This window comes from Oncorhynchus mykiss, chromosome 7 (assembly GCF_013265735.2).
Source record: "Oncorhynchus mykiss isolate Arlee chromosome 7, USDA_OmykA_1.1, whole genome shotgun sequence".
Lineage (NCBI taxonomy): Eukaryota > Metazoa > Chordata > Actinopteri > Salmoniformes > Salmonidae > Oncorhynchus > Oncorhynchus mykiss.
The window spans coordinates 85,063,634-85,351,991 of NC_048571.1; the positions used below are offsets into that span (position 1 = coordinate 85,063,634).

The following is a 288,358-nucleotide window of genomic DNA, read 5'->3' on the forward strand; positions in this document are numbered from 1 at the left end:
ACATGACCTCATGTTAATCACTACCACCAACTCCTGGGTCAGCTCAACATGACCTCATGTTAATCACTACCACCAACTCCTGGGTCAGCTCAACATGACCTCATGTTAATCACTACCACCATCTCCTGGGTCAGCTCAACATGACCTCATGTTAATCACTACCACCATCTCCTGGGTCAGCTCAACATGACCTCATGTTAATCACTACCACCATCTCCTGGGTCAGCTCAACATGACCTCATGTTAATCACTACCACCAACTCCTGGGTCAGCTCAACATGACCTCATGTTAATCACTACCACCATCTCCTGGGTCAGCTCAACATGACCTCATGTTAATCACTACCACCATCTCCTGGGTCAGCTCAACATGACCTCATGTTAATCACTACCACCATCTCCTGGGTCAGCTCAACATGACCTCATGTTAATCACTACCACCATCTCCTGGGTCAGCTCAACATGACCTCATGTTAATCACTACCACCATCTCCTGGGTCAGCTCAACATGACCTCATGTAAATCACTACCACCATCTCCTGGGTCAGCTCAACATGACCTCATGTAAATCACTACCACCACCTCCTGGGTCAGCTCAACATGACCTCATGTTAATCATGATTAATCACTACCACCACCATGACCTCATGTTAATCACTACCACCATCTAGTGGTATTCACTACGGCCCTTTCCTGAATACATTCAATCTTGTCCTGTCCTTCTTGTCCCAAACTCCGCTTCCAATTATCTCTCCCTTGTATCCCGGGGTGGCAGGGTAGCCTAGTGGTTAGAGCGTTGGACTAGTAACCGGAAGGTTGCGAGTTCAAACCCCCGATCTGTCGTTCTGCCCCTGACCAGGCCGTCATTGAAAATAAGAATATGTTCTTAACTGACTGAGTTAAATAAAAGGTCAAATAAATAGATTAAAAAATCCCAATTGAATGACCGCTTAGCCTGGATGGGAGGCCTTTGAGAAACATTAGGAAGATGCTGGAAGCAGTAGGGCGGGATGATGTAACCAGCTGCTGTTACACGCAGCAAAACACTACGACTATATCCCAAATGGCACCCTATTCCCTATATAGCCTAATATTAAAATGTACACTATGTAGGGAATAGGGTGTGATTTGTAACTCAGGTCTCATGCCATAGCATTACACCTGGAGCCAGATGGGTCGTGTTTGGACTCTGATGAAAGAGGTTCAGGCAGACTGTTCAAAACATCTGTTAATCTCCAGCGTCACCGTTTCCCATGTATTCAATTCTGATCCCGATAGAGATGGAAAACACACACTCACACAGACCGGGTTCATTCCCGGGCTGTGCCACAACCCGGCCGTGGCTGGGAGTCCCGTAGGACGGCGCACAATAGGCCCAGCGTCGTCTGGGTTAGCGGAGGGTTTGGGCCGGTGAGGCTTCGCCGGCCGGGTGCCTGCAGGCTGACCCCAGTCACCAGCTGAACGGTGTTTTCCTCCGACACATTGGTGTGGCTGGCCTTCTGGGTTAAGTTGGCGGGTGTTAATGGAACGCGATTAGGCGGGTTGTGTTTCAGAGGACGCATGATTCCACCTCCAGAGCCCGTTGGGGAGTTGCAGCGATGAGACGAGATCGAAAAAGGGGGTAAAATTACATGCCTTCACCAAACTACGATAACCAGAAACCACACCATCAAAATGAATACAAATGGGGATGATTTGGTAGTTGAGACGAGATCGAAAAAGGGGGTAAAATTACATGCCTTCACCAAACTACGATAACCAGAAACCACACCATCAAAATGAATACAAATGGGGATGATTTGGTAGTTGTTTGTACAGTGCATTGCATTGCGAAAGTATTCGGCCCCCTTGAACTTTGCGACCTTTTGCCACATTTCAGACTTCAAACATAAAGATATAAAACTGTATTTTTTTGTGAAGAATCAGTGGGACACAATCATGAAGTGGTACAACATTTATTGGATATTTCAAACTTTTTTAACAAATCAAAAACTGAAAAATTGGGTGTGCAAAATTATTCAGCCCCCTTAAGTTAATACTTTGTAGCGCCACCTTTTGCTGCGATTACAGCTGTAAGTCGCTTGGGGTATGTCTCTATCAGTTTTGCACATCGAGAGACTGACATTTTTTCCCATTCCTCCTTGCAAAACAGCTCGAGCTCAGTGAGGTTGGATGGAGAGCATTTGTGAACAGCAGTTTTCAGTTCTTTCCACAGATTCTCGATTGGATTCAGGTCTGGACTTTGACTTGGCCATTCTAACACCTGGATATGTTTATTTTTGAACCATTCCATTGTAGATTTTGGTTTATGTTTTGGATCATTGTCTTGTTGGAAGACAAATCTCCGTCCCAGTCTCAGGTCTTTTGCAGACTCCATCAGGTTTTCTTCCAGAATGGTCCTGTATTTGGCTCCATCCATCTTCCCATCAATTTTAACCATCTTCCCTGTCCCTGCTGAAGAAAAGCAGGCCCAGACCATGATGCTGCCACCACCATGTTTGACAGTGGGGATGGTGTGTTCAGCTGTGTTGCTTTTACGCCAAACATAACGTTTTGCATTGTTGCCAAAAAGTTCAATTTTGGTTTCATCTGACCAGAGCACCTTCTTCCACATGTTTGGTGTGTCTCCCAGGTGGCTTGTGGCAAACTTTAAACAACACTTTTTATGGATATCTTTAAGAAATGGCTTTCTTCTTGCCACTCTTCCATAAAGGCCAGATTTGTGCAATATACGACTGATTGTTGTCCTATGGACAGAGTCTCCCACCTCAGCTGTAGATCTCTGCAGTTCATCCAGAGTGATCATGGGCCTCTTGGCTGCATCTTTGATCAGTCTTCTCCTTGTATGAGCTGAAAGTTTAGAGGGACGGCCAGGTCTTGGTAGATTTGCAGTGGTCTGATACTCCTTCCATTTCAATATTATCGCTTGCACAGTGCTCCTTGGGATGTTTAAAGCTTGGGAAATCTTTTTGTATCCAAATCCGGCTTTAAACTTCTTCACAACAGTATCTCGGACCTGCCTGGTGTGTTCCTTGTTCTTCATGATGCTCTCTGCGCTTTTAACGGACCTCTGAGACTATCACAGTGCAGGTGCATTTATACGGAGACTTGATTACACACAGGTGGATTGTATTTATCATCATTAGTCATTTAGGTCAACATTGGATCATTCAGAGATCCTCACTGAACTTCTGGAGAGAGTTTGCTGCACTGAAAGTAAAGGGGCTGAATAATTTTGCACGCCCAATTTTTCAGTTTTTGATTTGTTAAAAAAGTTTGAAATATCCAATAAATGTCGTTCCACTTCATGATTGTGTCACACTTGTTGTTGATTCTTCACAAAAAAATACAGTTTTATATCTTTATGTTTGAAGCCTGAAATGTGGCAAAAGGTCGCAAAGTTCAAGGGGGCCGAATACTTTCGCAAGGCACTGTATATTTGACAAGGGCCGTGTGCAATTAAAACATAAAGTTAACTCTTTCCTTGATCTCACAGGAAATATTATGCATTGTACCAGATATGCTGTAGCTAGAGCGCTAATGTTCATCTCTACTCCCTAGAGCAGGGCTCTCCAACCCTGTTCCTGGAGAGCTAACGTCCTGTAACTTCACTCCAACCCTGTTCCTGGAGAGCTAACGTCCTATAACTTCACTCCAACCCTGTTCCTGGAGAGTTAACGTCCAGTAACTTCACTCCAACCCTGTTCCTGGAGAGTTAACGTCCTATAACTTCACTCCAACCCTGTTCCTGGAGAGTTAACGTCCAGTAACTTCACTCCAACCCTGTTCCTGGAGAGCTACTTCACTCCAACCCTGTTCCTGGAGAGCTAACGTCCTGTAACTTCACTCCAACCCTGTTCCTGGAAAGTTAACATCCTGTAACTTGAATCCAACCCTAATATATCACAACTCATTTGAATAATTAGCTGGTTGATAAACTGAATCATCCTAGTTCCAGCTGGGGTTGAGTGGTAGGAGACCGGTAGGTAGAGTAAATACTGAGGGGAGCAGGATTTCAGATGAGATAGATGAAAGAGAAGTAGCAGTGTTTCTGAAGTATGACATGAGGTCTTAGATACATACCCAGTTAAGAGTCTTATAAAACACATGTAACAGTAGGAGTAGGCGTTTACACACACACACACACCCTACAGACCCCCGCCATACACACGCGCACCCCCCCCCTACACACACGCGCACCCCCCCCCTACACACACACGCACCCCACCCTACAGACCCCCCCCCCCCTACACACACACACACACACACAGACCCCCGCCACACACACACACACACACCCCACTACAAACCCCTGCCACACACACCCCCCCCTACAGACCCCTGCCATACACACACACACACACACACACACACACACACACACACACTACAGACCCTCGCCATATACACACACACCCCCCCTACAGACCCCCGCCATACACACACACACACACACCCTCCAACAGACCACGCCACGCATTCCCACTAAATCAACGGCCAATGAACCCTGGAAACTCGACTCGTTTCCTCACTACACAAAATCAACGCAGCCGGGCAGTCTTCCTGGAAGAATAAACACATTGGATGGGAAATACATTGTAAAAAAAAGAAAAAACAGGCACGATTTAAAGCTCAGCTTATTTCATTAAAGGGGAGTACAATAAATTCCACTCTACTCTTCTCCTTGGCTATCAAGACACTGCGTTTCACCACGCAGCCCAAAATACTTCATAAAAAAAATCTTTATCCTCGTATAAACTTGTCCGAGGTGATCACAACAACCACTTCCTGTGTATCCACAAGGCTTCCGACAAGCACTAAAATAAGAGCACTTTATTGTCATTGTACTTACAGTTCACAGAAATATGTATATTTTTTAATTTATTTTTTTTAAATCAAGCTTTCCACAAGGCCTCAGATTGAAGCAGTAAAAGCCACTGTTAGACTGCTCCATAGAGCTGCACATTTTGTGGTAGGGAAGGACAAAGAGTACAACTCCCTCTAGTGGTTCTCATAGGCAGCACACTAATTCCCTATAGAGTACCACAGTATGAGTCATAATACCCATAAAACCTAGCAGTCACACAAGGAAAAGGTTCCAAATCGGTTTTCCACCATTCATGGGGATTTTAGAAACACTTCAAATAAGGGCTGTGTTTCGTGTACCCTGGCGTGACGCTTGGATGACAGTGTAAAATCGCTCTCTGACAAGGTGACTTATGTCAATATAGTCGCCTGTGTTTACCTCCCAAAAATGTAACGCGAATTAGCTGCTAATGTGGCTACCATACAGAACTATAAATGCTTGTCTCAAGAATCACGTCACTCAACAGGGCCCATAATGATCTGGACGATGCTTCCTAAAGTAGCCATTTAAAATGCATGATTTAATTTATACAATTTATAAAAACAAGTCCAGCTTTCTAGTTAAATAGCTAGCTAACTTGGCGAAGCTAGACGTTCTTGATCATGTTTGTTTGTGTATGTGGGTGAGGGGACGGTAGCCTACTTCAAGTACTACTTGACTTGAAGCTACCCTAGCTAGCGGTATTATTTTGGTCTGGCGTTTTGAGAGGTTTACTTTACTGCGGGAAGACATTGACCTGTTAGCTGGTACCCTCTGGACAGCAGATCATTAGTATAGCTAGTAGACAAGGTTATGTCATCTTATTTAGTCCTATCTGCTATGGAGCTTTTAAAATGTATTGGGTATTCACACGTTTATTTTTGAGGTAGAATTACTGTCGTCATTTTATTGATGTTTGTTTTTTTAAGTAGAATTACTGTCATGTTATTGATGCCAAATTGTAAACCTTATTTGCACCTTCTTTATTCCAGAACCAATGGGTGCCTGGGTCTCATCACCTCTCAACTAGATCAGCTGTTTCAACCTGGAACACTATTCTCCTTATTTGGTCTGCTAGCATGTTAGCAGATACCATAGACTTCCTGAAAAGCAGGAGTGCGTTTTCAGAAAGTCTCAAATACACTCCTCCCCCCCCCCCCGGGACTTTGAGAACATGCATCCCAAGTCTCCAATGGTCCCAATACTGGTTGATGTACAGACCTAAGTGACCACACATACTCTTCCATCGTTCACACACAGTGGACACAGATCACCATAGTAACTATGATTACTAAACTGGGACATAGATCTATAGTTCATGGCTCCCGAGTGGCGTAGCGGTCTAAGGCACTGCATCTCAGTGCAAGAGGCATTACTACAGTCCCCGGTTCGAATACAGGCTGTATCACATCCGACCGTGATTTGGAGTGCCATAGGGCAGCGCACAAATGGCCCAGTGACATCCGGGTTTGGCTGATGTAGGCCATCATTGCAAATAACAATTTGTTCTTCCCTGACTTGCCTAGTGAAATAAAGGCTACATTTAAATAAAAACAAATTTAAAAAACTTGCAGCAACTGCAGCACAATCAATAGGAGGTGAACAGTGCCTGGTGCTGAAAATATAGCTAACTTGTTATGCAAGTTTTGCACACCAACAGATGGAGAAAACCTACACCAGCGCAGCAATGCAATCTTCATTTTAATGTGACTTTACAAAACAACAAGAGGGCTTAATTGGAGTCTATTTCTCAGTAGTTTCTGTCCATGACTGATGCAACACGAAAAAGCATTAAAGACCGAGTTGATGAGTACTTGAGGTCACAGAGAAAGTCTGGACATGGGCCTGCTCTCCCTTTTGTAAGGAATTAGGCACTTTCTCATGTTTACTACAGTATGTACTGTAGGCTATGTTTATTTGTCACACTGCACAGTAGCCTAATTAACAAATGAAGGTGGCTTATAACTTCAAAATGCTTTCAAATCCAAAATGTAAAAGCATATTGTACAGTCCTGTATTTCATCATCATCTTTATGCTTTCATTAATAAAATGATAAAAATACTCTTTCAAATGCAGATGTTGATTTAGTTACAGATACATAACAAATTACTATGGGAATAAATATCACTGATTTACAGAAATATTGGAACAAAGTTGTCTAATGAAGGCAAACAATGTAGAATCCTCCAATCCTGTAGCCTACTCCCGACCGTCACGTTGTACAGCGCCATATTTTCCATTCCATCCAAACGGAAACCCTGAGGGTTTCGTTTTTCTCTGAATAGAAACACCATAATATAAATCAAATTAATTAAACTAAATTTCTTAAAATCATTCCCAAATACTATGTTATTACAGAAAAGGTTTTAAATTCTCTGGTAATGCCAATATGGAAGACTATCAAATGCATCTCAAAGTTGCCTCTGGTGGTCAAACTAGCACTAACTTGCATTAATAGAAAAAAATGGCTGACAATTAAATAACGTGCCACAGAATGCTGCAGCAGCCCGCAAAGTGTGATACAGTATGACACAACTATTAAAATAAGGAACCACTGTATTGATAAGTCTGAGAGAGATTTAAAAAGCTATCAAAACATCACGACAGGGAAAGCCTCCATTTAAAACACAGATCTTGTTTGAAATGGTTATATTAAAAAATGGTGGGAAAAAATTATTGGAACCAGTTCTGTGATTGCTAGGTTTTATGGGTATTACGACGTGTCCACTGTGGGGCTCTATATAGTGCTAAGTGATTAACCAAAATGTTATTTTTGTATAGAATTTTTTTACTAATTAACCAATGTTCTGTAAGCGCAATGCGAAGTGTCTCTTGAGATAAATCAAATCAACTGTGCCGATGTAGTAGGGCGTTATAGTTTCCAACAGGCCAATATTTGATAAAACACGTTTTCTGCGCTAAACTAACTACAATGACCATAATACATTGCGCGCCTACTTGTCCGGTCTGTGTGGGCGGAGTGGAAGTGGTGAATGCTATTTTACAGTAAACAAACTGACAGACTCAGTACGCTCATAGGGAAGGACAATCAACAAGCAGAGCACTTACACAAATGACTGATGATTGGCTGAGAGAAATTGATGATAAAAATAATTGTGGGGGCTGTTTTGTTAAAGACTTCAATGTGGCATTATAACATTATTGATCATAGTCTGCTGATGGAAAAAAAAACATATGTGTTATGGCTTCACATCCAAAGCATTTTGGGGCACTGTAAAGTCCATGGAGAATAAGAGCACCTCCTCCCCGCTGCCCACAACTGAGCCTAGGAAACACTGTCACCACCAATAAAATTACAATAGTCGATAATTTCAATAAGCATTATTCTACGGCTGGCTATGCTTTCCACCTGACTACCCCTACCCCGGCCAACAGCTCTGCACACCCTGCAGGAACTTGCCCAAGCCCTCTCCTTCACCCAAATCCAGACAGCTGATGATCTGAAAGAGCTGCAAAATCGGGATCCCTACAAATCAGCGGGGCTAGACAATCTGGACCCCCTCTTTCAAATATTATCCGCAGAAATTGTTGCAACCCTATTACTAGCCTATTCAACCTCCCTTTCGTATCGTCTGAGATTCCCAAAGATTGGAAAGCTGCCGCAGTCATCTCCCTCTTCCGAGCTGGTCATAGGTGCACCTCAGCCACGCTGCTCAAAGTCCTAAACGATATCATAACCGCCATCAATAAGAGACGATACTGCGCAGCTGTATTCATCGACCAAGCCAAGGCTTTCGACTCTGTCAATCACCACATTCTAAATCGTCAGTCTCAATAGCCTTGGTTTCTCAAATGACTGCCTCATCTGGTTCACCAACTACTTCTCAGATCGTTTTGACAAACTGAACTCTGAGGGCCTGTTGTCCGGACAGTAACTATGGAGTAACTATGGGGGTGACACAGGGTTAAATTCTCGGGTCAACTCTTTTCTCTGTTTATATCAATGATGTCGCTCAAGGTCCTAAACGATATCATAACCGCCATCGATAAGAGACAATACTGTGCAGCTGTATTCAACGACCTGGCCAAGGCTTTTGACTGTCAATCACCACATTCTTATCGGCAGACTCAACAGTCTTGGTTCCTCAAGTGACTGACTCGTCTGGTTCACCAACTACTTCTCAGACAGAGTTCATTGTGTCAAATTGGAGGGCCTCTTGTCCGGACCTTTGGCAGTCTTCTATGGGGGTGCCACAGGGTTCAATTCTCGGGCCAACTCTTTTCTCTGTATACATCAATGATGTCGCTCTTGCGGCTGGTGATTCTCTGATCCACCTCCACGCAGACAACACCATTCTGTTTTCCTCTGGCCCTTCTTTGGACACTGTTAATAAACCTACAAATGGGCTTCAATGCCAAACACTCCTTCCGTGGCCTCCAACTGCTTTTAAATGCAAGTAACACTAAATGCATGCTTTTCAACCGATTGCTGCCCGCACCCGCCCGACTAGCATCACTACTCTGAACTAGAGGTCGACCGATTAATCGGAATGGCTGATTAATTAGTGCCGATTTCAAGTTATAACAATCGGAAATCTGTATTTTTGGACACCGATTTTGCCAATTGTTATTATTTTTTATTTTTTTTACACCTTTATTTAATCTTTATTTAACTAGGCAAGTCAGTTAAGAACACATTCTTATTTTCAATGACGGTCTAGGAACGAACGGTGGGTTAACTGCCTATTTCAGGGGCAGAATGATAGATTTTCACCTTGTCAGCCTGGGGGATCCAATCTTGCAACCTTACAGTTAACTAGTCCAACGCAATAACAACCTGGCTCTCTCTCGTTGCACTCCACAAGGAGACTGCCTGTTACGTGGATGTAGTAAGCCAAGGTAAGTTGCTAGCTAGCATTAAACTTCTCATAAAAAACAATCATAATCACTAGTTAACTACACATGGTTGATTCTATTACTAGATTGTATCTAGTGTGTATCTATAATCTGACTGAGCATACAAGCATACAAGTATCTAAGTATCTGACTGAGCGGTGGTAGGCAGAAGCAGGCGCGTAAACATTCATTCAAACAGCACTTTCGTGCGTTTTGCCAGCAGCTCTTCGTTGTGTGTCAAACATTGCGCTGTTTATGACTTCAAGCCTATCAACTCCCGAGATGAGGCTGGTGTAACCGAAGTGAAATGGCTAGCTAGTTAGCGTGTGCTAATAGCGTTTCAAACGGCAGGAACTAATGGGGATCCATAATAAACCCCTGGAAAAGTAGCTGATGCCTTGGCAGGAACTAATGGGGATCCATAATAAACACCAGGAAGAGTCGCTGCTGCCTTGACAGGAACTAATGGGGATCCATATTAAACCCCAGGAAGAGTAGCTGCTGCCTTGACAGGAACTAATGGGGATCCATAATAAACACCAGGAAGAGTCGCTGCTGCCTTGACAGGAACTAATGGGGATCCATAATAAACCCCAGGAAGAGTAGCTGCTGCCTTGACAGGAACTAATGGGGATCCATAATAAACACCAGGAAGAGTAGCTGCTGCCTTGGCAGGAACTAATGGGGATCCATAATAAACCCCAGGAAGAGTAGCTGCTGCCTTGACAGGAACTAATGGGGATCCATAATAAACACCAGGAAGAGTAGCTGCTGCCTTGACAGGAACTAATGGGGATCCATAATAAACACCAGGAAGAGTAGCTGCTGCCTTGACAGGAACTAATGGGGATCCATAATAAACACCAGGAAGAGTCGCTGCTGCCTTGACAGGAACTAATGGGGACCCATAGTAAACCCCAGGAAGAGTAGCTGCTGCCTTGACAGGAACTAATGGGGATCCATAATAAATACAAGTAGTGAGAGATATCAATCTCGCCAAAAATCTATACAAAACAAGACCAATGCGTTTCTATGGGTTTATTTTGGACCTTAACTTGCCGCCTGTCTTCCTTCGGGATAACTCCTCCCATTTTTAGGGCGGAGACATGAGCAACTCGTCATTATATAGAGATATCTGGTGGTGGGGGGGGGGGGGGGGGCAGACACAGCGAGGAAGAGAAGAGAGAACATGCGATCGAGAGTGATAGCATAGGCTATGCTGCAGCAAATGTAGGCCTCTCTGTCACAAGAGAAAAACAATTACCATGATGAGATGATACATGCATTGTGAACCAGTGTTCAATGACTATGTACATAGGACAGTAGTCTCTTAGGTGCAGGGTAGAGTACCGGGTGTTAGCTGAGCTGGCTAGTAACAGTGACTAAGGTTCAGGGCAGGGCACTGGGCGGAGGCCGCCTAATGGTGACCACGTAACAGCCTGACGGGTCTGGAGGCTTGATGCACCTGTACCATCTCCGTGATCAGGCTATGACTCGGGTGGCGGAGGTCCTTGATCATCTTCTTGGACATAAAGACACCGGGTGCTGTAGATGTCCTGGAGGACAGGCAGTGTGCCCCCTGGTGATACGTTGGGCTGACCGCACCTCTAGAGAGCCCTGCGGTTGCGGACAGTGCAGTATCACAGGTAGGGATTCAGACTCATGGTGTTGAAGGCTGAGCTGGAGTCAATGAACAGCATTCCTCCTGATGGAGTCATCTGTGGATCTGTTGGGGCGGTTTGCAAATTGTAGTGTGTCCAGGGTGTCGGGTAAGATGCGGGAGGTGATCCTTAACTAGCCTCCCAAAGCACTTCAGGATGACAGAAGTGAGTGCTACGAGGCGATAGTCATTTAGTTCAGTTACCTTCACTTTCTGGGATACAGGAACAATGGTGGACATCTTGAAGCAAGTGGGGAAAGCAGACTGGGATAGGGAGAGAAACCTTAAACGACCTCAAAAAAACACTAATAGTGCACTACTTGTATGTGGCTTGGGCCAAAACAAGTTCATTTCATAGGGAATCGGGAACATTTCAGACTTGCCTCTATTCTCAAAGCCATTTCTGTATAACGCTGTGTCAGAGGGATTTGAGAACTTGTCTTGAGCTGATATAATTCCTGAAAGTGGGTGAACTTAACACATTTCCTAATCAAACCAAGTACATCCATATCAAAACCACATTATTTTCAGAATTCTAGCTTTAGAACTCTTTTCAGAATTCTAGCTTTAGAACTCTTTTCAGAATTCTAGCTTTAGAACTCTTTTCAGAATTCTAGCTTTAGAACTCTTCTGTACGCTAGCTTTAGAACTCTTTTGTCAGTTAATAGCATTCTTTTGGACATATTTCTCTGGATCAAAAGAAAAGTAAAAGACGGTTGTTTCAAACCTTTGAGGGTTTTCTTCAGATGAGAGAGAAGGCCTCCAAGTCGCTGCAGGTCAAAGTAGTCCACCTTCCCATTGTAGAAGAGCTGAGGCGGAACATAGGCCTCTGGAGAGGGAGAGGAGGGGAAGAAAGGAGAGGAGGAGAAAATAATTAGCATTACCATTGAGATGGTAGATGAAGACAGGGCTATTGTGGGTAATTACCCGTAAAGTAATTAAGATAATCATAAACTCAGTCCCCTGAGCAATAGGATGAGAGGGGGGATTTTTTTTTATATAAAGGACACATGGCTCAGGAAAAGCTTTTCTGTGAAATATCTCCCATGTCCTATTAATACCAGGGGACGAGATGCCCTTCATGTAGTTGGCTAAGAGTATAATGGTACAGGGGAAAAGTGAGCAGAGTGTTTAGTACAGGACAGGGTTCGTACAGACAGTGGCAAGTCAAATTCAAGGATTCAAGTCAAATTCAAGACAAAGCTAACTAGCGTTAGGGCAATGATTAGAAGTATATGGTAACAGCTAGCATGCTAACACTAGTTAACAACTTCCTTCAAACTTCCCCAGAGTCTCATGAAGGGTTTCAATTGTTAAACAGCCACCACTAACATTGAGTGGCTGCTGCCAACATACTGACAACAACTCCAGCCACTTTAATAATGGGAAAATAGATGTAAAAAATGTATCACTAGCCACTTTAAACAATGCCACTTAATATAATGTTTACATACCTTACGTGACTCATCTCATATGTATATACTGTACTCTATACCATCTACTGCATCTTGCCATCTTTATGTAGTACATGTATCACTAGCCACTTTAAACAATGCCACTTAATATAATGTTTATGTAACAGTACAAATTTAAACCGTCCCCTCGCCCATACCCGGGCGCGAACTAGGGACCTTCTGCACACATCAACAGTCACCCTCGAAGCATCGTTACCCATCGCTCCACAAAAGCCGCGGCCACTACTTCAAGGTCTCAGAGCAAGTGACGTCACTGATTGAAACGCTATTTAGCGCCCACGCTAACTAAGCTAGCCGTTTCACATCTGTTACACTCACCCCCCTTTTGACCTTCCTCCTTTTTCCGCAGCAACCAGTAATCCGGGTCAACAGCATCAATGTAACAGTACAAATTTAGACCGTCCCCTCGCCCATACCCGGGCGCGAACTAGGGACCTTCTGCACACATCAACAGTCACCCTCGAAGCATCGTTACCCATCGCTCCACAAAAGCCGCGGCCCTTGCAGAGCAAGGGGAACTACTACTTCAAGGTCTCAGAGCAAGTGACGTCACTGATTGAAACGCTATTTAGCGCCCACGCTAACTAAGCTAGCCGTTTCACATCTGTTACATTTACATAGCCTACATTACTCATCTCATATACTGTACTCTATACCATCTACTGCATCTTGCCTTTGCCTTTCTTTCTCATTCCTATATGTTTATGTTCTTCATCCCTTTACACTTGTGTGTATATAAGGTAGCTGCTGTGAAATTGTTGGGTTATATTACTTGTTATATATTACTGCATTGTCAGGAACTAGAAGCACAAGTATTTCGCTACACTCTCATTAACATCTGCTAACCATGTGTCTGTGACAAATAAAATTTGATTTTAAGCCTGAAGTATCCCTTTAATAGGAATACATTGACATTGTATTCTAGCTCAGCCGTAAGGGTTAAGTTTCCCCTAGACACACTGGTCCAAGATCAGTTTGAGAGCTTTGAACGCTCCTCCAAATCATGTATTATGTATTATAATACAAGTAACGTGACATTGGGCTGTTGAATTCCCCCGCTCGAAGTTTGAAGTTGGGTCGTTCTTGAATTACAGTGGCATTTGGGCATGGCGTTTTGATTTTATATAAAAAATTAAAAATAAATGTGGGTACATTTTCCCCATTCTAAATCAACTAATATGGTAGCTCAATGACTTTAAATCATTTCTACCATTATGATAACATTGTGTAACCAGTAGGAGTAGTAAAGCCAACGATGGTAACGCCAACGATGGTAACGCCTACGATGGTAACGCCCACGATGGTAACGCCAACGATGGTAACGCCTACGATGGTAACGCCAACGATGGTATCGCCAACGATGGTAACGCCTACGATGGTAACGCCTACGATGGTAACGCCAACGATGGTAACGCCTACGATGGTAACGCCAACGATGGTAACGCCAACGATGGTAACGCCAACGATGGTAACGCCAACGATGGTAACGCCTACGATGGTAAAGCCAACGATGGTAACGCCAACGATGGTAACGCCTACGATGGTAACGCCAACGATGGTAACGCCAACGATGGTAACGCCAACGATGGTAACGCCTACGATGGTAACGCCAACGATGGTAACGCCAACGATGGTAACGCCTACGATGGTAACGCCAACGATGGTAACGCCAACGATGGTAACGCCAATGTCACATTTTAGAAAACATTTCTGACATGTAGGCCACAAATCTTCAAATCTAAAATGGTCCTTCAAAAATGATTTACTAAAGTGGTATGATTAATCATTTTGCTCACCATATTAATCGCCTTTCAAAAACAGTTTAGATAGCCAAGATTAAAAAGAGATACAATTTGGAGCACACTTCCCATTCCAATTGCACATAACGGTAGGCAGATCAATTATTTTAAAGACTTCCATATGCCATTGAAACCAGTAGCCTATTTCTCACACGTTATATGGTTTCCTTTATTGTCTTGAAGGCAAAGGCATTATCCTAGTCATACTAGCATCCCATGCTAGTTGATGATAATCCTAGTCATATTAGCATCCCATGCTAGTTGATAATAATCCTAGTCTTATTAGCATCCCATGCTAGTTGATGATAATCCTAGTCATATTAGCATCCCATGCTAGTTGATGATAATCCTAGTCATATTAGCATCCCATGCTAGTTGATGATAATCCTAGTCATATTAGCATCCCATGCTAGTTGATAATAATCCTAGTCATATTAGCATCACGTGCTAGTTGATAATAATCCTAGTCATATTAGCATCCCATGCTAGATGATAATAATCCTAGTCATATTAGCAACCCGTGCTAGATGATAATCCTAGTCATATTAGCAACCCGTGCTAGATGATAATCCTAGTCATATTAGCAACCCGTGCTAGATGATAATCCTAGTCATATTAGCAACCCGTGCTAGATGATGATAGTCCTAGTCATATTAGTAACCCGTGCTAGTTGATGATAATCCTAGTCATATTAGCAACCCGTGCTAGATGATAATCCTAGTCATATTAGCAACCCGTGCTAGATGATAATCCTAGTCATATTAGCATCCCATGCTAGTTGATGATAATCCTAGTCATATTAGTAACCCATGCTAGTTGATGATAATCCTAGTCATATTAGCATCCCATGCTAGTTGATAATAATCCTAGTCATATTAGCAACCCGTGCTAGATGATAATCCTAGTCATATTAGCAACCCGTGCTAGATGATAATCCTAGTCATATTAGCAACCCGTGCTAGATGATAATCCTAGTCATATTAGCAACCCGTGCTAGATGATGATAGTCCTAGTCATATTAGTAACCCGTGCTAGTTGATGATAATCCTAGTCATATTAGTAACCCGTGCTAGATGATAATCCTAGTCATATTAGCAACCCGTGCTAGTTGATAATAATCCTAGTCATATTAGCATCCCATGCTAGTTGATGATAATCCTAGTCATATTAGTAACCCATGCTAGTTGATGATAATCCTAGTCATATTAGCATCCCATGCTAGTTGATGATAATCCTAGTCATATTAGTAACCCATGCTAGTTGATGATAATCCTAGTCATATTAGCATCCCATGCTAGTTGATAATAATCCTAGTCATTAGTATCACGTGCTAGTTGATAATAATCCTAGTCATATTAGCGTCCCATGCTAGTTGATGATAATCCTAGTCATATTAGCGTCCCATGCTAGTTGATGATAATCCTAGTCATATTAGCATCCCATGCTAGTTGATGAGAATCCTAGTCATATTAGCATCCCATGCTAGTTGATGAGAATCCTAGTCATATTAGCATCCCATGCTAGTTGATGATAATCCTAGTCATATTAGTAACCTGTGCTAGTTGATGATAATCCTAGTCATATTAGCAACCCATGCTGGTTGTTGCATCTTTAAATCTTCCCTCTTTCGAAAATTCCAACTGATATTTTCATCTCCGTCTCATGAAACAGCTCTCATGTGCGGTGCGCTTTTGACAGTGTTTTCTCGCAAGATGCATTACAGGAAACAAAAAATATATATATTCCTTGTGCGTATTGCTGCACTTATGATGTGATGAAATAAAGAGTTGATCAACATTGTAAACCAAACCAAACGTTCTGATCAGTTGCATCAGACTAATTGTTTTATTTCTTGATGTAGCCTAGGCCAACGGATTGTATGAATTTGGAATATATCATCCCACAACTGTAGCAGATCTTGTTTGGAATAGGCCATTTCTTTCTCCCAGAGAACAGCAAGCTGACCAGTAGTATAGATACACTTTTCTACTATGGGGGGGGGGGGGGGGGGGGGTTAGTAGATAGACATAAGCTAGTGACTTTGCTGTTCGTTACTCGTCTTGTTGGCCAAAGGGAAAAGTAAAATGTGGACAGGTATTGTAACATCTTCAAATGCACATCTGGAATTTGAGAAGAAGAAGAAGACGCACGCTGTTTCATGTTCTGTTCACATGAACTACCAAAATGTCAATGAGATTTCTGTCAGTCTGAGCACTGTGGATGGACACCCTAATCAGGTTACCCACCCAACGCATATGGGTCTGGTAAATTTAAATGCTGCTGGTGAAATGGCCGGCGCCACATTTTCCTAACGAAAATCCTGGTCTGTGTCTGTGCCTCTCTCCCTCTCTCCCTCTCCCTCTCCCCCTCTCTCCCTCACCGTCACTGCTGACGCAGCCAGGGTTCCTCATCTTCCCTTCGTCCCAGTAGCTCCTTACGGCCGTGATGAGCCGATGCAGGAAACACACCATGTATTCTGGAGGACACAGCGCTGTGGGGTGCTGAAACACACACACAGGAAACACATGTATTCTGGAGGACACAGCGCTGTGGGGTGCTGAAACACACACACAGGAAACACATGTATTCTGGAGGACACAGTGCTGTGGGGTGCTGAAACACACATACACACAGGAAACACATCATGTATTCTGGAGGACAGCGCTGTGGGGTGCTGAAACACACACACACAGGAAACACATCATGTAATCTGGAGGACACAGCGCTGTGGGGTGCTGAAACACACACACACAGGAAACACATCATGTATTCTGGAGGACGCAGCGCTGTGGGGTGCTGAAACACACACAGCATCCGTGTAACACACACACACACAGGAAACACATCTCTTACCCCTCTGTTGCTGGCGTTCTCCTGTAGAAACTTCCTGAACTTATTCAGGAATATGTACCGCGATGCTTCACCCTGTGAGAGACAGAAGCAGCGATGGTCAGTGAGAGTTGGAGACGTTTTATAACAGAAGAAGTAGAACTGCATTATAAAATCGGAGGACACCAAAAAACAACAGCAGTCACGTTGCGTTTCGATTCCCCCAGATATCCTGAACATGAGTTAACATGTGTTCCTTTCCTCGTGAAGCCAACGGCCTCAACGGTGCGTCTCCAACGAATAAGTGTGTCAACGTTGACATTTTCTGTATGTACATTTCAGGGGTTTAAAAACGTACCGTTCCTTTGTCCTTGTTGTTAAGCATCAACTTCAGGATCTGAACCTGCAACTCCTCCACCACTGACAGGACAGAAGAGACCGCACAGCTGAGCCAGAGCATCATAATAACATTATTTTTTACATCAGCACAAAGAGCTTTCACAGAACCAGGCCTAGACCACAAAGAGCAAGAAGAAGCAGGAACAGAAGCATACGAAAGGAGGGAAGGAAAAAAAAGCTCCCAAGGAAGAAAACAGAGAGGAACCCAACCCCTTCTGGCTGTAGACAGGCAGACAAATGTGATGAGGAATTTGTAGTGGACATGACTAACCCTCAATCCTCTTTTTAAGCCTCTGACAGCCTCTCTCGTAGGCCCGGCGCCTCAGCCTCTCCTCTGCACTCTCATCTTTAGACTCCTTTCCCTAGTCACACGAGAGGGGACAGTATTGCATATAACCACAGTTGTTGTTATCAATTTGTTACACTCTTAGAAACGAGCAGCGCTACCTAGAACCTACCTAGCTAGAACCTAGAACCTGCTACCTAGAACCATAAAGGATTCTTCAGTTGTCCCCGTGGGGAAAAACCCCTCTGGAAAATAAATATTTTTTTAGTTCCAAGTGGAACCCTTTCACTAACAGAGGGTTTCCCTAAACTCGGTCCTCAGGACCACAAGGGGGTTCACGTTTTTGGGTTTGTGCCCCTAGCACTACACAGCTGATTCAATTAACCAACTAATCATCAAGCTTTGATCATTTGAATCAGCTGTGTAGTGCTAGGGGGGGGGGAAAAAAAAAAAACAGAGGACCGAGTTTAGGGAAACCCTCTGTTAGTGAAAGGGTTCCACTTGGAACTAAAAACATCTTTATTTTCCAGAGGGTTTTTTTTCCCCATGGGGACAACTGAGTTTGGGAAACGCTGCATTGAGACAAGGTTCCAAAGGGCTCTACATGGAAGCAAAAGGGTTATCTCCTATGGGGACAAACAAACACTTTTTTTTGTAGCTAGAAATTTTATGCGCTTCTGAAACAAACAAAAATAAATGGTAGCCAAATCATGACATCCTTTTCAGAGCTGTGATAGGCTGCACCTCTCAGAGGAAAGCCGTGATAGGCTGTACCTCTTTGTCGAAGCGTGTGGGCCACCAGGTGGTGGGGATGAGTTCCTCTAGTCCCGCCTCCTTCACCCTCAGAGGAGTCTTAATGTAGAAGAACACCACTGAGCGCAAAACATCAAACGTGTTGAGAGTTAAAGACAATACAGATTATATACACGCAAACACGCGCCAGACAACACGCTAACTCGCGCCAGACAAACACGCTAACACACGCCCGACAACATCCTACACATACCAAGCAACACAGCGTGCAAGATTACACAGTTGAAGACTACACAGACAATCAAAATATACTGTAAACACATTTCACACGGAGCCAAGGCAGAATCTTATCCTGACCAACTAAAGAGCATTTAAAATTGATGAGATAACTAACTACACTGTCTCAAACTCATGCATCGCAAGTACATGACCGCTTAGTGTGATAATTATGAAGCATAATAAGCACTTCATTAACCAATGAAAGGATATAGAACATTGCTGAGCAGATACTTCCTGGACTTCTCATGGCGCAGAATAGCTGTCGTCAAACGAAGGTAGTGAATCTGGAGAAAGTCATAGAAGACAAATGACAAGTCATATGCAGTCACAATTACCATTACAATACATTGAATATACACACCCCAAACCCACCCCCACCCCCCCAGGACCCACCCACCCCCCAGGATCCACCCACTCCCCAGGATCCACCCACTCCCACCCCCCAGGACCCACCCACTCCCCAGGACCCACCCACCCCCCAGGATCCACCCACCCCCCACCCCCCCAGGACCCACCCACTCCCCCAGGATCCACCCACCCACTCCCCAGGACCCACCCACCCCCCAGGACCCCACGACCCTCCCACCCCACCACGACCCACCCACCCCCCCAGGACCCACCCACTCCCCCAGGACCCACCCACTCCCCAGGACCCACCCACCCACCCCCCAGGACCCACCCACCCCCCAGGACCCACCCACCCCCCAGGACCCACGACCCACCCCAGTAAATAACAGCAGAGCTGCTGGACATTTTTAACCACCTCTCTCAGATCGTAACCTCAACAAGCTCTCCTCTGCTAAATGTGACAAGGACGAAATGAAACAGATCCTACTCCTAAACACACACACACACACAGCTCTGAACCATGACAAGGACAAACTGAAAGACACCCAACTCCTTCACAAACACAGCTGCTCCTTTGACGCATCTAAGGTTAAACATCAACGTCGTAAATTCTTTTTTTTTTAATTTACGAGGCACTTTTTGAATTAACCAACTATGTATATCACACCAAGGTGATATCTGATTGACTGTTTATCATCTCCTCCTCTGTGTCCTTCATGTGTTTCAAATGACACCCTATTCCCTACCGAGTGCACTACTTTGACTAGAGCAACATAGGGCACAGGTGCAAAGTTGTAAAAATTGAGGCCCTGGACAGAAGAGGCAGGCAGGCTCAATGCTGTAGGATTGATTTGAGAATGCTGGCTGGAATATGTTCAAAAAGATTCATCCACCCGGGACTCATCCATCCACATTGAGGAATATACGTTGCCAGTCACAGGCTTCAATAGGAAATGTGTTGATGATGTGCCCACAATAATAAATTATCATCATGAACCGGACATACCCCAACCAAAAACCCTGGATGAACGGAGATATCCGTACCATGCTGAGAGGCAGCACTGCAGCATTCAATGTCATCAGAGTTTGTTCTGCTGACTCGGTGGAGCGACGCGTTCAAGGCAAGCAGGTACGAGCTCCACAGATCCATTAGGGACGCATAGAGCCACTACAGACTCAAACTTGAATTGATGTTCGACAACTCAGACTCCGCATTGCATGATGCAAGGACTACAGACTATCCATGACTCATCTCATCTTTATTGAAGACTCATCTCTTCAGTAGGTCCTATGATTGACTGTAGTCTGGCCCAGGAGTGTGAAGGTGAACGGAAAGGCTCTGGAGCAACGAACTGCCCTTACTGTCTCTGCCTGGCCGGTTCCCCTCTCTCCACTGGGATTCTCTGCCTCTAACCCTATTAGAGGGGCAGAGTCACTGGCTTACTGGGGCTCTTTCATACCGTCCCTGGGAGGGGTGCGTCACTTGAGTGGGTTGAGTCACACACCAGTCTTCCTGTCTGTGTTGGCGCCCCCCCCCCCCCCCCTTGGGTTGTGCCGTGGCGGAGATCTTTGTGGGCTATACTCTGCCTTGTCTCAGGATGGTAAGTTGGTGGTTGAAGATATCCCTCTAGTGGTGTGGGGGCTGTGCTTTGGCAAAGTGGGTGGGGTTATATCCTGCCTGTTTGGCCCTGTCCGGGGATGTCCTCGGATGGGGCCACAGTGTCTCCTGACCCTTCCCGTCTCAGCCTCCAGTATTTATGCTGCAGTAGTTTATGTGTCGGGGGGATAGGATCCGTCTGTTTTATCTGGAGTATTTCTCCTGTGTCCTGTGTGAATTTAAGTATGCTCTCTCTAATTATCTCTCAGAGGACCTGAGCCCTAGGACCATGCCTCAGGACTACCTGGCCTGATGACTCCTTGCTGTCCCCAGTCCACCTGGCTGTGCTGCTGCTCCAGTTTCAACTGTTGTGCCTGTGGCTATGGAACCCTGACCTGTTCACCGACGTGCTACCTGTCCCAGACCTGCTGTTTTCAACTCTCTAGAGACAGCAGGAGCGGTAGAGATACTCTCAATGATCGGCTATGAAAAGCCAAATGACATTACTCCTGAGGTGCTGACCTGTTACACCCTCGACAACTGATTATTATTATTTGACCCTGCTGGTCATCTATGAATGTTTGAACATCTTGGTCATGTTCTGTTATAATCTCCAACCGGCACAGCCAGAAGAGGACTGGCCACCCCTCATAGCCTGGTTCCTCTCTAGGTTTCTTCTTAGGTTTTGGCCTTTCTAGGGAGTTTTTCCTAGCCACCGTGCTTCTACACCTGCATTGCTTGCTGTTTGGGGTTTTAGGCTGGGTTTCTGTACAGCACTTTGAGATATCAGCTGATGTAAGAAGGGCTTTATAAATACATTGGATGTCTCAATTTTCTCAAGGCTTAACAATCCTTCTTTAACCCGTCTCCTCCCCTTCATCTACACTGATTGAAATGGATTTAACAAGTGACATCAATAAGGGATCATAGCTTTTCACCTGGATATACCTGGTCAGACTACGTCATGGACAGAGCAGGTGTTCTTAAATGTTTTGCACACTCAGGGTATACCATGCGTACCATTGCACTACTAAAACTAGGAACTAGTGTGACAGTGGACCCACACCTGAAAACTCTCCCTCTGCTGCTGTTATACATAGCTTACAATTGGCTCATTCAACCCACCCTCCTCTCCTTTGTAACTATGTCCCCAGGTCATTGCTGTAAATGACAATGTCTTCTCAGTAAACTTACCTGGTAAAATAAAGGCTAAATAAATAAAAAATAATAATAAAAAAAACATTGGAGGCACAACAGAGAATAGTTTCTATAGGAACAGAGACCAATGACCAATATGTGGTGCTCTTTGTTTCTGCATTTTATTCATGACAAATGTACAGTGTTAAGACAGTGTTAACTGAAAACCACAACCGGTGGTACCATGACGACTGAAAACCACAACCGGTGGTACCATGACGATTGAAAACCACAACCGGTGGTACCATGACTGAAAACCACAACTGGTGGGACAAAGGAGTGACATTTCCTTTGCTCCTTTCCCTGCAAGTGGTCAACTCAATACACCTCATGATATGTAAATCAGAAGTGTCCACTTAATTTGAGAGCTGAGGGGAGAGGGTGTGTCTTATGTGTTTGGAATGCAGCCCAGGTATGGTATGGAGGGGGTGGGGGCCGGAGTCTAAGACAGGAAGTAAATCCACAGGTATGCTAGAGTACGGTCCGTGGGTGTGGCATCCTACCTGGAAGCCCAAGTCTGGGATGATGGGGGAGAATCTATAGGCCCTCAGCAGTGACATCATCAGCTGCTTCAGACACTCGTTCACCTCGTAGTCCTGTACGGGCAGAGTCATTGCATTCAGAAAAAGATTACATTTTGCACATTAGGCCCCAACCCTACCTCGAGAGCCGCACGCATGACTGAGTTAGTTGCACAATTCTACCATTGTCATCAACGCATGATTTATACAAACATTTGAGTTAAGCGATAAAGATTTTCAAACTAGGATTGGCCAAATGCAAGTGCAGGAGATATGTTCAGCAAAGACTAGCTAGCGTTGGCTACATGCTAGGCCAGAGGCTCACCTCACCTTAGGGTTAGAGGTAAAGGGTAGAGGGTAGGTACTGACCTCCATGAGAAGCCAGAAGAGGTCCAGAAGCTGCTGGATGAGAGGGTGTTCGTCCACTGAGCCACCCCCCTCCAGAATACCCAGCAGGAAGTTCATCAGCACATCTTCTACTAGATACACCTTACACTGTGGAGACAGACCCTCAACATGTCACACTGTGGAGACAGACCCTCGACATGTGACACTGTGGAGACAGACCCTCGACATGTGACACTGTGGAGACAGACCCTCGACATGTGACACTGTGGAGACAGACCCTCGACATGTGACACTGTGGAGACAGACCCTCGACATGTGACACTGTGGAGACAGACCCTCGACATGTGACACTGTGGAGACAGACCCTCGACATGTGACACTGTGGAGACAGACCCTCGACATGTGACACTGTGGAGACAGACCCTCGACATGTGACACTGTGGAGACAGACCTTCAACATGTTACACTGTGGAGACAGACCTTCAACATGTTACACTGTGGAGACAGAACCTCAACATGTTACACTGTGGAGACAGAACCTCAACATGTTACACTGTGGAGACAGAACCTCAACATATTACACTGTGGAAACAGACCCTATACATGTTACACTGTGGAGACAGACCTTCAACATGTTACACCGTGGAAACAGACCCTCTACATGTTACACTGTGGAGACAGACCTTCAACATGTTACACTGTGGAGACAGAACCTCAACATTTTACACACGAGACTAGAGACAATAATACACACAAGATAAATGACATGAACACCATTTGATTCCGATTGGGATACCTTCAACTGACCACAATGTGAACCACATTGCAGAATCAATGTCCAAATCATATTGTCCCGAAAAAAAGGACAAAATGTACACCAGTTTCAGCTGCAGTCATTTAGCGGTGAGAACACACAAAAGCCCCAAAAATACGAAGAAAAAAAAAACTAATCTGTGGAGGCGCACTTAGAAGATGCTATACGAACAGTCCACATTCACTGTTTCCTCTGCAAACATAACAAGTAATGAATAGAAGAAGAAAACTGACAAGCCAACAGTAGAACAGTTGATTAACCTAGTCGGCTTGTTGTTGTGCCTTCTATGCCAGAGAAATATCCCTCTCGGGGCACGGTTAAGTTACGAGTGCCATAGGGAAGGAAACATGCATTCAGACAACGCACAACAACTCATAATGCATTCGTAGGGAAAATAGCAGTTGTAATGGCATTGGTTTTAAAAAATAATAATTAAAAAGACGAGCCCAAATTTCCATTCTTACTTTATCAATTTCTGGCAGCCAGGGAAAGGATTGAGGGAAAATGGTGACATTAAGTGTTTATTTTTGTCTGTGAGAAGTACAGGCAGTGGACGTGTTACCCCACCGGGTGATGGGTTACCCCAAGTTACCCTAAAAAGGGTAGACCTACATTACATTCACTGTGTTTATGCATGTGTTTTCGGGACATAAAATAAATATAATGCTAACTAGTTAAAATATCACATTTGGGATCTAGTTAATGATTAACCCAATAGGGTAAATGCAGATAAATGGGCAACCCCATGCTTCAGCCTATTTATAGCCACTACACTGTATCAGTTGGGCTTCAGGTGATACTGCTTATTACTTATATTTTTTTTTATTCGCCTTTATTTAACCAGGTAGGCCAGTTGAGAACAAGTTATCATTTACAACTGCGACCTGGACCAAGATCAAGCAATGCAGTGCAACAAAAACAGAGTCACAAAGGAATAAACAAACAGTCAATAATACAATAGAAAAAGTCTATATACAGTGTGTGCAAATGAGGTAGGATAAGGGAGGTAAGGCAATAAATAGACCATGGTGGCAAAGTAATTACAATTTAGCAATTAAACACTGGAGTGAGATGTGCAGAAGATGGATGTGCAAGTAGAAATACTGGGGTGCAAAGGTGCAAAATAAATCAAATAAATAACAGTGTGGGGATGAGGTAGTTGGATGGGCTATTTACAGATGGGCTATGTACAGGTGCAGTGATCTGTGAGCTGCTCTGACAGCTGGTGCTTAAAGTTAAGTTAGTGAGATATGAGTCTCCAGCTTCAGTGATTTTTGCAGGTCGTTCCAATCATTGGCAGCAGAGAACTGGAAGGAAAGGCGGCCTAAAGAAGAATTAGCTTTGGGGATGACCAGTGAGATACACCTGCTGGAGTGCGTGCTACGGGTGGGTGCTGCTATGGTGACCAGTGAGCTGAGATAAGGCGGGGCTTTACCCAACAAGAGCATACAGGTCGCAGTGGTGGGTAGTACAGTGCCTTACGAAAGTATTCGGCCCCCTTGAACTTTGCGACCTTTTGCCACATTTCAGGCTTCAAACATAAAGATATAAAACTGTATTTTTTTGTGAAGAATCAACAACAAGTGGGACACAATCATGAAGTGGAACGACATTTATTGGATATTTCAAACATTTTTAACAAATCAAAAACTGAAAAATTGGGCGTGCAAAATTATTCAGCCCCCTTAAGTTAATACTTTGTAGCGCCACCTTTTGCTGCGATTACAGCTGTAGGTCGCTTGGGGTATGTCTATCAGTTTTGCACATCGAGAGACGGAAATTATTTCCCATTCCTCCTTGCAAAACAGCTCGAGCTCAGTGAGGTTAGATGGAGAGCATTTGTGAACAGCAGTTTTCAGTTCTTTCCACAGATTCTCGATTGGATTCAGGTCTGGACTTTGACTTGGCCATTCTAACACCTGGATATGTTTATTTTTGAACCATTCCATTGTAGATTTTGCTTTATGTTTTGGATCATTGTCTTGTTGGAAGACAAATCTCCATCCCAGTCTCAGGTCTTTTGCAGACTCCATCAGGTTTTCTTCCAGAATGGTCCTGTATTTGGCTCCATCCATCTTCCCATCAATTTTAACCATCTTCCCTGTCCCTGCTGAAGAAAAGCAGGCCCTAACCATGATGCTGCCACCACCATGTTTGACAGTGGGGATGGTGTGTTCAGGGTGATGGGCTGTGTTGCTTTTACGCCAAGCATAACGTTTTGCATTGTTGCCAAAAAGTTCAATTTTGGTTTCATCTGACCAGAGCACCTTCTTCCACATGTTTGGTGTGTCTCCCAGGTGGCTTGTGGCAAACTTTAAACGACACTTTTTATGGATATCTTTAAGAAATGGCTTTCTTCTTGCCACTCTTCCATAAAGGCCAGATTTGTGCAATATACGACTGATTGTTGTCCTATGGACAGAGTCTCCCACCTCAGCTGTAGATCTCTGCAGTTCATCCAGAGTGATCATGGGCCTCTTGGCTGCATCTCTGATCAGTCTTCTCCTTGTATGAGCTGAAAGTTTAGAGGGACGGCCAGGTCTTGGTAGATTTGCAGTGGGCTGATACTCCTTCCATTTCAATATTATCGCTTGCACAGTGCTCCTTGGGATGTTTAAAGCTTGGGAAATCTTTTTGTATCCAAATCCGGCTTTAAACTTCTTCACAACAGTATCTCGGACCTGCCTGGTGTGTTCCTTGTTCTTCATGATGCTCTCTGCGCTTTTAACGGACCTCTGAGACTATCACAGTGCAGGTGCATTTATACGGAGACTTGATTACACACAGGTGGATTGTATTTATCATCATTAGTCATTTAGGTCAACATTGGATCATTCAGAGATCCTCACTGAACTTCTGGAGAGAGTTTGCTGCACTGAAAGTAAAGGGGCTGAATAATTTTGCACGCCCAATTTTTCAGTTTTTGATTTGTTAAAAAAGTTTGAAATATCCAATAAATGTCGTTCCACTTCATGATTGTGTCCCACTTGTTGTTGATTCTTCACAAAAAAAATACAGTTTTATATCTTTATGTTTGAAGCCTGAAATGTGGCAAAAGGTTGCAAAGTTCAAGGGGGCCGAATACTTTCGCAAGGCACTGTATATGGGTCTTTGGTGACAAAACGGATGGCACTGCGATAGACTGCATCCAGTTTGCAGAGTAGAGTGTTGGAGGCAAGTTTGTAAATGACATCGCCGAAGTCAAGGATCGGTAGGATAGTCAGTTTTACGAGGGTATGTTTGGCAGCATGAAAGAAGGATGTTTGATTGCGAAATAGGAAGCCGATTCTAGATTTCATTTTGGATCGGAGATGCTTAATGTGAGTCTGGGAGGAGAGTTAACAGTCTAACCAGACACCTAGATATTTGTAGTTGTCCACATATTCTAAGTCAGAACCGTCCAGAGTAGTGATGCTGGACGGGCGGGCAGGTGCGGGCAGCAATTGGTTGAAGAGCATGCATTTAGTTTAACTTGCATTCAAGAGCAGTTGGAGGCCACGGAAGGAGAGTTGTATGGGATTGAAGCTCGTCTGGATGGTTGTTAACACAGTGTCCACAGAAGGGCCAGAAGTATACAGAATGGTGTCATCTACGTAGAGGTGGATCAGAGACTCACCAGCATCAAGAGCGATGACATTGATATAAACAGAGAAGAGAGTCAGCCCAAGGATTGAACCCTGTGGCACCCCCATAGAGACTGCCAGAGGTCCGGACAACAGGCCCTCCGATATGACACACTGAACTCTATGAGAAGTAGTGCATGGTTGAATATGATAACATAATACAAAATTACAATACATTATTGGGCTCATTTCTGGAGGTGGAAATTATATTTTAGATGGTGTCAGTATAATTACATTTTCAGTAATTTTGGAGTGGAATGTTTCCTTAAAATGTAATCTGAGCTTGTCAGTAATAAACATTCTCCCGGGGATGACACCAGACCCCCCCAACAAATGGGGGGCCGTACACAATAAATAGTCATATTGGAGTACAACACTGGCGAGTGTAGAGAGTATAGGGATATTGTCCATGTCGGCACCAACGATGTTAGGATGAAACAGTCAGAGGTCAAACAAGTGCAACATAGCTTCAGCGTGTAAATCAAATAGAACCAAGTGTCGGCATCGAAAAATTGTCTTTGGCCCCCCTCGCAGTTAGGGGGAGTGATGAGCTCTACAGCAGAGTCTCACAACTCAATCGCTGGTTGAAAAGTGTTTTCTGCCCCTCCCAAAAGATAGAATTTGGAGATAATTGGCGATAATTGGCCCTCTTTCTGGGACTCACCCACAAACAGGACCAAACCTGGCCTGCTGAGGAGTGACGGACTCCATCCTAGCTGGAGGGGTGACTTCAACATTCACATGGAAAAGTCCACAGACCCACTCCAAAAAGTATTTCGGAGGCATCATCAACTCAGTGGGTTTCGTCCAACATGTCTCCGGACCTACTCACTGCCACAGTCACACTCTGGACCTAGTTTTGTCCCATGGAATAAATGTTGTGGATCTTAATGTTTTTCCTCATAATCCTGGACGATTAGACCACTATTTTATTACGTTTGCAATCTACTCAGACCCCAACCAAGGATCATCAAAAGCCGTGCTATAAATTCTCGGACAACCCAAAGATTCCTAGATGGCCAACCAGACTCCCTCCGCCTACCCAAGGAGTACAAAAATCAGTTAACCACCTAACTGACAAACTCAATTTAATCTTGCGCAATACCCTAGATGCAGTCACACCCCTAAAAAACAAAAACATTTTTCATAAGAAAATAGCTCCCTGGTATACAGAAAATACCTGAGCCCTGAAACAAGCTTCCAGAAAATTGGAACGGAAATGGCGCTACACCAAACTGGAAGTCTTCCGACTAGCTTGGAAAGACAGTACCGTGCAGTACCGAAGAGCCCTCACTGCTGCTCCATCATCCTATTTTTCTAACTTAATTGAGGAGAATAAGAAAAATCCAAAATGTATTTTTGATAGTGTTGCAAAGCTAACTAAAAAAGCAGCATTCCCCAAGAGAGGATGGCTTTCACTTCAGCAGATGGAAACCGAGTCAGGAAATGGAACTTTTGACGAAAATATCATGATCATTAGAAAGCAAATTACGGACTCCTCTTTAAATCAGCGTATTTCTCCAAAGCTCAGTTGTCCTGAGTCTGCACAACTCTGCCAGGACCTTGGATCAAGGGAGACACTCAAGAATTTGAATACTATATCTCTTGACACATTGATTATTTTCATCAGTCTCTAAACCGTCAAGCTGCATACTGGACCCTATTCCAACTAAACTACTGAAAGAACTGCTTCCTGTGCTTGGCATTCCTATGTTGAATATAATAAAAGGCGCTATCTACCAGATGTGTACCAAACTCATTAAAAGTGGCAGTAATAAAGCCTCTCTTGAAAAAGCCAAACCTTGTCCAAGAAAATATTTTAAAAACTATCGGTCTATATCAAAAATTCCATTCCTCTCAACATTTTTTGAAAAAGCTGTTGCACAGCAACTGACTGCCTTCCTGAAGACAAAACATGTAACGAAATGCTTCAGTCTGGTTTTAGACCCCATCAAAGCACTGAGACTGCACTTTTGAAGGTGGAAAATTACCTTTTAATGGCGTCAGACCAATGCTCTGCATCTGTCCTCGTGTTCCTAGACCTTAGTGCTGCTTTTGATGCCATCGGTGACCACGTTGTTTTTGGAGAGACTGGAAACCCAAAATGGTCTACACGGACAAGTTCTGGCCTGGTTTAGATCTTATGTCGGAAAGATATCAGTTTGTCTCTGTGGATGTTTTGTCTTCTGTAAATTCCGGTGTTCCTCAAGGCTTCGTTTTAGGACCACTATTGTTTTCACAATATATTTGAACTCTTGGTGATGTCATTCGGGAAACATAATGTTAACTTTCACTGCTATGTGGACGACACACAGCTGTACATTTCGATGAAACATGGTGAAGCACCTAAATTGCCCTCCCTGGAAGCCTGAGTTTCAGACATAAGGAAGTGGATGGCTGCAAACGTTCTACTTTTAAACTCGGACAAAACAGAGATGCTTGTTCTAGGTCCCAAGAAACAAAGAGATCTTCTGTTGAATCTGACAATTAATCTTGATGGTTGTACAGTCGTCTCAAATAAAACTGAAAGACCCCGGCGTTACTCTGGACACTGATCTGTCTTTTGACAAACATATCAAGACTGTTCCAAAGACAACTTTTGTTCCATCTACGTAACACTGCAATTACCTGAAACTTTCTGTCCAAAAATGAAGCTGAAAAAGTAATCCATGCTTTTGTTACTTCTAGGTTATACTACTGCAATGCTTTACTTTCCGGCTACCCGGATAAAGCACTAAATACACTTCAGTTAGTGCTAAACACGGCTACTAGAATCTTGACTAGAACCAAAAAATGTGATCATATTACTCCAGTGCTAGCCTCCCTACACTGGCTTTCTGTTAAGGCAAGGGCTGATTTCAAGGTTTTACTGCTAACCTACAAAGCATTGAGCATTGAGTGTAGTCTGGCCCAGGAATATGAAGGTGAATGGAAAGGCACTGGAGCAACGAACCGCCCTTGCTGTCGCTGCCTGGCCAGTTCCCCTCTCTCCACTGGGATTCTCTGCCTCTAACCCTATTACAGAGGCTGAGTCACTGGCTTACTGGTGCTCTTCCATGCCGTCCCTAGGAGGGGTGCGTCACTTGAGTGAGTTGAGTCACTGACATGATCTTCCTGTCCGGTTTGGCGCACCCCCTTGAGTTCGTGACGTGGGGGAGATCTTCATGGGTTATACTCGGCCTTGTCTCAGGATAGTAAGTAGGTGGTTGAATAGTGGTGTGGAGGCTGTGCTTTGGCAAAGTTTGTTTGACCCTGTCCGGGGTATTGTCGGACAGGGGCCACAGTGTCTCCCGACCCCTCCCGTCTCAGCCTCCAGTATTTATGCTGCAATAGTTTGTGTTGGGGGGCTAGGGTCAGTCTGTTATATCTGGAGTATTTCTCCTGTCTTATCTGGTGTCCTGTGTGAATTTAAGTCTCACCCTCCCCCCTAGCCTGATGACTCCTTGCTGTCCCCAGTCCACCTGGTCGTGCTGCTGCTCCAGTTTCAACTGTTCTGCCTGCGGCTATGGAACCCTGACCCGGAGGTGCTACATTGTCCCAGACCTGCTGTTTTCAACTCTAGAGACAGCAGGAGCGATAGAGATACTCTGAATGATCGGCTATGAAAAGCCAACTGACATTTACTCCTGAGATGCTGACCTGTTGCACCCTCGACAGCCACTGTGATTATTATTATTTGACCCTGTTGGTCATCTATGAACATTTGAACATCTTGGCCATGTTTTGTTATAATCTCCACCCGGCACAGCCAGAAGAGGACTGGCCACCCTTCATAGCCTGGTTCCTCTCTAGGTTTCTTCCTAGGTTTTTGCCTTTCTAGGGAGGTTTTCCTAGCCACCGTGCTTCTACACCTGCATTGCTTGCTGTTTAGGGTTTTTAGGCTGGGTTTCTGTACAGTACTTTGAGATATCAGCTGATCTAAGAAGGGCTTTATAAAGTTGATTGAAAAGTAGACAAGTTCAACGACTCTTCACTCACCATAAGTGGCGCAAAGTAGTTAAAGATGTGTGCCAGAGTCACTAGGGTGGTGGGTTCTCCATGTAGGCTCCAGCAGGCACTGTCTTTCTCCAGCACCTTCTCCTCCTGTTGGGAACGGACAAAGGGGAGAGAAAGGTCGACATATGATGGCCAAACAATTCTGGAAACTTCCACAAATGTAAATGGTTTATTGGATTCCCGGAGTAAGGAAAATAAGCAGGTAATCCTCTAACCGGGGACTTCTGAAACATATTTAGACACAAATGTATCGTAAGATATATTAATAAATTACCATTTTAAAACAGTATTCACTTACATAGTACTCATACTATCGCATTTGGTGAATACCCTGCACGATGAAGCAGAATTGAGCCCGTGAGGTTACACCATCCCTCAGCTGTTGAACAATAAAATAGCGAATTGACCGCTTTGTTGATGTTTGAATCCCAGATAACCCCCTTCAATGTTACCTGTGTGTCTAAGGTGGTAGACAGCACTGTCTTGATATAACCTAGCAGTTTGTGAGCCCTGAGCAGGTCTGCAGTTGGAGGGTTCTGGAGGGGCAGGTAGCCCTCTACGGGGTATCTGAGGGGGCGACTGCCAAAGTTGAACGCCACGGACTCTTTAAAGGACAGGCTGATAGCAGGGAAATAGGCCACACCCGGACCCATCTTAATGTTACTGAACGCTGTGCCCAGTGACTGGCCATTCCTGAGAGAGGGAATTGAAGAGAATAAAAGCTACTTTAATATCCATTTTACAAAAGAAATTAACATTACAATATAGCAAAACATGAGTACGGTAAACGAGCAGGTAAAAAAATGTAAACATTTTCAAAAAAAATTAAACATCACAATAATGTGATTAGAAAACAGTGAAAACTTACAGACAGAATGTGATGGTTCCCTCGTCAAGGTCTATCAAACAGCTCACTATGTCTCCAGCTGCCCATGACTACAAAACCAGAAACACGTCAGGACATTACATTCGCTACATTAGCTAGCACACGACCGCATAATAAAAACGTTGAGCTAGATGAACCATTGTGATCTTCTCACCTTGCCATAGTTAGTGGTCGTTACGTTCCACTTCCTGACTCGGTTTCCATCGTAAGCGTACGAGTCTGGAGTGTCACCCACACCTTCCTGATAAAAGAGAGAAAACACACATTGCAGTACCACTGTACACCAGCGGAGGCTGCGATGAGCGGAGGACGGCTCATAAGAATGGCTGGAACAGAGGGAATGGAATGGCATCAAACTCATGGAACAACGTGTTTGATTCCATTCCCTCCTCCCCAACTAAGGTACCACCAGCCTCCTGTGCTATACACACACCGTCCCGATGGAAGACAAAACATATGCTGGACACAACATATCAAAAGTGTTGGTCCCATGTTTCATGACCTGAAATAGAGCCCAGAAATGTTCAATATGCACAAAAAGATGATTTTGCTCAGTTTGTGCAAACATTTGTTTTACATCCCTGTTAGTGAGCATTTCTCCTTTGCCCATATACATTCATCCACCTGACAGTTGTGACATATCAAGAAAACTGAAGCATGATCATTACACAGGTGCGCCTTGTGCTGGGGACAATAAGAGGCCACGATAAAATGTGCAGTTTTGTCAGACAACGCCACCGATGTCGCAATTAGAAGCGTGCAATTGGCTGACTGCAGGAATGTCCACCAAACCTGTTGCCAGAGAATGGAATTGTCACAGGTTGTCACAGTGCCCCTACTGTACCTCCAGGTTGTCACAGTGCACCACCCTATCAGTGCCTCAGCATACGTTTCTGGTTATAAGAATGATCTTACCTCCTGGTTGAACCTGCAGTTCAGAGTGCACCATCCTATCTGCATCAGGCCCTGTGACGAGATCAGCACCTCGTACGCCCATTTCCCTGGAATCCATGGTACAGTAGTCAACGTTAGACATGCTTCTGTACCAACATGAAATTTGTCTGATTTTTCAAGAAATATTAAGATCTGTACATTCAGTGAAAATATGATAGTGTTGAATTGTCTTGATTCTGAAGCATTTACCTCTGTATACACAGGTAGTAGCTCTAATGGAACTGAAATTGCTATGACCTATGACCTGGAAAGAAGAAGAAAAAAACAATGACCAATCTGTGACAACATATGGAGGGGGAAAAAAACAAACAGATTTTTTAGGTACAACATAAAAATGATTCTAGATCACTTCGAGTTGATTCTTAGAATGTATTCTAAAATTCTAGTAAACGTATTCTAAAATTCTAGTAAACGTATTCTAAACTTCTAGTAAATGTATTCTAAACTTCTAGTAAACGTATTCCAAAATTCTAGTAAACGTATTCCAAAATTCTAGTAAACGTATTCTAAAATTCTAGTAAACGTATTCCAAAATTCTAGTAAACGTATTCTAAAATTCTAGTAAACGTATTCTAAAATTCTAGTAAACGTATTCCAAAATTCTAGTAAACGTATTCTAAAATTCTAGTAAACGTATTCTAAAATTCTAGTAAACGTACTCTAAAATTCTAGTAAACGTACTCTAAAATTCTAGTAAACGTATTCTAAAATTCGAATAAACGTATTCCAAAATTCTAGTAAACGTATTCTAAAATTCTAGTAAACGTATTCTAAAATTCTAGTAAACGTATTCCAAAATTCTAGTAAACGTATTCTAAAATTCTAGTAAATGTATTCTAAAATTCTAGTAAACGTATTCTAAAATTCTAGTAAACGTATTCTAAAATTCTAGTAAACGTATTCCAAAATTCTAGTAAACGTATTCTAAAATTCTAGTAAACGTATTCTAAAATTCTAGTAAACGTATTCCAAAATTCTAGTAAACGTATTCTAAAATTCTAGTAAACGTATTCTAAAATTCTAGTAAACGTATTCTAAAATTCTAGTAAACGTATTCTAAAATTCTAGTAAATCCAACCATTTTATCATTTAGCAGACACTCTTATCCAGAGCAACTTACATTTTGAGAGCATACATTTTCATAACGGTCCCCCCTGTGGGATTTCAGAAACCCATAACCCTGGCGTTGCAAGCGCCACGCTCTACCCACTGAGCCCAACCCCAATGCTATGTTTCTCACCCCCAGCAGATCATCATCCACAAACAGGAGGCCCTCGAAGCCACTGGTGTGATCCAGGACCACGGTCAGAGGACCTAGACAACCATCCACTGGCTGATCTGGAGGACGAGGACAGGCTCTAGTATCAGTTTGGTGAGGGCCATGTACAGCACCAGTCAAAAGTTCTGACACATCTACTCATTTAAGGGTTATTATTTTTTTACTATTTTCTACATTGTAGAATAATAGTAAGACACCAAATCTATGAAATAACTCAAATATTTTAACAAATCTAAATATATTTTAGATTATTCAAAGTAGCCACCCTTTGCATGGATGACAGCTTTGCACACTTGGCATTCTCTCAACCAGCTTCATGGGGTAGTCACCTGGAATGCATTTCAATTAACAGGTGTCTTTTTTTATATGTATTTGTTGAATCTCTTTCCTTATTAACGCGTTTGAGCCAAGCAGTTGTGTTGTGACAAGGTAGGGATGGTATACAGAAGATAGCACTATTTGGTAAAAGACCAAGTCCATATTATGGTAAGAACAGCTCAAATAAGCAAAGAGAAACGACAGTCCATCATTACTTTAAGACATGAAGGTCAGTTAATGGGGAACACTTCAAAAACTTTCAAAGTTTCTTCAAGAGCAGTTGCAAAAACCATCCAGCGCTATGATGAAACCGGGTCTCATGAGGACCGCCACAAGAAAGGAAGACCAAGAGTTACATCTGCTGCAGAGGATAAATTCATTAATTTACAGCCTTAAAAATTGGCAATTAACAGCACCACAGATAGCACCTCACAGAGATCAAGTAACAAACACATCTCAACATCAACAGTGCAGAGGAGACTGCGTGAATCAGGCCTTCATGGTCAAATTGCTGCAAAGAAACCACTACTAAAGGACACCAATAAGAAGAAGAGACTTGCTTGGGCCAAGAAACACGAGCTGTCGTTTGGTCTGAGGAGTCTAAATTTGAGATTTTTGGTTCCAACCGCTGTGTCTTTGTGAGACACAGAGTAGGTGAACAGATTATCTCTGCATCTATGGTTCCCTCCGTGAAGCATGGAGGAGGAGGTGTGATGGTGCGTTGCTGGTGACACTGTTGGTGATTTATTCAGAATTCAAGGCACACTTAACCAGCATGGCTACCACATCATTCTGCAGTGATACGCCATCCCATCTGGTTTGCGCTTAGTGGGACTATTGTTTGTTTTTCAACAGGACAATGACCCAACACACCTCCAGGCTTTGTAAGGGCTATTTGACCAAGAAGGAGATTGATGGAGTGCTGCATCAGATGATCTGGCCTCCACAATCACCTGACCTCAACCCAATTGAGATGGTTTGGGATGAATTGGACTGCAGAGTGAAGGACAAGCAGCCAACAAGTGCTCAGAATATGTGGTAACTCCTTCAAGTGGGAACTCCTTTTCCTTCTTGGAAAAGCATTCCAAGTGAAGCTGGTTGAGAGAAAACACTTGTTTTGGTTACTACATGATTCCATAGGTGTTAAACATTTTTTTTTTTTGGGGGGGGGGGGGGGGGGGGGGGGGGGGTTCATTGCAATCCAATAACCAATTACTTCATAAATAAATGCCACCGGCTAGGGTGGAGAGGACAATAGTCTTTACACCATAAACACAAACTGATAGCTTTATGAACATATGAGTCTGGTGTCCTCAGTAGAATAGTTTGTGTGTGTACACCTCTGGTGTCCTCAGTAGAATAGTGTGTGTGTGTGTACACCTCTGGTGTCCTCAGTAGAATAGTGTGTGTGTGTACACACACACCTCTGGTGTCCTCAGTAGGCTCTCCCTCAGTTAGCAGCCTCTCCAGATGAGCACCCAGGTCCTGGAAGCCCAGAGGTTTCCTAAGGATGGAAAAACAACCATCAGACAACATTCACCCCCTACTTGGCCTGATAGTGGGTTATAGTCGTTTTATCGGTTTGTGGTTGAATGTACTTATTTTATTTGTAAAGGAAGGTTCCGGAAGACAGCTTAGATCCTTTCAAAAGTGCATTTCTGACACGTTTCGTTGACAATATTTTTGGGGGTCCAAGTGTAGGTCGTTCTGTAAAAGTGTTTGTGAAACTAACACAGAGACCCCCCCCCCCCCAGATGTTTCAGTGTTATCGTAGCCCTGAACTGGCACACCTGATTCAACTAGTCAAGGTTTTGATGGTAATATTTTCACATGTTAATTATCAAGTAATCTGTGAAGAAAAAAAAAAAAGTTGTCCCACCTAATTTAAAACACTATAAACTTAGTAAGCACACAGTCATGCTGGTGACTAGTGATTCGCCGGTCAGCTGTTTGGTCACCATCACCCGCCCTCAATTGCTAATAACCCATCCGCAAGAGCACGAATATATGGTTTATGTAGTAAAGTGAAAATCTGACGCCTGCAGCCGGCACTAACCCCCAAATAGGCCGATTGATCGTACAGCACGTTTTCTGAGACAGGGTTGCGGTCTTTCTTTTTAAAATCCTCATTTAGATAAACTTATGTTTCTGATTATAATTTCAGACATTTTGTTAGGCTGTGTTTGTCACCTTCTCTATAAATAGAAACGCGCAGCTTCTCTTCGGTCTCTACTGCCTTAGAAGACAAACTTCTTGGTCACCAGAATAATGTTGTTAAAATCGATGAGTGCGTCATTCTAGTTGACGTCGGTAATGTTCTCTGTCATCTCTGCTTCTCTCGTGCAGAAGACGTTTAGAAATACAATAATTAATAAAACAGGAATGATTTTCTGTGCTAAATTTCCAAATTACATTAGTTTGACCAGTTAAGGAAATTTAAAGCAGTGAAAACAACAACGTGTTTCTGAAAAGATTTCAGTTTGGGCTTGGATGCATATTTTATATGGTTGAAAAACAAGTCAGCTTTTATGATGCTGATAAAGATAACACCTTTACAGACGGTCCCTAACTGTGGTTGAAATACTATCAGCTTTAATGATACTGATAAAGTCAGCACCTTTACAGACAGTCCCTAACTGTGGTTGAAATACTATCAGCTTTAATGATACTGATAAAGATAACACCTTTACAGACGGTCCCTAACTGTGGTTGAAATACTATCAGCTTTTATGATGCTGATAAAGACAACACCTTTACAGACGGTCCCTAACTGTGGTTGAAATACTATCAGCTTTAATGATACTGATAAAGTCAGCACCTTTACAGACGGTCCCTAACTGTGATAAAGATAACACCTTTAAAAGACGGCCCCTAACCGCACATTCATTCTCTCAAAATGCTGAAAGAAATAATTTCTCCACTCCGGACTCATTTTACATCAATAAATAATTAATTCTGCAGGAGTTCATATTATATTAGACTATGTGAGAGGTCATAGACCTACAGTCAGTGTCAATACTTCAGAAAGTTTACTATTCCAATTAACCCATCTGAACAGTAGGTCAGAGTTCAAATATGGCAAGTCAACCGGAAGGTTGCAAGTTCAAACCCCCGAGCTGACAAGGTACAAATCTGTTGTTCTGGTCCCTGAACAAGGCAGTTAACCCCCCCAAAAATAAGAACTTGTTCTTAACTGACTTGCCTAGTTAAATAAAGGTAAAATTACAACAATAAAAGGGAATTCCCCATCTTGCACCTTCACAATAAATCACACATCAATCTATTTTACCACTTCACCAAATCGTTCCCAAACATTATGTTCTGGCCCTCCCTTCACTTTGTATTGAGCTGTCCATTTCACAACTTTTCTCTTATTGAATTTGTGACATGATCTTATTTAACCTTTATCTATGCAGGAATTACGAGGGACACTTGGCAAAAGGAGATCCAGAGAACAAGATCCAAAAAAGCCATCCCAACGTATCCTCATCAACAAGTAGTGTTAGAGGCAGTTCATCTTTCCTCCTGGTCTGTCTTCATACCCTATCTATAGAGCTGCAGCGTGGAGAGGGGGGGGGGGGAACCCGACACTGAGCCCCCTGGACTAGTGGGGAATGGGGACACATGGGTTCAAACTGTATCCGTTTTTCCCCCAATTTTTTTATTTGATTTTTTACTTGGGAGCGTTTGCTTTCGCTTGATAGCCTGATGGAACGAGGTAGCCGAGGTTCGCACTCTTGGGACCATTTACATTAGCTCCATTGCGCCAGGGTTAAACTCAATTCAGCAAGGTTATAACATTTTTTTTTTTAAAGACTTGAAAAGAAAACGAATACTATTTGAAGTTCGGTGGAGACGTGGATCAGTTGCTCCACGCCTCTATGATGTCACACACACACACCAACATTACTTTCAACATCTAGACCTGTTGCTTCATCCTAACCCATAGCACCACTAGGCTGTTTTGACAGCAAACTGGAAAAGGACTGGAGGCACATCACAAATGTCACTCTAATCCCTACGCAGTGACCTGGGGCCAGAAGTATCAAGTGTCTCTAAGTAGTAGTGCTGATTGAAGATCAGTTTTGCCTGTTAGAGCAGGGATTTTTTTTTTCTACCATTGAAATCCTTAGGCGGGCCGCATAAGCGTTTTTAAATCGGGTCGCCTTTATCCGAACAGTTAAAATAATAATAATGATCATTGTATTATACATTTTCAGGATGGAAAAAAAACACTTCAGTGTGTAAACTTAAACAACTAAAAAAAAAAAAAAAAGTATGGAGAATTTGACCTAGGTGGGCCTCCCGAGTGGCGCAGTGGTCTAAGACACTGCATCGCTGTGCAAGCTGTGCCACTAGAGATTCTGCAGCCGGCCGCGACCGGGAGACCCATGGGGGAGGCACACAATCGGCCCAGCGTCGTCCGGGTTAGGGGAGGGTTTGGCAGGCATGGATGTCCTTGTCCCATCGCGCTCTAGTGTACTCCTGTGGCGAGCCGGGCGCAGTACACGCTGACACGGTTGCCCGGTGTTTCCTCCGACACATTGGTGTGACTGGCTTCCGGGTTTAAGTGAGTATTGTGTCAAAGAAGCAGTGCAGCTTGGTTGGTTTGTTTCGGAGGACGCACGACACTCGACCATCGTCTCTCCCGAGTCCGTACGGGAGTTGCAGCGACGAGACAAGACTAACTACCCATTGGAAACCACGGAATTGGGGAGGTAAAAAAAATAAAAACATTTACAGAAATTAAATCGACCTGTGTGTTTTTTTATAATATCAACTTTGAAAACTAGCAATTACCAAAATAGAAGTTACACAGTCAGGGAGAATTGAAAACTCCAAAAACAATCAATATAGCAGTATTGATTTTGTTATTATGTTTGAGCAAAAGCCATGGCAAAATGCATAGAATTAAAGAAAATTAAAATTCTCCACTGAGAAATGTCTAACATTTCAGAAAACTGGCATAAAAATGCAAACATTTATTTTATGCCACCAAAAAAAGTCTCTAGTTCAGCCGCGCTGACCGGCTGAAAGTGTTCATTGCCACGTCCATCACCACAACCCCTTTTTCATGCAGAAAAAAAACCCTGTAGATCACAACTAATTATATCACACGGACAGGAGGGGGGTACCTGATCCTAGAACAGCACTCCTACGCTGAGATATGGCCCCAGAGCCCACGGTCAAAAGGAGTACACTACCTAGGGAATAGGGTCCTGGTCTAAAGGAGTGCACTACCTAGGGAATAGGGCCCTGGTCTAAAGTAGTGCACTACCTAGGGAATAGGGTCCTGGTCTAAAGGAGTGCACTACCTAGGGAATAGGGCCCTGGTCTAAAGGAGTGCACTACCTAGGGAATAGGGCCCTGGTCTAAAGGCGTGCACTACCTAGGGAATAGGCCGGGTGTCATTTGAGACACAGACTGAGATTGCAGCCAGGAAGGGCACCGTGCCACATGGTGTGGTAATATGGCTTGTTATTAAGAGACATTGCAGGATCACTGAAATCTAAGGTCATAGAGAAATAAACACTGAATAGCATCTGTTGATGTAGCGTATTTCCTTACACGCACACACACACACACAGAGAAATAGAATCAAAGACACCATAGATTTTATTTCTATGGCACACGCATCACAACCAAAAGCGTAAACACACTACAAGGGCCAGTTTCCCAGACACAGATTAAGCCTAATCCTAGACTAAAAAAAGCATGCTCAAGTGGGAATCTCCATTTAAATAGTTTTTAGTCCAAGACTAGGCTTGATCTGTGTCCGGGGAAACCTCCCCTCTAAGAGTAGACATTGGTTGAACCAAAGAGTTGTAGACACGAGTCAGACAGATACCTGAGGGAAGCCAGTGGGGGGCGTGGAAGGTGAGAGGCAGGAAATACATGGTGTAGGTAGTCACTCAGTAATTTCTCATTCACAAGACCTGAGAGAGGAGAGAGAGACAGACAGAGACAGACAGAGACAGAGAGAGAGACAGAGAGAGAGAGGACAGAATAACCTTTATCCTCCAAGTAAATGTACCAGGAATTTGACCTGTTGAAAATGGTGCCGACCACAATAAACAAGACAGAATATGTTGATGTATTATAGAGCCACTCAGTGTTCTAACAATACCTGAGAAAGACAGAGACCAAGTCCAATGGGGAAAGAATGTGAGAACAAGATGGAGGTCTACTAGGCTGGTTCCAGAACAGTATCTGATCAGCTGTCTTGTCAACTCCAATGGTCATATTCGCCTGAAAACAATGACCATAGGAGTTGGCATGACAACAAAAACAGATCTGGGACCAGGCTACTGTCTGTCCTTTCACTGTCTATCTATCCACCAATCCCTCCCTCCCCTCCTCTCGTTTAAAAACCTCATTTTTCGACCATCTGTTCCACTCCTCACCTGACTTGACTTTTGTCCTTCCATCCCTCCCTCCCTCCCTCCCAACCTGTCCTCTCCTCCTCTCATTCCTGCACCGCCTGTCCTCACCTGACTTGACTTTTGCCCATCCATCTCTCCCTCCCTTGTCCTCTCGCCACTCATTCCTGCTCCCCCATCTCCTCACCTGTGACTTTGGGCTTGTCTGTGTCGGAGGCCAGTCTGTAGTTTCGTCGGGTCAGAGCTGTGCTTCCTCCCCCCTTAGAACTCATTCTGCCTCAGTGGGTTGGTCAGGAGATGGGTTTACCTGCCGACGTTGACCCATGCACGGCTAGGAAAAGACCACCACACTCATAATGAACCAACTTGTCCACATACTGAGAAAAGCATACGTGTGCGTCTCAAACGGCACCCTATTCCCTTTATATTGCACTACGGACGTCGGGCCTATGGGCATAAGGGAGTGCACTGTTATAGGGAATAGGGTGGCATTTGGTTCGTACATACTGCATGCACAAATAATGCTCTCATAAAGAGGAGCTGCTGGGAACTACGCCTGGGTTGGGTGACACGGACTAAACATTTGCTCTACTCTAAGTTAGTTAACATCGTATTACCAATGCTATAGCTTTGCATGGAATGGAGTTGACAATTTTGTCATATTAACTCGGTGGCTACGTATGTGGAATTGAGAGCAGTAACGTTTCCTGTTAACCTGTACTACAATGCAATACAATTGTGTATTGGAGTGTATACAACGCGTACGTACACAGCAGGTGTGTAAGAGCAGAATAGGGCGTAGGCAGACACACTGTACAAGACAATACCAGTAACGTTCATTAACGTTAGCTTGCTAACTCGCAAGGCAAGCACATTTCAGCCTGAAGAGAGGCTACTGTTGCTAACTAGCTAGCTTGCTAACGTTAGCTAGCCAATGAGCCAAGCTAAGTACCTGTCTGGTGCAACGTGAATAGGTAGCTAAACTAAACATGACTTTTATAGCTAGGCTAACCAAATCACGACCCTAGTGCAAATAGATTACACATTGACTACCCACACATTAAAGTTATTGTACCTAGTTGCTAAGTTAGCCAGGTGTTGTATCCAGGGTTGCAAAACAACGTTAGCTTGCTAGCTAGTTGCTAAGGATTGTGCGGTTGTGCACAACAACAAAAAATAACACTCACATCTCAATCAAATAAACGAGCTACAGTAGCTATGTGAATACCCAAACACTTAAAATGGAGTGACTGACTACGGCACTGATAAAGTACTTTAGCCTATGATTATTTCACGATCTTGTTCTCGGTTAAATTTGCAGGCATTTGCAGTACACGATCAACCCTTGGTTACACGGGCAGTGACAGCCATCATTGGCTTGCTCGCGTTAGCTGCTAAGTAAACTGGCTGGTTTGAACACTTACCCGGTTCCCTTTCAACAACTCATAACACCTCAAAAAAAAAAAAACGTCAATTTAAATATCAATTATGCTTGTTTGGACAAAAATGTGCGGTTATGCACCCAGACGATCACTCCCCCCCTTTTAAAATGTTTAACAATCCTATTATTGTCAAGCGATTCCAAGTCACGGAGTACCAGATGGTCCAAAATAGATCTCATTGCAGAACGCGAATGGGCTGATGAGATATATACTCCGTCGGGGTAGTAGAAAGTGGTCCAAAAATGACACGGTGGTGTGATGTGTTGTGTTTGGTAGGTAGTATTGTTGCCATTTGTCATATATTTTGCACAAGCTACTAAATATTTTTAAAATACTGGTACTATTCGGCAACCCATATACCCAAAACTAATATGACCCATCTCCCACTAATTCACTCAAAATGCATATTATCACTAAATTGGCTACAGGAATCAAGCAAGTTAAGATTACTTATGAAGCGAATTACATCAGTTATTTTATTACATTGGCAGATTGTCACAAATCATCATATGCATACAGTATATTTCACATATGTAGCATGTTTACTATTGCAAAAAAATTCCAAACAGACACATTACAAAAGTTAAAATATTACAAGTTAAAAATGTGCCATCTTACATGGGACATGGCATTTCATAGCCCAATAATGGACTGACTATAATGAGCCCAATGTTACTCCTTAGTCCAAGGACCTAACATGTTCTGTTAAAAGTGGCCCTGGAAGCCAAAACAGCCAAAACACTCCATCTAAACGTGAATCGATTCTCAATTGCGGTACGGTTCTAGAAACATAAATCCCTCTACTTTCATATCACGTCCAAAAATAATTTCACGATTTCAAAATACACACTTACACGGTTTTAACACAGTTGCATCCGGGCCATATTTTATAGTGACAACACGTTTGTGGCGTCCATCGTTTACACACAGGAGGTGAAGCTATCTAATTAGCACAGGTAGTCCACTCTGTCTTCCGTAAACAAGCTCTGTAACATGGAAATATGGCATTGTGGGAACCCTAAAACAGTGTGTATCAATTAATTTTTTATTTTTTAAAGATAAGGTCCTTACGCTTCCAAAAACAGTACCATAAGTGATGCGTGTTAAATGTTCAGACCGAGTGTCGGGGGACACTTAACAAAACTCCCCCCGTTCCAGAAGATGCCTTCCTCCAATGATTAGTGTGCAATGTAATGGAACAGAATGAAGATCAAAGGCATTTCCTGAAGCACAAACTGTACGGTTATATTAGCATCCACAATCAATCAATAAAATAAATAACATTTCATGTCAGAGACGAGAAAGACAACGATTTAAAATTGTATAACACTTTGATAACTATTATTCTTGTTGGACAAGTTCAGGTAGTCCTAGCCCTACAATAGACTAAAGGAGCCCAATGTTATTCCTTTATAGTCCAATGACGTTACGTGTTCTATTTAAAGACGAAGTGGCTCTGGAAAATGGCCAATGAAACATGAATCGATTCTCAATTTGAGGTACGGTTATAGAAAAATAAAAGTTCTCTACTTTATAATATCACATCAAAATAATTTCTCAAATGCAAAATACACAAAATAAACACTGTACTCCGTTTTAACCGGTTTCAACACAGTTGCAGCCGACAGTATTTTTCAGTGACAACACCGTTTGTCATCTTCCATTTACACACAGATGTTCGGAGACGCTGATAACTAACTAGCACAGGTAGTCCACTCTGTCCTCCGTATGTTTTCCCTAAACTAGTGCTTAAATGGAGACACGGCCCTGTGTGAACCCTATAAAAGGTGTGTATGAATTTAGCCTTCTTGCTGAAATGAAAGATAAAGTCCTTGTGCTTCCAAAACCGTACCGCAAAACGATGCTCGTTAAATGTTCAGACCGAGCGTCGGAACTCTTTGACAAAACTCTCCCGTACAGAATGCGCCTTCGTCCCAGGACTCTTATTTTATAATAGAATAGAACTGCCAGTCACGATCAAGGGCTAAAGTAGTCCTTCCTGTTTTTATCCATTTGGTTAATACAACACAGGAACGCGATCAGTAGGAAACAACATTGTAAATATTGTTAGCCCAGAGGTACGATTGTTTATGGTGTGCTGGCTGCATGAAATTTTGAGATTTAAAATGGTAATGTCGGACCCATATTGATCAGGCCACACCGACCAAACAGGAACAATCATACCTCAAAGAATGTTGAAGAACGGTTGGTATCATTTTTTGGGGGGGGGGGAGGGGGTGGAAACGTGTTGTTCAGAACTAAAGGTCGCACAACGTTGCATACTATTGAACCCCCCCCCCTCCAGTGTCACTCTGCATAAAGGAAAGCCATCCTCTTAGCCACTCCCTCTTCCCCAAACTTGTTCTGGAGTTCCGAAGGATCGGCTGACAGCAGCAGGCGGTCGTCATGACGTTCCCATCGAGGGCCCTGCTGAACCCCGTTCCCTACAATAATACAATATGACTTTAGTGTCCATATGTTACAGTGAACAATATGCGTCTTCTGTTCATTAACACACACACACCCTCCCTCCCCCTCCATACCTACATAGCATACACAGTTAAGAGAAGCACAGGGTCAAACAGCAGTGAAGCGACCCTGGATAGAGCGCATGTTATGGGTTACATGCCTTGCTCAATGTATTTGGGGGGGGGATTTGAACCCAGCAGCCCTTCAGATCAAATCACCTTCATCCCCCCCCCCCCCCATTCACCAGTCTGGGACTCAAACCGGGCAACTTTACCGCCACCTCCTTAGTCACCGGGCTACCTACCTACGTTAGGCATCATCAGTGGGTCTCTCAGGGCAGCGGAGACATCTCCACTGTTTTTCAGGAGCGCCTTGGTGACAGCGACCAGCCCCAGTTTGGATTCCCGCATCAGGCTGAGGACCAGCCGCTTGGCCTCCTGGAGCTGGAGTTGGGTGAAGGTCTGGGAAGGCTCCTCTTCCTCCGCCTCAAATTGTATCAAAACAAATTTTACAGTACATTTTACACTAAAAATAATAAGAAGTAAAAGCACACAAGAAACAGTAAAAGGGAAAAGAACCAAAAAACACAATGTGTCATAAAAACAGCATCACTGAAGCTAAAAAAAGTTATTGAAAAATCTCAATGGAGTCTGCCCCTTCTTACCTGTTGGGAGTCACGCTCAAACAGGAACAGGTGAGGAACTGTCGAAGTGGACGGGATAGCAGGGTCTTTCGGGACATGGATACTCGTTGCAGGTGCATTTGGGACCGTTGGTGCATTTGGGGCCGACCCACTCATTGCGGGACCAGTGGCCTCAGGTAGTTGGCCCTCAGGCTGGGTCTCTGAGCTCTTCTCTTGGGCAGCAAGCTGGGGTTGTATCTGAGCAGAGCTATTCTCTGTCTGGGGGGCAGCTACTGGTGTCTGAGTCTCCCGTCCTGGGACTGGTGCATGGCCAGCAATCTCAGCCAGGTCTGGAGTATCATCGTCATCCTCATCCCCTGACTAGGAAAAGGAAACAACTGTCAGTACAAGGAACCAAACCCGACAGTAATGTTTGTTTTCATTTTCTGTTGCAATACCTTTTGCTACATTGTGCACTAATGAATACAACCACTGACATTCTAAAACAGGTCCATGTTCAATAGGCTAAACAATAAATAGTCATCTTTTGTATTCAGTATGAGTGAGGACAGGAGGTTTTCCCAATCTGTCCAGGGTTCTTCCTGACTCTTGGTCCTAAACAGAGGAGTTTGGACTCCAGGGTTCTGCCTGACTCTTGGTCCTAAACAGAGGAGTTTGGACTCCAGGGTTCTTCCTGACTCTTGGTCCTAAACAGAGGAGTTTGGACTCCAGGGTTCTTCCTGACTCTTGGTCCTAAACAGAGGAGTTTGGACTCCAGGGTTCTTCCTGACTCTTGGTCCTAAACAGAGGAGTTTGGACTCCAGGGTTCTTCCTGACTCTTGGTCCTAAACATCAGAGATTGGACGACAGGGTTCTTCCTGACTCTTGGTCCTACATGTGTAATAACTAGCCTAGGTGTCACAGATTATCATACCTCATCTGACCCCTCGAATTCTCTCACTGCACTCTCGAGGATGCCCAGTTTTCGCTTGTTGGCCTTTTTCTTTCCCAGCTGCCCCTCTGTCGTGTTGGAGCTTGTTGCCTTCTCTCCTGAAGTAAGAACAAAATACATTTTATAACTAAGAGAGAGAGAGAGAGACAGAGAGAGACAGAGAGAGAAACAGAGAGAGAGACAGAGAGATACAAAGACAGAGAAAGTGAGAGACAAAGACAGAGAGAGAGACAGAGAGAACGTGAGAGACAAAGACAGAGAAAAAGTGAGAGAAACAGAGAAACAGAGAGAGAGAGAGAGAGAGAGACAGACAGAGACACAGACAGACAGACAGACACACAGAGACAGACAGAGAGACAGACAGACAGACAGATCTAGAGAGAGGTGTAGTCCTATCAGTTGTTCAACCCTAACCCTACCTGACGTAACAGCTGAATCCCTTTTCTCCAAGACCACCACCACTGCTCCACTATTTAACCTGGCTCTTTTAAGTGAGGGGGTGGCTGCTGCCTCCTCAGTCTGGGGATGTGTGTGTTTGCCCCCAGGAGGAGAGGGCTGGTGGAGTCTCTTAGAAGGGACCAGCTGGGGTGTTGTAGTGTCAGTCTGGGGATGTGTGTGTTTGCCCCCAGGAGGAGAAGGCTGGTGGAGTCTCTTAGAAGGGACCAGCTGGGGTGTTGTAGTGTCAGACTGGGCAGGGTCTGCTGGTGACTCTAGCTGGGTCGAGGGATCTCTCTCTGGTTCCACAGTTGATTCCTCTGTTCCCGGTCCTTCAGGACAGCACTGAGCCTGGTCTTTCTGAGGGGACTTCTGTGGGAGTTGGAGACCAGTGTCTGATGATGATGATGATGCCCGAGGGAGTTTGGATTCAGAGGAAGTCTTTGAGGCGTCTGACTCTTGGGCCAACGGCATAATAATATCAGGCTGTCGAGAGTCTTTCTGAAGTGAGGAAGTCAGTGGTGGGATGTCTTTCTCTCTCTCTTTCTCAAACGAGTTCCCTCCTTTCTCCTCCGAAGCAGCAGTAGCGACAGTTTTGTTCCTTCCCCTGCCGTCCCGAGGCTCAGGTTGTCTTTTAACGAGCTGTTTAAGGTAACGGTCCTTCATCGACTGCCAGCTGTGACAGGTCAGACCATTCTTCGCCATCTCCTGCCACACCTTGTTCCCATGCGACTCACGCTTGTGCTCACAGATGTACGTCATAATGGCCTTATCCTCCTCCGGAGTGTAGCCCATTCGTCCGATGCTACCAACGCTCTGTTTCGCTGACCTGGTCTGGACGTTCGTCTGTACATAGGGAGAGAGTTCATTGTTATTGTAATGGTGAGATGTTATGCATGTCCTTGGTGTAAAACTGTGTCACTCATCATTGTCGTCGATCCATTCTGGACTATCCGTAACTATGGTAACATCCACGTTAATGTATTAGTGTTTGGAAACCTATTCTATTATTTGTGTGTGTGTGTGTGAGACTCCAAAATGCCACAATACACTATTTACAATGAATTTATTTTCAAACACAACTTAAAAACAAACAGCAAATGCATCCAACAAGTTTGTAGAGTCACCAGCTTGATGTAACCATTGTGTGCTAGGAATATGGGACTAAATACTAAACTTTTGACTACTTAAATAGACATATAAGTGAATTTGTCCTCATATTTTTGGTCCCTTAAAATGGCGGGGGGGGGGGGGACTATGACTATGGATGGAAATACTATCAAATAAGTCAGCACTTTAACCTCAGTAATTTTATCATTGAAAGTACTGGAGTACAGAGCCAAAACAACACAAAATGTGTCACTGTCCCAATAGTTTTGGAGCACACACACACACACCCACCCCGCACCTGGTTAAATAAATCCTGGGGAGAACCCTTCTCTGTATCAAGTTACCTTTACGTTGTCAGGCTTGAAGCGGTAATCCTCCACCTCCAGCTGCTGGTTCTTCTCCATGCAGTCCCGGATGTACTGGGTGGACACGTACCAGTGGGCTGCCGAACCCGCAACGGACCCCATCTCCTCTGGGTCAATCAGTAGGAAAGCCCCAGGCTCCTGGGCCCTGCACACCAGGCCTCCACCAGCCTTGATGACGGGCTGCAGTCGAACCTTGGTGGGACCGGGGCGTAGGAAGAATTGCATGGGTTCACCGTCTACCGTCAGGAACAGGACAGGGGAGATGGGAGAGGACCTACCTCCTAATCTGGACGACATGGTTGAAGGAGCCTACAGAAGAACAACAAAAATACAAATGAACTGCACTTTCAATCATACGGATGAAGTTCGGATAAATAATAGCAAGTGCTCGACTTGTTTGAATAAGGAAGCTACAGTAAACATTGCTACGTGGAGAGAACTGCCTGCAAACGATGAAGTAGCTAGCTGACTTATCATCTCTATTTCAGAAACGGTAACACTGCTGTAAACATTTTTCAGTTTTGATATTGGGAATATTGCCTAAATATTGTATTATATTATTATTATTATTATTATTATTATTATATTATTTAACATTTATTGTTAAATAAATGTTAAATAAAACAGTTGAAATATATATCCACACGGGAAGAGCTCCACCTAGTGGAAGGTATATACAAACAAAGTGCAATATTGTAAACATTTTTCACTATTAGAGTTCAAAGCCGTCTGGATGTAGAGTTAGAGAACATTTGATTCTGAATAAATAACCACAGCTGTAATAGGATACATATGTAAAATACCCCACAACACCTGTCTGTAGACCTGTAGCTCATCAGGACAGTGATCTATTGGGAAAAAAAAACACCCATAACTGGAAATAGTCATGTAAAAAAAAAATTCTAATGGGTGGGGTCAATGACCTAACATGGTTTTACAGGTGGGCATATGTCATTGAGATAAGAAACTATTGAAAATTAGATGTGTACGTGAAAAAATAAAAACACATTTTGTTCTATGTCATTTCAGCAAGATATTGTTTAGATTGTTCTGAAATTGTTTCTGTATTTAGAAACAAATGAGATTGGTATTTCTGAAACTTTATTTTGTGGAAATTAAATGCTATCATCTTGGGGAAATTAAGCTCACTGATCCAAATTGGCCATTTTAATTTATAGAATTCAGATCATATTTAGTCAATATAGTACCAAACATCCCATTCAGACCAAACTTCATCTGACTAGGGATGTGACAAATTCAAATGCTTTCTTAACATTTAAACAGCCATTTATTTATTTATCCTACCACTACTGAACCTGTCCTACCACTACTGAACCTGTACTACCACTACTGAACCTGTACTACCACTACTGAACCTGTCCTACCACTACTGAACCTGTCCTACCACTACTGAACCTGTCCTACCACTACTGAACCTGTACTACCACTACTGAACCTGTCCAGTCACTACTGAACCTGTCCAGTCACTACTGAACCTGTCCTACCACTACTGAACCTGTCCTACCACTACTGAACCTGTCGTACCACTACTGAACCTGTCCTACCACTACTGAACCTGTACTACCACTACTGAACCTGTACTACCACTACTGAACCTGTACTACCACTACTGAACCTGTCCTACCACTACTGAACCTGTCCTACCACTACTGAACCTGTCCTACCACTACTGAACCTGTCCTACCACTACTGAACCTGTACTACCACTACTGAACCTGTCCAATCACTACTGAACCTGTCCTGTCACTACTGAACCTGTACTACCACTACTGAACCTGTACTACCACTACTGAACCTGTCCAGTCACTACTGAACCTGTCCAGTCACTACTGAACCTGTCCAGTCACTACTGAACCTGTACTACCACTACTGAACCTGTACTACTGAACCTGTCCTACCACTACTGAACCTGTCCTACCACTACTGAACCTGTACTACCACTACTGAACCTGTCCAGTCACTACTGAACCTGTCCAGTCACTACTGAACCTGTCCAGTCACTACTGAACCTGTACTACCACTACTGAACCTGTCCAGTCACTACTGAACCTGTCCAGTCACTACTGAACCTGTCCAGTCACTACTGAACCTGTCCAGTCACTACTGAACCTGTCCAGTCACTACTGAACCTGTACTACCACTACTGAACCTGTACTACCACTACTGAACCTGTCCTACCACTACTGAACCTGTACTACCACTACTGAACCTGTCCTACCACTACTGAACCTGTCCTACCACTACTGAACCTGTACTACCACTACTGAACCTGTACTACCACTACTGAACCTGTACTACCACTACTGAACCTGTCCTACCACTACTGAACCTGTACTACCACTACTGAACCTGTACTACCACTACTGAACCTGTACTACCACTACTGAACCTGTCCTACCACTACTGAACCTGTACTACCACTACTGAACCTGTACTACCACTACTGAACCTGTACTACCACTACTGAACCTGTCCTACCACTACTGAACCTGTACTACCACTACTGAACCTGTACTACCACTACTGAACCTGTACTACCACTACTGAACCTGTACTACCACTACTGAACCTGTACTACCACTACGGAACCTGTCCTACCACTACTGAACCTGTCCTGCCACTACTGAACCTGTCCTACCACTACTGAACCTGTACTACCACTACTGAACCTGCACATAGAAACACATTGTGCTTATTTTGGACAGATTTTGGCGAGCCGTGAGAGTGAAACCTCTCACTTCGCTTCTTCCTCTCTGACGAAGTTGACTACAAATACTAAGTTGCCAATGACTTTGCAATTGTTACAAACAAGCGAACAGTTAAAAAAAAAAATATGTCTGCATTAAAAGATACACAAAGTGCAGGCTTTTGGCCTATATATTTAAATCCTATTGAGTTATATTTTGCTAATTGTAGGCTACTGTCAAATTTTGGTCTCAATATATTTTAATGATGTGTAACATGTGTGCAAATGTTGATGTGCTAAAATCGTGATTTAGTGCATTATAGGATAAGCATTACAATACTCCTCCTCAATATATTTCATGATGTGTAACATGTGTGCAAATGTTGATGTGCTAAAATCGTGATTTAGTGCATTATAGGATAAGCATTACAATACTCCTCCTCAATATATTTCATGATGTGTAACATGTGTGCAAATGTTGATGTGCTAAAATCGTGATTTAGTGCATTATAGGATAAGCATTACAATACTCCTCCTCAATATATTTTAATGATGTGTAACATGTGTGCAAATGTTGATGTGCTAAAATCGTGATTTAGTGCATTATAGGATAAGCATTACAATACTCCTCCTCAATATATTTCATGATGTGTAACATGTGTGCAAATGTTGATGTGCTAAAATCGTGATTTAGTGCATTATAGGATAAGCATTACAATACTCCTCCTCAATATATTTCATGATGTGTAACATGTGTGCAAATGTTGATGTGCTAAAATCGTGATTTAGTGCATTATAGGATAAGCATTACAATACTCCTCCTCAATATATTTCATGATGTGTAACATGTGTGCAAATGTTGATGTGCTAAAATCGTGATTTAGTGCATTATAGGATAAGCATTACAATACTCCTCCTCAATATATTTCATGATGTGTAACATGTGTGCAAATGTTGATGTGCTAAAATCGTGATTTAGTGCATTATAGGATAAGCATTACAATACTCCTCCTCAATATATTTCATGATGTGTAACATGTGTGCAAATGTTGATGTGCTAAAATCGTGATTTAGTGCATTATAGGATAAGCATTACAATACTCCTCCTCAATATATTTCATGATGTGTAACATGTGTGCAAATGTTGATGTGCTAAAATCGTGATTTAGTGCATTATAGGATAAGCATTACAATACTCCGCCTCAATATTTGCAGTCATAGGTGATAATACTGTATCTCTCGAGGAGCTGATCCGTCCTCAGTATATAGTGGAACAATTCTAATGCAAAGGTAACATCTGAATGGAGAAAGCATTGTCGTTCTTTCCATCCTGTCCGTATCGACACATACTTCAACGACGTTCGCTCTCCATGGAGGTTTTGGGAAATTCCCTTGTAAGGAAAGATGCATATTTAAAAACACTCGATAAAACCTCAATTATATCGCTATTGGGAAGCCGGGTCCTGTGCGTTAGAGAAGAGACAAGTTTCCTGTGTGAAGCTAGCCACAATAAAGATAAGACACAATAGTGGAATTTGCATTTTGCCTTCAGGTCCCCCATTGAAAGTGATTCAAACGGATACAAATAGTGTAATCGTGCCATATTTGGTCTAGATAATGGTAAACAAGGTTGGAATGCTGTTATATAAATTAAACAAAAGACAATCATTTTACACAAAAAAGTTAGTTTTTTTAAATCAGTTTTGTTGATTGTTGATGTATTAGACTTCAGAATTGTAGTGAGTCCATACTTACATCGTAATGTACAGCCTTACCTGTGGATCTTGGGTCCATACTTACATCGTAATGTACAGCCTTACCCATGGTTCTTGGGTCCATACTTACATCATAATGTACAGCCGTACCCATGGTTCTTGGGTCCATACTTACATCATAATGTACAGCCTTACCTGTGGATCTTGGGTCCATACTTACATCATAATGTACAGCCTTACCCATGGTTCTTGGGTCCATACTTACATCATAATGTACAGCCTTACCCGTGGATCTTGGGTCCATACTTACATCATAATGTACAGCCGTACCCATGGTTCTTGGGTCCATACTTACATCATAATGTACAGCCTTACCCATGGTTCTTGGGTCCATACTTACATCATAACGTACAGCATTCCCTGTGGATCTTGGGTCCATACTTACATCATAATGTACAGCCTTACCCATGGTTCTTGGGTCCATACTTACATCATAATGTACAGCCTTACCCATGGTTCTTGGGTCCATACTTACATCATAATGTACAGCCTTACCCATGGTTCTTGGGTCCATACTTACATCATAATGTACAGCCGTACCCATGGTTCTTGGGTCCATACTTACATCGTAATGTACAGCCTTACCCATGGTTCTTGGGTCCATACTTACATCATAATGTACAGCCTTACCCATGGTTCTTGGGTCCATACTTACATCATAATGTACAGCCTTACCCATGGTTCTTGGGTCCATACTTACATCGTAACGTACAGCCTTCCCTGTGGATCTTGGGTCCATACTTACATCATAATGTACAGCCTTACCCATGGATCTTGGGTCCATACTTACATCATAATGTACAGCCTTACCCATGGTTCTTGGGTCCATACTTACATCATAACGTACAGCATTCCCTGTGGATCTTGGGTCCATACTTACATCATAATGTACAGCCTTACCTGTGGATCTTGGGTCCATACTTACATCATAATGTACAGCCGTACCCATGGTTCTTGGGTCCATACTTACATTGTAATGTACAGCCTTACCTGTGGATCTTGGGTCCATACTTACATCGTAATGTACAGCCTTACCTGTGGATCTTGGGTCCATACTTACATCGTAACGTACAGCCTTCCCTGTGGATCTTGGGTCCATACTTACATCGTAATGTACAGCCTTACCTGTGGATCTTGGGTCCATACTTACATCGTAACGTACAGCCTTCCCTGTGGATCTTGGGTCCATACTTACATCGTAATGTACAGCCTTAACCATGGTTCTTGGGTCCATACTTACATCATAATGTACAGCCTTACCTGTGGATCTTGGGTCCATACTTACATCGTAATGTACAGCCTTACCTGTGGATCTTGGGTCCATACTTACATCGTAACGTACAGCCTTCCCTGTGGATCTTGGGTCCATACTTACATCATAATGTACAGCCTTACCCATGGTTCTTGGGTCCATACTTACATCATAATGTACAGCCGTACCCATGGTTCTTGGGTCCATACTTACATCATAATGTACAGCCTTACCCATGGATCTTGGGTCCATACTTACATCATAATGTACAGCCTTACCTGTGGATCTTGGGTCCATACTTACATCATAATGTACAGCCTTACCCATGGATCTTGGGTCCATACTTACATCGTAATGTACAGCCTTACCTATGGTTCCTGGGTCCATACTTACATCGTAATGTACAGCCTTCCCTGTGGATCTTGGGTCCATACTTACATCATAATGTACAGCATTCCCTGTGGATCTTGGGTCCATACTTACATCATAATGTACAGCCTTACCCATGGATCTTGGGTCCATACTTACATCGTAATGTACAGCCTTACCCATGGTTCTTGGGTCCATACTTACATCATAATGTACAGCCTTACCCATGGTTCTTGGGTCCATACTTACATCATAATGTACAGCCTTACCTGTGGTTCTTGGGTCCATACTTACATCATAATGTACAGCCTTCCCTGTGGATCTTGGGTCCATACTTACATCATAATGTACAGCCTTACCCATGGTTCTTGGGTCCATACTTACATCATAATGTACAGCCTTAACCATGGATCTTGGGTCCATACTTACATCATAATGTACAGCCTTACCCATGGTTCTTGGGTCCATACTTACATTGTAATGTACAGCCTTCCCTGTGGATCTTGGGTCCATACTTACATCGTAATGTACAGCCTTACCCATGGTTCTTGGGTCCATACTTACATCATAATGTACAGCCTTAACCATGGATCTTGGGTCCATACTTACATCATAATGTACAGCCTTACCCATGGTTCTTGGGTCCATACTTACATCGTAATGTACAGCCTTCCCTGTGGATCTTGGGTCCATACTTACATCGTAATGTACAGCCTTCCCTGTGGATCTTGGGTCCATACTTACATCATAACGTACAGCCTTCCCTGTGGATCTTGGGTCCATACTTACATCGTAATGTACAGCCTTCCCTGTGGATCTTGGGTCCATACTTACATCGTAATGTACAGCCTTCCCTGTGGATCTTGGGTCCATACTTACATCATAACGTCGGAGTAATGTTACTAGCTAAGTGACAACTCTTCACAGTTGTTTTCTGTAGGTGTCATTGATTAGGCTGATAACCAATTTCATAGACCCGAGATCCATAGGTAAGACTGTACATTGCCTACTGCACAGACAAGAAGGGTAACCTATAAATATATTTGGATTCTGGGGCAGTACGGTTAGGTCGCTAGCTAACGTTAGCTAACTAGTGGCTAGCTCGCAAACACTGAAAGTTGTGGATAGAAGCTGCAGTACGAAAAAACTGATAATCATAACAAACACTAGACATTAATTCGTACAAGTGTTGCAGAAAACCTACCTGATGTTTTCAAAGATTGATCATCCAACTCGGAAAATATCAACAACTTTCAAATATCACGTCCGAGGTGACATGCGCATGCGTCATACTCTTCTTCTACATTGACGGACGCAACGTAACATGTCGCAGACCTGCTGTTTGCTGACTACCGCCACCTTGCGTTAGCTTTATGATTTCAACCACTAGATGGCGACAAATGTAAATCAAATCTCAGCTCATTTACTGACGATTATGGGTAGTATTCATGAAGTGTCTCAGAGTATGACTAGTGATCCCACCCCCACTAACCTGTCAGAGATTTGATTACTAAGAGGGGATTAAATGTTTGTTTTGGTTAGGATGAGATACCCCCCTGCTGACAGAGCAGGTAATACAACTCTAGACCCTGGATTTACTTTCACCAACAGTCTAGAGATGTTCTGAATCTCACACACACACACACACAGAGCGCACACACACACACACACACACACACACACACACACATACACACACACACTCATACAGAGCGCGCACACACACACACATGGACACACACGTGCGTGTTACATCATGAGGTGTCACATATATTGTTACCCAATAGATCATGCCCACTGCCATAGCCTACCGAAGAGAATGACCACATCCAAAATGGGGCCCGATTCCCTATATAGTACACAAGTTTTGACCAGGGTCCATAGGACCATGTAGGGAAAGGGAGCAGCCATTGACTCCTTATAGACAAATATATTAAAATGAAATGTGAGTAACTAAAGTGTTAGTGAGTGTCTGGACATAATGAGATTTTTATTTTATTTAACTCAGTTAAGAACAAACTCTTATTTTACAATGACGGCCTACCAGGAAAACAGTGGGGTTAACTGCCTTGTTCAGGGGGCAGAATGACATATTTTTACCTTGTCAGCTCAGGGATTCGATCTAGCAACCTTTCGGTTACTTGACGAACGCTCTAACCACGAGGCTACCCTGTAGTACACTTTTTACTGAACCTGTATTCAAAATAGGAGGAGGTTGAAATAATGACTGAAACATTAAGGGGCATCATATAGATAGCAATTGGTTCCTTTAAGATGCCCTCTCTGTGTGTTTAATTGGTTCCTTTAAGATGCCCTCTGTGTGTTTAATTGGTTCATTTAAGATGCCCTCTGTGTGTTTAATTGGTTCCTTTAAGATGCCCTCTGTGTGTTTAATTGGTTCCTTTAAGATGCCCTCTCTGTGTGTTTAATTGGTTCCTTTAAGATGCCCTCTCTGTGTGTTTAATTGGTTCCTTTAAGATGCCCTCTCTGTGTGTTTAATTGGTTCATTTAAGATGCCCTCTGTGTGTTTAATTGGTTCCTTTAAGATGCCCTCTGTGTGTTTAAGAGTTTAGAAGCTGTTGAGACTGTTAATATACATATAGTTTATAAATCAGATTTATATATAAATATTCCGCCCTCAGGCCCCATATTCCCCCTCAGTCCCCATATACCCCCCTCAGTCCCCATATACCCCCCTCAGTCCCCATATACCCCCCTCAGTCCCCATATATCCCTCTCAGGCCCCATATACCCCCCTCAGTCCCCATATATCCCTCTCAGGCCCCATATACCCCCCTCAGTCCCCATATACCCCCCTAAGGCCCCATATTCCCCAATCAGTTCCCATATACCCCCCTCAGGCCCCATATTCCCCAATCAGTTCCCATATACCCCCCTCAGTCCCCATATACACCCCTCAGTCCCCATATACCCCCTCAGGTCCCATATACCCCCCTCAGGTCCCATATACCCACCTCAGTCCCCGTATCCCCCCTTCCTCAGTCCCCATTATAACTTCTGATAGTTAGTGTGTCAACTGGTTAAATGGAAAAGAGTGATGTGGTTGCCATTTTAGAGCCCCCAGCAGTAATCTTCTCTTCAGACTTAAGCATATTTTAGCAATTACATTTACTTATGATACTATACTCATATATACGTATATTTAAAACCCAAATACTTTTAGACTTTTACTCAAGTAATATTTTACTGGGTGACTTTCACTTTTACTCAAGTCATTTTCTACTAAGGTATCTTCACTTTTACTCAAGTCATTTTCTACTAAGGTATCTTCACTTTTACTTGAGTTATTTTCTACTAAGGTATCTTCACTTTTAATCAAGTCATTTTCTACTAAGGTATCTTCACTTTTACTCAAGTCATTTTCTACTAAGGTATCTTCACTTTTACTCGAGTTATTTTCTACTAAGGTATCTTCACTTTTACTTAAGTTTGATGATTGGGTATTTTTTCCACCAATCCATTTAACTGCAGGGTACTCCCACATTAAATTAACGAATGTGCCTACCTGATTTACGGAACACACTGAACAGCTGGGAGTTGAAGCAAATGTTATTAAATAGTTTTGATGTCTTTCACTTTTATTCTACTGTGTAGAAAATAGTAAAAACTTCAGAAAAACCCTTTAATGAGACGGTGAGTTCAAACCTTTGACTGATTCTGTATATTTGATCCTTCTCTACATACCTACCAGTCAGACTGACACCAGCCAGGAAACATACCTACCAGTCAGACTGACACCAGCCAGGAAACATACCTTCCAGTCAGACTGACACCAGCCAGGAAACATACCTACCAGTCAGACTGACACCAGCCAGGAAACATACCTACCAGTCTGACTGACACCAGCCAGGAAACATACCTTCCAGTCAGACTGACACCAGCCAGGAAACATACCTACCAGTCAGACTGACACCAGCCAGGAAACATACCTACCAGTCTGACTGACACCAGCCAGGAAACATACCTACCAGTCAGACTGACACTAGCCAGGAAACATACCTACCAGTCAGACTGACACCAGCCAGGAAACATACCTACCAGTCAGACTGACACCAGCCAGGAAACATACCTTCCAGTCAGACTGACACCAGCCAGGAAACATACCTACCAGTCAGACTGACACCAGCCAGGAAACGTACCTACCAGTCAGACTGACACCAGCTCTCTAGTCGTTATGGGGTATTGTGTGTATATTTATTCCTTTTAAGAATAAGACTGTAACGTAACAAAATGTGGGAAAAGTCAAAGGGTCTGAACACTTTCCAAATGCACTGTACCTATCAGTCTGACTGACACTAGCCAGGCAACAAACCTACCCATCTCTTCAAACATCTTAATTCCTAGATCTCGTCTTCATTGTTCATTTTTTTCCCCCTTCCCTACCTATAGAACCTATTGCCTCCAACAACAAACACATTGTGATTGCTGGCCAGTTTCCCTAAACCCAGCTGGAGTAGCCGTCTGGAGGATGAGTTCTGGTCTAGGATTCATAGTTCCATACTCTAAAGCAACAGCTAGCGTGGGATACAAATACCAGGTCTGTACTGTGGGCCTGTGAGGTTGTGACATGTTGCTGTTGGCTGCTGTGGTCTGAATTTTGGGTCTATCTGTCTCCTCTGGTTTCAAGGAAAGACCACTTGCGATAAAGTGCTGACCAACCTTCCTTTCTTTCCTTCCAGTTCTCTGCTGCCAATGACTGGATCGAACTGCAAAAATCACTGAAGCTGGAGACTCATATCTCCCTCACTAGCATTAAGCACCAGCTGTCAGAGCAGCTCACAGATCACTGCACCTGTACATAGACCATCTGTAAATAGCCCATCCAACTACCTACCTCATCCCCATACAGTATTTATTTATTTATCTTGCTCCTTTGCACCCCAGTATCTCTACTTGCACATTCATCTTCTGCACATCTACCATTCCAGTGTTTAATTGCTATATTGTATCTACTTCACCACCATGGCCTATTTACTGCCTTAACTCCCTTATCTTACCTCCATTTGCACTCACTGTATATAGACTTTTTGTTTTCTTTTGTTCTACTGTATTATTGACTGTATGTTTTGTTCATTCCGTGTGTAACTCTGTGTTGTTGTATGTGTCGAATTGCTGTGCTTTATCTTGTCCAGGTCGCAGTTGCAAATGAGAACTTGTTCTCAACTAGCCTACCTGGTTAAATAAAGGTGAAATTAAAAATGTTTTAATAAATAAAATAAAAATAAAAGCCTCTGATCTGTTGTGTGCTACAAGACTGTGTTAGCCCACTGAGCTAATCATTTCCCTTACCATCCTCTGAGAGTCCAGTGGTATTATATGACAAGACTGTGTTAGCCCACTGAGCTAATCATTTCCCTTACCATCCTCTGAGAGTCCAGTGGTATTATATGACAAGACTGTGTTAGCCCACTGAGCTAATCATTTCCCTTACCATCCTCTGAGAGTCCAGTGGTATTATATGACAAGACTGTGTTAGCCCACTGAGCTAATCATTTCCCTTACCATCCTCTGAGAGTCCAGTGGTATTATATGACAAGACTGTGTTAGCCCACTGAGCTAATCATTTCTCTTACCATCCTCTGAGAGTCCAGTGGTATTATATGACAAGACTGTGTTAGCCCACTGAGCTAATCATTTCCCTTACCATCCTCTGAGAGTCCAGTGGTATTATATGACAAGACTGTGTTAGCCCACTGAGCTAATCATTTCTCTTACCATCCTCTGAGAGTCCAGTGGTATTATATGACAAGACTGTGTTAGCCCACTGAGCTAATCATTTCTCTTACCATCCTCTGAGAGTCCAGTGGTATTATATGACAAGACTGTGTTAGCCCACTGAGCTAATCATTTCTCTTACCATCCTCTGAGAGTCCAGTGGTATTATATGACAAGACTGTGTTAGCCCACTGAGCTAATCATTTCTCTTACCATCCTCTGAGAGTCCAGTGGTATTATATGACAAGACTGTGTTAGCCCACTGAGCTAATCATTTCTCTTACCATCCTCTGAGAGTCCAGTGGTATTATATGACAAGACTGTGTTAGCCCACTGAGCTAATCATTTCTCTTACCATCCTCTGAGAGTCCAGTGGTATTATATGACAAGACTGTGTTAGCCCACTGAGCTAATCATTTCCCTTACCATCCTCTGAGAGTCCAGTGGTATTATATGACAAGACTGTGTTAGCCCACTGAGCTAATCATTTCTCTTACCATCCTCTGAGAGTCCAGTGGTATTATATGACAAGACTGTGTTAGCCCACTGAGCTAATCATTTCTCTTACCATCCTCTGAGAGTCCAGTGGTATTATATGACAAGACTGTGTTAGCCCACTGAGCTAATCATTTCTCTTACCATCCTCTGAGAGTCCAGTGGTATTATATGACAAGACTGTGTTAGCCCACTGAGCTAATCATTTCTCTTACCATCCTCTGAGAGTCCAGTGGTATTATATGACAAGACTGTGTTAGCCCACTGAGCTAATCATTTCCCTTACCATCCTCTGAGAGTCCAGTGGTATTATATGACAAGACTGTGTTAGCCCACTGAGCTAATCATTTCTCTTACCATCCTCTGAGAGTCCAGTGGTATTATATGACAAGACTGTGTTAGCCCACTGAGCTAATCATTTCCCTTACCATCCTCTGAGAGTCCAGTGGTATTATATGACAAGACTGTGTTAGCCCACTGAGCTAATCATTTCTCTTACCATCCTCTGAGAGTCCAGTGGTATTATATGACAAGACTGTGTTAGCCCACTGAGCTAATCATTTCTCTTACCATCCTCTGAGAGTCCAGTGGTATTATATGACAAGACTGTGTTAGCCCACTGAGCTAATCATTTCTCTTACCATCCTCTGAGAGTCCAGTGGTATTATATGACAAGACTGTGTTAGCCCACTGAGCTAATCATTTCTCTTACCATCCTCTGAGAGTCCAGTGGTATTATATGACATCGGCAAGCTTCTCACCTGAGCTGGAAATAGATCATCAACAGGGAATAAAGAACATTCCATCTCCATTATGCCATGCAGTTCACCCAAAATAGCAGCCAGCACAGTTCCATTTATATCATATGAAATGCGATGATCGTTCATTTGTCTTGTTTTTTTTCAGGAAGTGAGCTACGTCTGGTTACCGGTAATTGTGGATGATGCAATGACCTTAGAATGTAGAATGTAGAATAGCTCGGATAGATTGTAGAATAGGTTCTAAAAAGGGGGAATATCTGGGATTCTTACTGGGGCTATGTCAACACACACGGGTTATTGTTAGCCCCACGGTCATTCATCAACAAAAACTAGTATGAGATTAGGGTCTGAGGTATCTTAACGCTTGCCAGCAACTCTGTGTGTGTGTGTGTGTGTGCGTGCGTGCGTGTGTGTGTGTGTGTTAAATCAAATCAAATGTTATTTGTCACATGCTTTATAAACAGGTGGAGACTAACAGTGAAACGCTTAGTTTATGGGCCCTTCCCGGCAATGCAGAGAGAAAGAAAATAGAGAAATAATATAAAAATAACATGAGGAATAAATCTACACGATAACGATAACTAGGCTATATTACACGGGGTACCAGTACTGAGTTAATGTGCAGGGGTACCAGGTAATTTTGTTACGTTACAACCTTATTCTAAAATTGATCAAATTGTTTTTTCCCCCTCATCAATCTATACACAATACCCCTTAATGACATCACAATACCCCTTAATGACATCACAATACCCCATAATGACATCACAATACCCCATAATGACATCACAATACCCCTTAATGACATCACAATACCTCATAATGACAAAGCAAAAACAGGTCTTTAGAAATGTAGGTTTCCTCCAAACATGACGCTTGGCATTCAGGCCAAATAGTTCAGTCTTGGTTTCATCAGACCAGAGAATCTTGTTTCTCATGGTCTGAGTCCTTTAGGTGGCTATTGGAAAACTCCCAAGCAGGCTGTCATGTGCCTTTTACTGAGGAGTGGCTTCCCTCTGGCCAGTCTACCGTAAAGGCCTGATTGGTGGAGTGCTGCAGAGATGGTTGTCTTTCTGGAAGGTTCTCTCATCTCCACAGAGGAACTCTGGAGCTCTGTCAGAGTGAGCATTGGGTTCTTGGTCACCACCTGGACGACGCTGGGCCAATTGTGCACCGCCCTGTAGGACTCCCAATCACGGCCGGTTGTGTTACAGCCTGGATTCGAACCAGAGTGTCTGTAGTGCTCCACTCGGGAGCAGCTGGATAACTTTTTGAGGATCTGAGGACCCATGCCGAATCTTTTCAGCCTCCTTTAACACGACTGTGTTGGTGTGTGTGGACAGTGGACCATGATAATTCCGTAGTAATGTGGACACAGAGGATTTTGAAGCTCCCGACCTACAGTACACCACTACAGCCCAGTCGATGTGGATGGGGGCGTGCTCCGTTTCCTCTAGTCCACGATCAGCAGCATTGTCTTACAGACGTTGAGGGTGTGATTGCAAAGACGTTGAATGTGTGATTGCAAAGACGTTGAAGGTGTGATTGCAAAGACGTTGAGGGTGTGATTGCAAAGACGTTGAGGGTGTGATTGCAAAGTACATGGAAAATCTTAGGCTTCGAGCTCCAACATGCAGGGCTTGGTAAAATAAAATAATGGAAATGGCCATTAAAAACGATATAAATAGAGCTATATACATAATAACAACTGCAACAGTGATGAGAGCCGTTGGAAGGGGAGGGGGGTGTCCATAGGAGGAGTAGAATGGGGGAGGGCAGGTAGCTAACTAGTGGTGGCTATTCAGCAGCCTGATGGTCTGAGGGTAGAAACTATTGACCAGTCTTTCAGTTTTTGCCATGATTCTCCTCTACTGCCCGAGTATGAGTGATTGAAGCAGGGTTCGGGGACAGGCCAATTTTCTTCAGCATCCCTTGGGGACAGGCTGAATTACTTCAGCATCCCTTGGGGACAGACTGAATTTCTTCAGCATCCTGAGGTTGAAGAGTAGCTGTCCTGCTTTCACTACGGTGTCCGTGAGGTTAGATCATTTCACCTTCTCTGAGATGTACGCAGAGGACTTATTGACCGTCTCCACGACGTTGATGAGGATGGGGGCGTGTCCAGCCTTGTTCCTCCCGAAGTCCACAATCAAGGTTATTTTTCTATGTTTGACTTTCAACTGCTAGGGAAGGGAAGACAACACTTCTACTAGTCAGACTCAATCTCACAGGCACAAACATGACTTGAGTAGAGCTTACCACGGTAACCTCCCGCCCTTAAAGGGGCAGGTGAAATATTTTGTCTCATCTGTGATATGACTCAGGTCACAAAAAAATGAAATTAAACAATATATCACATTACTTCTTACTAGTATTACATGTATTGTTTTACAAACATTACAGAACATGCTCATAATTTTTTTAATATTAATAATGTAATAATATTCTGGTTGGTAAAAAAAATCTGAATGGCTGTTTTTAATTCCCTGGCCAGGTCACTGAAGTCCTCCTATAGAGTGCCTCATCGTCGTCAGTCAACCATTGCGTTGTCAGCAAACTTGCCGTGTTTGGCCACACAGTCGTTGGTGAACAGGATATTACAGGAGGGGACTAAGCACTCACCCCACTCGCCCCCCGTGTTGAGGGTCAGAGTGGTGTATATGTTGTTGCCTACCCTCACCAGTCCCCATGATCCTTAGATTAGTGATGAGCTTGGAGGGTACTATGGTGTTGATCACTGAGCTATAGTAAATGAACAGCATTCTTACGTGTTACTCTTGTCCGAGTGGAAGAGGGCAGTGTGGAGTGTGACCTTGGTGTTCTTGGGCACAAGGACTATAATGGTCTTCTTGAAACATGTATGTATTACAGACTGGGTCAGGGAGAGGTTGAAAATGTCAGTGAAGACACTTGCCAGCTGGTCAGCGCATGCTCTGAGTACGAGTCCTGGTAGTTCGTATGGCCCTGTGGCCCTGTGAATGTTAACCTGTTTAAATGTCTTACTCACATCGGCTACGGAGAGCGAGATCACACAGTCATCCTAAACAGCTGGTGCTCTCATGCATGGTTCAGTGTTGCTTGCCTCGAAGCCAGCATAGAAGGTAAGCTCGTGTTACTGGGCACCTCGCGGCTGGGTTTCCCTTTGTAGTCCGTGATATATTCCAAGCCCTTCCAGTAAGATTCATTTTTAGTCTTGTATTGATGTTTTGATTGTTTGATGGCTCAGAGGTCATAGAGGGATTTCTTATAAGCGTCCGGATTAATGTCATGCTACTGGAAAGCGGAAGCTCTTGCCTTTAGCTCAGTGCAGATGTTGCCTGTAATCCATGGCTTCTGATTGGTGTATGCACATACAGTTGAAGTCAGAAGTTTACATACACCTTAGCCAAATACATTTAAACTCAGTTTTTCACAATTCCTGACATTTAATCCTAGTAAAAATTCCCTGTCTTAGTTCAGTTAGGATCACCACTTTATTTTAAGAATGTGAAATGTCAGAGAAATAGTAGAGAGAATTATTTATTTCTGCTTTTATTTCTTTCATCACATTCCCAGTGGGTCAGAAGTTTACATACACTCAATTAGTATTTGGTAGCATTGCCTTTAAATTGTTTAACTTGGGTCAAACGTTTCGGGTAGCCTTCCACAAGCTTCCCACAATAAATTGGGTGAATTTTGGCCCATTCCTCCTGACAGAGCTGGTGTAACTGAGTCAGGTTTATAGGCCTCCTTGCTCACACACCGTTTTTCAGTTCTGCCCACAAATGTTCTACAGGATTGAGGTCAAGGTTTTGTGATGGCCACTCCAATACCTTGACTTTGTTGTCCTTAAGCCATTTTGCCACAACTTTGTAAGTATGCTTGGGGTATTGTCCATTTGAAAGACCCATTTGCAACCAAGCTTTAACTTCCTGACTAATGAATTGAGATGTTGCTTCAATATGTCCACATAATTGTCCTTCCTCATGATGATATCTATTTTATGAATTGCACTTGAAGTGATCTTTGTCCCCATATGCAGTTGCAAACCGTAGTCTAGCTTTTTTATGGCGATTTTGGAGCAGTGGCTTCTTCCTTGCTGATTGGCCTTTCAGGTTATGTAGATATAGGACTCGTTTGACTGTGGATATAGATACTTTTGCACCTGTTTCCTCCAGCATCTTCACAAGGTCCTTTGCTGTTGTTCTGGGATTGATTTGCACCATTTGCACCAAAGTACGTTCATCTGCAGGAGACAGAACACATCTCCTTCCAGAGCGGTATGACGGCTGCGTGGTCCAATGGTGTTTGTACTTGCGTACTATTGTTTGTACAGATGAACGTGGTACCTTCATGCATTTGGAAATTGCTCCCATGGACGAACAGACTTGTGGAGGTCTACCATTTTTTTCTGAGGTCTTGGCTGATTTCTTTTGATTTTCCCATGATGTCAGGCAATGAGGCACTGAGTTTGAAGGTAGGCCTTGAAATACATCCACGGGTTCACTTCCTATTGACTCAGATTATGTAAATTAGGCTATCAGAAGCTTCTAAAGCCATGACATAATTTTCTGGAATTTTCCAAGCTGTTTAAAGGCACAGTCAGCTTAGTGTATGTAAACTTCTGACCCACTGGAATTGTGATACAGTGAATTATAAGTGAAATAATCTGTCTGCAAACAATTGTTGGTAAAAATCACTTGTACAAAGTAGATGTCCTAACCGACTTGCCAAAACTATAGTTTGTTAACAAGAAATTTATGGAGTGGTTGAAAAACAAGTTTTAATGACTCCAACGTAAGTGTATGTAAACTTCTGACTTCAAATGTACGTACAGTCACTGTGAAGCCAGTGACCGAAGTGTTAAATTCCTGTTATCAGATGAGTCCTGGAACATATTTCAGAAAGTTGTTGGGGTTTGTGGGTTCGTATGTATGACGTTTGGGTCTTAGGTGTCTTATTGCTTGCGAAGGGAATATAATCCAAAAACTGTGAAATCAAACAAAAGATTCCTGCATGTTTATGATTAGCTGGTTGCTCTGGGCAGTGGCACAGAGTAAAATGGTTCATGTTCCAATCCAGAAACACACGCACCAATTATGCACACACACACACACACACACACGCATGTATGCGCACACACATGCACGAACGCACGCCGAGTACACACACACACGTCTGCACACACTCACAGTTTGCTGACAGGTACCAGTTGATCTCATGCAGCAATCAAGTAGCACCGTTTTTCTGTCTTGGGCGCTGTTGCCACAGAGTGATGTGGATGTTTAGACTACGGGGGCCCAAGCAGGACATTATTGTGGCTGAGGATAAAAGCAGACATCCTATTGGTGACAAGTGCCAGAAGGTTATGAGGTCTGGGGAGAAATAAACCGCCTTCTAAAGTGAATTTCAAAACCTTACAGAACAGGCTGCGTCCCCGATGGCTGCGTCCCAGAGTGCACTAATGACTTTAGGGCCCATTTTGTCTCTGATCAAAAGAAGTGCACTCTATAGGGAATAGGGTGCCATAGGGCCCTGGTCTAAAGTAGTGCACTATATAGGGAATAGGGTGCCATAGGGCTCTGGTCTAAAGTAGTGCACTATATAGGGAATAGGGTGCCATAGGGCTCTGGTCTAAAGTAGTTCACTATATAGGGAATAGGGTGCCATAGGGCTCTGGTCTAAAGTTGTGCATAATATGGTATTATTTGGGACTCCAGTCAGTACAAATATAGCTTTACCAGAGAGTATGAAATGTCCCTCGTATGACTTAGATATATGTACAACTGTACATTCAAAATCAATTTTTTTTTTTGGGGGGGGGGGGGTCTGGAATTGAAGTGAGAGATTTTTAACAACTCTTGGTTCAGTAAAAATTAACCAATATTTTCTATATTATATCTGGTACTATCCCCAAGGTTTGGAAAGCGGTCCATGTACTTCCCTAAGGAGGGGACCCTTGTGACCTTAATAAATATTGCCATATATTTTTTGCCTTGTTAAAATATTAGAATCCTTGATTATTCTCAGCTAATATCTTTCTTATCTTTGAAATGTACTCTAAATGTCAAGGCTTTGGGTAACTGGTGAAAAGGAGTCAGGCGCAGGAGAGTTGAGATGCGTGGACAAGGTATTTAATACATGAAAAAACACCAGTATAACAACAATACACCGGTACCACGAATAAACGGGCGTAAATACAAAACCCGGCAACAAAAGACCAGCCATCAGATACAGCCATCAACACGGACACAAACATGGAGGAAACCAGAGGGTTAAATAATGAACATGTAATGAAACCAGGTGTGTAAAAAAAACACAGGCAAAACAAATGGAAAATGAAAAGTGGATGGGTCACGGCTAGAAGGCCCGTGACGACGACCGCCGAACGAAGCTCGAACAAGGAGAGGAGCCGAACGGACAAGGAGAGGAGCCGAACGGACAAGGAGAGGAGCCGAACGGACAAGGAGAGGAGCCGACTTCGGGCGGAAGTCGGGATACTAAATGTACATCATTTGGGATTTATACCAAGTTCATAGCATTATCTCTACTGCATCCCAAGTTATAAATTATTTCGTTATAATTGTATGGATAAAAGGCATCATTCTGCTGCCCTCTTCATTGACCTGTCAAAGTCTTTCGATACTATTGATCACTCACTGCTAATACAGAGGCTTTCCTCTTTTGGACTAGACCAGGCTGCATGGAACTGGTTTAAACATGACTTGATAGACAGAACTCAACGTGTATCTACAGACGGTATTAAATCAGGTTTCTTGGATATTACGAAAGTGGTCCTGCAGGGGTAAATTTTGGGTCCCGTATCTTTAGGACAAAGCAAGCATTTCTGCAAATGTATAAAAATAAAAAAAAAGCAGAAAAATTTTATTTACATAAGTATTCAGACCCTTTGCTGTGAGACTCGAAATTGAGCTCAGGTGCATCCTGTTTCCATTGATCTTCCTTGAAATGTTTCTACAACTTGATCGGAGTCCATCTGTAGTAAATTCAATTGATTGGACATTATTTGGAAAGGCACACATCTGTCTATATAAGGTCCCACAGTTGACAGTGCATGTCAGAGCAAAAACCAAGCCATGAGGTTGAAGGAATTGTCCGTAGAGCTCCGAGACAGGATTGTGTCGAGGCACAGATCTGGGGAAGGGTTCCCAAAAATGTCTGCAGCATTGAAGGTCCCCAAGAACACAGTGGCCTCCATCATTCTTAAGTGGAAGAAGTTTGGAAACACCAAGACTCTTCCTTCAGCTGGACACCCAGCCAAACTGAGCAATCGGAGGAGAAGGGCCTTGGTCAGGGAGGTGACCAAGAACCCGATGGTCACTCTGACAGAGCTCTCGAGTTCCTCTGTGGAGATGGGAGAACCTTCCAGAAAAGACAACAATCACCTATCAGGCCTTTATGGTAGAGTGGCCAGACAGAAGCCACTCCTCAGCAAAAGGCACATGACATCCCGCTAGGAGTTTGCCAAAAGGCACCTAAAGACTCTCAGACCATGAGAAACAAGATGAATGGTGCAAAGTACAGAGAGATCATTGATAAAAAACCTGTTCCAGAGCGCTGAGGACCTCAGACTGGGGCAAAGGTTCACCTTCCAACAGGACAACAACCTTAAGCACACAGTCAAGACAATGCAGGACTGGCTTCGGGACAAGTCTCTGAATGTCCTTGAGTGGAATTGAACACGATCTTTGGAAAGACCTGGAAATAGCTGTGCAGCAACACTTCCCATCCAACCTGACAGAGCTTGAGACGATGTGCAGAGAAGAATGGGAGAAACTCCCCAAATACAGGTGGGTCGAGCTTGTAGCGCCATCGCTGCCACAGGTGCTTCAACAAAGTCTGAATACTGATATAAATGTGATATTGAAGTGTTTATTCTCAAAACAACTGTTTTTACTATGTCATTATAGGTGTTGTTTGATGGGGGGGACACACAGTGAAATCCATTTTAGAATAAGGCTGTAACGTAACAAAATGTGGAAAAAAGTCAAGGGTTCTGTGTTGTTCTCTAGAGTGCATTAAGATAACTCTGATGATTCTAGAGTGCATTAAGATAACTCTGATGATTCTAGAGTGCATTAAGATAACTCTGATGATTCTAGAGTGCATTAAGATAACTCTGATGATTCTAGAGTGCATTAAGATAACTCTGATGATTTTACCACATGTACTGTTGATGGTGTCCAGATTGATGGTGTCCCAGATTGATGGTGTCCAGATTGATGGTGTCCAGATTGATGGTGTCCAGATTGATGGTGTCCAGATTGATGGTGTCCCAGATTGATGGTGTCCAGATTGATGGTGTCCAGATTGATGGTGTCCAGATTGATGGTGTCCAGATTGATGGTGTCCCAGATTGATGGTGTCCAGATTGATGGTGTCCAGATTGATGGTGTCCCAGATTGATGGTGTCCAGATTGATGGTGTCCAGATTGATGGTGTCCAGATTGATGGTGTCCAGATTGATGGTGTCCCAGATTGATGGTGTCCAGATTGATGGTGTCCAGATTGATGGTGTCCAGATTGATGGTGTCCAGATTGATGGTGTCCCAGATTGACGGTGTCCCAGATTGATGGTGTCCAGATTGATGGTGTCCAGATTGATATTGTCCAGATTGATGGTGTCCAGATTGATGGTGTCCAGATTGATGGTGTCCAGGTTGATGGTGTCCCAGATTGATGGTGTCCAGATTGATGGTGTCCCAGATTGATGGTGTCCAGACTGATGGTGTCCCAGATTGATGGTGTCCAGATTGATGGTGTCCCAGATTGATATTGTCCAGATTGATGGTGTCCAGATTGATGGTGTCCCAGATTGATGGTGTCCAGATTGATGGTGTCCAGATTGATGGTGTCCCAGATTGATGGTGTCCAGATTGATGGTGTCCAGATTGATGGTGTCCCTGCTTACTAATATCTGGGCGTCTGGGTAGATGAAAAGCTGTCGTTTAAAAAAAGCTTATTGACAAGTTGAGAAGCTGAGAATAAAATCTATCTTCTATAGAAGTAGGTCCTGCCTACTTTTATAAATAGCAGAAAGCAGATTATTCAGTCGACGTTCCTGTCTGTCCTAGACTATGGCGACATCGTCTATATGAACGCAGCTGCTACTTCATTAGAGCTGTTAAATGCAGTTTGTCATAGCGCACTGCTATTTATTACAGGCGACAATACTAATCACTGCATTCTCTACCAGAAAGTTGGTTGGCCCGCTTTGATATTGTGTGACGCAGCGGTTTAAGGCCCTGCATATCAGTGCAAGAGGCGTCACTACAGTCCCTGGTTCGAATCCAGGCTATATCATACCCGTCTGTGATTGGGAGTCCCATAAGGCAGCGCACAATTGGCCCACCGGGGGTCGGCCGTCATTGTAAATAAAAACTTGTTGTTAACTGACTTGCCTACTTAAATAAAACTTTTTTTTTTTTACACGTAGGTTGATACATTGCTATGTTATCATTCAGAAAAGGGTATTTTTGTTAAAGTCCCACTGTACTTAAAACTTTAGACATATGAGTGATCAAATCCAAATCAAATTTATTTGTCACATACACATGGATAGCAGATGTTAATGAGAGTGTAGCGAAATGCTTGTGCTTCTAGTTCCTGACAATGCAGTAACAACCAACGAGTAATCTAACCTAACAATTTCACAACAACTACCATAAACACACAAGTGTAAAGGGATAAAGAATATGTACATAAAGATATATGAATGAGTGATGGTACAGAGCGGCATAGGCAAGATGCAGTAGATGGTATCGAGTACAGTATATACATATGAGATGAGGGATCACACACAGTCTTAGGGAAATTCCTTTGGTCTCTGCTGGTCTCTGGTAAATCAGCATTTAGTTTTCTTGCACTTTATTTATGGAACAATCTTCAAAATGTACTTAAATGTGATGTTTTGGGCCTCCCAGGTGGAGCAGTGGTTAAGGGCCAGCTGTGCCACCAGAGACCCTGGGTTCGCGCCCAGGCTCTGTCGTAACCGGCTGCGACTGGGAGGTCCGTGGGGCGACGCACAATTGGCCTAGCGTCGTCCAGGTTAGGAAGGGTTTGACCGGTAGGGATATCCTTGTCTCATCGCGCACCAGCGACTCCTGTGGCGGGCCGGGCACAGTGCGCGCTAACCAAGGTTGCCAGGTGCACGGTGTTTCCTCCGACACATTGGTGCAGTTGGCTTCCGGGTTGGATGCGTGCTGTGTTAAGAAGCAGTGCGGCTTGGTTGGGTTGTGTATCGGAGGACGCATGACTTTCGGCCTTCGTCTCTCTCGAGCACGTACCGGAGTTGTAGCGATGAGACAAGATAGTAGCTACTACAACAATTGGATACCACGAAATTGGGGAGAAAAAGGGGTAAAATTCAACATTAATAAATAAAAAGAAAAAGATATGATGTTTTGCTGCCTCTAGGGCGATTCAGAAACCTGCCTGGGGACTTATTTATGAATGTGTTTGTTTTTTTATGACCAAGTTTTTCTTTCTGCATTTTGTTGATGTGTGTATTTTCTGTCATTTATTCTAATTCAAGCTAAGCTCAGCTGTAAACGTGACCTTGGTCTCAGTACGACTCTCCTGATAGAAACTGATTTTATTGAATGAAATTCAACTGTTTTTTTTCCCCCACAGTTTTAAGGAAATATGTTATTTTCAAAGGTTTGGTGTTTGGTGTTAGCTATCCAGAGAAAGTCATTTAGTCAACATGTTCTGGAGTCCTGGTGCCTCAGAGGCAGATAAGATTGTGAGAGGAATTTGTTAACTTCTCGCAGACAAGACGTGAGACACTTTGAGATATCAGCTGATGTACGAAGGGCTATATAAATACATTTGATTTTGATTTGACATCATTTCTAGCTGCAGACTAGTAATTAGTATCAAAGAGTAGCTATTATTCTGTCGGATCGATAGTCTCAGAGTTTAACCACGTGGTTAAAAGATTCAGCAATCTACTCAAACCTTAGCTTATACTCAGGTTTATGGTCTCTCCTCAAACCTTAGCTTATACTCAGGTTTATGGTCTCTCCTCAAACCTTAGCTTATACTCAGGTTTATGGTCTCTCCTCAAACCTTAGCCCTTTCGTGGTAATCGAGGTAAGCTGGTCTGAAGGGAACTCCTCCCAAGGTGGGGGTTATATTCGTAACAGTAGAAAGGGGCTGTCCCAAGACGTCAGATCAATGTCTGTGCTCATGGGGCGGGCCAATGATTTAGTTGAACTCCGAAGGGAATTGGAGTGTCCTTCATTAAACAGTTTGAAATCACATTACGTAATTTCACAAATAGTTCCCTCTTTACTCATTCATTTTATACAACAATTAGATGCAAGCCTCACAACTGAGACTCTTGTATAAACAGAGTTATGGTAATGTCTTTCCCGAGGTCACCAACTTGTACCAATCGGACCAGTTCGTAACTGGCTACTTCACCGACCGTTTACACATTCTCCAGAACATGAATATTGTTCAGTTCTCAAGTTCTGTGATGTGGAAGAAGTTCCATTGTTCTCTCTATGAAAACTCACTCTCTCTTATACTCTGGCCATGAGGAGAGAACTCCTCTAAGAACTTATGACCTGCCTAACAGAGCCTGTTGGTAGGGGGAAGAGAGGGAAGAGAGGGAAGAGAGAGAGGTGGTGAGAGAGAGAGAGAGGGGGATGGAGCAGAGAGAGGGGGATTGTAACGATCGTCGTCTGATGAGGAAGAACCGGACCAAAGCGCAGCGTGGTAAATGTTCATGACTTTTATTAAACTAAACACTGAAACAAAAATAACAAAGTGTAAAACGAAACCGAAACAGTCCTGTCAGGTGCAGAAAACGCTAAACAGAAAACAACTACCCACAAAACATAGGTGGGAAAAAGCTACTACTTAATTCCCAATCAGAGACAACGATAGTCAGCTGTCCCTGATTGAGAACCACACCCGGCCAAAACATAGAAATACGAAACATAGAAACAAGAACATAGAATGCCCACCCCAAATCACACCCTGACCAAACCAAAATGGAGACATAAAAAGCTCTCTAAGGTCAGGGCGTGACAGGGATGGTACTCGCTATCCCCAAAGAGGGCAACGTCATGACAACTCTCTCTCTCTGAGCGTGGATACTGTGGAGACTGTAGACTGGGTCTGAGCGGGGAGACTAAAGGGAGACTGTAGACTGGGATTAACCAGGAGGAGACTGGAGACTGGGATCAAACATGAGGAGACTGTAGACTGGGATTAACCAGGAGGAGACTGGAGACTGGGATTAACCAGGAGGAGACTGGAGACTGGTATTAACCAGGAGGAGACTGGAGACTGGGATTAACCAGGAGGAGACTGTAGACTGGGATTAACCAGGAGGAGATTAGAGACTGGGATTAACCAGGAGGAGACTAGAGACTGGCATTAACCAGGAGGAGTTTGTAGACTGGTATTAACCAGGAGGAGACTGAAGACTGGCATTAACCAGGAGGAGTTTGTAGACTGGTATTAACCAGGAGGATACTAGAGACTGGTATTAACTAGGAGGATACTAGAGACTGGTATTAACTAGGAGGATACTAGAGACTGGTATTAACTAGGAGGATACTAGAGACTGGTATTAACTAGGAGGAGACTGGAGACTGGAGACTGGTATTAACCAGGAGGAGACTGCAGACTGGAGACTGGGATTAACCAGGAGGAGACTAGAGACTGGGATTAACCAGGAGGAGACTGCAGACTGGTATTAACCAGGAGGAGACTGCAGACTGGAGACTGGGATTAACCAGGAGGAGACTGGAGACTGGTATTAACCAGGAGGAGACTAGAGACTGGAGACTGGCATTAACCAGGAGGAGACTTGAGACTGGTATTAACCAGGAGGAGACTAGAGACTGGTATTAACCAGGAGGAGACTGCAGACTGGAGACTGGGATTAACCAGGAGGAGACTAGAGACTGGTATTAACCAGGAGGAGACTGGAGACTGGCATTAACCAGGAGGAGACTGGAGACTGGTATTAACCAGGAGGAGTTTGTAGACTGGTATTAACCAGGAGGAGACTGCAGACTGGAGACTGGTATTAACTAGGAGGATACTAGAGACTGGTATTAACTAGGAGGAGACTGGAGACTGGAGACTGGAGACTGGTATTAACCAGGAGGAGACTGCAGACTTGAGACTGGGATTAACCAGGAGGAGACTGGAGACTGGTATTAACCAGGAGGAGACTGCAGACTGGAGACTGGGATTAACCAGGAGGAGACTGGAGACTGGCATTAACCAGGAGGAGACTGGAGACTGGTATTAACCAGGAGGAGTTTGTAGACTGGTATTAACCAGGAGGAGACTGCAGACTGGAGACTGGTATTAACTAGGAGGATATTGGGGACTGGTATTAACTAGGAGGAGATTAGAGACTGGTATTAACCAGGAGGAGATTGGAGACTGGCATTAACCAGGAGGAGACTAGAGACTGGTATTAACTAGGAGGATACTGGAGACTGGTATTAACTAGGAGGATACTGGAGACTGGCATTAACCAGAAGGAGACTGGAGACTGGTATTAACCAGGAGGAGACTGGAGACTGGTATTAACCAGGAGGATACTAGAGACTGGTATTAACCAGGAGGAGACTGGAGACTGGTATTAACCAGGAGGAGACTGGAGACTGGTATTAACCAGGAGGAGACTGGAGACTGGTATTAACCAGGAGGAGATTGGAGACTGGCATTAACCAGGAGGAGACTGCAGACTGGAGACTGGTATTAACCAGGAGGAGACTGCAGACTGGAGACTGGGATTAACCAGGAGGAGACTGCAGACTGGAGACTGGGATTAACCAGGAGGAGACTGCAGACTGGTATTAACCAGGAGGATACTGGGGACTGGCAATAACCAGGAGGAGTTTGTAGACTGGTATTAACCAGGAGGAGATTGTAGACTGGTATTAACTAGGAGGAGTTTGTAGACTGGTATTAACTAGGAGGAGTTTGTAGACTGGTATTAACCAGGAGGAGTTTGTAGACTGGCATTAACCAGGAGGAGATTGTAGACTTGTATTAACTAGGAGGATACTGGGGACTGGGATTAACCAGGAGGAGTTTGTAGACTGTAATTAATCAGGAGGAGACTGGAGACTGGTATTAACCAGGAGGAGATTGTAGACTGGTATTAGCCAGGAGGAGACTAGAGACTGGAGACTGGCATTAACCAGGAGGAGACTTGAGACTGGTATTAACCAGGAGGAGACTAGAGACTGGTATTAACCAGGAGGAGACTGCAGACTGGAGACTGGGATTAACCAGGAGGAGACTGGAGACTGGCATTAACCAGGAGGAGACTGGAGACTGGTATTAACCAGGAGGAGTTTGTAGACTGGTATTAACCAGGAGGAGACTGCAGACTGGAGACTGGTATTAACTAGGAGGATATTGGGGACTGGTATTAACTAGGAGGAGATTAGAGACTGGTATTAACCAGGAGGAGATTGGAGACTGGCATTAACCAGGAGGAGACTAGAGACTGGTATTAACTAGGAGGATACTGGAGACTGGTATTAACTAGGAGGATACTGGAGACTGGCATTAACCAGAAGGAGACTGGAGACTGGTATTGACCAGGAGGAGACTGGAGACTGGTATTAACCAGGAGGATACTAGAGACTGGTATTAACCAGGAGGAGACTGGAGACTGGTATTAACCAGGAGGAGACTGGTATTAACCAGGAGGAGACTGGAGACTGGTATTAACCAGGAGGAGACTGGTATTAACCAGGAGGAGATTGGAGACTGGCATTAACCAGGAGGAGACTGCAGACTGGAGACTGGTATTAACCAGGAGGAGACTGCAGACTGGAGACTGGGATTAACCAGGAGGAGACTGCAGACTGGAGACTGGGATTAACCAGGAGGAGACTGCAGACTGGTATTAACCAGGAGGATACTGGGGACTGGCAATAACCAGGAGGAGTTTGTAGACTGGTATTAACCAGGAGGAGATTGTAGACTGGTATTAACTAGGAGGAGTTTGTAGACTGGTATTAACTAGGAGGAGTTTGTAGACTGGTATTAACCAGGAGGAGTTTGTAGACTGGCATTAACCAGGAGGAGATTGTAGACTTGTATTAACTAGGAGAATACTGGGGACTGGGATTAACCAGGAGGAGTTTGTAGACTGTAATTAACCAGGAGGAGACTGGAGACTGGTATTAACCAGGAGGAGATTGTAGACTGGTATTAACCAGGAGGAGATTGTAGACTGGTATTAACCAGGAGGATACTGGGGACTGGTATTAACTAGGAGGAGTTTGTAGACTGGTATTAACCAGGAGGAGATTGTAGACTGGTATTAACCAGGAGGATACTGGAGAGATGAGCTGCTGATAAACTAACTCTACCTTGGATACACTGTCATAGATCGTCCTCTATACACCCTGGATATACAGTACTCTACTTCCTACTACTGATGAGGTGAGCTGCTGATCAAACACATTCCACCCTAACTATTACACCCTAACTGTTTCTAAACCAGCTCCGTTGATGACATTACATACTGAACCAATAACTTTAGACCTCTAGGGATTGAGTCTTGATTTGGTGTGTATATGTGTGCGTGCGTGCGAGTGAGTGAGAGCGAGACCAATATAAATAAAGGACCATTAGCGAGTACTAAGAACTAGGATGGGATCAAAACAGTTTTATAACATCAAATATCTATAATGTACATGTAGGAAATGGATAACCGGACATTAACTACTAACTAGACAAACAAAATCGTTAAATTAGTAACTAGACCAACAAAATCGTTAACTGTACATTAACTACTAACTAGACAAACAAAATCGTTAACTGTACATTAACTACTAACTAGACAAACAAAATGGATACCTGTACTTAAATTACTAACTAGACCAACAAAATGGATACCTGTACTTAAATTACTAACTAGACCAACAAAATGGTTAACTGTACATTAACTACTAACTAAAACAAAATGGATAACTACTTAAATTAGATTAAAATTAACATAATCATCTACTTCAACGAGGCAGAAATGGTCAAATTGTTAGCATAAGAGCACAAATAACGGCCATTTTAAAAACAAACAAATTATCTTTATTTATTCTCTATAATTTAACTAAAAAAAATCAGATTTACTATTATTACACTGTTATTACATTTTAGAAGAATTATTGCATATTATAATTTATCATTATTATTAAATATTAACATATTTATAATTACATTTTTAGGACCAGGGGACCTAAACAGGGCTGGGGGAAAGGAGTGGGGCCAGGGGACATAAACAGGGCTGGGGATAAGGAGTGGGGCCAGGGGACCTAAACAGGGCTGGGGGAAAGGAGTGGGGCCAGGGGACCTAAACAGGGCTGGGTAAAAAGGAGTGGGGCCAGGGGACCTAAACAGGGCTGGGGGAAAGGAGTGGGGCAAGGGGACCTAAACAGGGCTGGGGGAAAGGAGTGGGTCCAGGGGACCTAAACAGGGCTGGGGGAAAGGAGTGGGGCCAGGGGACCTAAACAGGGCTGGGGGAAAGGAGTGGGGCCAGGGGACCTAAACAGTGCTGGGGGAAAGGAGTGGGGCCAGGGGACCTAAACAGGGCTGGGGGAAAGGAGTGGGGCCAGGGGACCTAAACAGGGCTGGGGGAAAGGAGTGGGGCCAGGGGACCTAAACAGTGCTGGGGCAGTTTGTTTGGGGGCAGGAACAGGGGCTGTCCAGACTCTGTCCACACCGCCAGCAGCAGTAATGGTCCTGGTGCCACGCCCGGCCATCTGCCCCCTTCTTGTAGTCCTCACAGAAGATCAGCTGCAGAAAATACAGAATATGTTTAAAGGTTCTCCCTGTGACTATTTATTTATTTTACTAGGCAAGTCAGTTAAGAACAAATTCTTATTTTCAATGACGGCCTACCGGGGAACACTGCCTTGTTCAGGGGCAGAACGACAGATTTTGTACCTTGTCAGCTCGGGGATTTGAACTTGCAACCTTTTGATTACTAGTCCAACACTCTAACCACTAGGCTACCCTGCCGCCTCCACACTCTAACCACGTGTCTGTGGTAATCTCCCCATAGAATAAGAATGGATAGAATGGGCTTCCCTCCTTCTATCTCTATGAGTCCCAGTCACCTCGTCACAGCCATGGCAGCGTCTGGTCTTCTGGCAGTAGTGTCTTCCACACAGCAGCTCTCCTCCCTTCCCTCCTCCCCACCTTTCACCTCCCTTCTCCTTACCTCTCCCTCCTCTCCTTTTGCCTCCCTCCTCTCCCCTCCCTCCTCCCCACCTTTCACCTCCCTTCACCTCTCCCCTCCCTCCTCTCCCTCCTCCTTTCGCCTCCCCCATCCTCTCCTCGCCTCTCCTCTCCTCTCCTCTCCACCCCTCTCCTCTCCTCTCCTCTCCTCTCCTCTCCTCCTCTCCTCTCCTCTCCTCTCCTCTCCTCTCCTCTCCTCTCCTCTCCTCTCCTGCTCTCACCTCGTCACAGCCTGCACAACGGGGTCTGGTCCTCTGGCAGTAGTGTCTTCCACACAGCAGCTCTCCTTCCTTCCAGAAGTATACCAGATCAACCAGGGCCTCCCCACACTCTGAACACACAAAGCAGGTCGGGTGCCACTGCTTGTCGTAGCCTGCCCCCTCTGCATACACCACAGGACTGTCCAGGGGGGTGAGCTCCCAGCAACCACTGCAATGCTGTAGGAGAGAGGAGAAGTAGAGGGAATGGCGAGGGGGAGGTAGAGAGACAGAGAGTAGACAGAGAGAGGGAGAGAGAGAGAGAGAGACGTAGAGATAGTTGAGAGAGTAGACAGAGAGACAGAGAGAGAGAGAGAGAGAGACATAGAGAGAGACAGAAAGACAGAGAGAGACAGAGAGAGAGAGAGAGAGAGACAGAGAGAAACAGAGAGAGGGAGAGAGAGACAGAAAGACAGAGAGAAACAGAGAAAGAGAGAGAGAGAGAGAGAGAGAGAGAGATGGGGAATAAGAGGGAACAGAGGGAGAGAAAAACAAAACCATTGAGAATTTTGTGGAACAATAAAATAACAGAATCTGAGCACCACGAAGACATGACACTGGTGATCCAGATGGAGCCACTCCAGCCCAGTCCTAGAGAGACGTTGGGAGGCTGGCTGGGTGTAACCCACGAAACCAGTACACTGTTTAATCAACACAAAACAACGTGATGATACTGCATGGGCCTCTCTCAAAGTAATCAAGCTCACATCACCATAACAACAGCACCAAGGTCAACCGTGAACCCAAACCATGGTGCCATTTCTGTTATGATAGAAGCAATCAGATGCAGATGTTAAGTCAGCCTTTGATTGTTTCCCCCACCCTCTCCCTCACCCTCCCCCCCACGCTCCTCCACCCTCTCCCCCACGCTCCCCCACGCGCTCCCCCACGCTCTCTCTCTCTAAACTGCTTTTCTAAACAGAGTAAAAGGTTTGTCTGTGTATCTGTATGAAGCTCTCTCTTCATTCTGAATGTATAATAACAAGAGAGAGGGCAACAAAATCATCAATATTAAAAGATAGTCACAATATACACTTTTTAAAGTTAGTTTTTTCCCCCCCTTGTCATTCTCCATCTATAGTCCATATTTTGGAATGAAATTTGGCACATATGCTGAAAACCATTCCCTACGTGGTTAGCAGATGGCGGTGCGATCCGCTCGCTAGTTTTAATGTAAAAAGATTTGATGATAATTTCGCATCTCCCACAGGGACTTTTTTTTTTAAATAACTTCCAATAAATTCAAAAGTTGTCTAAAGTGACACCAGAGAATGAATGAATGATGATGAATTATGACCTTCACCTTCTATTTGAATATCCGAAAAGTGGTGTTGTTGATTTGAATTAAAAATATATATTTTCTCTGCTATCTTTCCAAGAAAAATCTTAAGCAAAGCTAACTAATTACATAGGGGGAAAAGCAACCGCTAACAGCTAATATTTCATTTTTGCTGAAGGAGAATTTTTTTGGGGACAGAAATAGGATTACAGATCATACAGTCTCAGTCTAGGTGAGAATGCAACGGCCCTTGATTGGATATCTACTTGATCTATGTTCGGGCCTGTGACGTATCAAACAGACACCTCGCCAGGTCTCTCTCATCAAGAGACGAAAAACTTTTAAAAAGTCCTAGCTAGCTACCGTTATATCCTCAGCCATATTCAAAATGTAATTCAAGCCAGATGAGCTTGCATTTTTTTTTATTGTATCCGTTTCTGTATAGTTTGATGTTGTCGTTGCCTGTTAGCTAGCTATCCAGGCTAGCTATCCAGGCTAGCTATCCAGGCTCCAGACTTAGCTGGAGTCTCACAGGCAGGGAAAAGTACACATTACCAAAATTACATAAAAGACCTGGGCCATCTAGTTGTCATCATGAATAACAGATCAGGTTTGAATAACTGAACATGTGATTTATGGTTAGGAATGAGCGACGGACTTTACAGCCTAAAGTGAGAGGAATTGTAAACAAACACTGTTGAGCCTCAGAACATGGTTAAAGTTGTTATTTTGTATCCATAGCTCTATCGATTAATTTGAGAGTGGTTACCATTTCTCCATCCCAAATTCTTCTGCTTTTTACCAAAACAGTGACGGGGTGTGGGCTTGTTGTTCTTTAAACTGTAGATCGCCCCTGTAATAACCAATGGGTATCTAGATGAGGACCACGGAACAGATTCTCAGATGAGAGATTGCATATGTGTCTTACATGAAAAAAACATGTTTACAGAACTCTAGTAGGTGCCGTTATGTTGAAAAGCCTTGTTAGTGCATAAGTCCAATTAGATTTGGAATTTCCTGGCATTTTCGGCTTCAGACAAAAGCTAATATTTCACTTTTTTACCTTTATTTTACTAGGCAAGTCATTTAAGAACATATTCTTATTTTCAATGACGGCCTAGGAACGGGGCAGAAGGACAGATTTGTACCTTGTCAGCTCGGGGATATAAACTTGCAACCTTTCGGTTACTAGTCCAACGCTCTAACCACTAGGCTACCCTGCCGCCTCTACACTCTAACCACTAGGCTACCCTGCCTCCCCTGCACTCTAACCACTAGGCTACCCTGCCACCTCTACACTCTAACCACTAGGCTACCCTGCCGCCTCTACACTCTAACCACTAGGCTACCCTGCCACCTCTACACTCTAACCACTAGGCTACCTGCCACCTCTACACTCTAACCACTAGGCTACCTGCCACCTCTACACTCTAACCACTAGGCTACCCTGCCGCCTCTACACTCTAACCACTAGGCTACCTGCCACCTCTACACTCTAACCACTAGGCTACCTGCCACCTCTACACTCTAACCACTAGGCTACCTGCCACCTCTACACTCTAACCACTAGGCTACCTGCCACCTCTACACTCTAACCACTAGGCTACCTGCCACCTCTACACTCTAACCACTAGGCTACCTGCCACCTCTACACTCTAACCACTAGGCTACCTGCCACCTCTACACTCTAACCACTAGGCTACCTGCCACCTCCACACTCTAACCACTAGGCTACCCTGCCGCCTCTACACTCTAACCACTAGGCTACCCTGCCACCTCCACACTCTAACCACTAGGCTACCCTGCCACCTCTACACACTAACCACTAGGCTACCCTGCCGCCTCTACACTCTAACCACTAGGCTACCCTGCCACCTCTACACTCTAACCACTAGGCTACCCTGCCGCCTCTACACTCTAACCACTAGGCTACCCTGCCACCTCTACACTCTAACCACTAGGCTACCTGCCACCTCTACACTCTAACCACTAGGCTACCTGCCACCTCTACACTCTAACCACTAGGCTACCTGCCACCTCTACACTCTAACCACTAGGCTACCCTGCCGCCTCTACACTCTAACCACTAGGCTACCTGCCACCTCTACACGCTAACCACTAGGCTACCTGCCACCTCTACACTCTAACCACTAGGCTACCTGCCACCTCTACACTCTAACCACTAGGCTACCTGCCACCTCTACACTCTAACCACTAGGCTACCCTGCCACCTCTACACTCTAACCACTAGGCTACCCTGCCGCCTCTACACTCTAACCACTAGGCTACCCTGCCACCTCTACACTCTAACCACTAGGCTACCCTGCCGCCTCTACACTCTAACCACTAGGCTACCTGCCACCTCTACACTCTAACCACTAGGCTACCCTGCCACCTCTACACTCTAACCACTAGGCTACCCTGCCACCTCTACACTCTAACCACTAGGCTACCCTGCCGCCTCTACACTCTAACCACTAGGCTACCCTGCCACCTCTACACTCTAACCACTAGGCTACCCTGCCACCTCTACACTCTAACCACTAGGCTACCCTGCCACCCCACCTAAAACATACTTTTTTGTATTTCATTTCCAGTTTTTTTTTATTTTTTATCCCCGGACGGTCTGATAATAGCACAAGTCCTGCCACCAAAACATTATTACTTTAGAATTAGAACATTAGAACTATTTGAAATGGCATAAAACAACAGTCAATATGTCTAAAGTGGTTGGTTTCCAAAAATGATACAGCTCTTTAACAGTTTAAGCGACAGACACGAGGCCAACTGTAAAAAGGTCTTACAATTACACAACTAGTTTATGAACTACATCGTTATTTACATGTGCACACATTTGCATAAAAGAAAAACAAACACATTTTTGTTGTATTAATATACAAAAAAAGAGAGAGACACAGAGGGAGGAGGTAGAGAGTGAGAGAAACAGAACTACTACTTCTACATTTTTATAGCTAGCAGTGTTGTTCTGTTGATATTTTAACCCGCTGAACACAGACTCCCTTTTTTTTCAGTCATAAATCTCCCGTTTTATCATCATCCACCAGGCACTTATAGTACTAGTGTTTAAAGACACACACCTAGTAGGGTACATCCCAAATGGCACCCTATTCTCTATATAGTGCCATGGTCAGAAGTAGTGCACTATAAAGTGAGTTAGAACTCGGCCCTTTGTCTCTTTCTGATGAAAACATCATAACTCAAATGTTGTTGTTTTTAAACTACCTTCAATATATTCTGAACATTTTATGACTCTGGGACAAAACGTTTTTCAAAATAGCTTCTAAAAATAATAAAATAGCTTCATCATTGGTACGTCTGTTAACGGAGGAAACTTTTCTGAATATTTTCTGTTTTTTTTGACTGACCGGTTTAACATCTAATAAGAATAATCTAATAATCTGAACTACTGCTTCTATTCACTGCCTGTCATCAATGTAAAACAACACAAAATTATCAAAACATTTTCCTTGTCATAATATGTATTGATATTATACTATAAAGTGCATTCGGAAAGTATTCAGACCCCTTGACTTTTTCCACATTTTGTTATATTACAGCCTTATTCTTAAAGAATAAAGACATTTGAAATGTCCTATTATGTATATATACAGTGTTGTAATGATGTACAAAAGGGAAAATAAATAAACATAAATATGGGTTGTATTTATAATGGTGTTTGTTCTTCACTGGTTGCCCTTTTCTTGTGGCAACAGGTCACAAATCTTGCTGCTGTGATGTCACACTGTGGTATTTCACCCTGTAGATATGGGAGTTTATCAAAATTGGATTTGTTTTCGAATTCTTTGTGGGTCTGTGTAATCTGAGGGAAATATGTGTCTCTAATATGGTCATACATTTGACAGGAGGTTAGGAAGTGCAGCTCAGTTTCCACCTCATTTTGTGAGCAGTGTGCACATAGCCTGTTTCATCTTGAGAGCCAGGTCTGCCTTCAGCGACCTTTCTCAATAGCAAGACTATGCTCACTGAGTCTGTACATACTCAAAGCTTTCTTAAGTTTGGGTCAGTCACAGTGGTCAGGTATTCTGCCACTGTGCACTCTCTGTTTGGGGCCAAATAGCATTCTAATTTTTTTGGTAAATCTTTCCATTGTGTTAAGTACAGTGGGGCAAAAAAGTATTTAGTCAGCCACCAATTGTGCAAGGTCTCCCACTTAAAAAGATGAGAGAGGCCTGTAATTTTCATCATAGGTACACTTGCAGACTTGTTTTTGAGTTGCTGTGCGTTTTGTTGCCAACCTGTTTAGCTACCTGACAAATTTACGGTTTTTACTTTTTAATTACCGTTTATATTTTAGTTTTTTCCTCCTCAACTTTTTCACTCCGGACGCTTTATCTGGACGTGGTTCGTCAGGACCTCCAACAGCCGAAGCTAAGTAGTTTTGTCTCTGTGAATGGTTTGTCCTCTGACAAATCAACTGTAAATTTCGGTGTTCCTCAAGGTTCCGTTTTAGGACCACTATTGTTTTCACTATATATTTTACCTCTTGGGGATGTTATTCGAAAACATAATGTTAACTTTCACTGCTATGCGGATGACACACAGCTGTACATTTCAATTAAACATGGTGAAGCCCCAAAATTGCCCTTGCTAGAAGAATGTGTTTCAGACATAAGGAAGTGGATGGCTGCAAACTTTCTACTTTTAAACTCGGACAAAACAGAGATGCTTGTTCTAGGTCCCAAGAAACAAAGAGATCTTCTGTTGAATCTGACAATTAATCTTAATGGTTGTACAGTCGTCTCAAATAAAACTGTGAAGGACCTCGGCGTTACTCTGGACCCTGATCTCTCTTTTGAAGAACATATCAAGACCATTTCAAGGACAGCTTTTTTCCATCTACGTAACATTGCAAAAATCAGAAACTTTCTGTCCAAAAATGATGCAGAAAAATTAATCCATGCTTTTGTCACTTCTAGGTTACTACTGCAATGCTCTACTTTTCGGCTACCCGGATAAAGCACTAAATAAACTTCAGTTAGTGCTAAATACGGCTGCTAGAATCCTGACTAGAACCAAAAAATTTGATCATATTACTCCAGAGCTAGCCTCTCTACACTGGCTTCCTGTCAAAGCAAGGGCTGATTTCAAGGTTTTACTGCTAACCTACAAAGCATTACATGGGCTTGCTCCTACCTATCTCTCTGATTTGGTCCTGCCGTACATACCTACACGTACGCTACGGTCACAAGACGCAGGCCTCCTAATTGTCCCTTAAATTTCTAAGCAAACAGCTGGAGGCAGGGCTTTCTCCTATAGAGCTCAATTTTTATGGAACGGTCTGCCTACCCATGTCAGAGACGCAAACTCGGTCTCAAACTTTAAGTCTCTACTGAAGACTCATCTCTTCAGCGGGTCATATGATTGAGTGTAGTCTGGCCCAGGAGTGGGAGGGTGAACGGAAAGGCTCTGGAGCAACGAACCGCCCTTGCTGTCTCTGCCTGGCCGGTTCCCCTCTTTCCACTGGGATTCTCTGCCTCTAACCCTATTACAGGGGCTGAGTCACTGGCTTACTGGGGCTCTCTCATGCCGTCCCTGGAGGGGGTGCGTCACCTGAGTGGGTTGAGTCACTGATGTGGTCATCCTGTCTGGGTTGGCGCCCCCCCCCCCCCCCCTTGGGTTGTGCCGTGGTGGAGGTCTTTGTGGGCTATACTCAGCCTTGTCTCAGGATGGTAAGTTGGTGGTTGAAGATATCCCTCTAGTGGTGTGGGGGCTGTGCTTTGGCAAAGTGGGTGGGGTTATATCCTTCCTGTTTGGCCCTGTCCGGGGGTGTCCTCGGAATGGGCCACAGTGTCTCCTGACCCCTCCTGTCTCAGCCTCCAGTATTTATGCTGCAGTAGTAGTTTATGTGTCGGGGGGCTAAGGTCAGTTTGTTATATCTGGAGTACTTCTCCTGTCCTATTCGGTGTCCTGTGTGAATCTAGGTGTGCGTTCTCTAATTCTCTCTTTCTTTCTCTCTCGGAGGAGGACCTGAGCCCTAGGACCATGCCCCAGGAATACCTGACATGATGACTCCTTGCTGCTGCTGCTCCAGTTTCAACTGTTCTGCCTTATTATTATTCGACCATGCTGGTCATTTATGAACATTTGAACATCTTGACCATGTTTTGTTATAATCTCCACCCGGCACAGCCAGAAGAGAAACAAAAGTTTCTCAATACTTTGTTATATACCCTTTGTTGGCAATGACAGAGGTCAAACATTTTCTGTAAGTCTTCACAAGGTTTTCACACACTGTTGCTGGTATTTTGGCCCATTCCTCCATGCAGATCTCCTCTAGAGCAATGATGTTTTGGGGCTGTTGCTGGGCAACACGGACTTTCAACTCCCTCCAAAGATTTTCTATGGGGTTGAGATCTGGAGACTGGCTAGGCCACTCCAAGACGTTGAAATGCTTCTTACGAGGCGGGGACAGAACAGACCTGGGTTTAAATACTATTTTTTTTATCTGCGCTTGATTGAGCTTGCCTGGCTTTAATGGACCTGTAGAATATTTTCTAAACGGCAAACCTCACCCATCTGGTACTCCAGGGATAAAACAAGTAGTTTGAAAGATTTCAAATAATATTTGAACCCAGGTCTGGGACAGACAGGAAATAAACAAATAAACATCCGGTCTCTCATTGGACATTTATTTAGTACATTTCGCAGGTTGTTACCAAGTTTCTCAGTCTAAGTCTACAGTGCAGTTAGCCAATACACCAGAATACTCCCATTTAAGTGGCATGTGAATGTATTTGTTTGTGGATGAATGAGTGTGTATAAGTTAATGTAGATGCAAATGTTTATATATATTTGTTTTTAAACTGTAAAGACTTACGTATTTACTCTTCTTATAGTGGTCGTCTGTCCCGTTGGTGGTGGTCGTGTTAGGGTCTGACTGGATAATGGGGACCTTCCTAGGTCCCCCGGTCACAGCCCCGTTCTTCTGCCTATGTCCTTTGATGACGGGCGGAGGGTTAGCGCCTCCCTCCCCAGGCAGCGCCACCTCCCCTACTCCTAGAGCCTCCTCTTTGTAGCGCTTCATGAAGACAGACATGGCCTGGAGCTGGTGGAAGGAACAAGACCAACGATGGGAAATAAGCATTCAGGCTATATTTTGTATTTAACCTTCATTTAACTAGGCAAGTCAGTTAAAGAACAACTTCGTATTTTCAATACGAATTTGAACGGTGGGTTAACTGCCTGTTCAGGGGCAGAACGACAGATTTGTACCTTGTCAGCTCGGGGGATTTGATCTTGCACTAACCACTAGGCTACCTGCCTGCCCTATATGGTGTAAATTTAGCCACAACTATGTTTAATGGATATTATGTTTGTCACAGCTAGTGCATCTTTATACGTAGGTCTATTCATAAATAATCAAATGTAAATGAAGAATATGAATCAAAATTAGAATACGAGAAGAAGTGACCTGTCGATAATCTGGACAAAATTCCAAAATGGAGGCTTAAATACAAACATAAAGAGGATTTGGACGGCACCAAAATCTAACCTGGTCCTCTGACAGAGACCCGTGGCACAGGGAGGGGTCCTGATCGTAGACTGGTAGCTGTCTCATCAACTGCCTGCGCCGGTACATCGCTCCCTCCGTCCCTGCTACTGGACGCTTCTCCTCCGGGACCAACGCCATGTACAGCATGGCCTACAGAGGGAGAGGGAGGGTGAGAGAGGAAGAGGAGTTAACACAGCCCAGGAGAGAGTAAACTACATGGAACAACAAGGACTGAGGACTCAACTTTACAGCAACAACAACAACAGCACCAGACCAGTGTGACAGAGCTAAATCAAATCAAATCAAATGTATTTATATAGCCCTTCGTACATCAGCTGATGTCACAAAGTGCTGTACAGAAACCCATCCTAAAACCCCAAACAGCAAGCAATGCAGGTGTAGAAGCACGGTGGCTAGGAGAAACTCCCTAGAAAGGCCAAAACCTAGGAAGAAACCTAGAGAGGAACCAGGCTATGAGGGGTGGCCAGTCTCTTCTGGCTGCGCCGGGTGGAGATTATAACAGAACATGGCCAAGATGTTCAAACGTTCATAGATGACCAACAGGAGATTATAACAGAACATGGCCAAGATGTTCAAATGTTCATAGATGACCAACAGGAGATTATAACAGAACATGGCCAAGATGTTCAAATGTTCATAGATGACCAACAGGAGATTATAACAGAACATGGCCAAGATGTTCAAGCGTTCATAGATGACCTCCTATGTAAAGCATAGACTCCAGAGAACTTACAGTTGGTCTTTGAACAAAGCTTTATATTGTACGTGACTGTAGGCAGCAACGCTACCTGGCTTTGGGACCTGGGATGTGTCCTTTTAAACCGGAGAAATACTTCACAGGCCCTGACTTTGGGTCTAGGTCCCAAATGACACCTTATTCCCTATATAGTGGACTATTATTTTTACCATAACCGCAAGTCAAAAGTAGAGCACTATGTAAGGAATAGAGTGTCAGTTGGGATGCTGCAGTAGTGCACTATTTAGGGAATAAGGTGCTTTTGGGACATGTTTCAGAGTGGTGGCCAAGCAGCCCTCACAGTGCTGGAAAATAGATCATCACTCCCTATTCTGACCTCCAGGCTTCTACTGTCAGCACTCTGTGACCTAGCACAATCATCCCTCCTTCTTTTCTACTGTCAGCACTCTGTGACCTAGCACAATCATCCCTCCTTCTCTTCTACTGTCAGCACTCTGTGACCTAGCACAATCATCCCTCCTTCTCTTCTACTGTCAGCACTCTGTGACCTAGCACAATCATCCCTCCTTCTCTTCTACTGTCAGCACTCTGTGACCTAGCACAATCATCCCTCCTTCTCTTCTACTGTCAGCACTCTGTGACCTAGCACAATCATCCCTCCTTCTCTTCTACTGTCAGCACTGTGACCTAGCACAATCATCCCTCCTTCTCTTCTACTGTCAGCACTCTGTGACCTAGCACAATCATCCCTCCTTCTCTTCTACTGTCAGCACTCTGTGACCTAGCACAATCATCCCTCCTTCTCTTCTACTGTCAGCACTCTGTGACCTAGCACAATCATCCCTCCTCTTCTACTGTCAGCACTCTGTGACCTAGCACAATCATCCCTCCTTCTCTTCTACTGTCAGCACTCTGTGACCTAGCACAATCATCCCTCCTTCTCTTCTACTGTCAGTGCTCTGTGACCTAGCACAATCATCCCCCCTTCTCTTCTACTGTCAGCACTCTGTGACCTAGCACAATCATCCCTCCTTCTCTTCTACTGTCAGCACTCTGTGACCTAGCACAATCATCCCTACTATTCTACTGTCAGCACTCTGTGACCTAGCACAATCATCCCTCCTTCTCTTCTACTGTCAGTGCTCTGTGACCGACAGTAACACACCATTCTATTCCTCTTTTTAAACATCTCTAACTACACTTATCTAGCTAGCTGGGCGCTAGCTAGTAACTCTAACAGCCAATCATTCTTCATCTCTCCCCTAATAACAGACAAGTCATCAAACACTCCTCAGTAAATACTAAACGTCTTGGAAGAGGACACGGGGGGGGGGTCTACAGCACTCTTTAAGGGGTAAACCTCTGCTCCCCACTCTACAATTCTGGGGTAAAGCTGACCTATCACCACTCTACAATCCTGGGGTAAAGCTGACCTATCACCACTCTACAATCCTGGGGTAAAGCTGACCTATCACCACTCTACAATCCTGGGGTAAAGCTGACCTATCACCACTCTACTATCCTGGGGTGAAGCTGACCTATCACCACTCTACAATCCTGGGGTAAAGCTGACCTATCGCCACTCTACAATCCTGGGGTAAAGCTGATCTATCACCACTCTACAATCCTGGGGTAAAGCTGACCTATCACCACTCTACTATCCTGGGGTAAAGCTGACCTATCACCACTCTACAATCCTGGGGTGAAGCTGACCTATCACCACTCTACAATCCTGGGGTGAAGCTGACCTATCATCACTCTACAGGCTTGCATGTCATTAGTGTGTCCTGATGAAGGCTTGAAGGCTAAACCAGTCACAGATAGACAGACAGGCTGTACCACACACATGCACGCCCTCCCCGCAGGCTTCAGTAAGCAGGCTTCAGTAAGCAGGCAGGCTTCAGGAAGCAGGCTTCAGGAAGCAGGCTTCAGGAAGCAGGCTTCAGGAAGCAGGCTTCAGGAGGCAGGCTTCAGTAAGCAGGCTTCAGTAAGCAGGGTTCAGTAAGCAGGGTTCAGGAGGCAGGCTTCAGGAGGCAGGCTTCAGTAAGCAGGCTTCAGTAAGCAGGCTTCAGGAGGCAGGCTTCAGTAAGTAGGCTTCAGTAAGCAGGCTTCAGTAAGCAGGCTTCAGGAGGCAGGCTTCAGTAAGCAGGCTTCATTAAGCAGGGTTCAGGAGGCAGGCTTCAGTAAGCAGGCTTCAGTAAGCAGGCTTCAGTAAGCAGGCTTCAGTAAGCAGACTGCACCACGGACATGGACTGGTTAATGTTCCTAGTTGCATCATAAAACTCTGAAGTATTCTTATAGAGACCACAAATATGTACTAGCCCACGAACAGAGTAGATATATGTACTAGCCCACTAACAGAGTATATATATGTACTAGCCCACGAACAGAGTAGATATATGTACTAGCCCACGAACAGAGTAGATATATGTACTAGCCCACTAACAGAGTATATATATGTACTAGCCCACGAACAGAGTAGATATATGTACTAGCCCACTAACAGAGTATATATATGTACTGGCCCACGAACAGAGTAGATATATGTACTAGCCCACTAACAGAGTATATATATGTACTAGCCCACGAACAGAGTAGATATATGTACTAGCCCACTAACAGAGTATATATATGTACTAGCCCACGAACAGAGTAGATATATTTACTAGCCCACTAACAGAGTAGATATATTTACTAACCCACTAACAGAGTAGATATATGTACTAGCCCACTAACAGAGTAGATATATTTACTAACCCACTAACAGAGTAGATATATTTACTAACCCACTAACAGAGTAGATATATTTACTAGCCCACGAACAGAGTAGATATATGTACTAGCCCACTAACAGAGTATATATATGTACTAGCCCACGAACAGAGTAGATATATTTACTAGCCCACTAACAGAGTAGATATATTTACTAACCCACTAACAGAGTAGATATATGTACTAGCCCACTAACAGAGTAGATATATTTACTAACCCACTAACAGAGTAGATATATGTACTAACCCACTAACAGAGTAGATATATTTACTAACCCACTAACAGAGTAGATATATTTACTAACCCACTAACAGAGTAGATATATTTACTAGCCCACTAACAGAGTAGATATATATGTACTAGCCCACTAACAGAGTAGATATATTTACTAGCCCACTAACAGAGTAGATATATTTACTAACCCACTAACAGAGTATATATATGTACTAGCCCACTAACAGAGTAGATATATTTACTAGCCCACTAACAGAGTAGATATATGTACTAGCCCACGAACAGAGTAGATATATTTACTAGCCCACTAACAGAGTAGATATATGTACTAGCCCACGAACAGAGTAGATATATGTACTAGCCCACTAACAGAGTAGATATATTTACTAGCCCACTAACAGAGTAGACATATGTACTAGCCCACGAACAGAGTAGATATATGTACTAGCCCACTAACAGAGTAGATATATTTACTAGCCCACGAACAGAGTAGATATATTTACTAGCCCACTAACAGAGTAGATATATTTACTAGCCCACTAACAGAGTAGATATATTTACTAGCCCACTAACAGAGTAGATATATTTACTAGCCCACTAACAGAGTAGATATATTTACTAGCCCACTAACAGAGTAGATATATTTACTAGCCCACTAACAGAGTAGATATATTTACTAGCCCACTAACAGACTAAATATATGTACTGGCCCACTAACAGAGTAGATATATGTACTAGCCCACTAACAGAGTAGATATATTTACTAGCCCACTAACAGAGTAGATATATCTACAGTAAAATTGCTACACTGAGATTGTGTGACCGATGAATTAAACTTTCAATTCAACAAACTATCTTGATCTGATGAAGACGGTGATAAATGTAACAGTCAAACTGAACAGGTTTCTATCCAACCTTTTAATGTAACTAAAGTACATCAGACAAAAATGTCACCACAGCAAATTTTTGTCGGTGAACTTTCCAAATGGGGCGGCAGGGTAGCCTAGTGGTTAGAGCGTTGGACTAGTAACCGAAAGGTTGCAAGTTCAAATCCCCGAGCTGACAAGGTACAAATCTGTCGTTCTGCCCCTGAACAGGCAGTTAACCCACTGTTCCTAGGCCATCATTGAAAATAAGAAGTTGTTCTTAACTGACTTGCCTGGTTAAAATAAAAAATAAAAAATGTTGACAAAACAAAATACCCTCGACATGGTGAGATATTTTTGTCTGTAAAATTAATTAGCAGAGAAATGGCAGTGGGAACAACTTTATGCGCAAATATTGATATAATAACCATCATATTGAAGTAAACGTGTAGTCACGCGATCATATGACGTGTGTCCTCCCACTACGACTCGGGACATCATGCGGTTTATTAGGCTACAGATGAAATAAGTTTTGATGAACTTCCCAGGGTGGTGAAAGTGCACGGTGATGAGCTTGATGCTCTTCTTCCAGTAAATATCCAGGGTCTTATTCTGGTGACACGATGATCTTGCTCTTTTGCCCATATTTATTTAATTATTTCGGCTATACCTGCACTGTATCTGCGAGCTGTTGGCTAAAGCGCACGTGCCAAACCCGGAATGGGCACATTCACTATATCCAGTGCTTGACTTGTTCCTCTTATAGAATATTAGCTCAAAAGTATTCTGGAGCTCCTGCACCTAAATATAAACAGTACTGACACCAAAAAATTAGTACCGGCACATATTTCAGTCCAAGTCAAGCACTGGCTATATAACGAAAAAAACTATCGTGAAAAACCCATCAGTAGAGTTGAAAATACGATGGAAACCCATTCAACTTGTATTTTTCATTCGATATATGAGTATTTCACCGCAGATGTGCACTACGTCATCACACACAGCCTTTAGTCCACACCAAGTTAATTTGACGGGAACACATCTCTGCTGCGAAAATGTGCATACTGTTCTTCTGCAGATTTTAGAATATTTGCATGAAAATCTGTTGCCGATTGGATGGAAACCTAGCTACTGCATCTAATTGGATGGAAACCTAGCTACTGCATCTAATTGGATGGAAACCTAGCTACTGCATCTAATTGGATGGAAACCTAGCTACTGCATCTAATTGGATGGAAACCTAGCTACTGCATCTAATTGGATGGAAACCTAGCTACTGCGTCTAATTGGATGGAAACCTAGCTACTGCGTCTAATTGTATGGAAACCTAGATACTGCATCTAATTGGATGGATACCTAGCTACTGCATCTAATTGGATGGAAACCTAGCTACTGCGTCTAATTGGATGGATACCTAGCTACTGCATCTAATTGGATGGAAACCTAGCTACTGCGTCTAATTGGATGGAAACCTAGCTACTGCATCTAATTGGATGGAAACCTAGCTACTGCGTCTAATTGTATGGAAACCTAGATACTGCATCTAATTGGATGGAAACCTAGCTACTGCATCTAATTGGATGGAAACCTAGATACTGCGTCTAATTGGATGGAAACCTAGCTACTGCATCTAATTGGATGGAAACCTAGCTACTGCGTCTAATTGGATGGAAACCTAGCTACTGCGTCTAATTGGATGAAAACCTAGCTACTGCATCTAATTGGATGGAAACTTTGCTACTGCATCTAATCTGTGTTTACTCTATAGGAAGGGATCTAGAGTTCATTGGGGTTTTTGCTTCAAATCTACTGCCTTCTCCTACCATCTATCACCTAGCCCTACGAGGTCCTGAATAGTACCTTCTCCTATCATCTAAGATGATCTAGGCAGAGGTGTTTAACTCTTACCTTATGAGGTCTGGACTACTACTCGTTTTCTGTTCTACCTGATAATTATTGCACCCACCTGGTGTCCCCAGGTCTAAATCAGTCCCTGATTAGAGGGGAATCACCCACCTGGTGTCCCAGGTCTAAATCAGGCCCTGATTAGAGGGGAATCACCCACCTGGTGTCCCAGGTCTAAATCAGTCCCTGATTAGAGGGGAATCACCCACCTGGTGTCCCAGGTCTAAATCAGTCCCTGATTAGAGGGGAATCACCCACCTGGTGTCCCAGGTCTAAATCAGTCCCTGATTAGAGGGGAATCACCCACCTGGTGTCCCCAGGTCTAAATCAGTCCCTGATTAGAGGGGAATCACCCACCTGGTGTCCCAGGTCTAAATCAGTCCCTGATTAGAGGGGAATCACCCACCTGGTGTCCCAGGTCTAAATCAGTCCCTGATTAGAGGGGAATCACCCACCTGGTGTCCCAGGTCTAAATCAGTCCCTGATTAGAGGGGAATCACCCACCTGGTGTCCCAGGTCTAAATCAGTCCCTGATTAGAGGGGAATCACCCACCTGGTGTCCCAGGTCTAAATGAGTCCCTGATTAGAGAAAAACAATGAAAAGAGGGCATCGGAACTGGCTTTGAGATCCAGATTTGAATTTGACGGGATCTGCACCTGGTAATTTGATATTTCAGGTGTGCAGAAGTTGTTCTGCTCAGTGGTCTGTTGTTTAGGTCAGAGGTGATGGAGCCAGTCAAGCAGGCGCCGGCTGTGGCACGTGGACCGAACAACTCTGACTAAGGAGAAGAATGCCTGTAGACTGCTGGATTTACTACAACAAGCCTGGAACGAAGTTGACCTTAATTATATCATTATATATTATAAGCCTCTAGTTCTCTGTGCTGTTAAGTTTCCTATTATTTACTTTGACCAGGGTCCATAAGGTACCATAAGGTACCATTTAACCAGGGTCCATAAGGTACCATTTAACCAGGGTCCATAAGGTACCATTTAACCAGGGTCCATAAGGTGCCATTTAACCAGGGTCCATAAGGTGCCATTTAACCAGGGTCCATAAGGTACCATAAGGTACCATTTAACCAGGGTCCATAAGGTACCATTTAACCAGGGTCCATAAGGTACCATTTCACCAGGGTCCATAAGGTACCATTTCACCAGGGTCCATAAGGTGCCATTTAACCAGGGTCCATAAGGTACCATGGGTCCATAAGGTACCATTTAACCAGGGTCCATAAGGTACCATTTAACAAGGGTCCATAAGGTACCATTTAACCAGGGTCCATAAGGTACCATTTAACCAGGGTCCATAAGGTACCATGGGTCCATAAGGTACCATTTAACCAGGGTCCATAAGGCACCATTTAACCAGGGTCCATAAGGTACCATTTAACCAGGGTCCATAAAGCACCATAAGGTACCATTTAACCAGGGTCCATAAGGCACCATTTAACCAGGGTCCATAAGGTACCATTTAACCAGGGTCCATAAGGCACCATTTAACCAGGGTCCATAAGGCACCATTTAACCAGGGTCCATAAGGTACCATTTAACCAGGGTCCATAAGGCACCATTTAACCAGGGTCCATAAGGCACCATTTAACCAGGGTCCATAAGGCACCATTTAACCAGGGTCCATAAGGTACCATTTAACCAGGTATTGTAGGTTGTATGTAATGGTATTGAACGTTTCCCTCCCTCCCAATCGTATGTGATGGTGTTGAACATCTCCCTCTCTCACCAGTTTCTGTGTGAGTCCTGGCGGGGCCCAGTCGTAGGTGATGGTGTTGAAGGTGGGGTCCTTCCTGGACACCACAGAGTTGGTGACGACCATGCGGTTCCGTTTGTACACCCGGATGCCCTTCACCTGCTCTCAGAAATGGTCAGAGGTGTGAATCCTTGATGATTCTAAATGCACTGTATCCAATCAGAATGGCTGAATAGGGTTTTTTAAATGGTCTGACTAATCACATAAAAGATCACCTTGGCGGTCAGGTGGGCATATTTGGAGTCGGCCAGGAGTAGGCCAATCTTGTGGTCATCGTCCAGGTCACAACTGGAGCTGTGGTCCTCCACACTGCAACCACACACTGTGCACACTTTCCTGGTGGGGATGACAAGTATGGTAAGGTAGGTTAGTGTAAGGTAAGGTAAGGTAAAGCTGTGGTAAGGTAAGGTAAAGCTGTGGTAAGGTAAAGCCGTGGTAAGGTCAAGCTGTGGTAAGGTAAAGCTGTGGTAAGGTAAAGCCGTGGTAAGGTAAAGCTGTGGTAAGGTCAAGCTGTGGTAAGGTAAAGCTGTGGTAAGGTACGGTAAGGTAAAGCTGTGGTAAGGTAAAGCTGTGGTAAGGTACGGTAAGGTAAAGCTGTGGTAAGGTAAGGTAAAGCTGTGGTAAGGTACGGTAAGGTAAAGCTGTGGTAAGGTAAAGTTGTGGTAAGGTAAAGCTGTGGTAAGGTAAAGCTGTGGTAAGGTAAAGTTGTGGTAAGGTAAGGTAAAGTTGTGGTAAGGTAAGGTAAAGTTGTGGTAAGGTAAAGTTGTGGTAAGGTAAGGTAAAGTTGTGGTAAGGTAAAGCTGTGGTAAGGTAAGGTAAAGCTGTGGTAAGGTAAGGTAAAGCTGTGGTAAGGTTAAGCTGTGGTAAGGTTAAGCTGTGGTAAGGTTAAGCTGTGGTAAGGTTAAGCTGTGGTAAGGTAAGGTTAAGCTGTGGTAAGGTAAAGCTGTGGTAAGGTAAAGTTGTGGTAAGGTTGAGTTGTGGTAAGGTAAAGCTATGGTAAGGTTAAGCTGTGGTAAGGTTAAGCTGTGGTAAGGTAAAGTTGTGGTAAGGTAAAGCTGTGGTAAGGTTAAGCTGTGGTAAGGTAAAGTTGTGGTAAGGTAAAGCTGTGGTAAGGTAAAGCTGTGGTAAGGTAAATCTGTGGTAAGGTAAAGCTGTGGTAAGGTAAGGTAAAGCTGTGGTAAGGTAAAGCTGTGGTAAGGTTAATCTGTGGTAAGGTAAAGCTGTGGTAAGGTAAAGCTGTGGTAAGGTAAAGCTGTGGTAAGGTTAAGCTGTGGTAAGGTTAAGCTGTAGTAAGGTTAAGCTGTGGTAAGGTTAAGCTGTGGTAAGGTAAGGTAAAGCTGTGGTAAGGTTAAGTTGTGGTAAGGTTAAGCTGTGGTAAGGTTAAGCTGTGGTAAGGTAAGGTAAAGCTGTGGTAAGGTTAAGTTGTGGTAAGGTAAGCTGTGGTAAGGTTAAGCTGTGGTAAGGTTAAGTTGTGGTAAGGTAAGGTAAGGTAAGGTAAGGTAGGGCAAAGCTATGGTAAGGTAATGTTAAGCTGTGGTAAAGTTAAGCTGTGGTAATGTAAAGTTGTGGTAAGGTAAAGTTGTGGTAAGGTAAGGTAAAGTTGTGGTAAAGTTGTGGTAAGGTAAGGTAAAGTTGTGGTAAGGTAAAGCTGTGGTAAGGTAAGGTAAAGCTGTGGTAAGGTAAGTTAAAGCTGTGGTAAGGTTAAGCTGTGGTAAGGTTAAGCTGTGGTAAGGTAAAGCTGTGGTAAGGTTGAGTTGTGGTAAGGTAAAGCTATGGTAAGGTTAAGCTGTGGTAAGGTTAAGCTGTGGTAAGGTAAAGTTGTGGTAAGGTAAAGCTGTGGTAAGGTTAAGCTGTGGTAAGGTAAAGTTGTGGTAAGGTAAAGCTGTGGTAAGGTAAAGCTGTGGTAAGGTAAAGTTGTGGTAAGGTAAAGCTGTGGTAAGGTAAAGTTGTGGTAAGGTAAAGCTGTGGTAAGGTAAAGCTGTGGTAAGGTTAAGCTGTGGTAAGGTAAAGCTGTGGTAAGGTTAAGCTCTTTTAAGGTTAAGCTGTGGTAAGGTTAAGCTGTGGTAAGGTTAAGCTGTGGTAAGGTAAGGTAAAGCTGTGGTAAGGTTAAGTTGTGGTAAGGTAAGCTGTGGTAAAGTTAAGCTGTGGTAATGTAAAGTTGTGGTAAGGTTAAGTTGTGGTAAGGTACGGTAAGGTAAAGCTGTGGTAAGGTAAGGTTAAGCTGCGGTAAGGTTAAGCTGTGGTAAGGTTAAGTTGTGGTAAGGTAAGGTAAGGTAAAGCTGTGGTAAGGTAAGGTTACGCTGTGGTAAGGTTAAGCTGTGGTAAGGTTAAGCTGTGGTTAGGTAAGGTAAAGTTGTGGTAAGATAAGGTTAAGCTGTGGTAAGGTAAGGTTAAGGTCACCCTCTAGATCACAGCTAGAACCATGCTCCTCCACACTGCAGCACCATTGGGTGCATGCCTTCCTGATTTCTGTGTTATTCTACATCTATATGTTGTCTGTATATTCTGTTTATCGTCATTAAAAAAACCTTCCTTAATATTCTGTGGTGTGTGTGTGTTTTTATATCGTTAGGGTTAAATTACCTCCAGGAATGTGGGATGAATCCAGAGCAGATCCCTTTACATGACAGACACGTCGCGCCCCTCGCCACTGGAAACACTGGCTGCTGCCCCACACACATCTGGAAATAGAGGGGCAAGAAGGGCAATGAAAGGAAAGGGAGGGGCAAGAAGGGCAATGAAAGGAAAGGGAGGGGCAAGAAGGGCAATGAAAGGAAAGGGAGGGGAAGGAAGGAAGGAAGGAAGGAAGGAAGGAAGGAAGGAAGGAAGGAAGGAAGGAAAGGGAGGGGAAGGAAGGAAGGGAAAGGAAAGGAAGGAAGGAAGGGAAAGGAAAGGAAGGAAGGAAGGAAGGAAGGGAAAGGAAAGGAAAGGAAAGGAAAGGAAAGGAAAGGAAAGGAAAGGAAAGGAAAGGAAAGGAAAGGAAAGGAAAGGAAAGGAAAGGAAAGGAAAGGAAAGGAAAGGAAAGGAAAGGAAAGGAAAGGAAAGAAAAGAAAAGAAAAGAAAAGAAAAGAAAAGAAAAGAAAAGAAGGGAAGGAAAGGAAAGGAAAGGAAAGGAAAGAAGGGAAGGAAGGAAAGGAAAGGAAAGGAAAGGGGGGGAGGGGAAGGAAGGAAGGAAAGGAAAGAAAAGGGAGGGAGGGAAGGAAAGGAGGGACGGAAGGAAAGGGAAGAAGTGAAGGAAGGAAGGAAAGGAAAGGGAGGGGAAGGGGATGGAAGGAAAGGAAAGAAAGGGAAAGGGAGGGGAAGGGGAAGGAAGGAAGGAAATGGAGGGGAGGAAAGGAAAGGAAATGAAAAATAAAGGGGGGAAGGAAGGAAGGAAAGGGACAATGATTAGACAAGGAACACAGAGAGGTAAACACTCAACAGCCTCAGAGCCCTTTGGCTCTTTTCCCCCAAATCCAAACACACTGTATAATACTAAGGCTCTACACTGTATAATACCAAGGCTCTACACTGTATAATACCAAGGCTCTACACTGTATAATACCAAGGCTATAAACTGTATAATACCAAGGCTCTACACTGTATAATACCAAGGCTCTACACTGTATAATACCAAGGCTCTACACTGTATAATACCAAGGCTCCACACTGTATAATACTAAGGCTATAAACTGTATAATACCAAGGCTCTACATTGTATAATACCAAGGCTCTACGTTGTCTAATACCAAGGCTCTACGTTGTCTAATACCAAGGCTCTACACTGTATAATACCAATGCTCTACACGGTATAATACCAAGGCTATAAACTGTATAATACCAAGGCTATAAACTGTATAATACCAAGGCTCTACATTGTATAATACCAAGGCTCTACGTTGTCTAATACCAAGGCTCTACGTTGTATAATACCAAGGCTCTACACTGTATAATACCAATGCTCTACACGGTATAATACCAAGGCTCTACACTGTATAATACCAAGGCTCTACACTGTATAATACCAAGGCTCCACACTGTATAATACTAAGGCTATAAACTGTATAATACCAAGGCTCTACATTGTATAATACCAAGGCTCTACGTTGTCTAATACCAAGGCTCTACGTTGTCTAATACCAAGGCTCTACACTGTATAATACCAATGCTCTACACGGTATAATACCAAGGCTATAAACTGTATAATACCAAGGCTATAAACTGTATAATACCAAGGCTCTACATTGTATAATACCAAGGCTCTACGTTGTCTAATACCAAGGCTCTACGTTGTATAATACCAAGGCTCTACACTGTATAATACCAATGCTCTACACGGTATAATACCAAGGCTATAAACTGTATAATACCAAGGCTCTAAACTGAATAACACCAAGGCTCTATACTGAATAACACCAAGGCTCTATACTGTATAATACTAAGGCTCTAAACTGTATAATACCAAGGCTCTAAACTGAATAACACCAAGACTCTACACTCTATAATACCAAGGCTCTATACTGTATAATACCAAGGCTCTAAACTGAATAATACCAAGGCTATAAACTGTATAATAACAAGACTCTACACTCTATAATACCAAGGCTCTATACTGTATAATACCAAGGCTCTAAACTGAATAACACCAAGGCTCTATACTGAATAACACCAAGGCTCTATACTGTATAATACCAAGGCTCTACACTGAATAACACCAAGGCTCTATACTGTATAATATCAAAGCTCTACACTGTATAACACCAAGGCTCTACACCGAATAACACCAAGGCTCTTCCTGATCTGCCGTGTTCATTTGATCCCCCTTTTGCCACAGAATGTTTTCCTCCTCAACAGGAAAAGGAATGTGACGGCCCATTCAGATCCTGTGATGCTGCAGGACTGATTCTCTCCTGTGACCAAAGGGGTCACATTAAGATGCCACATCTGTAGATAGATGCACTGGCTACCACAACTGTAAAACATTCAATAAAAAACTCAAACAATGACACACAGACAGGGACACAGACAACCTTTATAGACAAACTAGACAAACCCTGCCTCAAGACACAGACAGTGACACACAAACCCTGCCTCAAGACACAGACAGTGACACACAAACCCTGCCTCAAGACACAGACAGTGACACACAAATACAGGTGTGCAGGACGAGCAGTGTAGTTATATCACAGATACGCTGCGATGGAATTTTCCCATGACAAGAATGATGTCATTGCTAAAAGAAATAAGCTATTCATGACTACTCACTGTTGAGACAATAAAATGTAACAGATGTAGAGATGTACATCTTCAAATAAATCTAACAGATTAAATCTAACAGATTAAATCTAACAGTAACTTGAAACCACAGAGGAAAACTGTGTTATCCTCCTGCAGCGTGTGTGTGTGTGTGTGTGGTCTCTGAGTCTGAGCCAAGAGTCATAACAACCTCATGAATGAAGGGCTCAGAAAGATCACACTGTAACAAATTGGTGTGTTAAAGATGTTTATTTTAACTTGAGAGGTTCTCTCTCTCTATATTGGAGAAAGCCTGAAGGGGCGGAGGGGTTCCTAGTCTGACAGAAAATACAATGGCCTGTATTCACAAATCCGGTATTCACAAATCCGGTATTCACAAATCCGGTATTCACAAATCCAGTATTCACAAATCCTGTATTCACAAATCCGGTATTCACAAATCCTGTATTCACAAATCCGGTATCCACAAATCCGGTATCCACAAAGCCGGTATCCACAAAGCCGGTATCCACAAAGCCGGTATCCACAATGCCGGTATCAACACAAACCCGGTATCCACAAAGCCGGTATCCACAGTGCCGGTATCCACAGTGCCGGTATCAGCACAAAGCCGGTATCCGCACAAACCCGGTATCAACACAAACCCGGTATCAACACAAAGCCGGTATCCACAGTGCCGGTATCCACAGTGCCGGTATCAACACAAAGCCGGTATCCACAGTGCCGGTATCAACACAAAGCCGGTATCCACAGTGCCGGTATCAACACAAAGCCGGTATCAACACAAAGCCGGTATCAACCCAAAGCCGGTATCCACAGTGCCGGTATCAACACAAAGCCGGTATCAACACAAAGCCGGTATCCACAGTTCCGGTATCAACACAAAGCCGGTATCCACAGTGCCGGTATCAACACAAAGCCGGTATCCACAAAGCTTATTTAATTGATGTTATAAAGCCCTTTGGCATCACCAGTTGTCACAAAGTGCTTATACAGATACCCAAATGGAATCCTATTCCCTATATAGTGCACTACTTTAGACCAGAACTCATCAAATCAAATTTTATTTGTCACATACACATGGTTAGCAGATGTTAATGAGAGTGTAGCGAAATGCTTGTGCTTCTAGTTCCGAAACAATGCAGTAATAACGAGTAATCTAACCTAACAATTCCGAAACTACTACCTTATACACACAAGTGTAAAGGGATGAAGAACATAAACATATTGGAATGAGTGATGGTACAGAACGGCATAGGCAAGATGCAGTAGATGGTATAGAGTACAGTATATACATATGAGATGAGTAACAGCCTCCCTATTCCAGGCTAGTCCAGGCCGTAATGACACATCCCAAAATGGCAGCCTATTCCCTATACTGTATAGCGCACTACCAGAGCACTATGGCAACAGCCCTATGTGAACAGCCCTATGTGAACAGCCCTATGGCAACAGCCCTATGGCAACAGCCCTATGGGAACAGCCCTATGTGAACAGCCCTATGGCAACAGCCCTATGGCAACAGCCCTATGGCAACAGCCCTATGGCAACAGCCCTATGGCAACAGCCCTATGTGAACAGCCCTATGGCAACAGCCCTGTGGCAACAGCCCTATGGGAACAGCCCTATGTGAACAGCCCTATGGCAACAGCCCTATGGCAACAGCCCTATGGCAACAGCCCTATGGCAACAGCCCTATGGCAACAGCCCTATGGGAACAGCCCTATGGGAACAGCCCTATGGGAACAGCCCTATGGGAACAGCCCTATGGCAACAGCCCTATGGGAACAGCCCTATGGGAACAGCCCTATGGGAACAGCCCTATGGGAACAGCCCTGTGGGAAAAGCCCTGTGGGAACAGCCCTATGGGAACAGCCCTATGGGACCAGCCCTATGGGAACAGCCCTGTGGGAAAAGCCCTATGGGAACAGCCCTATGGGAACAGCCCTATGGGAACAGCCCTGTGGGAACAGCCCTGTGGGAAAAGCCCTGTGGGAACCAGCCCTATGGGAACAGCCCTGTGGGAACAGCCCTATGGAACAGCCCTATGGAACCAGCCCTATGGGACCAGCCCTATGGGAACAGCCCTGTGGGAACAGCCCTATGGAACAGCCCTATGGAACAGCCCTATGGAACCAGCCCTATGGGAACAGCCCTATGGGAACAGCCCTATGGGAACAGCCCTATGGGACCAGCCCTATGGGAACAGCCCTATGGCAACAGCCCTATGGCAACAGCCCTATGGGAACAGCCCTATGGGAACAGCCCTATGGGAACAGCCCTATGGGAACAGGATAGGATGCCGTTTGAGTTGCAGTAAGTGTCTGAACAGTGATGGAAGAGGTCTGATAACCGCTGGGCAAGTAGAAGTATGTTTCAAGTGAGTGTTAACGACGCAGGCAGGGTGAGGCAGCCACTTCTGATTGGCAGACTGTCTGACGTCTGTTACGCACCAATGGGACCTCTAAAGTCAACAAGAACCTGAACGAGCATGACGTTCACACAGACAAAGTATTCAAACCCCTTGACTTTTTCCACATTTTGTTACGTTACAGCCTTACTCTAAAATGTATTAAATTGCCCCCCCCCCGCATCAATCTACACAACATACCCAGTAATGACAAAGCGAAAACAGATTTTTAGTATTGTTTAAAAAAAATGTATTACAAATGAAAAAAACTAAAATATCACATTTATGTAAGTCAAGGGGTCTGAATACTTTCCAAATGCACTGTATCTCCTAAACTCCACAATAGGTAAGGGTTAACATTTATGAAAGACTACACTTACACCGTCTTGATGTTTCAGACTACACTTACACTGTGTTGATGTTTCAGACTACACTTACACTGTGTTGATGTTTCAGACTACACTTACACTGTGTTGATGTTTCAGACTACACTTACACTGTCTTGATGTTTCAGACTACACTTACACTGTCTTGATGTTTCAGACTACACTTACACTGTCTTGATGTTTCAGACTACACTTAAACTGTCTTGATGTTTCAGACTACACTGCCTCAGTGTTTCGGAAAAACAAACCATTTCACAGATAGTATGCTCAGAGAGAAACACCTGAAACCAATAAATGTGTTTCTAATTATGATTTCTTATTATAATGATTATGTCACTACAAAAGAAGTGTGCTATTGTATTCTATTAATCTACAATCCTCTGTATAGTCGGTGGGATGTGTCAACGTGAAGAGAGTGAAGTGGTCATTGACCTGGCCCTCTTCAGTTTAGATGGTATTAGACACACACACACTTCAGTTTCCCACTCAGCACACCATTTGTCTTTTCTCTACACCCTAATGTGGTTGCAATGAAATACCTTTTTTATTTTATTTTTTATAATGGTTTCCATGGCAACTCTATTTACGGCTAAATAGCGAGCATATCGCACATCTCAAATAGCAAGTTGATTGACTGGGTCATTGTTGCTCTATAAATCACACTTCTTTAAATGATATCCTGTAGAAAAACAGAAAGAGAGAAACAGAAAGAGAGAGACTAAGTATCAGTCCCTTATGGCACCCTATTCCCTTTATAGTGCACTACTTTTGACCAGAAGCCATAGGGCTCTGGTTAAAAGTAGTGCACTACATCAGGGTTTAGAGGTGTCATTGGGGAGGTAGCCTACAATACACAGGGAGGGAAAGTATTGTTGGCTGTGATCCTCTGCAGCACAACAACGGGTAAATTCAGGATAAACCATAAGGGACGGTCAAACTATTTCAGAGATGATTTAGAAAAAGGTTGTGGCTTAGTTTTGGTATTTATTTCCATGGTCTGTTCTCCATCTCTGTAGAATCTCACCCTGGGACAGGTGATTGTGGAAGGGCCATTTTCAATATCAAACGAACATGAAATATTTTCTACACGCTAAAATGTCTTTCACCTCCTTCCAGTAAGAGTATGTATGCAGTATGTAGCTTCGTGGGTCTTGAATAAATTCACATAGAAATTTGAGTCATAGATACGTTGTTCTCATTGACAGCGAGTCTAGGAAGAGGTAGATCTGTTCTATGTGCTCTACTTCTACGATTTTTTTTAGGTGTTACTGGTCAGTCTAATTTAGCCTGTGTATGCATTCTAATGAGAAAACCTTTCATCCCCAAACACACACAGCCGAGAGTGTTAACATGTTACACTGTAACAGAGTACAGCAGTAGCAAACGTGACAGGAAATACAGAAGCGTATTCATTCATTCATTTTCTGCTGATTTAATACTATTGTTGTTACTTGTTTTGGTTGAAAATGTAAAAAAAACAAAAAAAAAAAAAAAGTTAAATTAACTCAAAATCCGAGACACACAATAACGTATTCACAAGTGTGTTTCACTCACCTTCTCTATTCCGGAGGTCAAATCCATAGTGCTCAAGTTGAAGGGCTGAGATACAATTTCAAAGTGAAAGGTATTGGATAGCTCTCTCCTTTTCAGAGGACTGTGAACTTTCTGCTCCACATGAGTCTAACAGACAGCTTAAATGACTGGCTGGAGGGATTCCCTGGAACACTCATGCCAACCAATCACAGCAAATAAAAAAGAAAAAAAAAGAAATCCCACAACCAATAGAATTTAAGTGGTATTTTCCTTTTTCTCCTCCGCCCAAATTGTGAACACCCATCCTCTGGAACAGAGAGACATGACGTCACCGAAGAGTGAGAACGCGATATCGGTCCCGAGGAATGTGCTGCTCACATAGGACCTGTCCTAAACAGTGCCCTGTTCCCTACATAGGAAGAGGCCGTCATTTGGGATGTAGACGTCATGGTGATCTCGTAGTTAAAAAGTTGGAGAGACGTTTCCTGTACTGTTAAACGGCTTTATTTGGCCTTTTTTAAATGGAAGAGTGGGGTGATTCAGGCGTACGTAGTACAAACCCACGCGCTGAAGTTAGAATGCGGGGGACGAGAACGAGACAGTCAACCATACTTACTCTGGAATGTGGTAAGAATAATGAATCATTTCCACCGTGTTTTTAAAAACCGATGTGTGACGGGGCCAACGTTGCTTATACACCCAACAGAATATAAACATTGGTATGAAATAGGACGCAATGTAAAGTAGAATTAGTGTTTTAAGACAAAACAATATTTTTTTTCTTCTTAATTACTAGATCTTACAGTCAATCCTGAAATCACACATACTTCAGAGAACATGAACTGAAATGGCACCTTTATCCTTTAGTGCACCGTTTATCATCCGAGCCCTATGGGTCCCCTGGTCAAATTAAGGGCACTACATAGTAAATAGGCTGTAATTTCAGGAACAACCTTTGTAAATGTTTATCAAATACTGTCACCTATAGGAGAGGTAAACAAAACAACAACAAAAAACACTCCCTTCATGACATCACTTTGCATTTCCTGAATAATTTATTTTACTAGTCAGTTAAGAACAAATTCTTATTTTCAATGACAGCCTAGTGGGTTAACTGCCTGTTCAGGGGCAGAACGACAGATTTGTACCTTGTCAGCTCGAGGGTTTGAACATGCAACCTTCCGGTTACTAGTCCAACGCTCTAACCACTAGGCTACCCTGCCGCCCCAAATAAGTGATATCATTATAGTAATTTTCCATGGAACAAAATGTTCCGGACTTGTTTCAGCTGGACAAAAGTATTCTCATGCTAGTCGAAGAATTGTAGAATCAATTTCAGTTATTGATTGCTGTCGCAAGTCCCATTAAATGACCCATTCATACAGAATACTATCCAGAAATACGACAGCCATAACGTAGGTAAGGTAGAGATGTGTTTGAGAGACATTTCTCACTTTTATTGATATTGTTCATCAATAAATCTCAAACCATATTACATACATTAGACAATTGTGATAGAAAAATTAGGGGGGAAAAAAAACAAAACAAGTTCAATTAATTAATTATATTATGATAAAACTACTTAATTAAAAGGAGTTCACTTGATTGTGACATCATCAGTAGTTACTGTTTGATTGACAGGTCCACTGATCGCTTCCATGGTGATTGACACATCACAAATCGATTGGAAAAGGGATACATTGAAGAACAATCTTTACGTCAACCTAGTCGCAAAATTCCACTAACTTCTGTAAAAATTCCCTGGATTTTCATCAAAATCCTGGCTGGATTTCCTAGTTATTCCCTTGTAATTCCAGGAATATTCCAAACAAGGATTTCTGGAAAACAGGCAAATTTGAGGAAAGTTAACGGGAATATTCAAACCTACCGCTCACCTTTAGAAGCGAAATATGTATATTTTACAACCTGGACGTTTAACTCTATATCTCAGTACTCTAGTGGTCTTGGGGGAAAACACAATCGGATCAGTCACTGACAAAACAATTCCTCTTAAAAAAAAGACAGGCAATAATATGTTTAGGGTTTGAATAAATCTCAAAAGTGCTTCCTTGATTCCTCACATCCTTTCCTCTCAGAAACAAAGCAGGAGACAGGATGCGAAGAAGGACTTTTAAGAGTATCCTGCGATTATGAGATCAAATGGAACGGCTCACAAAAGGGGATAGTTTTACAGACACTGTTGCATCTAAAATGATCAGCTTAACCAGAATCCTTAAGATCAAAACATGTATTTAAAATTATATTCTATTGACCAATGAGGGTCCTAATCAAATCAACAGTAGAGCCAGTAGACTGCCAGCAGAAGAAGAGGTTGGCAGCAGAGCATAAACATCCCAAATGGCACCATAATCCTTATTTAGTGCACTACTGTCAACCAGAGCCACCAGTCAAATGTAGTGTACTAAATAGGGAATAGGGTGCCATTTCAGACCCTGACTGTCTATCCAGTTCTACCACCATACTGACAGGTAGCCAACCCAGAATCAACCCAGACCAGAATCAACCCCTAACCAGCCAGACCAGACCAGAATCAACCCCTAACCAGCCAGACCAGACCAGAATCAACCCCTAACCAGCCAGACCAGACCAGAATCAACCCCTAACCAGCCAGACCAGACCAGAATCAACCCCTAACCAGCCAGACCAGACCAGAATCAACCCCTAACCAGCCAGACCAGACCAGAATCAACCCCTAACCAGCCAGACCAGACCAGAATCAACCCCTAACCAGCCAGACCAGAGTCAACCCCTAATCAGACAGACCAGAATCAACCCCTAATCAGACAGACCAGAATCAACCCCTAATCAGACAGACCAGAATCAACCCCTAACCAGACAGACCAGAATCAACCCCTAACCAGACAGACCAGAATCAACCCCTAACCAGCCAGACCAGAATCAACCCCTAACCAGACAGACCAGAATCAACCCCTAACCAGACAGACCAGAATCAACCCCTAACCAGACAGACCAGAATCAACCCCTAATCAGACAGACCAGAATCAACCCCTAACCAGACAGACCAGAATCAACCCCTAACCAGCCAGACCCGACCAGAATCAACCCCTAATCAGACAGACCAGAATCAACCCCTAACCAGCCAGACCAGAATCAACCCCTAACCAGACAGACCAGAATCAACCCCTAACCAGCCAGAATCAACCCCTAGTGTACATATAAGAGGATTGGATAGGGGTCAGCAATATGGCAAAAATGGATCCTTTATTTATACAGGTTTGCCTCATTGAAACACAAACATGTATTTTGAAAAAGAGAAGTGTTTTAAAAACACCCCCTAACCCACCAGAAGGCGAGGTGATGCTACTATCATACTGCGTGGACCTCAACTAACCAACTGTTTCAGATCTACTTAAGAGTCTAGGGTTCTAGACCAGGCCGTAGCTAGCTAGTTGTCCTTGGTTTAAAATGTAAGCACCCAGATCCTAGCCTGGGTACCCTAGCCTGGGTACTAGTCTGTTTCTGCCTTCGTTCCACTCCTCCGTGCTAAACATATAGCATATGACGGAGGACAAGGAGTAGAATGTCAGCAGAATCGGAACGGCACCCAGTATTACTGGAAACCCATCTCTGTGGCACTTCAAGCGCTTGAGGCCCGGTTCTAAGAAAGCGCTGGTGGCCTGTCTGTTGTTCTAGAACTACATGATGATGCGCGGTTCAGGCACGGAGTCGGTGATGGACTTGTGAGGAAGCACGTTGGCACCGTTGAGGTAGAGCTCGTCGTTCACAATAACATCCTCCCCGAGGACGGTCACATTCTCCATACGCACCTGAGAGAGAGACAGAGACACAGAGACAGAGAGGGGGGGAGAGAGAGGGGGGGGGAGAGAGAGAGGGGGGGGGGAGAGACAGAGAGAGAGAGACAGAGAGAGAGAGAGAGAGAGAGAGAGGGGGAGAGACAGAGAGGGGGAGAGACAGAGAGGGGGAGGGTGAGAGAGTTAAAGAGAAAGCTTGATAAAGCCCTAGGACACATACTGTATACATGTGAAAGACATTTTTTTTCAAAAACGTTATTTCAAATGTTTGAGCTGATGTGCGTTTGATGATTTTTGGCTTGGCGTTTGGGACTAATCATTGCTGACAGACCTCGGTCACACACACACACCGGACATTATGTGAAATACTTTCAGAGGGAAAAGAGCACACAGTCAGGGACAGATATGATCACGACAGGGAGAGAAACCCAAACAAATATTTTGTTAGTGTCACTGGATATTTTCTCCTAGATCGAAACAGACCCTGAGTCACACAGGCTGCGTTTATACAGGCCGCCCAGATTCAGCTCTTATGCAAACAATTGGCTGAAGGATCAGAATTGGGCCGCCTGTGTAAAAACGCAGCCATACTGTGTTTACGTGAAGTATATTGGAAAGTATGACTTGGAAATCTGTAGTCTTTTTGGGACAATTCCGTTGTGTCATATCCTGTGTACCAGACCAACGGAATCAAGCACACACCAAGTATTTGTGATGTCACACCTCCATATTACTCAGGCAGGGTTGTGTGTCACCATCAGTAGAGTCATGTTAATGAAGCAGTTCAGCGTCCCGTCCCCCATCCCCCCCCCCCCATCAAAATAAGACGTTCCATATCACAGCTATTCTATTAATATACACGAATGTTCAACAGAAAATGTCCTTGTTTTTGCAAGAAAAGCTCATCTTTTTTTTGTCCATTAAAATAACATCAAATTTATCAGAAATACAGTGTAGACATTGTTAATGTTGTAAATGACTATTGTAACTGGAAACGGCAGGTTTTTTTATGGAATATCTACATAGGCGTACAGAGGCCCATTATCAGCAACCATCACTCCTGTGTTCCAATGGCACGTTGTGTTAGTTAATCCAAGTTTATCATTTTAAAAGACTAATTGATCATTAGAAAACCCTTTTGCAATTATGTTAGCACAGCTGAAAACTGTTGTTCTGATTAAAAAAGCAATAAAACTGGCCTTCTTCAGACTAGTTGAGTATCTGGAGCATCAGCATTTGTGGGTTCGATTACTGGGTCAAAATGGCCTGAAACTTGTCAGTCTATTCTTGTTCTGAGAAACTAAGGCTATTCCATGCGAGAAATTGCCAAGAAACTGAAGATCTGGTACAACGCTGTGTACTGCTCCCTTCACAGAACAGCGCAAACTGGCTCTAACCAGAATAGAAAGAGGAGTGGGAGGCCCCGGTGCACAACTGAGAAAGAGGACAAGTCCATTAAAGTATTTAGTTTGAGAAACAGACAAGTCGTCATCTGAATAGATTAATAGATTAAGATGGGCAAAAGAACAGACAGAGGACAGTCATCTAAATCTATTCCGATGCTCCAGATACTCAACTGGTTTAAAGAAGGCCAGTTTTATTGCTTCTTTAATAATCAGAACAACAGTTTTCAGCGGTGTTAACGTTTCCAGCTACAATAGTCCTTCACAACAGTAACAATGTTTACACTTTATTTCTGATCAATTTGATGTTATTTTGAAATGGACAGAAATATTAGCTTTTCTTTAAAAAACAAGGACATTTCTAAGAACGGTAGTATGTACAGTGCCGTGCGAAAGTATTCGGCCCCCTTGAACTTTGCGACCTTTTGCCACATTTCAGGCTTCAAACAAAGATATAAAACTGTATTTTTTTGTGAAGAATCAACAACAAGTGGGACACAATCATGAAGTGGAACGACATTTATTGGATATTTCAAACTTTTTTAACAAATCAAAAACTGAAAAATTGGACGTGCAAAATTATTCAGCCCCCTTAAGTTAATACTTTGTAGCGCCACCTTTTGCTGCGATTACAGCTGTAAGTCGCTTGGGGTATGTCTCTATCAGTTCTGCACATCGAGAGACTGAATTTGTTTCCCATTCCTCCTTGCAAAACAGCTCGAGCTCAGTGAGGTTGGATGGAGAGCATTTGTGAACAGCAGTTTTCAGTTCTTTCCACAGATTCTCGATTGGATTCAGGTCTGGACTTTGACTTGGCCATTCTAACACCTGGATATGTTTATTTTTGAACCATTCCATTGTAGATTTTGCTTTATGTTTTGGATCATTGTCTTGTTGGAAGACAAATCTCCGTCCCAGTCTCAGGTCTTTTGCAGACTCCATCAGGTTTTCTTCCAGAATGGTCCTGTATTTGGCTCCATCCATCTTCCCATCAATTTTAACCATCTTCCCTGTCCCTGCTGAAGAAAAGCAGGCCCAAACCATGATGCTGCCACCACCATGTTTGACAGTGGGGATGGTGTGTTCAGCTGTGTTGCTTTTACGCCAAACATAACGTTTTGCATTGTTGCCAAAAAGTTCAATTTTGGTTTCATCTGACCAGAGCACCTTCTTCCACATGTTTGGTGTGTCTCCCAGGTGGCTTGTGGCAAACTTTAAACGACAATTTTTATGGATATCTTTAAGAAATGTCTTTCTTCTTGCCACTCTTCCATAAAGGCCAGATTTGTGCAATATACGACTGATTGTTGTCCTATGGACAGAGTCTCCCACCTCAGCTGTAGATCTCTGCAGTTCATCCAGAGTGATCATGGGCCTCTTGGCTGCATCTCTGACCAGTCTTCTCCTTGTATGAGCTGAAAGTTTAGAGGGACGGCCAGGTCTTGGTAGATTTGCAGTGGTCTGATACTCCTTCCATTTCAATATTATCGCTTGCACAGTGCTCCTTGGGATGTTGAAAGCTTGGGAAATCTTTTTGTATCCAAATCCGGCTTTAAACTTCTTCACAACAGTATCTCGGACCTGCTTGGTGTGTTCCTTGTTCTTCATGATGCTCTCTGCGCTTTTAACGGACCTCTGAGACTATCACAGTGCAGGTGCATTTATACGGAGACTTGATTACACACAGGTGGATTGTATTTATCATCATTAGTCATTTAGGTCAACATTGGATCATTCAGAGATCCTCACTGAACTTCTGGAGAGAGTTTGCTGCACTGAAAGTAAAGGGGCTGAATAATTTCTCACGCCCAATTATTCAGTTTTTGATTTGTTAAAAAAGTTTGAAATATCCAATAAATGTCGTTCCACTTCATGATTGTCTCCCACTTGTTGTTGATTCTTCACAAAAAAATACAGTTTTATATCTTTATGTTTGAAGCCTGAAATGTGGCAAAAGGTCGCAAAGTTCAAGGGGGCCGAATACTTTCGCAAGGCACTGTATGTATGTATATATATATATATATATATATATATATATATATATATATATATATATAGTCTAAATCAACACAAATTTACTCATCAAGGCCTTTTACATCAGCAGTTGTGTGAGTGAGCGTGTGAGTGAGCGTGTGAGTGAGCGTGCGAGTGTGTTGCTTGGGGAAACCACGTGAGTGTGTGTGAAGATTGAGTCTAGTTAATGAAGTAGTAAACAGTCCTCTACTCTACAAATAATATCTCTGTGGTATTATTACACATATATAATTATATTCAACAGGGTCTAATCACCCACTGTGTGTGTGTGTGTGTGTGTGTCTCCTCTCTACTCACCCACTGTCCTACGGAGGAGCTCCACCCTACGATGCAGGACTCGAGCCAAGAGTGTGATCTGACCCTTGACCCCTTCAGTACCGTACACCTTTTAATCCTGACCCCGTCCTCCAGCACCACCCCCGCCCCGATGGTCACGTTGGGCCCGATGGTGCAGTTCTCCCCTATCTGGGCTGTAGGATCCTGGACCAGAACACAGAGCAACGCCAGGTTAGAATATGGCATGTACATCTAAAGCTGATCTTGGATCAGGTCCATTTTGTTCACATAATCGTATTCATTATGGATCTAAAGGCTAAACTGATCCTAGATCAGCACACCGATGACAAAGAGCCTGGTTATATCTGATCTTCTGACGAGGCTCCCTCTGGTGGGATGTGTCTGTAACTGCAGGAACATACCACATGTGTAACTTATTTATACAGTAATTGATGGAATGGGCTAAAATCCTACACCCGGTTAATGTCTATATTTTGTGGCTTAGTCCAGACACAAACGCTAGGACCTCATGACCTGAAAGGTGTCAGCTAAATGGAGGAGCCGCCGCCAAGCCAATCAGAGGGCAGCTAAATGGAGGAGCCACCACCAACCAGAGGGCAGCTAAATGAAGGTGCCGCCACCAAGCCAACCAGAGGGCAGCTAAATGGAGGAGCCACCACCAAGCCAATCAGAGGGCAGCTAAATGGAGGAGCCACCACCAAGCCAATCAGAGGGCAGCTAAATGGAGGAGCCACCACCAAGCCAATCAGAGGGCTACTGCTAATGTTTTTTTCAAATCTGCCTGCCTTGTTGAACTGAGTTATATGATCCGGTGTCAGACTGGTTGACTCACCACCAGCACGTTACCCAGGAACCCAGGCCCAGTCTTCAGTCTGTCAGGTGTGTGTTGTCGTACAGACTGCAGGTACATACACATCCCCGTCAGGAAGTCCTTAGGCTGACCAATGTCCATCCAGAACCCTTGTAGCTCCATTGCGTAGAGATGGTTCTCCTCGGCCATGAACGGGAAGATCTCTTTCTCAATAGAGGTGGGCCTGAGCTGGAAGAACACAATATACACGGAGTGTAAAAAAACAAAAACAAACATGAACACCTGCTCTTTCCATGACATAGACTGGCCAGATTAAAGTTATGGTCCCCTACTGATGTCCCGTGTTGATGTCAAAGAAGGATTTTTAAGCCTTGAGACATGGATTGTGTATGTGGTACCATTCCGAGGGTGAATGGGCAAAACAGAAGATTTAAAGTGCCTTTGAATGGGTTACGGTAGTAGGTGACAGGCGCACCGGTTTGAGTGTTTCAAGAACTGCAACGCTGCTGGGATTTTAACGCTAAACAGTCTCCCGTGTGTATCAAGAATGATCCACCACCCAAAGGACATCCAGCCAACTGGACACAACTGTGGGAAGCATTAGAGTCAACATGGGGCAGCATCCCTGTGGAAACGCTTTCGACACCTTGCAGAGTCCATGCCCCGACGAATCGAGGCGTTCCTAATGTCTTGTACACACAGTGTACGTACCACAATCCACTTTAGCACACCATTTTATCCAACGTGACTTACAGTACAGTGAGTGGACACCTTTTCAGAATATCGGCTGAAGGTTACTAAATAGATTCTAAATAGATTCTAAATAGAGATTCTAAATAGAGATTCTAAATATAGATTCTAAATAGAGATTCTAAATAGAGATTCTAAATAGAGATTCTAAATAGATTCTAAATAGAGATTCTAAATAGAGATTCTAAATCCACGAAGAAAAAAAACAGTTATCTTTACTAGCTGTGTCGAAACATCCTATTATGTGATAAAATGAAGAGGTTTCACATCCGCACGAACCTTGATCCTCTTGAGCATGGTTGGGCTAAAGATGTACATCCCAGCGTTGATCTTGTTGGAGACGAACACCTGGGGTTTCTCCACAAATCGGTGGATGCGCCCGCTCTCTACCTCGTACATCACCACGCCATACTTCGACGGCTCCTCTACCTTCGTCACCTAGGAACAGACACAGTCACCAGCGCTCGTTTGAGACGGACTACATTGCAGTCTACCAATCCCCTTGCATCACCAATAACTCATTAGAGGTCTCGTCTTGCTCAAGCTGATCCCCTGAAACAGTTTGACAGTGTTGATTGGACTGCTCTAACAGCAGAGGTCCCTTGCCTCTAAACACTCCTGATAGGTTTATAAGCAATGTGGTAGTATTTCCACCTTGCCATCCGATAGGCTGGGTGGTATTTTTCACCATGTGGCTTAAACCCAGCCAATCCTCTCAGATCTACAGGAGTATCTAGGGTGTAGGAGCTACAGGGCCAACAGTAACAGTTTCCACTTACCACAATGGTCCCCTCTCTGCCGTGGTGCTTGTGGAACTTTAACATGTCCTCGAAGGGGAAGTCACAGATTACGTCACTGTTGAGGACGAAGAATGGCTCGTCGTTGTCCGTTAGCAGATCTCTGGCCAGAGCAAGAGGACCGGCTGGGGGGGGGGGACAAGATAAACACACACTCCGAGTTAACAATTCTATTAACTTTGTTAAATGTTAAATAGCCGTAAGGATAAAGGACCAAAACTGGAGGTGTACAGCTCAATTCTATTCAATCAACTTGATTTTTATGCCAATGAAAGGATCTATTGCTGCTGGGTTGAAAATTGACATATTTATTTATTTAACCTTTTTTTTATAAGAAAAATCAAGTCAATTGAGCAATAATATAATAATTATTTTGGCAAAAAGTTTTTTATTTTGTATTTAGAATCTGTAGAAATTATGAGAATAGAAAGGTTCAGAACTTGTGAAAGATAACAGCACAGTTGAAAAATATATGGCAAACAGAAATCCAATATGGATGGTGTTATGAGATAGACGGGAGGAGTTGAACGGAGCTGAATGTTGGGAACAATAACAACAAGATAACTCATGTAAAACAGTCTGTCCATAAAACATATATTGGATCATTACTTTTGTGAAAGAAATAGCGGTTGAGGTTAGAGGAAGGACAGGAGTAAAAAAATAAAATAAAATAAAAAACTATTGTGAAATAGACTGGGCCCATAAAATCTATAAGCAGGAAGTAGAAGCCTAAGAGTGTTTGTTCACTAGTTAACTCCAATTAGGGGGGGTGGTAGGGTTATAAAGGAATAAAGGAAAATATTGTTTTTAAAAAAGGTGTGTGTGTGTGTGTGTATATATATATATATATATATATATATATATATATATATATATATATATATATATATTTATGTGAAAAAAATGTATGGGGGACTGGAAGTGATGCAGACAATTATATTGATGGAAGCTACAATCTATCTGCAATATTAAAGCTGATCTATCCCCCCACCCCAAAACAAATGATTAAAATAAGATACCGCTCTGACAGCAAGCGAACGGCCCTGTACTATGCACACAGACAAACGGTCTGGTGAGATTTCTCCCTAACTTGTAGGAGCAGACTAATGACTGCATACGCCCGAGTTGATCCGCAGGTTGTACCTGTTCCAAGGGGTTCCTTCTCATGTGACAGGGAGATTCTAATACCGAGCTGTAAAACAGAAAACGGTACGTGTGTCAAGTGCTTAGTAATTTGTTTAGACAAAAAGCTCAAATACAAAACATACATTGACAACAGGGGAAAAAAGCCTTACCCTCTCTTCCTGAACCCTCATCTCTCGCTCCAACAGATCGGACATGTAACTGACAGCCAGGATCACATGGTTAACTCCAGCCTGTCGACAGTCAGACACAGAATAAACAACGTACACTTTCCTTTCCTGGATACAAAACGTTTCATTATGTTGAGTGTACAGTAAGGAATAAGAAGGCCTACCCTGTGTACACTGTACACAGTGTACACAGGTAGGTAGGTACGGCCATTTACACTGTACTGGACAGTTGAAGTCGGAAGTTTACATACACCTTAGCCAAATACATTTAAACTCAGTTTTGCACAATTCCTGACATTTAATCCTAGTAAAAATGGCCTGTCTTCGTTCAGTTAGGATCACCACTTTATTTTAAGAATGTAAAATGTCAGAATAATAGTAGAGAGAATGATTTATTTCATATTTTACTTTCATCACAATCCCAGTGGATCAGAAGTTTACATACACTCAATTAGTATTTGGTAGCATTGACTTTAAATTGTTTAACTTGGGTCAAACGTTTTGGGTAGCCTTCCACAAGCTTCCCACAATAAGTTGGGGGAATTTTGGCCCATTCCTCCTGACAGAGCCGGTGTAACTGAGTCAGATTTGTAGGTCTCCTTGCTCGCACAAGCTTTTTCAGTTCTGCCTCCAAATTTTCTTTAGGATTGAGGTCAGGGCTTTGTGATGCCAACTCCAACCTTTGTTGTCCTTAAGCCATTTTGTCACAACTTTGGAAGTATGCTTGGGGTCATTGTCCATTTGGAAGACCCATTTGCAACCAATCTTTAACTTCCTGACTGATGTCTTGAGATGTTGCTTCAATATATACACAAAGTTTTCCTTCCTCATGAAGCCATCTATTTTGTGAAGTGTAACAGTCCCTCCTGCAGCAAAGCACCCCCACAACATGATGCTGCCACCCCCGTGCTTCACGGTTGGGATGGTGTTCTTCGGCTTGCAAGCCTCTCCCTTTTTCCTCCAAACACAACGATGGTCATTATGGCCAGACAGTTCTATTTTTGTTTCATCAGACCAGAGGACATTTCTCCAAAAAGTACAATCTTTGTCCCCATGTGCAGTTGTAAACCGTAGTCTGTATTTTTTTATGGTGGTTTCGGAGCAGTGGCTTCTTCCTTGCTGACCCGTTTGACTGTGGATATAGATACTTTTGCACCTGTTTCCTCTAGCATCTTCACAAGGTCCTTTGCGGTTGTTCTGTGATTGATTTGCACTTTTCGCACCAAAGTACGTTCATCTCTAGGAGACAGAATGCGTCTACTTCCTGAGTGGTATGGCGGCTGCGGGGTCCCATGGTGTTTATACTTGCGTACTATTGTTTGTACAGATGTACAGATGAACGTGGTAACTTCAGGCATTTGGAAATTGCTTCCAAGGATGAACCAGGCTTGTGGAGGTCACAATTTTTTTGGGCTGATTTCCTTTTGATTTTCCCATGATGTCAAGCAAAGAGGCACTGAGTTTGAAGGTAGGCCTTGAAATACATCAACAGGTACACCTCCAACTGACTCACATGATGTCAATCAGCCTATCAGAAGATTATAAAGCCATGACTGGAATTTCCCAAGCTGTTTAAAGGCACAGTCAACTTAGTGCATGTAAACGTCTGACCCACTGGAATTGTGATACAGTGAATTACAAGTAAAATAATCTGTCTGGAAACAATTGTTGGAAAAATGACTTGTGTCAAAGTAGATGTCCTAACCGACTTGGCAAAACTATAGTTTGTTAACAAGAAATGTATGGAGTGGTTGAAAAACAAGTTTTAATGACTCCAACCTAAGTGCATGTAAACTTCTGACTTCAACTGTAGATATCAAATCAAATGTATTTATATAGCCCTTCTTACATCAGCTGATATCTCAAAGTGCCGTACAGAAACCCAGATACATCCATTTACACTGTACTGGAGTAGGTAGGTACGGTCACTATACATGTGAATGTTACAGATTTATAATCTACCAGATAGAGCATGAATCCATGCTCTATGAATGTACATGATGGCAAGTTGTACGACTCACTATTCAGCCTTGAGGTCAAACAGCAGTCAGAGCAATAGACTCACTAGTCAGCCTTGAGGTCCAACAGCAGTCAGAGCAATAGACTCACTAGTCAGCCTTGAGGTCCAACAGCAGTCAGAGCAATAGACTCACTAGTCAGCCTTGAGGTCAAACAGCAGTCAGAGCAATAGACTCACTAGTCAGCCTTGAGAAGCAATTCTACCAGGTCTTGTTTAAACTACTAACAAAATAGCACTCCAGCTTGTTGTCAATGAGATGTTATCCAATGTTCAATTGTGTAAACAATTAGACACTATTTTTTCTTCAATTTTTTTTTTCAACATTTGGATAATACATTGACATTCTGTCATTGTGCATACTGTACTCGGTACAGCCGATCCATCTACACTACGCATGTGAATGTTACAGTAAATAGATTACACATCAATGATACATTTTATATTCCCAATGACAGGTTGTAGGAGTCACTAACCTTGACCAGGGCTTCAACTTGATGCAGAAGGATGGGTTTGTTGGCAAACTCCACCAGTGGTTTAGGGACACTGAGGGTTAAAGGTCTGAGTCGAGTCCCATAGCCACCGACTAGGATCAGAGCTTTCATCTTGGCCCAGTACGAGATGGGTTCATCAATGGGTTAAAAATATCAGGATGGCAGCGGGCATCAAGTCCTGGGAGATTGAGGTTATAGTGGTGCCTAGATACAATAATCAAAAGCGTGTGACATGAGTGAATCCTCCATGACTGTACTAGAACAGTCATACACATGCAACATTGGATTCAGAGGTGTAGCTGTAAGGAAGTGTGTTCAGAAACAATTGCTGTTTAGATTGAAATGTAATGACTAAACCATGGCTGAAAATGTGTAATGGTTGGTTTACCCCTTAACAGTTGTTACATTTATAACAGTCTAGTTGAGCAAGTGTTGACAGGGTCATGGGCGGTCACCCTCATTCACCCCCCTAGTAAGCGATTGTCCTTGATGGTACAATGTAAATAACCTTACAACATACTAGAAACCATGTATTGTTCCTGAATACATCCCAGCCAGTTAACTACGTGCACCTTTTGCCTTCCTCAGTCCTAGTAGCATGTTAGCCGATTAGCTAACTAACTGTCTGTCTGGACAAATACACCGTGATAACAACAAAATATGTTCAGCTGATACGAGTAAACAAATCACAGTGGTTTCAACTCACAGGAAGCTTATTTAGTTAACTACCCAAGTTAGATAGTTAAGTTAGCGTCCTGTCTTGGTTAGCTAGCTATCGAAGATAGCTAAATGAATGAAATATGAAACCAGCAAATTCAATAACCATCAAGTATCATATTTGCTGGAGAGTTGAGGCACTTCAAACGATCTCTTTGAAAATAAAGAAAAACTATAAATAAACTGTAAATCTTTAGCTAGTCAAACTTCATACATCTACCTAGCTAAACGTACAGTAAGTCACGTTAGCTCCCTAGCCAAGAATCGTTAGGTTGGCTAACTGGATGGTAGCTAAATCAACAACAAAGTACAAAAAAACAAAACTCACTCAAAAAGTTAATAAATCCTTTGCCAACTTGTTTCTTCAAAACGTCAATAAATAGCTAGAACTGACTATGTATCAATATGACACGTAACCACTAAACAACGTGTAAAAACGGGGTTTTAAATCCTTGAATGACAAGAAACACTTTAAAACAATCTTTCCGGGCGGATCTAGACCACAATGCCTTTCGACTACAACTCGTGACGTAAAAGGGACGTTGGAATTAAAATATGCACCTTCACATTTGCCATTGGGGCTAAAAAACAACAACATAATTGTGGATATAATATGAATTTATTTAAGACTATACGAGTGCATAGTATTATCAGGATCTCTAAAATGCGGGTTTTATTTAGCGTTTTATTAGTAACCATAGCCGATAATAGAACGTCTCAAATCCTTATTTGGCCGCGCCCCTTTAGTTTCTTGACCAATCACAGAAAAACAACGTGGCTAGGAAGTGCTGTCAAAATGCCACTTTATTTATTTATATATATTTATGTCTTACAATATTTATATATATAAGTGAATGGACATGATAACTAACATCGAAAATCTGGATAACATGAAGTTGCCCCAATATGTGAGTAAACGACAGTGATTGGGCACCCCAAAATGGCACAACACACGACAGGTGCTCAACTGTCATAATGGGCGCGTTGTGAGTGTTAACAGAGAGGAAGAGAGGCCCAACTATCCCTCCAGGACGTGGCATTGTTTCGCTCACCTAGCAAGGATTTTTTTGTGTGGAGGTCAATGAGAGTGTCGAATTTGGTCAACAACAAAAATGAATGGCTTACTTGCTACGTGAGGTTTATTTGATCGAATAGAAGCGTCATGCTTAAGTTGTTACGAGTGTATTGATAATATAAGTAGGACACTTAACATCCTGGCAACTTTGAGAGAAAAAACTATTTATATCGGAGTTGTCTTGATGCATATGCATATTCATGTCATGAGGCGTGTAGTGTAGCATCTCTCTCCATTGAATACAGGCGGCTGACGTCAACAACCCTCATCGAATATTCAAAAAATGATTACAATAATGGGATGTATTTAATTTTTTATTAAACAAGGCAAGTCAGTTAAGAACAAATTATTATTTACAATGACAGCCTACTATCCACCAATCCAAAGAAAGGATTGGTGGGAGCAAGACAGCCCACCGTGCTGCTTTATGGACAACGACTCTCATTCGTAGAGTGGAGAGACGTGTAACTTGTCAGTATAGAGCCCCACAGTGGAAGTGTCATAATACCCATAAAACTTAGCAGTCAAACAGGGAAAATTTTCCATTGTTTTTCCACCATTCATTTTTCACAAAGGGGATTTTTCTGAAATCCCCTATGGGAAAAAGGAATGGTGGACAAATGATTGGAACCAGTTCCCTGTTTGACTGCTTGGTTTTATGGCTATTATCTATGAGATAATAGAATAGTATTCTAGTAGTAAGATCTCCTAAACCAATATTTACCAACTTCTTTGGGATTGGTGTCCCTTTCACGGGATGGTTGAGCTAACATGCTAGCATGAGGTTGTAAGTAACAAGAAAATTTCCCAGGGCATAGACATATCTGAAATTGGTAGAAAGCTTAAATTATTTTAATCTAACTGCACTGTCCATTTTACAATAACTATTACAGTGCAAGAATACCATGCTATTGTTTGTGGAGAGTGCACAATTTTGAACATGAAAAGTTATTAATAAACAAATGAGGCACATTTGGGCAGTCTTGATACAACATTTTGAACAGAAATGCAATGGTTTATTGGATCAGTCTAAACTGATCTAAACCATCTCGTGGCTAAAATCTAAATTGCACCTGGGCTGGAATAATACATCATGGCCTTTCTCCTGCATTTCAGGATGTGATCTTCCTGTCTGGGTTGGCGCCCCCCCTTGGGTTGTGCCGTGGCGGAGATCTTTGTGGGCTATACTCGGCCTTGTCTCAGGATGGTAAGTTGGTGGTTGAAGATATCCCTCTAGTGGTGTGGGGGCTGTGCTTTGGCAAAGTGGGTGGGGTTATATCCTTCCTGTTTGGCCCTGTCCGGGGGTGTCCTCGGATGGGGCCACAGTGTCTCCTGACCCCTCCTGTCTCAGCCTCCAGTATTTATGCTGCAGTAGTTTATGTGTCGGGGGGCTAGGGTCAGTTTGTTATATCTGGAGTACTTCTCCTGTCTTATCCGGTGTCCTGTGTGAATTTAAGTATACTCTCTCTAATTCTCTTTCTTTCTCTCTCTCGGAGGACCTGAGCCCTAGGACCATGCCTCAGGACTACCTGACATGATGACTCCTTGCTGTCCCCAGTCCACCTGGCTGTGCTGCTGCTCCAGTTTCAACTGTTCTGCCTGTGATTATTATTATTTGACCATGCTGGTCATTTATGAACATTTGAACATCTTGGCCATGTTCTGTTATAATCTCCACCCGGCACAGCCAGAAGAGGACTTGCCACCCCTCATACCCTGGTTCCTCTCTAGGTTTCTTCCTAGGTTCTGGCCTTTCTAGGGAGTTTTCCTAGCCATCGTGCTTCTACACCTGCATTGCTTGCTGTTTGGGGTTTTAAGCTGGGTTTCTGTCCAGCACTTTGTGACATCAGCTGATGTAAAAAGGGCTTTATAAATACATTTGATTGAAATAAACATGTTTCCAACCACCATATCACATCCTCACAAACTGAAATCATATGTGTGTGGATTGCACAATCAATTAGTGAGCGAGAGCCTCAAATTTCCCATTCGTTTGTATATCAACTGCTAGCTAACATGAATACAAAGTTTGTTCCTGTTTCAGTCATGTCTTTGGTCACGTTTGCGTGGGTCAAACAAAAACAACCTAATGATTGGTTGACAATAGAACCTCCCACAATCCAGGCGATGGCTTCAGGATGAAGTTGGTGAAGAGCCACTGCAGAAAATTGCAGTCGACTTTTGTAAAATTCATGCAATCTACAATTTTTATCCTCATAAAGCAAAACACTGAAATCAAATCAAATTTTATTTTTCACATATGCCGAATACCTTACCGTGAAATGCTTACTTACAAGCCCTTAACCAACAATGCAGTTAAGAAAAATAGGTTAAAAAAATATTAACATAAAAAAATGAAATTTAAAAAGTAACACAAAATAATAACGAGGCTATACATACAGGGGGAAGTAATCCACTTGAATGTGATTTCCAAGTTGCCAGGTGTTTTGAACTAGGTGGTGAGCCGTAGTAAGCAATCTGGTTTTGTTTTCGAGATGATCGATCTCTGCCGAGGGAGGAGCTGGTTTTTACATAGTGTGCATTTATTTATTTTGAACACATTTCCATTTGTTGGCTATGTCAATTTTTCTCAAAATACTTACTTTTATGTTTGCTAGCTGGACAGGCTTAGCTCTAGCTCTGCTGATCACGTCTGCCAAATCACGTTATCCGTATCTAAGGTAGTAGACAGCTGTAGCAGATAGCTGGTGATACCCGACAAAGTCATGTTAGGATATATGAGTTACTTTTAGAGCTTTTGTGCCGAACCCGCTGCAGGGTTTCAGGTGCCACGTTTATGGTCATGTCACAGCAGTGTGTAGGAGGGAGATTCCAAGATGTGGGAAGAGTGCAGGAGGGCATGGGACAAAGGGATGTGTAGTTTCGGTGGAAAAAGTTATCCGTGTCAACTGTAGGGGTGCCTATGTTGCTGGGGATCAGAGGTGTCCGGTGCGAGAGAGGCAGGTTGAGGTGGCCAGGCTCAGAATAGCACAGAATGTGTCGTATGCTGAGACGCTGAAGAAAGCAGAGGATGGATCCCTGTGAGTAGTTGATCTGTGCCAGTGCAGAGGGATAGGCCAACCAGTGTCATAAAGACTCTACAAAACATTATAAACACCTGCTCTTATGATCCCTCACAAGTTAAATCCACTTTGATCAGTGTACATGAAGGGGAGGAGACAGGCTACAGAATGATTTTTAAGCCTTGAGACAATTGAGACATGCATTGTGTATGTGGTGCCATTCAGAGGGTGAACGGGCAAGACAAAATAATTAAGTGCCTTTGAACAGGGTAGTAGGTGCCAGGCGCACTGGTTTGCATCAAGAACTGCAACACTGCTGGGGTTTTCACACTCAATAGTTTCCTGTACATATCAAGAATGATCCACCACCGAAAGGACATCCAACCAACTTGACACAACAGTGGGAAGCATTTGGAGTCAACATTGAAGCTGTTCTTTGGGAAAAAAAGGAGGGCTGCAACTCAATTTTAGTAAGTTGTTCTTAATGTTTTGTTCACTCAGTTTATGCTTCAGTAAGGTTGGCCTCTTACATGCTCGCTTGCGGGTTGCGTTGCAAAATAAATGTACACACATATTATTCAATCATTGCACCCACACTGCTTGTGTGCGTCTGCGTGGCCAGGAGCTAAAATAGAACTTGGTTCTATTTGTGACGCTTGACGCGCTGAACGGGGGTCCACACTCCAGTCGGTTGTAGTAATGAACCTTAAAAAGTTGGTTGCCAACCGCCATGTAAAGTCCAAAGAAGAAGAAGCCTGTAGGAGGAGAGATTACTAGAAACAAACTCAGTTGACCGTTTTATCTGTGGATTGTCAAGAGTAGAAGATCTTGTGCATTTCAGGTAAAATAACAACCCAATGTTTATATCCCAGGGCAAATTAGCTAGCAACAGCAAGCTAGCTAGCTATAATGCCATAAATGTTTAATGCTTTTCGACTTGTCCCCAAATTAATATAATTGGTTCAGTTCGTTCTGGTATTTCAACCTGCGTGTCCTGATCACGTCTGGTGTGGGTGAACAAAATGAACACGCTCGTGCGTCCTGGTCAGCATGTTAGCCTTCATAGCAATTGTTATCGAGTGTTACCTCAGAGACAGATGTTGTGGTGGCAGATGCAGAGAAGTACTTGTACGAGATTTGACTTCAGAGTTACAGGGTGGTGATGTCCTGTCCTCCCAGGCCGTTGGCCGGAGGTAGGACTAGCTAGATAGGGTTAAATAGTGGAATAAGGTGGTGGGATATAAAATTAGTGCAGGATTACAAGGTATAATGGAATTATACTCCAGTCTAGTTGGTGGCGGTAATGGAAAATACACTACATGGTGAAAAGTATGTGGACACCTGCTCGTCGACCATCTCATTCCAAAATCATGGGCATTAATATGGAGTTGGTCCCCCTTTGCTGCTATAACAGCCTCCACTCTTCTGGGAAGGCTTTCCACTAGATGTTGGAACATTGCTGCTATAACAGCCTCCACTCTTCTGGGAAGAATTTCCACTAGATGTTGGAACATTGCTGCTATAACAGCCTCCAGTCTTCTGGGAAGGCGTTCCACTAGATGTTGGAACATTGCTGCTATAACATCCTCCACTCTTCTGGGAAGGCTTTCTACTAGATGTTGGAACATTGCTGCTATAACAGCCTCCACTCTTCTGGGAAGGCTTTCCACGTGATGTTGAAACATTGCTGCTATAACAGCCTCCACTCTTCTGGGAAGTCTTTCCACGAGATGTCGGAACATTGCTGCTATAACAGCCTCCACTCTTCTGGGAAGTCTTTCCACGAGATGTCGGAACATTGCTGCTATAACAGCCTCCACTCTTCTGGGAAGGCTTTCCACGAGATGTCGGAACATTGCTGCTATAACAGCCTCCACTCTTCTGGGAAGTCTTTCCACGAGATGTCGGAACATTGCTGCTATAACAGCCTCCACTCTTCTGGGAAGGCTTTCCACGAGATGTCGGAACATTGCTGTGGGGACTTGCTTCCATTCAGCCACAAGAGCATTAGTGAGGTCGGTTGGGCGATTAGGCCTCAGCTGAATCTGGTAATGAATGGTGTTGCTGTTGAACAATTTGAGAAGACTAAATGAACTTGGCATTACCTTAAATTGTCAACTGTCATGGTGAAAATAAAACATTTTCAACAACAGGTTAGGGTCAATAATATCAAAGGCTGCACTGAAATCTATACAGTACAGCTCCCACAGTCATCTTATTATCAGTTTCTTTCAACCAATCATCAGTCATTTGTGTCAGTGCAGTACATGTTGGGTGCCCTTCTCTATAAGCATGCTGAATGTCTTAATTTGTTTACAGAGAAAATAACATTGTATTTGGTCAAACACCATTTTTCCCCAACAGTTTGCTAAGAGCTGGCAGCAAGCTGATTGGTCGGCTGTTAGAACCATGAAAGGCCACTTTACCACTATCGGGTCGTGGAATGACTTTGGCTTCCCTCCAGGCCTGAGGACAAAGACTTTCCTCTTAGGCTCAGATTAAAGATATGACAGTGGCTATAGAGTCAACTATCCTCCTCAGTAGTTTTCCATCTAAGTTGTCAATGTCAGGAGGTTTGTCTTTATTGATCAATAACCATAATTTTGTTCACCTCTCCCACACTGACCGTACAAAATTAGAACTTGTTTTTCTTTCATACTTTTTAAAAGAACAAATACGACCGCTCACGGTTCGTTGTTGGCATTTCAAAGTTTGCCCACTTTGCCAAAATAATTGGCAATTTATTTGACCTTTTATTTAACTAGGCAAGTCAGTTAACAATGACGGCCTAGGAACAGTGGGTTAACTGCCTTGTTCAGGGGCAGAACGACAGATTTGTACCGTGTCAGCTCGGGGATTCGATCTTGCCAGCTTTCGGTTACTAGTCCAATGCTCTAACCACTAGGCTACCCTGCCGCCCCAACATCAAATGGTTTTGTGATGAATAAGCCATCTGATTTGATGAAAGATGGGAGTTGAATTTGTCTTTCTGTCCATAATTTCATTTAAAATACTCAAGTTTTTTTCATCTTTCTTGATATCATTGATCTTGGCTTCATAATACAGTGTCTTCTTTTTGTTGAGTTTAGTCAAATAATTTCTAATTTTGCAGTAAATCAGCCAGTCAGATTTGCAGCCAGACTGATTAGCCACTCCTTTTGCCCCATCTCTTTCAACCATACCGTTTTTTCAATTCCTCATCAATTCATGAAGCCTTAACAGTTCCTAACAGTCAGTTTCCTAACATGTTTATCAATAATTGAAAGAAACAGTTTCATGAATTCATCAAGTGCAGCATCTGGATGCTCCTCATTATTTCACATCAGACCAATAAATATTTATAACATCATCCACATAAATCGCAGCAAAATCTTTTATACATCATTTTAGGCCCAGTTTCGGAAACTTTGTCTTTCCTGCCACTATATTATGATCACTGCATCCAATGGGTACGGAGACAGCTTTAGAAAAATGTTCTACAGAATTAGTAAAGATGTGATCAATACATGTAGATGATCTTGTTCCTGTCGTGTTTGTAAACACCCTGGTAGGTTGATTATTAACCTGCACCACATAACAAGCACTGGTAAGAAGCTTCCTCTTGAGTGGACAGCTTGATGAAAACCAATCAATATTCAGCTCCCCCAAGAAAGTACATCACTGTTTACATCACATACACTATCAATCATTTCACACATATTATTTTAGATACTGACTGTTAGCACTTGGTGGCCTATAGCAACACCGCAAAAGGAAAGGCCTTACATGTGTCAAGTGAACCTGCGACCACAACTCTTCAATAACACTTGATATAAGATCTTCTCTAAGCATTACAGGGATATGGTTCAGAATATGTACATTGCTCAAAAAAATAAAGGGAACACTTAAACAACACAATGTAACTCCAAGTCAATCACACTCCTGTGAAATCAAACTGTCCACTTAGGAAGCAACACCGATTGACAATACATTTCACATGCTGCTGTGCAAATGGAATAGACAACAGGTGGAAATTATAGGCAATTAGCAAGACACCCCCAATAAAGGAGTGGTTATGCAGGTGGTGACCACAGACCACTTCTCAGTTCCTATGCTTCCTGGCTGATGTTTTGGTCACTTTTGAATGCTGGCGGTGCTTTCACTCTAGTAGTAGCATGAGTTTTTAACCCACACAAGTGGCTCAGGTAGTGCAGCTCATCCAGGATGGCGCATCAATGCTAGCTGTGGCAAGAAGGTTTGCTGTGTCTGTCAGCGTAGTGTCCAGAGCATGGAGGCGCTACCAGGAGACAGGCCAGTACATCATGAGATGTGGAGGAGGCCATAGGAGGGCAACAACCCAGCAGCAGGACCGCTACCTCCGACTTTGTGCAAGGAGGAGCAGGAGGAGCACTGCCAGAGCCCTGCAAAATGACCTCCAGCAGGCCACAAATGTACATGTGTCTGCTCAAACGGTCAGAAACAGACTCCATGAGGGTGGTATGAGGGCCCGACGTCCACAGGTGGGGGTTGTGCTTACAGCCCAACACCATGCAGGACGTTTGGCATTTGCCAGAGAACACCAAGATTGGCAAATCCCCCACTGGCTCCCTGTGCTCTTCACAGATGACAGCAGGCTCACACTGAGCACATGTGACAGACGTGACAGTCTGGAGACGCCGTGGAGAACGTTCTGCTGCCTGCAACATCCTCCAGCATGACCGGTTTGGCGGTGGGTCAGTCATGGTGTGGGGTGGCATTTCTTTGGGGGGCCACACAGCCCTCCATGTGCTAGCCAGAGGTAGCCTGACTGCCATTAGGTACCGAGATGAGATCCTCAGACCCCTTGTGAGACCATATGCTGGTGCGGTTGGCCCTGGGTTTCTCCTAATGCAAGACAATGCTAGACCTCATGTGGCTGGAGTGTGTCAGCAGTTCCTGCAAGAGGAAGGCATTGATGCTATGGACTGGCCCGCCCGTTCCCCAGACCTGAATCCAATTGAGCACATCTGGGACATCATGTCTCGCTCCATCCACCAACGCCACAGACTGTCCAGGAGTTGGCGGATGCTTTAGTCCAGGTCTGGGAGGAGATCCCTCAGGAGACCATCCGCCACCTCATCAGGAGCATGCCCAGGCGTTGTAGGGAGGTCATACAGGCACGTGGAGGCCACACACACTACTGAGCCTAATTTTGACTTGTTTTAAGGACATTACATCAAACTTGGATCAGCCTGTAGTGTGGTTTTCCACTTTAATTTTGAGTGTGACTCCAAATCCAGACCTCCATGGGTTGATAAATTTGATTTCCATTGATAATTTTTGCGTGATTTTGTTGTCAGCAACATTCAACTATGTAAAGAAAAAAGTATTTAATAAGAATATTTCATTCATTCAGATCTAGGATGTGTTATTTTAGTGTTCCCTTTATTTTTTGGAGCAGTGTATATATATCAACACCTCCCCCATAAGCATTCCTGTCTCTTCTATTGAAGTTACAGTGCCTTGCAAAAGTATTCGGCCCCCTTGAACTTTGCGACCTTTTGCCACATTTCAGGCTTCAAACATAAAGATATAAAACTGTATTTTTTTGTGAAGAATCAACAACACAATCATGAAGTGGAAAGTCATTTATTGGATATTTCGAATTTTTTTAACAAATCAAAAACTGAAAAATTGGCGCGCAAAATTATTCAGCCCCCTTAAGTTAATACTTTGTAGCGCCACCTTTTGCTGCGATTACAGCTGTAAGTCGCTTGGGGTATGTCTCTATCAGTTTTGCACATCGAGAGACTGAAATTTTTTCCCATTCCTCCTTGCAAAACAGCTCGAGCTCAGTGAGGTTGGATGGAGAGCATTTGTGAACAGCAGTTTTCAGTTCTTTCCACAGATTCTCGATTGGATTCAGGTCTGGACTTTGACTTGGCCATTCTAACACCTGGATATGTTTATTTTTGAACCATTCCATTGTAGATTTTGCTTTATGTTTTGGATCATTGTCTTGTTGGAAGACAAATCTCCGTCCCAGTCTCAGGTCTTTTGCAGACTCCATCAGGTTTTCTTCCAGAATGGTCCTGTATTTGGCTCCATCCATCTTCCCATCAATTTTAACCATCTTCCCTGTCCCTGCTGAAGAAAAGCAGGCCCAAACCATGATGCTGCCACCACCATGTTTGACAGTGGGGATGGTGTGTTCAGGGTGATGAGCTGTGTTGCTTTTACGCCAAACATAATGTTTTGCATTGTTGCCAAAAAGTTCAATTTTGGTTTCATCTGACCAGAGCACCTTCTTCCACATGTTTGGTGTGTCTCCCAGGTGGCTTGTGGCAAACTTTAAACAACACTTTTTATGGATATCTTTAAGAAATGTCTTTCTTCTTGCCACTCTTCCATAAAGGCCAGATTTGTGCAATATACGACTGATTGTTGTCCTATGGACAGAGTCTCCCACCTCAGCTGTAGATCTCTGCAGTTCATCCAGAGTGAACATGGGTCTCTTGGCTGCATCTCTGATCAGTCTTCTCCTTGTATGAGCTGAAAGTTTAGAGGGACGGCCAGGTCTTGGTAGATTTGCAGTGGTCTGATACTCCTTCCATTTCAATATTATCGCTTGCACAGTGCTCCTTGGGATGTTTAAAGCTTGGGAAATCTTTTTGTATCCAAATCCGGCTTTAAACTTCTTCACAACAGTATCTCGGACCTGCCTGGTGTGTTCCTTGTTCTTCATGATGCTCTCTGCGCTTTTGACGGACCTCTGAGACTATCACAGTGCAGGTGCATTTATACGGAGACTTGATTACACATGAGTGGATTGTATTTATCTTCATTAGTCATTTAGGTCAACATTGGATCATTCAGAGATCCTCACTGAACTTCTGGAGAGAGTTTGCTGCACTGAAAGTAAAGGGGCTGAATAATTTTGCACGCCCAATTGTTCAGTTTTTGATTTGTTAAAAAAGTTTTAAATATCCAATAAATGTCGTTCCACTTCATGATTGTGTCCCACTTGATGTTGATTCTTCACAAAAAAATACAGTTTTATATCTTTATGTTTGAAGCCTGAAATGTGGCAAAAGGTCGCAAAGTTCAAGGGGGCCGAATACTTTCGCACGGCACTATATATCCTTGTATTGCTACTGCTGGAGCATTGAATGAAAGCTCCAAGTGAGTTTTAGAAAACACTAATATATTAATGTTATCTGATGTTAGAAAGTTATTGATTTCATTAACCTTATTTCTAAGGCTGCATATATTAACATGGGCTATTTTCAACCCTTTCCTGGGTAGCTTATCAGAGTTAGACTTAATATGGGAAAGAGCAAACAAAGCAAGATAAAAAAAAAACATAGGCTTGGCTCTCTCATCCCTTCCAGTCTTTTGGGATGGATGGGGGGGGGGGGCAATGAGTCTGTCATAGCGGATGTAAGTAATGTCCCCATGTGCTTTGGCAGCTTTCATGGCTGGGATCAGTTCTTTCATCTTCTGGTGCACAGCTTCAGGATAGTCCTCGAGAGGAACGTTGATCTTCCTCAAGTTCTTGGCTGTTTCCAGAACCCCTATCTTGTTCTTGAACCCCAGGAACATGACCACTATCGGCCTGGGCCGGTAATTATGTCAATAATTTGCATGATATCGTTATGGGAAAAGGGTTTATTGGATAAATGTGTCAACTCTTGTCTTGCTGCAAAACATTTTTTTTTCAGGCCTTGTTTACAAAAGGCCCTGGGCTAATTGTACTGAGAGCAATTTATTGATCTGGACACTATTGTCATGTCTTTTACTGGCTTCTTGGGGGGAGTAACTTTACATCGGATTGATCTTAAAATTGGTCAGTAATATTGAACACAATATAATGGGATAATGTATTAGATGATCCAGCTTTACATTACAGTAATCGACATGTATTGTTTTGTAGTGCAGAGAAGTGAGCTATCTAGCTACATGTTTTCATTTCAAAAGCTACATGTTTTGGAAAATAAATATATATTTTTAATTATTATTCCAAACAATGTAATCTTTTTTTAGAACAATACATAGTGTTGTATGAACTGAGACACCAATCATTTCTCAATAAACATTTAAAAATATAAAAACATTTTAGATTTTTTTTTATAGAGTTCTTATGTTGCAGTCCTCACTACAACAAATAAATACGTCAAATTTATTTTTGTTCTTGAAACATTACATTGAAACACTGTAGATTCCCATTCATTCCTATGGAGGCTGTTCCTTATGAGTATCATAACGGCGGACGGGGGACTTCAGAACAGCGCCGTCAGTCATCTAGTGAAAACACGTATATAATTCGTTAAATAGCTGTAGGTAGTTCAACTAGTAATTTAATTAGATTTTGCCGTAGCTTGGTGGTACTTGAACTAAATTCAAACGTTGGTAGTGTTTTAAGTAGTTAATTCGTTTTTTTTTTTTTACCTTGTAGTGGTGTAGCTAACTTTCAGAACTACAACAAACAACAAAACGGGTGAAGTATGCAAACATTTCCTTTCTTGATCGGCAATCAGACCTGCCTGATTCTCACTTTGCATTTAATAGGCTAAAATCACACATTCTGTTTACATCGGACTCCAGAGTGATCTGCAATTTGAAGTCCATGACTCTTCAGATTTAGGTATAATTTTTTCACGAAGTAGATTGGAGAAGAAAAAAAAAGTTGTTCATTACATCCAAAGTAACGTTAGTTATTTCAACTGTGTTTCTTAACTTCTTTCAGTCTGAACTATATTTTCTTCCCCCAACATTGGACACAGCCACACACAAAAAAAAAAGGGTACGAGTCTTTTTTCATAATACCAAATGTTGCATAAATACATTCCTACAAAACTGAAACTGAAATAGTAGCCATGTAATGTTGGCACTTTCAAATCACTTGAGTCAAATAGGGACAAGTACAGTATGTCCACTAGTGATGAATGTTTCTTAGTCGGTGGATGCAACTTTTGTCTGGTTCCTCTGAACGTTTCTTCATCCTTTGTCTTTCTTTCTTTCTTGCAGCTGCCACCTCTGCTTGCTCTGAGGATATATAGGCTAGAGCATGTTCTACTTTGTGTGTATGCAACCTTATTAGATAGTAGTGCTCTGAGGATATATAGGCTAGAGCATGTTCTACTTTGTGTGTATGCAACCTTCTAGATAGTAGGTACTATAGTCTCTCCCCCTTTTTGTGTTTTTTTAGTACCTTGATTTAACTGGTCAGTTAGAACAAAGTATTATTTACAATGTCAGCCTTACCTGGGAAACAGTGGGTTTAACTGCCTTGTTCAGGGGCAGAACGACAGATTTTTACCTTGTCAGCTCGGGGATTCAATCCTGCAACCTTTCAGTTACTGGCCCAACACTCTAGGCTATCTGCCGGCCCTGGGGCAGACAGGTTGCCTCCCACATGAACAATGTTCTAGCACACACTAGTGCAGTTACCTTAGGTCTGGCATTTTCCCTGATACTAGATAATATAAATAAAATACAAATAAGCAAAAACAGACAACACAGAAACATTTATTTCTTAAATAAATGGTTTTATAGCTCACATTCAAAGTTGTCATAAAGATGTCATATTATAATTCGTAAAAAAATATCCATCCATGCAACAACAACAAAGGGAAAAAGATACTTTTGGGGGTAATATATTTATATATATTTATATATTTTTCTTCTACAAGTGATTTTTCAGATCTATGTAAAGACAAATAACATCCACCACAGAGGAGGACACTTCTCCTTCCCAGATCCCTTTGTATAGACTCCTATGGATTCTTCTTCCCCTCTTGTATTACTTTTACATTATTATTATTCCTTTATCTTCTTTGGCTGAGTTCAAAATGGCACCCTAATTCCCCTTCATAGTGCCATACTTTTAACCTAAGGACCCATAGGGCTCAGGTCAAAAGTTGTGCACTACTATATAGCGGGAATAGGGTGCCATTTTGATGGGATACTTTGTCTCTGACACAGCACCAGTTTCGTGGTTTGTATCGCTGCGGTGTAGACTTATTAATTTAACACAAATGCCCACTCTTTAAAAAAGGCTCAAACAAACAAACTATTCCCCGTTTTTTGGAAGATAGTAAGCTGCTTTGAAAATATATTTATTTTGGCATCTTGAAATAGTTTTTTTTCCCCTTCCATCTAAAAACTACTTTGTCCCTCCAAAGCATTTTTTTTTCTTCTGGGTTAATCAACCTGAAAAATGTATTTTTGGACAATAACACATTACAAAGCCCTGCCAAGTAGACTGATAAAGAGGCCACCATTCCCCACAGGTGGAAATTCCATTATCATATTTTTCCATATAAATTAGTTTGAAGAAGAGGTCTTGAATAAATAAGAATGAATTTGGAACTCTGGGGGTAAGAAAACAAAAATTTGTAACAGTTGTGACGAGGAGTGTGACTTTTGCGGGAGACTAAATTTTCTCCATAATGCCAAATAGAAACACACATAGAATTGGTTCTAGAATCAGAATAGAATCAGCATGCATGTAGTAGATAGATAGAACTCTAAACCAATAGAAAACCAGTAATTCTACAGTGTCTGTTTTTCAACATTGAATTGCATGTGTTGAAATTGAGTTTTTTTTACAGTTCTGGCCACATCCAAGTCAAGTTCATGTCCTTGTGTAGCAGTAGATAATATTAGTTATACGTAAAGATACGATATTATAGCATCCTAGTGCTTTGTAGTCAGAGTAGAGTAGCAAAGTGTTCCTGGTAACTTTCCCCATATCCCCAGAAGTCCTGATAAGCAGGAACCAGCCTATTTCATCCTCCGAGTCTGGGATTCTTCTAACTGGGATGTGGAAAACCTGGGAATTTTGAAACCCTGTCAAAGATATTAAACTATGACAAGACGCGCAACCGTGCCAGAGCAGAGAAGAAGAAAAAAAATAATCCACATTAAACAAAATGTATCAAAGTGAATTAAAGCTACAGTGCACCATTATTCAACCAATCTACACAGAGAGAGAGAGACATCCTAACCAACCGTGCCAGAGCAGAGAAGAAGAAAAAAAAGAATCCACATTAAACAAAATGTATCAAAGTGAATTAAAGCTACAGTGCACCATTATTCAACCAATCTACACAGAGAGAGAGACATCCTAACCAACTGGGTGACACTCGACTAACAGACTATGGTGAGTGGGCTTGGGGAACAGAGGGAGGAGGACACAGGAGAAGAAGAGGGTGAGAGTGGTGAAGGAGTGGAGTCTCTCTACTATCATTCTGCTACATGTGCTAAGATGGAGGACAAGGGTTCACTGTGTATCGGTGGTGAGAGAGTAGCAGACCTGGGTTCAAATGCTTTTTCTTTAGCCTGCTTGCCTGGAGGGCCAGGTCATAGGCGGGATTTGCAGTTTTGAGACTATTCTATTGGTTACATTTTGCCAGGCAATAGGGTGCAATTTCAGACATACCCTGGGTTATTTATTTTTTCAATTAAAACCCTGCTAAAAAAGTATTTGAAATGATTTGAAACCTATTTGAAGCCAGGTCTCTAGTCTGCCCCTCGACGTGACTTAACCGCCCCCAAAAGAAAACGAGTACTATAAAAAATAAGAAAAAAAAAAAATCAGGCTTTCAATACACCTTCTACAGCGCAAATTAAAAAAGATCATAAAATGAGAGAAAGGCTTAGTTTGTAAAACAGAGAGGGGCATCAATGTGTCTGGACTAAAGGACATGTGTTATACAGTGTCCCAATGGTATACCTGGACTGGGACGGGCCTAACTACCAGACTCTGGTATAGGGAGGAAAAAAATAAACAATTATAATATTATATCCACCTCATTTTCAAACGCTTTTTAAACACGGAAGCCAAACGACGAAACTATGGATACAACTTCTTCAACATGATCATAATAAAAACAATATTTTAAAAAAATCCCTGCAATACCATGTTCCTGATGGCTGATACAACCTTTTACTGTTCTGCTAATGTGCCTGGACCTTTCAGACTAAACTGCCGAGAACAAACAGCCAAATGTTCCAAATGGTTCCCTAATCAGACAGGCTAGATGAGTTTATTTCCAAATCAATATGCATTAAAAAAAAAAAAAAAAAAAAAACGGCAGGCTTTTGAATTGTTATTCAAAATGACATAGGCTATTCAGTGCAGGTTCACAGCCAAAACTAGTTCTCCCCACTCACTTGAAACTGGCTATTCACTGCAGTATTAAGCCTTACACTGAGCTTATGAATTATTGGCTAATACGCTTCTAATTTAGGGTCCAGGCTACATCTGGAGCCTTATCGGTCTTCATTGTTGTGTGGCGCAATGACGCGCCTGTCCTCTCCGCTGCCGCGGCGATTCCTCTAAAAATCATTCGGAGTCCCGGGTAAAAGCCTGACAACAAAAAGCTTGTTGCGCGCGTATTTCCTTTAGCGTACTGATAGCCTACTGGAGGAGAGATTGCACCCTTGCTTGCTGAATGTAAAACAGCATTAACGGGCGGAGTGTAGTGAAAACGTGGAAGCTGCATACTTTCCTATAGTAGAATCTCAACACAGGGCTTCATCCTGACAAAATAGGTCTACAAAATAGGTCTAACACCATACGAGTGGCCTGTTAATGTACCTGTCTGGACCTTCTCAACTGTGAAGAATAGACTCAGACGGTTACGTAAAAATGACCTAGGCTGTGTTTTCGGCAGGAAGCGTGAGCGGTTATTCAAACGAGCCTACATTACTACAGCCTATGGACAAAACAAATGGTGTACTCCCTAGATAACAATAATAGATTCCTCATTGCTCTGTTGTTGTTGTTGTTGTTGTAGCCCAGGGTAGAATAATGTTATTGTCTAACGATGTAGGACTGATCAATAGTGAAGCTTTACGAGTCGGAGACCACAGAGTAGCGCGCACCACCGCTAACTAGCTAGCCATTTCACATCCGTTACAAGAGCACAGCCTGGAGGAACGAACCTATGCATCTACCGTTTCATCATCATGTCTTTGCACTTTGGCAGGTTAATATCTAGCTAACATATTGCTTCTTCCTTCAACTACAATTCACTAGCCTCTCTCTTCCAGAAGTACCTGTGCGCAACAGGCTATAGGCTACGCAAGCCTCTCCGCAATACGCCATTGTCTCTTCTCATGAAATGCCAGGAAAAGCTATAGGCTACAAAAGCGACAGGACATTTATTTAAATCTGTTTTTATTCTATTTGGGTAAGGAAATAGCCTTGATCTTGCTAATTGCTGAATGTAAAAACAGGCCTAGAGCATATGAAATGACGGTGAGGATCAGTTTTGGCCACGTGATAATTTTGCTGTACTGATGCATTGCACATACTTGCACAGGACAAACAGAGATGAGAACAGGGAAATGGAAACCACGTGAGCAATGAGGTTGCTGAGCAATGCTGTAAAAGATGTGCAGGCTAAACAGCGTTTGTTGTTGAAATGCTACATTTAAATACGAGTTACTACATTGTTTTTTCTCCATTAGGCGGACATGTACATTGAAGTCGTCTACTATATGCGATTCCCACTATGACAAACACACCCTGAAAGCACTGAAATGGTCTTGTGTCACCACTTTATTAATAGCGGCTTGCAGTAGGATACGTCGTCGATCAGTAGATTGACAGGTGTTTTATAGTTATGTAGCCTATAGTTTGTCGTTATAGTTATTGGCTTGGTGGATGGCCCGGGCCTTAACTCTACCACAACAGAACTAGCCTACCAGTAGGCCCAGCTAGCGTTATTATCACAAGAGAACTAGCCTACCGGTAGGTCAAGCTAACGTCATTATCTCAACCGAACTAGCCTACCGGTAGGTAAAGTCAACTTTATTATCACAACAGAACTAGCCTACCGGTAGGTCTAGCTAACGTCATTATCATAACAGAACTAGCCTACCGGTAGGTCTAGCTAACGTCATTATCACAACAGAACTAGCCTACCGGTAGGTCTAGCTAACGTTGTTATCACAACAGAACTAGACTACCGGTAGGTCTAGCCAACGTTATCATCACAACAGAACTAGCCTACCGGTAGGTCTAGCTAACGTTATTATCACAACAGAACTAGAATACCGGTAGGTCAAGCTAACGTCATTATCACAACAGAACTAGCCTAACCGGTAGGTCAAGTTAACGTTATTATCACAACCAAACTAGCCTACCGGTAGGTAAAGTCAATGTTATTATCACAACAGAACTAGCCTACCGGTAGGTCAAGCTAACGTCATTATCACAACCGAACTAGACTACCGGCAGGTCAAGTCAACGTTATTATCACAACAGAACTAACCCACCGGTAGGTCAAGTTAACGTTATTATCACAACCGAACTAGCCTACCGGCAGGTCAAGTCAACGTTATTATCACAACAGAACTAGCCTACCGGTAGGTCAAGTCAACGTTATTATCACAACAGAACTAGCCTACCGGTAGGTCAAGCTAACGTCATTATCACAACCGAACTAGACTACCGGTAGGTCTAGCTAACGTCATTATCACAACCGAACTAGCCTACCGGTAGGTAAAGTCAACGTTATTATCACAACCGAACTAGACTACCGGTAGGTCTAGCTAACGTTATTATCACAACAGAACTAGACTACCGGCAGGTCAAGTCAACGTTATCATCACAACAGAACTAGCCTACCGGTAGGTCTAGCTAACGTCATTATCACAACAGAACTAGACTACCGGCAGGTCAAGTCAACGTTATTATCACAACAGAACTAGCCTACCGGTAGGTCTAGCTAACGTTAGCAAACTCAAATTCAATAATATAACATTACACTTACACTTGTTTACTTGACTTTTATTCCCTTTGACTCAAATAAATTACTCTGGCAAGTTTGCCACTGGCGCACAACGGTAGCAGAAATAAAGTGGAAGTCGAATGAATCACATCTGTTGTTTGGCTGTGCCCATGGCAACGTTCGAAAATGAGTTGGATACCTTTAAATGAAACGGGTTGGTGGCTCTATTTAGAACAGAATAAGCAAGATACTAACCATAGAAAGCAACATAGTAAAACCGTGACCTGTTAATAAATTAGGTAACCATTTGGGGAGACACAGAGCTGTGCTGTATTTCAATTGAAGCCTGAAGGCTGGGGCCTAGTCCCTATCTAATGCACTGGCTTTGACCAGGGATACATAACCCATAGGGCTCTGGTCTTAAAAGTAGTGCACTACATTAGGGAATAGGGTGCCAATTTCAGAGGTACCCTGGGTTTTATTTATTTTTCAACCTCTTTATCAAGAAGGGAAACTAATGTATTAACCCTTGCTTTTCATGACAAACATCAGCCTGTAAGCAAAGTTGCTAATCTATGAAACCCCTGATCGGACTACAGCTGTATGGAGACTAGTGACTACAGCTGTATGGAGACTAGTGACTACAGCTGTATGGAGACTAGTGACTACAGTTGTATGGAGACTAGGGACTACAGTTGTATGGAGACTAGGGACTACAGTTGTATGGAGACTAGGGACTACAGCTGTATGGAGACTAGGGACTACAGCTGTATGGAGACTAGGGACTACAGTTGTATGGAGACTAGGGACTACAGCTGTATTGAGACTAGGGACTACAGCTGTATGGAGACTAGGGACTACAGCTGTATGGAGACTAGGGACTACAGCTGTATTGAGACTAGGGACTACAGCTGTATGGAGACTAGGGACTACAGCTGTATGGAGACTAGGGACTACGGCTGTATGGAGACTAGGGACTACAGCTGTATGGAGACTTCCCTTCCCCAAGACCCCCCCCCCACCCACTGTCCCTTAACACATATTGACGTATACACACTTCAGTCTCTGTACCAGTCCCACAGCACCCATCCACTTTGTAGTGCACTACTTTTGACCAGAGCCCTATGGGTTTCCCTGTGGGCCCAGATCAAAAGTAGTGCACGAGAAAATTGGAATAGGATGCCATATGGGCCCGAAACAGGACCTGGACTTGCCCTGAGCAGTGGCTCCACTACCTTCAAAACCAAATCCATCTTGTGCCTTTTCTTCAATGCAATACTTCAGTTGGCCACTCAGTGGCGACAAAACCAACAAGTCAGACATGGCCCTTTTTATGTTTCCCTCAGTGGAATGGCAGCCATTTCTGTCCAGGAGGATTGATAGGATACACACACGGCTTGGCTGTAGACGCTCCCTTTAAGTTTGTGTCTCTAATTCTAGGAGCACAACAGTCAGAAAGGAGTGACATTTACAGTCTAAGGTCACGGCCTTTCACCTTTACTGTCAGACAGTAGCATAGACATACCCCCGGCCTTCCATCCATTCCATCACTGCTCCATCAGGTCCTTCTTACTACAGATCACTGCTCCATCAGGTCCTCCTTACTACAGATCACTGCTCCATCAGGTCCTCCTTACGACAGATCACTGCTCCATCAGGTCCTCCTTACTATAGATCACTGCTCCATCAGGTCCTCCTTACTACAGATAATTGCTCCATCAGATCCTTCTCATTACAGATCAGTGCTCCATCAGATCCTTCTCATTACAGATCATTGCTCCACCAGGTCCTCATTACAGATCATTGCTCCATCAGGTCCTTATTACAGATTATTGCTCCATCAGGTCCTTCTTATTACAGATCATTGCTTCATCAGATCCGTCATTACAGATAAATGCTCCATCAGGTCCTTATTACAGATCACTGCTCCACCAGGTCCTCATTACAGATAATTTCTCCATCAAGTCATCCTTATTACAGATTACTGCTCCATCAGGTCCTCATTACAGACCACTGCTCCATCTTGTCCTCATTACAGCTCACTGCTCCATCAGATCCTTCTTATTACAGATCATTGCTCCATCATGTCCTTATTACAGATCATTGCTCCATCATGTCCTTATTACAGATCACTGCTCCATCAGGTCCTCATTACAGATCACTGCTCCATCAGGTCCTTGTTACAGATCACTGCTCCATCAGATCCCTCTTATTACAGATCACTGCTCCATCTGATCCCTCTTGTTACAGATCATTGCTCCATCAGGTCCTCATTACAGATCGTTGCTCCACCGGGTCCTTCTTATTACAGAACATTGCTCCATCAGGCCCGCCTTATTACATATCATTGCTCCATCAGATCCTCATTACAGATCACTGCTCCATCAGGTTTCTTATTACAGATAATGTGCTTTTCTTGCTCCAAAACAGAGTCATTGAGGACAGGGTAGTGGGTAGTAGCACTGAGGGAGAGGAGGACATCTGAAGATGTGTCAGTTAGTCTTCTCCTGAACCACCATCATCCGTACATCCCAAATGGCACCCTATTCCCTACATAGTACACTACTTTTGACCAGATCCTTATAGGAGTAAAGGCTTCCCTTTTTTGGATGCACCCTGGGTTTTATAAAAAAAATAAAAATAATAATAATAATTAAAGATGAAAGAAGACGTGTTAACACCCTATGGGCCCTGTTCAAAAGTAGTGTACTACATAGTGAATAGGGGGTACCATCCATTTGAGACACAACCAATTCGTCAGTCCCAGGTTCGGCTACTACAGGTTCTCCTCTCGGAGGCCCTCTAGGATCTTGATGAGGCTCTCCAATCCAAACACGTAGCCCCGATCCGGCCCGTCGTGCACCGTCTGGTCGTCGCGGAAACCTTTGAAGGTGCTGTGGGCAAAGTCTATCATGCGGACGTCCACACTGATGCTCGGGCTGGAGGGGAGTGGTAGTGGTGGAGGGGGGGTGTGGGGGTCTGAGGGCTGGGGTGGAAGGGGCTGGAGAGGATCCTGGTGGAGCTGCTGTGGAGGGGTTGGGACGGGCGTGGGGGGGTAGTCTGGTGGAGGTGGTATTGCCTGGGGCAGCTGGAGAGGGGCTTCTGTCAGTCCTTGGACACCTTGGTGGACTCCGCCTTGGAGCCCCACTCCTAAGCCCGGTCCTTGGACACCTTGGTGGACTCCGCCTTGGAGCCCCACTCCTAAGCCCGGTCCTTGGACACCTTGGTGGACTCCGTCTTGGAGCCCCACTCCTGACCCTGGTCCTTGGACACCTTGGAGCCCCACTCCTAAGCCTGGTCCTTGGACACCTTGGAGCCCCACTCCTAACCCCGGTCCTTGGACACCTTGGTGGACTCCGCCTTGGAGCCCCACTCCTATCCCTGGTCCTTGGACACCTTGGAGCCCCACTCCTGACCCTGGTCCTTGGACACCTTGGAGCCCCACTCCTGACCCTGGTCCTTGGACACCTTGGTGGACTCCGCCTTGGAGCCCCACTCCTGACCCTGGTCCTTGGACACCTTGGAGCCCCACTCCTATCCCTGGTCCTTGGAGCCCCACTCCTGACCCTGGTCCTTGGACACCTTGGCGCCCCACTCCTGACCCTGGTTCTTGGATACCTTGGTGGACTCCACCTTGGAGCCCCACTCCTATCCCTGGTCCTTGGACACCTTGGAGTCCTAGCCCTGGGTTGACTGCCACCCCCTTCTCTGAGGGCAGCTCAGCTGCTGGTTGTGGTGCTGGTGTTTTTTGGTTTTCCAAGGGCTCTGCCGGGGCCTGTGGTGGTGATGCTGCTTTCTGCTGCCAGGTCTCCTGTGGTGCTTTCTGCCAGACGTACGCCAGCTCAGGCTCCTTCCCCTCATAGATGATTAGCAGGGAGGATGAGTAGAAGCGGTAGGTGGTCTGTCTCTCCAGAATGGCCTTCAGGCTGCGTAACTTACACAGCATGGGCTCAAACAGGTCCTTCCTGAGCGACGCCCCGTTGTGCAGGTATTGGTGGAGAGCGTGGCGGAAGCCCTCGATGGACAGGCTGCGGCCGTAGTACTTGTTCCTGCACAGATAGTGGCCCGTGTCCATCTGGTACACCTGGACCATAGAACACAGAGATTAGAGGATACATCTGGACCATAGAACACAGAGATTAGAGGATACACCTGGACCATAGAACACAGAGATTAGAGGATACACCTGGACCATAGAACACAGAGATTAGAGGATACACCTGGACCATAGAACACAGAGATTAGAGGATACACCTGGACCATAGAACACAGAGATTAGAGGATACACCTGGACCATAGAACACAGAGATTAGAGGATACACCTGGACCATAGAACACAGAGATACGAGGATACACCTGGACCATAGAACACAGAGATTAGAGGTTACACCTGGACCATAGAACAGAGATTAGAGGTTACACCTGGACCATAGAACCACAGAGATTAGAGGTTACACCTGGACCATAGAACACAGAGATTAGAGGTTACACCTGGACCATAGAACACAGAGATACGAGGATACACCTGGACCATAGAACACAGAGATTAGAGGTTACACCTGGACCATAGAACACAGAGAACTGAGGTTACACCTGGACCATAGAACACAGAGATACGAGGATACACCTGGACCAAAGAGAGAACAGAGGTTAAACCTGGACCATACAACACGGGGATACGAGGTGATACCTGGACCATACAACACGAGGATACGAGATGATACCTGGACCATACAACACGGGGATACGAGGTGATACCTGGACCATACAACACGAGGATACGAGATGATACCTGGACCATACAACACGAGGATACGAGATGATACCTGGACCATACAACACGAGGTGATACCTGGACCATACAACACGGGGATACGAGATGATACCTGGACCATACAACACGAGGATATGAGATGATACCTGGACCATACAACACGGGGATACGAGATGATACCTGGACCATACAACACGGGGATATGAGATGATACCTGGACCATACAACACGGGGATACGAGATGATACCTGGACCATACAACACGGGGATACGAGATGATACCTGGACCATACAACACGGGGATACGAGGTGATACCTGGACCATACAACACGAGGATACGAGATGATACCTGGACCATACAACACGAGGATACGAGATGATACCTGGACCATACAACACGAGGATACGAGATGATACCTGGACCATACAACACGGGGATATGAGATGATACCTGGACCATACAACACGAGGATACGAGATGATACCTGGACCATACAACACGAGGTGATACCTGGACCATACAACACGAGGTGATACCTGGACCATACAACACGAGGTGATACCTGGACCATACAACACGAGGTGATACCTGGACCATACAACACGAGGTGATACCTGGACCATACAACACGAGGTGATACCTGGACCATACAACACGAGGTGATACCTGGACCATACAACACGAGGTGATACCTGGACCATACAACACGAGATGATACCTGGACCATACAACACGAGGTGATACCTGGACCATACAACACGAGGTGATACCTGGACCATACAACACGAGGTGATACCTGGACCATACAACACGGGGATATGAGATGATACCTGGACCATACAACACAGGGATATGAGATGATACCTGGACCATACAACACGAGGATACGAGATGATACCTGGACCATACAACACGAGGTGATACCTGGACCATACAACACGGGGATATGAGATGATACCTGGACCATACAACACGAGGTGATACCTGGACCATACAACACGGGGATATGAGATGATACCTGGACCATACAACACGAGGTGATACCTGGACCATACAACACGAGGTGATACCTGGACCATACAACACGAGGTGATACCTGGACCATACAACACGAGGTGATACCTGGACCATACAACACAAGGTGATACCTGGACCATACAACACGAGGTGATACCTGGACCATACAACACGAGATGATACCTGGACCATACAACACGAGGTGATACCTGGACCATACAACACGAGGTGATACCTGGACCATACAACACGGGGATATGAGATGATACCTGGACCATACAACACAAGGTGATACCTGGACCATACAACACGGGGATATGAGATGATACCTGGACCATACAACACGGGGATATGAGATGATACCTGGACCATACAACACGAGGTGATACCTGGACCATACAACACGAGGTGATACCTGGACCATACAACACGAGGTGATACCTGGACCATACAACACGAGGTGATACCTGGACCATACAACACGAGGTGATACCTGGACCATACAACACGAGGTGATACCTGGACCATACAACACGAGGTGATACCTGGACCATACAACACGAGGTGATACCTGGACCATACAACACGAGGTGATACCTGGACCATACAACACGAGGTGATACCTGGACCATACAACACGAGGTGATACCTGGACCATACAACACGAGGTGATACCTGGACCATACAACACGAGGTGATACCTGGACCATACAACACGAGGTGATACCTGGACCATACAACACGGGGATATGAGATGATACCTGGACCATACAACACGGGGATATGAGATGATACCTGGACCATACAACACGAGGTGATACCTGGACCATACAACACGGGGATATGAGATGATACCTGGACCATACAACACGAGGTGATACCTGGACCATACAACACGGGGATATGAGATGATACCTGGACCATACAACACGGGGATATGAGATGATACCTGGACCATACAACACGAGGTGATACCTGGACCATACAACACGAGGTGATACCTGGACCATACAACACGGGGATATGAGATGATACCTGGACCATACAACACGGGGATATGAGATGATACCTGGACCATACAACACGGGGATATGAGATGATACCTGGACCATACAACACGGGGATATGAGATGATACCTGGACCATACAACACGAGGTGATACCTGGACCATACAACACGAGGTGATACCTGGACCATACAACACGGGGATATGAGATGATACCTGGACCATACAACACGGGGATATGAGATGATACCTGGACCATACAACACGGGGATATGAGATGATACCTGGACCATACAACACGAGGTGATACCTGGACCATACAACACGGGGATATGAGATGATACCTGGACCATACAACACGGGGATATGAGATGATACCTGGACCATACAACACGGGGATATGAGATGATACCTGGACCATACAACACGAGATGATACCTGGACCATACAACACGAGGTGATACCTGGACCATACAACACGAGGTGATACCTGGACCATACAACACGAGGTGATACCTGGACCATACAACACGAGGTGATACCTGGACCATACAACACGAGGTGATACCTGGACCATACAACACGAGATGATACCTGGACCATACAACACGAGGTGATACCTGGACCATACAACACGAGGTGATACCTGGACCATACAACACGGGGATATGAGATGATACCTGGACCATACAACACGAGGTGATACCTGGACCATACAACACGAGGTGATACCTGGACCATACAACACGAGGTGATACCTGGACCATACAACACGAGGTGATACCTGGACCATACAACACGAGGTGATACCTGGACCATACAACACGAGGTGATACCTGGACCATACAACACGAGGTGATACCTGGACCATACAACACGAGGTGATACCTGGACCATACAACACGAGGTGATACCTGGACCATACAACACGAGGTGATACCTGGACCATACAACACGGGGATATGAGATGATACCTGGACCATACAACACGAGGTGATACCTGGACCATACAACACGGGGATATGAGATGATACCTGGACCATACAACACGAGGTGATACCTGGACCATACAACACGAGGTGATACCTGGACCATACAACACGAGATGATACCTGGACCATACAACACGGGGATATGAGATGATACCTGGACCATACAACACGGGGATATGAGATGATACCTGGACCATACAACACGAGGTGATACCTGGACCATACAACACGGGGATATGAGATGATACCTGGACCATACAACACGGGGATATGAGATGATACCTGGACCATACAACACGGGGATATGAGATGATACCTGGACCATACAACACTAGATGATACCTGGACCATACAACACGAGGTGATACCTGGACCATACAACACGAGGTGATACCTGGACCATACAACACGAGGTGATACCTGGACCATACAACACGGGGATATGAGATGATACCTGGACCATAGAGAGAACTGAGGTTACACCTGGAAAATAGAGAGAACTGAGGATACACCTGGACCATAGAGAGAACTGAGGATACACCTGGACCATAGAGAGAACTGAGATTACACCTGGACCATAGAGAGAACTGAGGTTACACCTGGACCATAGAGAGAACTGAGGTTACACATGGACCATAGAGAGATTAGAGGTTATACCTGGACCATAGAGAGATTAGAGGTTACACCTGGACCATACAACACAGGGATATGAGATGAAAACCTGGACCATAGAGAGAACTGAGGTTACACCTGGACCATAGAGAGAACTGAGGTTACACCTGGACCATAGAGAGTACAGAGGTTACACCTGGAAAATAGAGAGATTAGAGGTTACACCTGGACCATAGAGAGATTAGAGGTTACACCTGGACCATAGAGAGATTAGAGGTTATACCTGGACCATAGAGAGAACAGAGGATACACCTGGACCATAGAGAGAACAGAGGATACACCTGGACCATAGAGAGAACAGAGGATACACCTGGACCATGAAGAGAACCAGAGGTTACACCTGGATCATGAAGAGAACCAGAGGTTACACCTGGACCATAGAGACAGAGGTTACACCTGGACCATAGAGAGAACAGAGGATACACCTGGACCATAGAGAGAACAGAGGTTACACCTGGACCATAGAGAGAACAGAGGTTACACCTGGACCATAGAGAGAACAGAGGTTATACCTGGACCATAGAGAGAACAGAGGATACACCTGGACCATAGAGACAACATAGGTTACACCTGGACCATAGAGAGAACCTGAGGTTACACCTGGACCATGAAGAGAACCAGAGGTTACACCTGGACCATGAAGAGAACCAGAGGTTACACCTGGACAATAGAACCACAGAGGAAAAGAGGCTACACCTGGTACTACACAACACACAGAGGCTCCTTCCCAAATTAAACCCTATTCCCTACATAGTGCTCCGGCCAATAGCAGTAGTGCACAATGTAGGGACTAGGATGCCATTGTGATGCAGGCAGAGAGTGCAGAGGTTAGACCTGTAAACATTAAAACAGAACGTGGTGAGTCATTCCGATTTATGTTAGAGAGAGAACCAAACCCATACGTAATGGAGGAGGCCTTGTGAAGCTGGACGTTGGGATTAATGCTGGGGCTATTGTCCCTGCTCGTGTACCAGTGCTACATTGTAAAACAAGACAACCACGCCGACAACCACTCCACTAGTGTACAGTTACTGTGCCTCCCAATACCTAGAATGTTATTCAAATCTGCAGCTAAAATCCTAATTGAAAGCTTTTGGAGATAAAAGCTGTAATTCATGGTGTACCTCTCAACGTGTGTGTTGGGATCGACGAAACGGAAGGTGAATTTCAGTTCCAACCCGAAACGGACAATAAAGTATCTAGTATTGTCCCAGTTCTCTCTTTTCTTTGTAACTTGATAAGATATTCAGTATCTCTTCTGTCCTGCTCAGCTCACCGCTGTGGGATCTCTGTGTCAGCACAGGTGTGTTAGTCGGATCAATATGAAGAGATACTGAGTGCGGGATCTATGGTGCAGTAGCTACTGTGTAAAGCCATCTACCTACCTCATCCCCATATTGGGTTTTTTTATTTACTTTTCTGCTCTTTTACACACCAGTATCCCTACTTACACATCATCATCTGCTCATTTATCACTCCAGTAGTTAATCTGCTAAATTGTAACTATTGTTGTGTGTCGAACTGCTTTGCTTTATCTTGGTCCAGGTCGCAGTTGTAAATGAGAACTTGTTCTCAACTAGCTTACCTGGTTAAATAAAGGTGAAATAAACTGAAACCCAAACTGAACATACAAATGTAGAAGGAAGCAGTGTATTGGGCATGCATTCTAAGTGGTAGTCTATGCCGATGTGTTTTCTGTTGTCTTGGCTAGATCTCCCGTTGTAAAAAAAAAAACAGAGCTTTAAAAACTTTCAGGTGAAATAAAAGTTTGAAAAACAAACAAAAAAAAAAACTCTGGGCTCACCTGCATCCCACAGACACGCACCCCCAGGGTGGCGGAGGTGCTCTGCTCGCACTTCTGCATCTGCCTGGCTGCCTTCTCCTCCGAGGCATCGTCCCCGTGCTGCCGCGTGCCCATCTTCAGGTCCAGGATGCACGGGTAGCTGAAGAGGTGAACCACGTTCTCCAGGAGCAGAAACTCTGGGAGAGGTGAGAGGTCAAGGAGACAACACTCTATTCCAAGGTTAATTATCTAAACGTTTAAAAAGTCACTCAAGGAATTATCTCTCTCTCTCTCTCTCTTCGGGACTCACACCCTGCCTGTGACTGCAAATCAGTGGCAACCTCGGTCCAGAGGGCAATTGCTCTTCAAGGTCAAGACCTTGGATTATTGAGTGGGAGACCAGGGGTCAGATCCCACCAGTTACACAGGGGAGGTGTCAGATTTAAAAGGAAGTCAAAGTCTCACTTAATTTCATTCAATAGTACTCTTGTAACAGTTTAGTTGGTATAACACAGTATAGTTTAGTTGGTATAACACAGTATAGTTTAGTTGGTATAACATAGTATAGTTTAGTTGGTATAACACAGCATAGTTTAGTTGGTATAACATAGTATTTCATAGTTTAGTTGGTATAACACAGTATAGTTTAGTTGGTATAACACAGTATAGTTTAGTTGGTATAACATAGTATTTCATAGTTTAGTTGGTATAACACAGCATAGTTTAGTTGGTATAACACAGTATAGTTTAGTTGGTATAACACAGTATAGTTTAGCTGGTATAACACAGCATAGTTTAGTTGGTATAACACAGTATAGTTTAGCTGGTATAACACAGCATAGTTTAGTTGGTATAACATAGTATTTCATAGTTTAGTTGGTATAACACAGCATAGTTTAGTTGGTATAACATAGCATTTCATAGTTTAGTTGGTATAACACAGTATAGTTTAGCTGGTATAACACAGCATAGTTTAGCTGGTATAACACAGCCAACAGTCATCCACTACACTATATCACAGCCAACAGTTGTCCACAACACTGTATCACAGCCAACAGTCTTCCACTACACTATATCACAGCCAGCAGTCGTCCACTACACTATATCACATCCAACAGTCTTCCACTACACTATATCACAGCCAACAGTCTTCCACTACACTATATCACAGCCAGCAGTCGTCCACTACACTATATCACAGCCAACAGTCTTCCACTACACTATATCACAGCCAGCAGTTGTCCACTACACTATATCACATCCAACAGTCTTCCACTACACTATATCACAGCCAACAGTCTTCCACTACACTATATCACAGCCAACAGTCGTCCGCTACACTATATCACAGCCAACAGTCGTCCGCTACACTATATCACAGCTAACAGTCATCCACTACATCACAGCCAACAGTCGTCCACTACACTATATCACAGCCAACAGTAGTCCACTACACTATATCACAGCCTTGTGCTACTCTGTGGTAAATTGTTCTGGTCTAGAATTGTTGAGCATTCTTTAAACCCCAGGCATATGTGTCATCATAGTGATCATTCTATAGGTCTAAATTAAACTGCATTGGTGATTGGGCCAGAGGACTACATCTGGATCATTCTATAGGTCTAAATTAAACTTCATTGGTGATTGGGCCAGAGGACTACAGCTGGATCATTCTATAGGTCTAAATTAAACTGCATTGGTGATTGGGCCAGAGGACTACAGCTGGATCATTCTATAGGTCTAAATTAAACTGCATTGGTGATTGGGCCAGAGGACTACAGCTGGATCATTCTATAGGTCTAAATTAAACGGCATTGGTGATTGGGCCAGAGGACTACAGCTGGATCATTCTATAGGTCTAAATTAAACTGCATTGGTGATTGGGCCAGAGGACTACAGCTGGATCATTCTATAGGTCTAAATTAAACTGCATTGGTGATTGGGCCAGAGGACTACAGCTGGATCATTCTATAGGTCTAAATTAAACGGCATTGGTGATTGGGCCAGAGGACTACAGCTGGATCATTCTATAGGTCTAAATTAAACTGCATTGGTGATTGGGCCAGAGGACTACAGCTGGATCATTCTATAGGTCTAAATTAAACTGCATTGGTGATTGGGCCAGAGGACTACAGCTGGATCATTCTATAGGTCTAAATTAAACTTCATTGGTGATTGGGCCAGAGGACTACAGCTGGATCATTCTATAGGTCTAAATTAAACTGCATTGGTGATTGGGCCAGAGGACTACAGCTGGATCATTCTATAGGTCTAAATTAAACTGCATTGGTGATTGGGCCAGAGGACTACAGCTGGATCATTCTATAGGTCTAAATTAAACTTCATTGGTGATTGGGCCAGAGGACTACATCTGGATCGACAAAACAGATGGCCTGGTAAGACATGGACATTGAACTCGACTTTCAACCACTTTTGAGGACTGAAAAAAAAATATAAAAACAATTCAGACAGTCAATCTCTTTAGCTTTTCTTAACTTTTGAACCCAAATGAGACCGTTTAACGTGCAGGAGTCAAGTCTCAGTAAAATATAATTGTAATCTTTTTCCTCTCAGTGTGCAAAAAAAAAAAAACTAAAAGGAGCAAGAAGAATGTGTGAGCACAGTGGAAAGTCCAATCTACCCCCCCCCCCCCCCCCCCCCCCGCCGTCTCTAGTTTCTGCTGCCGCTGTACATGTGAGAGAGAGACGCAGGAGACAGTGTTCTCCTTTAACATGGGGGCTCACGTCAGCTAAGACAGGAAGGACCGACAGTCAGGTACACAGTGAACTTGAACTAAGCGCCTTAAACAATCAAACCGCTCGTTCACTCGCAGGCCATCGTAGATACAGGACAACTTCCAAAAATGGCACCCTATTCCCCTATATAGTGCACTACTTTTGACCAGGGCCCATAGAGCTCTGGTCAAAAGTAGTGCACTATGTAGGGAAATAGGGTGCATTTTGAGACAAACACACAGTAGACTAAAGTTGAGGAATTCCCCAGATTGTTAAGTACAACATGATATTATCTTCTGATAATATTTGGTTCCTGTGGTGAGGTGGTCAGTGAAGAACCTGACACTACTTTGACAGTTGGGAAAGAAGGGTGTAGCTCTCGAGTAGTGCCCTTGCTGTGATTTCTACATTTCGGGAAGCACCTCAAACTCCAGGCTTGTGTCCCAAATGGAGCCCTATTGACTATATAGAGACCGGCGTTCCATTTGGGACAGAGGTTGGTGTGAGCCCAGGTCTTTTCCCACGGCCTACTTTGACAGGTTAGATCACCAGACAACTCCCAGGGTCCGTTAAGGACAGGAGGGTTGTAACACTACTCCTGACCAATGCCTCGTTCAGGTAATGGAGTCAGATAGATCGTGTTTGTTCAACTTGACCAGGTCATTGGTCAACTCCCCTGTCAGCGCTTTCCCTCTGTTTATCCTTCCATGTGTCTGTCCTTTTCTGTCCCCCTCATCCTGTCTGGTTAAGGTAAGTATCCTCATCCTGTCTGGTTAAGGTAAGTATCCTCATCCTGTCTGGTTAAGGTAAGTATCCTGATCTTTTCTCCTCATCCGGTCTGGTTAAGGTAAGTATCCTGATCTTTTCCCCTCATCCTGTCTGGTTAAGGTAAGTATCCTGATATTTTCTCCTCATCCTGTCTGGTTAAGGTAAGTATCCTCATCCTGTCTGGTTAAGGTAAGTATCCTCATCCTGTCTGGTTAAGGTAAGTATCCTGATATTTTCTCCTCATCCTGTCTGGTTAAGGTAAGTATCCTGATCTTTTCTCCTCATCCTGTCTGGTTAAGGTAAGTATCCTGATCCTTTCCCCTCACCCTGTCTGATAAAGGTAAGCGTGAATATAGAACTAAATTAACTAATCAATGAGGGAAATGATCAGTCTCAGTTCCAGGTACCTAATCAAGGAAAGTTGAACTTAACCCAGTTAGCACTTACCCTCTGTTTATCTACCATCTAACCCCGTCTATCTATCTGGTTAGGCAACAACATGGAAACAGGAGACTGATGGATCCTCATTGATTGGTTGAGTCAGTCCCAGACACCTCAACATGAGGACCGTAACGCTCAATAAGGAAAACATTGCCTCATTATCAGGAGCATTGAGCCATTGTGCATCCTGTTCCTGAATAAGTAGAAACATCTTCCTGGTACGTGATTCTGCTGAGCTTCCAAACGTCTGTTTGATTTGTGTTACTATACTAACTAAAGAACCCAGCAGATATAACAAGGCATTGATAGATGGCTAAATAGGTTTTGATGTCGAGTGGCGTAGCGGTCTAAGGCACTGCATCTCAGTGCAAGAGGCGCCACTACAGTCCCTGGTTCGAATCCAGGCTGTATCACAACCGGCCGTGATTGGGAGTCCCGTAGGGCGGCGCACAATTGGCCCAGTATCGTCCGGGTTTGGCCGGGGGGGTAGGCCGTCCATTGTAAAATAAGAATGTGTTCTTAACTGACTTGTCTAGTTAAATAAAAGGGATACTGTAGAGCTTCCTGTCCTTGGACTCTGATCTCATGCGGCTGAGCTGCTGCCTGTGACAGCGGAGGCTCCAGGGGTTGTGGCTGATCTTCTCTGAGCCCAAGCCGCTGTTGTTATCCAGCATCTGGAAGGGAATATCACTGTAGATCTGGAGCTCTAGACGAGGACTCTTCAGCTCCTGGAGACTGGAGGGAGAGGACACAGGGACAACAGGGTTAACACAGGAGAGACCGCTGGTTAAACTAAAGCATGTCAGTGTGGATCTGGAGCTCTAGACGAGGACTCTTCAGCTCCTGGAGACTGGAGGGAGAGGACACAGGGACAACAGGGTTAACACAGGAGAGACCGCTGGTTAACTAAAGCATGTCAGTGTGGATCTGGAGCCGCAGGTCAACTAACAGGTCAACTACAGCACCACAACATGTCAAGTGTGGATCAGGAGCTCCAGGGGCCTCATGTAGAAACTATACGCATCTACAAAAATAGACCCCCAAAAGATGGGTGTGCCAGTTTTCACTCAAAAGTTGTCATATCTAAAAACTGAATAGATGTGAGAATGTGCTTGACTTCCTGGTAACTTTTAAACCATGTGTCCGCTCGGGTTCTAGTGGTTGAAGCATTCCATTGCAAACAGGCAGATTAGATTAGTATTTTGTTGCAGACGGGGGGATATATGATGGCATGCCTATTCATAACAACAACAGGTAAATATAAAAACAAGATTGTTATTATTGTTAGAAATATGAATCTATTTCCTTTTTAATTTCCATGATCATTTCAGAATAAATTGCTCACTTTTTCTGACTCGTGGATCATACTGGTGAAGTAGGCTACAGGCAGACCTACAACATCCACATTTCATTGGACCCATTTTAAAGTAGTAAATTGATCCCCTATAGATCCCGTAAAATCAACGTGTAAATGTCGGACCCGTGTTTCATGAGCTGAAATAATAGATCCCAGACACTCAAAAAAAAAAAGCTAATTTCTCTCAAATGTTCAGTACGAATGTGTTTACATCTCTGTTAGCGACCATTTTATCCTTTGCCAAGATAATCCATCCACCTGACAGGTGTGGCATATCAAGAAGCTGATTAAAACAGCATGATCATTACACAGGTGCACCTTGTGCTGGGGACTATAAAAGGGCACTGAAATGCCACAGATGTCTCAAGTTTTGAGGGAGCGGGAAATTGGCATGCTGACTGCAGGAATGTCCACCTTAGCTGTTGCCATATAATTTAATGTTAATTTCTCTCAGCAGGCCTGTCCTACGCGGCGTCTCAGCAGGCCTGTCCTACGCGGCTTCTCAGCAGGCCTGTCCTACGCGGCGTCTCAGCAGGCCTGTCCTACGCGGCGTCTCAGCACGCCTGTCCTACGCGGCGTCTCAGCACGCCTGTCCTACGCGGCGTCTCAGCAGGCCTGTCCTACGCGGCGTCTCAGCAGGCCTGTCCTACGCGGCGTCTCAGCAGGCCTGTCCTACGCGGCGTCTCAGCAGGCCTGTCCTACGCGGCGTCTCAGCAGGCCTGTCCTACGCGACGTCTCAGCAGGCCTGTCCTACGCGACGTCTCAGCAGGCCTGTCCTACGCGGCGTCTCAGCAGGCCTGTCCTACGCGGCGTCTCAGCAGGCCTGTCCTACGCGACGTCTCAGCAGGCCTGTCCTACGCGGCGTCTCAGCAGGCCTGTCCTACGCGGCGTCTCAGCAGGCCTGTCCTACATGACGTCTCAGCAGGCCTACAGTAGGTCTGTCGTACATGTCTCTCCCTTCTGTGTGTAGCTCCTGAACAACACACGGGAACACAGGTTAACAACTAACGCAGGCCACCGAAACACAAACCCAGGGGCATCACAACATATTCAACTTAGTTATAGCCAACCTACATTATTTTAGTCTATCATATGAACAAATCAAGCAACTGGGTCCTACTCACTTCTCAGTGCTGTCGCTCTCGTGTGGTAGCCTCTCCTCCTTGATCTCAGGAGGTAGACACACACCATTCCCTATCCCCACTGCTCTACTCACTTCTCAGTGCTGTCGCTCTCGTGTGGTAGCCTCTCCTCCTTGATCTCAGGAGGTAGACACACACCATTCCCTATCCCTACTGCTCTACTCACTTCTCAGTGCTGTCGCTCTCGTGTGGTAGCCTCTCCTCCTTGATCTCAGGAGGTAGACACACACCATTCCCTATCCCTACTGCTCTACTCACTTCTCAGTGCTGTCGCTCTCGTGTGGTAGCCTCTCCTCCTTGATCTCAGGAGGTAGACACACACCATTCCCTATCCCCAGTGCTCTACTCACTTCTCAGTGCTGTCGCTCTCGTGTGGTAGCCTCTCCTCTTTGATCTCGGAGGTGGAGCGGAGGAGGCTGCGCCGGGAGTGTTTCCTCCGGGGTTGGTCCCTCTCCGGTAGGTCCTCGTGGTCCAGGATCTCGCTCTCCACGTACGGGTACGCTACCAAGTTGATGTATCCGTCAATATCCCCCTCAAAACATACCAACACCATGCCTAGAGGAGAGGGCAGAAGATGCACTTGGGTGGGTGATTTACACAATTACATTTGAAATATTTCTGGATACATTACAATGTTTAATTTATTTTTTTTTTCATTGGATTATAGAGTATGGAAAATCTTATGAAAATGTAAAATGTGTACGGAATAAAAATAAGCCTGCGTTAAATATTTTGATGATAATAAGGGTCTTCCATGGGAAAGACTGATGAGACATAATGTGCTGTCAGAAACCTGAAACTACAGGAAAATACCACCAGAGTGTAAGATGAGCAGGGAAAGGGAAACGATATGGGTTCAGGTTTATAGGAGATAGAGGTGAATGTCATCTCATCTGGCCAGGCAGTCTGTCACAACGTCAGGGTTAGGGAGAGGTTGAGAGGGAACAGGAGAGAGAGAGAGAGAGAGACAGAAATAGGACTCATCCATCTCCTCTTTGATTCATTCTAGAGTGGTAGAGAATGTGTAGGTGAAAGATTACAGTAGAGAGAGACCGGCAGGGTGGGGCCAGAGTGGGTAAATGATGCTAGCCACTCAGAGAGAGAAGGAGGCGGGCGAGGTAGGGAAAGGTAGAGTAGGGGCATTTCCTGAAACTTTCTGAAGAGACAATGGGAATGCCCTGTGTGTGCGGTACGAGCGTCAACCATTTTGTGTAGCCGTTAGCAATGATGCTAACGAAAACAGTCTTCTGGTTGATGGAAAGACTTTCCCAAAAACCTTCTCTATTAAAAGGTAACTACAATGTAGCCTTGTCAGTTTTACAAACTCTCCCACGTGGGCTACAAAAAAACACAGCTAGGGCAGGGAAGGATGGGGTGGTGTAGGGAAGGGTGGGGGACGACAGGGCGGGGGACAGCAGAGCGGGGGACGACAGGGCACGGCATGGCGGGGGACGACAGAGCGGGGGACGGCAGGGCGGCGGGGGACGGCAGGGCGGGGGAAGTATCAGGTTGGATGGGGAAGGGCAGCAGTGGGTAAATGCTCTTAGCCTCTCTCCTCTCCTGCTGACTCTTGATAGATAGATGATGGATAATGGATAGATAGATGATGAATGATGGATAGAGATGGACGGATGGATGGATGGATGGATGGTTAGACAGCAGCTAAGGTTTTAGACTCTCAGATCCGGCCTAGATGATGTCACCAGCCGACCAGGGTTCAACACCGCTTAGCCAATGGAGACAAGGCTGATGTCAGGGGAAGACCATCTGTGCTTACGTGTGTAAGTGAGAGACAGCCAGAGAGCGTAAGAGGAGAAAACGTGATTATGTGAGCACAGCAGTGTAACTGTACTCCTGAAACAGACAGCTAATTCTGTCAGGGATCAGTTTAATGACCATTAAATATTCAGCCTGTGTGTGTGTTCAGAGCTCTTACACACAGACTGGTTCAATCCCAGGTGAGCCCCTGGCATGAGCACATATTCAAAAAGCTTCACCTTTTACAACATAACAAAGAAGAAGACATGGACAGATGGGACCTGATCCCAGATCAGCACTACAACATAACAAACAAGAAGACATGGACCGATGGGACCTGATCCCAGATCAGCACTACAACATAACAAACAAGAAGACATGGACCGATGGGACCTGATCCCAGATCAGCACTACAACATAACAAACAAGAAGACATGGACCGATGGGACCTGATCCCAGATCAGCACTACAACATGACAAACAAGAAGACATGGACCGATGGGACCTGATCCCAGATCAGCACTCCTATTTTGAGACTTTTTATTTTGAGACTTCTCTTTCATGCAACAACAGCTAACTGAGCTCAGCAGCACGGAACAGGGCCATGTCGATCCAACTCAGGGCTTCCCATAGGGCCATGTCGATCCAACTCAGGGCTTCCCATAGGGCCATGTCGATCCAACTCAGGGGTTCCCATAGGGCCATGTCGATCCAACTCGGGGCTTCCCATAGGGCCATGTCGATCCAACTCGGGGCTTCCCATAGGGCCATGTCGATCCAACTCAGAGGTACCCATACTTTTTTTTTGGCCCACAACCCCATTTTAATATCTGAAAATTCTCGCGACCCCAACCATGGGAAATAAATAATGTAAAGTATTCAGATCCCTTCACTTTTTCCTCATGTTACGTTACAGCCTTATTCCACAATATATACATTTTTCTCCCTCATCAATCTACACACAATACCCCATGACAAAGCAAGTGTTTGAAAATTCATGAAATATAAACAGAAATATTCAGACGTATTCAGACCCTTTGCTGTGAGACTCGAAATTGAGCTCAGGTACATCCTGTTTCCATTGGTCATCCTTGAGATGTTTCAACAACTTGATTGGAGTCCACCTGTGGTAAATTCAATTGATTGGACATGATTTGGAAAGGCACAAATAATTATATTTAATGTCCCACAGTTGATAGCAAAAGCCAAGCCATGAGTTCGAAGGAATTGTCCGTAGAGCTCCGAGACAGGATTGTGTCAAGGCACAGATCTGGGGAAGGGTACCAAAGAAATGTCTGCAGCATTGAAGGTCCCAAAGAACACAGTGGCCTCCATCATTCTTAAATGGAAGAAGTGTGGAACCACCAAGACTCTTCCTAGATCTGGCCGCCTGGCCAAACTGAGCAATCGGGGGAGAAGGGACTTGGTCAGGGAGGTGACCAAGAACCCGATGGTCACTCTGACAGAGCACCAGAGTTCCTCTGTGGAGATGGGAGAACTTCCCAGATTGACAACCATCTCTGCAGCATTCAATCAAATCAGGCCTTTAGAGTGGCCAAATAGAAGCCACTCCTCAGTAAAAGGCACATGACAGCCCACTTGGAGTTTGCCACAAGGCACCTAGACTCTCAGACCATGAACAATAAGATTCTATGGTCTGATGAAACCAAGATTGAATTCTTTGGCCTGAATGCCAAGCGTCACATCTGGAGGAAACCTGGCACCATCTCTACGGTGAAGCACGGTGGTGGCAGCATCATGCTGTGGGGATGTTTTCAGTGGCAGGGACTGGGACTGGGAGATTAGTCAGGATCGAGGAAAGATTAACGAAGCAAAGTACAGAGATCCTTGATGAAAACCTGCTCCAGAACGCTCAGGACCTCAGACTGGGGCCAAGGTTCACCTTCCAACAGGACTACGACCCTAATCACGCAGCCAAGACAACACAGGAGTGGCTTCGGGACAAGTTTCTGAATGTCCTTGTTGCACAATCAGAGCCCTGACTTGAACCCGATCAAACATCTCCGGAGAGACCTGAAAATAGCTGTGCAGCAACGCTCCCCATCCAACCTGACAGAGCTTGAGAGGATCTGCAGAGAAGAATGGGAGAAACTTCCCAAATTCAGGTGTGCCAAGCGTGTAGCATCATACCCAAGAAGACTCGAGGCTGTAATCACTGCAAAAGGTGATTCAACAAAGTACAGAGTAAAGGGTCTGAATACTTGGGTGATATTTCAGTTGATTTAAAAAAATAAAAAATTGCAAACATTTCTAAAAACCTGGTTTTGCTTTGTCGTTATGGGGTATCGTGTGTAGATTGAGGCTGGAACGTTTCCAAATGCACTGTAGTTAACGGCCAATGTTTACCTTGTTTTATTTGGGGCTTTGGAAGTCAATTGTAAAACATTCTAACAGTATTTCTGATTGTCTTCTCAACTCACCATCACATACTGTTCATGTGGGGCTGTGACAGTCAATTGAAAATGAGTCTGACACATCTTATCTCACCTCCACTAATGAGATTGGGTGTGTTTGACGCATGTCAGGGGGCGTGGTTGATAGCGCACACCTCATCTCTACTGTCAAATCCAACCTGGATGGATATTTGGTTTTAATGCAGACGAGAGCACTGAATCCAGCTTCACACAGATATGAGCTGGAGAAGGGTACTAATGGGTTTTATGGTGCTTTCAAGACAACTAGGAAAGTCGGGAAAAAACTAGGTCAAATCATGATGTCATGAATCTTCAAGTCGGAACTCCAGAGTTCCTGAGTTGGATGACCATTCAAAATGATTTCCCCCAGTCGGAGGTAGCCCCCCCCCCCCCAAGTTCCTAGTTGTCTTGAACAGAGTTATCCGAGTTCCAAGTTGTTTTGAAAGCGGCATTAATGCTCAGAGTCAGAAACCAAAGCTCCTCCGTCGTGACCTGTGAATGCAGTTCCTTCAGCTGTTCGATTTCACTTACTGGCATATCAACTGAGCCAGGATCACAGTCAAACGGATTGGGAAGTAGGTCCCAAAGTGCTCATCCAAGCATTGGATGTGAGCAGTCGTCACTCAAGTGGGGACACTTACCGTTGCCGTTTTGTGTTAGAAACATGCACAGCCTGAGGGAAGGGGGCGTGGTTCTCTTTTGAAAGACTCTCCAATAAGAATTCTTTCCACTGGATCCACTGATTCACTTTTTTTCCACCATATCGATTGCGTTCGGTAATATCAAAGTCTCTGCAATAGAGACACCCTAACGACGCTGGGACAATTGCGCTACCGCCCTATGGGACTCCCAAACCCTGGCCGGTTGTGATACAGCCTGAAATCGAACCAGGGTCTGTAGTGACGCCTCTAGCACTGAGATGCAGTGCTTTAGACCACTGCATTTAGCCTACGGTCCTATCCAGAGCCACTTACAGGAACAATTTGGGTTAAGTGCCTTGCTCAAGGGCACATACAGATTTTTCACTTATTCGGCTCGGGGATTCGAACCAAAAACCCATCGCTCTTAACTGCTAGGCTACCTACCAAACTCAATAGGACCACGTTGACAGTGTTTTCCATTAGCACCGGCAGTTACGTCATCAGCCGGTTACTCATTTTCAGCCAGCTACTTTTCCACTTCATATTAACTAGGTTACTTTTAATTTAAAAGTTGAAAATTCGCTAGTCCGATTACCCGGGGGAAGTTGAAAAACAAAATAGACGAGATGAATATAGTTAAATAAAAATATATTTTAAAAAAATATACAAAAACTATATCAAACAATTAGGCCAGTCCCATCAGAACTGGATCAATGGCCTCCAGACGTAATGTTTTACACACTGTCCTCCCCATCTCAGAGTATAATTGTTGTAGACCTGCATTGACAGGAACAAGCCGTTTTTTAAAATCATGCAGGGTTTTTTTTTTTTAAGGTAATTTTAGAAATTCATTGCTAGTTAGTGAGTTATTTGTCCAGTTGTAGCTCATTTTTGGTCAGCAATGAAAATCCTGGGAAAGTGATGTGTGCATCACCTGTGTGTGCCTGTGGCCCATAGCCAGAGGAGAGAGACATTACACAGCAGGTAAAATAATGAAAAACACAACAGACTAACAAGATAGCCAATTCCAAACATATTGTGTCGTTTGGCTGGTTCTCGCTAGTTAACTATTAGTGTGAATTATGGTCAATGTCATGTGCCATGTCCTAAAGTAACTCCTATAAGGTCAAGGTCTCCCCTGAACATGGAATATTTTTGACCTTACAAATAGATAAATATCTTAGTTTGCTACCTCGCCCATCTTAGCCATTTGATCCTTGGTTCATTGAATGAGGGAATCATTTTATAGAAGACAAAAACTATTTGGTTGTAATTGCTTTGTTGCAGGGTGGCCAACCATCCTCCTGGAGAGATGCTGGGTGTGCAGGACGGCCAACCATCCTCCTGGAGAGATGCTGGGTGTGCAGGACGGCCAACCATCCTCCTGGAGAGATGCTGGGTGTGCAGGACGGCCAACCATCTTCCTGGAGAGATGCTGGGTGTGCAGGACGGCCAACCATCCTCCTGGAGAGATACTGGGTGTGCAGGACGACCAACCATCCTCCTGGAGAGATGCTGGTTGTGCAGGACGGCCAACCATCCTCCTGGAGAGATACTGGGTGTGCAGGACGGCCAACCATCCTCCTGGAGAGATACTGGGTGTGCAGGACGGCCAACCATCCTCCTGCAGAGATGCTGGTTGTGCAGGACGGCCAACCATCCTCCTGGAGAGATACTGGGTGTGCAGGACGGCCAACCATCCTCCTGGAGAGATACTGGGTGTGCAGGACGGCCAACCATCCTCCTGCAGAGATGCTGGTTGTGCAGGACGGCCAACCATCCTCCTGGAGAGATACTGGGTGTGCAGGACGGCCAACCATCCTCCTGGAGAGATACTGGGTGTGCAGGACGGCCAACCATCCTCCTGCAGAGATGCTGGTTGTGCAGGACGGCCAACCATCCTCCTGGAGAGATACTGGGTGTGCAGGACGGCCAACCATCCTCCTGGAGAGATACTGGGTGTGCAGGACGGCCAACCATCCTCCTGCAGAGATGCTGGTTGTGCAGGACGGCCAACCATCCTCCTGGAGAGATACTGGGTGTGCAGGACGGCCAACCATCCTCCTGGAGAGATACTGGGTGTGCAGGACGGCCAACCATCCTCCTGGAGAGATACTGGGTGTGCAGGACGGCCAACCATCCTCCTGGAGAGATACTGGGTGTGCAGGACGGCCAACCATCCTCCTGGAGAGATACTGGGTGTGCAGGACGGCCAACCATCCTCCTGGAGAGATACTGGGTGTGCAGGACGGCCAACCATCCTCCTGGAGAGATACTGGGTGTGCAGGACGGCCAACCATCCTCCTGGAGAGATACTGGGTGTGCAGGACGGCCAACCATCCTCCTGGAGAGATACTGGGTGTGCAGGACGGCCAACCATCCTCCTGGAGAGATACTGGGTGTGCAGGACGGACAACCATCCTCCTGGAGAGATACTGGGTGTGCAGGACGGCCAACCATCCTCCTGGAGAGATACTGGGTGTGCAGGACGGCCAACCATCCTCCTGGAGAGATACTGGGTGTGCAGGACGACCAACCATCCTCCTGGAGAGATGCTGGTTGTGCAGGACGGCCAACCATCCTCCTGGAGAGATACTGGGTGTGCAGGACGGCCAACCATCCTCCTGGAGAGATACTGGGTGTGCAGGACGGCCAACCATCCTCCTGGAGAGATGCTGGTTGTGCAGGACGGCCAACCATCCTCCTGGAGAGATGCTGGTTGTGCAGGATGGCCAACCACGTAAGATAAAATACCGAACGGTTCCGGATTCGACCATATTAATGACCAAAGGCTCGTATTTCTGTGTATTATTATGTGATTTGATAGAGCAGTCTGACTGAGCAGCAGCAGGCCCGTAATCATTCATTCAAACAGCACTTTAGTTAGCTGGGTGTGCGCTAATACTGTTTCAAACGTCACTCGCTTTTAGATTTGGGGTAGTTATTCCTCTTGCGCTGCAAGGGCTGCAGCTTTTGTGGAGCGATGGGTAACGATGCTTTGAGTGTGGCTGTTGTCGTTGTATTGCTGGTTCGAGCCCAGGTAGGGGCAGGGAGGGGGACGGAAGCTATACTGTTACACTGGCAATACTATAGTGCCTATAAGAACATCCAATAGTCAAAGGTTAATGAAATACAAATGGTATAGAGAGAAATAGTCCTATAAATACTATATTACCTACAACCTAAAACCTCTTACATTTGGAATATTGAAGTCTCATGTTAAAAGGAACCACCAACTTTCATTATGTTCTCATGTTCTGAGCAAGGAACTGAAACGTTAGCTTTTTTACATGGCACACATTTTACATGGCACACATTACTTTCTTCTCCAACACTTTGTTTTTGCATTATTTAAACCAAATTGAACATGTTTCATTATTTATTTGAGGCTAAATTGATTTTATTGATGTATTATATTAACTTAAAATAAGTGCTCATTCAGTATTGTTGTAATTGTCATTATTAAAAATAAAAAATGTAAAGATTTTTTTATTTTTATTATTATTTTGAATTTATTTTTAAAATCGGCCGAATAATCGGTATCGGCTTTTTTGGTCCTCCAATAATCGGTATCGGCTTTTTTGGTCCTCCAATAGTCGGTATCGGCTTTGAAAAATCATAATCGGTCGACCTCTAGTATATATATATATATATATACACCTGGCAGCACTCAGTAAATTGAGGTTCTACTCTGTTGGATTTCAATGTATCTCAGTATAGTAAGCAAGACAATAAAAAACTCTCTCAATGGAAATATTTTTACAAGGGGGGAAAAAAAAATAGTTGGACCTTTTCAACGTCTATCTACCTAGAGCAACAATAAAGTCTGTGAATAAAGCCTCCTACGAGGACATCATGTAATACCGTACCCTTTCTCCTCCTGACGGATACCAGGTATGTTAGAGTGTGACCTCAAGTCCTCTGTCAGGAAATAGAACAGTACATTCTCCTAAAATTAACCGCTGAGAGACACGGTACAGATCTCTCACTGCCTCCTCCTACAGGAACCACAGACCAGAGCCAGACCAGACCACAGCCAGACCAGAGCCAACACCACAGACCACAGCCAGACCAGAGCCAACACCACAGACCACAGCCAGACGAGAGCCAACACCACAGACAGACCAGAACCAGCACCACAGACCACAGCCAGACCAGAACCAGCACCAGCACCACAGCCAGACCAGACCACAGCCAGACCACAGCCAGATGAGAGCCAACACCACAGACCACAGCAAGAGCCAACACCACAGCCAGAGCCAACACCACAGACCACAGCCAGACGAGAGCCAACACCACAGACCACAGCCAGACCACAGCCAACACCACAGCCAGACCACAGCCAGAGCCAACACCACAGACCACAGTCAGAGCCAACACCACAGACCACAGCCAGAGCCAACAAAACAGACCACAGCCAGAGCCAACACCACAGACCACAGCCAGAGCCAACACCACAGCCAGAGGCAGAACCACCGACCACAATCAGACGAGAGCCAACACCACAGCTATTTCCACTGCAGTGCTTTTAATAGCTGTCTAACTCAAAATGATTGATTAGACCAAATGATGCCATCCCAAACACAGATGGCTGGCTGGGGAGGCAGGCGTGCTGCTCTACGTGCGTTATAACACTGTGGATTTACTCAGGATTTAGAAACACGGACCCACCGTAAATGAAGAAAAATGTCCTCATCAGTTAGTCACACCTTGCACGTAGAGTATATTACGTTCAGCAATATACTGAAAGATTAGCCAAATCAAAGATATTTTCAATATAAAAAATAAAAAAAGAAATGTAAGAAAAGTGTTATTGAAATCAAAATACTACTCATTATTAAGAACAAAACGGTAAAGCTTTTAATGACACAAATGTCTGCTTTGTAGCACCTACAGATTAAATATCATGGAGTCTTAAAGGGGAAGCCTGGGTAAATGGTAGCACCTACAGATTAAACATCATGGAGTCTTAAAAGGGAAGCCTGGGTAAATGGTAGCACCTACAGATTAAACATCATGGAGTCTTAAAAGGGAAGCCTGGGTAAATGGTAGCACCTACAGATTAAACATCATGGAGTCTTAAAAGGGAAGCCTGGGTAAATGGTAGCACCTACAGATTAAACATCATGGAGTCTTAAAAGGGAAGCCTGGGTAAATGGTAGCACCTACAGATTAAACATCATGGAGTCTTAAAAGGGAAGCCTGGGTAAATGGTAGCACCTACAGATTAAACATCATGGAGTCTTAAAGGGGAAGCCTGGGTAAATGGTAGCACCTACAGATTAAACATAATGGAGTCTTAAAGGGGAAGCCTGGGTAAATGGTAGCACCTACAGATTAAACATCATGGAGTCTTAAAAGGGAAGCCTGGGTAAATGGTAGCACCTACAGATTAAACATCATGGAGTCTTAAAGGGAAGCCTGGGTAAATGGTAGCACCTACAGATTACACATCATGGAGTCTTAAAAGGGAAGCCTGGGTAAATGGTAGCACCTACAGATTAAACATCATGGAGTCTTAAAGGGGAAGCCTGGGTAAATGGTAGCACCTACAGATTAAACATCATGGAGTCTTAAAGGGAAGCCTGGGTAAATGGTAGCACCTACAGATTAAACATCATGGAGTCTTAAAGGGAAGCCTGGGTAAATGTATTATGCAAACTTTGATCAATTATGCTTCAACAAACAACATGTAGAATATATACATGTCAACAATCCCTGCTCCAAGTCTATGGATTCATTTTGTGAATATCCCAAAGAATCATGGTCCTGTTTTGTTCTAGTTAGCTCTGTCCTCATTGTCTTCTGTCTGCAACGTTTAGGAGTGGAGGGACCCTAGGAGGGGTAGGAGTGGAGAGACCCTAGGAGGGGTAGGAGTGGAGAGACCCTAGGAGGGGTAGGAAAGGAGGGACCCTAGGAGGGATAGGAGTGGAGGGGTAGGAGTGGAGGGACCCTAGGAGGGGTAGGAGTGTCGGGGTAGGAGTGGAGGGGTAGGAGTAGAGGGACCCTAGGAGGGGTAGGAGTGGAGGGACCCTAGGAGGGGTAGGAGAGGAGGGGTAGGAGTGGAGGGACCCTAGGAGGGGTAGGAGTGGAGGGACCCTAGGAGGGGTAGGAGAGGAGGGACCCTAGGAGGGGTAGGAGTGGAGGGACCCTAGGAGGGGTAGGAGAGGTGGGGTAGGAGTGGAAGGACCCTAGGAGGGGTAGGAGTGGAGGGACCCTAGGAGGGGCAGGAGTGGAGGGACCCTAGGAGGGGTAGGAGTGGAGAGACCATAGGAGTGGAGGGACCCTAGGAGGGGTAGGAGTGGAGAGACCCTAGGAGGGGTAGGAGTGGAGAGACCCTAGGAGGGGTAGGCAAGGAGGGACCCTAGGAGGGATAGGAGTGGAGGGGTAGGAGTGTCGGGGTAGGAGTGGAGGGGTAGGAGTGTCGGGGTAGGAGTGGAGGGGTAGGAATGGAGGGACCCTAGGAGGGGTAGGAGTGGAGGGACCCTAGGAGGGGTAGGAGGAGGGGTAGGAGTGGAGGGACCCTAGGAGGGGTAGGAGTGGAGGGGTAGGAATGGAGGGACCCTAGGAGGGGTAGGAGTGGAGGGATCCTAGGAGGGGTAGGAGAGGAGGTACCCTAGGAGGGGTAGGAGTGGAGGGGTAGGAGTGGAGGGACCCTAGGAGGGGTAGGAGAGGAGGGACCCTAGGAGGGGTAGGAGTGGAGGGGTAGGAATGGAGGGACCCTAGGAGGGGTAGGAGTGGAGGGACCCTAGGAGGGGTAGGAGAGGAGGGACCCTAGGAGGGGTAGGAGAGGAGGGACCCTAGGAGGGGTAGGAGTGACGCCATCTGACTGTAATAGCTTTGCCAGTGTGATTTTGGCCGTTTTGCGTGGCACAACACTCCCTGAACTGTTGCACAGTGGCACCTCGGTCAGCGTGTGATGAACCACAGTGCTTTTCATGGCACGAGGCAGGAGTGCTCCGGTTCTCTCTCTCTCAACTCACTTTCATCATCCGAACAGAGGGACATTCATTTGACATTGGAACATTCCTCCCACCTCTGTACTGGGTCAGAATGAATGAATGGATGGACGGATGAATGAATGAACAGATGAATGAATGGATGAACAGATGAATGAATGAATGAATTGATGAGCAGATGGACGGATGGATGAACAGATGGACTGATGAACAGATGAATGAACAGATGGACTGATGAACAGATGAATGAACAGATGGACTGATGAACAGATGAATAAATGGATGAACAGATGAATGAATGAATGGATGGATGAACAGATGGACGAACGGATGAACAGATGGACTGATGAACCGATGAATGAACAGATGGACTGATGAACAGATGAATAAATGGATGAACAGATGAATGAATGAATGGATGGATGAACAGATGGACGAACGGATGAACAGATGGACTGATGAACAGATGAATGAACAGATGGACGAACGGATGAACAGATGGACTGATGAACAGATGAATAAATGGATGAACAGATGAATGAATGAATGGATGGATGAACAGATGGACGAACGGATGAACAGATGGACTGATGAACAGATGAATGAACAGATGGACGAACGGATGAACAGATGGATGAACAGATGGATGAATGGATGGATGGATAGATGGACGGACGGACGAACAGATGGATGAATGGATGGATGGATGAACAGATGGACGGACGGACGAACAGATTAATGAATGGATGGACGGACGAACAGATGAATGAATGGATGGACGGACGAACAGATGAATGGATGGATGGATGACGTGTGTTTAACTAAGAGCATGTCAGGTAACATTACACTACCAGTGCTTGGTTCTGACGTGTGTGTGTGTGTGTATGTGTCTGTTCCTCCTCTTACCTTTGTACTCTGCTGTAAACTCCTTCATCTCCGGAGGCAGCGACTCGTAGAAGCGTTGCTCCCGGCTGATGAGGGGTTTACACACCGTGTGGTCGTCGTAACGCATCATACTGGTGTGCCCTCCCACCTGGTGTACGAAGGGCTCTAGTGGTACCCCTCCACACCGCCGTCCCCCCTGGCCCAGCCCCCCGAGGCCTAACCCTGCCTGACTCGCTCCGTGCTTCCCCATTGCTGCTTCCATGGTGTGGGGAAGGCACATGGCGTTGGAGGGCCTGGTGGGGGTGGCGGGGGCATGGGCGAGCAGGCCGGGCGAGCGCGGGGTGCAGGGAGGCAGCTGGGAACGCACGCTGCCGCCGGGAGGGGGAGGAGCCAGCCCGCCAGCCGCAACCCAAACGGACCAATCAGATTCCGGCTCCTCGATGAAGAGCACCGGGCGATGACGTCACACCTCCGACAGCCACCTGAGAGATGTGAGGCAGGGTGGGGAGAGAGAGAAGAGAAGAGAACAACGTCAGTCAGAATTGTTCATTATTCAGGCCTTATTAGGGGTGTGACGTTTAAACACATTTGGGATCATTGACATTTATCACTCACGAGAGTGAGCGAGCGAGCGAGCGAGAGGGAGAGCGCGAGAGAGAGCGAGAGGGTTAATTGAGTGAGTGAACTAGCCGTACGCAGAACAGCATTTGAAGTATTTCCTATCCCAGGGCTCCGACAGCATCCAAACTGATTCACTATATAGTGCACTACTTTGACAAGAGCCCATAAGACACTATATAGTGCACTACTTTGACAAGAGCCCATAAGACACTATATAGTGCACTACTTTGACAAGAGCCCATAAGACACTATATAGTGCACTACTTTGACAAGAGCCCATAAGACACTATATAGTGCACTACTTTGACAAGAGCCCATAAGACACTATATAGTGCACTACTTTGACAAGAGCCCATAAGACACTATATAGTGCACTACTTTGACAAGAGCCCATAAGACACTATATAGTGCACTACTTTGACAAGAGCCCATAAGACACTATATAGTGCACTACTTTGACAAGAGCCCATAAGACACTATATAGTGCACTACTTTGACAAGAGCCCATAAGACACTATATAGGGACTAGGGTGCCATTTGGGAACGCCACCATACATTCCCCCCCAACAACAACAACACAAGAACAGCACACACGTCAAGGCCACATGACCTGGAAAATATAATTCCTCATAAAGTCCGACTACCTCATAAAATATCATTCTAATAATGCTGGGGTGCTTAAATGTGTCCTGTTACACACTTGTACAAGTGTTTTGAATGGAAATGTCTTTCTTGCGTATCGTAACTCTCCCTGAGACAAGCGCAGGGAGTGGGGTCACGGCCAGGGTCACCAATGTCCAGTGCCCCCAATTATGGTTTCAGTTCCTTGCTCAAGGGCACAGCGACATATTTGTTTTTGTTTTTCAGCTCGTCGGCCCCGGGATTCAAACCCACAACCTTTTGGTTACTGGCCCCCTATTAATATGTATATGTCTCAGTGTAGGTCTAGGCTTAGCTACTCTCTGTAAGTAGGGGGATGTTTGAGTTACAGATACACTTTTAAAACAACAACGTTAGGACATAGGAGTCTGCAGTGTCTCAGTGTAGGTCTAGGCTTAGCTAAGTAGGGGGATGTTTGAGTTACAGATACACTTTTAAAACAACAACGTTAGGACATAGGAGTCTGCAGTGTCTCAGTGTAGGTCTAGGCTTAGCTAAGTAGGGGGATGTTTGAGTTACAGATACACTTTTAAAACAACAACGTTAGGACATAGGAGTCTGCAGTGTCTCAGTGTAGGTCTAGGCTTAGCTACTCTCTGTAAGTAGGGGGATGTTTGAGTTACAGATACACTTTTAAAACAACGACGTTAGGACATAGGAGTCTGCAGTGTCTCAGTGTAGGTCTAGGCTTAGGAGAGAGACACACCTGAAATCTTCCAGTGGAAAAATTAATGTATGGATCTGTAGGTTAATCTGCAGAGAGCCAATCGGGACTCCTTATCCACGTAACAGAACAAACAGATAGCTCACCTGACTCACCGGCCTATTGGATTATTCATCTGACAGGTGACGTGTTTTCCATTCCACAATAGAAGCTTTCCCAAATATAGGCTAATCAATTGTTAAAACAACACAGGGGTCTGTTTTCCAGAGAGCATGTTGACTGGCTGCATCGCCGCTTGGTGTGACAAATGTGCATACGACCTACGACCCAGTACATAGCTGGGGCCAAGCTTCCTGCCACCTAGCACCTCTATACCAGGCGGTTTCAGAGGAAGTCACAAAACATTTCAAAGACTCCAGCCACCCAAGTCACGTAATGTTTACTCTGCTACTTAACAACAAGCAGTGCCAGTGCACCAAGTCTGGAAGCAACAGGAACCTGAACAAGCCTTAAGACTGCTAAACAGTTTGCTAAACAATTAGCTAAACAGTTAGCTAAACAGCTTGCTAAACAGCTTGCTAAACAGCTAGCTAAACAGCTAGCTAAACAGCTAGCTAAACAGCTAGCTAAACAGCGAGCTAAACAGCTAGCTAAACAGCTTGCTAAACAGCTAGCTAAACAGCTTGCTAAACAGCTAGCCAAACAGCTAACCAAACAGCTAACCAAACAGCTAACCAAACAGCTAACCAAACAGCTAACCAAACAGCTAACCAGCTACCCGGAATATCGGCATTGACCCTTTTTTGCCCAAACTCATCACATACGCTGCTATTGTTTATTATGTGTTTAATCTTTGTATTATTTATCTTTTCTGTCTCTCTGCATGGTTGGGAAGAACCCGTAAGTAACAATGTCACTGTTAGTCTACACCTGTTGTTTACCAAGGATGTTACAAATACAATGATTTGGTACAGGAGTAGGCGAGGAGGCGTAATCTGGGAAAACTGGCCCATAGTAGTGACAACTGGCCCATAGCAGTGAGAGGATGCCTCCAACTGGCCCATAGCAGTGACAACTGGCCTATAGCAGTGACAACTGGCCCATAGCAGTGAGAGGATGCCTCCAACTGGCCCATAGCAGTGAGAGGATGCCTCCAACTGGCCCATAGCAGTGACAACTGGCCCATAGTAGTGACAACTGGCCCATAGCAGTGAGAGGATGCCTCCAACTGGCCCATAGCAGTGACAACTGGCCCATAGCAGTGACAGCTGGCCCATAGTAGTGACAACTGGCCTATAGCAGTGACAACTGGCCCATAGCAGTGAGAGGATGCCTCCAACTGGCCCATAGCAGTGACAACTGGCCCATAGTATTGACAACTGGCCTATAGCAGTGACAACTGGCCCATAGCAGTGAGAGGATGCCTCCAACTGGCCCATAGCAGTGACAACTGGCATAGTAGTGACAACTGGCCTATAGCAGTGACAACTGGCCCATAGCAGTGAGAGAATGCCGCCAACTGGTCCATAGTAGTGAGATAATGAGAAATGGGTGGGTGCAGCATGGGTGGGAGGGTACAGGGTGGGTACAGGGTGGGTGGGTAGTGTGGGTACAGTGTGGCTGGGTGGGTTGGGTGGGTACAGTGTGGCTGGGTGGGTACAGTGTGGCTGGGTGGGTAGTGTGGCTGGGTGGGTAGTGTGGGTACAGTGTGGCTGGGTGGGTAGTGTGGGTACAGTGTGGCTGGGTGGGTAGTGTGGCTGGGTGGGTACAGTGTGACTGGGTGGGTACAGTGTGGCTGGGTGGGTAGGGTGGGTACAGTGTGGCTGGGTGGGTAGTGTGGCTGGGTGGGTAGTGTGGGTACAGTGTGGCTGGGTGGGTAGTGTGGGTACAGTGTGGCTGGGTGGGTAGTGTGACTGGGTGGGTACAGTGTGACTGGGTGGGTACAGTGTGGCTGGGTGGGTAGTGTGGGTACAGTGTGGCTGGGTGGGTAGTGTGGCTGGGTGGGTAGTGTGGCTGGGTGGGTACAGTGTGACTGGGTGGTTAGTGTGGGTACAGTGTGGCTGGTTGGGTAGTGTGGGTACAGGGTGGGTGGGTGGTTAGTGTGGCTGGGTGGTTAGTGTGGGTCAGGGTGGGTAGTAGGGGTAGTGTGGCTGGGTGGGTACAGTGTGGCTGGGTGGGTACAGTGTGGGTACAGTGTGGGTGGGTGGGTAGTCTGGGTACAGTGTGGCTGGGTGGTTAGTGTGGGTGGGTGGGTAGTGTGGGTACAGTGTGGGTGGGTGGGTAGTGTGGGTACAGGGTGGGTGGGTGGGTAGTGTGGGTACAGTGTGGCTGGGTTTACAGTGTGGTTGGGTAGTGTGGGTACAGTGTGGCTGGGTGGGTACAATGTGGCTGGGTGGTTAGTGTGGGTGGGTGGGTGGGTAGTGTGGGTGGGTGGGTAGTGTGGGTACAGTGTGGCTGGGTGGGTAATATGGGTACAGTGTGGCTGGTTGGGTAGTGTGGGTACAGTGTGGGTGGTTGGTTAGTGTGGCTGGGTGGGTAGTGTGGGTACAGTGTGGCTGTGTGGGTACAGTGTGGCTGGGTGGTTAGTGTGGGTACAGGGTGGGTGTGTGGGTAGTGTGGGTACAGGGTGGGTGTGTGGGTAGTGTGGGTACAGTGTGGCTGGGTGGGTAGTGTGGGTACAGTGTGGCTGGGTTTACAGTGTGGTTGGGTAGTGTGGGTGGGTGGGTAGAGAGTGGGTGGGTAGAGAGTGGGTGGGTACAGGGTGGGTGGTTAGTGTGGGTGGGTGGGTACAGTGTGGGTAGGTAGCTGGCCGATAGACTAACTTACCAACCTAAACACAGGGTTAATTTAGTGACTGTCAGTGGCTGACATAAAAGAGGAAACCCTGCTGACACACAACCACGTTTAGAAATTGCACCTTGTGTATTCTACTATTCTATTCTGTCAACAGATGTTGAAATCAAGTGGCCGACCTGAAAAATAAAATTCTTAGTCCCCCCCGAATGAGAACGATTTGCCAATTCCTTATACAAATGCATATTTTTATGCTCCTTGCACATTTATAAAAACACAGACAAGACAGCTAGCACCTAAGTCTGTGGCTAAAATGATGCTAGCAGAACGTGGTACCTACTGCAAGGGTGCGAGCGCGACAAACTGAACATAGATTTTCCTCAATCATGTTGATTGATACTTCCGTCGTAGTACGGGTCTGGTCTGTGACACATTTTGAGAGTTAAGACATAAAAAGGGTACAAAACGGTTTAAATGGATACTTGGGGATTTAGGCAATGAAGCCCTTTACTTCCCCAGAGTCAGATTAACTTGTGGATACACATTTTTAATATGTCTCTGCGTGCAGTTTCTATATATATTTATATATATATATTTATATATTTTTCTGCTTATCTAAGCACAGGCTACCTCTCTCTCTGGCTGTCTGTATCCTCCTGACTGGCGTTTCTAAAATAATTAACATGAAATGCTTTTCAGCACTATTCAGTGGATTTAGTTATTGCTTTGCTCTTCTAAAGTCTTGCCACCCTAAAGTCTATCTATGGCTCTGGCAGGTCAACAACAGTGACATCATTTTGTCCGATTTGACCTCGGCCCTTTCGGCTTAATTTGCATCACCTTGGAGGCATGCGAGCCTTTGGGCGGTCGGCGACAGCAATGCGGAAAGTCTGGACTAAATTTACAACGTTAAAAGGACTAATGTCAGAGTGCGAAGGATTTAACACGGACCACAAATAGACACTGACAGCTTCTGTCAGTTTACATTATACTACTACTATAGATATATACATTATACTTATAGAACTGTATCTTGCCTACATACATATATATTATTGATTTAACTAGGTGAGTCAGTTAAGAACAAATTTTTATTCTCCGTGCATGCAGACAATGCAGGAAAAAAAAACTATTCCAAAAAAGAATCGATCTTGACAGCGTCTGTCAGTTTACAAAGATCCACCCAGTTTAGGACTCATAGAACTGTACAGGCTACATGGTCCATTAGTAAAGCACTATGCATTTCTCCATGCAGACACCTCACAGTCAATTCACATTGTACTTATAAGCAACCATCGCTATGGCTACATGTATACCATGTATGCATTTGTTTGTGCATGCAAAACACTGGGACGAAATAGAAGTGTTTTAAAAATAGGCAGGGTGGCGTAATTCCTATTTTATGCTAGGGCCACCCTGGTAGATCGGAGATTATGACAGCGAATCTAGAGATACTAAAGGAAAAGTGGTAAGTGACCACGTGACAGTCTTGTTGTAGACCACTGGGTGCATTCCAAATGGCACCCTAATTCCCTTTTTTAGTACACTACTTTTGAACAGGGCAGTCTGGTTAAAGTAGGGAACAGGATGCCATTTGTGACAGAGCCACAAACAGGTGAGGAAGGAGATAACCCTTCTGAAGCAGACAGCCAGTGTTTAACAGAGACTGTGCATCACAGTGACTCCATTACACCCTGGGTTGGAAAGTAGGTCCCGAATGCTCACCAGGCATGAAAGCAGAATACATATTTTAAAATGACTGTTCTTATTGGACAAGTTCAGGCAGCAGGGGCCCTACAGACACACTTCAGGCAGCAGGGGCCCTACAGACACAGTTTAGGCAGCAGGGGCCCTACAGACACACTTCAGGCAGCAGGGGCCCTACAGACACACTTCAGGCAGCAGGGGCCCTACAGACACACTTCAGGCAGCAGGGGCCCGACAGACATAGTTCAGGCAGTAGGGTCCCTACAGACACTTCAGGCAGCAGGGGCCCGACAGACATAGTTCAGGCAGCAGGGGCCCGACAGACATAGTTCAGGCAGTAGGGGCCCTACAGACATAGTTCAGGCATATAGTAGGGGCCTGCCGATAAACTGTAGTTCATATAGTAGGGGCCTGCCGATAAACTGTAGTTCATATAGTAGGGGCCTGCCGATAAACTGTAGTTCATATAGTAGGGGCCTGCCGATAAACTGTAGTTCATATAGTAGGGGCCTGCCGATAAACTGTAGTTCCAGTTCAGATATTCCCAAACTCGGGGACGAGCAACACCGTCGGGGGTATGCCAAGTAAACTCGGGGACGAGCAACACCGTCGGGGGTATGCCAAGTAAACTCGGGGACGAGCAACACCGTCGGGGGTATGCCAAGTAAACTCGGGGACGAGCAACACCGTCGGGGGTATGCCAAGTAAACTCGGGGACGAGCAACACCGTCGGGGGTATGCCAAGTAAACTCGGGGACGAGCAACACCGTCGGGGGTATGCCAAGTAAACTCGGGGACGAGCAACACCGTCGGGGGTATGCCAAGTAAACTCGGGGACGAGCAACACCGTCGGGGGTATGCCAAGTAAACTCGGGGACGAGCAACACCGTCGGGGGTATGCCAAGTAAACTTGGGGACGAGCAACACCGTCGGGGGTATGCCAAGTAAACTTGGGGAGGAGCAACACCGTCGGGGGTATGCCAAGTAAACTCGGGGACGAGCAACACCGTCGGGGGTATGCCAAGTAAATGTGATTCACATGTTTTTTGTATTCACATTTTCAAACAGTACATTTATATTTTCTAAATGGGGCTATACATTTTGGTGAGTTCCTCACACGACTGGCCTATCTGGGTGATGGTTTTTCTTTCCTGAATGATCCGGATCTAGGATTAGAGGGACTCTTCTCAACTATATTCAATGTGCAGGACAAAATTGAGGCTTTGATTAAGAAGTTGGAGCTCTTTTTCTGTCTGCATTAACAAGGACAACACACAGGTCTTTCCATCATTATACGATTTTTTTGTGTGCAAATAAACTGAAGCTTACGGACAATGTCAAATGTGCTTCGCTATATCACATGAGTGAGCTTGGGTGCGCAATTACACAGGTACTTTCCCGAAACGGACACCTCCAGTTCACTTACCGATATCTGAACAAGAGAGCCTCATTGAAATTGCAACAAGCGGTTCTGTGAATTTCATACTGAATTTCATTGAAATAGGAATGTTGATCCAAATCGAGGTTATTGATCGCTGTTCTAAAATGTCCAGAAGATGTTTTTCGGTCACTGGAAATAAAATATATATATATTTTTTTTTCTAATAGCAGGATTGGTCAGGAGCTGGTAAGACAGTTGCTATGGCGCTGCATCTTCTTCAGCTGACAGTGACATCATAAAAATTCACCCATAAAATGATATCAGCAAATCTAGATTCCAGAGATATCATGGTGATGCCGTCCAGCCAGCAGTGGAGGTCTATGTGTTGCTGACGTCTTTGCACCAGGTTTCCATGTGAGACAACAGATTGTCGACTCAACACGAGCAGCTTGGCCCCAGTGCCAGTCTTCCCACCGTAATCACTCTCTTCCCTACACACTGCCAAAGATGTATCCCAAACGGCACCCTCTTCCCTTATAAAAGGGACTTTGGACCAGAGCCCTATTCCCGGTACAGAGCCCTGGTCAAAAGTAGTGCACTGTAAAAAGGGAATAGGGAACCATTATAGGGTGCAACCAAAGAGTACTAATTAGTTGCCAAGAGCACTCAGTGTTAATATCAACAGGAAATAGAGCTTATCAAAAAGGTGAAAATGTAAATCCGTATCAACTCGATTTACATGTGTTTAATTATATATTTTTTGCTTTAAAATATTCTAAATGTTTTGACAGGAATCGGCTGTAGAGAGAGAGACTTGAGTTGTTGTCTTTAAATGAGACACCCTGATTACACTAACAACACCACATAACAACCACCTGTCCCCCTCCTCACCCCTTGACACAAGAGACACCCTACAGGCCACCCCCCCTGACACAAGAGACACCCTACAGCCCCCCCTTGACACAAGAGACACCCTTCAGGCCACCCCCCCCGTCTCACCCCTTGACTCATGAGACACCCTATAGCCCCTCCCCCCAAGTCTGATTACCTTCCCTTTCTCCCTCCTAGACACAAGACACCCTACTGGTCCCCCCCAGACTCCCACTGTCAAGGGTTGTGACCTAAAAGTAGAGAGCTGTGAGAAAGTCTCTCACATTCCAACTCAGCTGGACTCGGACCATAACACCAGGTAGAAAAGGACAGAAACAGTTATGTCTGAGAGGCAGAGGGAACAACTATTAGTAAGTTGAACACGCACTAAGGATGAGCATTTGAAATTCTATTTCACTATTCAAATAACATCATGACATTCTTTTCGAATATCCGGGTTGGCCAAAATAAAAAATAATTGTTATCGACTCTCGACCAATCAGAATGACGCAAATGCACATGGCAGGAGGTAAACAGCAGGCTTTTCTCTGGTAGTTGGGCTAGCAGCAAAAGACAGTAGTCTGATTTTCGCCATGATAGAACTGATTCTGTTACAATAAAGGTTTCCTGGTAAGTGCATTTATCGGTGTCCGGTATTGCGGAAGCTCTGTTAGGTCAGCACCTGCCATTGCTATTTGAAGTGTGGGGGGGGGGGATACCGATGTCAGGGCAGACGGGAGAGCTGAATGCTCAAATCACAGTAATAAAAAACTACATTCTTAAAAGTTTGTTGATCATTACATTTTCTCAAAAAGAAAAAAAGAAAATGAACAGACTCAAGTAATCGAAATACTAACATCCATTGAGATATTCGATGAACAGTGCTGATCCCTAGGTCGCGCACGAAAAACACACTCTCAAAATGCCCGCCGCACTCACACACTTCACAAACTTGTCAACAGAGCCACTGTGACAGAGATAACAGCCAGTGACCATGACCACTAGAGAAAATTTAAAAAACAAATGTCTAAGATTAGGGATGTGACAAATGGACAAATTTTTGCTTAAAAGTTTAAACTGTCATTTATTTAAATGTTTTTAAAAATCGATTTTCAGTTAAATTACGAGATTTTTTTATTTTTTATAATAAAAATTCCTCGTCCGATTCCCAACGTAGAATAATGTAGGACAGCTAGGACCGGACAATGAAGTCATATCTACCACAAACCTTCACAGTCACAGAACGCAGCTGCAGTAACATGTCAATAGCAGCTATTGATCACTTTTCAAACAATTAAAACTACAGCATCAAAAATTAGTTTCTACCTTTATAGAAAATATAATTCTACTCCAGTATTGAATGTTCTGTTGTTTCCCTGACAACAATTGCTGATTGATGTGCTGCGGTGTTATTTATACCGTTTTTTTGGTACGGTAGCTAGATGTGCTTTCTTTCTTTATAAATGTCTGGCAGCAGGCAGCCTGCACACAGCCACTCGAGAACTCTGGTGGCCGAATGATGGAAGATATTGCTGCTTCGGAAGCAGGACTACTTTACAGACAAGTAAAATGTTGTTCATATCTCCAGAGAATGCCTTGGCGTGGCCTAGCCTAACAGACAGACAGACACACATGCAGTAACCGAGGTGCTTTCAAAGGGCCACATACCATCATAATCTGAAAGGTGCCATCGGTACCAGGTAGCCCAGCTGTAATTTCATAATATGAGACAAAAAACACCCCCACCCACTCAGCAACGAAGAGTAGCCCGTGCAAGCAAGACTGGCCTGTAGATACCTCTGTATTGGGGTCATGAATAAACTAGGATATTCTACAGGCAACAGACTGAACACACACCTGCATCATTAGCAAAGAGAAAGAGCAGACAGGCCAGCACGAGGGAAAGAGAGGAGGGGCAGGCATGCCAGCGCGAGAGAGAGGAGGGGCAGGCAGGCCAGCACGAGGGAAAGAGAGGAGGGGCAGGCAGGCCAGCACGAGGGAAAGAGAGGAGGGGCAGGCAGGCCAGCACGAGAGAGAGGAGGGGCAGGCAGGCCAGCACGAGAGAGAGGAGGGGCAGGCAGGCCAGCACGAGAGAGAGGAGGGGCAGGCAGGCCAGCACGAGAGAGAGGAGGGGCAGGCAGGCCAGCACGAGAGAGAGGAGGGGCAGGCAGGCCAGCACGAGAGAGAGGAGGGGCAGGCAGGCCAGCACGAGAGAGAGGAGGGGCAGGCAGGCCAGCACGAGAGAGAGGAGGGGCAGGCAGGCCAGCACGAGAGAGAGGAGGGGCAGGCAGGCCAGCACGAGAGAGAGGAGGGGCAGGCAGGCCAGCACGAGAGAGAGGAGGGGCAGGCAGGCCAGCACGAGAGAGAGGAGGGGCAGGCAGGCCAGCACGAGAGAGAGGAGGGGCAGGCAGGCCAGCACGAGAGAGAGGAGGGGCAGACAGGCCAGCACGAGAGAGAGGAGGGGCAGGCAGGCCAGCACGAGAGAGAGGAGGGGCAGGCAGGCCAGCACGAGAGAGAGGAGGGGCAGGCAGGCCAGCACGAGAAAGAGGAGGGGCAGGCAGGCCAGCACGAGAGAGAGGAGGGGCAGGCAGAACTATGCACATTTGTCTAAGTAATCTGCATCTCGCAATATCTTGACTGGCATGCCTCGCAAATTCACCACAGTAGCCTCTTCTTCTCTGGTTTATTTAAATTACAGAAATTTCTCCAGGCCTTTATAGTCATATACAGTGCATTTGGAAAGTATTCAGACCCCTTGACATTTCCACATTGTGTTACATTCCAGCCTTATTCTAAAATGGATTAAATCAATCTAAAAACACACTACCCACATAATGAAAAAGCAAAAACATTATTTTAGCCAATGTATTAAACATAAAAAAACTAAAATATTACATTTACATATGTATGAAGCACCTTAGGCAGCAATTACAGCCTCAAGTCTTCTTGGGTATGATGCTACAAGCTTGGCACACCTGTATTTGGGGAGTTTCTCCCATTCTTCTCTGCAGATCCTCTCAAGCTCTGTCAGGTTGGATGGAGAGCGTCGCTGAACAGCTATTTTCTGGTCTCTCCAGAGATGTTCGATCGGGTTCAAGTCCGAGCTCTGGCTGGGCCACTCAAGGACGTTTAGAGACTTGTCCCGAAGCCACTCCTGTGTTATTTTGGCTGTGTGTTTAGAGTCGCTCTGGAGCAGGTTTTCATCAAGGATCTTTCTGTACTTTGCTCCATTCATCTTTCCCTCGATCCTGACTAGTCTCCCGGTCCCTGCGGCTAAAAAACATCCCACAGCATTATGCTGCCACCACCATGCTTCACCGTAGGGATGGTGCCAGGTTTCTTCCAAACATGACACTTGGCATTCAGGCCAAAGAGTTTAATCTTGGTTTCATCAGACCAGATAATTTTTTACTGAGGAGTGGCTTAGGTCTGGCCACTCTACCACAAAGGCCTGATTGGTAGACTGCTGCAGAGATGGTTGTCCTTCTGGAAGGTTTTTCCCATCTCCACAGAGGAACTCTGGAGCTCTGTCAGAGTGACCATCAAGTTCTTGGTCACCTCCCTGACCAAGGTCTTTCTCCCCCGATTGTGCAGTTTGGCTGGGCAGTCAGCTTGAGGAAGAGTCTTGGTGTTTCCAAAATTCTTCCATTTAAGAATGATGGAGGCCACTGTGTTCTTGGGGACCTTCAATTCTGCAGAAATATTTTGTTACCCTTCCCCAGATCTGTGCCTCGACACAATCCTGTCTCTGAGCTCTACGGAAAACTCCTTCGACCTCATGGCTTGGTTTTGCTCTGACATGCACTGTCAGCTGTGGGACCTTATATAGACAGGTGTGGGACCTTATATAGACAGGTGTGTTCCTTTCCAAATCATGTCCAATCAATTTAATTTACCACCGGTGGACTCCAATCAAGTTTTAGAAACATCTCAAGGATGAGTCTTGTTTGTTTCCTTTTAAGAATGATGGATGGCACTTTTTATTTTTAATACATCTGCAAAAAAAATTCTAAAAACCTGTTATCGCTTTGTCGTTATGGGGTAGTGTGTGTAGATTGATGAAAAAACAAACATTTTTTCTAATACACTAGTCTAGTTAGGCTATACACAGAAAATAATGTTTTGCGATACATGCACTGCGATTAGAATTATGGGGGGGGGGGGGGGGGGGGGGGGGGGGGTTGGGTGAAGGATCCCAACTTCGTTAAAACGTTTAAACATATACACCCCTAGCTAAGATCCTGAAAAGACAGTGACAGGATGAACTCCCTCCAAATGTCTTGTTAGGAAACCACTTGTTTCTCTGCTCATTAGCGACGGGGGCTTTCAGAGTGTAGCCTAGCGACGGGGGCTTTCAGAGTGTAGCCTAGCGACGGGGGCTTTCAGAGTGTAGCCTAGCGACGGAGGCTTTCAGAGTGTAGCCTAGCGACGGAGGCTTTCAGAGTGTAGCCTAGCGACGGGGGCTTTCAGAGTGTAGCCTAGCGACGGGGGCTTTCAGAGTGTAGCCTAGCGACGGGGGCTTTCAGAGTGTAGCCTAGCGACGGAGGCTTTCAGAGTGTAGCCTAGCGACGGAGGCTTTCAGAGTGTAGCCTAGCGACGGAGGCTTTCAGAGTGTAGCCTAGCGACGGGGGCTTTCAGAGTGTAGCCTAGCGATGGGGGCTTTCAGAGTGTAGCCTAGCGACAGAGGCTTTCAGAGTGTAGTGATAGAGCTCTCTAGATTGAAGGAAAGGCTTTGTCTATGTTCCAAATGGCACTCTATTCCCTAGTACATAGAGCACTACGTTTGACTTGATCCCCATGGGTCTTATAGCACCCTATTCCCTATATTTGGGATGCATACAGTCTATGACCACTCCACACATACAGCCCAGCCAGGAGATCTCCTCTTGTAAAAATAGAAATGCTCAGACAGCAACTCAATAAAGAAGTGGACTTCAATAGCACGTATAATATTGTTTAAACACTTGTCTTCCAAGAGTTTCCCCTCTGGGATGAATAAAGTTCAGGCTATTGGATTGAACTGACATATTCTCTTTTAATGTTCTCTCCTCTGGTCAGTATTGTGTTTCCACCAGAGATGTCTTCTTCTCCTCTGGTCAGTATTGTGTTTCCACCAGAGATGTCTTCTTCTCCTCTGGTCAGTATTGTTTTTCCATCAGAGATGTCTTCTTCTCCTCTGGTCAGTATTGTTTTTCTACCAGAGATGTCTTCTTCTCCTCTGGTCAGTATTGTTTTTCTACCAGAGATGTCTTCTCCTCTGGTCAGTATTGTTTTCCACCAGATATGTCTTCTTCTCCTCTGGTCAGTATTGTTTTTCCACCAGAGATGTCTTCTTCTCCTCTGGTCAGTATTGTTTTTCCACCAGAGATGTCTTCTTCTCCTCTGGTCAGTATTGTTTTTCCACCAGAGATGTCTTCTTCACCTGTAGACTGTAAAGGTTGTCGCCAGGGTCACAGGGGTAGACACCGACAGAGCATGTGTCCAAAATGGCACCCTATTCCCTATAGGTCCTTGTCGAAATGAGTGCACTATAATAGGGAATAGGGTGCTATTTGGCACGTATCCAGAGACTGGCCACTTAAAGGTTTATAGAGGAAGCTCATTAGTTAGAGCTATGGTCAATACTGTTTACTGAGCATGGTACTGGCAATCCTAACACACTGCTCTGAGGAGGAAATCAAAGAAACCAGAGTAAGGGCACTACACTATGAGGACAGGATCAGGGGGGAATAGAGAGAGCAGAGGGGAATGAGTGAGACAGACTATGTTATGAGAAGGAGGAGAAGAAGGGAGGAGGAATAAAAGAGAGCAAGCGAGAGAGAAGGAATTGAGTCTGTTTATGTTAGGAGAAGAGGAATAGAGAAGCAGAGAAATACTGTTTATATTAGGAGAAGGGAATGGGGAGGACTGCTGTAGCAGGATTACCACAGGGCTCTCAGAGAGAGCAGAGATGAGTCATCAGACAGACAGTCGAGCAGAAGAACATGGAGGAGAGAAGGATGGGAGAAGAATAAGAGGAGAGTGTACCCACTGTACACTGTATTGCCATGCAGTTGAGACATAATATACCTTTGAATGGAAATGGCCCCTTTTTTTTTTTATACCGTACCAGTCCTACGTCCAAGCCCCTTTTTTTTTTTTACCGTACCAGTCCTACGTCCACGCAGCTCTGGTGAACAGGCTAGCTAGCGTTTGATTAGCTAGCGTTTTGAATTGAGTCCTACGTCCACGCAGCTCTGGTGAACAGGCTAGCTAGCGTTTTGAATTGAGTCCTACGTCCACGCAGCTCTGGTGAACAGGCTAGCTAGCGGTTTGAATTGAGTCCTACGTCCACGCAGCTCTGGTGAACAGGCTAGCTAGCGTTTTGAATTGAGTCCTACGTCCACGCAGCTCTGGTGAACAGGCTAGCTAGCGTTTGATTAGCTAGCGTTTTGAATTGAGTCCTATGTCCACGCAGCTCTGGTGAACAGGCTAGCTAGCGTTTGATTAGCTAGCATTTTGAATTGAGTCCTACGTCCACGCAGCTCTGGTGAACAGGCTAGCTAGCGTTTTGAATTGAGTTCTACATCCACGCAGCTCTGGTGAACAGTGCTGAGCTTCATAAAAGAGATTAGGTAACATTATGGACACAAGCAATATCAACGTTGAATACATTTCCGGTGACCTTCAGCTAGTACCCCCCTCTGAGTATGGTGAAGTTATTAATTACACTTTGGATAGTTTATGAATACACCCATTCACTACAAACATACAGAAGTCCTTCCAAACTCAGTTCCTGGGGAGGAAGGAAACTTAAGATGGATCAACAACAGTGTAGTTACTCCACAATACTAACCTACACTGAACCAAGAACTCAGTCAATTTAAATAAATTCATTAGGCCCTAATCTATGGATTTCACATGACTGGGAATACAGATATGCATCTATTGGTCACAGCTAGCTTTTTTTTTTTTAAAGGTAGGGTCAGAAAACCAGCCTATCTGGTGACCACCATTTGCCTCATGAATTAAGCGCAGACAAAATCCTAGAGGAAAATCTAGCTCAGTCTGCTTTCCACCAGACACGGGGAGATTAATTCACCTTTCAGCAGGACAATACCCTAAAACACAAGGTCAAATCCACACGAGTTCATTACCATGACGACAGTGAACGTTCCATAGCCGTTGATAAGTGATAACCATTCCGCCTTGGGCTGTTATTTCTGATTTTAAAACATAAATATGTCCAGTGAAAGCAGATATGCAATTAATTGACACCAAAAAGATGTGGATACACATTGTCCTGAACACCAATCAATATAAAAGGTCTTAAATTCTCTGCTCCGATTTCCTTGTTTACAGCAAGTCATTTCATAGAGAACTGTCAGATGATAAATTCTCTGCTCCGATTCGCTTGTTTACAGCAGGTCATTTCATAGAGAACTGTCAGAGATGATAAATTCTCTGCTCCGATTCGCTTGTTTACAGCAGGTCATTTCATAGAGAACTGTCGGATGTTAAATTCTCTGCTCTGTTTTGCTTGTTTACAGCAGGTAATTTCATAGAGAACTGTCAGAGATGATAAATTCTCTGCTCTGTTTTGCTTGTTTACAGCAGGTCATTTCATAGAGAACTGTCAGATGTTAAATTCTCTGCTCCGATTCGCTTGTTTACAGCAGGTCATTTCATAGAGAACTGTCGGATGTTAAATTCTCTGCTCTGTTTTGCTTGTTTACAGCAGGTCATTTCATAGAGAACTGTCAGATGTTAAATTCTCTGCTCCGATTCACTTGTTTACAGCAGGTCATTTCATAGAGAACTGTCAGAGGCATCAACATTAGGAGAATGAAAGCGCTAACAGCGGCGCCCGTTCTAAAACCTGGCTGTGGACTGTGGTATTGTCAGCAACCAATCGTCGTGTCGGAGATAGAAAATAAATGGATATTCCTTTCGCACACAACGGAATGGAGCATTTAAATACAGCCTGTAGTGTACAGATCATTACATTTAAATACAGCCCGTAATGTACAGATCATTACATTTAAATACAGCCTGTAGTGTACATATCATTACATTTAATACAGCCTGTAGTGTACAGATCATTACATTTAATACAGCCTGTAGTGTACAGATCATTACATTTAAATACAGCCTGTAGTGTACAGATCATTACATTTAATACAGCCTGTAGTGTACAGATCATTACATTTAATACAGCCTGTAGTGTACAGATCATTACATTTAATACAGCCTGTAGTGTACAGATCATTACATTTAAATACAGCCTGTAGTGTACAGATCATTACATTTAATACAGCCTGTAGTGTACAGATCATTACATTTAATACAGCCTGTAGTGTACAAATCATTACATTTAATACAGCCTGTAGTGTACAAATCATTACATTTAATACAGCCTGTAGTGTACAAATCATTACATTTAATACAGCCTGTAGTGTACAGATCATTACATCTAATACAGCCTGTAGTGTACAGATCATTACATTTAATACAGCCTGTAGTGTACAAATCATTACATTTAATACAGCCTGTAGTGTACAAATCATTACATTTAATACAGCCTGTAGTGTACAGATCATTACATTTAATACAGCCTGTAGTGTACAGATCATTACATTTAAATACAGCCTGTAGTGTACAGATCATTACATTTAAATACAGCCTGTAGTGTACAGATCATTACATTTAAATACAGCCTGTAGTGTACAGATCATTACATTTAATACAGCCTGTAGTGTACAGATCATTACATTTAAATACAGCCTGTAGTGTACAAATCATTACATTTAATACAGCCTGTAGTGTACAGATCATTACATTTAATACAGTCTGTAGTGTACAGATCATTACATTTAAATACAGCCTGTAGTGTACAGATCATTACATTTAATACAGCCTGTAGTGTACAGATCATTACATTTAAATACAGGTCATTACATTTAAATACAGATCATTACATTTAATACAGCCTGTAGTGTACAGATCATTACATTTAATACAGCCTGTACAGATCATTACATTTAAATACAGCCTGTACAGATCATTACATTTAAATACAGCCTGTAGTGTACAGATCATTACATTTAATACAGCCTGTAGTGTACAGATCATTACATTTAATACAGCCTGTACAGATCATTACATTTAAATACAGCCTGTACAGATCATTACATTTAATACAGCCTGTAGTGTACAGATCATTACATTTAATACAGCCTGTAGTGTACAGATCATTACATTTAATACAGATCCTTACATTTAATACAGCCTGTACAGATCATTACATTTAAGAGCTTGAGCAATGATATTAGTTTTTAATGGAAAACACAATTACAATGAAGGCTTGTTGTGTAACTAAAAGATGACCGAGATTGATAACAGCTGCGTGTAGCCTAGCCCTATTTGCATTGGTGTGTGTGTGATATCTTGTCTGCATGAGTGGTTGACAGAGGAATGTGGACAATGTGTTCCTGCATTAGGCACGGGTCGGAAGCAGCTGGGTCAGTGAAAAAGCTAAACTACTGGGGATTCATGGAAAAGACATCACCCAGTCTGTCCACGACAGTACCATGGGCTGATTGGGCCTTCTCTCAACAAATCTTTCCTTGATTCCTCACATCTGCTCTCCTCATCACCTCCTCCTCCTCCTCCTCTTCAAAAAGAAGGAGAAATTCCTCTCCCTCAATACGTTTTAAAGAAGGCGGTGGCGAGAAGAGAGGACCCGAGGAATTGAGGAAAGAGTCATTGAAACAGATCCATGAACGTGATCAGACAGGGACCACAGAGGCGTCACTACAGTCCCTGGTTTGAATCCGGGCTGTATCACAACCGGCCGTGATCGGGTGTCCCATAGGGCGGCGCACAATCGTCTCAGCATCGTCCAGTTAAAAGGGATGGTTTGGCCGGCTTAGGTCGTCGTTGTAAAATAAGAATTAGTTCTTAACTGACTTGCCTACTTAAATAAAAAATATGCGTCTCTCCCACAGTCCACAGAGTAAACGACGCTAGTCTCAAGAGTGTTGTCAACACAGTACACACACACACACACTTCAGGGGTCAACACAGTGTACACACACGTCTCAGGGGTCAACACAGTACACACACACTTCAGGGGTCAACACAGTACACGCACGCGTCTCAGGGGTCAACACAGTGTTCACACGTCTCAGGGGTCAACACAGTACACGCACACTTCAGGGGTCAACATAGTACACGCACACGTCTCAGGGGTTAACACAGTACACACACACACACGTCTCAGGGGTGTTGGTCAGTAAACAGTGTTCTCAGGGGTGTTTAAAGACTAAAATAGACATATGTGTGTGGCTGTGGCCACATCTGACTCTGGATGGAATCACTTTGTCAATATATTTGCTCAAAACCAGTTGTTGTTGTTGTTGTTGTTCAATATGCCACGCACGCGTTCAACTGGCGCCACCGATTTCTATAAGGGCTCGCTACGCTACCAGTTTAACACGAACGAGAGTTAGCATTTTTTTTCCCCTTCTTTCCTAAACCCATCCAAAAAAAAAGGACAACTTCTAAAAATGTTACGCAGCGGAATCTGATTTTAGTAATAACTACATCGTGGGCCTGTTAGAACGCATAAAACATGAGTTTTTTTACGAATATCCACTTGGTTCGATCAGATTTCATGACAGCGTCCATGCCCTATCTACCACTGTGTGTTCCATAGAGCTCTTTACAACAGGTATATACTAACACTGAATGAGAAACACTGACCTCAGACCACTAGGTCAGGCCTGGCAGTAGGGTCAGGCCCGGCGGTAGGGTCAGGCCCGGCGGTAGGGTCAGGCCTAGCGGTAGGGTCAGGCCCCCCACTAGGTCTATCTGAAATCTAGTCATCCATAGCATCATGGTATAAACAGACATGTTTGCCAAGTCAAGTCAAGTGGGGTTTTGGAATGGATTATTACAGACCACTAGGCCTCATCAACAACAACAACAACAACATGAAAGGGAGAAGAGCAAAGGCGTCGTTTCGTTCACACAAACAAAAGCATTAATGGGTGCCTCTTAAGATTTTCCGTCCGATGTGGTTGGATCCTCGTGTGGCTGCTAAGCTCCATCTAAGCACTTACATCATCGCGGGTCAGGACGGATGACAGAGGGAGCCTCCATGTCATTAGACTGCAACATAGAGATTAAATGATACCACACCTCCTAACCTTGCAATAGCATCTTCTTTGACAGCATTGGGCAGCGCAATTGACCTCTAACATTAAAATAGTCAATTTTCTAGAGCAACGCAGCCCCCCTAAGTGACTCCTATTGTCTTCTCAGGAATTGTCACACTTCTGTGTAGCAGAGGTTCTGTTGTGATAGCATCCTGTAGGTCTGATAGCTGATTGGATATTGACCAATAGCATAGCGGTTGAGTTAACAACTCATATTTTGAATCCAACAAGTCAGATGTTGTGGTGAGAGACTGTCATTCTCCCCATCTCCCCCAAGAGCTATGGACCATGTCTCCCCCCCCCCCCCCCTCTCTCTGATCATGCCTAGATACTTCACTTAAAAACACCCACACCAGGAGAATGCTGACCCATGATGTTGCGCGACGATTTAAGCCAATAAGTCATTGTTTTAGTTAAAGTATGATATATCTGGTCTTGACGTGACAAACCCGAAACACCCGCTTCGTGCAAATTCAATGACGTGTCATTTCCTATTAAATTACCTGCCACTGATATTTTTAGACTACGGGCTGGGTTTCAGGGCTGGGTTTCACGGGCTGGGTTTCATTTAAAATGGTACCATCCAACAGAGTGGCATTGTTTATTAATCAGAAACACCTACAAAGTTCACGAGTCATAGCTGAGCAATATAATAGATCATCTTTGGCTACAGCAAAGATGGTGTATAAATGAAGATGGTGTACTCAGGACGTTCACCATTGAAAAGAAAATCCGTTCCCGGTCTACTTAAGGGGGTGTGTTTCCCATACACTCCAATGCATTAGCAGCTGGATCTGGTCTACTTTGTTAATGGACTGTCATTGACCCAGAAAAAAAAAAGTGATTGGGGTGTCACGCTTCTTCTTCAGTCTCTGGCGGCCTGCATCATTCTTCGGAGGTGGAAACTAAACAACAATTTCCCTTATAGAACAGGAATTGACGCTCCCGAGTGGCGCAGCTACAGAAACTACAGTCCATGGTTCGAATCCAGCCGTGATTGGGAGTCCCTTAGGGCAGTGCACAATTGGCAAAAGCGTCGACAGGGTTTGGCCGTTAATTGTTACTAAGAATTGGTTCTTAACTGACTTGCCTAGTTAAATAAAGTTTAAATTAAAAATAATAACAACAACAACAATTACGTTGAAATAGGGGTGATATTTCTCTCTGGTGAGGACCTTTAATGTTTTGTTAATGTCAGTATTGTCTTGTAACTTAATATTTATGCCGTATGTGAATCCATTCATTTTACAATGACATGAAATATAAATGCCTTTAGAATTCAAATGTTCAAATCTTTATTGAGAGCCAATTCCTGTAACTATAGTCTCTTGCATTGCTTTATTTGTTTATTTCACCTTTATTTAACCAGGTAGGTCAGTTGAGAAGTAGTTATCATTTACAACTGGACCAAGATAAAACAAAGCAGTGTGACACAAACAACAACACAGAGTTACACATGGAGTAAACAAGAAACGAGCCAATAACACAATAAACAAGTCAACAAGTCAAAAAAAAATAATGTCTATATACAGTGTGTGCAAAAGGCATGAGGAGGTAAGGCAATAAATAGGCCATAGGAGTGAATAGTTACAATTCAGCAAATTAACACTGGAGTGATAAATGAGCAGATGATGATGTGCAAGTAGAGATATTGGTGTGCAAAAAAGCAGAAAAGTAAATAAAAACAGTATGGGGATGAGGTAGGTAGATTAGGTGGGCTATTTACAGATGGACTATGTACAGATGCAGCGATCGGTTAGTTGCTCAGATAGTTGATGTTTAAAGTTGGCGAGGGAAATAAAAAAAAGTCTCCAACTTCAGCGATTTTTGCAGTTCGTTCCAGTCACTGGCAGCAGAGAACCCGAAGGAAAGGCGGCCAAATGAGGTGTTGGCTTTAGGGATGATCAGTGAGATACACCTGCTGGAGCGTGTGCTACGGGTGGGTGTTGTTATCGTGACCAGTGAACTGAGATAAGGCGGAGCTTTATGGAGTCAGATAAACATTTTTGATAGACTTTGTTTACTGTTAATTGCATTATGGGTAGTACGTGAGTATTACCCCACAACAAATCAGACATGTTTTTCTTTAGTTCTTCTTCTATGAGTGTATTGGAATTCATAAATAGTCCCATCGAAATAACTACTTCAAAAACGGTTAAAGTACTCAGTGGCAAAACAAAAAACAGGCTTTGGTCAGAGTGTGCCCTCTATCCAACTCTATGGACTACAGTAACATCCAGGTCAAGATTATCAGCTATTTCTATCAGTAGTCCGTTAGAGACGCTGGCACGCCATGCAAAAGGCCACAGTGAGCCTCAGACCAGCCAAGGACTTCCAGGAAAGCCATGTCTGAAAGATAAGGGTTGTACCATTCCACAAATTTCTTAGGATTTCCTGTAAATTTTGCAACCCTGCTCCAGTTGCCTCAGTATTCTAGCATAGATAGACATCACATAGGGTATAGTATATAGACAACGATATATCAATGATTGATTCTACCACGTAACAGTACACAGCCTTTCCACCATAGAAATGGAATAAAAGGGATTATCCCCTACTGGCCATCGGGGCGGATATCTCCTACTGGCCATCGGGGCGGATATCTCCTACTGGCCATCGGGGCGGATATCTCCTACTGGCCATCGGGGCGGATATCTCCTACTGGCCATCGGGGCGGATATCTCCTACTGGCCATCGGGGCGGATATCTCCTACTGGCCATCGGGGAAATCCAACATTTCCCCTATGAGAGATTTTGGCTAACCTAAACCCTCGATTCAAGCTACAGCATGCAGAGCGTAACAGGCATGGGAGGAAATGAATGTAGATCTTATTTGAATGTGTGAAGCTCGGAGTAGCTGTTATGTATTATAGCAGAGATATTTCTCTATTTCATTTTCAATACATTTGCAAAACTCTCTAGAAACATGTTTTTAGTTTTGGCATTATGGGTCGGGTATTGTGTGTGTAGATGGGTGAAAGAAAACAATTCTATTGAATCTTTTTTTAAGTCAGACTAACAAAACGTGGAATAAGTCAAGGAGTGTGAATACTTTCCAAAGACATACATACATACATACATACAATGAGTGTACAAAACATTAGGAACACCATCCTAATATTGAGTGCCCCCCCTCTCTTTTGTCCTCAGAACAGCCTCAATTTGTTGCGGCATGGACTACAAGGTGTTGAAGGTGTTCCACAGGGATGCTGGCCCATGTTGATGCCAACGCTTCCCACAGTTGTGTCAAGTTGGCTGGATGTCCTTTGGGTGGTGGACCATTCTTGATACACACGGGAAACTGTCGAGCGTGAAAACCCCAGCAGCGTTACAGTTCTTGACACGTTCAAACCGGTGCGCCTGGCACCTACTACCATATCCTGTTCAAACCAGTGCGCCTGGCACCTACTACCATACCCTGTTCAAAGGCACTTAAATCTTTCGTCTTGCCCATTCACCCTCTGAATGGCACACATACACAATCCATGTCTCAACTGTCTCATGGCTTAAAAATCCTTCTTTAACCCGTGTCCTCCCCTTCAACTACACTGATTGAAGTGGCCACCAGCTGGGCGACCCTGGTTTAAAGAGTTTAAAACCTACTTTTCCAGGCTGTTTAGGCTTCATAGTAACAAGGTCTACCAATGTAATTATAACAAGAAGTATATCATCAACACAGATCTAGCCTACAGCTACACTGTGAGACATTGAAAATTTTAATTTGCTTGATTCCCCAAATGGCACCCAATTCCCTATGGGGCCCTGGTCTAAAGTAGTGCACCCTATACCCTATGGGGCCCTGGTCTAAAGTAGTGCACCCTACGGGGCCTGGTCTAAAGTAGTGCACCCTATGGGGCCTGGTCTAAAGTAGTGCACCCTATGGGGCCTGGTCTAAAGTAGTGCACCCTATACCCTATGGGCCCTGGTCTAAAGTAGTGCACCCTATACACTATGGGGCCCGGTCTAAAGTAGTGCACCCTATACCCTATGGGGCCCGGTCTAAAGTAGTGCACCCTATACCCTATGGGGCCCGGTCTAAAGTAGTGCACCCTATACCCTATGGGGCCCGGTCTAAAGTAGTGCACCCTATACCCTATGGGGCCTGGTCTAAAGTAGTGCACCCTATACACTATGGGCCCTGGTCTAAAGTAGTGCACCCTATACCCTACGGGGCCTGGTCTAAAGTAGTGCACCCTATACCCTACGGGGCCTGGTCTAAAGTAGTGCACCCTATACCCTACGGGGCCTGGTCTAAAGTAGTGCACCCTACGGGGCCTGGTCTAAAGTAGTGCACCCTACGGGGCCTGGTCTAAAGTAGTGCACCCTACGGGGCCTGGTCTAAAGTAGTGCACCCTATACCCTACGGGGCCTGGTCTAAAGTAGTGCACCCTACAGGGCCTGGTCTAAAATAGTGCACCCTATACCCTATGGGGCCTGGTCTAAAGTAGTGCACCCTACGGGGCCTGGTCTAAAGTAGTGCACCCTATACCCTATGGGGCCCTGGTCTAAAGTAGTGCACCCTACGGGGCCTGGTCTAAAGTAGTGCACCCTATACCCTATGGGGCCCTGGTCTAAAGTAGTGCACCCTATACCCTATGGGGCCCGGTCTAAAGTAGTGCACCCTATACCCTATGGGGCCCTGGTCTAAAGTAGTGCACAATACGGGGCCTGGTCTAAAGTAGTGCACCCTATACCCTATGGGGCCTGGTCTAAAGTAGTGCACCCTACAGGGCCTGGTCTAAAGTAGTGCACCCTACGGGGCCTGGTCTAAAGTAGTGCACCCTATGGGGCCTGGTCTAAAGTAGTGCACCCTATACCCTATGGGCCCTGGTCTAAAGTAGTGCACCCTATACACTATGGGGCCCGGTCTAAAGTAGTGCACCCTATACCCTATGGGGCCCGGTCTAAAGTAGTGCACCCTATACCCTATGGGGCCCGGTCTAAAGTAGTGCACCCTATACCCTATGGGCTCTGGTCTAAAGTAGTGCACCCTATACCCTATGGGCCCTGGTCTAAAGTAGTGCACCCTATACCCTATGGGCCCTGGTCTAAAGTAGTGCACCCTATACCCTACACAAACCGATAACTATACTGATCCTAGATCAGAACTCCTACTCAGACAATGAATACCCTATGGGCCCTGGTCTAAAGTAGTGCACCCTATACCCTATGGGCCCTGGTCTAAAGTAGTGCACCCTATACAAACCGATAACTATACTGATCCTAGATCAGAACTCCTACTCAGACAATGAATACAAGCCCATAACTATACTGATCCTAGATCAGAACTCCTACTCAGACAATGAATACAAGCCCATAACTATACTGATCCTAGATCAGAACTCCTACTCAGACAATGAATACAAGCCCATAACTATACTGATCCTAGATCAGAACTCCTACTCAGACAATGAATACAAGCCCATAACTATACTGATCCTAGATCAGAACTCCTACTCAGACAATGAATACAAGCCCATAACTATACTATACAGTTTAAAAAACCAAACAAATACTTACCCTTTCAAGTACATTAGTATTCTATATAGCCTCTATGAGCAACAGAGTCCCCAAATACAGTATAAAAATCAAGAAAGAGTACAAGTATTATATAGAGACATTATTGGATGGAACTCCGTTCCATCTCCTATTGTTCAAGTGAACAGCAAACCTGGTTTTTAAAAAAACCCAAAACAGATGAAGCAACACTTCACCGCACACAACGCCTCTCCCCTATTTGACCTAGATAAGTTTGTGTGTATTGATATGTAGGCTACGTGTGCCTTTAAAAAAAAAAAAATTATGTAGCTCTGTCCTTGAGCTATTCTTGTCTATTAAAATGTTCTGTGTAATGTCATGATTCATGTGGAGCCCAGGAAGAGTAGCTGTTGCTTTTGGAAGAGCTATTCTAATCAAATATCACAATACCAAAGACTGTGTTATATACAATAGAGACTTATGAAGACACACAACCTCAGACACAGACAGAGTGAACGTAGCTTCTCTAAATCAAAGACTACAAAAGAGAAATAAGTTCAAATGTCAAGATTTCACAGAAACAAAAACACACAAGCAACTACAAAACAGACCCTAGGCAACTACAAACACACACACAATTAGGCAACTACACAAACACAATTAGGCAACTACACACACACACACACAATTAGGCAACTACACACACACACACACACACACATATATACACACACACACACACACACACACACCAGGCAACTACAAACACACCAGGCAACTACAAACACACACACACTAGGCAACCGAACACACACACACTAGGCAACCGCGCGCACGCACACACTAGGCAACCGCGCGCACGCACACACTAGGCAACCGCGCGCACGCACACACTAGGCAACCGCGCGCACGCACACACTAGGCAACCGCGCGCACGCACACACTAGGCAACCGCGCGCACGCACACACTAGGCAACCGCCCGCACGCACACAACGGCAACCGCCCGCACGGCAACCGCCCGCACGCACGGCAACCGCCCGCACGGCAACCGCACGCACGGCAACCGCACGCACGCACGGCAATCGTGCAAATAATAACGTCTCCCTGCTCAAAGGGATATTCAATTGTTGCTTTTTTTTTCTTCAATAGGGGCCCTTCTTTGCGAGGCATTGGAAAAGCTTCCTGGTCTTTGTGGTTGAATCTGTGTTTGAAATTCACTGCTCGACTGAGGGACCTTAGAGATAATTGTACGTGTTGGGTACAGAGATGAGGTAGTCATTCAAAAATCATGTTAAACACTGTTATTGAATACAGAGCGAGTATGTAACTTAAGCACATTTTTACTCTTTAAATGATTTAGGCTTGCATTAACAAAGGGGTTGAATAGTTATTGACTAAAGACATTTCAGCTTTTCATTTTTAATTAAGTTGTAAAAAAAAAAGAAAACGTACAGAAAACATAATTCCACTGACATTATGGGGTAATGTGTATAGTTGGTCAGTGACAAAACAAATCTCAATGTAGTCCATTTTAAATTCAGGCTGTAACAACAAACACGTGGGAAAAGTCAAGGGGTGTGAACACGGTCTGTAGTCAAAATGTGGTTGATTTTAATTAACAGAATACTCCATGACATGAATAGTAGATGGTAGTATTGTCAAACGTGTCGACAACGGTGATGCAACTTACCAGTGAAAATAACCCCGGGGTGGGTAGAGGAGGCACAAGGCAGAACTAGACAGCTGTTGATCCCCAATGCCCTTCCTTATGAACTGTTCTCACTGAACAATTTTTTTTTTAAAAGACTGCACTTACACAGGCATTTTCTTTTATGGGCTTAGGTGGTGGGCGTAGCAGGGGGCGTGACAGAGATTACATTTACATTACATTTTAGAGGACCAAGGATCAATGGAGACACTCAAGTTTTTTTTTAAATCATGCATCTTTTGAAACATTCACAAATAGTAATGGCCTCTAAACCTTCCAGCTGCCTACTGGACCCTATTCCAACTAAACTACTGAAAGAGCTACTTCCTGTGCTTGGCCCTCATATGCAGAGCATAATAAATGCCTCCCTATCTACCAGATATGTACCAAACGTACTAAAAGTGGCAGCAACAAAGCCTCTCCTGAAATAATATTTAGTGAAAAAAAAAAAAAAAATTAAATGGCCTTTATCGAATTTGTCATTCCTCTCAAAAATGTAAGAAAAAGTTGTTGCTAGGCAACTCACTGCCTTTCTGAAGGCAGATAATGTCTACTAAACGCTCCAGTCATCATAGCGCTGAGATCGCACTCGTAAAGGTGGTAAATTACCTTTTAATGACCTCAGACCAAGGCTTTGTGTTTGTCCTCCTGCTCCTAGACCTTAGTGCCGCTTTCTGCACCATCGATCACCACATTCTTTTGGAGAGATTGGAAACCCTAATTGGTCGACATGGACATGTTCTTGCCTGGTCGAGATCATATCGTTCAGAAAGATGTCAGTTCATCTCTGTGGATGGTTTGTCCTCTGACAAATCAATGGTAAGTTTCGGTGTTCCTCAAGGTTCCGTTCTAGGACCACTATTATTTTCACTATATATGCTACCTCTTAGTGGTCATTGGGAAATACAAATGTCAACTTTCACTGCCATGCGGACGAAACACAGCTGTACATTTCAATGAAACATAGTGAAGCACCTAAATTGCCTTCCCTGGAAGCCTGTGTTTCAGACGTAAGGAAGTGGATGGTTGCAAATGTTTTTAAGTTTAAACTTGGACAAAACAGAGATGCTAATTCTAGGTCTCAAGACACAAAAATGATCTGCTGTTTGACAAGGATAGTTGTACAGTCGGCTCAAATAAAACTGAAGGATCTCTGCGTTACTCTGGAACCTGGTCTCTCTGTTGACAAACATATCAACAATATTTAAAGAGCAGCATTAATCCAGATTTGTAACATTGCAAAAATCAGACACTTTTTGGCTAACATTTTCTGGCAGAAAAACGAATCCATGCGTTTGTCACTTCTAGATTAGACTACTGTAATGCTTTACTCTCAGGCTACCCGGATAAAGCACTAAATAGTCTTCAGTTAGTGCTAAACAAGGCTGCTAGAATCTAGACTAGAACCAAAACATTTTGATCATATTACTCCAGTGCTAGCCTCTCTACAGTGGCTTCCTGTTAATTAAGGCCAGTGCTGATTTCAAGGTGTTACTGCTACCCTACAAATCATTACATGGACTTGCTCCAACCAGATGATTTGGTTCTGCCGTACATACCTACACGTACGCTACGGTCACAAGACGCAGGCCTCCTTACTGTTCCTAGAATTTCTGAGCAAACAGCTGGAGGCAGGGCTTTCTCCTATAGAAATACATTTTTATGGAATGGTCTGCCTATCCATATGAGAGACGCAGACTCGGTTTCAAGTCTTTACTTTAGACTCATCTCTTCAGTAGGTCCTATGATTGAGCGTGGTCCTGCCCAGGGGACCGAAAGTGAACGACAAGGCAATGGAGTGACCAACCACCCTTGCCGTCTCTGCCTGGCCGGTTCCCTTATGTCCACTGGGATTCTTTATCTCTGACCATATTACGGGGGCGGAGTCACTATAATGCTCACGCTCTCCAATGCCGTCCCCTGGGAGGGGTGAATCACGTCGTACCAGGCTTTCTCAACCTAAGTGGATTGAGTCACTGGCGTGATCTTCATTCCTGTCCACTGACTTGGCTGTCCCCATCCCCAGTCCACCTGGTCGTGCTGCTGATCCAGTTTCTGTTGTTAGGCTGCAGCTATGGAATCCTAACCACCTTGTCCCAGACCTGCTTTTACGACCCACCACCCCCCCACCCCCCCCCCCCCGGCACCTGCTGTCTCGACCTCTGAATGTTCGGCTATGAAAAGCCATCTGACATTAACTCTGCCCTCTTGCACCCTCTACAACCACTGTGATTATTACTTCACCCTGCTGGTCTTCTTTGAACATCTTGAAAGACGATCTGGCCTTAGCGGCCACGTACTCTTATGATCTCCACCTGGCACACAGAACCTGGTTCCTCTCTAGGTTTCTTTCTAGGTTCCAGGCATTCAAGGAAGTTTTTTTTTTTTTCACTAGCCACTGTGCTTCGACATCTGCATTGCTTGCGCTTCTGGTGTTATAGGCTGGGTTTCTGTATAAGTACTTTGTGACATCTGCTGATGTAAAAACGGCTTAATAAATAAAATGTGATGGTTTGAGGCCTCCATTAAAAACATTTTTTTTTAAAAGCAAGCATATTTCCTGCAATTACACACATTTTACCATGCAGCTGAGAGGAAATGTGACAGTTCATTTCCTGCGATTCTATGCATTTTGCCAAGGCTAATTCTATTTTATTTTGCTCAAAAAATGACAAAATTAGTACTGCTAAATTCATTATTTTGGGGTTATGTCAATTCTCCCTGTCTAGTTTTTATTTACTTTGGTGACTGTTAGTTCTCAAAGATACCCTAAATTTAAAAATATATATTAGATCCATTATCTTTTCTACATAGTTTATATCTGGTTTAGTTGGGGGGTTTTTTGGTTGGTATTTTTACACTTGGACGATCCGAGAAAATGCTTAGGCGGCCAACCCAAGGATTACAACGGCAGAAAAATCCCTGTTAAAGGAGACGACAGCACTTCGTCTCTAGTCGCAATAAACTAGGCTAATGCAAGAACACCAGCCAATCATTCACACAACAACAACAACACACTTTCTTCATATATAGATTTCTTTACTACATTATTTCCCCATGACAACCACGATAATCTGACACTGTTTTTGCTTGACCACATTACCATAACAATAAAAGGCATGCTCCGACGGCCGGTGTCAGTGTAACGGATATGAAACATACCCTAGCCTACAATGAATAGGATTCCAAGCTACGACCTCAGTCTATCCCAAACACCATGGAATTATAACGGAGCTTAAAAAAATAAAAAAATAAAATCCTGTTTAACAGAAGATTCACACCAATGTGGCTCAAACTAGGAATGAAGAAACTATCAACTACTATCAACTTGAAAAGACACGACTGAAGAAAAGTAGGTACATAACAGTCTACTCTTTACCTGCTCATTCTGACATCTTCCTTGTGATGAGAGAAGTACAGTAGTATCCAGCCTTAGTGTTTTCCTTCTCTTCCTGTTGTCTCAGTCAGAGCTTGCTAGCCATGTTGTGCTGTGCTAGTCCTATACGAGAGACTGACTGGCTGGCACTCAGCTCAAAGATACCTAGGGCTCAAAGAGGGAGGGATTAAAGCCTTTAAGTGTTTGGCATAAACTTCCTTCCTGTTCAGTTTGTTTTTTTGCCATTATTTTCCAGGGAATTATAGAAATACAGTCATACTTCACCCTCTGGTTCAAGCCCCACTCCAAATCAGTTCAAAACTCAAAACACTGCTTTGTAGCGACAGTCCCCTCTAAAATTGAGGCCATGCTTCAGGACCCAACAGAAAAGAAAGGCGACAGCTGAGAGAGAGAATGAGCGCGAGAGAGGAGGAGCGGGAGAGAGAAAGAGAAGGAGCGAGAGAGAGAGAGAGAGAGAGAGAGAGAGAGAGAGAGAGAGAGAGAGAGAGAGAGAGAGAGAGAGAGAGAGAGAGAGAGAGAGAGAGAGAGAGAGAGAGGAGGAGCAGGAGAGAGAACGAGAGGAGGAGTCAGAGAGAGAGAGCAAGAGGTGACCCTAATAAGCCTCTTTAGTGTGGTGACAGAACAGGTCCAGGACAGGATTCCTTCTTTTCACTCTGTCAATTAGGTTCATATTGTGGAGTAACTACAATGTTGGACCTGGACCTAACCAACTGGCAAGTGTCTTCACTGACATCTCAACATGTCCCTGTCTGAGTCTGTAATACCAACATGTGTCAAGCAGACCACCATCGTCCCAGTGCCCAAGAACACTAAGGTAACCAGCCTAAATGACTACCGACCTGTAGCACTCACGTCTGCAGCCATGACGGAAGTGCTTTGAAAGGCTGGTCATGGCTCACATCAACACCATAATCCCACTAACCTTAGACCCACACCGATTTGCATACCGCCCCAACAGATCCAGATGATGCAATCTCTATTGCACTCCACACTACCCTTTCCCACCTGAACAAAAGGAACACCTACGTGAGAATGCTGTTCATTGACTACAGCTCAGCGTTCAACACCATACCGCTCTCAAAGCTCATCACTCAGCTGAGAACCCTGGGACTAAACACCTCCCCCTGCAATTGGATCCTGGACTTCCTGATGGGCCGCCCCCAGGTGGTAAGAGTAGGTAACAACACGCCCGCCACGCTGATCCTCAACACGAGGGCCCTTCAGGTCGGGCTGGGCGATATGGCCAAAACATCATATCACGGTATTGAATTTTTTTTATATATATAGTTTTTATCACAGTATCACAGTATTTTATGTTTTTAAATTAGAACATTTCTAAATGTGCTTTATAAGTAGTGCATGACCTTAGGGTGGCAACAAATACATTAAGTAACTTCAAAATGGGTCTTTCTCCATTCTGAATGTTTATATTGTTCAATTCAACAATTTTTGGGGGGTATTTTCATATATTTTATGCATTTGTTGCACTCATTTGAGATAATTGTCACACTGCCATACAGGGCTGCATGAATAAACCTTATTTTGAACCAAACGTTGCAATAGCGTTTTGACTTGTGATTTCGAGCAAAACACTTTGAAATGTTGGAATCATGGAAATAGAATGACTATTCTAATTCTATAGTTAGAATATGATAGTGGTCACTTTGAATAGTGTTGTTTGACATGAAAACAAATGAAAATGCCAGGGAGGAGTTATTGCGATTTTTTTTTTAGGAACCTAACACTTAGGGTAGGAACCAAAGTGTTGATAATTGTTTCCTAGGGGACCCTATAATCTTTGGCTACATTGTCTGTTTTCTCTTAGCTACCTCATGTAGCTAACATATTACTGCTTCTGGTATTCCTCTTTGATTTAGAAGATACTGTTGCACAAACAACATGCTGATTTTGGTCTATACCATCACTGGTAGTATCAGGCTGTATAACTAATTATGTTTGCTCTGACTCCGTACATTAGCTAGCTACCTAGCGATTAGCGGCTAACAAGATTTAGGCCCCAACTTGCTAAGAAAAGACAAACTAGCTGTGTGCTGATGTAAGAAACACAAACTAATGGTGTAATTATAGAACACTGGTGGATTTATATGAAGAAACAAAGTGAAAACAGCAATGTTGCCATCGACATTGTTGCATGCGCTGCATTGACCATGCAGACTGAAAGCAGCATGAAGAGAGAGAGCGAGAGATGACTCATGTAGCGAAGTAAACTATAAAAACGGATGTTACACACGACGCATCACTTTTTTAAAATTTTAAATCAAACATTCAAATACCGTTATAGAAGGTAAGTAAAAACCCAAACTGGTCCATGCATTAATACCGGTATATCGTAAAATACGGTATACCGCCCAGCCCTACCCTCAGGGGTGCGTGCTCAGTCCCTTCCTGTACTTCCTGTTCACTCATGACTGCATGGCCAGGCACGACTCCAACACCATCATCAAGGTTTGCCGATGACAACAGTGGTAAGCCTAATCACCGACAACAATGAGAAGCCTATAGGGAGGTCAGAGACCTCAAATAACCGGTGCCCCCGCACATTGACTCTGTACCGGTACCCCCTGTATATAGCCTCCACATTGACTCTGTACCGGTACCCCCTGTATATAGCCTCCACATTGACTCTGTACCGGCACCCCCTGTATATAGCCTCCACATTGACTCTGTACCGGTACCCCCTGTATATAGCCTCCACATTGACTCTGTACCGGTCCCCCTGTATATAGCCTCCACATTGACTCTGTACCGGTACCCCCTGTATATAGCCTCCACAATGACTCTGTACCGGTACCCCCTGTATATAGCCTCCACAATGACTCTGTACCGGTACCCCCTGTATATAGCCTCCCCATTGACTCTGTACCGGCACCCCCTGTATATAGCCTCCACATTGACTCTGTACCGGTACCCCCTGTATATAGCCTCGCTATTGTTATTATACTGCTGCTGTTAAACTATTTGTTACTTTTATTTACTTAACACTTATCTTCAAGCATTGTTGAGTAAGGGCTCGTAAGCAAGCATTTCACTGTAAGGCCTGTTGTATTCGGCGCATGTGACTAATAGGATTTGATGTTGTTGATCCATCCTCAGTTCTCTCCTATCACAGCCACTAAACTGTGCCACTTAAAGTCACCAGTGGCCTCATGGTGAAATTCCTGAGCGGTTTCCTTCCTCTCTGGCAACTGAGTTAGGAAGGACGCCTGTATCTTTGTAGTGACTGGGTGGATTGACACATCATCCAAAGTGTAATTAATATCTTCACCATGCTCAAAAGGGATATACAATGGCTGTTGTTTTTTTTGTTTGTTTTTCTACCCATCTGCCAATAGGGGCCTTTCTTTGCGAGACATTGGAAAACCTCCCTGGTCTTTGTGGTTGAATCTGTGTTTGAAATGCACTGCTCAACTTAGGGACCTTAAAGGTTAATTGTTTGTGTGGGGGTACAGAGATAAGGTAGTCATTCAAAAATCATGTTAAACACTATTATTGCACAGAGTGAGTCCATACAATTTATTATGTGACTTGTTAAGCAAATGTTTACTCCTGAACATATTCAGGCTTACCATTAACAAAGAGGGTTGAATACTTATTGACTAAAGACATTTCAGCTTTTCATTCTGTATTAATTGGTAAAAATATCAAAATACATCATTCCACTTCAACATTATGGGCTTTTGTGTGCAGTAGGCCATTGACCAAAACATTTTTTTTGTAATCAATTTGAAATTCAAGCAACAAAATGTGGAAAAAGTCAAGGGGTGTGAAGGTACTGTATGTAAAATAGTAATGGAAAAGGGAGGAGAACCTGGTCATTTCTGTGTAGGAATGGGGAAGTAGGCAAGTCAACTAAGAACAAATTCTCATTTAGAATGACGGCCTACCCCGGGCCAAACCTGAACGACGCTGGGTCAATTGCGCACCACCCTATGGGACTCCCAATCACGGCCGGATGTGATACAGCCCGGGTTCCAAACCAGGGACTGTAGTGACACCTCTTGCACTGAGATGCAGTGCCTTCGACCGCTGTGCCATTCGGGAGACCTTATTCCAATCACTATGGAAATTAAGAAGATCATTGACTTGGAGGGAATTTAGATAGAAGCGCATCATATTTTTTTTAATCACTCATCTGCAGAAAGACATCAGAGTAGTGGAATGGGGTGTTGGACATCATGCGGGTACAATTTTTTTTTTATTTCACCTTTATTTAACCAGGTAGGCTAGTTGAGAACTAATTCTCATTTACAACTGCGACCTGGACCAAGATAAAGCATAGCAGTGTGAACAGACAACATAGAGTTACACATGGAGTAAACAATTAACAAGTCAATAACACAGTAGAAAAAAAAGAGAGTCTATATACATTGTGCGCAAAAGGCATGAGGAGGTACGCAAATAATTACACTTTTGCAGATTAACACTGGAGTGATAAATGATCAGATGGTCATGTACAGGTAGAGATATGAGGCAAATGAGGCAAACCATTACCACATATTTTGTGAATGCCCTGAGCTTGTTTCTTACTGGCAGGACGTGCAAAGATGCATGGAAGGCATATTTAGGGTTGATGTCTCATGCAGAGGTGAGGTTCTGTATTCAGTGGCCTACTGGTTAGAGACTTGGGCCACTAACTGAAAGGTTGCTGGTTCAAATCCCCGAGCTGACAAGGTAAAAAAAAATCTGTTGTTCTGCCCCTGAACAAAGCAGTTAAACCCACTGTTTCCCTGTAGGCTGTCATTGTAAATAATAATTTGTTCTTTAACTGACTTGCCTAGTTAAATAAAAGAAGGTTACTTTTTTTTAAATATATATTCAGGGAACAAGCTTGATTGGTAATACTCCCAATCGCAAGTAAGAAAGCCCTTATAACAGTTAGAATCAAAGGCGTCCGTGGTAGATGAGTGGATAACATGTGATCTATGTGATGGAGAGGCTGACCTTTTCTCTGAGACTACAGGGGAAAAAAATGGATTCATAGTGACTGTCAAAATGGATTGAGTAAATATAACATCGTTAAGGTCTGATTTTGTTTAATGGTCAAAGTGGAAAAATCTGGCTCTGTAATACAATCCATCTGTTCACCTGTTAATAGTTACTGTATAAAAAATAAAAAAAACTGGAGAGAAAAATATTGGAACATTGAGAACAAAGACCTTTGTTCTATGACACTGCATTCCTGAGACTCACTGAATGTCTTAATTTTTGTTTTGTTTTAATGCTTTTTAACTTTTGTGCTCTCTTTGTCTTGATGCTTTTCATTGTAGACATCTTGCATATTCACACTTAAAAATGGAGGCAACTATATGTACATTCTATATTTGGACTTGGTGATGCGGAGTGGCCCTGAGGGGCTGTGTTGCATGAGTGGACTTTCTCATGGACAACTGAACTATGGCTTGGTGTGAGAGAAGTCTCAATGAAATGTAACTTGTGTCTGAATCTTATTTTTGCTCCCCCCCCCCCCAAATAAAAACAGAATTTCAACAACAACAAATATTTAGACTAGAGGTGGAGGATTTGAATGAACATGTGTAATAGCTGGGTGGAGGTAGGCCTATTGAATGGGCATGTAGGTTAACTGCTGGGGAAGCTTGATAGAATAGCTTTATAAAAAAAAAAAAACTTTAAAAAATGCTTAATCAACATCTTCTCACACTCACAGACATGTCATAACTTACAACATGCAAGTCTGCAAATGTATATCGCTTTTGCTGACCGAATGTTTACTATGCAGTTGTTGTTGTCTTTCTACCAGCATAAAATGTCGTTTCGTCAGTGGCGTGTGATCTCTCTACATGGGATTATGCTTTTGAAGAAAGAGAGCTGTGCAGAGTGACAGACACCAGCACTGTTAAAACAACAATGTCACTCCCCAAGACACCAACCATAATGGGTTAGGCTCCTAGCCTTCAGCGATATCCTTCAACAACAGCTATGTCTAATAACATGGCTACGCATGCCACTCAAACCCCCCCCCCCCCCCCCCATCTCAACATCACTGTCAACTCCAGGGAGGTCAGCCAGCACGCAGGAGCCAGAGAAACGGGCTAGGTTGGTGACCTCTAGAGAGGAACGTATAGGGACGCTGCATGTGGAAAGAATAACATTTGTCACAGAGACACATTCAACAGGTGACCCATGCTAATTGATGGGGCACAGCCCGTCAGTGGGGCAGGCAGTAACTCTAGGATGTCCCGGTAGGACAGGCCACAGAATGACACAGGGCCAACTGGCTTTTCAAAAGCCACAGCTGGATTGGCTCCTAATATGTGATCACATAAATCATTCAACTGATCTCCCCCTACCACATTCATAGATGCTAACTGCTTTAGAGCCTAATGATGATGGTGTCTTCTGACATCGCTTGTTGTACATTTTTGGAAACATAAGGAATGTATCTTTAAAAAACAAAAAGGTTAAATTACTACACACCTTTGTGTTCCCACAAAGCCATATCTCCATGTTACTACAGAAGACAGACAGAATAAATATGCAGCCACCTGTGCTAATTATCAAACAATCAAATGTATTTTTAAAGCCCTTTTTACATCAGTCAATGTCACAAAGTGCTTTACAGAAACCCAGCCTAAAACCACAAACAGCAAGCAATGCAGATATAGAAGCATGTTGGCTAGGAAAACCTCCCTAGAAAGGCAGGAACCTAGGAAGAAACCTAGAGAGGAACTAGGCTATGAGGGGTGGCCAGTTCTCTTCTGGCTGTGCCGGGTGGAGATTATAACAGAACATGGCCAAGATGTTCAAACGTTCATAGATGACCAGCAGGGTCAAATAATAATAATCACAGTGGTTGTCGAGGGTGCAGCAGGTCAGCACCTCAGGAGTAAATGTCAGTTGGCTTTTCATAGCTATCTCGCGTGCTCCGAACACCTATGTGTAAACGCAACTGGAGGCACATACTGCTTGTGGAAATGTGCAAAACTGCTCTAAAACGTTAAAAACACCGCATCGGAATTGTAGTTGACATGGAGCCAAATGTGGGTGAACGTAACCGCTGTAAACACTACACATATGGAGTAGGGTTTTCGATAACTAATATCCCTTTACCACATCCTCAGAAGCACTAAATACATGGGTAGAAAATGGGAAGGATAAAAACATTAATGAATATATGATAGGCCTATATGTAGACAAATATATGGGAGTACGTACAGACTGAGCGTTATTTTGACAATACAATCCTTCATATTTAAATATACGAGGCAGATTAAGTCACACTTGCTCCTCCAGTGTTACATATGACCATAGGTTGTCACAGCTGAGTACCGACGTAACATGTTTTCATTGCACGATGGAGGCTTTGAGTGTGAGCAGTTGTTTACTGCCCTAACACTAAAAACGGTTGATGTTTTTTCAAAAAGGTTCTATCACATATGGATAGCTACAGCAAACATTATAACAGTCATGTTTATATCAGTCATTGCAGTATCAACAACCAACCCTGGCAAAGATCCAGATTGTAACGTTAACTGATTACATTGTGCGAGGAGTATGACGTTAGCTTGCCAGTTAGCCCACCAAAACATGTACGTTAAGTATGCTTAATCCAATAAAGACTTTAGCTCAGCTAGATAAACATATTTGGCTATATTAGGTAGCTAAAACACGTTTTTTGGCAATGCTCGCCAACTAGTTTCACAACTACGCTAACATTACACATTATACCAAGGTTAGCTAACGTTGTTTACTTACCGGGTTTGTGAATCCTCAGTTTGACAGATGAAAGCAAAACCCAAATCGGAGGGCAAACAGGACAGACCCCTGCCTACTGTGCCCGAACCGAAATAAACCTTAGCTAGCTAACGCGTTAGCAGATAACTTGTAGCCTGTGTGACTGCATTTTAGCTAGTTACTGTTGACTTAAATCGATGTAGTTAATGTTCGCTACAAGTCAACATGGCTAACTAGCTAGGACGTGCTTGCAACCTGAGAAAGGGTATTCAGGTGGTAGGTACTCTGTAAACCTTAGCTAACGCTAGCTAAATGTCTGACTAAAACACACGATAACAAGCTAGCTAGTTAGCAGCGACTCGGTTTAGCACAATAGCTAATTCGGGTCCCTCAGTTCAGGCAACAATATATATATGTGTGTGTGTCACTCTCCCGTCTAATAACGGCATGCTTCGCATCCAAAACAGTTCGGTACGGCATATATTATGACGACATTTTGTGACGGTTTTGGTATTCGGTAACGGTTTTCGGTAACGGTTTTTGTCGGATGTTCGTGCACACGACATTATTTTCTTCTTTTTCTTCTTCTTCTTCTGTAGTCAAGCCGAAGTTCGATAGCCTTAGTCAACGCCCCTTAATCGGTGATTGGTTCAATTGTAAGGCTGACGCTAGCAAAGACATTTTTATAACTAATCCAAGATTGTTCATATGTGTCGTTTAGAGCGGTAGCTAATGAAGCATATAGTGGGCGGAACAAGTAAGGAGGTGGGGCAAAGCCAAACACGAGATCCTATTGGCGCGTTGTAGTATCATCTATTTGCATATTTCGTTAGGGAACGCCTCCTCTGTATAGTAAGCGTGTGCACAAACTCTATTTGACCTTGCACACCTAAACTTCGCAATTTTTTTTTACTTTGGGAAAACGTTAATTCTATAAAACTTAATGGATTGTGTTTGTAGTTTTGGGAACAGAAAAATGTTTTGGGAACAGAAAAATATAAGGAGATCTTGCCCCAGATTCACAAAACCTTTTAAAGAAGAAATAACTGGCATTTTTTTTCTTAACTATAGACTTAAGAATGAAATTAAGCAAAATTGCTATTCCTCAAAAAGGTTATTGGAAAATGTATTGAGCTATTTCTCATGTTTCTCCTTAAGCAAAAAGTTAAGAAAAAAATAATTATTGAAAATAAAGTTAATGGAAATGTTCTTAAATACATTACCAACCCCTTGTCCTAAACTCTGGGCAGTGAGATAATAAGATCATGAAAGCAACAGTACATGTTTAATTCACTCACAAACTTAATCTGAAAGTTTCGGTATTGATGACTTTAAACCCAAGAACATGTTTTAGATTATTTCCTTCTGAGATTATTGGTCTAACATGATTGTCAATGCTAGCTAGATAGCTAGCTAAATTGGTTGCCTAGCAACAAACATTTTAAGAAGATTCAGAGGAAGATATTTGTCAAGTTTCCAAGAAAATCATAAAATCTTAAAAGATATTGTTGAGGAATTGCACTTACTATCTTACGAACTTCTTGTTTTTTTCTTTCTTAAAAAGCTTCTTATGTTTTTGTGTGAATCTGGGCCCAGATGTTTAAATCGATGAGAAAATTTGCAGAATGTCGGCCCAGTTTCACCTAGTTCCATCCTCTCCCACTAACCCGCGACTGGACTCCATTCAGCCCTAAACTCAGTGGTTGGCGGAAGTAGATGCGGAGTTCGAATTAAGTAGCGCGTCGAGTAAATTTGGTGAAGACGAATGTTCTGAATGGACAACAGTAATATCGAAAACTGGAACAAAAACTACATTGTCTGAAATTGGAGTGAAGGATACCTGTGTAAATGACAATGAATCGTTTCTTGGGATTTCTTGGGATGCGTTTGTTGAGTAAGGATGCATATGTGGGAAAACCGTTTGAGGTGTCGAAAATTGTGACGGCTTGGAAAAGTAGAGTCTGTCAGAGTGACCAGGAGTGGTCTTATTTTGATTAGTTGTATTTCTGAAGAACAGAGGAATATTGCAGTCGGTCTCAAAAGAATCCGGACAACAAAGGTTTTGTGTTTTGAACTTCGGAGTAGAGCGCCGGTCAAAGGAGTCATCTCAGGGATGTTCAGGTTGAATCCCTGATGAGAATTCCTCGTGTGGTTGGTGCCCGGCCTCTGACCCGCTGGGAGATTGGAGGAAATTAAGAAAGTCCGTTGGTCTTGCCATAAAAGCTTTGTCCCCAAACCACTGCTTGTGTAAGAATTGTAAAGGATTTGGCCATGTTTCAAGTGTGTGCAGATGTTTTATTTAAATTGAACCTTTCTTTAAGTAGTCAGTTAAGAACAAATTCTTATCCTGGTTTGGCCTTTCCCGGCCAAACCAGGATGCCAAACCCGCTGCCCTATGGGACTCCCAATCCCGGCTGGATGTGATACAGCCTGGATTTGAACCAGGGACTGTAGTGACACCTCTTGAACTGAGATGCTTAGACCGCTGTGCCACTTGGGAGCCCAATGAATAGAGTATACTGAAGAAAGGTGTGTAGAAGGACGACAGTGTTGTGGTGGGGATCATGATCCTGAGTTCCTGGAGTGCCCTGTAAGGGGGAAGGAGATTGAGTTGGCAAAAGTTAGAGCGATCAATCAAATCTCCTATGATCAAAATAATTGACAAAACAAGAGTTGCTCGTGAAAAGATGGTAGCGGTTTTTGTTGCGTTCATTGCCACAGTCTTTACAAACCTTTTGTCACAGAAAGATAATCATGAGCTTCCCGAAATTGGTTTACACTGAAGTCAAAGTTCAGTAGGAAGGTCCAGCTAGCTAAAATGAGGCAAACGTTTGAGCAGAGTTGAGTAGCTATGCCAGGCCTACTCAACTCTGCTCAAACACTTGCAGCATTATAGCTTGCTCGTCTATGGTAGTCTCGGGTTAATGATATTAGATATGTTGTTCTTTGATCTTGTGTTTGGTTTGGATATGTGTACTAAATAGCCCTCTACTTTTTAATTTAATTTTACAAAACACCATCGAACGGGGACAGTTTTTTTTTGTCACCCAGCACTGCCTGTTCACCAGCCCACAGCACTTACTGGTCCTCGTCCATCTCCTGCATTGAGCTGCAGTTGTAAATGAGAACTTGTTCTCAACTAGCCTACCTGGTTAAATAAATGTGAAATAAACAAATAAAATGGAAAAGCATTTCCATGCAGGCCCCTGTCCTGGGCCCCATCTCAAAGACCTACTGGCTTGCTCCTCACTCCACAGAGCAGCAGTAGCAGCAGGGCTGTGAGCTCCTCACTCCACAGAGCAGCAGTAGCAGCAGGGCTGTGAGCTCCTCACCCACTCCACAGAGAAGCAGTAGCAGCAGGGCTGTGAGCTCCTCACCCACTCCACAGAGAAGCAGTAGCAGCAGGGCTGTGAGCTCCTCACCCACTCCACAGAGCAGCAGTAGCAGCAGGGCTGTGAGCTCCTCACCCACTCCACAGAGCAGCAGTAGAAGCAGGGCTGTGAGCTCCTCACCCACTCCACAGAGCAGCAGTAGAAGCAGGGCTGTGAGCTCCTCACCCACTCCACAGAGCAGCAGTAGCAGCAGGGCTGTGAGCTCCTCAGCGATGCCACAGAGCAGCAGCAGTAGTAGCATGGGTGTGAGAAGGGAAGGAAAGAGCTGCAGACTCAGCCCTTGACACATCACTGGCAAAGACATCGCAAACGATTGAAGACAGATCTAAAAAATCTGGAGAACGTCACGCACCGGAGCCAGCAGCTTGTCCCGGAGGAAAATCATTTGAAACTCTCCTCATTTACTCTGATCCCTTTCCCCCTCTTCTGTTGACCTCTTTCCTCTTCACCATGCATACTGCTCTCATCAGACACTCTTTTAATCCCCCCCCCCCTCTTCTCTAATCCCCCCCAGCATCTGTAGCTGATTTCATGCATACACTATCGCCAAAACTCTGGGAGGAATTTGATCACCAGTTGCACGAGTTCATTCAGGACTTCAAGAAGAGGACAAGGACCAAACGACTGAGACTATAGGGAAATGAACAACTTGTTCTGTTGTTCAGACATCTCAGGAGTCCGACTAGACTGAATAAAATAAAATAAATGAATAAAAAGATGGAATAAAATAAAATAAATTAATAAAAAGGTTCAATGTGTTTCCATCGCATTTTCAACTGTACCAATTAGTTTTGTCAAACACTGTTGCGTTAAATGGCAAATATGCCCACTCCGGTCTTGGTACGTACACTCTAGCCAACAACTGGCAGATACAGTGCGGTTAGGCTAGTCTACATGAGATCATTAAGGGTACAACTAAAGAGTGAGAATATTTGTATTTGTCAAATGGCAGTCAAGCATCGATCATTTATTGGAAAGAAGCATCAACTTGATTATCTGGCACGATTCAGTGAAGTTCATCATCGTTGGTTTCCTCTGTCGACTAATAAACTGCATTGTTTCCCCTGAGTCATAGCAGGACGACCACACGCCATAAAGTGTGAGTCTCAAGTTTAATTCAATTTGATGGTTATCGCATGATTAATTTCTGACACAAAAACAAATACCACTGTATATAAAAGTACCAGTCAAACGTTTGGACAAACTAACTCTTTCAAAAGGTTTTTCTTTATTTGTACTATTTTCTACATTGTAGGATAATTGTGAAGACATCAAAACTACGAAATATCACATATGGAATCATGTAGTAACCAAGAATATATATTTTTTATTTGAGATTCTTCAAAGTAGCCACCCGTTGCCTTGATGATAGCTTTGCAAACTCTAGGCATTTTATCAACCAGCCTCATGAGCTTGTCACCTTGAATAGTTGTCTCTGATTGAGAATCATACTTAGGTAGCCTGGGTTTCACTGTTGGTTTATGGGTGTTTGTTTCCACACGGTACTGTTTCGGTTTGGTTATTTCACATATTCGTTTATTGTTTTTGTATTTCATCGTGTTCAGTGCTTTTCTTATTAAAATCGTCATGAACACTTACCACGCCTCATCTTGGTCCGATCCTTACTCCTCTTCAGACGAAGAGGAGGAAATCTGCCGTTACAATAATGGCCTACCCCGGCCAAACCCGGACGACGCTGGGCCAATTGTGCACCGCCCTATGTGACTCCCAATCATGGCCGGATGTGATGCTGCCTGGATTCAAATCAATAGCTTTTAAAGTTTCATCAAGTGCAGTTTCAAAAACCATCAAGCACTATAATGAAACTGGCTCTCATGAGGACCGCCACAGGAAAGGAAGACCCAGAGTTAACTCTGCTGCAGGGGATAAGTTCATTAGAGTTACCAGCCTCAGATGGCAGTCCAAATAAATGCTTCACAGAGTTCAAGTAACAGACACACCTCAACATCAACTGTTCAGAGGAGACTGTGTGAATCAGGTCTTCATGGTCGAATTGCTGCAAAGAAACCACTACTAAAGGACATCAATAAGAAGAGACTTGCTTGGGCAGAAACAAGAGCAAAGGACATTAGACCGGTGGAAATCTGTCCTTTGGTCTGATGAGTCTAAATTTGAGATTTTTAGTTCCAATCGCCATGTCTTCGTGAGACGCAGAGTAGGTGAACAGATCTCTCTGCATGTGTGGTTCCCACTGTGAAGCATGGAGGAGGTGGTGTGATGGTGAGGTGGTGTGATGGTGTGGGGGTGCTTTGCTGGTGACTCTGTTAGTGAATTATTTACAATTCAAGGCACACTTAACCAGCATGGCTACCACAGCATTCTGCAGGTACACGGCATCCCGTCTGGTTTGCGCTTAGTGGGACTATCATTTTTTTTTCAACAACACAATGACCAAAAACACACCTCCATGCTGTGTAAGGGCTATTTGACCAAGAAGGAGATTCATAGAGTGCTGCATCAGATGACCTGGCCTCCACAATCACCTGACCTCAACCCAGTTGGAAAACAGTGAAGGAAAAGCAGCCAACAAGTGCTCAGCATACAGTGCCTTGCAAAATAATTCATCCCACTTGGCGTTTTTCCTATTGTGTTGCATTTCCTGTAATATAAATAGATTTTTATTTGAATTTCATGCAATGGACATACACTAAAATAGTCCAAATTGGTGAAGTGAAATGAAAAAAATAACTTGTTTCAAAAAATTCAACAAAACAAAAAAAACAGAATAGTGGTGAGTGCATATTTATTCACCCCCTATGCTATGAAGCCCCTAAATAAGATCTGGTGCAACCAATTACCTTCAGAAGTCACATAATTAGTTAAATAAAGTCCACCTGTGTGCAATCTACGTGTCACACGATCTCAGTATATATACACCTGTTCTGAAAGGCCCCAGAGTCTGCAACACTACTAAGCATGGGGCAGTTGTTCAGTATTACAAACTGTGATGGATAATGTCTACAACACAAATGGGCAAAGATATAGATTGGTTTTATTTACACATATGAAAACACGTGCCACAACGGTGCACTTAAGCATTTTTACAATCCAGAAACCGGAATGTCAGTGCAGTTTACAAAAAAGCTGTACTTTGACATCCCCATAGATTTATATAGGGTGCAGGGGGTTATTATGCTCTAAAAATGGCCACCGTCGCCCCCTGGCGACAACGCTTATCTCCTACACAAATCGACAGATAGCAGACATGTTTTGACACAAAATGTTAACAAAAAAGTTAATTAAGCTAGAAAGTCACAATTTCCTAGTCCGTGTACCAGTCTTTTTTTTTTTTTTTGCTATAATTCCACAACTTCACTCCTAAACTTAAATCACTAGATGGCATTTGTGATGTAGGTGAAATGAAATGTTATTTGTCGCATACTGCTAAATATTTAGCAGACAACCCTCTCCCACACGTTAGGGCTGCTGGATATGGTCCAAACATCTAATAGCGTTAACGTTTTTAACCAAATATTGCGATGTTTTAAATGCTACGTGTGTAAAGTAAAACAGGTGCGGGCGCTAAATTCAACATGTACTAAACAAACGGCTGCAAGCAGCTCTGCACATGTCAAGTTAACGCCTACAGCTGCTAAATATACACCTACACACGCTAACTTAACGCGGTCCTTAAATATACTCATTTTACTAGCCGATTTCCCTCCTTTCAACCAGATTTCACCGTTTGGAGGGACTTCCTTTTCCACTGCAAGCAGAGTTTGAACCTTTACAAGGTGACTGTTTTGTCTTAGACATGTGTTGTTACTGAATCGTAAAGTTTATCAGCTAGTTTACAGTGGAAAGATCTGTTTCTCATCACTGGCTATAGAAATTCAGCCAACATGAATCTGACACCAGGATCAGCAGTGTTTAGCATAAACTTCATCAGATATTTTGTTAGCTAATTTAGCAAACGTCGGACCCCGGCCATATTATATCATATAGTTAGTCTCAAACTTTGCCTGGTCATACTGCTAGACGCAGTGAACCGCACCGTCTTGTGTTTTATTAAAAGCCCTGCTGGGAAAAACAAACATGTAAACTATAACAGCCACGGAAACACATTGGACTGTGTTAACATACTATCAAGGTAAATTCATTTACATACTAACAAGGTTGTTGCTTGCATACAGGACCAGGCATACATAGATTAGACAACGGAGATGCTCAACATCCTGGTAGTAATCCGTGTTTTGGGGGACTATTGTCTTTTTATTTTGCTTTATCATTGACAAGCAACCTAAATGTGACTTATCGGCTAGTACTGAAGCAGGACATGTTTTTTTGAGTTACGTTTTTAGCCCAAAGCCTTGTATTCAAGCAAAAACAACTTAAGGTAGGCAACTTCTTCCTGACTGGCTTTCATTTCAACGCTAGGCTAGGATGGGTAATTATCACTTATCCACCGCTATGGAACGTTCACTGTCGTCATGGTAATGAACTCCAGTGTGGATTTGACCTTGTGTTTTAGGTTATTGTCCTGCTGAAAGGTGAATTCATCTCCCTGTGTCTGGTGGAAAGCAGACTGAACTAGGTTTTCCTCTAGGATTTTGTCTGCGCTTAATTCATGAGGCAAAAATGGTGGTCACCAGATAGGCTGGTTTTCTGACCCTACCTTTTTTTTCTCATTTACAACTGTGACCTGGCCAAGATAAAGCAAAGCAGTGTGACAAAAACAACAACACAGAGTTACACATAAACAACCGTTCAGTCAATAACACAATAGAAAAATCTGTATACAGTGTGTGCAAGTGAAGTAAGGAGATAAGGCAATAAATAGGCCAATAGTGGCGAAATAATTACAATTTAGCAATTAACACTGGAGTGATAGATGTGCAGATGAGGATGTGCAAGTAGAAATGCTGGTGTGCAAAAGAGCAGAAAAACAAAAACAAGTATGGGGTTGAGGTAGGTAGTTGGATGAGCCATCTACAGCGTTTTCTCAGTAGAAATTTTCCTGGTTACAGTTCATATGAATTCATTAGGCCCTAATCTATGGATTTCACATGACTGGGAATACAGAGATGCATCTATTGGTCACATATACCTTTAAAAAAATGTAGGGGCGTGGATCAGAAAACCAGTATCAGAATCTGGTGTGACCACCATTTACCTCATGCAGCGTGACATATCTCCTTCACATAGAGTTGATCGGGCTGTTGACTGTGGCCTGTGGAATGTTCTCCCACTCCTCTTCAGTGGCTGTGGGAAGTTGCTGGATATTGGTGGGAACTATCAGCAAAAAGTAGTGGTGGAAAAAGTACTCCATTTTTATACTTGAGTAAAAGTAAAGATACCTTCATTAAAAATGACTCAAGTAAAAATGAAAATCACCCAGTAAAATACTAATTGAGTAATAGTCTATAAGTAAATTGCTCAAATGTGCTTAAGTATCAAAAGTAAAAGTATAAACCATTTCAAATTCCTTATATTAAGCAAACCAGACGGCATTTAATTTTTTTTTTTTTTTTTTAATTTACCAATAGCTAGGGGCACACTCCATCACTCAGACATCATTCACAAACAAAGTATTTGTGTTTAGTGAGTCTTCCAGATCAGAGGCAGTAGGGATGACCAGGGATGTTCTCTGTTTAGTGAGTCCTCCAGATCAGAGGCAGTAGGGATGACAAGGGATGTTCTCTGTTTAGTGAGTCCTCCAGATCAGAGGCAGTAGGGATGACCAGGGATGTTCTCTGTTTAGTGAGTCCTCCAGATCAGAGGCAGTAGGGATGACCAGGGATGTTCTCTGTTTAGTGAGTCCTCCAGATCAGAGGCAGTAGGGATGACCAGGGATGTTCTCTGTTTAGTGAGTCCTCCAGATCAGAGGCAGTAGGGATGGACCAGGGATGTTCTCTGTTTAGTGAGTCCTCCAGATCAGATGCAGTAGGGATGACCAGGGATGTTCTCTGTTTAGTGAGTCCTCCAGATCAGAGGCAGTAGGGATGACCAGGGATGTTCTCTGTTTAGTGAGTCCTCCAGATCAGAGGCAGTAGGGATGACCAGGGATGTTCTCTGTTTAGTGAGTCCTCCAGATCAGAGGCAGTAGGGATGACCAGGGATGTTCTCTGTTTAGTGAGTCCTCCAGATCAGAGGCAGTAGGGATGACCAGGGATGTTCTCTGTTTAGTGAGTCCACCAGATCAGAGTCAGTAGGGATGACCAGGGATGTTCTCTGTTTAGTGAGTCCACCAGATCAGAGGCAGTAGGGATGACCAGGGATGTTCTCTGTTTAGTGAGTCCTCCAGATCAGATGCAGTAGGGATGACCAGGGATGTTCTCTGTTTAGTGAGTCCTCCAGATCAGAGGCAGTAGGGATGACCAGGGATGTTCTCTGTTTAGTGAGTCCTCCAGATCAGAGGCAGTAGGGATGGACCAGGGATGTTCTCTGTTTAGTGAGTCCTCCAGATCAGAGGCAGTAGGGATGACCAGGGATGTTCTCTGTTTAGTGAGTCCTCCAGATCAGAGGCAGTAGGGATGACCAGGGATGTTCTCTGTTTAGTGAGTCCTCCAGATCAGAGGCAGTAGGGATGACCAGGGATGTTCTCTGTTTAGTGAGTCCACCAGATCAGAGTCAGTAGGGATGACCAGGGATGTTCTCTGTTTAGTGAGTCCACCAGATCAGAGGCAGTAGGGATGACCAGGGATGTTCTCTGTTTAGTGAGTCCTCCAGATCAGATGCAGTAGGGATGACCAGGGATGTTCTCTGTTTAGTGAGTCCTCCAAATCAGAGGCAGTAGGGATGACCAGGGATGTTCTCTGTTTAGTGAGTCCTCCAGATCAGAGGCAGTAGGGATGACCAGGGATGTTCTCTGTTTAGTGAGTCCTCCAGATCAGAGGCAGTAGGGATGGACCAGGGATGTTCTCTGTTTAGTGAGTCCTCCAGATCAGAGGCAGTAGGGATGACCAGGGATGTTCTCTGTTTAGTGAGTCCTCCAGATCAGAGGCCGTAGGGATGACCAGGGATGTTCTCTGTTTAGTGAGTCCTCCAGATCAGAGGCAGTAGGGATGACCAGGGATGTTCTCTGTTTAGTGAGTCCTCCAGATCAGAGGCTGTAGGGATGACCAGGGATGTTCTCTGTTTAGTGAGTCCTCCAGATCAGAGGCAGTAGGGATGACCAGGGATGTTCTCTGTTTAGTGAGTCCTTCAGATCAGATGCAGTAGGGATGACCAGGGATGTTCTCTGTTTAGTGAGTCCACCAGATCAGAGGCAGTAGAGATGACCAGGGATGTTCTCTGTTTAGTGAGTTCTCCAGATCAGAGGCAGTAGGGATGACCAGGGATGTTCTCTGTTTAGTGAGTCCTCCAGATCAGAGGCAGTAGGGATGACCAGGGATGTTCTCTGTTTAGTGAGTCCTCCAGATCAGAGGCAGTAGATGACCAGGGATGTTCTCTGTTTAGTGAGTCCTCCAGATCAGAGGCTGTAGGGATGACCAGGGATGTTCTCTGTTTAGTGAGTCCTCCAGATCAGAGGCAGTAGGGATGACCAGGGATGTTCTCTGTTTAGTGAGTCCTCCAGATCAGAGGCAGTAGGGATGACCAGGGATGTTCTCTGTTTAGTGAGTTCTCCAGATCAGAGGCAGTAGGGATGACCAGGGATGTTCTCTGTTTAGTGAGTCCTCCAGATCAGAGGCAGTAGATGACCAGGGATGTTCTCTGTTTAGTGAGTCCTCCAGATCAGAGGCAGTAGGGATGACCAGGGATGTTCTCTGTTTAGTGACTCCTCCAGATCAGAGGCAGTAGGGATGACCAGGGATGTTCTCTGTTTAGTGAGTCCTCCAGATCAGAGGCAGTAGGGATGACCAGGGATGTTCTCTGTTTAGTGAGTCCACCAGATCAGAGCCAGTAGGGATGACCAGAGATGTTCTCTTGATAAGTGTGTGAATTTGACAATTTTCCTGTCAAATTTAACAAGTACTTTTGGGTGTCAAGGGAAATGTATGGAGTAAAAATGACATTATTTTCTTTAGGAATGTAGTGCAGCAAATGTCAAAGTTGGCAAAAATATAAATAGTAAAGTACAGATACCCCCAAAAAACTACTTAAGTAGTACTTGAAAGTATCTTTACTGAAGTAGTTTACACCACTGGCAACGGGTGGGGGCTGAAATAACTGAATCCACTAATTTGAAGAGGTGTTGTCGTGGAAATATCTGGTCAATCACATTTCACAAATACCAGAGCCTGTGAGTTCAATTAGACTTTTAATTACTTCATAATAAAAGCCCAGCTGGATCATGAACACCCCTGTCTTCCAGTCTTGGCGCACACATTTTATAAATGTATCCTCCTCACGTCCTGCTCATAGCAACTCCTCTTAATGGCTCATCACCTCTGGCATTTAGCCCCCGTTATCATCATTAGGACATGGAACCTGTAGAGCCACATAAATGGTTTCATGCATGTAGGACCATAGCAAAAGACCTTTTTTTAAAACTATTATTATTATTTAGAAATGTTATTTACTTGTCCACATGATTAAGCATGTATTTAATATAGCAAAAATAACATGAACTCATTTTGTGAGCTGTCTTTTAGCCAAGATATGAAATGCAATCATAAATGACTGTAGTGTAATATAAGGCACCCACATCAGTTCCATGATGACTGAACAAAAAACCTTGGGATGAACGAGTGACACATTTCCGGGCAAGAGAGATCCATTTGAAATGAATGAATTCTTCCCTCGACCCTCGACCCTCGACCTGCAAGTGTCAACTCGTCAGACGTCATCAGAAGTGTCCACTTCATTTGAGGGCGGAGGGGAGAGGGTGTGTCTTTTGAGTGTTTGGAATACAGCCCTGCACTTCTTGGTATTTGTAGTCTATATTCATATTTATTTATTTATGAACAAAAAAGAGGAATTGTCGCATGCAAACAAGCATACAAACAAACTATTTACATTGCCAGGAATCCTAAACAAACAAGTCATATTCATTAATAATACAACACATTTTAATGGCCTTTTTTGTTTTTTCATTTTAGTTAAAGTAGTGCCATATTGTTTAAACTTCATTTATAAAGTGAATAAAAAGTTAGGTTTTGTATTAGACCATTTGCATTTGTGAATATGAAATGTACCCAGTATTATTAGCAGATGACTTAAATATACTACATCTTTATCTATGTCAGAATTTCTGAAATAAATCATCATATCAAAATCATTAAATAGTACAAACGGTCCTATTTTTGTTTGTAACAAAATTGTGTATGTCAAGCCAAAACATTGTACTATAAATAAAGGCAAAAAACAAATGCAAAATGGTCTCCTTCTCCGTTCCACAGAAATCACATTTATAGTCAATATTCAGCATGACTATTTCCAAAACATGTTTCACAGGATAAATTCTATGTAACATTTTAAATGAAACTTCGTTTACCTTGTTACTGATACAATATTTGTTAGCAATTTTCCATGCTTTCCCCCATTGTATATCATCATAGATATTTGACCAAAATAATCTTACTGAGGGAATTGTAGTATCACAAACATTATTCCTAATCTGTTTATTACTACATTTATCTTTGATGTTAATATTGCCAATGAATATATTTTCATGTAAATCTATGTTACTAACATCAACCACAGAGGAATTTAAAAGAGATTACAAACCCTCTTGGAATCGCATCAAAAACAATCGCATATTCTTTTTTATCAAGAAATTCCCCATATGAGAGTAGATATCCATCCTCATTCAGTAACTGACCAACTAAAATAATTTTATTTTCAAACCAGTTACGAAAAAAATAATTATTTTTAAATTATATATCTTTGTTGTTCCATAGAAAGTATATGTGAGGGGAACAATTGTGTTTATACGCTAACATCCAAGCTAAAATTGTCTACTTATGGAATTTGGCAAATTTTACTGGGATTTTATCAACATCAAAATTACATCGAAGCAAAAAATGCCAACAGTTGTAACGGATTTCCTCCTCTTCGTCTGAAGAGGAGAAGCAAGGATCAGACCAAGGTGCAGCATGGTACGTGTTCATTCATACTCTTTATTAAAACAATCTGACACTGAAACAAAACAATAAACGACACGTGAAATAACCAAACCGAAACAGTTCCGTGTGGAACAAACACTCACACGGAAATTAAACACCCACGAAACACAAGTGGGAAAAGGCTACTTAAGTATGATTCTCAATCAGAGACAACTAACGACACCTGCCTCTGATTGAGAACCATGTCAGCTCTTTGTACCTTGTCAGCTCGGGGATTTGAACTTGCAACCTTCCGGTTACTAGTCCACTAGGCTACCCTGCCGATCTCTTTATTGAGATCCCTTTGTAGACTGTTAAAATCAATGGTTCAGTCGAGACTGTATCAACCTTGTCAGCCATATCTACAGATATCAGCCAGAAATCAATACGGGATTGTATAGATAAATCTTTGGTACTCCATGTAAACATAATCTAATCTGGGTTCTTATGTCTCCAAATATCTAGAACACTTAACCTTAAACATATATTCCTAATCTTACAAACAGTATTGCTATCCTTAGGAGGCCATCTATCTAGATTATCATGTAATACTCTATTAAAATCTCCACCCCATATTTCTTTGGCCAATGGAAATGTAGACATAATTTTACTTATTTTCCTCTCAATGTCTCTAAGTAAAATAAAGTTACTTGACTTGTTATTGGAAGCATAAATATTTACAACAATGAATTGAACATGGTTGACCTCTACCAGTAGTATAATCCACCTCCCTGTATGATCTGCTTCATGACTCAATATGTGACCCTTAATGTTGCCTTTTAAAATAGCGACACCTGCTGACCGATTAGTACCAAATGAAAACCAAATATCATTCTCCCATTGACACTTCCAAAACGCAGTATCTGTGGAACAGGCATGAGTTTCTTGAATGAAATAAAAGTCGGCACTCTTACCCGTACAATACAAAAATAAAGATTTCCTTTTCAAAATATTACGGATTTCCATGGCATTAATAGAAAAAACAGAAATGGACACTTACTATCACAGTGACTAGATGAAGAATATTAAACTTGTATACGTTCACATGAATCAGGGTCTCACAAATAGAAAAGTTCTTACTAGTTGCAAATAAAAACAGTCCTTTGCACCACGCAAGTGGTTGACGTAAATTATATATATATATTTTTATACAATTGCAAATAACATTGTACCATAGATTGGTAAAACGAATAGCCATCAAGCTAACATTAAAAGTCAGTGCGAATTTCCCTGCCATAAAAAAATATATATATTAAAAAAAGCTTGGCTCACACAAAAAAAATGCTCTTTCCACAAGAAATATAAAGTTTTATCAGATGCAAATAAAAAATCAGTCCTGCACAACTCACTTGATAAGTCCAGCAGTCAACAAACTAGGCGTCAGCGTGAATTTCCCTTCCATTACCAAAAGCCTTGGCTAGATACGTTGTGAATGACCTTTTCCCTTCCTTCCTTGCTCTCTCAATCATCCGCCACAGACGATTCCCGAGCTTATTTGTCAAATGCTGTCACTTCCTCAGGTCATTTTTCTTTGCACTTTTCCATGTCATATCCCTCACTGTCCTGGAGATGAATCTCATGATCACTGGTCGTGGTGGCTGGTTGTTTTCCCCATCTCTCAGCCTACCCAGGCGGTGCACTACATCCAGAGAACCTGCAACAATATTTCGCTCCTCCTCCGGGACTAATTGCCCTGCAAATGTCCTTCACTCTTGCTTTGATGTTCTTGTCAGATTTTTCTGCTTTTCCATTAATTCGAAGACTACCGGTCATTCTCGTTGACCTTTGACTCCATTTCGGGGAGTTTCCTCTCCTGCCTTGCAACCTGAATGTTCAATGTTGCGTTCTGCTGCTTGTTAAGGGTTGCGTCAATCGAATCTGGTATCAGGATAAATATGACAATGAGTCACCGATTGTATACTATGTACTTTTTATAAGCTAAGCACTAAGTGATAAATGCAATTTTCGTATATACGGGCTCTCTGTCACACCTCGCAGGGCAGACAGAGAACTGGCCAACACCCTAAAGGTATCTTCTTTAATAGTCTGACAGAAGTAGTTCCTGCTTCCGAGCCGGCCTGTCAGAGTAGAGGTCAAGTGTGGTTTAAATTTACTCAACCTATCGTTGATTGTTGGCGCACGAGCTGGTCCCAGCCCCCGGGCGCTCCAGTTGATAGATGTAACTGTTGCTGTGTAGAGTATCTATGCGCTCATACCCTAGATACCGTTATCTGGTTCCTGTTATTGCTAAGTTTGAGTTTTAACAAAAGACAGTCTGTTTAACTGCCTACGTTCTGTACGTGTCTCCCACAACTCATGATAGCTGCCTACACCTCAAGGCCAGCCACAGCCTTTCCGCTAGTCACACCATATGTTGCAAAATGTTCCTTCTAACATACACAGACACCCTCATGATAGGCCAAGCATATTTTCAATCCTCACAATCCCCCTTTTCACACCCCCCATGGGTGTGAATACAAATTCAGCAATGAATCATATAAAAGCTACAAAGTTTAAAATACCTTCATGTCCTCCATTCGATCCCACTATGTACTAGATTGGCTACCAGCCACCTAGGAACTCTAAACCCTCATGTCAAAAGAGAACAACAGCTCGTTTAAAAACAGAATAAAATAAAATTGTGTTAAATTTAAGTCCCCTAGCGGGTGTCACTCATTATCCTTTATTTCAGCGGTCCCAACATAGTAATATGTTAATAGCATTTCATGAAAATAATAAAACGTTTATTATAATATATATATATATATATATTTTTACAGAAAAACAGAAAAGAAAAATCAACAAAGAAAAATTTAAAAAATAAATTAACAAATGATACATGCTTTTGTCTCCCCCTTTTGACACACACAAGGGTGTCACTTACCAAAAATAGGATAAAACTTCATTGTTTATTGACATGTCACATGTAGGATAAAACTTCATTGTTTATTGACATGTCACATATAGGATAAAACTTTGGTCATGGAAAACAGAGTAAAGCAAAGCATTATTATAAACCATCTGGTCCTCTCAGCTACTCCTATCCTGTACCAGGTGGGCTCCTTGTATTATAAACCATCTGGTCCTCTCAGCTACTCCTATCCTGTACCAGGTGGGCTCCTTGCCACCCAGGGACTCTAAACCTTCACATAAGAGAGGACAAGTTATATCGTACACGTTATGTATTTAAGAAGTTATCATTCCACAACCTCACCCACAGCAAACCAGGGGTCATCCTCAGTCAGCCCCATCTGTCTCCGGAAGTTAGATTCCGTATCTGCATCTTCTTCAGGAGCATCAAGCAAGGGCATCATACCTGAAGCCTGTACCACATCTGTAACAGACTTCTTCAAACAAGGTATGATGCAAGCAGCACAGCACATCAATAACACAAACTGTAGAGAGAGAGACTAAATAACATGTAGAGAGAGACTAAATAACATGTAGAGAGAGACTATATCACATGTAGAGAGATACTATATAACATGTAGACTATATAACATGTAGAGAGAGACTATATAACATGTAGACTATATAACATGTAGAGACTTTATAACATGTAGAGAGAGACTATATAACATGTAGAGAGAGACTATATAACATGTAGAGAGAGACTATATAACATGTAGAGAGAGACTATATAACATGTAGAGAGAGAGACTATACAACATGTAGAGAGAGACTATATAACATGTAGAGAGAGAGACTATATAACATGTAGAGAGAGACTATATAACATGTAGAGAGAGACTATATAACATGTAGACTATATAACATGTAGAGAGAGACTATATAACATGTAGAGAGAGACTATATAACATGTAGAGAGAGACTATATAACATGTAGAGAGAGACTATATAACATGTAGAGAGAGACTATATAACATGTAGAGAGAGACTATATAACATGTAGACTACATAACATGTAGAGAGAGACTATATAACATGTAGAGAGAGACTATATAACATGTAGAGAGAGACTATATAACATGCAGAGAGAGACTATATAACATGTAGAGAGAGACTATATAACATGTAGAGAGAGACTATATAACATGTAGAGAGAGACTATATAACATGTAGAGAGAGACTATGTAACATGTAGAGAGAGACTATGTAACATGTAGAGAGAGACTATGTAACATGTAGAGAGAGACTATATAACATGTAGAGAGAGACTATATAACATGTAGAGACTATATAACATGTAGAGAGAGACTATATAACATGTAGAGAGAGACTATATAACATGTAGAGACTATATAATATGTAGAGAGAGACTATATAACATGTAGAGAGAGACTATATAACATGTAGAGAGAGACTATGTAACATGTAGAGAGAGACTATGTAACATGTAGAGAGAGACTATGTAACATGTAGAGAGAGACTATATAACATGTAGAGAGAGACTATATAACATGTAGAGAGAGACTATTTAACATGTAGAGAGAGACTATATAACATGTAGAGACTATATAACATGTAGAGAGAGACTATATAACATGTAGAGAGAGACTATATAACATGTAGAGAGAGACTATATAACATGTAGAGAGAGACTATATAACATGTAGAGAGAGACTATATAACATGTAGAGAGAGACTATATAACATGTAGAGACTATATAACATGTAGAGAGAGACTATATAACATGTAGAGAGAGACTATATAACATGTAGAGAGAGACTATATAACATGTAGAGAGACTATATAACATGTAGAGAGAGACTATATAACATGTAGAGAGAGACTATATAACATGTAGAGAGAGACTATATAACATGTAGAGAGAGAGACTATAACATGTAGAGAGAGACTATGTAACATGTAGAGAGAGACTATGTAACATGTAGAGAGAGACTATATAACATGTAGAGAGAGACTATATAACATGTAGAGAGAGACTATATAACATGTAGAGAGAGACTATATAACATGTAGAGAGAGACTATATAACATGTAGAGAGAGACTATATAACATGTAGAGAGAGAGACTATAACATGTAGAGAGAGACTATGTAACATGTAGAGAGAGACTATGTAACATGTAGAGAGAGACTATATAACATGTAGAGAGAGACTATATAACATGTAGAGAGAGACTATATAACATGTAGAGAGAGACTATATAACATGTAGAGAGAGACTATATAACATGTAGAGAGAGACTATATAACATGTAGAGAGAGACTATATAACATGTAGAGACTATATAACATGTAGAGAGAGACTATATAACATGCAGAGAGAGACTATATAACATGTAGAGAGAGACTATATAACATGTAGAGAGAGACTATGTAACATGTAGAGAGAGACTATGTAACATGTAGAGAGAGACTATGTAACATGTAGAGAGAGACTATATAACATGTAGAGAGAGACTATATAACATGTAGAGACTATATAACATGTAGAGAGAGACTATATAACATGTAGAGAGAGACTATATAACATGCAGAGAGAGACTATATAACATGTAGAGAGAGAGACTATATAACATGTAGAGAGAGACTATATAACATGTAGAGAGAGACTATATAACATGTAGAGAGAGAGACTATATAACATGTAGAGAGAGACTATATAACATGTAGAGAGAGACTATATAACATGTAGAGAGAGACTATATAACATGTAGAGAGAGACTATATAACATGTAGACTATATAACATGCAGAGAGAGACTATATAACATGTAGAGAGAGACTATATAACATGTAGAGAGAGACTATATAACATGTAGAGAGAGACTATTTAACATGTAGAGAGAGACTATATAACATGTAGAGACTATATAACATGTAGAGAGAGACTATATAACATGTAGAGAGAGACTATATAACATGTAGAGAGAGACTATATAACATGTAGAGAGAGACTATATAACATGTAGAGAGAGACTATATAACATGTAGAGAGAGACTATATAACATGTAGAGACTATATAACATGTAGAGAGAGACTATATAACACATAGAGACTATATAACATGTAGACTATATAACATGTAGAGAGAGACTATATAACATGTAGAGAGACTATATAACATGTAGAGACTATATAACATGTAGAGACTATATAACATGTAGAGAGACTATATATACCATGCAGAGAGAGACTATATAACATGTAGAGAGACTATATAACATGTAGAGAGACTATATAACATGTAGAGACTAAATAACATGTAGAGAGACTAAATAACATGTAGAGAGACTAAATAACATGTAGAGACTAAATAACATGTAGAGAGACTAAATAACATGTAGAGAGACTAAATAACATGTAGAGAGACTATATAACATGTAGAGAGACTATATAACATGTAGAGAGACTATATAACATGTAGAGACTAAATAACATGTAGAGAGACTAAATAACATGTAGAGAGACTAAATAACATGTAGAGAGATACTAAATAACCTGTAGAGAGACTATATAATATGCAGAGAGACTATATAACATGTAGAGAGACTAAATAACATGTAGAGAGAGACTATATAACATTATAACATGTAGAGAGAGACTATATAACATGTAGAGAGAGACTATATAACATGTAGAGAGAGACTAAATAACATGTAGAGAGACTATATAACATGCAGAGAGACTAAATAATATGTAGAGAGAGACTAAATAACCTGTAGAGACTATGTAACATGCAGAGAGACTAAATAATATGTAGAGAGAGACTATATAACATGTAGAGAGAGACTATATAACATGTAGAGAGACTATATAACATGTAGAGAGACTAAATAACATGTAGAGAGACTAAATAACATGTAGAGAGACTAAATAACATGTAGAGAGAGACTAAATAACCTGTAGAGAGACTATATAACATGCAGAGAGACTATATAACATGTAGAGAGACTAAATAACATGTAGAGAGAGACTATATAACATTATAACATGTAGAGAGAGACTATATAACATGTAGAGAGAGACTATATAACATGTAGAGAGAGACTAAATAACATGTAGAGAGACTATATAACATGCAGAGAGACTAAATAATATGTAGAGAGAGACTAAATAACTTGTAGAGACTATATAACATGCAGAGAGACTAAATAATATGTAGAGAGAGACTAAATAACCTGTAGAGACTATGTAACATGCAGAGAGACTAAATAATATGTAGAGAGAGACTATATAACATGTAGAGAGAGACTATATAACATGTAGAGACTATATAACAATATACAGTACCAGTCAAACGTTTGGTCACATCTTCTCAGTACAGGGTTTTTTCTTTCTTTCTTTCTTTTACTCATTTATACATTGGAGAATAATAGTGAAGACATCAAAACTATGAAATAACACATGGAATCATGTAGTAACCGAAAAAAAGGGGTGTTAAACAAATCAGAATCTATTTTTATCTTTGAGATTCTTCAAGTAGACACCCTTTGCCTTGACGACAGCTTTGCACACGTGTATATATTTTGGATATTTCCAGGGGTCTTACAATTCAAATTCAAATTGCTAAATTATCCTTAGATATGGCTTTAGACTTTTTATTGCCAAAAATAAGGGGCCTTTGTGGTTCAGCAGTCTGTATTGAAATGTAGCCTAACTGTTCCACAAACAATGTGTGATGGAGAAATATTTACACGTTATGATAAAGAATTATGTATAAATAATGGCCTTAAGTGTTCAAACGAAATTCCATATTAAACTATTGAAATGTCTGATGAATGTCTAAATATCTGATGAATGTCTGAATGTCTGATGAATGTCTAAATGTCTGATGAATGTCTGAATGTCTGATGAATGTCTAAATGTCTGATGAATGTCTGATGAATGTCTAAATGTCTGATGAATGTCTGAATGTCTGATGAATGTCTGAATGTCTGATGAATGTCTGAATGTCTGATGAATGTCTAAATATCTGATGAATGTCTGAATGTCTAAATGTCTGATGAATGTCTGAATGTCTGATGAATGTCTAAATATCTGATGAATGTCTAAATATCTGATGAATGTCTGATGAATGTCTGAATGTCTAAATGTCTGATGAATGTCTGAATGTCTGATGAATGTCTAAATATCTGATGAATGTCTAAATATCTGATGAATGTCTAAATGTCTGATGAATGTCTGAATGTCTGATGAATGTCTGAATGTCTGATGAATGTCTAAATGTCTGATGAATGTCTGAATGTCTGATGAATGTCTGATGAATGTCTGAATGTCTAAATGTCTGATGAATGTCTGATGAATGTCTGATGAATGTCTGATGAATGTCTGATGAATGTCTGATGAATGTCTGATGAATGTCTGATGAATGTCTGATGAATGTCTGTGTCACGTTTCTTCAAAGTCAAACCCAGAAGCAGACCAGGACAAGGAGAGTAGAAAAAAGGTGAGTATTTATTTACAAGTGAATGGGTAGATATATCCAGGTGGTGTAGCGGGTAGCGGTGATGAGTTGATGGGAGTAAATAGGTGGATCCAATGGGGAAGCGGAATCTTCTGACGACCAGGCGGGAATGGGGTAAATTATCCGGGTGAGTAACTGAAGACAGAACAAACAGAGTTAAGTTCAAGGCAAGCAATACGTAACAAACAACAAAACAAATTCTATCCAACTTGAGGCTGATACTCTGGCACAACATACTGTTCATGGCTAACGATCCGGCAGGGAACGGATGTCAGGTCCGGGCTTATGAAGAGGAGAGATGATGATCAGGACCAGGTGTGCAGATAGCTGATGGGATACAGGTGCGGGTAATCAGAAACCCCAACTGGCTACATTGCCCGGCAACCAGACAGGGTGCGTTCCAGGACGCCGGAAAAACTCTCCAGGACTGAACATAGGCAAAAAACAGACTCAGGAAACGGGATTCGTGACAGTCTGATGAATGTCCGAATGTCTGAATGTCTGATGAATGTCTGATGAATGTCTGAATGTCTGATGAATGTCTGATGAATGTCTGATGAATGTCTGAATGTCTGAACGTCTAAATGTCTGATGAATGCATTCTTTCTTCATAAATCCGAGGCATCAAAGGAACGTTGTCCGTGAATCAAAACCAACATTTAGGAAGCTTTATGAAACTGAATATACACACTAAAGCCACTAAAAGCAGGCTATGAAGTCACAACAAGCCCGATTTGAAACATCGACAAGAAAAATAAAATAACCTACCCATTAAACTGGTGACCACGAAACGTTGATAAACCCCCCCCCCCAAAATAATGCATTGAAATAAACGGCATGCAATCAAAATGAATGACTTACAATCATCAAAGACGCATACAGGCTCATTTAGTTCTCTCTGGGAACAAAGAGCTGAACAGAAATCAAAGCTTTTGCTGTTTTGGAGCAGAACCGTCATCCTCGGCGTTCAAGGCAAATCGGCTGACGTGGGTCTTTCTCCACCAGTCTTGTGGAGATGTGCTTGACCTGAAGGTGCGTCTTGATATTTGAAGTTGAGTTATTCGCAGTTGAAATGCACTTATCACCGAGGCCCAGTTTGCATTTTATGATTTTTATTTTGTAATTAAAAAAAATTAAAAAGTAAATATATGCTTATTTGAAAAACGAACGTGTTATTTGAGTACTCTAAGCTGTTACTTTGTAAATGCATTACCCACAACTGATTGTGAGAGTCTCATCTTTCCATAGAAGGGTTCGGTAATAATTTGTATGCCAAACCGTTCAGATGCTACAGATGTTTAAGTGTGACTATATCGAATATTTCGGGATACTTCCTGGTCTGACTCACACCTCTGTTGCTCTACCAGATACGGAACGCCGACATCAGCAGATACAGTGGATTGACACGCAGCCCATGCAACAAAACAACAGCAGCTCTCTTCAGCTTAAACAGACAGATTTTTTTTTTAAATGGGCAATTGTTTTATTATGCTAATTGGTTTGGCGTAATGAGCAGACATCGACTTTAGTTAAAACCACTACAATGACAAGGCACGTTCTCAAATAGGGGTCTAGAAGTGCTACCCTCCTCCAGTGAAAATACCCCTACAAAATAAGATTGATCTATTTTAGATATCGGTGACCAAAAACTGGACATGTGTGTCGTTTTTAGACATGAATACCTGTTCCCTAAATGTCTCTGCAAGGTCCTGACAAAGAGGATTCCATCAAAGCATTTCCTGGAAGAAATAAAACATGGCGTGAATTCTCCACAAGTGTTGACAATTCTGTAGAAGAGGGCTAAAAGTGTTTTTGAACTTCCATGGAACTAACCTGTGTCACCTGAGAGCGGAGGAGGTGAGAGACCGCCCCTTATGAAACAAAAAAAAAAATTCACCTCCCCAGTGGCTTAAAAGGAGAGCAGACACACAGGCAGACAATATTACAAGACTTTTATTCTCTCTCACACACATTCACGGATAAAGTTTAGGCATCGAATAGTTGGTTCCTGGGCTGTAAACCTCCCAAGTAAGTAAAATCTTTCCTCTTATTGATAATGATGAAAGGAAAACATATTGTCTAAGTGTGATAACTATGGATGTGATTAAGAGTTGTGTGATGTTAAAAAAACAATTTATTCACGTCTTCTCAGAAAAACCTCAGAAACCTGCCAGACTGTTGATTTGAGAGAAATCATTAGATATGTTTCTATAATGTCAGTGATTGAAGTAATTTAAACATCCTGATGTCTATTGCAGCTTCCTGATCCATGCTCCAAAGGACAGATCTAGGATCAGCTCACCCTCGTCAAATCCAAACCAGGACCTTAATAATCCACAAAGGGGAAAACGGACCTGAGACCAGCATTTAAACCCCACGTCTTCCTGTCCAGACACTGCTCTCCATCCAGAGTTCCTCCTGTGCTCCAGCTGTCCATCCGTCTATCCATCCATTCATCCCTCCACACCCCAGCCAACCAGCCATGGGTCTGATGAGTGAAGACATGAATTGTTGCGTCTGCTTCCAACCCTACTCTCGCAGGGAGAAAATCCCTCGGGTGCTCCACTGTGAACACACCTTCTGTGGGCCGTGCTTGGAGACAATCTCCAGGCTCCAGAGTGGCCTCCTGACCGCGTGCTGCCCTCTGTGTCGCTGGATCACCTGTAGCCAGGTCAGCCTACCCTTTGCTGGTTCTCTGGTTGTCAACACTGAGATCTGGGACCAGATAGCAGACAGACAGGAGGAAGAGGAGGAGATGGAGGCGTGGATAGGAAATAACAGACAGACACAGACCTCCACACAGTACAAATGGTGAGTACTCCAGGCTAAGATGGATGGATGGATGGATAGCTGCTATGTAGATGGATTTAGAAACTTCTTGAAACCTTCCTCTGGTCTCTGTTAATGGATGTCTGTTGATGTCTGATCTTCCTCCAGTCTCTCTCTCTGTCTAACTCAATCTTCTCTCTCTCTCTCTCGCTCTCTCTCTGAATCTTGTTTTTTTTTGTCGTACTGTGATAGTTTTACTTTTGGTGTCACTTATGATGATCGTATCAGTTTTGTTATTGGGTTGATGCTCAGGATAGGAGGTATTTCAAGAGTCTGTTAAACATCACTATATTGTAATTCTCTCCCTCTTTCTGCTCTGGTCCTATCTTCTAGCTCTTCATTGGGGCATTCTGGTGTGAGGATCAAGCTACAGAGTTTCTGGAGGAGAATGAGGCACAGTGGTCAGAGAGCACTAAAAGAAGGGAAGAAATGAAGGTCTTGGTTGTGTTTTGATAGATGATGTCACCGTAGTAGTCTAGGACAGGAAGCAGCAGTTGGGATACCAAGGTCTTTCTTTTTCAGTATTTATTTGTTATATTTTATACAATATACGGTCTACAATCTTTATAATCAAAACAAATATGTCACCTTTATTTCAACATGTAGTTTTTTTGAGACCTAGTTTCTCTTTTTCAAATGAACCCTGTAATATGATTGTCCCTATATGTCTGAAGTGCATATTTTTTGTACTCAAGTGATATTTATTGCTATGATTGTAAAATAAATTAATCTGCTTTAAAATAACTGTCTTCTAGTTGTGAAATCACGCTGGTGCAATCAATTCTCTCTCTCTCCCTCTCCCTCTGGTTTGAGGAACTATTATTGTAGTAACAGCAAAATAAGCTAATGTTATTGTACCCGTAAGTGTGTTGTAATTCGCAACAATATCATAGAATTACGTTACATTCGCTGCCATGTCATTGTTATGCCACTGGGGTTAGAAAGCTTGTATCCATGGTGCGACAGCTCTTAGTGTAATTACGGTATAGGTGCGACAGCTCTCACTGTTATAACGGTATAGAGAATTCAGAGTTAAGGGTTTATAAAGGACGTCGTTTGTTCGGTAAAAAAAAAAAAAAAACAGTCAGGAACCTTCTGCGATAATTGTGCACATTTTCATAATTTTCGCCCTAATTGTTAATTTACAAAGTATACGGGACTGGACTTTTATTCTGAAGGATTACATAAATCCGTGACCCCGGACCGGAGATGCAGGAAAAACAGCTGATTCTTGAGAAGTGAAACTGAAAGGGGGAAACCTAAAGGTGATGACAGACGGTTGGTCCACAGACAGAACAATGTGCCAGATATTTCACCGGATGAATAAATGTGAAACATCTGATTGGCGTTTCCTCTCACTGTTTCCAAAATCAGAATCTCTCTCTAGTTTAAACAGACTGATTTTTATGGGGATTTTTTTCATAATGCCAATTAGATTTCCAACTGCGCGCGGACATCGACTTCAGTTAAAACCACTACAATGACAAGGCACGTTCTCAGATAGGGGTCTAGAAGTGCTACCCTCCTCCAGTGAAAATACCCCTACAAAATAAGATTGATCTATTTTAGATATCGGTGACCAAAAACTGGACATGTGTGTCGTTTTTAGACATGAATACCTGTTCCCTAAATGTCTCTGCAAGGGCCTGACAAAGAGGATTCCATCAAAGCATTTCCTGGAAGAAATAAAACATGGCGTGAATTCTCCACAAGTGTTGACAATTCTGTGTTTTTGGACTTCCATGGAACTAACCTGCGTCACCTGAGAGCGGAGGAGGTGAGAGACCGCCCCTTATGAAACAAGAAAAAAAAAAAAAGTATCTTTATTTTACTAGGCAAGTCAGTTAAGAACAAATTCTTATTTTCAATGACGGCCTGGGAACAGTGGGTTAACTGCCTGTTCAGGGGCAGAACGACAGATTTGTACCTTGTTTGAACTTGCAACCTTCCGGTTACTAGTCTAACACTCTAACCACTAGGCTACCCTCACCTTCGCAGTGGCTTAAAAGCACAGGTAGACAATGTTGCAAGGGTTCCCAAACTTTTTTGCCCTACGACCCCAAATTCTTGTGACCTCAACCATGTGAAAAAATGTGGTAATTAAATGCACTCAAATAATAATTAAATTAAATTAAATGCACTAAAATGCACTCATTCTAGCAGGATTTCTGATTGTCTTCTCAACTCAAATCAAATCCTATGTGTCACATGCGCCAAATACAACAGGTGTAGTAGACCTTCCGTTGAAATGCTTACTTACAAGCCCCTTAACAAACAATGTAGTTCAAGAAATAGAGTTAAGAAAATATTTACTAAATAAACTAAATGTGGGGCTTTGGCAGTCAATTGTAAAACATTCTAACTGTATTTCTGATTTGTCTTCTCAACTCACCATCACATACTGTTCATGTGGGGCTGTGACAGTCAATTGAAAATGAGTCTGACACAATGTGTCTTATCTCACCATCTCGTTTTCATGATGGGGTATTGTGATGTCATGATGGGGTATTGTGATGTCATGATGGGGTATTGTGATGTTATTATGGGGTATTGTGATGTCATTATGGGTTATTGTGTGTAGATTGATTTTATTTTATTTAATCAATTTTATAATAAAGCTGTAATGTAACAAAATGGAAGGGGTCTGAATACTTTCTGAATGCACTGTAGCTAACTAAACTACTATCTATGACTGAAAATAGAAGAGGTTTTACAATTCTGAGATCTGTTTTTTAAAAATCTTGATTGATTGATCATCCTTGATGCTCAAGTTACAGGCTTTCTTAAGGACAATGGGGCACAATGGATTAGTTCTGAACATCTTTGGTTGGAGGGAGAAAATGGCGAAAGCGGATGACAGGAATTTGCAAATGAGTCTGGCATCCAGCCAGGGAAGGACCCATCGAGGCCAACAAGCTATTGGCCGATAGCTTTAACATCACATGTATGTAAGACTATGGAACGTATGATTACGGAGAGGCTAACTTACTTCCTGGAGAGTAGGGGGCTAGTATCGCCACATCAGAGTGGATTCAGGAAGGGAAGGGGAACTATGGACCCAGTGCTCTGCTTAGAAGCAGAGGTCAGGAAGGCTCAGGGGAACAAGGAGACTTGTAGCTGTATTTTTCCTCATTGAGGACCATGTATGTTGCATTGATCCGGTCTGACAGGGAAGGAGTGGGGGGCTGGGCGTTCCTCATTGAGGACCATGTATGTTGCATTGATTCCGGTCTGACAGGGAAGGAGTGGGGGGCTGGGCGTTCCTCATTGAGGACCATGTATGTTGCATTGATCCGTTCTGTAATAGACTATGGCAGTACAGCGTATGATTCGGCAGCCCGGACATCATTGCAAAGGCTGGATGTTATACAGGGAGTGGGGCGTTTCAGACCTCCCCATTGGCTGAACTACAGGTGGAGATGGGGGATGTGCCATTGCAGATTAGGAGACTGCAGCTGGCAATGAATTATTGGGTCAACCTACAGGGACATGGGGTGTCTCATCCTGCGAAAGGGATTTTACAGGCATGCTGGGAACATGAGCGAAGACAGAACACGAGCTTTGGGTGGGTTGGTAATACCCAGGTGAAGGAGATGGAGCTGTGTGGAAGGGAGTTTAGTCTAACGGTAGGTATTCCTGTAAATCCACCATGGCTCCTCCCACCTCCAGTAGTAGATCTAGAAGTATTGGAGAGACTACAGAAAGATAGGGAGGGTGTTGATCCATATGATTGGTTTAAGAGACGTCTGGATACTGTGTATCAGAATTTTGTGGCCATTTACACAGATGGTTCAAAAGATCCAAGGACAAGACGTACTGGGTCAGCATCTGTAGTGCAGGAATGTGGGGTGAGAGTCAGGAAACGTATTACAGATCATATGACTGTATATACAGGGGAGCTGATGGCCATACTGTTGGCCTTGCAGTGGGTGGAGGAAGTCAAGCCAGACAGAGTAGTTATTTGCTCTGATTCATGTGCAGTGTTAATGAGTCTCCAGTCCTTTAGGTCATGTAATAGACAAGATCTGCTTTAACGAGGTGCTACAAACCCCATGGCAGGATTAAACAGATAAGATTGACTTGGGTCCCAGCTCATGTGGGGGTGGAGGGGAAGGAGGCAGTTGATGTACTGGCTAAACAAGCACTTAGTAGTGGGGATGTTGATGGACAGTGATGGTGTAGAGATGACAGGTTAATAGCCTGATATAGACAGTGATGGTGTAGAGATGACAGGCTAAATGCCTGATATAGACAGTGATGGTGTAGAGATGACAGGTTAATAGCCTGATATAGACAGTGATGGTGTAGAGATGACAGGAGCTGGTTAAAGCCTGATATAGACAGTGATGGTGTAGAAATGACAGGTTTAAAGCCTGATATAGACAGTGATGGTGTAGAAATGACAGGTTTAAAGCCTGATATAGACAGTGATGGTGTAGAGATGGCAGGAGCAGGTTAAAAGCCTGATATAGACAGTGATGGTGTAGAGATGACAAGCTAAAAGCCTGATATAGACAGTGATGGTGTAGATGTAACAGATGTGAAACGGCTAGCTCAGTTAGCGTGGGCGCTAAATAGCGTTTCAATCAGTGACGTCACTTGCTCTGAGACCTTGAAGTAGTAGTTCCCCTTGCTCTGCAAGGGCCGCGGCTTTTGTGGAGCGATGGGTAACGACGCTTCGTAGGCGTCAGTTGTTGATGTGTGCAGAAGGTCCCTGGTTCGCGCCCGGGTATGGGCGAGGGGACGGTTTAAAAATTATACTGTTACATAGAGATGACAGGTTTAAAGCCTGATATAGACAGTGATGGTGTAGAGATGGCAGGAGCAGGTTAAAAGCCTGACATAGACAGTGATGGTGTAGAGATGACAGGAGCAGGTTTAAAGCCTGATATAGACAGCGATGGTGTATAGATGACAGGTTAATAGCCTGATATGGACAGTGATGGTGTAGAGATGACAGGAGCAGGTTTAAAGCCTGATATAGACAGTGATGGTGTAGAGATGACAGGTTTAAAGCCTGATATAGACAGTGATGGTGTAGAGATGACAGGAGCAGGTTTAAAGCCTGATATAGACAGTGATGGTGTAGAGATGACAGGAGCAGGTTAATAGCCTGATATGGACAGTGATGGTGTAGAGATGACAGGTTTAAAGCCTGATATAGACAGTGATGGTGTAGAGATGACAGGTTTAAAGCCTGATATAGACAGTGATTGTGTAGAGATGACAGGAGCAGTGGAATAGAGATACTAAAGGCAGGCATTTATTTCAAGTACAGAGGAAAGTCTGGAAAGGGAGGACGGCAGGAAGGGACAGTAGAGAGGAGGCTATTTTTACAAGATTAAGGGTGGGACACAGCCAGTAGATTAAGGGTGGGACACAGACAGTAGATTAAGGGTGGGACACAGACAGTAGATTAAGGGTGGGACACAGACAGTAGATTAAGGGTGGGACACAGCCAGTAGATTAAGGGTGGGACACAGCCAGTAGATTAAGGGTGGGACACAGACAGTAGATTAAGGGTGGGACACAGCCAGTAGATTAAGGGTGGGACACAGACAGTAGATTAAGGGTGGGACACAGACAGTAGATTAAGGGTGGGACACAGACAGTAGATTAAGGGTGGGACACAGACAGTAGATTAAGGGTGGGACACAGCCAGTAGATTAAGGGTGGGACACAGCCAGTAGATTAAGGGTGGGACACAGCCAGTAGATTAAGGGTGGGACACAGCCAGTAGATTAAGGGTGGGACACAGCCAGTAGATTAAGGGTGGGACACAGCCAGTAGATTAAGGGTGGGACACAGCCAGTAGATTAAGGGTGGGGCACAGCCAGTAGATTAAGGGTGGGACACAGCCAGTAGATTAAGGGTGGGACACAGCCAGTAGATTAAGGGTGGGACACAGCCAGTAGATTAAGGGTGGGACACAGCCAGTAGATTAAGGGTGGGACACAGACAGTAGATTAAGGGTGGGACACAGACAGTAGATTAAGGGTGGGACACAGCCAGTAGATTAAGGGTGGGACACAGCCAGTAGATTAAGGGTGGGACACAGACAGTAGATTAAGGGTGGGACACGGTTGAATAAGACCTTAAATGTGATGGGAAAGCATCCAACAGGAAAGTGTGATTATTGCCAGGAAACAGAGACCCTGGAGCATGTACTGCTACAGTGTGGGCAGTATCAGAGGGAAAGAGAGAGGCTGACATCTAGTAGAAGGGCATACAGGAAATTATTTTAAAGAGAATATTGAGTAGAACGTCATTAGATATAGTCTGACATGTTTTTTCTTTTTTGAGAGCAACGGGGCTGGCAGGTAGGATTTAGTTTGTCCCGGTCTCTGGCCCACACTCCAGTACAGTAGGTGGCGGTAAATGCACCATAACGCTACATACCAACCGCCGATAAACCCTACCGCAGAAGAAGAATCCGTGACCCGGAAGTACTTAGTATTTCTGGCTTGCTTCACAGCGGTCTGCTGTTAGGTGGTCTTATGATCGGGTTTTAGGTTATAAAATAAGTGTTTTTTAATTTACTGAAATACGTTTTTATTATTTTATTGCTTTTTATTTCATTTTTATTTCAACCGAGTCGACTGTTTCCGACCGAAACCCCCACGCGATTTGTGTGTTTCTTCTTATCTACTTCTCTGTCGTTGGAAAACAATGAAATGAAGGCCTAGCGTTACTAGTTAATCGGCAAAATAGCGAACGTCAGCTAACTAAATCAGATAATCTGCTAGCCTGTGTGGGATTTCAATTGATGACTGTATTAATCATCGACATTACACTGTGAAATCAAATCAGGTATGTAGATGGTTTATGTCTCAAACACGATGTTTTCGGTAGGGTTTACATCCCGAGGGGGATATTGACGTTTCTAACTACGTTAGTTAGCTAGGCTTGAAATGGGACAAGTAGCTAAAGTTAGCCAGCTAGCTACTGTAGTTGTCTATGTCTTCAGTAATGACAATCTCGGCTAGCTCTGTTTTATTTTTCTGCGTTTGATCGATTGTATTGTTTGAGAAATGGGTAACATACAATAAAACGTCATATTGAATAGATCAGGGCTTCCCAAACTGTTTTGCTTCGTGACCCACCGATTGAGTTGTATTTTGAGTTGCGACCCACCATAAGGGTAGAGGGGTGCAAAAACAAGTAGACCAAGCAATACATCAACAATATTATCTTGGCAGCAGATTGAAACTAGCAGTTTCAAAGTTAATCTCATGCAAATCCAGACACCCTGCCATGGAACTGAAAGTAAAACGTTACCGTTTTTAAGCTAATTTCATTGCAATTTGACATGGCCAATGCTGTGTTCTTATGCTCAAACATATCAAAATCAATGGGGCCCTGATTGTCTAGCTTGTATTTTGTTGATTGTAAATGATTAAAGATTATAGGCTATTGTATAATGTACAAGGCCTTTTTACATCAAATCTATTCGGTTTTAGGTGTTTAAGTTTACACTGGAAAATGTTTTTGATACTGAAACATTATATATATATATATATACACACACACTCTTAACAAAAATATAAATGCAACACTTTCAAAGATTATACTGAGTTACAGTTCATATAAGGAAATAAGTCAATTGAAATAGATTAGGGACAAATGAATATATCTATGGATTTCACATGATTTGGAGGGCAATAGGCCCACCCACTGGGGAGCCAGGCACAGCCAATCAGAATGACTTTTTCCCCCACAAAAGTGCTTTATTACAGACATAAATACTCCTCTGAATCCCGCAGGCGATGAAGCTGGATGTGGATGCCCTGGGCTCGCATGGCTACATGTGGTCTGCGGTTGTGAGGCCGGTTGGACGTACTGCCAAATTCTCTAAAATAAAGTTGGAGACGGCTTATATTAGAGAAATGAGCATTCAATTATCTAGCAACCGCTCTGGTGGACATTCCTGCACTCAGCATGCCAATTGTGCGCTCCCTCAACTTGAGACATCTGTGGCATTGTGTTGTGACACAACTGCACATTTTATAGTAGACTGTTATTGTCCCCAGCACAAGGTGCACCTGTGTAATCATGCTGTTGAATCCACTTCTTGATATGACACAACCGTCAGGGGGATGGATTATTTTAGTAAAAGAGAAATGCACACAAACAGGAATGTAAACACATTTGTGCACAACATTTGAGAAAAAATAAGCTTTTTGTTATCATGGAACATTTTATTAGATTTTGTATTTCAGCTCATGAGACATGTTGTGTTTTATATTTTTGTTCTCTGTGTATTTGTGTATATATATTTATTATTTTGTCAATGTCATCCCACCGCTTGGGAACCACTGCAATAGATTACGCCTGGAGGTGAAATGTGGATGTTCACCAGAGTGGCACAACATTTTGATAGTTATCTAGCTAGGCCTTTGTCTCAGGAGAGTCCACTGTTTTGGCCTTAACATTGCAATGGTCAACCTAGATGGAAAAACAGTTCAGATGGTGAAGCTCCTTCTCTTTTCCTTTTTTTTTTGGTATCATACATGGCTAGTATAACATGTATAATGTTGATAAGTGCAGTTGTCTTGAGCACACTAGCTAGATAGCTGTTTGTGAACAACGTTGTTGTCAACAACTTGACAGTCAGACACTAGATAAGGGCTGTGGCCCACTGTATTTTTATTTTGCAAGTCAGTTAAGAACAAATTGTTATTTACAATGACGGCCTAGCAGAAGGCAAAAGGCCTCATGCGGAGACGGGTGCTTGGGATTAAACATGTAAAACAACTAAATGACTAAAAACACATCACGACAAGAGACTACACTACACTACATAAAGAGACAACACTACACTACATAAAGAGACAACACTACACTACATAAAGAGACAACACTACACTACATAAAGAGACAACACTACACTACATAAAGAGACAACACTACACTACATAGAGACAACACTACACTACATGAAGAGACAACACTACACTACATAAAGAGACAACACTACATAAAGAGACAACACTACATAAAGAGACAACACCACTACATAAAGAGACAACACTACACTACATAAAGAGACAACACAACACTACATAAAGAGACAACACAACACTACATAGAGACAACACTACATAAAGAGACAACACAACACTACATAAAGAGACAACACTACATAAAGAGACAACACCACTACATAAAGAGACAACACTACACTACATAAAGAGACAACACAACACTACATAAAGAGACAACACTACACTACATAAAGAGACAACACAACACTACATAAAGAGACAACACTACACTACATAAAGAGACAACACTACACTACATAAAGAGACAACACTACACTACATAAAGAGACAACACTACACTACATAAAGAGACAACACTACATAGAGACAACACAACACTACATAAAGAGACAACACTACATAAAGAGACAACACCACTACACTACACTACATAAAGAGACAACACAACACTACATAGAGACAACACAACACTACATAAAGAGACAACACAACACTACATAAAGAGACAACACTACATAAAGAGACAACACCACTACATAAAGAGACAACACTACACTACATAAAGAGACAACACAACACTACATAAAGAGACAACACTACACTACATAAAGAGACAACACAACACTACATAAAGAGACAACACAACACTACATAAAGAGACAACACTACATAAAGAGACAACACAACACTACATAAAGAGACAACACTACATCAAGAGACAACACTACATAGAGACAACACAACACTACATAAAGAGACAACACAACACTACATAAAGAGACAACACTACACTACATAAAGAGACAACACTACATAAAGAGACAACACTACATAAAGAGACAACACAACACTACATAAAGAGACAACACTACACTACATAAAGAGACAACACTACATAAAGAGACAACACAACACTACATAAAGAGACAACACTACATAAAGAGACAACACTACATAAAGAGACAACACAACACTACATAAAGAGACAACACTACATAAAGAGACAACACTACATAAAGAGACAACACTACATAAAGAGACAACACTACATAAAGAGACAACACTACATAAAGAGAGAACACAACACTACATAAAGAGACAACACTACATAAAGAGACAACACTACATTACATAAAGAGACAACACTACACTACATAGAGACAACACTACACTACATAAAGAGACAACACTACACTACATAAAGAGACAACACTACACTACATAAAGAGACAACACTACATCAAGAGACAACACTACATAGAGACAACACAACACTACATAAAGAGACAACACAACACTACATAAAGAGACAACACAACACTACATAAAGAGACAACACTACACTACATAAAGAGACAACACTACATAGACAACACTACCTAAAGAGACAAGACTACATAAAGAGACAACACTACATAAAGAGACAACACTACATAAAGAGACAACACTACATAAAGAGACAACACTACATAAAGAGACAACACTACATAAAGAGACAACACTACATAAAGAGACAACACTACACTACATAAAGAGACAACACTACACTACATAAAGAGACAACACTACACTACATAAAGAGACAACACAACACTACATAAAGAGACAACACTACACTACATAAAGAGACAACACTACATAAAGAGACAACACTACATAAAGAGACAACACAACACTACATAAAGAGAGAACACAACACTACATAGAGACAACACAACACTACATAAAGAGACGACACTACATAAAGAGACAACACCACTACATGAAGAGAGAACACAACACCACATAAAGAGACAACACTACACTACATGAAGAGACAACACTACATAAAGAGACAACACAACACTACATAAAGAGACAACACTACATAAAGAGACAACACCACACTACATAAAGAGAGAACACAACACTACATAGAGACAACACAACACTACATAAAGAGACGACACTACATAAAGAGACAACACCACTACATGAAGAGAGAACACAACACCACATAAAGAGACAACACTACACTACATAAAGAGACAACACTACACTACATAAAGAGACAACACTACCTAAAGAGACAACACTACATAAAGAGACAACACTACATAAAGAGACAACACTACATAAAGAGACAACACTACATAAAGAGACAACACTACATAAAGAGACAACACTACATAAAGAGACAACACTACACTACATAAAGAGACAACACTACACTACATAAAGAGACAACACTACACTACATAAAGAGACAACACAACACTACATAAAGAGACAACACTACACTACATAAAGAGACAACACTACATAAAGAGACAACACTACATAAAGAGACAACACAACACTACATAAAGAGAGAACACAACACTACATAGAGACAACACAACACTACATAAAGAGACGACACTACATAAAGAGACAACACCACTACATGAAGAGAGAACACAACACCACATAAAGAGACAACACTACACTACATGAAGAGACAACACTACATAAAGAGACAACACAACACTACATAAAGAGACAACACTACATAAAGAGACAACACCACACTACATAAAGAGAGAACACAACACTACATAAAGAGACAACACTACATAAAGAGACAACACAACACTACATAAAGAGACAACACAACACTACATGAAGAGACAACACTACATGAAGAGACAACACTACATAAAGAGACAACACTACATAAAGAGAGACAACACTACATAAAGAGACAACACAACACTACATAAAGAGAGACAACACTACACTACATAGAGACAACACAACACTACATAAAGAGACAACACAACACTACATAAAGAGACAACACAACACTACATAAAGAGACAACACAACACTACATAAAGAGACAACACTACATAAAGAGACAACACAACACAACACTACATAAAGAGACAACACTACATAAAGAGACAACACTACATAAAGAGACAACACTACATTAAGAGACAACACAACACTACATAAAGAGACAACACTACATAAAGAGACAACACTACATAAAGAGACAACACTACATAAAGAGACAACACTACATAAAGAGACAACACTACATAAAGAGACAACACTACATAAAGAGACAACACTACATAAAGAGACAACACAACACTACATAAAGAGACAACACTACATAAAGAGACAACACTACATAAAGAGACAACACTACATAAAGAGACAACACTACACTACATAAAGAGACAACACTACACTACAGAAAGAGACAACACTACCTAAAGAGACAACACTACATAAAGAGACAACACTACATAAAGAGACAACACTACCTAAAGAGACAACACTACATAAAGAGACAACACTACATAAAGAGACAACACTACACTACATAAAGAGACAACACTACACTACATAAAGAGACTACACTACATAAAGAGACAACACTACACTACATAAAGAGACTACACTACATAAAGAGACAACACCACTACATAAAGAGACAACACTACACTACATAAAGAGACAACACTACATAAAGAGACAACACAACACAACACTACATAAAGAGACAACACTACATAAAGAGACAACACTACATAAAGAGACAACACTACATAAAGAGACAACACTACATAAAGAGACAACACAACACAACACTACATAAAGAGACAACACTACATAAAGAGACAACACTACATAAAGAGACAACACTACATAAAGAGACAACACAACACAACACTACATAAAGAGACAACACTACATAAAGAGACAACACTACATAAAGAGACAACACTACATAAAGAGACAACACTACACTACATAAAGAGACAACACTACACTACATAAAGAGACAACACTACCTAAAGAGACAACACTACATAAAGAGACAACACTACCTAAAGAGACAACACTACATAAAGAGACAACACTACATAAAGAGACAACACTACACTACATAAAGAGACAACACTACACTACATAAAGAGACTACACTACATAAAGAGACAACACTACACTACATAAAGAGACTACACTACATAAAGAGACAACACCACTACATAAAGAGACAACACTACACTACATAAAGAGACAACACTACACTACATAAAGAGACAACGCTACATAAAGAGACAACACTACATAAAGAGACAACACTACATAAAGAGACAACACCACTACATAAAGAGACAACACCACTCCATAAAGAGACAACACTACACTACATAAAGAGACAACACTACACTACATAAAGAGACAACACTACACTACATAAAGAGACAACACTACACTACATAAAGAGACAACACTACACTACATAAAGAGACAACACTACACTACATAAAGAGACAACACTACACTACATAAAGAGACAACACTACACTACATAAAGAGACAACACTACACTACATAAAGAGACAACACTACACTACATAAAGAGACAACACAACACTACATAAAGAGACAACACTACACTACATAAAGAGACAACACTACATAAAGAGACAACACTACATAAAGAGACAACACAACACTACATAAAGAGAGAACACAACACTACATAGAGACAACACAACACTACATAAAGAGACGACACTACATAAAGAGACAACACCACTACATGAAGAGAGAACACAACACCACATAAAGAGACAACACTACACTACATGAAGAGACAACACTACATAAAGAGACAACACAACACTACATAAAGAGACAACACTACATAAAGAGACAACACCACACTACATAAAGAGAGAACACAACACTACATAAAGAGACAACACTACATAAAGAGACAACACAACACTACATAAAGAGACAACACAACACTACATGAAGAGACAACACTACATAAAGAGACAACACTACATAAAGAGAGACAACACTACATAAAGAGACAACACAACACTACATAAAGAGAGACAACACTACATAAAGAGAGACAACACTACATAAAGAGACAACACTACATAAAGAGACAACACTACATAAAGAGACAACACAACACAACACTACATAAAGAGACAACACTACATAAAGAGACAACACTACATTAAGAGACAACACAACACTACATAAAGAGACAACACTACATAAAGAGACAACACTACATAAAGAGACAACACTACATAAAGAGACAACACTACATAAAGAGACAACACAACACTACATAAAGAGACAACACTACATAAAGAGACAACACTACATAAAGAGACAACACTACACTACATAAAGAGACAACACTACACTACATAAAGAGACAACACTACCTAAAGAGACAACACTACATAAAGAGACAACACTACCTAAAGAGACAACACTACCTAAAGAGACAACACTACCTAAAGAGACAACACTACATAAAGAGACAACACTACATAAAGAGACAACACTACATAAAGAGACAACACTACATAAAGAGACAACACAACACTACATAAAGAGACAACACTACATAAAGAGACAACACAACACTACATAAAGAGACAACACAACACTACATAAAGAGACAACACAACACTACATAAAGAGACAACACAACACTACATAAAGAGACAACACAACACTACATAAAGAGACAACACTACATAAAGAGACAACACTACATAAAGAGACAACACTACATAAAGAGACAACACAACACTACATAAAGAGACAACACAACACTACATAAAGAGACAACACTACATAAAGAGACAACACTACATAAAGAGACAACACAACACAACACTACATAAAGAGACAACACTACATAAAGAGAGAGACCTAAGACAACAACATAGCATGTAACACAGCATGGTTGCAACACATGACAACACAGCATGGCAACATGACAACACAGCATGGCAACATGACAACACAGCATGGTAGCAACACAACATGACAACACAGCATGGTAGCAACACATGACAACACAGCATGGCAACATGACAACACAGCATGGTAGCAACACAACATGACAACACAGCATGGTAGCAACACATGACAACACAGCATGGCAACATGACAACACAGCATGACAACATGACAACACAGCATGGTAGCAACACATGACAACACAGCATGGCAACATGACAACACAGCATGGCAACACAACATGACAACACAGCATGGTAGCAACACAACATGACAACACAGCATGGTACAAGCATTATTGGGCACAGACAACAGCAGGAAGGTAGAGACAACAATACATCACGCAAAGCAGCCACAACTGTCAGTAAGAGTGTCTATGATTGAGTCTTTGAATTAAGAGATGGAGATAAAACTGTCCAGTTTTGTGCTCCAGGAGAGCTAGCTAACTTCCTTGCAGGGTTTTGTTACAGCCCATTTAGTGCACTACATTCGATCATTTGGGACGTGGGTTTCTCCTCGACACAGTTCAAATCTAATTTTATTTGTCACACGTGCCGAATACAACCGTACCGTGAAATGCTTACTTACAAGCCCTTAACCCACAATGCAGTTAGAATCATCATGACTAGCTTTAACCAACTCTCCAAATACTTCTATAGTGCAGTCAGGCAATGGAAGAAGAGATGCATGCTAGCAGCCTAGGTGAGAGGAGATGCATGCTAGCAGCCTAGGTGAGAGGAGATGCATGCTAGCAGCCTAGGTGAGAGGAGATGCATGCTAGCAGCCTAGGTGAGAGGAGATGCATGCTAGCAGCCTAGGTGAGAGGAGATGCATGCTAGCAGCCTAGGTGAGATGAGATGCATGCTAGCAGCCTAGGTGAGATGAGATGCATGCTAGCAGCCTAGGTGAGAGGAGATGCATGCTAGCAGCCTAGGTGAGATGAGATGCATGTTAGCAGCCTAGGTGAGAGGAGATGCATGCTAGCAGCCTAGGTGAGAGGAGATGCATGCTAGCAGCCTAGGTGAGAGGAGATGAGATGCATGCTAGCAGCCTAGGTGAGAGGAGATGAGATGCATGCTAGCAGCCTAGGTGAGAGGAGATGCATGCTAGCAGCCTAGGTGAGATGAGATGCATGCTAGCAGCCTAGGTGAGAGGAGATGAGATGCATGCTAGCAGCCTAGGTGAGATGAGATGCATGCTAGCAGCCTAGGTGAGAGGAGATGCATGCTAGCAGCCTAGGTGAGATGAGATGCATGCTAGCAGCCTAGGTGAGAGGAGATGAGATGCATGCTAGCAGCCTAGGTGAGATGAGATGCATGTTAGCAGCCTAGGTGAGAGGAGATGCATGTTAGCAGCCTAGGTGAGAGGAGATGCATGCTAGCAGCCTAGGTGAGAGGAGATGGGATGCATGCTAGCAGCCTAGGTGAGAGGAGATGAGATGCATGCTAGCAGCCTAGGTGAGATGAGATGCATGCTAGCAGCCTAGGTGAGAGGAGATGAGATGCATGCTAGCAGCCTAGGTGAGAGGAGATGCATGCTAGCAGCCTAGGTGAGAGGAGATGCATGCTAGCAGCCTAGGTGAGATGAGATGCATGCTAGCAGCCTAGGTGAGAGGAGATGAGATGCATGCTAGCAGCCTAGGTGAGATGAGATGCATGCTAGCAGCCTAGGTGAGAGGAGATGCATGCTAGCAGCCTAGGTGAGATGAGATGCATGCTAGCAGCCTAGGTGAGAGGAGATGAGATGCATGCTAGCAGCCTAGGTGAGATGAGATGCATGCTAGCAGCCTAGGTGAGATGAGATGCATGTTAGCAGCCTAGGTGAGAGGAGATGAGATGCATGCTAGCAGCCTAGGTGAGAGGAGATGAGATGCATGCTAGCAGCCTAGGTGAGAGGAGATGCATGCTAGCAGCCTAGGTGAGATGAGATGCATGCTAGCAGCCTAGGTGAGATGAGATGCATGCTAGCAGCCTAGGTGAGAGGAGATGGGATGCATGCTAGCAGCCTAGGTGAGAGTGTCTCAGAGTAAGAGTGCTGATCTAGGATCAGTTTTCTCTTTAAGATTGTCATGAATGGACAGGAGAGATCTGGGGCCGTATCCACAAAGCATTTCAAAGTAAGAGTGCTGGATCTAGGATCAGTTTTGCCCTTTTATTTCATAATGACAGATCCCAGATCAGTACTCTTACTCTGAAATGCTTTGTGTATACGGGCCCAGGCCCCCAGGTCTTTCGTGTCCATGTAATCTTTATCGAAAATAGAAAACGCACCCTAGTTCAGTATTCCTGTTCCCGAGATGCTTCATAAACACAGGCTCAGGAGTCAGTTTTTGGCTGATAGGAGAGGAATTTAGCAGACAGATAAAATGGACACAACACACATTCACAGTATGTATTTCTTGCTAAATGAGCATTCTGTAACATGCAATGTGTTTTTTTGTTGCTATAAGACCTTTGATCAAGGCACGATGACGTGTTAAATGTTGTATATGGATCTCTTCTTTTCTCTCCTTCCCTCTCCCCTCCTCTCCCCTCTCCTTCCCTCTCCCCTCCTCTCCTTCCCTCTCCCCTCTCCTTCCCTCTCCCCTCCTCTCCTTCCCTCTCCCCTCCTCTCCTTCCCTCTCCCCTCCTCTCCTCAGGTATGTCGTCCCAGCTCCAGGTGTTCTCTGCTCCCTCCAGCTCTTCCAGCGCATTTTGTCGTGTCAAGAAGATGAAGGTGGAGAACTGTGTTTGGGACGCTTCCTCTGACTGCCCATACGGTTCCGTGGGGGGGCAGCAGGGAGTAGGCGGTTACTCCTTCACCCCTGCACTAGGCATGGCGGTGCCCCCCTTCGCCCCCTCTGCGTTAGTGTTCCCTCCCGCCCCAGGCTCCCGTGGCCAGGTGGTGGTCAGGCCAGCGGACAGCACGGGCAACCTCCCCCGGGGTTCCAGTCGCCGCCTCAACGACCAGTACACGCACCCCTCACACACAAACTCTGAGACGGCCAGCATGGGGAACGGGATGCGACGACAGGGCCAGAAGAGGAAGAATGACGAGGTCGTCAAAGGGAGCGGGAGCGGCTGTGGGAGTGTTCAGATCTTAGAGGAGCTCTCTGCCCCTCCTCCCGTCTTCTCTACGCGTACGGGAGGAGGAGGAGGAGGAGGGGGTACGGGCCAGTCCATCCCCCACTCGGCCACCACCACCAAGAGCTCCAGCTCCAGTGGAGAAGGGGACTACCAGCTGGTGCAACATGAGATTCTGTGTTCGGTCTCCTGTAGTTATGAGGTGCTGGAGTTCCTGGGGAGAGGGACCTTCGGTCAGGTGACCAAGTGTTGGAAGAGGGGAACCAATGATATCGTGGCCATCAAGATCCTCAAGAACCACCCCTCGTACGCACGACAGGGTCAGATCGAGGTGAGTCATTTTATTTGATTTGGTTCATTCATGTTTGTCGCCCTTCAAGACGTGGTACTGCTTTGTCAGTCTGTTACGCTTGGTTGATTTTAATTGGTGATGTGTATTAGCCTGGATTCCAGACCGATGTGTATTAGCCTGGATTCCAGACCGATGTGTATTAGCCTGGATTCCAGACCGATGTGTATTAGCCTGGATTCCAGACCGATGTGATCCGTTTCACCTTCATGGTTTTGTGACGTGAGAGCATATCAGCTCGGATACCTGGCTAGACGTTTATTGCCTTTCAAGAGGAAATGTCCCATAGCCCTTAGAGCGACCGCCCCTAAAAAAAGCAACCAATTTCAACCAATCCCCTTGAAAACAGCCTGTGTCGCATCGATATGAATCAGACACGGAAAGTGTAAATTGGATCATTGGATCAAATTGGATCAAAGTCAGTCTCGTCTAAAACAGAGTTTGGAACCTGAGTGTGTCACAACTAATACATGGTCATCTCTAGAAACTAGGTACCACTGAGGATTTTCTACACGGGACAACTTGCTAAATCGGTTTATAACATTGTTATATAAAGGGGGATCATATTCAATATAACTCACACGTTGGTGTTTAAGCCTTTCTCCTGGTTGGCGTCTTGTCGGATTTGTCCAGATTCGTGTGACATCAAACATTTACTTCTCTGTCCTTGCATCTAATCAGTCAGTTAAATTAGCCATAGATCCAGGATTCTTACAAGGTTCAATCTGTCAGATAATTATTTTTTGTGTTGTTTTTTTGTATAGAGGTCTCAGTAACAGTTAGTAACAGTGTCTCCTTCGTGTCAACGGGGTGAAAACTGTTTTAAATAAATCCAAAATAATGTATTGCATTACGAAATTGAACGTCTCTAACCGACCTAACCGCGATACTTAAAACCTAAATCGATACTGTCATTAGGGCGGCGCACAATTGGCCCAGCGTAGTCCGGGTTTGGCCGTCATTGTAAAATAATAATTTCCTAGTTAAATAAAGGTTAAATGAAGTAGAATATTTCTAATTATGCTGATATTTTCACACATCATCTGATCCAGGAAGGAATTTTCTGACTGACAGTCAAGTGAAGAACAGCTGTTGGGATAGCGCGTGCGAGGCAACCACAGCCCAAGTGTTGGGGGAAAAAAATGTGTTTGCGAGGAATGTCCAGAATACTTCGGTGTATCCTTCGTTATGCCGGTGAAAACAGTTATGCCTGGATCCCATGTTGGATCTAATATCCCTAACGAATTGATGTTGTCAAACTTACTCAGAATGCTGCATACCGCTTGGTGTTCAACGTTCACACGTTCTTCCAGAGCAGGGGCCCCCATCGATTACGGATTACCAAAAGAAAGCCAGCCACGTCGCGGACTCCAACGCCGCACTGCCGAACGAGCTGAACATCATTTTCGAGCACAGTGACGATTTTGAGCGGCCGAGGAAAATCCCCCGGTGGCAAAGAGGGATAGGTACTTACGGTCTCCACAGAGGACGTGTGTAAGTCATTCAAACAAGTTAACCCTCGCAGTGCTGCCGACCGAGACTGCATCCAAAGCCACGCCCTCAGTGTATGTTCAAACCAGCTGGGTGTTGTGTTTTCTGGAATTTTCAATCTCCCTCGAGCACAGAACACCATCCACACCTGCTTCAAGATGTCCGCTATCATCCCCGTTCCCAAAAAAGGGAAAGTAACCGAACTGAATGACAACTGACCAGTAGAACTCATTTCCTTCATCATGAAGTGATTCAAAGTCCACATAACCACCTCCCTCCCCGACACACTCGACTCTTTCCAATTTGGCTGCCGGCCCTTGACAGATCCAAGGATGACACAATCGCTATTGCACTGCACATTGCCTTCACGCACCTGGACAAAAGGAAAGCATATGCGAGGGTGCTGTTCCATCGACTACAGCTCAACCTTCAATACCATAGTGCCCTCTAAGCTCACCACAAAACTAACGGCCAAGGGAGTGAACTCCTCCCTGGACATCCTGCCGAGACGCCCTCAAGTGGAGGAGGTAGGCCACATTACCTCCTCCACAATGATCCTCAACTCAGGGGGGCCCCACAAGGGTACGTCCTCGGTCCCCTCCTGTACTCCCTGTATACCCACGACTGCGTGGCCTCGCACAGTTCCAACTCCATTAAGTTCGCTTACAAGACGACCGTAGTAGGCCTGATTACCAACAACAATGAAACGGTCTACAGGGAGGAGGTAGGCACTCTGACGGCATGGTGCCAGGTAAACAACCTCTCCCTCAAAGTCAGAAAAACAAAGGAGCTGATTGCGCACTTCAGGACAAACCAGGCTGGGCATGCCCCCATTCTCATCAACCGGGCTGCCGTGGAGACGACCAAAAACTTAAGTTCTTCTGCGTACACATTTCCGAATGAGCGGTACTGGTCAAACCACATGGACACCGTGGTGCAGGCACAACAGCAACTCTTCAACTTAGGATACTGAAGAAATTCGTCATGTCCCTGAGGCTCCTCAGTGTCCTCCTCAGTGTCCATCGAGAGCATACTATCAGGGTGCAACACCGCCTGGTACGGCACCGCCGCAGACCGCAAGGTGCTGGTACGCTCACTGCCTGGCCTCCAGGACACATCAGGGACCCGAGTCATGGCCTGTTCTCCCCGCTTCCATCACTCAGACGTAGCAGCATCATGGCAAAAACTGTCAGACTTAATTTTTTTTTATTTAACCTTTATTTATCTAGCAAATTCACATTTACAATGACGGCCTAAGAGCACAGGGTTAACTGCCTTGTTCAGGGGCAGAACGACAGATTTTTACCTTGTCAGCTCGGGGATTTGATCTAGCAAACTTTTGGTTACTGGCCCAACGCTCTAACCACTAGGCTACCTGCTGGCTGATAGTTTTTACCCCCAGACCATCAGGCTGCTGAATAGCCACCACAGCAAGTGGAACTGCTCCTCCTTACTTTCAGGCTATGCTCAAACCCTTCACCACACCCTGAGCCCTCCTTCCTGCCACCTCGGGTCTCTTGTCCAAGCTTTTTCCCCTTTACTAGCTATGACTTTGCTGATAGCTTTTTTTTTTATTGAGGGGAAGTGTACTTACTTATGACTGACTGACTGATATGTGTTTGTCCTACTATCATTTGCTTGGCCTAAAAAAAAACGTGTTGTTCTTAGTGTTGTTCTTAAAGGGGTTCTATGTTAAGCCCTGTATGTTGTTTTACTATAATATTATATAATGTATTATAAGATTTGCAAATCTGGAGCTGGTTAACAATCCACTCAACAGTGCAGCGTTAACAGCCCAACAAACAGAGTTGGGTCTCAGCCTTTATAGGAAAATACAACCTGTGTGTGTGTCTCTGTGGACTGTGTGTGTGTCTGTGTGTGTCTGTGTGTGTCTCTGTGGACTGTGAGTGTGTCTCTGTGTGTCTGTGTGGACTGTGTGTGTGTCTCTGTGTGTCTGTGTGGACTGTGTGTGTGTCTGTGTGTGTCTCTGTGGACTGTGAGTGTGTGTGTGTGTGTGTGTGTGTCTGTGTGTGTCTGTGTGTGTCTGTGTGTGTCTCTGTGGACTGTAACTGTGTGAGTGAGTGAGTGTGTGAGTGTGTGAGTGTGTGAGTGTGTGAGTGTGTGAGTGTGTGAGTGTGTGAGTGAGTGAGTGAGTGAGTGTGTGAGTGAGTGAGTGAGTGTGTGAGTGAGTGAGTGAGTGTGTGAGTGAGTGAGTGTCTGTGTGTGTCTCTGTGGACTGTAACTGTGAGTGAGTGAGTGAGTGAGTGAGTGAGTGTGTGTCTGTGTGTGTCTTTGTGGACTGTAACTGTGAGTGAGTGAGTGAGTGTGTGTGTGATAACTGCTGCTCAAGCTGACCTCTGTTCTCTTCATATCTCCACACTGAAAGATAGGAAAAGAACAGGGTGGACCAAAAAAAAACCGTGGTCAGTCAGTCTGAGGCTCTTTGTCTTTGGCCGCGTGACCCAAGTTACTCAGAAACAACGAGAGGAAAAACACTGGCTTCTTGATAGATGCGAGAAAACAGACCGTCTCAAGGCTTAAAAATCCTTCTTTTAACATGTCTCCCTCCCCTTCATCTACATTGATCTGGTAGTGAATTTAACAAGTGACATCAACAAGGGATCATAGCTGTCGCCCGGTCAGTCTGTCATGGAAAGGTGTTCCTAATGTTTTACATTCTCTGTGTATATATATATATCCCTAGGCCTGTTGTCGTTGTATGGGTTGGAATTATGGGCCAAATGAAGATTGGGGTTTGGATTAAAATTGTTAACAAAATCATGCCCCCTTTTGGCCAAGCTCCACGTGCAAATTGCCCCCCGGTCTGCCTGCTTCCATTCATTGAATGGGCCCCCCCCTCCTCCCAACACGTTCAACGGAAGGCAGATCGTGACCATGCCTCCACAGTCAAAGTTATGTGGTTTGCATGTCCTGCCGGAGGATCCTGGCTATGCGGAACAGGTGGATGGCGCTCGTCTGGTGGTGGTGAGTATAACCAGAGATAATGACCTCCCTGGTATGACTTAGTTAACGACGTTTGATAATGTTATTGCTGGTTATGTTGGTAGCTATCTTTAAAACATTATATCTTTTTTTATAGATAAAACGGGGGCAGGCTTAGCTGACATTTTAGCTAACGTAAGTCTTAACTAGCTAGCCAGCTGTCTCATGACAATGTTAGTTAAATCGTGCTCCTACCAGTTTGTGTATTGTCTAGATACTGCTGGTGATTTAATGTTGTTATTTGATCATGCTAGCGAGTTGCAAGCTAGTTACAGGTTAGGTAGCTAGCTAGCTAGCTAACGTTAGCATGCAAGTCCGATTTGCAAGTTAGTTTGTGGCTCATACAAGTGTATATTGCCTTAAGGCAAAACTTAATAATGGGTGCAACTCTGGTCGTAACAACCTCACCACGGAGTCGGATTTATACAGTGAATTTGGAGCATCAAACCGCAAATTCGTCAGCCACCTGACTCTAGTCCCATCTGAGGCTACAGGCAGCCAGTCTACATCTGTAAACGCATGCAATTAGGATTTACCACAGACACAAAGTCAAAATTGGCTATAATGTAACAAATCATGAAAAACGAATTAATTTATTTTGTTGCTTTTTCGGGTTTTGATTTGAGGTTAGGCATAAGGTTAGCATTGTGGTTAGGTTATGAAATCACATTTTAAGAATGTTTAGAAATGGTTGGGGTTTGTGGCTGTGGTAACTAGTGACGATTTAGAAATGTCTTTACTGAGGTTACTGCCCTGATGACAGACCAAGGTTAGTTCCTCAAATACAACCAGTCAGAGTCATTTTGGTTGTGAAGTACATTATCAAAAAATCTTTGTCCTTTTCTAAATGCAATTTAACCACGTGTCTATTGTATCACCCTGTCACAGGCCCTCCGTGTCAACACCACCACATTGTGTACGAGGATCGCCTGCTGCAGTTGTTCGAGACGGATCCAGTTTGCAGCCCAACATGCAACAGGGAGGAGACCAGAAAAGGGGACCCGCAGCATCACGCAGACATACCCTCTCTGTACATGACCTGGACTCGAGTCACATGACCTGGACTCGAGTCACATGACCTGGACTCGAGTCACATGACCTGGACTCGAGTCACATGACCTGGACTCGAGTCACATGACCTGGACTCGAGTCACATGACCTGGACTCGAGTCACATGACCTGGACTCGAGTCACAAATTTGATGACTTAAAACTAGAGACGGATTACTTGAAATTATCTGACCAGGTTTTTGTAATGTTTTGTTACTTGTTGTGTTGCACAGAGTCTACGTAGTTACTCCAAGCAGCTGGAGACAGTAGCTGCAGCTATGCGCTTGCAAAAAAAGTACAACTAACTGGTTAGTGAAACGCACATTCAGCCCTCTGATTGGACCAGCAGACTGTCAATCAACACATTTCGGATGAGCTAGCCTAGTGAGAAGGGTTTTTGGGGCCGTCGGTGTGAAACGGAATGGGATTTATTTTATATGCTGTACATATTTTAATAGGCTATTAGCCTACCACTTGTATTTTCTATTTATACCTTTGCATATTCAATCTGGTAACTAACATAGACCCTACGGCATTGCGGCAGGGTAGCGGCAGGGTAGCCTAGTGGTTAGACTAGTAACTGGAAGGTTGCAAGTTCAAACCCCCGAGCTGACAAGGTACAAATCTGTCGTTCTTCCCCTGAACAGGCAGTTAACCCACTGTTCCTAGGCCGTCATTGAAAATAAGAATTTGTTCTTAATTAACTGACTTGCCTAGTTAAATAAAGGTAAAATAAAATTGCACCAAATTCTTGTTTCAAAAAAACATCTCTGTGCTTCAGAACCAAAAAGCTCCGCGCCTTGAATGTTGACCAATGACAATTCATCAACATTGGCGCACATATCGACATTAGTGACCAGAAAGCGCTTGTTTTAATATCCTCCGGTTTTGTCTGGCATAAAAAAGTAGCCTGCCTATGTAAATATGATCCATATATACAGTGTATCAATCTACTACTGAGGCATTTTTTTCCCCCAGAACAATTCTATTAGGCATCCTGGTTTATTTCATGGATCGTTTAATATGTAACAGTTATAGCTTTCGTTCTTCTCTTCGCCCCTACCTGGGCTCGAACCAGGGACCCTCTGCACAACAGCCACCCTCGAAGCATCGTTACCCATCCCTTATACAAAAGCAGGGCAAAGGGGAACCACTACTTCAAGGTCTCGGGAGCGCGTGACGTCACCGATTGAAACGCTATTAGCGCGCACCTCGCTAACTAGCTAGCCATTTCTCATCCGGTTACATGTACATTTGAGCGAGGCCTAGTAGTTTGGATGGATTATAATTAGTGTTCATAATTGTTCATACCCATTGATGTCTTCCACATGTTGTGTTCCAGCTTGAATAAAAAATAAAAAAAATGCATAAAGTATATATTTTCTCACCCATCTACACACAATTACCCTATAATGACAAAAGTGGATTTCTTGTTTTTGTGTGACCGACCAGTGTCTTTGATGACGGGCCAGGAGCTGATCTACTCTGCCAGCCTCTTTGCCTGCTGACCAGCGGTTTTCCGTGGGGAGAACATAATTTAGTTAGGTTTAGTCTGACCGGTTCAAACTTCAAACAAGAGGACACGTTTGTTTGTCAGATAGCATCGGTCCTAACTGCCGTTGGTCATAGAACAACAACTGGGTTCACAGCAACTAGGTTCACAGCAACTGGGTTCACAGCAACTGGGTTCACAGCAACTGGGTTCACAGCAACTGGGTTCACAACAACTGGGTTCACAACAACTGGGTTCACAGCAACTGGGTTCACAGCAACTTGGTTCACAACAACTGGGTTCACAGCAACTGGGTTCACAGCAACTCAACTGGGTTCACAGCAACTGGGTTCACAACAACTGGGTTCACAACAACTGGGTTCACAGCAACTGGGTTCACAACAACTGGGTTCACAGCAACTCAACTGGGTTCACAACAACTGGGTTCACAGCAACTGGGTTCACAGCAACTGGGTTCACAACAACTGGGTTCACAGGTGGATCTATGGAGACTTGCGGGATGACGTCCAGACGGGTTTGATGTCTCGGAAATGGAAAAGAAACCTGTCACTCTGCATTAAACTTCTAGTTGACATCTTTTACTTTGTACATTGTATTTTTTTATTATTGCATTTTATCAGTCAATATGTGGAGGGAGAAACCCTGTGTATTCTGACCCAGGATCAGGTATCAGTCAATATGTGGAGGGAGAAACCCTGTGTATTCTGACCCAGGATCAGGTATCAGTCAATATGTGGAGGGAGAAACCCTGTGTATTCTGAACCAGGATCAGGTATCAGTCAATATGGGGAGGGAGAAACCCTGTGTATTCTGGACCAGGATCAGGTATCAGTCAATATGTGGAGGGAGAAACCCTGTGTATTCTGGACCAGGATCAGGTATCAGTCAATATGGGGAGGGAGAAACCCTGTGTATTCTGGACCAGGATCAGGTATCAGTCAATATGGGGAGGGAGAAACCCTGTGTATTCTGGACCAGGATCAGGTATCAGTCAATATGTGGAGGGAGAAACCCTGTGTATTCTGGACCAGGATCAGGTATCAGTCAATATGGGGAGGGAGAAACCCTGTGTATTCTGGACCAGGATCAGGTATCAGTCAATATGGGGAGGGAGAAACCCTGTGTATTCTGGACCAGGATCAGGTATCAGTCAATATGGGGAGGGAGAAACCCTGTGTATTCTGGACCAGGATCAGGTATCAGTCAATATGTGGAGGGAGAAACCCTGTGTATTCTGGACCAGGATCAGGTATCAGTCAATATGGGGAGGGAGAAACCCTGTGTATTCTGGACCAGGATCAGGTATCAGTCAATATGAGGAGGGAGAAACCCTGTGTATTCTGGACCAGGATCAGGTATCAGTCAATATGTGGAGGGAGAAACCCTGTGTATTCTGGACCAGGATCAGGTATCAGTCAATATGGGGAGGGAGAAACCCTGTGTATTCTGGACCAGGATCAGGTATCAGTCAATATGGGGAGGGAGAAACCCTGTGTATTCTGGACCAGGATCAGGTATCAGTCAATATGGGGAGGGAGAAACAGTGTGTATTCTGGACCAGGATCAGGTATCAGTCAATATGGGGAGGGAGAAACCCTGTGTATTCTGAACCAGGATCAGGTATCAGTCAATATGGGGAGGGAGAAACCCTGTGTATTCTGGACCAGGATCAGGTATCAGTCAATATGGGGAGGGAGAAACCCTGTGTATTCTGGACCAGGATCAGGTATCAGTCAATATGTGGAGGGAGAAACCCTGTGTATTCTGGACCAGGATCAGGTATCAGTCAATATGGGGAGGGAGAAACCCTGTGTATTCTGACCCAGGATCAGTCAATATGTGGAGGGAGAAACCCTGTGTATTCTGGACCAGGATCAGGTATCAGTCAATATGGGGAGGGAGAAACCCTGTGTATTCTGGACCAGGATCAGGTATCAGTCAATATGTGGAGGGAGAAACCCTGTGTATTCTGGACCAGGATCAGGTATCAGTCAATATGGGGAGGGAGAAACCCTGTGTATTCTGGACCAGGATCAGTCAATATGGGAGGGAGAAACCCTGTGTATTCTGGACCAGGATCAGGTATCAGTCAATATGGGGAGGGAGAAACCCTGTGTATTCTGGACCAGGATCAGGTATCAGTCAATATGTGGAGGGAGAAACCCTGTGTATTCTGGACCAGGATCAGGTATCAGTCAATATGGGGAGGGAGAAACCCTGTGTATTCTGACCCAGGATCAGTCAATATGTGGAGGGAGAAACCCTGTGTATTCTGGACCAGGATCAGGTATCAGTCAATATGGGGAGGGAGAAACCCTGTGTATTCTGAACCAGGATCAGGTATCAGTCAATATGGGGAGGGAGAAACCCTGTGTATTCTGTACCAGGATCAGTCAATATGGGGAGGGAGAAACCCTGTGTATTCTGGACCAGGATCAGTCAATATGTGGAGGGAGAAACCCTGTGTATTCTGAACCAGGATCAGGTATCAGTCAATATGGGGAGGGAGAAACCCTGTGTATTCTGAACCAGGATCAGGTATCAGTCAATATATGGAGGGAGAAACCCTGTGTATTCTGAACCAGGATCAGGTATCAGTCAATATGGGGAGGGAGAAACCCTGTGTATTCTGGACCAGGATCAGGTATCAGTCAATATGGGGAGGGAGAAACCCTGTGTATTCTGGACCAGGATCAGGTATCAGTCAATATGGGGAGGGAGAAACCCTGTGTATTCTGGACCAGGATCAGGTATCAGTCAATATGGGGAGGGAGAAACCCTGTGTATTCTGGACCAGGATCAGGTATCAGTCAATATGGGGAGGGAGAAACCCTGTGTATTCTGGACCAGGATCAGGTATCAGTCAATATGGGGAGGGAGAAACCCTGTGTATTCTGGACCAGGATCAGGTATCAGTCAATATGTGGAGGGAGAAACAGTGTGTATTCTGGACCAGGATCAGGTATCAGTCAATATGTGGAGGGAGAAACCCTGTGTATTCTGACCCAGGATCAGTCAATATGGGAGGGAGAAACCCTGTGTATTCTGGACCAGGATCAGGTATCAGTCAATATGGGGAGGGAGAAACCCTGTGTATTCTGAACCAGGATCAGGTATCAGTCAATATGTGGAGGGAGAAACCCTGTGTATTCTGTACCAGGATCAGGTATCAGTCAATATGGGGAGGGAGAAACAGTGTGTATTCTGGACCAGGATCAGGTATCAGTCAATATGGGGAGGGAGAAACCCTGTGTATTCTGAACCAGGATCAGGTATCAGTCAATATGGGGAGGGAGAAACCCTGTGTATTCTGAACCAGGATCAGGTATCAGTCTATGTGGAGGGAGAAACCCTGTGTATTCTGGACCAGGATCAGTCAATATGTGGAGGGAGAAACCCTGTGTATTCTGGACCAGGATCAGGTATCAGTCAATATGTGGAGGGAGAAACCCTGTGTATTCTGGACCAGGATCAGGTATCAGTCAATATGGGGAGGGAGAAACCCTGTGTATTCTGTACCAGGATCAGGTATCAGTCAGTATATGGAGGGAGAAACCCTGTGTATTCTGTACCAGGATCAGGTATCAGTCAATATGAGGAGGGAGAAACAGTGTGTATTCTGGACCAGGATCAGGTATCAGTCAATATGTGGAGGGAGAAACTGTGTGTATTCTGGACCAGGATCAGGTATCAGTCAATATGGGGAGGGAGAAACAGTGTGTATTCTGGACCAGGATCAGGTATCAGTCAATATGAGGAGGGAGAAACAGTGTGTATTCTGGACCAGGATCAGGTATCAGTCAATATGTGGAGGGAGAAACCCTGTGTATTCTGGACCAGGATCAGGTATCAGTCAATATGTGGAGGGAGAAACCCTGTGTATTCTGGACCAGGATCAGGTATCAGTCAATATGTGGAGGGAGAAACAGTGTGTATTCTGGACCAGGATCAGGTATCAGTCAATATGTGGAGGGAGAAACCCTGTGTATTCTGACCCAGGATCAGTCAATATGGGAGGGAGAAACCCTGTGTATTCTGGACCAGGATCAGGTATCAGTCAATATGGGGAGGGAGAAACCCTGTGTGTTCTGAACCAGGATCAGGTATCAGTCAATATGGGGAGGGAGAAACCCTGTGTATTCTGAACCAGGATCAGGTATCAGTCTATGTGGAGGGAGAAACCCTGTGTATTCTGGACCAGGATCAGTCAATATGTGGAGGGAGAAACCCTGTGTATTCTGGACCAGGATCAGGTATCAGTCAATATGTGGAGGGAGAAACCCTGTGTATTCTGGACCAGGATCAGGTATCAGTCAATATGTGGAGGGAGAAACCCTGTGTATTCTGGACCAGGATCAGTCAATATGTGGAGGGAGAAACCCTGTGTATTCTGGACCAGGATCAGGTATCAGTCAATATGGGGAGGGAGAAACCCTGTGTATTCTGAACCAGGATCAGTCAATATGTGGAGGGAGAAACCCTGTGTATTCTGGACCAGGATCAGGTATCAGTCAATATGTGGAGGGAGAAACCCTGTGTATTCTGGACCAGGATCAGGTATCAGTCAATATGGGGAGGGAGAAACCCTGTGTATTCTGAACCAGGATCAGGGAACAACGGTTGAAAACGAGACGCCACACAGGAAGTTAAGACCGCTCTGACATGTTACCATGGTAAACCCATTACCACCAGATAAAATGCTGACAGGCACCGTATCTGTATCGGCTGGGAATGAAAGGTGAACATTATATTAGCAGAACACTTCTTCTATGGTATTACGTAAAGGGTTGTTTATTCCACATGGACCTGTTACTCCAGTTGAACATTATTTATAAAAAACAAAACGTAGTTTACTCTGGAGGCTACCGACCCGAAGTTTCCTCCGGGGATCTTATCTTATACATCTGCCTGTAGTTACTGAGCTCAACCTGCAGGAGGTTTGTTAGTTGTGACTGAGTGGAGAGGAAACCGCTGTGGGCGAGGTTCTGACAGAGGGGTGTGTCTTGGTGGTGGCAAGGACACAGCCACATCAAACCACACCCCCAAGCCAACTCTCGTTTGGCTTCTGTCACGGCCGCCAGCATTTCTTGAAGAGCAAGCCAAAAAAAACGAGGCCGAATCAGCGGGTGTAGTTCCTCTTTAAACCCCTCCTGTCATTACCATATGCAAGCACGAGACCAGGGCGAAGTCCCAATTCATCTCTCCTTCCTCCCTACGTTGTTAACTTTTCCTTCACTGATTTGAAAGGAAATAACTGGTATAAAAAAAATATGGGGTAATGCCCCACTAACCCATGCCTCCACCAATCCAATGCTTTTCAGATTTGTGTGAAGTATTGACTGAGTGCACACTTCAGGAGAAATTAGATGTTATTGGGACGCACCTACTTCTATAATAGATAGGACTGACTGTTTAGTATGTTGAGGTACTAGATCAATTTAATTGATAGATTTCTATTGGCTTTCAAGATGAAATTCAAGCTCAACTTGAGCTAGACTATGACTAAAATGTACAGAACTAGAGTGTCAAGGTTTGTCATTCTGTCTGTTCCCAGGTGGGCATCCTGAACCGTCTGAGCGCGGAGAACGCCGACGAGTTTAACTTTGTGCGTTCCTACGAGTGTTTCCAACACAAAGGTCACACCTGCCTGGTGTTCGAGATGCTGGAGCAGAATCTGTATGACTTCCTGAAGCACAGCAAGTTCAGCCCCCTGCCGCTACAACACATCAGACCCATACTGCAACAGGTGACAGTACAATACAACTTTATTGACACAGAGACAATGTGACAATTATTTCAGTGTCCATAGCTGGCACACAGCTGTTTAACCCTTCAGTGTCCATAGCTGGCACACAGCTGTTTAACCCTTCAGTGTCCATAGCTGGCACACAGCTGTTTAACCCTTCAGTGTCCATAGCTGGCACACAGCTGTTTAACCCTTCAGTGTCCATAGTTGGCACACAGCTGTTTAACCCTTCAGTGTCCATAGCTGGCACACAGCTGTTTAACCCTTTAGTGTCCATAGCTGGCACACAGCTGTTTAACCCTTCAGTGTCCATAGCTGGCACACAGCTGTTTAACCCTTCAGTGTCCATAGCTGGCACACAGCTGTTTAACCCTTCAGTGTCCATAGCTGGCACACAGCTGTTTAACCCTTCAGTGTCCATAGCTGGCACACAGCTGTTTAACCCTTCAGTGTCCATAGCTGGCACACAGCTGTTTAACCCTTCAGTGTCCATAGCTGGCACACAGCTGTTTAACTCTTCAGTGCTACGTCTATTTCCCCACCAGGTGGCGACGGCGCTGATGAAGTTGAAGTCTCTGGGTCTGATCCATGCTGACCTGAAGCCAGAGAACATCATGCTGGTGGATCCACTCAGACAGCCCTACAGGGTCAAGGTCATCGACTTCGGCTCAGCCTCACACGTCTCCAAGGCTGTCTGCTCAACGTACCTGCAGTCACGATACTACAGGTAGATTCACCTGTTTTTACACCTCATATTGGGGTTTTCTTTGCAGGTGTGTGTGTGTGAGTGACACAGCATGTTTGCATCAGTGAGTAATAGCTGGTACAGGTGTATATAACATGATGACTGGTACAGGTGTATATAACATGATGACTGGTACAGGTGTATATAACATAATGACTGGTACAGGTGAGAATCTACAGGTGAGAAAATACAGGTGGTTATTTCACAACAGTTGAACACTTTCCCAATATACTGTTTCATACTAAGTGTGTGAGCATGTTATCTGTGTTGTTGTTGACGTGTTTTCGTTCTTTCAGGGCTCCAGAGATCATCCTGGGCTTGCCGTTCTGTGAGGCTATAGATATGTGGTCTCTGGGCTGCGTTATAGCTGAGCTGTTCCTGGGGTGGCCCCTGTACCCCGGGGCCTCGGAGTACGACCAGGTAGGAACCACACAACCACACCGAGACACGTGTATTTCATCTTAAAACTGTTATGATGCATTCTAACATGTCCCCTCCTGTCCTCGTCCGCTAGATCCGGTACATCTCCCAGACCCAGGGCCTGCCTGCAGAGTACCTGCTGAGTGCCGGCACCAAGACAAGCCGCTTCTTCAAGAGAGGACCTGACTCCAGCTACCCCGTCTGGAGAATCAAGGTATCGACTCAATTCCAGTACACGACACACCGACATCACGCACAGATGCGCGCCATCACTCTCCTTCTTGGTCAAATAGCTCGTACACAGGCCCGGAGGTGTGTTTTGGGTTATTGTCCTGTTGAAAAACAAATGATAGTCCCACTAAGTGCAGACCAGATGTGATGGAGCGTTGCTGTGCCAGCCATGCTGGTTAAGTGTGCCTTGAATTCTAAATAAATCATTGACAGTGTCACCAGCAAAGCACCCCCACACCATCACACCTCCTCCTCCATGCTTCACGGTGAGAACCACACATGCAGAGATCATCTGTTCACCGACTCTGTTTCTCACAAAAGACACTGCAGTTGGAACTAAAAATCTCAAATTTAGACTCATCAGACCAAAGGACAGATTTCCACTGGTCTAATGTCCATTGCTCGTGTTTCTTGGCCCAAGCAAGTCTCTTCTTCTTATTGATGTCCTTTAGTGGTGGTTTCTTTGCAGCAATTAGACAATGAAGGCCTGATTTCACACAGTCTCCTCGGAACAGTTGATGTTGAGGTGTGTCTGTTACTTGAACTCTGTGAAGCATTTATTTGGGCTGCAATTTCTGAGGCTGGTATCTCTAATGAACTTATCCTCAGCAGCAGAGGTAACTCTGGGTCTTCCTTTCCTGTGGCGGTCCTCATGAGAGACAGTTATCTCTAATGAACTTATTCTCTGCAGCAGAGGTAACTCTGGGTCTTCCTTTCCTGTGGCGGTCCTCATGAGAGACAGTTATCTCTAATGAACTTATCCCCTGCAGCAGAGGTAACTCTGGGTCTTCCTTTCCTGTGGCGGTCCTCATGAGAGACAGTTTCATCATAATGCTTGATGGTTTTTGCAACTGCATTTGAAGAAATTTTAAAAGTTGTTGAAATGTTCCGTATTGACTGACCTTCATGTCTTAGAGTGATAATGGACTGTCGTTTCTCTTTGCTTATATGAGCTGTTCTTGCTATAATATGGACTTGGTCTTTCACCAAATAGGGCTATCTTCTGTATACCACCACTACCTTGTCGCAGAGCCCTGGTTAACATTAGTGTACTACAGAGCCCTGGTTATCAGTAGTGTACTACAGAGCCCTGTTTAACAGTAGTGTACTTCAGAGCCCTGGTTAACAGTAGTGTACTACAGAGCCCTGGTTAACAGTAGTGTACTTCAGAGCCCTGGTTAACAGTAGTGCACTACAGAGCCCTGGTTAACAGTAGTGTACTACAGAGCCCTGGTTAACATTAGTGTACTACAGAGCCCTGGTTAACAGTAGTGTACTACAGAGCCCTGGTTAACAGTAGTGTACTACAGAGCCCTGGTTAACAGTAGTGTACTACAGAGCCCTGGTTAACAGTAGTGTACTACAGAGCCCTGGTTAACAGTAGTGTACTACAGAGCCCTGGTTAACAGTAGTGTACTACAGAGCCCTGGTTAACAGTAGTGTACTACAGAGCCCTGGTTAACAGTACTATATTGGGAACAGGTTGCCATTTTGGAAGCTCACCTAGTCGTTCCTGCCAGAATCAGCACATCTCAACACACTGCTGTGAACAGGGTTTTTAGTGGGGTTCGTGGGCAGACAGAAACCTACGTTTTTCCTGGGCACTTCCTTATAAGTTTTTATTGAATCAGTATATAGTTTTTGGTGACGACAACAAGTGTAACGTTCCTGGTGTGTCTGTTCAATAGGCCCCTTCGGACCACGAGGCTGAGATGGGCATCAAGTCCAAGGAGGCTCGTAAATACATCTTCAACTGTCTGGACGACATGATGCAGGTTGGTTAAGCTATGTGGCGTCATCTAGTATGTCACGTTTATGTTTATAAACCCCCTTTTTACATTCGCCATTTTTATTTTTTATTTTACTTAATCTTTATTTAATCAGGTTAGTCTCGTTGAGATATAAAAAAAATATATATATGTATTTTTTTTTTACGAGAAACCAAACAACAAAGCAGGTCTGAAGAGTTGGTGAGGTAACTTTGTTAACTTTCAACTCGGGATAACCGATAATCGCGAAAGTGGCTCAGCTTTTCGCTAGGTTAATTTCCATTAGCACCGTGTCCTTCAGAACTACTAACCTGCTACCGGGGCACGCTAACTCACGGCTAACTCCGCTCCCTCTGAATGAAGTGTCTGAGCCGCGAGTTGAGGACCACAATCCATCCCTGTCGGAACGATTGCGTCGTCATCCCCTTCATTTTGAAGAAAGATGATCGATTTTTACATATTTAATTAATCAAATGGTTTTTGTTCGTTTTTTTTCTCGGTGTAATTTTAAAAATATATGCACTTTAATTTTGAGTGTGACTCCAAATCCAGACCTCCATGGGGTTGATACATTTGATTTCCATTGATCATTTTTGTGTGATTTTGTGTGTCAGCAACATTCAACTATGTAAAGAAAAAAGTATTTAATAAGAATATTTCATTCACTCAGATCTAGGATGTGTTATTTTAGTGTTCCCTTTATTTTTTTTGGAACAGTGTAGATACATCAACACCTCCCCCATAAGCATTCCTGTCTCTTCTATTGAAGTTATATCCTTGTATTGCTACTGCTGGAGCAGTGAATGAAAGCTCCAAGTGAGTTTCAGTGTATATTAAAATGCCATTTACTAATGATGGGATGACATTTAAAAGTTCCGGAAAACATTTATATGATTTTATAAAATGATTTTATTGATATGAGTGGAGGAAAAAGGTGCTCTGTGCATGGATAAGCACAGCACACCAAAGACGGCATTAAATGATAAAATAATACCTTTATTTAAGTCAGTTAAGAACACATTCTTATTTTCAATGACGGCCTAGGAACGGTGGGTTAACTGCCTGTTCAGGGGCAGAACGACAGATTTGTACCTTGTCAGCTCGGGGGTTTGAACTCGGTTACTAGTCCAACGCTCTAACCACTAGGCTACGCTGCCGCCCCAATACAAAAAAAGACTACACTTTTTAAAAGCCTAGTTCACACCGTAGCCTGCTGAGTTTGCAAAGAATTAAAACGTGGTACTGACTCGCCGATGGAGTTGACGGTTTCCAGCGGTGTCTTAGTGAAGAGTTCGCAATTCACGCGCAGTTAAAAGACAACCGGTATCCACCGTCGAGGTACGGAGGAAGCCTGAGCTGCAATGTGAAGCTAACTGAAGCTGGCTAGCTTTATAAAAGCCTGACTAGATCTGGCTTGCTTCGTAGTATACCACTGGACTAGTATTTTGAAAAGAAAGTTGTCACAAAGTGCTTAACAGATACCCAGCCGAAAAACCCCAAAAGAGCAAGCAATGCAGAGGCAATACAGAGGCAGAAGCACACACAGTGGCCAGGAAAAATTCCCTTACAAGGCAAGAAATGAAGAAGAAACCTAGAGAGGAACCAGGCTCTTTATTTTTTAAGTGTATTTTATTTAACCAGGCAAGTCAGTTAAGAACAAATTCTTATTTTCAATGACGGCCTAGGAACAGTGGGTTAACTGCCTTGTTCAGGGGCAGAACGACAGATTTGTACCTTGTCGGCTCGGGGATTCGATCTTGCACCCTTTCGGTTACTAGTCCAACGCTCTAACCACTAGGCTACCCTGCCGCTCTGAGGGGTGACCAGTCCTCTTCTGGCTGTACTGGGTAGAGAGGAACCAGGTTCAGAGGTGTGACCAGTCCTCTTCTGGCTATACTGGGTATACCAGGCTCAGAGGGGTGAGATGAAAACCTGCTCCAGAGCGCTCAGGACCTCAGACTGGGGCGAAGGTTCACCTTCCAACAGGACAACGACCCTAAGCACACAGCCACACAACACAGGAATGGCTTTGGGACAAGTCTCTGAATGTCCTTGAGTGGCCCAGCCAGAGTTCGGACTTGAACCCGATCTAACATCTCTGGAGAGACCTGAAAATAGCTGTGCAGCCACGCTCCCCATCCAACCTGACAGAGCTTGAGAGGCTCTGCAGAGAATAATGGGAGAAACTCCCCAAATACAGGTGTGGCAGGCTTGTAGTGTCATACCCAAGAAAACTCCAGGCTGTAATCGCTGCCAAAGGTGCTTCAACAAAGTACTGAGTAAAGGGTCTGAATACTTGTGTAAATGTGATATTTCAGTGTTTTATATTTAATACATTTTCAAACATTTCTACACAGTTTTTTGCCTTGTCATTATGGTATTATGTGTAGATTGATGAGGGGGGGAAAGTATTTAATCTTTTTATTTTATTTTTAATAAACACGTTATTTCTGAACATTTAGGCAAGTTAGCTGGCTAATTCAATGATTCTGCTTTTCCTCTGCTCCCTCTCCCCAAATCCTAACTTTAACAATTAGATAATCCTAAACTGAAAATAGATCTTTCTAGCATCACGTTCATCCAACCTGACTTCCTCCTGTTGCATCACTTCCTCCCGGTGCAGGTCAACCTATCGTCTCACCTGGAGGGGACGGACATGCTTGCGGAGAAAGCTGATAGGCGGGAATTCATCGACCTGCTGAAGCGGATGCTTCGATTGGACGCTGACAAGAGGATCACGCCCACTAAGACGCTGGGTCATCCCTTCGTCACCATGAGTCACCTGCTGGACTTCCCTCACAGCTCCCAGTACGTACGCCTGTCTGTGGTGTGAAAGAATGTTTGGGTTGTGGGGGGGGGGGGGGTCACGATTGGACTTTTCCCTCTGTGGGTGAAATGTAATTGTTTGAGTCGATTGATTCAATTATTTGATGGAACAATAGATTGATTGTTTGTTTCTCGCCCCTTGCAGTGTGAAGTCTTGTTTTCAGAACATGGAGCTTTGTAAACATAGGAGCTCATCGTTCGACAACAACAACAACAAAACTCTCTTCTCTACGAACACTCTTCCTAGTGCTGCCGCCGGCAACCTCACTGTCACCTTCAGCAGCCAGCTGAGCCAGCACAACCAGGTACACACACACACACACACATACACACTCCCTCTCTCTCTCTCTCTCTCTCACTCACTCACTCACTCACTCACTCACTCACTCACTCACTCACTCACTCACTCACACACACACACACACACACACACACACACACACACACTCCCTCTCTCTCTCACTCTCACTCACTCACTCACTCACTCACACACACACACACACACACACACACATACACACTCCCTCTCTCTCTCTCTCTCTCTCTCACTCACTCTCTCACTCACTCACTCACTCACTCACTCACTCACACACACACACACACTCACACACACAGTGCAAGTCACCAGGGGCAAGATGTATCAATGATTGGCGATTTAGGATCAGCGTTGCCTTTTTAGATTCTAATGAATAGGATTTTATATATTATATCGACAAGTGGGATCTGATCCTAGATCAGCATGTGTACTTTAAGGCTCTTTAAAATTATGGGTCCAGATCTATGAACAAAATGACCGGGACAAAACAGTTTGTTCCAACTTCCGTCTGACCGACCAGTAGTGGAACTCTAAATGAACGTAAACCAACAGGTCCCGTCAGCAGGGGGCGCTGTTCCTCTCATGAACTACCAGCCGGCCCTGTACCAGCAGGCCACCATCAACATCCCTGGTCTGGCCCAGCAGAGTGTCCCCGTGCAGGCACGCCCCACCGGCCTGGCCTGCCAAACTGAGCCCTTCCAGCAGACTCTCATCGTCTGCCCACCAAACACCATACAAGGTAAGAGCCAAACACTATGATGTTGATGGTATTGAGACGACGAGTTGAGTTCATCAGAGGATTAAAGGGAAGTCCAAGTCCTGTGACTTGGTGGGGGGGGGTTGGATTATTTAAAATGGAGGGGGTGTTGGATTATTTAAAATGGAGGGGGGGTTGGATTATTTAAAATGGGGGGGGTTGGATTATTTAAAATGGAGGGGGTGTTGGATTATTTAAAATGGAGGGGGGGTTGGATTATTTAAAATGGGGGGGGTTGGATTATTTAAAATGGGGGGGGGTTGGATTATTTAAAATGGGGGGGGGGTTGGATTATTTAAGATGGAGGGTTTCAAATGTTTTCAGGAGCATCACCCAAAAATATGATCTACCGTCCACGATAGAGGAATACTTATGGGCCTCCCGAGTGGCGCAGTTGTCTAGAGGCGTTACTACAGACCTGGGTTCATTCCCGGGCTGTGCCACAACCGGCCGACGCCGGGAGTCCCATAGGACGGAGCGCAATTGACCCAGCTTCGTCTGGGTTAGGGGAGGGTTTGGCCCAGCCTCGTCCTGGTTAGGGGAGGGGTTGTCACAGCGTTGTCCGGGTTAGGGGAGGGTTTGGCCCAGCGTTGTCCGGGTTAGGGGAGGGTTTGACCCAGCCTCGTCCTGGTTAGGGGAGGGGTTGTCACAGCGTCGTCTGGGTTAGTGGAGGGTTTGGCCCAGCGTCGTCCGGGTTAGGGGAGGGTTTGGCCCAGCCTCGTCCGGGTTAGGGGAGGGTTTGGCCCAGCGTCGTCTGGGTTAGGGGAGGGTTTGGGCCGGTGAGGCTCATCGCACTCTAGCGACTCCTTGTGGCTGGCCGGGTGCCTGCAGGATGACCCCAGTCACCAGCTGAACAGTGTTTTCCTCCGACACATTGGGGCGGCTGGCTTCCGGGTTAAGTTGGCGGGTGTTAAGGAGCGCGATTAGGCGGGTTATGTTTCAGAGGAGGCATGACTCCACCGTCACCTCTCCCGAGCCCGTTGGGGAGTTGGAGCGATGAGACAAGATCGAAATTGAAATTAGGTGGGGAAAAAAGGTAAAAAATAAAACAAAATAGGCATATTATACTATATACTTATAACAGCATATAAATGAACTACCCTGGTCCCATATCTGTTTGTGCTGTTTAGGACACATTGTTCATGTTTTCAACTGGAACATTTACATTTGAGTTTCTTATTGGACAAGTCAAATCTTTGAAATTGTTGCATGTTGCGTTTATTTTTGTTCACAGACAGTTCAGAGAGGTCCAGCTCAGTCAGATCCAGCTCAGTCAGATCCAGCTCAGTCAGATCCAGCTCAGACAGATCCAGCTCAGTCAGATCCAGCTCAGACAGATCCAGCTCAGACAGATCCAGCTCAGACAGATCCAGCTCAGACAGATCCAGCTCAGAGAGATCCAGCTCAGTCAGATCCAGCTCAGACAGATCCAGCTCAGTCAGATCCAGCTCAGACAGATCCAGCTCAGACAGATCCAGCTCAGACAGATCCAGCTCAGACAGATCCAGCTCAGAGAGATCCAGCTCAGACAGATCCAGCTCAGACAGATCCAGCTCAGACAGATCCAGCTCAGAGAGATCCAGCTCAGACAGATCCAGCTCAGACAGATCCAGCTCAGAGAGATCCAGCTCAGACAGATCCAGCTCAGACAGATCCAGCTCAGAGAGATCCAGCTCAGACAGATCCAGCTCAGAGAGATCCAGCTCAGACAGATCCAGCTCAGACAGATCCGGCTCAGATAGATCCAGCTCAGACAGATCCAGCTCAGACAGATCCAGCTCAGACAGATCCAGTTCAGAGTGGTCCAGCTCAGACAGATCCAGCTCAGATAGATCCAGCTCAGACAGATCCAGCTCAGACAGATCCAGCTCAGACAGATCCAGCTCAGTCAGATCCAGCTCAGACAGATCCAGCTCAGACAGATCCAGCCCAGACAGATCCAGTTCAGATAGATCCAGCCCAGACAGATCCAGCTCAGTCAGATCCAGCTCAGAGACATTCAGCTCGGAGACATTCAGCTCAGAGACATTCAGCTCAGAGACCCAGCTCGGAGACATTCAGCTCAGAGACCCAGCTCAGAGACATTCAGCTCGGAGACATTCAGGTCAGAGACCCAGCTCAGAGACATTCAGCTCGGAGACATTCAGCTCAGAGACATTCAGCTCAGAGACATTCAGCTCAGAGACATTCAGCTCAGAGACATTCAGCTCAGAGACCCAGCTCGGAGACATTCAGCTCAGAGACCCAGCTCAGAGACATTCAGCTCGGAGACATTCAGGTCAGAGACCCAGCTCAGAGAGACCCAGCTCAGAGACATTCAGCTCAGAGACATTCAGCTCATGAGTTCCACCAGCAGCAGATTTTCATTTAGAATGGAAAATGAATGTGTTTTATGCATCAAATGTTAGTGCATCGAATCGTATCGAACCGAGTCGCATCGATTCGTTTTCTAATCAAACCGAATCCTACCAAATTGTTTCAAACTAAATCGTATCGTTCCTGTATCGTGTCGGAGCCCATCTATATACGTCTAGTTTTGGCAAGTCTGTTAGGACATCTACTTTTGTGCATTGACACAAGTCATTTTTCCAACAATTGTTTACAGACAGATTATTTCATTTATAATTCACTGTATCACAATTCCAGTGGGTCAGAAGTTTACATACACTAAGTTGACTGTGCCTTTAAACAGCTTGGAAAATTCCAGAAAGTGATGTCATGGCTTTCTGATAGGCTAATTGACATCATTTGAGTTAATTGGAGGTGTACCTGTGGATGTGTTTCAAGGTCTACCTTCAAACTCAGTGCCTCTTTGCTTGACATCATGGGAAAATCAAAAGAAATCAGCCAAGACCTCAGAAAAAAAATGGTAGACCTCCACAAGTCTGGTTCATCCTCGGGTGCAATTTCCAAACGCCTGAAGGTACCACATTCATCTGTACAAACAACAGTACGCAAGTATAAACACCATGGGACCACGCAGCCGTCATACCGCTCAGGAAGGAGACGCGTTCTGTCTCCAAGAGATTAACGTACTTTGGTGCGAAGTGCCAATCAATCCCAGAACAACAGCAAAGGACCTTGTGAAGATGCTGGAGGAAACAGGTACAAAAGTATCTATATCCACAGTAAAACGAGTCCTATATCGACATAACCTGAAAGGCCGCTCAGCAAGGAAGAAGCCACTGCTCCAAAACCACCATAAAAAAGCCAGACTACAGTTTGCAACTGCACTTGGGGACAAAGATCATACTTTTTGGAGAAATGTCCTCTGGTCTGAATAAACAAAAATAGAACTGTTTGGCCATAATGACCATCGTTATGTTTGGAGGAAAAAGGGGGAGGCTTGCAAACCGAAGAACACCATCCCAACCGTGAAGCACGGGGGTGACAGCATCATGTTGTGGGGGTGCTTTGCTGCAGGAGGGACTGGTGCTCTTCACAAAATATATGGCATCATGAGGTAGGAAAATGCTGTGGATATATTGAAGCAACATCTCAAGACATCAGTCAGGAAGTTAAAGCTTGGTCGCAAATGGGTCTTCCAAATGGACAATGACCCCAAGAATACTTCCAAAGTTGTAGCAAAATGGCTTAAGGACAACAAAGTCAAGGTATTGGAGTGGCCATCACAAAGCCCTGACCTCAATCCTATAGAACATTTGTGGGCAGAACTGAAAAATTGTGTGTGAGCAAGGAGGCCTACAAACCTGACTCAGTTACACCAGCTCTGTTAGGAGGAATGGGCCAAAATTCACCCAACTTATTGTGGGAAGTTTGTGGAAGGCTACCCAAAACGTTTGACCCAATTTAAACAATTTAAAGGCAATGCTACCAAATACTAATTGAGTGTATGTAAAGTTCTGACCCACTGGGAATGTGATGAAAGAAATGAAAGCTGAAATAAATCCTTCTCTCTGCTGTTATTCTGACATTTCACATTCTTAAAATAAAGTGGTGATCCTAACTGACCTAAGACAGGCAATTTTTACTAGGATTAAATGTCAGGAATTGTGAATAAACTGAGTTTAAATGTATTTGGCTAAGGTGTATGTAAACTTCAGACTGTCTGAATGACACTGTTGTGATGTCATGGTGGTCACTGATTGGCTGTTCCTCTGTCTGCAGGTCTCCAGTCATCCAATAAGAGCTCTAGTTTCCCAGTGAGGATGAACAGTTCAGCCCCCATAGTGAACCAGAACCAATCAACACAGCCACTGCAGCTGCAGCCTGCCATGCTCACACAGGTACATGTGTGTGTCTGTCTGTCTGTCTGTCTGTCTGTTTCTCTGTCTGTCTGTCTGTTTCTCTGTCTGTTTCTCTGTCTGTCTGTTTCTCTGTCTGTCTGTCTGTCTGTCTGTCTGTCTGTCTGTCTGTTTCTCTGTCTGTCTGTCTGTTTCTCTGTCTGTCTGTTTCTCTGTCTGTCTGTCTGCCTGCCTGTCTGTCTGCCTGTCTGTCTGCCTGCCTGTCTGTCTGTCTGTCTGTCTGTCTGTCTGTCTGTCTGTTTCTCTGCCTGTCTGTCTGTCTGTCTGTCTGTCTGTCTGTCTGTCTGTCTGTCTGTGTATCTCAAATCAAATTAAATTTTATTTGTCACATACACATGGTTAGCAGATGTTAATGCGAGTGTAGCGAAATGCTTGTGCTTCTAGTTCCGACAATGTAGTAATAACCAACAAGTAATCTAACTAACAATTCCAAAACTACTGTCTTATACACAGTGTAAGGGGATAAAGAATATGTACATAAAGATATATGAATGAGTGATGGTACAGAACAGCATAGGCAAGATACAGTAGATGGTATCGAGTACAGTATATACATATGAGATGAGTTTGTAAACAAAGTGGCATAGTTAAAGTGGCTAGTGATACATGTATTACATAAGGATGCAGTAGATGATATAGAGTACAGTATATACGTATACATATGAGATGAATAATGTAGGGTATGTAAACATTATATTAGGTAGCATTGTTTAAAGTGGCTAGTGATATATTTTACATCATTTCCCATCAATTCCCATTATTAAAGTGACTGGAGTTGAGTCAGTGTCAGTGTGTTGGCAGCAGCCACTCAATGTTAGTGGTGGCTGTTTAACAGTCTGATGGCCTTGAGATAGAAGCTGTTTTTCAGTCTCTCGGTCCCAGCTTTGATGCACCTGTACTGACCTCGCCTTCTGGATGATAGCGGGGTGAACAAGCAGTGGCTCGGGTGGTTGATGTCCTTGATGATCTTTATGGCCTTCCTGTAACATCGGGTGGTGTAGGTGTCCTGGAGGGCAGGTAGTTTGCCCCCGGTGATGCGTTGTGCAGACCTCACTACCCTCTGGAGAGCCTTACGGTTGTGGGCGGAGCAGTTGCCGTACCAGGCGGTGATACAGCCTGACAGGATGCTCTCGATTGTGCATCTGTAGAAGTTTGTGAGTGCTTTTGGTGACAAGCCAAATTTCTTCAGCCTCCTGAGGTTGAAGAGGCGCTGCTGCGCCTTCTTCACGATGCTGTCTGTGTGAGTGGACCAATTCAGTTTGTCTGTGATGTGTATGCCGAGGAACTTAAAACTTACTACCCTCTCCACTACTGTTCCATCGATGTGGATAGGGGGGTGTTCCCTCTGCTGTTTCCTGAAGTCCACAATCATCTCCTTAGTTTTGTTGACGTTGAGTGTGAGCTGTAGTCGATGAAACGTATTCTCACATAGGTATTCCTCTTGTCCAGATGGGTTAGGGCAGTGTGCAGTGTGGTTGAGATTGCATCGTCTGTGGACCTATTTGGGCGGTAAGCAAATTGGAGTGGGTCTAGGGTGTCTAGGGTATCTGTTTGTGTGTGTGTGTGTGCGTGCGTGCGTGCGTGTCTGTGAGAACTCCAGGTCTTGAAGCTCAGAAGAATCTAGAACATATTCCGGTTGAAAGGTTGTTGGAGTTGGGCTCATATCTCCTCCTCTCCCCATCCATGGACCATCGTCATGACGTTGACAGTTTCATCATCTGACCTACATCTTATCTCAATCAGTCCAGAAACACCTGCTTCCACAGGTCGAAAAGAATGAGTGTTCACCAACCCGAGGAAAAAGAGTCTCTGCCAACGTATTTAACCCTCCACCCTTTCCTGACCCACCCCCCCTCCCCTCCACCTCCCAGGGCTCCTGCACACCCCTGATGGTAGCCACCCTCCACCCCCACCCCCCCACGGTAGCGGGCGTAGCCCCCCAGTACTCTGTTCCCCTGGGGCTGGGCTGTGATGCTGGCCACCCCACTCTGCTGGAGCACACTGCCACCGTGCTGGTAAAACACACACACACCTCCACGTTCTCCCTTCTCCTCCTCGCTCACCCAGTTCAATCCTCTTCTTATTCTCTCCCTTTCAATAATGTTCAGTCTCCACTCTGATTATCTCTGTCTCTTACCTCGTTCTCCGTCTCTACTCTGATTATCTCTGTCTCTTACCTCGTTCTCCGTCTCTACTCTGTTTATCTCTGTCTCTTACCTCGTTCTCCGTCTCTACTCTGATTATCTCTGTCTCTTACCTCGTTCTCCGTCTCTACTCTGATTATCTCTGTCTCTTACCTCGTTCTCCATCTCTACTCTAATTATCTCTGTCTCTTACCTTGTTCTCCGTCTCTACTCATCTCTGTCTCTTACGTCGTTCTCCGTCTCTACTCATCTCTGTCTCTTACCTCGTTCTCCGTCTCTACTCTGATTATCTCTGTCTCTTACCTCGTTCTCCGTCTCTACTCTGATTATCTCTGTCTCTTACCTCGTTCTCCGTCTCTACTCTGATTATCTCTGTCTCTTACCTCATTCTCCGTCTCTACTCTGATTATCTCTGTCTCTTACCTTGTTCTCCGTCTCTACTCATCTCTGTCTCTTACGTCGTTCTCCGTCTCTACTCATCTCTGTCTCTTACCTCGTTCTCCGTCTCTACTCTGATTATCTCTATCTCTTACCTCGTTCTCCGTCTCTACTCTGATTATCTCTGTCTCTTACCTCGTTCTCTGTCTCTACTCTGATTATCTCTGTCTCTTACCTCGTTCTCCGTCTCTACTCATCTCTGTCTCTTACCTCGTTCTCCGTCTCTACTCATCTCTGTCTCTTACCTCGTTCTCTGTCTCTATCCTGATTATCTCTGTCTCTTACCTCGTTCTCCGTCTCTACTCTGATTATCTCTGTCTCTTACCTCGTTCTCCGTCTCTACTCTGATTATCTCTGTCTCTTACCTCGTTCTTTGTCTCTACTCTGATTATCTCTGTCTCTTACTTCGTTCTCCGTCTCTACTCTGATTATCTCTGTCTCTTACCTCGTTCTCCGTCTCTACTCATCTCTGTCTCTTACCTCGTTCTCCGTCTCTACTCATCTCTGTCTCTTACCTCGTTCTCCGTCTCTACTCATCTCTGTCTCTTACCTCATTCTCCGTCTCTACTCTCATTATCTCTGTCTCTTACCTCGTTCTCCGTCTCTACTCTGATTATCTCTGTCTCTTACCTCATTCTCTGTCTCTACTCTGATTATCTCTGTCTCTTACCTCGTTCTCTGTCTCTACTCTGATTATCTCTGTCTCTTACCTCGTTCTCCGTCTCTACTCTAATTATCTCTGTCTCTTACCTCGTTCTCCGTCTCTACTCATCTCTGTCTCTTACCTCGTTCTCCGTCTCTACTCATCTCTGTCTCTTACCTCGTTCTCTGTCTCTATCCTGATTATCTCTGTCTCTTACCTCGTTCTCCGTTTCTACTCTGATTATCTCTGTCTCTTACCTCATTCTCTGTCTCTACTCTGATTATCTCTCTCTTACCTCATTCTCTGTCTCTACTCATCTCTGTCTCTTACCTCGTTCTCCGTCTCTACTCTGATTATCTCTGTCTCTTACCTCGTTCTCCGTCTCTACTCTGATTATCTCTGTCTCTTACCTCGTTCTCCGTCTCTACTCTGATTATCTCTGTCTCTTACCTCGTTCTCTGTCTCTACTCTGATTATCTCTGTCTCTTACCTCGTTCTCCGTCTCTACTCTGATTATCTCTGTCTCTTACCTCGTTCTCCGTCTCTACTCATCTCTGTCTCTTACCTCGTTCTCTGTCTCTATCCTGATTATCTCTGTCTCTTACCTCGTTCTCCGTCTCTACTCTGATTATCTCTGTCTCTTACCTCGTTCTTCGTCTCTACTCTGATTATCTCTGTCTCTTACCTCGTTCTCTGTCTCTACTCTGATTATCTCTGTCTCTTACCTCGTTCTCCGTCTCTACTCTAATTATCTCTGTCTCTTACCTCGTTCTCCGTCTCTACTCTGATTATCTCTGTCTCTTACCTCGTTCTCCGTCTCTACTCATCTCTGTCTCTTACCTCGTTCTCTGTCTCTATCCTGATTATCTCTGTCTCTTACCTCGTTCTCCGTCTCTACTCTGATTATCTCTGTCTCTTACCTCGTTCTCCGTTTCTACTCTGATTATCTCTGTCTCTTACCTCGTTCTCTGTCTCTACTCTGATTATCTCTCTCTTACCTCATTCTCCGTCTACTCTGATTATCTCTGTCTCTTACCTCATTCTCCGTCTCTACTCTGATTATCTCTGTCTCTTACCTCGTTCTCTGTCTCTACTCTGATTATCTCTCTCTTACCTCATTCTCCGTCTACTCTGATTATCTCTGTCTCTTACCTCATTCTCCGTCTACTCTGATTATCTCTGTCTCTTACCTCGTTCTCCGTCTCTACTCTGATTATCTTCTTTCTCTTACCTCGTTCTTTGTCTCTACTCTGATTATCTCTGTCTCTTACCTCGTTCTCCATCTCTACTCATCTCTGTCTCTTACCTCGTTCTCCGTCTCTATCCTGATTATCTCTGTCTCTTACCTCGTTCTCCGTCTCTATTCTGATTATCTCTGTCTCTTACCTCGTTCTCAGTCTCTACTCTGATTATCTCTGTCTCTTACCTCGTTCTCCGTCTCTACTCTGATTATCTCTGTCTCTTACCTCGTTCTCCGTCTCTACTCTGATTATCTCTGTGTCTTACCTCGTTCTCCGTCTCTACTCTGATTATCTCTGTCTCTTACCTCGTTCTCGGTCTCTACTCTGATTATCTCTGTCTCTTACCTCGTTCTCCGTCTCTACTCTGATTATCTCTGTCTCTTACCTCGTTCTCCGTTTCTACTCTAATTATCTCTGTCTCTTACCTCGTTTTCCGTCTCTACTCTGATTATCTCTGTCTCTTACCTCGTTCTCCGTCTCTACTCTGATTATCTGTCTCTTACCTCGTTCTCCATCTCTACTCTGATTATCTCTTTCTCTTACCTCGTTCTCTGTCTCTACTCTGATTATCTTTGTCTCCTACCTCGTTCTCCGTCTCTACTCTGATTATCTCTGTCTCTTACCTCGTTCTCCGTTTCTACTCTAATTATCTCTGTCTCTTACCTCATTCTCCGTCTCTACTCTGATTATCTCTGTCTCTTACCTCGTTCTCCGTCTCTACTCTGATTATCTGTCTCTTACCTCGTTCTCCGTCTCTACTCTGATTATCTCTTTCTCTTACCTCGTTCTCTGTCTCTACTCTGATTATCTGTCTCTTACCTCATTCTCCGTCTCTACTCTGATTATCTCTGTCTCTTACCTCATTCTCCGTCTCTACTCTGATTATCTCTGTCTCTTACCTCGTTCTCTGTCTCTACTCTGATTATCTCTGTCTCTTACCTCGTTCTCCGTCTCTACTCTGATTATCTCTGTCTCTTACCTCGTTCTCCGTCTCTACTCTGATTATCTCTGTCTCTTACCTCGTTCTCCGTCTCTACTCTGATTATCTTCTTTCTCTTACCTTTTTCTCTGTCTACTCTGATTATCTCTGTCTCTTACCTCGTTCTCCGTCTCTACTCATCTCTGTCTCTTACCTCGTTCTCCGTCTCTACTCTGATTATCTCTGTCTCTTACCTCGTTCTCCGTCTCTATTCTGATTATCTCTGTCTCTTACCTCGTTCTCTGTCTCTACTCTGATTATCTCTGTTTCTTACCTCGTTCTCCGTCTCTACTCTGATTATCTCTGTCTCTTGCCTCGTTCTCTGTCTCTACTCTGATTATCTCTGTTTCTTACCTCGTTCTCTGTCTCTACTCTGATTATCTCTGTCTCTTACCTCGTTCTCCGTCTCTACTCTGATTATATCTGTCCCCGTTTCCTTTTTCTCAGTCTGTCATTTCCTCTCTCTTGCAGTGCGGAGGCATCTACTACACACACCCTCTTCCCCTCCTTTCTGTAGATCTGCTGTTCTGAGGACATGGAGGCATGATGCCTGATTTCACTTTACTTGAAGCTTCCTGTGGTTGCTTGTTCCCCCTCTCCCTCCCTCGCCCTTCCCTCACCCCTCCTTCCTCTCATATCTTTTCCCTAAAGGAGACACCAGCTGAGACACATCTTTCCTTAACAGCTCGACCCATTCTTCTCCTTTCCTTTCAGCTCAACGGTATTGGCACCGCGATGAGATGGTTCTAGTTAGTGTTTCCCTCCCTCCTTCCTTCCTTCCTTCCTTCCTTCCTTCCTTCCTTCCTTTCTTGTTCGATGTAGGTGTCCAGCTTATCAGGTCCCAGACTCCCATGACATCAGTGATGTAGAGAGCTAGTCAGCAGCCATATAGCGCCGTCTCTCTCTCTCTGTCTCTCTCCGTCTCTCTCTCTCCGTCTCTTTCTCTCTCCATCTCTTTCTCTCTCCGTCTGTCTCTCTCCGTCTCTTTCTCTCTCCGTCTCTCTCTCTTTCTCTCTGTCTCCCTCTCTCTCTCTGTCACTCTCTCTGTCTCTCTCCGTCTCTGTCTCTCTCTCTCTCTGTCTCTCTCTGTCTCTCTCTCTGTCACTCTCTCTGTCTCTCTCTGTCTCTCTCCGTCTCTCTTTGCCTAATCAGTAACTAACTCACCTCTAAATTTGAAGCTTTATTAGTTGTATGTACAGGATAGGCATGGTATGCATCGTCCATCCAAATGCTCACATACAGATTCCTTCTGGACGATGCAACAACAACAACAATAACAATAAATAAAACGGTTAAGAATACCAACATAAAGTAAACGTCTCAGTAGAACAGAATAAACATTTGAGCATCAGTATAATACAGGAAGTTTATCGTCCAACATTTACACATGTATTTGGGAAGGGGGATTGGTGTTTAAATTGTGCAGTATTTAGCAATCATGAGAGTCCGGTATTGGAATTTATTATGGATCCCCATTAGTTCCTGCCAAGGCAGCAGCTACTCTTCCTGGGGTTTATTATGGATCCCCATTAGTTCATGTCAAGGCAGCAGCTACTCTTCCTGGGGTTTATTATGGATCCCCATTAGTTCCTGCCAAGGCAGCAGCTACTCTTCCTGGGGTTTATTATGGATCCCCATTAGTTCCTGCCAAGGCAGCAGCTACTCTTCCTGGGGTTTATTATGGATCCCCATTAGTTCATGTCAAGGCAGCAGCTACTCTTCCTGGGGTTTATTATGGATCCCCATTAGTTCCTGCCAAGGCAGCAGCTACTCTTCCTGGGGTTTATTATGGATCCCCATTAGTTCCTGCCAAGGCAGCAGCTACTCTTCCTGGGGTTTATTATGGATCCCCATTAGTTCCTGTCAAGGCAGCAGCTACTCTTCCTGGGGTTTATTATGGATCCCCATTAGTTCCTGCCAAGGCAGCAGCTACTCTTCCTGGGGTTTATTATGGATCCTCATTAGTTTATTATGGATCCCCATTAGTTCCTGCCAAGGTAGCAGCTCCTCTTCCTGGGGTTTATTATGGATCCTCATTAGTTCCTGCCAAAGCAGCAGCTACTCTTCCTGGGGTTTATTATGGATCCTCATTAGTTCCTGATACCAAGGCAGCAGCTACTCTTCCTGGGGTTTATTATGGATCCTCATTAGTTCCTGATACCAAGGCAGCAGATACTCTTCCTGGGGTTTATTATGGATCCCCATTAGTTCCTGCCAAGGCAGCAGCTACTCTTCCTGGGGTTTATTATGGATCCCCATTAGTTCCTGCCAAGGCAGCAGCTACTCTTCCTGGGGTTTATTATGGATCCCCATTAGTTCCTGCCAAGGCAGCAGCTACTCTTCCTGGGGTTTATCATGGATCCCCATTAGTTCCTGCCAAGGCAGCAGCTACTCTTCCCAGGGTTTATTATGGATCCCCATTAGTTCCTGCCAAGGCAGCAGTTACTCTTCCTGGTGTTTATTATGGATCCTCATTAGTTTATTATGGATCCCCATTAGTTCCTGCCAAGGCAGCAGCTACTCTTCCTGGGGTTTATTATGGATCCCCATTAGTTCCTGCCGAGGCAGCAGCTGCTCTTCCTGGGGTCCAGCAACATTAAGGCAGTTACAGTGGGGCAAAAAAGTATTTAGTCACTTATTTTCCACCATCATTTGCAAATAAATTCATTAAAAATCCTACAATGTGATTTTCTGGATTTTCTTTCTCTCATTTTGTCTGTCATAGTTGAAGTGTACCTATGATGACAATTACAGGCCTCTCTCATCTTTTTAAGTGGGAGAACTTGCACAATTAGTGGCTGACTAAATACTTTTTTGCCCCACTGTATATACAATAAAAAAATATGACATTACATTTCGTACCACTTTTCACAACACTTTAAGTGTGTTTCCTCAGGCCACTACACTACTTCCACATATCTACAATACAACATCCATGTGTGTGTAGAATGTGTGTCTTATGTGTCTGTGCCTGTGTTAGTCTCTCCACAGTCCCCGCTGTTCCATAAGGTCTATTCTTATCGGTTTAAAAAATAATAATCTGATTCTAGTGCTTCATCAGTTACTTGATGTGGAATAGAGTTCCATGTAGTCATGGCTCTATGTAGTACTGTGGAATAGAGTTCCATGTAGTCATGGCTCTATGTAGTACTGTGGAATAGAGTTCCATGTAGTCATGGCTCTATGTAGTACTGTGGAATAGAGTTCCATGTAGTCACGGCTCTATGTAGTACTGTGGAATAGAGTTCCATGTAGTCATGGCTCTATGTAGTACTGTGGAATAGAGTTCCATGTAGTCATGTCTCAATGTGGTACTGTGGAATAGAGTTCCATTTAGTCATGGCTCTATGTAGTACTGTGGAATAGAGTTCCATGTAGTCATAGCTCTATGTAGTACTGTGGAATAGAGTTCCATGTAGTCATGGCTCTATGTAGTACTGTGGAATAGAGTTCCATGTAGTCATGGCTCTATGTAGTACTGTGGAATAGAGTTCCATGTAGTCATGGCTCTATGTAGTACTAAGGAATAGAGTTCCATGTAGTCATGGCTCTATGTAGTACTGTGGAATAGAGTTCCATGTAGTCATGGCTCTATGTAGTACTGTGGAATAGAGTTCCATGTAGTCATGGCTCTATGTAGTACTGTGGAATAGAGTTCCATGTAGTCCTGGCTCTATGTAGTACTGTGGAATAGAGTTCCATGTAGTCATGGCTCTATGTAGTACTGTGGAATAGAGTTCCATGTAGTCCTGGCTCTATGTAGTACTGTGGAATAGAGTTCCATGTAGTCCTGGCTCTATGTAGTACTGTGGAATAGAGTTCCATGTAGTCATGGCTCTATGTAGTACTGTGGAATAGAGTTCCATGTAGTCATGGCTCTATGTAGTACTGTGGAATAGAGTTCCATGTAGTCATGTCTCAATGTGGTACTGTGGAATAGAGTTCCATGTAGTCATGGCTCTATGTAGTACTGTGGAATAGAGTTCCATGTAGTCATGGCTCTATGTAGTACTGTGGAATAGAGTTCCATGTAGTCATGGCTCTATGTAGTACTGTGGAATAGAGTTCCATGTAGTCATGGCTCTATGTAGTACTGTGGAATAGAGTTCCATGTAGTCATGGCTCTATGTAGTACTGTGGAATAGAGTTCCATGTAGTCCTGGCTCTATGTAGTACTGTGGAATAGAGTTCCATGTAGTCATGGCTCTATGTAGTACTGTGGAATAGAGTTCCATGTAGTCATGGCTCTATGTAGTACTGTGGAATAGAGTTCCATGTAGTCATGGCTCTATGTAGTACTGTGGAATAGAGTTCCATGTAGTCATGGCTCTATGTAGTACTGTGGAATAGAGTTCCATGTAGTCATGGCTCTATGTAGTACTAAGGAATAGAGTTCCATGTAGTCATGGCTCTATGTAGTACCATTGGAATAGAGTTCCATGTAGTCATGGCTCTATGTAGTACTGTGGAATAGAGTTCCATGTAGTCATGGCTCTATGTAGTACTGTGGAATAGAGTTCCATGTAGTCATGGCTCTATGTAGTACTGTGGAATAGAGTTCCATGTAGTCATGTCTCTATGTAGTACTAAGGAATAGAGTTCCATGTAGTCATGTCTCTATGTAGTACTGTGGACCTCCCATAGTCTGTTCTGGACTTGGGGAACGTGTAGACCTCTGGTGGCATGTCTTGTGGGGGTATGAATGGGTGTCTGAGCTGTGTGCTAGTAGTTTAAACAGACCTCTGGTGGCATGTCTTGTGGGGGTATGAATGGGTGTCTGAGCTGTGTGCTAGTAGTTTAAACAGACCTCTGGTGGCATGTCTTGTGGGGTATGAATGGGTGTCTGAGCTGTGTGTTAGTAGTTTAAACAGACCTCTGGTGGCATGTCTTGTGGGGTATGAATGGGTGTCTGAGCTGTGTGCTAGTAGTTTAAACAGACCTCTGGTGGCATGTCTTGTGGGGTATGAATGGGTGTCTGAGCTGTGTGTTAGTAGTTTAAACAGACCTCTGGTGACATGTCTTGTGGGGTATGAATGGGTGTCTGAGCTGTGTGTTAGTAGTTTAAACAGACCTCTGGTGACATGTCTTGTGGGGTATGAATGGGTGTCTGAGCTGTGTGCTAGTAGTTTAAACAGAAAGCTCTGGTTCAACATGTCAATACATCTCACAAATACAAGTAGTGTTGAAGTCGATCTCTCTTCCACTTTGAGCCGGGAGAGACTGACATGGATATTATTAATGTTATCTCTCCTGCCTTGTTGATTGTGTTGTTAAGAAGTCTGAGCGGCTCTTTAGTATCCGGCTTCTTCACCTGTTGGATCGTCTGAGACCACCTGGACAATGACAAATGTCTGCACAAACTGTCAGAAACTGTCTCAGGGAAGCTCATCTGCGTGCTCGTCTTCTTCTCTCTCTCTCCGTCTCTCTCTCTCTCTCTCTCTCCGTCTCCCTCTCTCTCTCCGTCTCCCTCTCTCTCTCCATGTTATGGGAAGGCATAAACTACCGACAACGAACACAATGGCAGTTTATCGATAGTCATTCCACAGGCCACAATCAACAGCCTGATCAACTCTTGATTCCCTTATAATGAACTGTAACTCAGTAAAATCTTTGAAATTGTTGCATGTTGCGTTTTAGATTTTGAGAGAAGTTATTTATTCTCGGGATATTGTCAAATATCCATCCCTATTCCTGACATTGATTACTAGCTCCAGGTTGACTCATTGGCTCTTCTGGACAATGGCATTCTGTCTAGGGTTGGCACTGCTTTCATGTGATATTACAGATAAACACTGGAATGAATGCTAACTGGTTTCTCTCTCTCTGTGTGTGTGTGTATGTGTGTGTGTGTGTGTGTTTTTTTTTTTTCTTCTTTCTCTCTCTGTAGCAGGCTTGGCCCGCCGGCACCCAGCAGATCCTCATCCCGTCGTCATGGCAGCAGGTTCCTGGCGTGGCCATCCACGGCGCCGCCCACCAGACGGTTGTCGCGGAGTCTCCCGTAGAGACGCTCCATCCGGACACAGCCCAGCACACAAACAGCTGGAGGTATGGTTATCACCATGGTTACATAGCTGTCTGTCAGAATAGTCCTCTTTATATAAGAGAACAGAAGGCAGTCCATCAATAGGATTGTTACCCGGATCATGTCAGGGTGTAACTATCCCAAAAAAAAGAGAAACAAATATGTTTGAAAACTTTGCGGTTTTGGGACCTTTCTATTGGTTGATTTAAGCCAGGCAAGCCCACAGGCACAGAAACAGTATTTGAAACGCATGTCTGAAGAAAAGCAGGGTTACTCAGATGTGTGTGGTGTGTGTAGGGGGTCTCAGTACAGGGGAGTACTTCAGCAGAGTCAATCGACCTCTGACCCTAGCCGGGGTCAGGCCACCCAGAGGTCACAGCAGGAGAGGAGCGGAGCTGGGAAGAGGGCCAAGGGTCGCCGCGGCAACAACAGAACCACCAGGTACAACTGACTGGAAGAGAAAGGCTATGGATAGATCGTGGCACAACAACTAGTTACAGTTACCAACTAGTATCAACTATATAGTTACAGTTACCAACTAGTTTATCAACTATATAGTTACAGTTACCAACTAGTTTATCAACTATATAGTTACAGTTACCAACTAGTTTATCAACTATATAGTTACAGTTACCAACTAGTTTATCAACTATATAGTTACAGTTACCAACTAGTTTATCAACTATATAGTTACAGTTACCAACTAGTTTATCAACTATATAGTTACAGTTACCAACTAGTTTATCAACTATATAGTTACAGTTACCAACTAGTATCAACTATATAGTTACAGTTACCAACTAGTTACAGTTACCAACTAGTATCAACTATATAGTTACAGTTACCAACTAGTTACAGTTACCAACTAGTATCAACTATATAGTTACAGTTATCAACTAGTTTATCAACTATATAGTTACAGTTACCAACTAGTTGCAGTTACCAACTAGTATCAACTATATAGTTACAGTTACCAACTAGTATCAACTATATAGTTACAGTTATCAACTAGTTTATCAACTATATAATTACAGTTACCAACTAGTTACAGTTACCAACTAGTTTATCAACTATATAGTTACAGTTACCAACTAGTATCAACTATATAGTTACAGTTACCAACTAGTATCTGCTATTTAGTTACAGTTACCAACTAGTTTATCAACTATATAGTTACAGTTACCAACTAGTATCAACTATATAGTTACAGTTACCAACTAGTATCAACTATATAGTTACAGTTACCAACTAGTTTATCAACTATATAGTTACATTTACCAACTAGTTACAGTTATCAACTAGTTGATCAACTATATAGTTACAGTTACCAACTAGTATCAACTATATAGTTACAGTTACCAACTAGTTACAGTTACCAACTAGTTTATCAACTATATAGTTACAGTTACCAACTAGTTTATCAACTATATAGTTACAGTTACCAACTAGTATCAAATATATAGTTAGTTACCAACTAGTTTATCAACTATATAGTTACAGTTACCAACTAGTATCAACTATATAGTTACAGTTACCAACTAGTTACAGTTACCAACTAGTTTATCAACTATATAGTTACAGTTACCAACTAGTTACAGTTACCAACTAGTTTATCAACTATATAGTTACAGTTACCAACTAGTATCAACTATATAGTTACAGTTACCAACTAGTATCTACTATATAGTTACAGTTACCAACTAGTTGATCAACTATATAGTTACCGTTACCAACTAGTTACAGTTACCAACTAGTTAATCAACTATATAGTTACAGTTACCAACTAGTTTATCAACTATATAGTTACAGTTACCAACTAGTATCAACTATATAGTTAGTTACCAACTAGTTTATCAACTATATAGTTACAGTTACCAACTAGTATCAACTATATAGTTACAGTTACCAACTAGTTCCAGTTACCAACTAGTTTATCAACTATATAGTTACAGTTACCAACTAGTTTATCAACTATATAGTTACAGTTACCAACTAGTAACAGTTATCAACTAGTTACAGTTACCAACTAGTGACAGTTATCAACTAGTAACAGTTATCAACTAGTTACAGTTACCAACTAGTATCAACTATATAGTTACAGTTACCAACTAGTATCAACTATATAGTTACAGTTACCAACTAGTTTATCAACTATATAGTTACAGTTACCAACTAGTAACAGTTATCAACTAGTTACAGTTATCAACTAGTAACAGTTATCAACTAATAACAGTTATCAACTAGTAACAGTTATCAACTAATAACAGTTATCAACTAGTTACAGTTATTAACTAGTAACAGTTATCGACTAGTAACAGTTATCAACTAGTTACAGTTATCAACTAATAACAGTTATCAACTAGTTACAGTTATTAACTAGTTACAGTTATTAACTAGTAACAGTTATCAACTAGTAACAGTTATCAACTAGTTACAGTTATCAACTAATAACAGTTATCAACTAGTTACAGTTATCAACTAGTAACAGTTATCAACTATATAGCTTCAGTTATCAACTAGTAACAGTTATCAACTAGTTTATCAACTATATAGTTACAGTTATCAACTAGTAACAGTTATCAACTAGTTAGAGTTATCAACTAATAACAGTTATCAACTAGTAACAGTTATCAACTAGTTACAGTTATTAACTAGTAACAGTTATCAACTAGTTACTGTTATCAACTAGTTACAGTTAGTTGGTTAGGTTCATCAACTAGTTACATCTACTAGCAACAGTTAGCTGGTAAAGTTAGATTTCCAGGGGCTCCACTTAGAAAGGTGTGTTTTTTTGCTCACTGATGGAAATGTTTTGGCCATTACTCTGGAACGGTGACTAGAAAAGCAGGATTGGTAACCAAGCGTGTGTGTATCCAGGGGTGTGTCCGGTGTGTCGCTGCTCACCAACGCCATGCTGACTCCGCCCACCTGCAGTGTGGCAGCTCTCTCTCAGCCAATCATCATCTCAGACACGCCCAGCCCGGCGGTCAGCGTCATCACCATCCACAGCGACTCAGACGAAGAAGACGAGAGGAAGTTCCACCCCGC

General features: G+C 43.6%; 6 protein-coding genes and 1 long non-coding RNA gene across 14 annotated transcripts in view; 2 read left to right on the plus strand and 5 right to left on the minus strand.

The window, feature by feature from the left end:
- LOC110529055 (E3 ubiquitin-protein ligase RNF123) overlaps positions 1 to 43,063 on the minus strand; it is a 262,366-nt gene extending 219,303 nt beyond the window's left edge. The window contains exons 1-20 of one of the 3 annotated variants that reach the window (XM_036984248.1): positions 42,870 to 43,063; positions 41,633 to 41,776; positions 40,914 to 41,001; positions 36,490 to 36,569; positions 34,709 to 34,806; positions 33,658 to 33,712; positions 33,430 to 33,515; positions 32,669 to 32,755; positions 32,497 to 32,564; positions 32,081 to 32,321; positions 31,611 to 31,715; positions 23,217 to 23,342; positions 22,830 to 22,922; positions 19,395 to 19,468; positions 18,927 to 19,044; positions 18,138 to 18,228; positions 17,826 to 17,887; positions 17,492 to 17,563; positions 17,019 to 17,139; positions 12,092 to 12,193 (exon numbers count right to left, since the gene is read on the minus strand). In XM_036984248.1, coding sequence (XP_036840143.1) covers positions 12,092 to 12,193; positions 17,019 to 17,139; positions 17,492 to 17,563; positions 17,826 to 17,887; positions 18,138 to 18,228; positions 18,927 to 19,044; positions 19,395 to 19,468; positions 22,830 to 22,922; positions 23,217 to 23,342; positions 31,611 to 31,715; positions 32,081 to 32,321; positions 32,497 to 32,564; positions 32,669 to 32,755; positions 33,430 to 33,515; positions 33,658 to 33,712; positions 34,709 to 34,806; positions 36,490 to 36,569; positions 40,914 to 41,001; positions 41,633 to 41,717 — 1,852 coding nt within the window. In that variant the 5' untranslated portion in view covers positions 41,718 to 41,776; positions 42,870 to 43,063. Of the gene's footprint in view, positions 1 to 12,091; positions 12,194 to 17,018; positions 17,140 to 17,491; positions 17,564 to 17,825; positions 17,888 to 18,137; positions 18,229 to 18,926; positions 19,045 to 19,394; positions 19,469 to 22,829; positions 22,923 to 23,216; positions 23,343 to 31,610; positions 31,716 to 32,080; positions 32,322 to 32,496; positions 32,565 to 32,668; positions 32,756 to 33,429; positions 33,516 to 33,657; positions 33,713 to 34,708; positions 34,807 to 36,489; positions 36,570 to 40,913; positions 41,002 to 41,632; positions 41,777 to 42,520; positions 42,826 to 42,869 lie in introns of those variants that run through there. The other 2 variants (XM_036984250.1, XM_036984249.1) reach the window with 2 other exon arrangements.
- Positions 43,064 to 43,337: 274 nt separating this feature from the next.
- Positions 43,338 to 56,267, minus strand: LOC110528641 (telomeric repeat binding factor 2, interacting protein). Of its 3 annotated transcripts, none has more exons than XM_036984251.1 (8): positions 56,148 to 56,267; positions 48,820 to 49,149; positions 47,594 to 48,211; positions 47,350 to 47,509; positions 46,913 to 47,028; positions 46,021 to 46,359; positions 45,661 to 45,841; positions 43,338 to 45,331 (listed from the first exon to the last, which is right to left on the minus strand). In XM_036984251.1, exons 2-8 carry the CDS (start codon positions 49,135 to 49,137, stop codon positions 45,195 to 45,197), a joined length of 1,869 nt encoding a protein of 622 aa, XP_036840146.1. In that variant the 5' UTR covers positions 49,138 to 49,149; positions 56,148 to 56,267; the 3' UTR covers positions 43,338 to 45,194. The 3 variants fall into 3 exon arrangements, with proteins under 3 accessions (XP_036840146.1, XP_036840147.1, XP_021466451.2); XM_036984252.1 differs by having other exon boundaries at positions 47,350 to 47,457; positions 47,542 to 48,211; XM_021610776.2 differs by having other exon boundaries at positions 47,350 to 48,211.
- A 21,323-nt stretch (positions 56,268 to 77,590) lies between these two features.
- Positions 77,591 to 106,339, minus strand: LOC110528639 (LIM and cysteine-rich domains protein 1). Of its 2 annotated transcripts, none has more exons than XM_036984254.1 (9): positions 106,086 to 106,339; positions 99,084 to 99,181; positions 96,716 to 96,836; positions 96,474 to 96,599; positions 88,238 to 88,387; positions 87,563 to 87,790; positions 79,389 to 79,604; positions 78,586 to 78,723; positions 77,591 to 78,471 (listed from the first exon to the last, which is right to left on the minus strand). In XM_036984254.1, exons 1-8 carry the CDS (start codon positions 106,110 to 106,112, stop codon positions 78,586 to 78,588), a joined length of 1,104 nt encoding a protein of 367 aa, XP_036840149.1. In that variant the 5' UTR covers positions 106,113 to 106,339; the 3' UTR covers positions 77,591 to 78,471. The 2 variants fall into 2 exon arrangements, with proteins under 2 accessions (XP_036840149.1, XP_036840148.1); XM_036984253.1 differs by having other exon boundaries at positions 77,591 to 78,547.
- A 1,145-nt stretch (positions 106,340 to 107,484) lies between these two features.
- gmppb (GDP-mannose pyrophosphorylase B) lies at positions 107,485 to 121,021 on the minus strand. The gene is made up of 9 exons (XM_036984255.1): positions 120,820 to 121,021; positions 119,757 to 119,978; positions 117,246 to 117,326; positions 117,094 to 117,142; positions 115,933 to 116,075; positions 115,433 to 115,591; positions 114,425 to 114,631; positions 113,593 to 113,775; positions 107,485 to 109,873 (listed from the first exon to the last, which is right to left on the minus strand). The coding sequence occupies exons 2-9, from the start codon at positions 119,883 to 119,885 to the stop codon at positions 109,742 to 109,744; spliced, it is 1,083 nt and encodes a 360-aa protein (XP_036840150.1). The 5' UTR covers positions 119,886 to 119,978; positions 120,820 to 121,021; the 3' UTR covers positions 107,485 to 109,741.
- A 16,504-nt stretch (positions 121,022 to 137,525) lies between these two features.
- On the minus strand, positions 137,526 to 207,557 carry LOC110529054 (inositol hexakisphosphate kinase 1). 2 transcript variants are annotated; one of them, XM_036984256.1, is made up of 6 exons: positions 206,872 to 207,557; positions 168,681 to 169,141; positions 156,332 to 156,536; positions 154,036 to 154,217; positions 149,560 to 149,735; positions 137,526 to 143,375 (listed from the first exon to the last, which is right to left on the minus strand). In XM_036984256.1, exons 2-6 carry the CDS (start codon positions 168,937 to 168,939, stop codon positions 142,068 to 142,070), a joined length of 2,130 nt encoding a protein of 709 aa, XP_036840151.1. In that variant the 5' UTR covers positions 168,940 to 169,141; positions 206,872 to 207,557; the 3' UTR covers positions 137,526 to 142,067. The 2 variants fall into 2 exon arrangements, with proteins under 2 accessions (XP_036840151.1, XP_036840152.1); XM_036984257.1 differs by lacking the exon at positions 206,872 to 207,557 and adding an exon at positions 199,120 to 199,526.
- A 23,037-nt stretch (positions 207,558 to 230,594) lies between these two features.
- On the plus strand, positions 230,595 to 234,051 carry LOC110528638. Its single transcript, XR_002474287.2, has 3 exons — positions 230,595 to 230,672; positions 230,903 to 231,455; positions 231,807 to 234,051. It is a non-coding gene; the product is annotated as an uncharacterized LOC110528638 (long non-coding RNA).
- Positions 234,052 to 237,920: 3,869 nt separating this feature from the next.
- LOC110528636 (homeodomain-interacting protein kinase 1) overlaps positions 237,921 to 288,358 on the plus strand; it is a 62,130-nt gene continuing 11,692 nt past the window's right edge. Inside the window, exons 1-15 of one of the 2 annotated variants that reach the window (XM_036984258.1) lie at positions 237,921 to 238,283; positions 248,940 to 249,694; positions 262,323 to 262,514; positions 263,060 to 263,241; positions 263,556 to 263,679; positions 263,774 to 263,893; positions 265,599 to 265,685; positions 268,303 to 268,487; positions 268,651 to 268,810; positions 269,374 to 269,560; positions 273,707 to 273,825; positions 275,715 to 275,858; positions 285,176 to 285,333; positions 285,608 to 285,751; positions 288,188 to 288,358. The exon at positions 288,188 to 288,358 is cut by the window's right edge and continues 3 nt beyond it. In XM_036984258.1, the coding sequence (XP_036840153.1) occupies positions 248,942 to 249,694; positions 262,323 to 262,514; positions 263,060 to 263,241; positions 263,556 to 263,679; positions 263,774 to 263,893; positions 265,599 to 265,685; positions 268,303 to 268,487; positions 268,651 to 268,810; positions 269,374 to 269,560; positions 273,707 to 273,825; positions 275,715 to 275,858; positions 285,176 to 285,333; positions 285,608 to 285,751; positions 288,188 to 288,358 (2,726 nt within the window). In that variant the 5' untranslated portion in view covers positions 237,921 to 238,283; positions 248,940 to 248,941. The remainder of the gene's footprint in view (positions 238,284 to 248,939; positions 249,695 to 262,322; positions 262,515 to 263,059; positions 263,242 to 263,555; positions 263,680 to 263,773; positions 263,894 to 265,598; positions 265,686 to 268,302; positions 268,488 to 268,650; positions 268,811 to 269,373; positions 269,561 to 273,706; positions 273,826 to 275,714; positions 275,859 to 285,175; positions 285,334 to 285,607; positions 285,752 to 288,187) is intronic. The other variant, XM_036984259.1, reaches the window with a different exon arrangement.

Bases quoted from the DNA above. Each gene is read 5' to 3' on its own strand.
- LOC110528639 (XM_036984254.1), bottom strand. From the start codon at position 106,112: ATGGATTTGACCTCCGGAATAGAGAAG. The intron at 96,837-99,083 runs GTAATTTAACCC...CATCCCCACCAG, and splicing joins TTCATCCCACATTCCTGGAG to GAAAGTGTGCACAGTGTGTG. The intron at 78,724-79,388 runs GTGAGAGCAGGA...TATTTTCTGCAG, and splicing joins GTTGTGCAGGCTGTGACGAG to CTGATCTTCTGTGAGGACTA.
- LOC110529054 (XM_036984256.1), bottom strand. From the start codon at position 168,939: ATGTGCCTTCCCCACACCATGGAAGCAGCAATGGGGAAGCACGGAGCG. The intron at 154,218-156,331 runs GTGAGTAGAGCA...CTCTCCCTCCAG, and splicing joins GAGAGCGACAGCACTGAGAA to TCTCCAGGAGCTGAAGAGTC. The intron at 143,376-149,559 runs GTGAGCCCAGAG...TCTATGGTCCAG, and splicing joins TGCGTGTCTGTGGGATGCAG to GTGTACCAGATGGACACGGG.
- LOC110528641 (XM_021610776.2), bottom strand. From the start codon at position 49,137: ATGTCGTCCAGATTAGGAGGTAGGTCCTCTCCCATCTCCCCTGTCCTG. The intron at 47,029-47,349 runs GTAGGGTTAGGG...TTCTTACTTCAG, and splicing joins GGATTCAGCTGTTACGTCAG to GAGAGAAGGCAACAAGCTCC. The intron at 45,842-46,020 runs GTAAGAAGGGGC...ATACAATTTGAG, and splicing joins TTGAGCGTGACTCCCAACAG to GCGGAGGAAGAGGAGCCTTC.
- gmppb (XM_036984255.1), bottom strand. From the start codon at position 119,885: ATGAAAGCTCTGATCCTAGTCGGTGGCTATGGGACTCGACTCAGACCT. The intron at 117,327-119,756 runs GTTAGTGACTCC...GACTGTCGACAG, and splicing joins AAGTTGAAGCCCTGGTCAAG to GCTGGAGTTAACCATGTGAT. The intron at 115,592-115,932 runs GTAAGTGGAAAC...GTCTGTTCCTAG, and splicing joins GCAGAGAGGGGACCATTGTG to GTGACGAAGGTAGAGGAGCC.